Source organism: Semicossyphus pulcher, unplaced genomic scaffold (assembly GCF_022749685.1).
Source record: "Semicossyphus pulcher isolate SPU_LCO1_2020_fin unplaced genomic scaffold, fSemPul1.0.p SCAF_6, whole genome shotgun sequence".
Classification (NCBI taxonomy): domain Eukaryota; kingdom Metazoa; phylum Chordata; class Actinopteri; order Labriformes; family Labridae; genus Semicossyphus; species Semicossyphus pulcher.
Genome location: NW_027211737.1, coordinates 19,130,696 through 19,374,244, shown reverse-complemented (window position 1 = coordinate 19,374,244; position 243,549 = coordinate 19,130,696). Strand labels below are relative to the sequence as shown.

The 243,549-nt window shown below is 42.3% G+C and overlaps 19 protein-coding genes, 1 long non-coding RNA gene and 1 other non-coding gene across 37 annotated transcripts; 9 read left to right on the top strand and 12 right to left on the bottom strand.

The window, feature by feature from the left end:
• The first annotated feature begins 11,911 nt into the window (after window positions 1-11,911).
• On the top strand, window positions 11,912-19,467 carry poc5 (POC5 centriolar protein homolog (Chlamydomonas)). The gene is made up of 12 exons (XM_069683591.1): window positions 11,912-11,995; window positions 12,445-12,598; window positions 13,283-13,390; window positions 13,535-13,734; window positions 14,893-15,069; window positions 15,311-15,415; window positions 16,047-16,226; window positions 16,613-16,796; window positions 17,944-18,077; window positions 18,275-18,376; window positions 18,590-18,760; window positions 18,865-19,467. Exons 1-12 carry the CDS (start codon window positions 11,912-11,914, stop codon window positions 18,997-18,999), a joined length of 1,734 nt encoding a protein of 577 aa, XP_069539692.1. The 3' UTR covers window positions 19,000-19,467.
• An 89-nt stretch (window positions 19,468-19,556) lies between these two features.
• Window positions 19,557-23,921, bottom strand: ankdd1b (ankyrin repeat and death domain containing 1B). Its single transcript, XM_069682811.1, has 15 exons — window positions 23,747-23,921; window positions 23,288-23,388; window positions 23,097-23,195; window positions 22,904-23,002; window positions 22,644-22,748; window positions 22,452-22,553; window positions 22,204-22,302; window positions 21,684-21,782; window positions 21,448-21,546; window positions 21,168-21,266; window positions 20,954-21,052; window positions 20,671-20,766; window positions 20,109-20,310; window positions 19,741-19,872; window positions 19,557-19,637 (listed from the first exon to the last, which is right to left on the bottom strand). The coding sequence occupies exons 1-15, from the start codon at window positions 23,919-23,921 to the stop codon at window positions 19,582-19,584; spliced, it is 1,662 nt and encodes a 553-aa protein (XP_069538912.1). The 3' UTR covers window positions 19,557-19,581.
• Window positions 23,922-24,664: 743 nt separating this feature from the next.
• Window positions 24,665-31,949, bottom strand: polk (polymerase (DNA directed) kappa). The gene is made up of 15 exons (XM_069682812.1): window positions 31,879-31,949; window positions 31,562-31,706; window positions 31,152-31,271; window positions 30,882-31,034; window positions 30,399-30,530; window positions 30,147-30,297; window positions 29,719-29,937; window positions 29,181-29,305; window positions 28,795-28,961; window positions 28,668-28,700; window positions 28,473-28,569; window positions 27,619-27,790; window positions 26,459-27,487; window positions 25,357-25,405; window positions 24,665-25,206 (listed from the first exon to the last, which is right to left on the bottom strand). Exons 2-15 carry the CDS (start codon window positions 31,688-31,690, stop codon window positions 25,125-25,127), a joined length of 2,658 nt encoding a protein of 885 aa, XP_069538913.1. The 5' UTR covers window positions 31,691-31,706; window positions 31,879-31,949; the 3' UTR covers window positions 24,665-25,124.
• Window positions 31,950-33,455: 1,506 nt separating this feature from the next.
• On the top strand, window positions 33,456-53,410 carry LOC138610283 (ceramide transfer protein-like). 5 transcript variants are annotated; one of them, XM_069683014.1, is made up of 18 exons: window positions 33,456-34,087; window positions 34,304-34,438; window positions 37,002-37,118; window positions 43,825-43,932; window positions 44,218-44,353; window positions 44,857-44,943; window positions 45,074-45,231; window positions 47,268-47,360; window positions 47,517-47,603; window positions 47,808-47,900; window positions 48,283-48,360; window positions 49,071-49,166; window positions 49,420-49,552; window positions 49,638-49,708; window positions 49,802-49,930; window positions 50,247-50,376; window positions 51,416-51,553; window positions 51,728-53,410. In XM_069683014.1, exons 1-17 carry the CDS (start codon window positions 33,998-34,000, stop codon window positions 51,541-51,543), a joined length of 1,869 nt encoding a protein of 622 aa, XP_069539115.1. In that variant the 5' UTR covers window positions 33,456-33,997; the 3' UTR covers window positions 51,544-51,553; window positions 51,728-53,410. The 5 variants fall into 5 exon arrangements, with proteins under 5 accessions (XP_069539115.1, XP_069539114.1, XP_069539117.1 ...); XM_069683013.1 differs by having other exon boundaries at window positions 44,215-44,353; XM_069683016.1 differs by lacking the exon at window positions 48,283-48,360.
• Window positions 53,411-53,478: 68 nt separating this feature from the next.
• On the bottom strand, window positions 53,479-85,192 carry pip5k1bb (phosphatidylinositol-4-phosphate 5-kinase, type I, beta b). The gene is made up of 15 exons (XM_069682664.1): window positions 84,977-85,192; window positions 74,326-74,429; window positions 74,143-74,211; window positions 73,459-73,589; window positions 70,816-70,933; window positions 68,054-68,206; window positions 67,272-67,571; window positions 61,581-61,783; window positions 61,155-61,238; window positions 60,391-60,439; window positions 60,186-60,270; window positions 58,493-58,651; window positions 57,189-57,315; window positions 54,889-55,012; window positions 53,479-54,746 (listed from the first exon to the last, which is right to left on the bottom strand). The coding sequence occupies exons 3-15, from the start codon at window positions 74,209-74,211 to the stop codon at window positions 54,744-54,746; spliced, it is 1,605 nt and encodes a 534-aa protein (XP_069538765.1). The 5' UTR covers window positions 74,326-74,429; window positions 84,977-85,192; the 3' UTR covers window positions 53,479-54,743.
• A 2,161-nt stretch (window positions 85,193-87,353) lies between these two features.
• On the bottom strand, window positions 87,354-89,910 carry LOC138609762 (uncharacterized). Its single transcript, XR_011309505.1, has 3 exons — window positions 89,846-89,910; window positions 88,063-88,293; window positions 87,354-87,380 (listed from the first exon to the last, which is right to left on the bottom strand). It is a non-coding gene; the product is annotated as an uncharacterized lncRNA (long non-coding RNA).
• A 2,533-nt stretch (window positions 89,911-92,443) lies between these two features.
• On the bottom strand, window positions 92,444-100,898 carry unc45b (unc-45 myosin chaperone B). The gene is made up of 20 exons (XM_069682996.1): window positions 100,853-100,898; window positions 99,802-99,963; window positions 99,654-99,690; window positions 99,378-99,553; window positions 98,669-98,758; window positions 98,397-98,564; window positions 97,993-98,158; window positions 97,695-97,865; window positions 97,409-97,580; window positions 96,970-97,270; window positions 96,711-96,805; window positions 96,070-96,211; window positions 95,845-95,985; window positions 95,596-95,723; window positions 95,276-95,342; window positions 95,059-95,172; window positions 94,782-94,897; window positions 94,547-94,664; window positions 94,299-94,454; window positions 92,444-93,058 (listed from the first exon to the last, which is right to left on the bottom strand). The coding sequence occupies exons 2-20, from the start codon at window positions 99,961-99,963 to the stop codon at window positions 92,786-92,788; spliced, it is 2,793 nt and encodes a 930-aa protein (XP_069539097.1). The 5' UTR covers window positions 100,853-100,898; the 3' UTR covers window positions 92,444-92,785.
• Window positions 100,899-103,106: 2,208 nt separating this feature from the next.
• LOC138610351 (kinesin-like protein KIF2A) lies at window positions 103,107-120,267 on the top strand. 4 transcript variants are annotated; one of them, XM_069683089.1, is made up of 22 exons: window positions 103,107-103,286; window positions 110,041-110,135; window positions 110,944-111,066; window positions 111,961-112,015; window positions 112,923-113,048; window positions 113,320-113,364; window positions 114,668-114,768; window positions 114,920-115,015; window positions 115,099-115,153; window positions 115,242-115,404; window positions 115,542-115,632; window positions 115,719-115,782; window positions 115,901-115,992; window positions 116,083-116,225; window positions 116,394-116,598; window positions 116,734-116,844; window positions 116,942-117,009; window positions 117,301-117,426; window positions 118,019-118,166; window positions 118,703-118,804; window positions 119,067-119,202; window positions 119,314-120,267. In XM_069683089.1, the coding sequence occupies exons 1-22, from the start codon at window positions 103,226-103,228 to the stop codon at window positions 119,397-119,399; spliced, it is 2,292 nt and encodes a 763-aa protein (XP_069539190.1). In that variant the 5' UTR covers window positions 103,107-103,225; the 3' UTR covers window positions 119,400-120,267. The 4 variants fall into 4 exon arrangements, with proteins under 4 accessions (XP_069539190.1, XP_069539191.1, XP_069539192.1 ...); XM_069683090.1 differs by lacking the exon at window positions 113,320-113,364; XM_069683091.1 differs by lacking the exon at window positions 117,301-117,426.
• Window positions 120,268-121,766: 1,499 nt separating this feature from the next.
• Window positions 121,767-125,462, bottom strand: dimt1l (DIM1 dimethyladenosine transferase 1-like (S. cerevisiae)). The gene is made up of 12 exons (XM_069683273.1): window positions 125,296-125,462; window positions 124,603-124,676; window positions 124,395-124,481; window positions 123,655-123,716; window positions 123,454-123,547; window positions 123,324-123,373; window positions 123,101-123,224; window positions 122,897-122,989; window positions 122,754-122,818; window positions 122,584-122,647; window positions 122,373-122,479; window positions 121,767-122,288 (listed from the first exon to the last, which is right to left on the bottom strand). Exons 1-12 carry the CDS (start codon window positions 125,351-125,353, stop codon window positions 122,246-122,248), a joined length of 921 nt encoding a protein of 306 aa, XP_069539374.1. The 5' UTR covers window positions 125,354-125,462; the 3' UTR covers window positions 121,767-122,245.
• A 289-nt stretch (window positions 125,463-125,751) lies between these two features.
• Window positions 125,752-128,712, bottom strand: cenph (centromere protein H). The gene is made up of 10 exons (XM_069683697.1): window positions 128,510-128,712; window positions 127,872-128,012; window positions 127,566-127,621; window positions 127,435-127,480; window positions 127,252-127,320; window positions 127,100-127,156; window positions 126,951-127,014; window positions 126,288-126,339; window positions 125,987-126,147; window positions 125,752-125,907 (listed from the first exon to the last, which is right to left on the bottom strand). Exons 2-10 carry the CDS (start codon window positions 127,991-127,993, stop codon window positions 125,815-125,817), a joined length of 720 nt encoding a protein of 239 aa, XP_069539798.1. The 5' UTR covers window positions 127,994-128,012; window positions 128,510-128,712; the 3' UTR covers window positions 125,752-125,814.
• A 590-nt stretch (window positions 128,713-129,302) lies between these two features.
• Window positions 129,303-131,852, top strand: LOC138610304 (betaine--homocysteine S-methyltransferase 1-like). The gene is made up of 8 exons (XM_069683040.1): window positions 129,303-129,367; window positions 129,719-129,851; window positions 129,979-130,091; window positions 130,177-130,368; window positions 130,461-130,608; window positions 130,699-130,881; window positions 131,093-131,321; window positions 131,519-131,852. The coding sequence occupies exons 1-8, from the start codon at window positions 129,347-129,349 to the stop codon at window positions 131,622-131,624; spliced, it is 1,125 nt and encodes a 374-aa protein (XP_069539141.1). The 5' UTR covers window positions 129,303-129,346; the 3' UTR covers window positions 131,625-131,852.
• Window positions 131,853-132,301: 449 nt separating this feature from the next.
• LOC138610588 (betaine--homocysteine S-methyltransferase 1-like) lies at window positions 132,302-135,193 on the top strand. The gene is made up of 8 exons (XM_069683374.1): window positions 132,302-132,366; window positions 133,029-133,161; window positions 133,492-133,604; window positions 133,699-133,890; window positions 134,080-134,227; window positions 134,317-134,499; window positions 134,703-134,931; window positions 135,088-135,193. The coding sequence occupies exons 1-8, from the start codon at window positions 132,349-132,351 to the stop codon at window positions 135,170-135,172; spliced, it is 1,101 nt and encodes a 366-aa protein (XP_069539475.1). The 5' UTR covers window positions 132,302-132,348; the 3' UTR covers window positions 135,173-135,193.
• A 1,961-nt stretch (window positions 135,194-137,154) lies between these two features.
• On the top strand, window positions 137,155-155,345 carry LOC138610586 (junction-mediating and -regulatory protein-like). The gene is made up of 10 exons (XM_069683369.1): window positions 137,155-138,551; window positions 144,248-144,421; window positions 149,771-149,921; window positions 150,515-150,684; window positions 150,788-150,953; window positions 151,200-151,369; window positions 151,456-151,533; window positions 151,621-151,716; window positions 151,798-152,344; window positions 152,438-155,345. Exons 1-10 carry the CDS (start codon window positions 137,721-137,723, stop codon window positions 152,743-152,745), a joined length of 2,691 nt encoding a protein of 896 aa, XP_069539470.1. The 5' UTR covers window positions 137,155-137,720; the 3' UTR covers window positions 152,746-155,345.
• trnaq-cug (transfer RNA glutamine (anticodon CUG)) lies at window positions 147,066-147,137 on the bottom strand. The gene has a single exon. It is a non-coding gene; the product is annotated as a tRNA-Gln (tRNA).
• On the bottom strand, window positions 154,276-177,175 carry homer1b (homer scaffold protein 1b). 4 transcript variants are annotated; one of them, XM_069683371.1, is made up of 9 exons: window positions 176,538-177,175; window positions 171,161-171,317; window positions 169,322-169,453; window positions 167,448-167,540; window positions 164,088-164,236; window positions 158,639-158,795; window positions 158,300-158,410; window positions 158,127-158,207; window positions 154,277-158,038 (listed from the first exon to the last, which is right to left on the bottom strand). In XM_069683371.1, exons 1-9 carry the CDS (start codon window positions 176,555-176,557, stop codon window positions 157,847-157,849), a joined length of 1,092 nt encoding a protein of 363 aa, XP_069539472.1. In that variant the 5' UTR covers window positions 176,558-177,175; the 3' UTR covers window positions 154,277-157,846. The 4 variants fall into 4 exon arrangements, with proteins under 4 accessions (XP_069539471.1, XP_069539472.1, XP_069539473.1 ...); XM_069683370.1 differs by lacking the exon at window positions 176,538-177,175 and having other exon boundaries at window positions 154,276-158,038; window positions 171,161-171,463; XM_069683372.1 differs by lacking the exons at window positions 154,277-158,038; window positions 158,127-158,207; window positions 158,300-158,410; window positions 158,639-158,795; window positions 176,538-177,175 and adding an exon at window positions 161,848-163,834 and having other exon boundaries at window positions 171,161-171,463.
• A 1,499-nt stretch (window positions 177,176-178,674) lies between these two features.
• Window positions 178,675-183,978, top strand: tent2 (terminal nucleotidyltransferase 2). Of its 3 annotated transcripts, none has more exons than XM_069683052.1 (15): window positions 178,675-178,919; window positions 179,051-179,213; window positions 179,328-179,435; window positions 179,867-180,128; window positions 180,233-180,347; window positions 180,425-180,513; window positions 180,614-180,671; window positions 180,973-181,039; window positions 181,140-181,216; window positions 181,353-181,481; window positions 181,577-181,620; window positions 181,716-181,852; window positions 182,366-182,457; window positions 182,566-182,645; window positions 182,775-183,978. In XM_069683052.1, exons 2-15 carry the CDS (start codon window positions 179,095-179,097, stop codon window positions 182,859-182,861), a joined length of 1,464 nt encoding a protein of 487 aa, XP_069539153.1. In that variant the 5' UTR covers window positions 178,675-178,919; window positions 179,051-179,094; the 3' UTR covers window positions 182,862-183,978. The 3 variants fall into 3 exon arrangements, with proteins under 3 accessions (XP_069539153.1, XP_069539154.1, XP_069539152.1); XM_069683053.1 differs by having other exon boundaries at window positions 179,019-179,213; XM_069683051.1 differs by having other exon boundaries at window positions 178,675-179,213.
• A 1,294-nt stretch (window positions 183,979-185,272) lies between these two features.
• cmya5 (cardiomyopathy associated 5) lies at window positions 185,273-196,232 on the top strand. The gene is made up of 14 exons (XM_069682444.1): window positions 185,273-185,496; window positions 186,355-187,000; window positions 187,163-189,523; window positions 189,686-190,051; window positions 192,694-192,789; window positions 192,950-193,185; window positions 193,491-193,636; window positions 193,740-193,874; window positions 194,104-194,250; window positions 194,396-194,543; window positions 194,682-194,815; window positions 194,902-195,019; window positions 195,099-195,275; window positions 195,354-196,232. The coding sequence occupies exons 1-14, from the start codon at window positions 185,390-185,392 to the stop codon at window positions 195,604-195,606; spliced, it is 5,070 nt and encodes a 1,689-aa protein (XP_069538545.1). The 5' UTR covers window positions 185,273-185,389; the 3' UTR covers window positions 195,607-196,232.
• Window positions 196,233-197,640: 1,408 nt separating this feature from the next.
• Window positions 197,641-202,432, bottom strand: mtx3 (metaxin 3). 3 transcript variants are annotated; one of them, XM_069683076.1, is made up of 9 exons: window positions 202,340-202,432; window positions 201,546-201,615; window positions 201,056-201,132; window positions 200,846-200,938; window positions 200,576-200,758; window positions 200,393-200,469; window positions 199,942-200,099; window positions 199,590-199,678; window positions 197,641-199,437 (listed from the first exon to the last, which is right to left on the bottom strand). In XM_069683076.1, exons 1-9 carry the CDS (start codon window positions 202,430-202,432, stop codon window positions 199,342-199,344), a joined length of 936 nt encoding a protein of 311 aa, XP_069539177.1. In that variant the 3' UTR covers window positions 197,641-199,341. The 3 variants fall into 3 exon arrangements, with proteins under 3 accessions (XP_069539177.1, XP_069539179.1, XP_069539178.1); XM_069683078.1 differs by having other exon boundaries at window positions 201,546-201,629; window positions 202,340-202,397; XM_069683077.1 differs by lacking the exon at window positions 199,590-199,678 and having other exon boundaries at window positions 199,352-199,437.
• Window positions 202,433-204,115: 1,683 nt separating this feature from the next.
• On the top strand, window positions 204,116-212,313 carry thbs4a (thrombospondin 4a). 2 transcript variants are annotated; one of them, XM_069683895.1, is made up of 23 exons: window positions 204,116-204,340; window positions 205,159-205,356; window positions 205,461-205,708; window positions 205,835-205,958; window positions 206,072-206,163; window positions 206,891-206,942; window positions 207,026-207,228; window positions 207,305-207,442; window positions 207,520-207,600; window positions 207,677-207,829; window positions 207,950-208,054; window positions 208,152-208,259; window positions 208,397-208,556; window positions 209,540-209,658; window positions 209,741-209,793; window positions 210,054-210,138; window positions 210,257-210,353; window positions 210,453-210,631; window positions 210,843-210,891; window positions 211,002-211,198; window positions 211,356-211,528; window positions 211,617-211,756; window positions 211,853-212,313. In XM_069683895.1, exons 1-23 carry the CDS (start codon window positions 204,259-204,261, stop codon window positions 211,900-211,902), a joined length of 2,886 nt encoding a protein of 961 aa, XP_069539996.1. In that variant the 5' UTR covers window positions 204,116-204,258; the 3' UTR covers window positions 211,903-212,313. The 2 variants fall into 2 exon arrangements, with proteins under 2 accessions (XP_069539996.1, XP_069539995.1); XM_069683894.1 differs by having other exon boundaries at window positions 207,023-207,228.
• Window positions 212,314-212,324: 11 nt separating this feature from the next.
• On the bottom strand, window positions 212,325-234,562 carry serinc5 (serine incorporator 5). Of its 2 annotated transcripts, none has more exons than XM_069683896.1 (12): window positions 234,410-234,562; window positions 223,740-223,907; window positions 220,547-220,725; window positions 220,165-220,247; window positions 219,172-219,265; window positions 218,342-218,553; window positions 218,016-218,108; window positions 217,064-217,190; window positions 216,474-216,543; window positions 216,231-216,267; window positions 215,658-215,802; window positions 212,325-214,192 (listed from the first exon to the last, which is right to left on the bottom strand). In XM_069683896.1, exons 1-12 carry the CDS (start codon window positions 234,434-234,436, stop codon window positions 214,048-214,050), a joined length of 1,380 nt encoding a protein of 459 aa, XP_069539997.1. In that variant the 5' UTR covers window positions 234,437-234,562; the 3' UTR covers window positions 212,325-214,047. The 2 variants fall into 2 exon arrangements, with proteins under 2 accessions (XP_069539997.1, XP_069539998.1); XM_069683897.1 differs by lacking the exon at window positions 234,410-234,562 and adding an exon at window positions 232,431-232,519.
• A 1,613-nt stretch (window positions 234,563-236,175) lies between these two features.
• Window positions 236,176-241,692, bottom strand: cdk7 (cyclin-dependent kinase 7). Its single transcript, XM_069683238.1, has 12 exons — window positions 241,617-241,692; window positions 241,315-241,374; window positions 241,194-241,227; window positions 241,025-241,092; window positions 240,811-240,879; window positions 239,396-239,506; window positions 239,193-239,311; window positions 238,777-238,876; window positions 238,599-238,685; window positions 238,357-238,506; window positions 237,290-237,428; window positions 236,176-236,619 (listed from the first exon to the last, which is right to left on the bottom strand). Exons 1-12 carry the CDS (start codon window positions 241,680-241,682, stop codon window positions 236,591-236,593), a joined length of 1,032 nt encoding a protein of 343 aa, XP_069539339.1. The 5' UTR covers window positions 241,683-241,692; the 3' UTR covers window positions 236,176-236,590.
• Window positions 241,693-243,549: the final 1,857 nt, after the last annotated feature.

Genomic DNA, 243,549 nt, shown 5'->3' with positions numbered 1-243,549 from the left:
CAATTTGCCCCCAATAAAGAGCTGGTTTATTGTAATGGGAATGACGATCCAACCGGAACGGCACTGTCATATTTAATTTGTGCAAAGTGCAGAGAAAAGTGGAAACGCTCACGAGCTGATACATAGATAAATGCACACTCAGAAACAGGCCTATAGCAGAAAACACACACAACATTACTGATATTCTACAGTCAGGTCTTCAACGTAGAAATAGATCACACATATTTGCTAGAATCATGTATAAATAGGCACGCAGAAAGACTCTTTACACACACACACAGACATTCCACGCACATACAGTGCACACTCACAGCACGAGTGGGGAAAACCCTTTCCCATCTTGGCAGGTCAGTGCCGATGGGAGGGAGACCCCAGCCTAGTGCTGTAACATGATTTCACGAGTGTTCAAACTGTGATCCACGCCTCATCCTCACACTGCCTTCACAGGCTCACTCTGGCTTGTTGAATCTATTATTTGTCAAACACAAAGATGCAACCATTAAATAAAGCTAAAACCATTGATTGTACAATTCAGTCAGTTTAAGAGAAGATCTTCCTTTGTTATAAAACATTGAGAAGCAGGGTGGACATGGTCAGAGAAGTCCACTATGCGTGGGTGTTTGTGAGTGTGTGTGTGTAGGGTCAGAACTGTGCGGTTCCCTTGTGTCTAGGAGCTGCTCACCACAGCCTCTAATGAACACTGAAGTCTTGTCAGGAGGACACAAATCACTGGGCCAGCTCTGGCTCCCATAATGCAATTTTACTGGGCAAAATGACACTGCTGATTCAAGGTGACTCTGCTAATCCCTTTTGGCTCATTGTATGACTTCAGTGCTTATGAGCACACTCCTTTACACATGGACTGGTAATTTTTTAATGGCTCCACTGACACCGGTGGTGCCTCAGACACAGTCCTTTAAGGAGGATTTATACAGACAGTAGTTTGTTGCTTTTTCCCAAAAACAGTTGCTCATTGTTAGCCGATGCTAAAGGTTAACTCTTTTTTCTTTGTCCTGTTTAAACTGTCTGAACATGTGCATTGTTGTTTGGAGCTTCTCTACTGACTGCACCCTAAAGTAAAATGAATTTGAATGCGTCACAGCCTGACAAGTTCCAGGAGCATGTCAGAGCTCACCGTGGTGTCACTGAACTGGAACTATTTATTTTTCAGGTCATGTTGGCTATCACACATCATTTTCACTCAAAACAACCGGCAAATGGGATGTATCCTGGTGGAGCCTGCCTGTCAGAGAGTCAATGGAGTGTATGGTGAGGCCCGCTGTCAGCGGTGATGAAGCTCAGAGGACAGCCGAGCACTCAAGACGACCCACCTCACCTGACCGCAGCTGACGAGACCCTGACAGCGCAGACAGCCCGAGCAACGGGAGCAATCACAATCAAACTGGGAAACCACCAGCACTCTCAGACAAACCCAGCTCTGTTTCATTTTATGCTGTCTCTGCACCATTCCCATTCACCGGAATCTTGTGCTTCTCTCTCAGACATCTATTGCTTCCACTAATGCAGAAAATGTTTGTCATTCCATTTAAAATCATCTGTGCATTATAACCAGGCCACCAGTCTGTTTTCTAACCTACTGTCCACAACAGAGCCTCAATACTGGTCCACATCTCTACAAAGCCCTGTTCTTTCCTCATATACACATCAGCTTTACATGCTTCAAATCACGCCATTTTTACTCTCCTCCAAGGCGACCAAACCTTACTTTTGCTCTAATATTTCTACTGATAACAAAGAGGTAATGAGTAAATGTATTGGGACATTAAGGATCTGCATCCACACACTGTCCCAGGGCAAAGCTGTTCCCTTAAATTAGAACAAAGAGAGTAGGTATACATTCACTGTGAACCATGTGAGGATGCTGAAAATAGGCCCTTGCTCCAGCCATACGCCCTGTCTGCATGATGGATCGCGGCCCTGCTTTCCTTCAACCTCTTTAGAATACTAAAAAAGACACAAAGTCAAGTATCACTTGGCCCCAAATTTCCCTGTGCATTAACTTAGAGACAACTGAAGGGATTAGAGTTACACAGGCCACACATCCAAATCAGGGGAAGCAATTTAGGAAAAGTATAAAAAAATGCTTGTTTTGCTTCTTTGACCAACTGAGACCACTTAAAAAGAGGCTTCTCTTACATTATAAGCCGGCAGTGATGAATCTGCTCATGAACTGAATGAATGAATTTTAAAGGAAAAAGCTTGGGTAATTACACTACATAGCATCGTTATAATAAGTAGTTGGAAAAAAATAATAAAGCAATTATTAGCTGAGTAAGGGTTTCCTGTACAAGCTTTGCACTTTGATGATTGGTGTCAATGTCGGTGCCGACCTACAGATTTGTGTGGGCACAGGGGTTGTTAGAATGAGAAGTATAAAATCAATGCTGGTCCAAGAATTTCATGTTGCTTGACCCATAACTGCTGGAGGAGACAAATACTTTATATTTTTCATGAGGACTTGGGAGGAAAATCAATAGAGCCTTTTTTTAGCTGAGTGCAGTCCACACGTCCAGATACCGGCCCTCAGAAGACAAGAAAAAAGTAATGATGCGAAACAATGAAAGCAGCTGCAGGCTTGTCTTTTTGTAAGTGCATTCAAATTTAAATTAAAAATGCAATTTTCAGATTTTTATCACTATCGGCGCTATACATTGAACCAGTTTTACAGTCCCTTGTCCCATAGGAACCACAAATGCTTTCCTTCTCAGCAGGTTCGACTTGCCGGTGTCCTGCCCTTTCAAAGACATGCACGAGCACGACGGCTTGACGGCTGGTTCGTTCTATTAGCATCAGAAAGAGCAGGTCCAATCTCTAAGTGGGCAGAGCCGCATGTAATCCCATCAAAACGGAGAACCCATGACCTCATCTGAGAGGCAGAGGCAAAAGCAGCCCGGGACGTCTTCCGTTAGGAGATTTCATCAAACACTGATGCCATTACTGACTGAGCCGAAGAGCAGGGAGAGGACGAGAGAGGGGGCGGGGGGGCTGTATGAGAAGTATTAATATCAGAGTAAATGGGGACTAGGAAAAAAATAAACGTCAAGTGAGAGGAATAAAATGGTTGTTTCTGGTAATGGTTCTACATGAGAACAGATAAAATGTTAAAATGCTCTTTAAAAGCACCTAAACCTCTTCAGGACTTGCACCTTCACCTCCTCAGCAGTTACACCATCAAAGATAAAACTTCAAAAGCAGAGCTGATTGCATGTCATGCTAATATTACATCATACAGATTCATAACGCAGCTTCAGCATGTCGACGCCTGCCTTTCCTATCCTTTATTAATATTAGAGTTGACTCTAATCACTTCTGTGCCTATTTCAGCGTAGGAAAAAATAGTTCCTCCCTGTTTATATATTGTGAGATGAAAATAAGAAAGCATATAGACTGTGTGTTCAGCACTGTGTATTAATCAAAATGTTACATCTTTACAGAACTAAATAAAAATGTCCTGTCCCACCCTGAAGATTACAGTACGTGAAGTCGATTTAGCGTTTTTGCATCAGGATGATGTCTGTTTGATCTTCTTGAACATATGGTCTCCCCACCTTGCAACAGCTCACCGCTCACACATCCAGTGAGTGTTACATCGCAGACACTAAACATAATGTCCCACCACCTCCGCGTAGCGCAGACATTACACTTTATGTTGCAATGTCCCCCCCAAAAAAACACTGATTAAGCAAGGGACGCCAGACCTGGTACATTCACTTGTGACTTTTCACAATTAATTGTGAAATCACAGAAAAGAACACCAATGTGTTTTTTATTGTGTCTAATACATCATTACTGGAATGGCGCACTTTGTACTTCGAGTCGATTATTCTTTCCACCAGTGAAACACTGGAAAAGAAAATGTATTCCTCTCAAAATAGTGCGTGTGATTCTGTATATACTTTAGGAAACTAAAAAAAGGCAGTGAATGGATGCTTGAGATCATGATGGGATTGAATGCAGACATCAGTTGTTACAATCCTTATTTTGCACAGCAGAAAAAACCCGAACTAATGAGAAGTGGACCAGAGGAATGAAATCTGCAACCTGCAATCACTTCTACCTCATTCGACACTTTTGCAGTGCTGCACGCCTTCAGTTTTAACCAGCAGCACCACTACAGCAGCCTTCAGACTGCAAACAAAGCACTTTGCCACAGATTTCCAGTTCACCGGCTGTGTGCCTGTCAATCGCTCACTGCCTCTCGAGGTGCAGTTCACGGATGAGTCAGTTGCCTGCTCCAGCATCCTCTCCTCTTTTTGGCGGCAGTGCAGAGTGCTTTAACTGCCCCGGGGCAGGTGGCTGGATTGCAGTACAGAGTGCACAGTCCGCAGCCAACAACCCCTAACTCTGCTCATGCTAAGGACAATATCTTATAAAATACAGAAGAGTAAACTGTGAGGTCCTGTCAGCGATGATCATAAACCAAACAACCAATAACAGTCGAAGTAAGCAAATTCATTGGCAGACCTAAGTAATGGAACTTTAATTAGATATTTCCTATTTGTACTTATAAAAGTATTAATGTTGCCTTTAAATAGTGAATTCAACCATTATAACTTAACTACATCCCGTTTATGTGAGCAGATCTTGTGCTTGTAGCCTACTTTCACTTAATGATGCCAATTTCTCTACTTTTGAGCCATAAGGGCTGGAGGTAAAATAAATAAATAAATAAATAAAAAATGCCCAGAAACCAACCTAACTTTTTACAAATGATGCACAAACGCATGAATAAATAATGAGGCATCCCAGCTAGATGTTAGTTGGAGACTGTAAGGACACAAATATATAACCCTCAAACTCGTAAGCTCGAAAAAAGCTGATCATTAAACAGTTTGTCGAAAATACTGGATCCTTTCCCAACTAGGAAGAATTACACACTCAGCATGTTTTCAGGTGGAAAAAGTAGTAATTACTTACCGTCATTTATGGCGAGAAGAGTGGACTCAGCTGAAAAATACCCATTGCATCCGGCTGCGCTTTCTCTTTACGGGGAAACAAATCTTGTGGGCTTTTTACTGTAGAATAAGATCAGAGGTAATTGCCAGCGCACGACAGTGGGGCTTTTTTTCCCGATGCAGTCAGTCCTCCCTCGCTGCAGCACTTCAGGAAGGGAGAGAGCGAAAGAGAGAGCTGGTGGAAGGAGAGAGGGAGAGAGGGGGCAGTGTGATCAATAATTGTACTTCATTGAGTGATGCGGCTAATTCCGTCTGATGGAACCATCTAGTTAGGTGACCGAATGACGTGAAACACCGTAGCGCGTGGTCGCTTAATAGATTAAAAAAAAAGGCTAAATGTATGCAGCCTCCCGTCGCAGAGTGTGTGTGAATGTTAACAATTAGTGTTTTGTTTCACTGCAGGAAATGGTAAGTACATGACAAATAGACCTGAGTTCTGATAGGGGGACAAAAGTTGTCCGTTGATCGAAAAGTTTTTGGGAGCTTCACCTGTGAATTGCAACGTCGCTCTTTAGAAGAAATGTCAGTGAACAGAGTGGTTTCTTCTGTTTGTAATGCACTGTGAACCATCACCGCTTCTATAAAAGTTGTGCTACCTGTCTGGAACCTCACCTTGATGCAGAAATGACTCTGAAGCCACACACGGCATCTCAACGACTTCCTGTGTCTGTGGTGCTGACGGACACCTGAACGTTTCAGCGTGAGTGCGTCAAGTTTGGGTGCTGATGCCTTCACGGACTGTCACACCTGTAGTGCACAGTCAGTGAAGTTCTGTAAAAATCCATGTTCATACTTACATCTTAGTGCATAAGTTATTTGTTAACTTCTAAGTTATTCCCCTAATTGCATCATACGGCGAACCTGCAGAAAAGCTCAAAAGAAAATATCTAATAAGGTGTATGGATTGGCCATTAAATTTGAAAAATGACAGGTCATAGCTTTTATTATATTATCCCATATGAAGTAAACATACAGATTGCAGGATATTAGTGCCATTATAAATAATACAATCATCCCAAGCATCCCATAAACCATCACAAGAACTCTAAATTACTTTAATTATTAGCTTTTTTTTATTGGAGGCAAGTTTTTCCAGACTGAGTGTTAGACTTACACTCTAAGTCCCTGCCAGAATCAATATTTACAAATCTAGCCTCAATATCCAGAGCCAACAGTCGTAACCCAGTGTTTCATGGCGATTGTTATACTGACTTTAATCATCCCTCCAACACTGTCCTATAATAAGTAACTGTCTACAATTGATTCAAGGTTAGCTTCACTCATACATCAGAGAGGGAGAGGTAAGTCAAATTTAAGTAATGAATCATACATTTAAAAAAAAAAAACTAACATGATACATTATAAACTAGAATAACTAGAACCCCAACTCATAAGCATAGACTTAATGTTGTAACCAAAGGTGCAGTCACATTTGTTTCACTTTTGGCACTGCTTACCTTGCATGCCATTCACATCAGCATAAATTGTCTACTAGAACCCCTCGCGTATATTCTGGCTACAGATCTTACATCATCCCAGGCCATCGGAGAATTTGTCAAAATACTTACTCGCCTCACCTCTGGCTGTCTTCAGCATACATAAAAGCACATTTACATAATTAGCATTAACATTGCAGTGTTCAAGTCCAAGAGAAATTTACCTAGATGGAAAATATAAAAGTATTTTGTATCTTATTGTACCGTTCCATATCGTATCTTATTGTATCCCATCGTTCAATATTGTGCCATATCATCCATATTGTATCGTTCCGCATAGTATTGTATCATATCATATTGTATCGTATCACATGATACATCTTACTGTTTGGTGTCGTGAGTTGTTTTTCATGCATACTGCACTGAGCTGAATTTGACAACATAAAGAAGCCTGTGCAGTAAGTGAAGCCCTTGTTTTTCAGATGCAGTCTCAGCATGGCGAGCCACTTTCATTCTTTCTATGCCCACAAATGATGACCGCAGGGGGAGTACTACTATTGACGAGCACCACACAAAGATTATACAATCCTGTTACAATAATTGCATAACCTAACACAGGCTCTAAGAGATAAGTAGGCTCTTTAGATGAAGTGTGAGACAGTGACTGCCTGTGTGCCTGCTATGTCAGACCCTAACGCCTGTGAAACCCGCGAGTGGTTCCCAGAGAAAGTGAGGGAGGAGAAATGAAGGGATGACGGACTGATGCAAGCAAAGAGACATTCAGCCTCTCAGTATTCACATCATTAAAGCCTGCAAACTGTACCAGCTCGACGAGTAAGACTCGGTCCGCTGAAGAAATGACTACCAGCAAGCTCTTTGATGTATTACACTCCCTCCATCTGATTCCTTATTCTCATTTTAGAAATACTAAGTCTCAATAGCTCTGTGTTAAAACAATTACCATGTAGGAAATGCAGTGAATAATGCCGCCTCCTTGTGCATTTGCTTTCTGAGTTTAAACACCACGAAATGGCTTTGACACTGGTTGTGCATCATAGTCAACACAAAGGATCCTGAATAGGTTTGTTAATGATGCAGAAGCGTGCACACACAACACAAAAGTGTGCAAGGACACACACACGTAAACAAAAGGAAGGCAGCTATCTTTATCCTTTGAATTTGATGATTCTCAGAAGCAGTGACCTGGGGCTTGGGACACTCTCTGCTTTTGATTAGGAGTTGGGAGACAAACCCCCCTCAAGCCATAAGACTCCATTTACTACTGCTGGAGAGCTGAGGAGCACTTAGCTTAATGTACGGGACAGTAGAATGACCCTCTCGCACACACACACACACACACACACACAGTCCACTGCGCATGCCAACGCTTTCCTTCTCAATTCCCTTAGAAGACTCTTTCTTTTGTCACACACACACATCCTCATAAGCACGAACATGACTTTCTGTCTTTCTATTATAGTGAAAATACAATAAATATATTCATATTTCTCCGTGCTCCAGGTCGGACACTGACATGCAGGAAGAATAGCTGTCAGATTGATTAATTCCCATGTCACATTCAGTAAATGCAGCCTGATATAGGTGGTAGAAAAGTGACAGTGTTGTAATCCTATACAGCACTGCATGGCAAGCATTTCCCACCATTCTATACCCTGCTTTCTTCCAGAGATGAACTGTTTGTGTTGTGATATGTACCACTTATATATTATGTGTGAGAACATTCAATGCGAGTAGAGAACTTGCTCTAACACAGGATGCATATGTTATATTGTATGTACATTTTGTGTAAGATATTTATGTTGCTTATAACACAGGTATATAGTACTTGACAATACGAAACATTTGAATTTTAATCTAAAATACAAAACTATTGGGGTGCTGCATAACCTTTGTGCAGTGATTGATTACTAGTAAACATATATAGAAATGTAGGGGTTGCAAAAATGTTAAACCCTTTTTTATATGTAGCCTAAAAAGGATGCGGTACATGCAGTGCCAGCTTTCTTTGAGAAATGACTCGAGAGGTGGAGGTAGGCTGGAACGACTGTCTGCTGCTTATCGTCATCCAGATTATAAGAAAAGGATGTGGACACTGATGGTAATTGTTTTTGCTTTGTAGAGATAGAAGCTCAGGCTAACTGATTTAGTCTCCATCCTCTCTCACAGCCTCCGCTCCTCATCTGCACTCTTACTGCTGACCATTGTATGTGCTGGAGTCAGCACTTATCCCACTATATGTATATGTTATATAATAATGATAGAAATTATTGTTGTGTGTTGCATGGTTGTTTATACTATCTTATCTAAGATCAACGCATTTATGAGGTGAGTGCAAGTGCTGGCATGTTTTGTACCCAAGCGTTCTGAAAGCACAACAAAAGGACGGCGGTGTCACAGATAGAGAGATGTGATGGATTAGAGTGTCCCAAGGGGGAAGTCCAGCTCCATCAAAATGTAATGAAAACTAATTTGAAAACAGCAGGCAGCTGTGAATAACTCTAAGATGTGTTCCTGCAACATTACATTCACAGAGAGGTCATCATTGTCTCGTATGAGAGAAAAATGGGTTGATAACATTACGATTGATGATAGCACATTAGTTGGTGTCTACAGGAGTTATGGCTGTCTGTAAATACGTCTGACTAAAAATCGATCAAAGGCAGAAACAATTTTACACCGAGTTTGTATCGTTTCACAATTGTAATGCAAGAAAAGGAAATTACATTCACACAAAACAGTAAATGGCACTTGAAAACATATTGTGGAATATGTTACAGACAGAGCGAAGTCCAAAAAATGTACTGTAAGAAAAAGTCCCTTAACAAAGTCAGCTTGTATAAGCGCAGAACATTATTACCTAATTTCTGCTCTGTCTACCATTGCAAGGTCCTGAATAGTCTAACGTACCTGAGCTAAAATACCTGGGGGAAGAAAGTCAAATGGATTGTGATTATTGTCCTGGAACAGATTGAACAGGCTATGAGAGAAGAATGTGAGCTGAATCCCATTTCAACACTCAGGCCCAGGTGCATTTCTTTCGCTGAAAGGAAGGTGAAATTTACAAAAGGGATCTAAAGAAGGGTTTGAGGCAGTAACACTGGCTTTAATCCAACCAATATCAACAGTATATAGCTTATAACCTTTGTCTGCAGCAAAAGGGAAACATTATACAGAGTGGATACAGAATAAAGGCCTTTATCTCCTGTCTGTATCTTAAGCCCATTTCTTAGCTATTGTCTACTATTTTATTCTTGGATGTAGTTATAGAGGTCAAACCGGTGAAAGGTGTTCCATATTGATTTGTATTAATTAAGAAAGTTGAGTATTTTAACATTTGAGATCAAAATTAAATTCAGTGTATGTTTAATGTTATTAAAAACAAACATCACTCACTGCACAAGACTGTGTGCATCATCCTTCTACAAAGAATACACAAGCCCTGCTGTTTGCTGTGTCTAAACAGTCCTTGTTTAACAGTTTACCAAGGGTAGATATGCATGCTTATTTCAATGGCACGATTAAAAATGAGAGAAACTAACAAACCAAGTTGAGATGACAAAAAAATCGAGCCTAACAGAAAAATTGTGATGAACACATCACCAGAACCTTTCAAAGCATGTGAATCATCTGCTCGGAAACGGAATAAGTAATCTGCAGGAGCTACGACTTCCTGTCATTTAACAGGAAACCTCCATTCCCCACGGAGCAGCGAGGATTATCCTCTGTGCCTCATGCTTCTGGTTCAAACTCATATGCCTGCGTCAACTGTCAAGACATGTAATAATAAAATCTGTGTGTGTGTGTGTGTGTGTGTGTGTGTGTGTGTAAGGCCTTGCTGGCACTAAGTAATAATTTCTTTTTTCATCTAAAATATCTGTTTGATATGACATGTATCAAACCCCAACACTTTGTGATAAACTCTCAAACTGTGCATTGTTTCGTTTGTTTATTTTTGTCAGAAGAATACTGCACTGTCAACAATGTCACTTCTCTGCATTCACCCTTTTAGAGTCAGCCTGCAGGTCTTATAACAATGCTGACAGGACACCTTCGGACAGTGAAGTACTCTCCGCAATCAGCCAGGTGGCGAAGAGGCTTCAGTCCAACAGTACTGCTTGCAGCTCTGCCACGGCTGAGAGGGACCATATGTCTCCTCTCTCTAGAGTCTGTCCCATCCCAGGACTGCCAAGCCGTTAGGCCTCTCCCACATATGTGTCTTAATACTGTTAAGCACTAGCTCTTCAGGTGTTCTGACATTGCTGTAATTCAGTTTGTTTCGGCCTTAGTGAACAATAGAGAAATGGCCACAGGGAGGTTCACAGGGTGGTGGTATTCACCAAGGACTTACACCTTCTTTAGAAGACAGGTAAGGTTGACTTCCTTCCTGGCAGTTTTAATCAGCTTATCTATATGCAGCATGGCATACAATTGATAAAACACACCTTTCTCTTTGAATGGGCACAACTGGCCGTATCATACACTTTCAATAAACATGTAACCATTGGATTTTTCAAGCAATAATTCTTAAGATTTTAATTGCCGGGCTGAGATAATACATTGTTGACAATTGGTTTATAGTGTGGTCAGACTAGTCCAGTACCAATAATCGGTAGCTCTCCTAATATAAATGCTAGAGCCTGAAAGTAGCCATACTATCCTGACACTCACCACTCCGTGTTGCAACTGGCTGTAAGAATAGGCTTAAACAAATGAGCTGCTTAGTTAAAACTGCAGAGCAGAAAAGACATGAGCGTAGCTTTCTATTTGAGCGTTGTTCCGCTTACCGTTTCCACGGAAACAATGCACCCAATCAGAGACGATTTAGCACTACACTGTGGAAACAGTAGCCAATCGTAGACAGCGTTGTTAAAGAGTCAGTTGGTTTGAAACGGCAAAGCAAGCATTTTCTAACTGACGGAACAACTTCGGAGAAGTGGGATAGCCTGCTCAGAAATAACAGTATAAAGATTTCCGAATTAACCGTTAACTTTAATCCACGTCTATCGTTTGAGTAGGTATGTTACCTAATATCTTATAATTGACTTTTATACAGTAAAACATCACTCCTTGCTTTACAGAGGTGTGTGTTGTTCAGTTGTGCAGCAGAAGGAAGCGCGTATCTGAGTTTAAGATATTTAAAGTGAGTTACTTGAGAAATGTCCTAACATTTTTTAGTCGTCCTTTTTTGGGAGGCTTTTTAAAGTTGTGTAATGTGCGTTTAGCTTACATTACACGTGCGAATCTGCATCTCGCCTTACAAAGAACCTAAGCCAATTGTGATTTAGTTAGCTCAGCTACAATTGTGACGTTATATGACCATATGTCTTTGTTGTTGCTGTTGTTTTTGTAAATGGTTATACTACTACTTCCATAGAGCTTCTCCATTATACTCTATGTTTCATATTGACACTGTAAGCTTGTGCTGAAGATAGTAATTCCTTTAACTAACGCATTACAACTATGTATGTTTTTGTCAAGATGTCCTCAGAGGAAGAGGAACCAACCAGTCCTGTTCTGCCCAAGGACTCTGATGCGGGCAGCTCTGTCTCCTCTGAGCTTCAGGTGATTAAAAGAAAAAGAAACTCGGACACTTTGTGTGTCCTTAACTCAAGTCACATTTTCAACTCTGGGGGCATCACAACATTGTGTAAAGCATCTTCAGCAACACATACAATCAGACAACTTACACCCAGTTTCAATCAAAAATCCAAGCCACTAATTTTAAAATTGAGATCAAAGGTAAACAGTCCTGTAATTTATATCAGATTTTCCTATTGTGTTGTAAACTAAATGCAGAAAACTAGGAACTTGACTCGGCTCGACTTGCTTGGCTGCTCACATTAATAGATTCACTGTAGAACTGTATATGACTGGGTCATGCCCTTGCTTCCCTGCTTCTCCATAATGATTATGACTACAGTGTTATCATAACCAAAGGCAAAAAACAGCTTTTAATCCAAAAATAGACAATTAAGCCCTCTGATAATTTTGAACTGTTTATGGATCCACAGGATGAGTATGAGGAGCTGCTCCGCTATGCTGTGGTCACTCCTAAGCTTGAGACACTCACAGCCGCTCACATGCAGCGGCTGAGCACCTCCCATCTCTCTGCAGAGGGTCGGACTTCCAAGAGGAGAGATGACACAAAATCACAGCGCCCAGCAGGTATCTAAAGTTCCTCCTGTGTGCAGGACACATTCATACACACACATTTCACTAAGCCTCTCTGACAGAAACACAACTTGAGCCCTTCCACAGGCTGCCCTCATCAAGTGATCAGCTGTCAAAAAGGGATTTGGTGTCACAACATGAAAAAAAAAGTAGTGTGTTTTATCAGACTCATATTTTCAGCTTGTAAACCAGTCTAGTCAAGATGCATATGATATCAGTCTGTCAGATTGTGCCCCCTATCTCTTTCCCCTGCGATACCCACATCTTAAACAGTCCATCAGTCTCCCCCCAGTTCCAGCTGCAGCTCTCATCGGAGGTTTAGTGCTTTAACTGTCATGGAGTAGTGCACAGGGATGTAGAGAGCAGACGGACGATTGGTAATGATCTCCTGGCACTCTGCCTGCACTGCTCTTTAGAGTGCAGGCTTTCTCTTCCCCCTGCAGGATTTAATTAAGATATTGACACAAATGCATTCCTGGCCGGGGAGCCGTGCTCGTCTTATTCAGCATTCTTGCCATCACCTTTTCTGTTCTTAACTGTCTTCGGTTTTCTGCCTTTAACAGTGTGTGTCCACCTTTTTAATCGCTTATTCCTGGCAAAATGTACTCTAGCAACATTCCCTGTTTATCTATTTTCCATTGTTCCCCTCTTTTCCTTGTCTCTCCTCTCCTCTTTCAGATACTGCCACTAAAGCTAAAGATGGGAGACCTTCTAGCAGGAGTGTGAGATTATCGCCTTTGTCACCCCTGATTGTTGAGCCCTCCACACACTCAAGAGCCTCTCATGGTAAATTTAATTTAAAATAAGGATAAACAAAATGATTAGGGCTATATAAAATGGATACTAAATTACATTAAGTTCTCTTATTATCAAATATTGTCTCATTTTGTGGTCTGTTCGTGTTTCATTCTTTCTTTTTTTCCCTTCCAGCTGAAGAGATGGAGGGTCGGTCATCCAGCAGGGCGTCAGTCCTCTCTAACGCTCCCTCAGACAGGTTACAGACGCCATCTGATAGGTCTAGGTCAAACAGCCCAGACCCTTTTGAGTCTGCTGTGACAGAGCTTTTTATCTCAGAAGAGAACATAAGCAAGATGGAGAATATTCTGGAAACGTGGAGCAACAACCTGAAGGTTAGTCTGCTTCGTTATACTGGTTTCCCACCTCCCACAGTTTATCAATTGAATGGCTCTTATCTCACTTATCTCACTATCTTAGCTCACTTTTTGCAGAGTCGGCCTAAGATAATGGCTATATGTAGCTCTGTAATAGCTGAATGATTACTTTATAATAATATAAAAACAGTGTTGTGGTTTGAGTAATTCTCAGCAAAATAGGGTGACAGGTCTAGTTTTGATTAATTGAAATGATGAAACTGAATTGCTCATTTACTATGTAAGATATGTGTTTTAATCTTAATCAAGAGTTTTGCCTAATTGATCAAATCTGTGGTACAATGTCAACAGAGCATTAATTTAACCTTTCAATGGCAATCTAGCAGGGGAACTAGGCTATTTCCGGACACATTTTCAGGTTGCTGTGTATTGTTTACAAAACGAAAAGCTATAAGCGACCTGTATCTGCATAGTAGGTTTATTATGCCATTCCCCATACTCAAGACAGTTCGATTCATTTGCAAGTAAAAGTGTAGGAAATGTACCCAGGTGCTGGTGAGGAAGAGGTTAAAAAGGGAAAGTAAACGGTTCGAGTCTCAGAAAGTCTCATTGAATAAGATGACAGCTCTACTCTTCATGGTACAAGTGACCTTTTAGTCATGTGTCTGAATTTGGAGGAGGTAAGTGCCTGGACGTGGATGTCTTTCCTGCCCTTTTCTTCTGATGTTGCACAGCTCATTCATGGAGGGCAAAGGACAACCAATCAACTGCTAAGGGATGCTGATAAAAAGGAGAGTTTGGCCCAGGGAAAGAAGACTATGAGCTTGAGAAGGGGACATTGAGACTCTGTTACCTTTTAAATAAACCAAACATATTCACATTTGGGGGCGATAGTCTGTAAACTGTATCTTTGGTCACACATGTGGCAGCCTGTTCCAGCCCGCTGAATCCTCTAGATATATACCTTGATATCTAACAGCATACACTAAGAATTAGTTAGATTTTTTCTAGACCAAAATTCAAACAAAAAAGACTTGATATATAAACTTTTTATATACCTACACCTACGACACACTGTTTTTTTAATGACTGAAGATATCTGTACACCTGTCCATATTTACTAAAGCAGTGGCAAAGAACACACCGTGACTGACCCACCCTCTATTCCCTCATTAGTCAAATGTACTGACTGAGCTCAGGAAGTGGAAGCTGGCGTTCAAGGAGCAACACAAGCTGGAGATGAAGAAAGAGATGGAAAGACACGCAGCCCAGACAGCTGGCCTGAAGTCAGAGCTAGACAGCTTGAAGGGGCTGCTCCAAACCTACGAGACCTCCAACCAGAGAAAAGATGAGGTGACTGCACTTGTATTTTTTTGCTTTCTCCAGTTCATGATTTGCTGGTTGGTCGGACCTAGATTAAGAACCAGACTTAGATTACATTGTTATTGTTGTGAAATTCTAGAGTAGGGCAGACTGGACTTAATCCATGTCTAAACTCTCAATCTTTTATCTCTCTCTCTACTTGCACCTTCCTCCTCTCATGCCTATGTACATTTAGACTGACAAGCTTATTGTGTGATGTGTGCTCCCTCAGGTGATTGTAAACCTGAGCCAGGTGTTGGACAGACAGAAAGAAAGGCTTGAGAAGATGAGGGCTTTCACCCACTGGAGACTTCAGCACGCTGAGGCTAAAGAAGAGGTAAACTGATGATGCTGTGATGTTCCTCACAGGTTTAAAACCTATTTGTGGTGGGATTTATAGAAGCAGTAGGTGGGTGTCTTTCGAGGCTTTTGTGTAGAAGGGACAAGCTGGTATGATTTCAAGCTTTCGACTCAACCATCTTGCATAACGCTCACTAGTGTCTATTCTAGTTAAGTCAACAGAGAACTAACTCGTTTTTAAATGTTTATTTTAACATTGCTAGATTACTGTCAGTGTAGTTTAATGGTTTATGCAAATCATTAGTCTCTGCTTGAGTTACCGAATCATACATCACTATGTCCCTGCTCACTGAACATGCACATGCCGCATTATTACACAAATATCTCCTCTTACAAAATGTACATATGTCAAATCCTGTCAGTGCATTAGAAACTATCAATTCTTTTTCATACTATTCTGCATATCAAACTAAATAGTAATATCACTGAAAGACTTGTTTGTATTTGTTTATATTATTTATGCCATTTCTTTAAAATAACATTTTTTTTGTGTTAACCGTGACACAAAATGCACCCCCAGAGAAAATGTGCTGCACCTGCACATGAATGAATTATGGGTGTAATTATTTCCTTGTGAATATTTTCATGCTCTTGTGGCTTCCTGTCAGGCTCATGCTGCTCAAGCAGCGCGGCAGCACTACAATATGCAGCTGAAGAAGAAGGTGTGGTTAGGCTGGCACTCTCTGGTCCAGAAACACTGGAAGGTCAGGCTGGAGCGGGCCTGCCGTGCAAGGGCTGAAGAGGTCTGCACCCGCCTGTCTGCAGACTACGAGGCCAAGCTGGCAGAGGTAAATGAGCTGGTTAGGGGTCTGCATATTAATCAGTGTGTACATGGTGATTCCTCATTTCTTAATCCATCCTTGACCTCATCTTATGGAGGTTTTATACCTCTGGATACACTTTATAGTTATAAAGCTGAGTCATTTCAAGCAGACCCAAAACACCAACTGGTTACCATGATTTATTTGTGCCTGATATAGTAACATGCATTTTCAGGTTTTAACTGAATTAATATATAAATACACTCAGTTACAAAGAAAGAGGTTAATTGGGGAACACACTTTCTTTGATTATGTTCCAGATTAAATCAATGGTGCAACACAAAGGCCTGGGACTGAACATTAGGTGTTTATTTTTGTTTTATTTCTCTGTACTCTGCTTCCTGTCTCCACAGCACTGTGACGCCATAGAGAAGGCCCAGGCAGAGATTCAGAGACTGCGACTGGAGCGTGAGCGCTACGAGGAATCTATGAAGAAAGCCTTCATGAGGGGCGTGTGTGCTCTCAACATTGAGGCTCTCGGCATGTTCCACTCTACAGAGGGACGACCAGAGCAACCTCCAGTTCATGATCAGCATGGTCTGTAACGGAACACCCCTTTTTTCTGAGAGAAATACATCTTTTTTATCCTCATCTCAAGACCCATAACTACACAAATAAACTCCTGCTCTCTTAAAAAAGCACAAAGGCATTGTTAACCTTACCTCTGCACTGCATTGATTCATCCCAGCTATCAGGTGTAGATTTATGAATGAGTGGAGAGGATGTGGTCTTTGTTCTTTTTTTGAAGTCATTCACTTGCTCCTCTAATGGAGTGACCAGTCAGTGGATGTGGTGACTGGGAACTACTTTGCACAGGTTATGCAGGTTAATGTGGCTCTGAAAGATTGGCTGGAAAGTTGCAATCGCCCTTTGCTACATTTACTGAATCATGTTATTACTGTTATTTGTGTTAAAGGGCAGGTTAGGAGCTCGGGACAACACATGATATTTAAGTACACAAACAATTCTGGTGCTGTCGCCTGAGACCAGACGACGGTGCTGTCGCCTGAGACCAGACGACAGCACCCTTACTGTTGGAGATATAAATGATGTTTTGCTTGTACTGACAAACCGTGGTATGGACCTGCTCATCCATCAGCTTTTGGGATCTTCAAACCTGAAATGCATTTCAATGTGTAACAATCAAACTTGACTGTTTCAGTACTTTTTCTGTATTTCTCTTCCTCTGTTGATCTGAGCGAAAGTTTATTTTAGTCTTTATAATCTAGCTCATAAATAATGCAGGTTTGCCAACCAGACTAATACAAAATTAATTGATATGAAGTCATATATAGCCACACATGCTTCATAGGAGTTATACATGATTAATGGTTATCGCCCTTTTTCATTTGCACGGAGTAAAAGTGTCACTGGCTTCTCTTCAGTTCAGTAATTGTGCCATAAACGTTTGTACAAGCAGGCAGGAGTGTATTTTATTTATCAGCAGAAGTAGAATCTAGAAAGTGAAATTGTTTGTTTCAAAAGGAAATAGACGGGTTAGCTTTTTATTCACTGGATGCCGGTCATTAAGATTTCCTAACCAGCTGTTTAGGAAGTATTCAGAACTTTTCCAACTCCAGTCCAACATTCAGCCTTAGAATGAATGATTTCCTGTTAGTACCGCAAACTTGTATCAAGGAAACATTTCGAAACAGACTAACTCACTTTATATTTTTCCTTGTAGATATTCTACCTCCCCAGGATGAGCCTGGCTCTGCTACACTGGCTCAACTTCAAACATTTCCCATCTCTTCCACGCGTTTCAGCCCCGTCCACTTTGACCGCCCAGACCCATCGCACAGTGAAGTAGAGGATATGGTGAGTTATTTAAACACCTTTGTACTTTAAAGGCAACCATTCTTTTTATGTTTTTTGCTCATAGTCTTCCAATAAAACCTCTAAATTATTGTACTTTAGTGTTAAATCTGTAAATCCTTTTGTCTTTATTTGCTGCACTGTGATTCACTTCCTCTAAATCCGCCTCTTCCTGTTTCCCCTGATACCCTTTTCCTCAGGTGGGCTCTGGTGTCTCCATGTCCAGAGAAGAAGTACTCCCTCCCACTACAGTGGTGCACAGTTCCCAGCCACATGGGGGAGCTGCAAGTTCCCATAAACAGGTTAGCATTAGACATATCCATCTATTGTCTCTGTATTGACTCATTTATGACACCTTCATAACAGCTCAGTGTAATTATGATGGTAAGAAATTGATCAAATAATGGTTTAAAATGAGTCAAATTAAGTCAGAAATTAATTAAGTTTCGTAAATGATAAGAAGTTGTTTCTACTGAACTCATGTCCGCATGCTGTAATGATGTGTGTTGTTCCAGATCTCTGGTCGTGTCGTTACGGCCGGTCAACAAAAACCATCAAAGACTGTGACGGCTCGCATCACTGCACGTACTGACGTTGTCAAGGCTGCACGCAGCAACCTCCAGGTGATGGGTGTGGCTCCACCCATGAGCTCTGTGATAGTCGAACGCCACCACCCTGTTACGCAGGTATGGAGGAGTGTGCACTACTGCTGCCACTCAAAAGTATTGTGTAGTCGTATGTATATAGTCGTCTGAGCTGAAATATAACAGTTTCTCTTTCATTCTCACAGCTCACAGTCGGTCAGGCTACTGCTGCTAAGTTCCCTCGACCCTCCAAACACGGCCACAGCTCCACTGGAGGCCGAAGCTCCTCGAGAACACACACCAGCACGTGCCATGTTCACTCCATCAAAGTAGTTGACTGATCACACACACACACACACACACACACACACACACACACACACACACACACACATATCTCACAGAAAGTGTCTTTTATAACAATCTTAGAAATAGTTACCTTGGCATTAGTTTCAGGTCCATTTTATTTGATGTGTTGGACTGACTTTGCCTCTCTGTCCCTTCATTTGAAGTAAGAATGTGGTAGCCATTGTCAGTGTTCAGACGCCTTTCGTGATGGTGAAAGGCAGAGTTTCCCGAGCAATAGGGAAGTACTACGTAGACGTAGGTTAGCACATGTAAATGTTTTTAGTAATTACCTTCTGGACACAGTTTTGTGTTGCAAAATTGGCACAATTTCTATCAAGTTAATTTAAATAATGCACAGGTATGAAATGCACTGTACATAATTGTGTTATTGATGTTTTAAATTGAGACTGACCGTCCAACACCACAGAGATGTTTTTAACCAAAGCCATATGTTAAACATCTGATGCACACTTTTATTTTTAAAATAAATTATTTAACTGATAACTTTGTTTACAGATCATTTGTTGGAAATTTGTAGAATCATTTTGTCGGTCCATACGGTTCAGTGTTTAGACTCATGAAATGCTGCAGCTCTTGCTGCTGGTACTCTCTGCCTCCATCCGAATCTTATCTGCAAGACAAATTAACATTTTTGCGCATATATCTCATTTGCTGCATGTTAATAAAATTTCTCAAAACATTTGTTTTGGAAAAAAAAAGTTAACTGCATGTACTTGCAGCTCTCCTGTTCCCTGTGATCATGAGGGCCTGGTAGAGTTCTTTATCAGGACTTTTCTGAGCCAACTCCTCCCTGTGGAGCCAGATCAGCAGCATCCTGTTCCCATGCTCCTGGTAGCTGTGCTGACCTGTGGACAAGCACGCACACGGCTGTCAGGAAAACAATTCAATCACTTAAAATAAAATATATAGATTGTGTCTGTGCAGACAAAACAGACAATAATAGCATATAAGAGACGTTATCCTCATAAGCTAAGGCATATTAATCAGTAACATTTTGGCTACAGGCGCTCATGTTTTAGTATTTCAGAGAGTTGCCAAGTGCACAGTCAGAAGCCTGTCCACTTAGCGTGAGTTGTGGCACCTGTCCACTGCTCCTCGATGGCTGACACTTGCTCCTTAGTGAAGCCCCAGTGTTGTGCAAGTTTTTTCCAGTCTCCTGGTTTCAGGAGCTCGTACGCCAGGCGCCAGGCCATCGAGCGGAGCTGCTTGGTCTCCGAGCGGTGGTCGAGTTTAAACGTTAGAGGATGCTCGCTGTGAACACTCTCATTAAGCTCAGGGTTGGCCTGAAAGGGCAATTAAATCACGTCAGCAGATTGATAAAGGTCACAAGCCTCGGAGAGCACAGGGGCACGGGGAGAGATTATTGGAAATACACTCACACACGTTATTAGCAATATGAATGCCAGAGTTAAACATTTACAGAATCAAGAAGGGAAGGGATTCAGGCACAACCTTTATTAAACTCATGGTAAATTGGCTGCAAATCATTTTTATCTGTCGGGGCTTTGATGATATTAGATAAAATTAATCTAATCTAGATTGTGACCTCAGGAATGAATGAATGATTATTGATTTTGAGGCATCAGGAATAGATATTGGCACTCACAAAGACAGTAAAAGTTACACATATTTCACTTTCTCACCTTCCTCCAGGCGTAGTATCTTTCTGCTTTGATGATCATGTCCACAACAATCACCTCGGCTGCTCTGACTGCTACACCCAGAGCCGTTTTACCCTGCTGCTCCCAATCCAATATGTACGTACACAATGTACAAAATACACAAACTTTAATTAGTCAAAGTTTCAATGTGTCATGATGCACGGTGGCTTAAAATAGTCATTCATCTAAATATCAGATTTTGCCTTGAAGTCATGAAAAAATGAAACTTGTTCGCTGTAGAAATCGAGTTTGTGAGAAGCCTTACTTTATCTTTGAGTGTCAGATCCAACCCGGATTTGAGAAGCATTTCCACGACGTCTATTCTGGCCAGCTCTGCGGCATGGTGCATCGCCGTCTGGAGCCGCTAACATTTCATGGTATAACAAAGGACAATTTATTGCATACAACATTGATTCTATTTGTTTTATATGAAACTTGTCTGGCATCACATTTTAGTTTGGCGTAGGGGATAGGCATACCCTATCTGTGCCATTAATGTTGCAGCCAGCCTCCAGTAGAGAATGGATGACGGGGATGTGACTGCGCTTCACTGCCAGGTGGAGAGGAGCCTCTTGGTGCTAAAAGCAAACATATCTTAAGTCCAAAATAATGCTCCTTTAGCTTATGAGAGAATATGTAAAAAAAGAAAATGATATCCATGCAGGGACAGTCAGGATTTTGGTAACACAGCTCATGTGTGAATGATTTGAAACGTTACTGAAAGAGTGTGCTACTGCCACCTAGCTTGTGTTTGCTTACCTGATTCTTAAAGTCAGGATTGGCTTTGTACTCCAAGAGGAGTTGGACAAGACTCGTGTCTCCTCTGTCTGAAACCGGATGGAGAGCGCTGCACTTGGCCTGCAAGACAGGGAGGTTCAGCAGAGATGCTGCATGAAGGAGTAACCGCACTAATATTTCACAGTAATGCATCATTAACAACAGGCCACCCGGTCACTTATTTCTACGTTAAAAGACAGTATAGTGATCTACTGTACCGTTGTGAGGATGTTGGGGTCACAGCCAGCGTCCAGCAGGACATGGACACATCCTTCCTGACCGTTGTCTGTAGCCTGGAACAGAGCGGTCTCACCGTCCTAAAACAGGATGATCTATTTAAAGAATATAGCGATGGTGCTAGATAACCATTACAGATGGTCTTTTCAGGTGGAGCAAAATGAAACAATTCTAGGCCTTTAACTAGAATGTAGCTAAATCAACCAACCCAGAGTTATTCTTACATTTTAATCATTTAATAACAGGGATCATAATTCAGAAGATCTCCATCATAAAACGTCCCAGTAAGAAGAGCTTCTGACCAGCAGCCCCATGCAAATCAGTCGGAGCTGAAGTTCAGGCCAGATTACATGTGGCTTGTTCGATAACAGGAACCAGCACATGTTTGATACATCTTAATCAATCCGAACTAACGCCACCATCCAGCAGTGGATTAGCCACTAAGCACACACTGTCACAAACCAGACCGTGATAGAGAGGATGTTTACACTGATTGTGTACCACATTGACTTCATCCCGAGTATCAAAGCTCTGCAGCAGCAGTTGGACGGCTTCCAAGTGGCCGTTCCTGGCAGCTAAGTGCAGGGGCGTGTCTCCTCTCTGGCAGCAGGGAGGGAGGGAAACAAGTCGCATCAAAGAGTGTTTGACTTTGAGGTTTCTTGCAGGTGTGACACAAATGTGCACTCAGATATGGGCGCATAAACAGCCGTATATTGTGAATAGATGCACATCAATGTGTCCATACACACCTTGTTGGGCTTCATGGTGGCCATGTTGTACGGGTCCATCAGCATCTCTAACATTTCAACACAGCCATGCTCTGCCGCCAATGCAAATGCCCGGTGTCCTGACTTACATAGAAGAATTAAGGGGGAAAACAAGTTCATAGGAAGTCCAAAATGATGCAGTTGATTTACGAAGGATGAGTGTAAAGTAGATACCTGGTCCTCCTTGTCTAGTTCTCTCATCTGCAGGTCATTAACAATATACTCTACGATTTCAGTGTGGTTGTGGGTAGCAGCACAGTGCATGATGTTCAGGCCTTCCTGAGGTGAAAAAAGCAAATCCAGGATGATGAAGATTAATCAACACATGCCTCAGGAGGAAGCTTTTATTAAAGTTTAATCTTTTTTTAAAAAAGACTAATGGCCAAATGTTCTGGGTCAGTTACAGAGAAACAGTAGAACTCCTGCGTCTTTACCTCATTCTCAGTCTTCTGCTCAGCTCCGGCCTGCACTAATAATTTCAGGATCTCCAAACTGCCAAACCAGGCAGCCAGATGAATGGGGGCCACGCCGTACTGTCGGAATACAAAACAGAAAGTTGTGACCACTTAAAAATATTACCAAAGCTTTTGTGTCTCTAGTGTTCAGACGGCGGCATTTTAAACTCACCTTGTCCCTTTGGTCCACTTTGACCCTGCGCTGTAGCAGAAGCTGCACTGCTTCCTTGTTCCTGCCAGCTGCTGCATAGTGAAGGGCAGTCCTGTTATGCTGAAGCAAACAACACAGCATATTATCCATTTGTTAAAGACCTAATAATGCCGTGTGCTAAAAAGCAGATAGCGTGTTTTATTCAGACCCACCACATTCTTTGCGTTGGCATTCACTGCTTTTCCCAGAGTCTTCATGGTCTCGACATCATTACGCTTTGCTGCTTCCATAAACTGCTTCTCTGCATCAAGCACTGCACAACACAGAGGGAATGTTTTATATACATAACAGCATGTTACAAGCTTAACACACAACCAGTTGATGTCATGAGCATTTGAGTTCAAACCTGGACTTGAACACACCGTAAGCTAAACTGAGATGAGTATCGGCTTCAGGTTTCAGCCTTATGCAAATACAGTGTTTTTCTAGTGAAGAAACGGGCAGCGAGCATTTAGCGGGTACAGTACAATGAATAACTAATGATTAACTCCAGACTTAACCTTATCAACATAAAAGCTCTGTCCTGATTAAGTGCTTGCTCTAAATTTTTTCCAAATTTTCTTATGTTATTTAGAGCCTGTCACTTTCTTGTCTTGCTCTTGCGTACTTACACATCTCTTTGTTGTCAAAGCTGTTGTCTGTATCTTTGTCCGTTTGCTTGTTCAGAACGAACTCGGTAAACCCCCTCACAGCCTCCTGTCTCATCCAATTCCGAGGGTCCAAATCCTCCTTCTTCGGACTGTGCTTCTGGATCATCGACCTCAAAGCTGAAGCTTTCCTCTCCATTCGGAAGCTCTTTAAAGTATCTAAACCAAGGTGGACTTGATGTAATCTATTGAACAGTCTTGTGTGTCCACTGGAAGCAAACAAACAAACAAAACCTTAGGAAAAGATCACAGAGGCTAAAAACTGTGTTTTGCCCAGTTTCATGTAGATCCTGTCTCCAGATAGTGAACAGCAAGTGTTGAAATGAAGCGTCCTCCTGTTTTCTGCTGGAGGGCTGATCCATGTTTACTTTACTGGCTCACACCCTGAGAGACTTCTGACAGCAACAAAGAATGTTTATATTGTCACACTTCACCTGTATTACATGACCAGTAGCTGGCATGGGGATTTGGTCTGATTTATATCATGATATTAGTAACATGAAGAATTAATACCAAGTGTTTTTAAACTGTAATTTCTGTGAACACAGTGCAATGTTTGCAAAGGATTAACATAAGGCTATAATAGAAGTTTAACTTGTTTGTGCAGCAACGTTTGACTAGTTACTCTTTAAAGGACACTGATACTCCTGGTCAGTCTGCTGCAACTGGAGCCTGTTTTTTTATGTAACTCAGGACTAAAACCAACCGACATGTTAGTGTTAAAGCTACTTTAAAATCTTTATTATCCAGTCTAAATGTTTCTCCAGTGAGTTAACCCTTTTTGGTTTAGAGGTCTTATTATTAGAGAACAGATGGTAATCAGTTGTAACACAGAGTGGAAATCAGCAGCGTTGTCATTTATTACAACTTTGATGTACATGATAGACGGACTCTCTTATCTTCATTACTAAACAAACAGTATTATCATTCAAATAAACAATAAATACAACAGGAAATTACTGAATATTTCTGAATTAAATACATGTAAAAAACTAGCATGTGTACCATAGCATAATAAATACTCTTATTGTGACCCATTAAGCATAAATACATCTAAAATAATCAAGCCCATCTTCTTATAGACAAGTTCACAAATATTGCCATTAATTTTCTAGAATATAAACAAGCAGTTTTTATTTCTTGTCTATTGTATGGCTTACAATCAACCAATAAGGCAGATTAGTGCAAATACTTAATACACATAATTAATATGGCTTTTTGTGCAATGATCGTCATTAGAGTCTGCAGCATGACTTCAACCAGCCCGGTGGAACAAGGAAAGGAGAAGAGAGAACAACCCCACTCCCTCCAGATGAGGAAGGACGTTCTACATGTTTGACTGTCACCTGAAGAACCTGTCGATGGTGTTGTGAGGACCGAGGCCTTTAGCTTTTTTAGATGGAGGAGAGGAAGGCGAGTCCCGTCTAGAAGTCATGAAATCAACACACACACGTTATAAATTAAATATCACTTCTTGACATGATTGTAAATTCATACTGCTTCATATTACAGAACAAGGAACATGCACATGTCAACATTCTGGGCAGCAACAATCTGTCATCGAGCAGTCTCACCTTTTGGTTTTGCCTTTAGTGGCTTGCGTTGGCAGGAGACGGCCTCTGCCTGCGAACAGAAAACAGACACTCAAAAACATGAACAGAAAAAAAAAGCTCCACTGTTATCTCTTCTCTGATAGAAAAAATGACATCCACTGAGGAGCCACACAATTGCAGCACCTCTTAAGGGATATAAAGAGTGCAATTTCGGAGGCAGGCTTGTTTAAGAGGAAACCAGGGTGCAGTTCATTGTAGGAAATGAATAGGTGAGAAAGTGATTTAGCCATTTCCAAGCTCAGGGCAAAGGAAGCCCCAGGGGCTGAAATGAGATGTCTTTTCTCTGTAGGAATCGATAGAAACTCCTCACACAATGTCACGGTCAGTAAATAACAAGGTCAGAGGTCAACGACATCCTCTCAAATTGACATTCCTTCCGTTAACTCAGAAGATGTCACACTGCCACAGTTTATAAAAGGTTGCTAACAGGAACGTATCTGTCATCTGCAGAGACAGATACAAAGACACAGACAGGAAACACAGACATGCCAAGAACCCCAAAAGTGCACGAGGAGAAAAATCAAGGAGAATTAAAGAAGCTAAAGTCTATTTTTTTAATAATAAAAAGGCATTAAATTACAATGTTACACAAACAGGGATCTCTCATAATAATGAACTAACAGAGAACTATCACCCACACCTGCAGCTCTTTTCCTCTTTACGGAGCTTTAAGTAATCGTTTAGATTCCTGACCCTTGACTTTACTTTAATAGTTCACTTTCACATCATCGGTTTCAGTCGCAGCAGGCAACCCTTTAAGCAGAAAAATCTATGTAAAACTGACTGCACATTACCTACTCAGCCAAACCAAAGTTAGCACCAGAAACACGACTCCGGTGAAATGCTAATGTTTCTGTAACTACTGGTTAGTGTGTAATTAAGCAACTTTTTGGTAACTGTGCCAGATCAACTTAAAATGTGATAATATGTCACTGTTGTGTTCAGGACTTGTTTCTACTGCCCCCCTGTGGCCATTAAAAGCAGCTACTCCAGGTTAAAAGGTGAAACTGAGCGCACAGACTGGGGTTTGTGTTACCTGAGGAAGTGCTGAATGACCACTCACCTATGGCCTTGCTATGTGCAACTGAAGGTGGATTTATGGTAGATGATGACGGTCCCCTCAGCTCATGCAGAACCTCCTGGTTCAGACAGAGGTCAACATGGTGGTTGAAGATAATGAGGTCATCACTATCCTGGGTCAGCTGACATACCGGGCAGATGAGGACGGGGCCTTTATCGTTACTAGACTGAGGCTGTTTTGAGGTCGTGGTTTTGTTGCCACCATTGATAAACAAAGCCTTTTGAACCTTTTTGAAGCTGTGTTGGTCATCTCTGTTCGACTCCACCGCTTCGCTGTTCTTCGCCTCTTCATCCACACACTCCTGCCTACACTCGTCCACCACTTCACATTGTTTTTGGTCACTCTGAGAGTCCAGATCGGAGTCTGAGTCAGAGACTGTGCATTGGTTTGGCTTACTAGAGGTATCACTGAGACACTGGTCTATATGTGTGTTGAAGACATTCAAATCAGTCGTCTCCACCTTCGTGAAACACACCGGACAGGTGAGGCTCTCTGACACTGCTCTACCGGAGCCTGATGTGGATGCATGGGCATCTACAGGAGAAACACAGTGACTTTCTGGGAGATCTGAGGCAGTACAGTTACTCTCACTGGCTTTTTTTGGTGACTCTTCAAGCCATTGTGCTAAAGTGCCTGTGGAAGTGATCACAGAAGCTTTCTCCTCATGTTCTTCCTCTTGTGTGTTTGCATTCGCCGCCTGGATTTTCAGTCTTTTAGCGTGAGCCATTTGGAAGAATGACTGTCTGGGTTCCTCACGAGTCTGGCCTCCCTCTAATACCCTCTTCTTGTTCCACACAGGAACATCTTCCTGTCTCTGGGACTTCTGTACCAAGGGAGGACAAGCAAGGGGCCAGGTTTGGGATGAGTCAGAGAGATGCTCTTTGTCAAGCTTTTGATTGATTCCTTGGGTGGAGCCGCTGGAGTCTGCCTTGCCCGGCTGTAGAAAGCCAATGATGCTCTTCTGCAGGGGCTTTTTATCATCCGAACTGACAAAGGCAGAGATCCTCACACCTAAAGCACAAACAATAAAATCACCAAGAGAAAACTTGCAAAAAAAAAATTTTCAAGTGTGTTATTGTTTTCACAGATCATTTAGATTTATTTCAAGCTAGTATGTCAGTTATATTGCTGTATCTAATTACCCATGAGCCTCAGTCTGAGTGGCCGGGGTCTTTCGTTGTCTATTTCCGTTTTCAGTAGGTCCTTAGCAACAGCGAAGATCTCATCCACTGTAGCAACAGCACACGGCGTCGTCACCGCCCTTGATTTCACCTCAAAGTTCACGTTCTTAAGCTTCAGTGTCACTGTTTTACCCTTCAGGAGAAAGAAAAAAATATAAGGCTAAATTCATGTAAGAAAACTGTTCTGTCATCTGTCTGACGACCTCTTAATTATAAGAATAATCCATTAATACTGCACAGAAGGGCCAACAATAGACAAGAGGTGGAAATCTGTATAATCTGTCACATCCCTGATTGATTTGTCAGAATGCTTTTTGCAAGAAGCACGCCACAAAGCGCTTTCATAGTAATGTGATCATCTCCCAGGGAGACATTTCCAAGGCTGATAGTAGCCCCTGCTGTCGCCTTAATGGCCCTCCATTTCCTCCAGCTATCAAGGCCACATCGGGACCCAGGCAGGGGGGTGATGGTCGTGCCGAGCCATCCAGTCCTTTCTCTATCGATTCGAAACGGAACGAGCAGGTTGAGGTAATTGTATGAGATTCAGTTTGGAGTCAGAGTGATTCGAGGAGAACCGAGAATAAGATGGTTTTTCTATTCCTTTTTTTAAACCAATGCCGCCCTTTTCTCTCAATACATGTTTCCTCTGTTATCTCGCTTCTCTTTGCTCAGTGTGAAACAATCCCATGAAGTAGTAAAGCAAGTTTCATCCGTGCAACATCACAGTATGTACATAAAGAAAACCATGTAGATATAACTTCATGTATGGTTAGTGTGACAACGTACTGGTTCATGGCGTACGTTCATGTAAGTACCTTTAAATCTTCTTTCTTCATGTCTGCTGCTAAGTCTTCACAGAGCTCCCGGCATAAAGACAGCTGCTCCTCAGCTTTACTCAGCTCTTTAAAAGTCCTGTAAATATGTGACAAGAGATAGGACAAGGGTGAGCGTTAGGAGGATAAGCACTAAAAAACTAAATTCAACCACGTCCGGTTCTATTTATCATTTACCTTTCTGTGCTCATGCTTTTCCGTTCTTCATGCCTGAATAAAAGACAGTGAGTTTAATCTCCTCCCTCTGAACCGTACTGTTATTTTTTCCAGATTGCAGCGTTAAGTTAAGCAGACAGAAACTTACCTCGGTATGTATGTAGAGCCCAGACCCATGGAAACCTGCATGAAATGATGCCAGGCCGTCTCTGAAAACAACAACGACAACAACCCCATCTGCTGGTGGAGCTCAGAACAGCTACTGACGCCCAGAGCATTCAGCATCTTCTCACTCACCTTTCCTATGCCAGAAACCTGGACACACACACACACACATCATTTACTGTCGTTAGAAATTGATTTCTCTCAGCCATCACTCCCTCGTCTGCAGCACATCATTAATCACGTTACACCACATCTGTCAGCCTTTAAGAATACAAAAATCATGATTACATTGTAACATAATTCCTTTCTTATTCAGCAGCTACGACCAAGGCTCTGTTTGTGTTTTAGTTTGAACAATGTGTACTGTACTTTGCGAACTGGGAGATTTTGGATGAAGTCCATGACTGCCTCTCTGGTTGGGGGGAGTCTGTATTGTCCGTTGGGCTTGTTCTTGTCACTGCACACCTTGGCAAGCATCGTGTTTGGAGCAATTCCTAGAAGAGTGGATAGCGCAATTGAATGGAGTGTTTATAAATGAGCAGCTGGTAACACATACACAATATTGATCATAAATCCAAACTAAATATGCAGGAAAGACTTTAATTGTTATTGTTGAGCAGTTTTGTTATTGGAAGAATTATTGTTTAAAGAGGAGTTGTCTCTCCCCTCGTATTTTTGAGTTTAGTTTTTCAGAAAGTAGGGCAGAGGGCGAGGAGGGAAAATGGATGTAAACATGGAACACAAGCTGTAAGAGTAAAACACTTCATTTAGTTGAGTAAATGTTAAAATTCTGCTGGCAAAATCCAATTAAAAGGTAAAATGTTATAGCATGCAATTGCAAAAAACTCAAAAAAAGGACAAAAAAGTAAAGTGCTGTACTAATCACATCACAGTGGTTTTTCCTCACCTGCACTGGCTGTCAGCATGGTCTTCTGTTCAATGCGGAAGCGCATCTCTCTAACAGCCTCCTCAACAGACGTCCCGAACACCTCAAATGCGCCACCAGCAGCACCGACACCTTCAGAGTCCAGCAGGCAGGGAGAGGAGCTTGGGCTGTCCTCAAACAGGACTGGAGAGAGGTCGTTCATCTCTGGCATTGCCTGCTGAGGCTCAATCTGCTCGTCACCTTTAAAGAAAAGTAAAGATTTCACACAATAATTAGATGGATTTCTGGTCTGTGGCACTTAGTAATCCAACATATAACATAAAAATATCATATAAAAATCCCCTGTCATGTTGTTATGTCTACAGGGTATGAGGCAAAGATTTTAACTCCAAAAAAACAACACCCTATGCGATGTAATTATTCTACTTTTTTGTATAATTAAGTCCTGCCTGCAGCTGTGCTGTTGGCACGGAGGCGATGTGTACGTGCGGATTCTGGCCAGCTCAGCCTCTGTTCCAGGTGTTCTGTAAAATCCAGATAGGCTTCATCCAGGCTCATCGGCTGGAAGTGAGGGTCATAGTCTGCAAAAATCTCCCGTATCTAACAGAGAGATACAAATTCATGAGCACCTGTTAGTTTCAAGGAAAGGGCCAGGAAAGGGCTGCATAGCATTTGTTCGTTTGTTTTCCCAGCACTCTTACCTCTTCACTCACAGCTCTGTATTTATCAAAGTTGGTTGTAACGATAACTAAGTTAGGGCAGAGTTTCTTTGCAATGAAGCCAGGCATAGCGGCACGGACACCGTACTTCCTGGCATGATTGTTAGATGTTGACTGAAAAAGAAAGGGAGGGATGTAAATAAGACTATTTTACATAAAAGAGGCAGGGAGGATTTCACATACAAAACTTGCATTTGAATGCTAATGTATTCTCACAATGTTGGCAATGGTTTAAAGATAAATGTTTAAAGATACGGGATTTATATTATAGTAAAAAGAAAATACTACAGACAATGAGAATCATGGTTACCTTTCTAATTTTACCTGTTATTTTTTTTTATAGTTTGCAGGCCTACTTTGCTTTCTGTCATGTACAATATCTGACGTACATACACAACTATGCATAATTATCTGAGAAATTGCTGTCATAATTGTGCCCATTTCCGAGATAATATTTAAACCCACCAGCATGCTCATAGATCCTACAGCCATTGGCTTGTCCTTCAGCTCAGGGCAGTCTCTCATCTCCACAGCTGCGTAGAAAGCATCCATGTCCACATGTACAATTACACGGCTCAGATCACGACTCCTCTCCAGCTCTACTGCCACCTTCTCCACCTATAAAAGGGAGATTTAAGAAGCGTGACATTTAGAGATGTAGCTTTTTCTCTTTTATGTGTTTTTGAGTGACATCTGGAAAGAAGCATACACAGTTTAATCCATACCATGCCTTACCTGAGCTTGTGCTTTTTTTAACTGATGTTCTGTGATCTGTGCCTTCTGTAGCATCATTTTCTCAATGCGCTGGTTCACCTGCTGCTCTCTCTTCCGCTCATTCTCATAAAACCTTGATCCCTGCAGGGAAACGACAAGGTATAACACAGCAACAATGAAAAGTTATAATAGCAGTTATATTTGAGAACTGAGGATACAGGAATTTCACACAAGGCTGGACACAGCCAGTGAAAGTGGACCTCACATTTCAAATCGTCGGACACACACTATAAAGCCTTGTCCGTAACTTATCTTTGTTAATATTGTTCAGACACAAGAGAGATGACTGTAGTGAGGATGTCTGTATGGAGGAATCTAGCTATTTCAAACATAACTGAAGTAACACGTGTAAGTGAGTTGTTAGTATGTACCTTTGATGACTCCATGATGATCTTGTTGATCTTATCCCTGTCAAGTCCTTCCATACCAGCTTTGTTGTCGTTGAGGGCCATTCTGGAGAGGAATCCCTCTGCATTGGTGGATGCGACCCCATTCTCCATACTGAAAAGAGGAACCCTGATGGAAAAACAATCGTTGTTTTTTGGCAGTATGTGGACCAATTCATAAGGACTTCAACTCTGTTCTTTAGCTTGTTGATAAAACTGTACGGTATCGCAGCTATATATCCCATAGATATGTTCTTCTTTTCAAACAAGAAAAAATAATCAACAGCAATTCAGCAACTAACCCTTTCCCTCTGAACAGGAAATATCAAACTGAGTCAAACTCGCTCAGCTGTTGAACGGTCTTGTCTACATGTTTGGGCATGTTTTGAAAACAGAGAAAACGACAGTTTTGGCGGCACTTCCGCGTTAATGCGTCATTGCCGGAAATGGTCAGACAGACGTCGTTAACTACTTTAAATAAACAAATTCAACAAAGAATGTTTTGTATTACTGAATATGTATTAGGGATTGTTCTTCGTCATTAGTGGAAGCTTTAGAAGATCGCCTTTACCCCTTTTAAAGTCGTTAAATAATATAAATCAACGTGCAAATGTCTAACTGCAAATATTGTGTTTTAGATTTGCGCAGTCCCAAAAAACATAAACTTGTGCCACACATGGATCATTTTTTAAATTTTAAAACATTAACGTATATGGTTGATATCGGTTAGTATGAAGATATGACCATCTGTCCTACAGCGGCCCAACGTGGTTATATCGAGTCAAAGCATATTTCAGTTTAATTTTGGTTCATTTTAAAGACAGATTTTGAAAAAAATATTATATGTGTAATTTAATGTTTTAGATGATGATAATGGTAATTTATTCAATTCCTGTCTTATTTCACCCTATGATATTTCCCTTTAGATTTTATGGCTTGAACATAGAAGTAGAGTTTTTCTCTCTGATATGAAGTACACCCTGTGAACCTTAGACTTTTGCATTATCGTGAAGTGTAAAGTACACGTAATATAAAGAGTGGTCAACAGATGACTGCTAAGCACAAAACTTAACCTTTGGCATCGTTGGGAGCATACTGAACTACGCAGATAATAATACTTTACTCTAGTTTTCTGGATTATTTATTTATTTATTTATTTATTTTGTGTTTTATTATTTTATTCTAGTGTATTTTTATGGATAACCTTTTAATGTTTTATTGTCTTAACAATTTGAGTCTTAACATTTTAATCCTATCTCCAGTGTTTCCTCGTTATGAATTCATTATAGCGTTCCCTCAGTTTCGTCAGTTCCTGTTTTTATTGAGCTCACTGTTTACAGCATGATTTTATTTAGCCTTGTGCATGAATTGGGTGGTGGGGATGCTGATTGTTTTTTATTTTGTTTTTATTTATTTTCTGTCTATGTAAAGCACTTTGTGCTACATTTCAGATATACGAAAAGTGCTATACAAATAAAGCCTGACTGATTGATTGAAAACTTGATTGGACCCCTTTAACCAGAAAAATTAATTTTAGCCTTCGTCAATTGTTCTTGTTTAGAAACAGATTTCTCGATTGCAAAATCAAATTTAAGGTGGACCAAATACATTATTAATTCCTGGTATTTTTCAAAGTCAAACTTCTGTAAATGAGTTATATTTAAGGAGGCAATCCATTGCAAAATACAATAATATTGTTTCAGCAGATTATTTAAACAAAATGATACGCTGCATGCCTTTATTTTGAAGGGAAAATGTGCACAACTTCCGGTGTTACAGTGACTAACTTGACGCCACTCTCTATTAGGTACACAGTAAAGCGTGGCTGCAGCTCCTCCCCCCGACCTGAATGAAGACAAGCTAGTCAGTCCTCCGCTAGTGCTAACTAAACTGCGGAACTACGGCGGACAGAAACAGTCCGCTGCTCGGCGGTTCTAGCTCGAAGTTGAGGTGCAGCTTTAGCGCGAAGGCCTTTCACAGCGATCACTATCAGCTCATCGACTACAGCAAAGACAGCGAACAAGAACAGTCACGAGTTTCTAGTTAGCTTAAGTTAGTGTAAGCTAGTTGCGTCGTTTGACAGCTAACGCTAACTAGCTAGTCTCGTTGGTATTCGACGTCAGTTTCAAAACAAAGCCCGCAAAACCGAGAAGTTCAGACTCAGCTGTCTGCTGCAGAACAGCTTGCTCCATAATAAGCTAGAAAAACTATATCTGTCTGACCTATCGAAGATTAATGTCGCTTTTCAGCCGATTGTTAACACACTCAGTTAATGACTAGTTAACGGTTTTTGGCTGACGTTAAGGCTAAGTTAAAGAAGCTGTCTGCAGGTTTCACACTTAAGGTTGTAACTCATCGCATTAGGCTACGTGGTTGCGTCGATAAAATTACGTTTAAGTTTTCTTTGAAGCTTGGATTTAAATGTCCGAAAAGAGTTCATCGTCTGGTTCGGATGAGGATGTGGACCCAGAATCCGGGCAGCCTGTGGAGCTCGGAGGCGTTTTAAGCAAGGTAATGTCAGGTCAACCAGTTTGAATACATTGTGTTTCACTGCAGAAATAAGGTGTCTGAATAACAAAGTACTTGTCTTAAACATTTATCAAACATGTACAACACTGAAGAGCTGCAGAGGATAAATTCATGCATCCATATAATTTAGGCAGAGGGTGTTTTGACTGTATAGTGCAGCCTGTTAGTCTTATGTGCCTGTCTCTTGTGTTTTTACAGTGGACCAACTACATACACGGATGGCAGGACAGATGGGTGGTGCTGAAGAACAATACTTTGAGCTACTACAAGTCGGAGGATGAACGGGAATACGGCTGCAGGGGGTCTCTGTGCCTCAGCAAGGCTGTCATCACAGTAAGTATTCAGCATGTTGTCAGAACAGGACATCACTCTTCTGCTGCCTATTTGATGAATAGAAAGCATAGTGAGTTCAGCACCTGTTCAACATTTCACCGAGCAAGAGCTCATAAGATGGGGACCTTGAAAGGCCAATTTTTCTGCACCAGTGCTCTTGGAGTAGAGTTACCTCTCTAGCAGGTCTCAATGTTTTGAACCCGTCTGTCCCTGACATTCGCATTGAGTTGAACTTTAAGTCGTGCGGTCCACGTTCCTCAAAATTAGAAAGGTAAACATTAACTGGTAATGAGGCTGTTATTAAGATCCCAGTGTGACCTGTACTTCAGCAGACACAGGTATTCCTGCTCCAGTAGTCACTTGAAAACACTCTCATGCCTCTTCCTCCATGGCAAGTAGTGCACAGGCTACTTGAAATTGCTGTTCCTATGTTTTAAAATAAAAGCTTTGACTGCTTACTGAAGAGATTTGCTCTGTATTCTCCCCATGCAGGCCTCCTGTTGGTGAGCTAAGTTGAAATCCCACACCCTGGTTAAATATTCACTCTTCATTCTGAGCATACCGCTACCAAGTACAGAGGCCAAACAAACGGTTTCGCTGTGATTTTTGCAATAGGATTATATGACTCAAAACAGGATTAAAACCACAACATGAGAGATTACAGTTAGTTTCCTCTCGTGAGGGTGCTCATTTGAGTGAGCATTACGCCAGTTCCTGTGTTTGTGCTGACCTCGATGAAATCCTACGAGACATTTAGAGTGTTTGTTATTGTGTTATAGCACACGAACTAAGAGGTTTAACTACACATGCTCAGTGATATTAGAGTAGTTTCCTGTAGTATGACCCAAGTAGCCTCTTCCTGCTGCCTCTCCTCTCTTCTGAAATATCTAAAGCCAGCACTGTCTAAGGAGACCGTGGTATGAGGACTCAGGAATGCAGAAACAAGCCTCTGCTTCTCTTTTTTTTTTTGCCTAAGATTTGTCTGTTGCTCAAAGTGTGGCTGCAGATGCACACCAGACTGTTGTCTTACGGAAGCAAAATGTGGAGGAAATGTAACAGAAAATTCCTCACGTAGGGCAAGGTCACGTCTGAAAAGCAGCTCAGTCCTGTGTACAAACATAACTGAAAGTTTAACACCATAGACAGAGTGAACTCTAATAATAGTAAAGATTTATAATTATTATATGAAATACTGATTTAATTTAAGCTGGAACATGTATGCACATATTTTTGAAGCTGGCTCGTAGCAGCAAGAAGAAGTCTTATGTCACTTTTGGGACCTATCACTATCTGTGTGTGATAACCTCCTCTTTCCTAACAGTAAAGGTGCCACAGTCTTATCCACAGCAAAAAGCCAGTGCAGCGTGGATGTTCAGTAGTGCTTACGCAAGGGGAAGGAGATTGTTCCAGGCCGAATGAAAGAGTTATAAACTGGATTGTAAAGCAGAGGTTTATGGGCCGTGTCTGATACAGCACAGTAAGATAAACTGGATTTCTCTAACCAGTAATGGCAGCATGCCTGGATGCACTTGAGGTTACCATTGCTGCACCCCTCCTTTATAGGGAAAGTTTGAAACTGGAGGGCATTTTTGATTTTACACCTGTCTCTGGGAGGGACATTTTAAAGGGAAGGATTTACAGGTCAGAGAAAACGACACTCCCCTGTCAGCATCCCAGATATGCAAGTTGTAAAAACATAATCCCAGTGTTTAAGTGTGAAACTTTGTTGCATAAAGTTATGCAGGCTAATAGTTTGTCTTCAGAGTCGGAGTGTGTGTTGCTGTTGTCAGTGGCAGCAGTTAAACCAGCACATGAGCGCCATTCAGCAAATCTAATTAAACTTGTGCGACGTGAGGTTATGTCAGCTTACAGAGGAGCTTCATTCTCGGTGCCACTGAGGAGGGAAAAAAAACAAGAAGAAGTTTCAAGTCAACTGTGCCTTATTTCTTCTCAGGAGCCTTTGCAATAGCAGATCACTCTTCAGCTGAGTGCAGTGGTCAAATTCCAATCTCAGAGGAAACGGGGGAATTCTTTGGTGCACGTGTTTGGGTGCCTAAGGCGGTCTGGTTGGAGTTGGGTGGGGTGCATTGTAGAACGGGGGAGTGAAATAGTTGTAAGTTTGGCCTAATAGCCGACGGAAAGGTTATGATGACCCGGGTTCAGGCAAAGGCATGCTAGAAGATTCTGTGTTTTTTTGTACGGCTCTGTCTGCTGCGGTCGTTTAGGGTTGCGCCTGCAGACATGAGACATCAGTTTCTAATTAAAATGCCTGTTTATTGTGCGGCAGAAGCTTCTCTGTGACTGATGGAATCCATGTGTGTCCAGAATGTGTCATCTTTAGTCAGCCAGTGTCATAAACAGAGACGACTGTAGAGGCAGTATCGCCGGATATTTGCACTGCAATTTAATTAAAATAGGGGAAATGTGACATTGTTTTTATTTGTATTTTTTTGAGGGGGGGGTGTAGTTTGCTATTCAAATACAGCTCATGACAGTATGTCCTGACACGACTCATGTGCCTCGCCTAATAACTATTCATGAGCCCTCTCCTCTTTCTCTGCAGCCTCATGAGTTTGACGAGTGTCGTTTTGACATCAGTGTGAACGACAGCGTGTGGTACCTCAGGGCTGAAGATCCCGAGCAGAGACTCCAGTGGATTGAGTCGATAGAGCTGCACAAGGTGAGTGTCTCTTGTTCAAAATACATCCTTCTTGTTCGGTTCTTTTTACGCCTCGTTTGTTTATCATACAGACTCTCTTGTGCTAAAGTTCTTAATGGGAATTCAAGTCATCTGCATCACCCTGATAAACAATTAATCACTACTATAGATGCTCAGTGTGCCTAAATCCGGTCCCTGTGGAGCTTTTTGGATGGTCTTTGTGTTTGTCGAGTACCTGATCAAATGTTCTCATGTCATATTGTGCTAGTTCCTCAGGCCACATGTGATTATTTTTTTGTCTTGCCTAATCATCCACGGAAAACCTTGTTTGGCTGCCGTTTGAGTATTTCAGGTATTTAGGTTCAATTTTAGGTCAGGGTGTTTATCAGAACAGACAAGGAGTTATCTGTTGTGTTCAGAGAGCTGGGTGTGGCAGGGATTCAGATACGCGCAGACCTTCCCCCCTGGGAATGTTAGGAATCTGAGGAGAGAGGTGATGATGTGGGGGTATCCCCTGTCATCGGATACCAGGCAGCTGCAATAAATCTAGTGAAAGATGCCTTGTTTCTCAAAATACAGAGCGTAAAGATACGGCATCATGTGCTACGAGGGAAGTTTACACAGTGACATGTCCAAATGAATACTTGTAGTTCATTATACGTTAGTATGCCCTGAGCATGAAACTAGCAGAAGGCCTGTTTAGTTTTATTTAGTATTAATTGATTTGTTTATATAGTATTCACAATACTCTTCAGACCATACATTAACGTTGGTATTATCAATCAGCGTGCTTTCACTTTGACATTGGGTGAATAATAATTCTTTACTAGCCTGTAAAATGTCTTTATGAGAGGATGAAACAAATGTTTATTACCAGTACCAAATAATCTGAATGAATGACTTCATTTATGTATTTTCTTACTTGCATTTGTCTCATTAAAAAAAACTCTGCAGTCCAGAGACCACCCTTGAAAAAAATATCACTATCCTGTCATTTCTCATTATACCTACTTCTCCACAAAAAGACGGTTTAGTCAGTGCGAGTGGGTGAAGGCATGTCAGCTGAGTGAGAGTGACCGCAGGTCTCTTGTCCATTAACAACGGCATGAGAGTTTTTCAGGGATATGTCTGGATTGTGACCTACAGTAACCTCAATAAGCTTAATGCAGCACTGCTATAAAGTGTGTCTTCTCTGCCCCCATGTGGACAAAGAAGGACTTGCATCATGCAGTGTTCACCACTTGCACTCTGGTTTGTCAGGACTTATGAGGGCTCTAACCAGTGTAGCCTACAATAGGATAGCCTCACTTTCCCCTAGTTATTTAGTGCACACTCTCTACTAGCTCTGAAAATATGATTTATATATAGGCTTTTTTTATTCCCTTTGCTATAAATAATAACATCCTGGAAACTGTCAGGAATGATATAATTTTAAAATCAAGTTCAAGTTTGTTATTAGTAATGAAGCCTACTATGAGGAGTCTTTTCTAATGCCTTTAACCGTAACCTTTTGCCTTTAATATTATGCCTTAATGCCTTTAACCACTGTCAGTGTGTCCTGACAAGGCGATTAACAGGACGCAGACTGAAGGGCCTATGATAACAATTTCCCCAGACAAACATTTGCAGTAAGTAATATGTCTGTGAAGGTTCTCAGTCATCCAGGTCCTGGTAATTAGAAGCTTAATCCAAAAGGGCAACTGGACTTGGTTGAAGTTCTTGAGGACGTTTCACCTCTCATCCCAAAGGCTTCTAAACTGACTGGTGGACAGAGCTAGAAATATAAACCTCCGTAGGTCATTAGGTGTGAAGAGTGAGTAGTATATTAGCCATTTTAAATGCATATAGAGGAGATTTAACTGTGCACAAAATACTACACACACACACACACACACACACACAGGGCAGCAACGAGATAAAGAGCAGAAAACTGACTGAAAAGCAGAAAAACTAAAGTGACAGTGATGGAGCACGGGCGAAAACACAAATTAACCTTGGACAGAAAGCAATCCCGAACTTGCCCTCTTCCACCTGAACAGGTACAATATGTAATGTATCTTTTTATGAATTAAATTGTGAGATGTGTCTGTGTGCAGTTCAGTACGTAGAGGTGGAAACTAAAGTGAAACAGCTGCCTCTTAACATAACATTCATGTTGGCCATGTGCTACCATGCTTCATGCTTAATATGAAGATATAACATAACCAGGGAATAGTATAACTTTAATATCTATAGCTTCATAAACAAAACAGCTATAACAGAGCGAACACACGTGTTAACTTTTTAAAAGTTGGCTCTGTTTCTGTAATGTCCAAATACAAATTGGACATTACGCCAGCTCGATTTAAACCTTCACATAAAGCATACCGCCTCTGTCCACGGGGGCTGCCGAAGCAAGACAAAACCTTGTGGGTTCCTTGTAGGTGCTTTAAATCTAAACCTTAGTCCGTTGAGCATCGAGCATCCAGTCTCACGCTGGCGTCTGCTAGAAATAAAGCTCTGGACAGTAACACATACAAAATGTGCAACTTTGGCACAAAATGTGTTACTCTACTACACCGTAAGAAGTAATTTCACAGCTTTATTCACTCATTCTTTTATCAAGATGGGTTTATGTCACTATCTAAGTGTGCGTTAATATGTGTCCAACAAATCCCAGCTTTTAAATGCCTCTTCTATTTCTCTTTGCAAAGTCAAACAACCAACATTTGCATATCCATATTAGCCGTCAATTACTTTGCAGAGGAAAAAAAAGCAGCTTTTGTGCGAGGCCATTTGTGTTTTTCTGTGTGGGAGTGTTTGTGTTGGTGGTGGAAAAAGTCGTGCTAACTGCGGGGACGTTAAGTGCAGCGCTTGATGAATAATGCATTTTTTTTAGTCGCGTGTTCTCACAGCAACAATAATCAAGGGGGACACAAAAAACATACTGAGAAGACTGTTCCACGGTGTCAGATTCAGAGGGGGGTTATAGGGGAAAATGAGGAAACCCCCCTGGATTTAGTTTGTTCACCACATGTTCAGGATGCTTGGTGGCACGGTCTGAACACTATTGGCCTCGATCTGGCTTCACGAGGGGAAATCAGCGAATCAGAATAATAAAGGATAAAAGAAGAATCGAAGTGAAGCAGAAGATCCTGACAAATCTTGTTCCCTGCCTGCCTCCTACTCCCTGCATCTGTCGCTCTCTCTCTCCCTCTCGCTCTCTCTGTCATATCGACTGTGGGCTGCTTTACTCGCCCACCCATTTGGTACTTTAGTGTTGTATCACACAAACAGCTCCAGACAGCCCTGGTCCCTCACTCTGTAATGCATACATGCATGCACCCTTCTTTTTTTACACTTCTCTCTCTCTCTGACATGCAAACGCACACAGTCTCAGTCGCTTGCTCAGTGATGGATGCCCGACATAAAGATGGACAGGATGAAAAGGTTTCACATATAAGGGTGCGTGCTCTGTAGATACTTGTAGGCAAAAGAGGGGAGTGCACATACATGTGTGTCTTTTGAGTCCATGTGTGTGCCTGCGGTAGATCTAACAGAGAGCAGACCCGCTTCGCTCTGCAGGGGAATCAAAAGACGCATCCCTTTTTGCCGCGTCTGTTTCTTCCGCTTCATGAAGCAGCTCGTGTCTGCCTCTCCTCCGGCTGCGTGAGAGCTAATGACTTTTTCCCTCTTCCTCCTTTCGCTTATTCATAGAGGCTTTCTTTTACTTGAAGAGCTGAGCAGAGCCTGTTTGGCTTTTCTTTCCCACCTCCTCCTCCTCCTCCTCCTCCTCCTCTTCCCTTTTGTTCCTCAGCGAGGTGTGTTCGGGGGAAACGGGGAGTACTGGATTTAAGCTTCTGAATTGTGAGGACAGTGGGAGTGTTGGGGGAGCGTCAGGTCCATGTTGGGGCCAGCTAACCGCCGGGACTGCAGCAGTGTCCTGCTCTGCCTTGGGTGTTGGAATGGCAGAATGGTGGGCTTATAGCATGCTGCTTGCTTGCTGTCACTCTCTCACTGAAGCCTGTTATAAGCATGCTATTATTGTGGTATGAATGATTCAAAACAGAACCCATCTATTTGCATGAGTGCTGTTTTTCGCATCACTGATGGACTAGATGAATTAAATTGCATGTCAGTCATTGTAAGAAATATGAATAAATCATTATTCTTTTAGACATGGAGCTTATACTGCATGGCTGTGCGCTGATCTTAAGGTTTTTATTATAAGATAATCTTAAGCAGCAATATGCTCAGATGTCTTAAAGTAGTCAATATTTGCAGTGACTCTACACACACGGCGTGGCCACAAGATGCCATTTCATGTGCTGTGTGTGTCTAGTTTGCATGGCTGTGTCACGGAGCTGACCAGGCGCATTAAGATGGCAGTCTCTCACAGACTCTCCATGTTTCATCAGTGCACTGCTTTGCCTCTTTGTCTCTGCCAAAAGTAGTTCTGGATGGTGATGATTTCAGCAACCTGTAGGAAACATCCAAATAAGTTCATTTAGTGTCGCAAGAAGAGCTTTTAGCCAGTAGCACTTGAATGTTTATTTACTCAGGAAACTGTCAAACTGTTGTACTCAGCTGTTTGAAGTGTAGGCGGTGCCAGAAGGTCAACATAAAGTAAACATTAACACATTTTGTGTGTTTGTTCAAGGACTGAAATCCTGTTGGTAACAAAACATAAATATACGTTGAGCAATGAGGTCTGACACACCGCAGCTGAAGCACTTTAGACCTCAAGTTAAAGTGTCCACAATCATTGATTTCTAATTCAAAATAACAAACTTAGCCTGCAGCGCTTCGTCTAACAGTTGTTTTGCTGTTTGCGACAGGAAAATGTTTTCTATTTTTAAAAAGCAATCCGCATTGCAGCAGTTACAGTCCAGCGTGGGAAAGATGTATGTTATTTTTTTCAAGTGTCCGTTGAACACTGTTACTTGTGTTTAAGCTGCTGATAGTTTTTACACAATCAAACATTTATCTTTTAGACTGTTTCTAATTCAAGCCGTAAAAACTGCCCTGACCCGAGCTGTGTGGCTTTTTCACTTATTTCAGTCAGGGTCATGTTCATGGCTGAAGTTCTGGTGTTATTATTAGTACAGAAGTTTATTGTGTGTCTGTCATGGGATTTTGTCAATGTGTTGCGTATGAATATAAAACATTTTGGACATTTTTATTGCAATTCATAAATCATCCATGTATATGTATTAGGGATAGACCGATTATCGGCCGGGCCGATAAGAGATCAGAGGCCGATTTTTTTATTTTTTTTAATCCGACGGCTGATAAGAGATCAATTTAAAACGGTTAAAAAATTGGCTCTGATGCATATACTTAAAGGCATTTAAACAAAGTTAAGAGTTGGAGTTTGTAGTATTCAAAATTTTGACGCCAATATTTTCACTTTTACTGCAAATGAATATCGGCTTCAAATATCGGTTATCGGCCTCTTTGACTACTAATAATCGGTATCGGTATCGGCCCTGAAAAAACCATATCGCTCTATCTCTAATATGTATTATCTACAATCAACTACATGTAAACTTGCACAAAATGTGACTCACAGCAATCATTGGGTCGTATGAATTATAACACACTGCACCCTCTCAATCTATTCAGCAGCATTCATTGTCAATTCTTTCAGCCTGTCAGCCTGTTATAGGTGATCTAATAGCCTCTAGCAGAGGAATGTGAGTGGGCTGTCTCCCTCGTCACCTGACTCTCTCTTCACTTCTGCTCTCCGCTCTTAGGAAATACATGTGAAACACGTTAAATACAAAATAAATTAAGAGCAAGGGTACACACTGAGGCCATGACTAAACTTAAATCAATACAGTGCGGCCGTGCTCTGACCCGCTCTACATGTAAAGTGCCATGAGATAACTTTATTGTGATATGGCTCTATTTGAATAGCAAGTGATTGATTTGTCGATAAATAAAACATCTCGGATCAGATTTCGCCTCTTGCGTCACCTCCCGATCGTTCCTGCTGGTTGACTATGAATATAAGTGTCTATTGTCTGTTTGCTGTCTCTCTCTAATGTGGAGGATGAAGTGGTTTGTCACACTGCGCGTGTTACAAACAAGACTATGTTACTTTGCTGCTGCTGGCTGCGTGTACTGATTTTATTATAAGTGTATAATAAAATTCTGCTGCTGTGCTGAGTTGGCAGTCCCGGGCTTCGCCCAGTCATAAGTTTAATGGAACAAATGCAGTCACCGGCACTCCCTAATGCCAGCGCTTACACTAGATCTGTTATACAATGCCATGTGACATAGTACGCTGCTGTATTTTCCTCCAGAAAGTCACACTCAGCCCAGATCTGCTCACTCTTGGATAAACTGTTATTTACTTCAACTGTTACACAACCAAGGAGTATCAGGTCTGCTGGAAGGGTTTCTGCTTGTGTCTGTTTGTCATCCCCCGGCCCCTTACAACAGACTGTTTGTCTATGTAGGTGTAGGCCCTGTTGTGGTCGAGCTCAGCATTACTCAGTGCTGTTGGCAGCTACAGCTGACCTCCCCCTCTCTGTTGCTGTCTAGTTTTTATGAGCAGACTGTCTTCTTTATATTGAAGATTGTTTAATTTGTTTCAAGCACTAACTGATCCTCTGTTTCCTTCTCTTGGTTTTCCTACCTCCACTTCCGTCCTCCATTTTCCTTCTCCTCTTTCATCATCTATATCACACTCTCTCTTCCTTCTCTGTCTTTTTCCTTCGATTCCCTTCACTCTGGTTTTCAGGCCGAGTCCGGTTACGGTTCAGAAACCAGTCTCAGACGTCATGGTTCAATGTTGTCTCTCACCTCCGCAGCCAGTGCCTTGTCTGCTACATCTACATCCTCGTTCAAGGTAAAAACAACTTAAACATCACAGAGGTTGATGATGTTTGATGAAACTCTCAGTCCCTCACCATATTGAAAGTATGACTGTAGCTCACATTTAACATGTAGCCAAGTGTACAAAAGCACCCTCCAGCTAGAGGCTAAACTGTAATTACTTTTACCATTTGTGTCAAGTGTTATTACTTTGTATCACGACCTGTGCTCGTGGTTAAAACAAGAGAACTGACATGGATATTTCCCCTGACGACCTTAAACTCTCTTTTACTTCTGCATCTCGCTCTTGGCTCAGAAGGGGCACAGGTTGCGTGAGAAGCTGGCAGAGATGGAAACCTTCCGGGACATTCTGTGCAGACAAGTGGACACCCTGCAGAAATACTTTGACTCCTGTGCCGATGCCGTCTCCAAAGATGAATTTCTGAGAGACAGAGGTAATCTGTGGCACCGTAAACACACTCTTGAGGAGCTTGTATATTAAGAGCAGTGTTGGTCTTGACTGCTCGTGTACTGGCAAAGGAAATATTTAATATAAGGGAAGCTTCTTTACTCGGTTCATGCAATGTGAGTGGCGAAGGAGCGCGGCTGGTAAGACTCATTGAGAACGGAGACAGAAATCAATATCCACTTAGAGGGCACTTTATGTGATGCTGAATCTCTGAGCTGGTCTACGAAATCCCTTTCATGTCGAGCTCTTTATGTGAACATGAAGCTTAATTAATGAAGCTTTTAGTCATTTAGAAATGTAGAATTGCGAAGTCAACAATTATCTAAGTAAAAAAAATGAAGCAACTGCCTCAAGTAACTCTGAAGATATAAGTGCCTGTTATTCCTGTCGAGCAGGTTTTAAAGGTGTTAAGCTAAATTCTACTCGCTGTATGTCCAAGTTAACATTTCTAAAAAATAGATAGATTTAAGATTGTTGTTTTCTTTTCAGAAGAAGAAGAGGATGAAGAGGACTTCCCTACCACTACAAGACCTGACGGCGAATGTAATCACAACAACAACGGCAGCAAAGAGAAATGTAAGTTGACCCGAAGATTCATTTTAGCATCATCTAAAAAAAGATTCGATTGGTGTTGTTATATCTGTTCCAGTTTTAATTGTGAGGCAGCTGAGACACTCATTCATTTCTTTGTTCCTGTCCGTGCCAGTGTTTTCCCCCGCAAGTCCCAAAGCCATGAACGGGATAGACTTCAAGGGCGAGGCCATCACCTTCAAGGCCACCACGGCGGGCATCCTGTCCACGTTATCCCACTGCATCGAACTGATGGTCAAACGAGAGGACAGCTGGCAGAAGAGACTGGACAAGGTACGGCGCTACACTGAGCACACAGTGCTCAAAATACATGTCGCTCAAGTGCAGCATGAGTAATAGCCGGTTTCACGAGTGGGCGTGTCACAGGCTGTGGAGCTAATTGTTGTCTTCAGATGATGTTGCAACACAAATGTTCAACCATAGCTGGAGTGTGACAACAGAAAGATATTCATGTTGATACTGAGAGGTTGGGAAATGTACTGTTGCTGTTTTCAAAAGGACGAATAGTTATTTAATGAAGGAGGGCAGAAGTTGATTTACACGTGAAACACTATCTACACTTCAAAAGCTGTTTGTAGTAATCAGTTAGCTTTGATTCCTCAGGATATCATTCAAATCTTCTCTTATCATCATATCTCTCATCTTGTTGTGGAAGATATGATGTGACTATATTAGTCTTGATATATTCCTGACTTCTGCATGTTTGTATTTGTTTGGAAAATTCAACTGTAGTTTGTTTTACTGCCTTCTCAATATATTTTTTATCGTGAGAAAAGTTGCGGTGCCTTAGTGTAAGGTGTTTCTAGCAAGACGTTTCACATCATAGCTCCCTATTCAGCTGCCAGGTGTCATTGTAAGGACGGATGGTGTTAAAATATAAAAAACGTGCTTCAGCATTAAAATTGAGTAATCCTGTCGTGATAACTGGAAAATATGTGATTTTTATTGTTTTATAGCCGGTAGCACACATAGTTAATAATTTCAGTAGTAGTTGGACGTGCTTACCACAAGCATAAATGCTCCTGTTGGCACGAGTAACCTTTAACCCTTTTGTTATATGCTCGTTCTGTTGAGTGTTTGGACTCCCTCGACATCTCTTTCAGGCATTGACTAGAGTTGTGTGTGTCTGTTAAGGTATGCTCTTCATTGCTCCTCATGCTGACATGCTGATCAGCTCAGCTGGTGTTGTCAAACCTGTTTCTTTTTTTCCTCGTGTGAAGGCGTGCTGCCCAACCCTAAAAACCTACTAAAGCCGGGAAGTGCTTTCAGTTAGTGAGACCGCTTGAGTGAAACCACCTCAGTCTTATCTGTGTTTGGTTATGTGTGCGAAGGTTAGCTGTCAGCGTGGAGTAAGGAAATAAAAGAGTAAGAGAACACAAACTCGCCGGCCGAGACTCGGAGGGAACGGAGAGTGAATTAGAAAATGACTGCTAAGACTTCATGGTGCAGTTTGTCAAGACGGTCGCTGCAAAAGGGAACAGAGCTGCTGAAATACCAGACACAGAAATGGATACCTCTGCAGACCTGCAGTCACTTCTTTACAGTAGGTTTCTGTGTGTCTGTGAAGTGCTCACACTCAGCCAACAACATGTTTATTTTGTACCTAATGGTACATGTCCACACCTTCCTGTAGACGGAGTGTCATCGTCTCCTTCTGTCTGGTTTCCTTCCATTAAGTAGAGGGGATTACAGTCAATTTTTAACCACAATTGCTCGAGTGTGCCTGATTTCTCTTACTGCAGTGTGGATGAACTATTTCTGAAATCTGAATTTACACAATTTTTCTATCTGTATTTTTATTGTGAATCGTGATTAAGTTGTGTTGAGTGTAGATGATAAATGAGATTGTTTTTTTGGTTAAACTTCTCTCTCAAACACACTAAATACTTTGGCTGGCTTTGTGTTTTTTGAAATGGATGGTGGAAACAGTAGGAGTAGTCTGTTGTCTCTGGTTGACTTGTGAGAAGAGAAGTCTATTTGCCGCTGGCAAGGAATGAGACATTATGTAAAACCTGTTTGAGTGCTGGTGCACACACAGCTGAATGAAGTGGTGGGTTTGCCCTCTCCTTTCTTCCCCTTTATTCGGTCCTCAATCAGCTGTAATCTGATGAAAGGAGCATTGTCACCGGGATAAAGAAGTTTCCTCACTCTATTACATTGAATTTCTTTTGTTTGTTGCGTTTGAACGTGAGCTGCAAATCTTCTATATTTAGACAAAGATATTTTAATGGGTGTTCCCACTAACGTCACTATCATTTATTTTTAATGCAGTTGCTCTAACAAAACTACACTCCTCTTTCTGTGTTCAGGAGCTGGAGAAGAGGAGGAGGGTAGAGGATGCCTACAAGTCTGCCATGAATGAACTGAAGAAGAAGTCACACTACGGAGGCCCTGACTACGAGGCAAGATGATATAAGATCAGATGAATCCATTACAACAGCTAGATTAACCCGAGCGGGACGATTTCTTGACTGTCCCTTCCCATGTCTCCCAGCATGTGCTTCTTTATCATTTTACTTATATTGCTGTATTATATTGCTGACATGTAATCTCCACAGGAGGGGCCCAACAGTCTGATCAATGAGGATGAGTTCTTTGATGCGGTGGAAGCTGCACTGGACAGACAGGACAAGATAGAGGAGCAGGTGGGATGGAAATCTTTTCAGTTAGGGTGTTTAAAATCGTTACACATTTACTCTAGAAGGGACTTTAAATATTTCATGTTCTCCATCTCTCTTTGACACACGTTTAAACTAAGCAGAATTAACAACAGCACAGTTGCATCCATCACACACAGAGGTTGTCTTTCTCTGAAACTCCTACTGAAACTCCCACTCCCTGTCCCACAGTGCCAGTCAGAGAAGGTGAGGATACCTCGACTAACTCCAGTGCCTCCTGGAGACGCCTACTCAACAATCGGTACCCACCGATACGCCACAAAGGTGCTTAACTCGTTTCTTGCCTTCTCTTTAATGCTCATCGTAGTTCATTCCCCTCTTGTTATAACATATGGTTACTTGGAAATGTTTGCAATGTCTCATCATTCCTGTCTGCAGCCTAGTCATCTTAAAGCCACTCTGGTCTGTCCGTAAATCTTTGCAGGTGCAACTTGTGTGCTCATACTTGATAACACGTTTAATGTGTCCATGCTTCACCTCAATCTGTGCACACAGAATTAGTTTGAAGCTTACATCTTCATGTGAAAACCTACTTGAGCAGGTCCTGATTGTGTCCTCTGGACTGCTGCAGGAGTGCCTCTTTGTGTTGTGTTGCTTACTCCTTTCTTTTTCTTCTTATCTTCTTATCTTCCTTCCTGCTGCACAGCCCCATAGCCATTCTTCTTCCCTGTCCTCCGTTGAGCTAGTCAGTGCTTTGGATGACATTCACAGGTTCAGCACGCAGGTACTGTATTTGGTTGACAACGAGCGCCTGTATCTGCAGGGGATGCAAACGCCTACTGCTTCCCGCTGCAGAAAGAGAGAGCATGAGAACGTGTAGTTTAGCAGTCTCTCCAGGATTTCACACAGATTTCCTGTCCATTCAGAAGCATGTTTCAGAACATTAAAGAGAGTTATGTAATGCATTAAAACAAAAAACCCAGACTGGATAACGTAGACATTCCTGGAGTGGCTGACATGTTGCCTTCATCACATAACGGTCATCATAACACTGATAAGAAAAAAGTTAGCGTACTGCATGACTGGAACCTAGCATTCATTTCCTTTGCCTAACATCACTTATCCACAGCATGAGAAGGCATGAATCCGGAAGGACTGTGCATGTGCTCTTAATGCATTCTTCGGATGTTGAGTAACAACCCTCAAGCAGAAGTGTTTAATATTTATATGGTTACTGCTCGTTGTGTTTTCTTAAGGAATTCTTAACATTCTGAGATGGAAATAGTTTTTTCTGTTTGGCATCTACGATGTTATCAAAACGCCTGCACAGGTGTGTTGATAACTCAAGTCTAGAAATCATTAAACCGTATACGATGTGTTTTTCTTCTCCCCAAACGGTGTCCTTTTTAAAAGCATGTCCTCAAATAGGCAGGTGAAGAGGAGTGAAAGAGTCTCTTAACAGAAGGATTGAATCGATATCCGTCTGTGTCCTAGGTGGAGGAGATGGTGCAGAATCATATGACTTACTCTCTTCAGGACATGGGAGGAGATGCCAACTGGCAGCTCGTAATAGAAGAAGGAGAGATGAAGGTGAGCGCAGAGGAGAGAAGCAGCTTATGAATCATTTCCCCTGATCACTGTGAATATTAAAATCTAATTTAATTTTGTACTGCGGTAGAAGCACTGACGGACATGAAGCAGGAACATTTATTTCTAGAAGAGTTCAAAGGATGGATAAATATTTATTAGATGCTACATAATAAGTCGCATCTTCTTCTTCCTTAAGAGGAAATGTCTTGTAGTGAGGATAATACATGTGTTCTCCTTGCACTATGTGTAACAGGTGTACAGAAGAGAGGTAGAGGAGAACGGCATTGTGCTGGATCCTCTCAAAGCAACACACGCTGTGAAGGGGGTGACCGGACACGAGGTCTGCCACTACTTCTGGGACACAGCTGTCCGGTTGGACTGGGAGAGTGAGTTCAATATTTTAAGAGTCAACATCATACGCACTCATTCTGTTTTTAGTGTCTTAACCGGACTGAACTCTTCCTCCCACAGCCACCATTGAAAATTTCAACGTTGTGGAAACGCTCTCTGATAATGCCGTCATTGTTTATCAGACACACAAGGTGAGCTGGCCTCACGGTGGTTTTAGAAGCTTGTTGATGATAAATATTCTGCAGCCTGCTGTTGTCATCTGAACGCCTCTGGTTGTGTTTCAGAGAGTGTGGCCGGCATCTCAGAGAGACGTACTTTATCTGTCGGCCATCAGGAAGATCTTGGCAACGAATGAAAATGATCCTGACACGTGGCTGGTCTGCAACTTCTCTGTGGACCACGACAATGCCGCTGTAAGATTAACACACTTACTACTATCATGCAGTATTGCTAGTGAGGGACTAATGAGCTGTAAACAATCAAGTAAACATGCTTCTCTGTATCTGAATTTATCTGGCATCCAAGCACTATGATTGGATTATAAATGCATGTGTTTATTACAGCTGATTAATACAATTACCCTCAAGTCAAACAAGTTTAGAGGGTTCTATTCACGAGTACATGGAAGGGAGGATAGTTTGACGTCTTAACCTCAGTCACCCTGTGTAAATTAACTATGTTGTGGCAGCTTAGAGAATGTTTGCATCTAAGTTTCTGTTTAACTTTCAGCCTACAAACCGGTGTGTTCGTGCCAAAATCAATGTCGCAATGATCTGCCAAACACTGGTCAGCCCACCAGAGGGCGACAAAGAGATCAGCAGAGACAACATCCTTTGTAAGATCACCTACGTTGCCAATGGTAAGTTTCTCTCCAGCCTGAGAGGATGAGCCAGCAGAACACAACCTCTCAGTGTCAATGTAACTCTAATCTACCTTCATGCACCTAAATATCCAGCCTACTGTAAATGCTTAAAGTGTTTCTTTCAGACTGTCCACACTATTTACTTTTTATCAAAATTACATTGGACAAATTGAAGAAAGTATCCATGATATCACTTAAACCTGATGTTCAGGCTATATTGGTAGAATAGGTCATGTTTGTGAGTAACAGCCTAAAGCCGACAGAAATGTCCTCAAGAGCTCAACTGTCACAAACGCCTAAATAAATACAGCTGTGACGTTAACTTAAGTCAATACTTGGAAAATACAATAACTGCTGGCTGTTTGGACTTGTCATGGTTGTCATGTTGACTTAAAGAGACATGAGCGGCTGTTATAACTTTCAGGAAATGACTGCAGGTCACATGAGGTCCTAGAAGAAAGCAAGTGCACTATGTTGATGTGGCGTTCATGGATTCAGTGTAGTGAGATATTTTTATCATGCTGTCAGAAAACTGCCTCTAGTTTTCATTATTGTTGTCTTTATTAATGGTATTCTGAATCACTCGACAGGTCGCTACTTAGAAAGGTTTTTTTTTTTTTCCCTTTTTTTCTGTAATAATTCAGAACAATTTCACATCAGCCAATTGTTACTACTACTACTACTTATTGATTTTTGTACAGCTGGTCGCTTACACAATATCTGCACAGTCTGCGTGCTTGTGTTTTTAAACTGTCAGTCAATACTTGCACAGCTTCTCACTCCACCCATGATTTCTCGTAGTCCAGGAGATTGTGATTTAAAGCAGCACGTCAGATGAAAACGTGAGCCAATTTATTGTTAGAAAAAGAGAACTGAGAGCATCACCAGAGTTTATTTGAAAAAACAATTACATCACATCCACTCGCTAGGGGGCACCCTAGCCTGCTGTCTATGTACTGAATCAGCTCACTGTGGGTTTATGACTTATATTTTTACCTTATGTACACATTTTTCCTCATGATTTTTGTGTCTGCAGTAAACCCAGGAGGCTGGGCTCCCGCTTCAGTCCTCAGAGCCGTCGCCAAGAGAGAATATCCCAAGTTCCTCAAACGCTTCACCTCCTACGTCCAGGAGAAAACTGCTGGGAAGCCCATCCTCTTCTGAGCTTACAGAGGTAACCAGCAACCCAAACATGTTGCTTTAAAACCCAGAAAGCACAAGTAGAGCTTTCCAGGAACCGCTAATGAACGGGATATTTCTTTGCTGGATCAGTTTGAGCAATAAAAAAAAACAAATCTGTTTTGTTAATTTCCAGGATATCGACTTGATTTCTTCTGTCTTGTTTCAGGCTCGGGAAGGCCGAGGTTGCACCCTGGAGAGACTGCGTCGTTCACAGCTCTCTCTGACTACATGACCCATTCGCCTGTCGATTAGAATGTGTTTCAAACTTCCTACCTGCAGGACGCCATATCATTCAGGACGTCACACAGGACGCCTGCTTGTAGGAGGGACTGGTTTTACGGCTTTAACCCATCAGTAGTTGTCATCCCAGCCACATTATAATGGCCTAACACCATCTGTTGGTCATGGGTACATTTGTATGTAAATTCAAGAGTTTCCTAAGTGGTTTTCAAATTGTTGTTACCAATTATTTGCTTTTTTTGTAAATTGTTTTGTACATTTCTTATGATTACATACTTGTTGACTTTTTTGGGTTTGCTTTAATCACTAGTATTACAGCTACTTGTGTTGCTGCTGCTAAAGTAACTACCACGAGAGAGGAGCGCAGGCGATGACAGGATAAGCATTGACGAGGTGTGGTACAGTGTCTCCTCTTGCTTGCCTTCTCTTCTCCTGTCCCTCTGGTGAGGACTCGCTGTGCAGTCTGATGGGGGGTCAGAGCCTAAAGCTTTGAAATCTTTATATTTCTAGATTGTTCTAAAGTAGCTTACGGAGAGCACCGTGGACACAATGTATTGTACAGAGAAAACAGAATACGTTTTCAGTTAGTTTACCAATGTGAGAAATGTGAATTGACTGTTAAACGCTTGAATTTGATGACAGCAATGGGCCAAGGAAACCTGGAGTGGAAGAGCATTTTCTAATTAACTCATGTTGGACAATATTTTTGACACAGTTGATAATCAGTGATTGGATATCTTTGTTGTGGTTGACTGTGGTCTATAGATGCTAAGTGTCAGCCTGTTGAAGGCATCTGTCATTAACCGCAGGTGGTTTCTGACAGGTGTTTAAAAAACGGCCCACCGTGGTGTCTGATATAAAGATTCCTCTCTTTCATTGAGAGGTGAGTGGATACATTTTGTACGCCCTGCGTTGTTTTTCAGCCCCTGGTGAGGCAGCAAAAAAAAAAGCTCTGTCCCTTTGAGTGTCAGGTTTGTAAATTATTCCTGCTGCTATCATGCAGGATGTAAAATGTTGAGTAAGATTTCATCTATACCCTAAAAGATCTCCGTCATACTCTAATATTGATTATTTCATATGCCACACTACAGTGCAGGGGCCTCCTGCCCTTTGACTGATGAACTACCCCCCCCCAGAATGCCTTAGACGTCAGGATGAACCCCTAAAAGTCCTGGTTCTCTTAACTGTACAGCCACCAGATGTGCATTTATCAACACTTAAATGAAGGGTGGGGGGAAAAAGGGTCAGCATTTCACATCATCATACCTCAAGATATAAATTTACTCTAGATCGTGTTTGACGCCATCACAAGTTGGGAGTTTTGCAATCAGTGGATCTGCACGGCTGAGAATTCACCATCAGATTTTTGGTCTTAAGGGGTCAGAGGTTAGGAAGGATCCGGATTATTGTTTTCGCTGATGATTACAAGAGCTAGATCTACAAGACATGTCAGCTAAAGAATGCATTTAGTGTTTTTAATTTTGATATTTTGTCAGTAATCTACACACTTTGTATATTTCTAAGTTGTACATCAGAAGTGTTATTATTTGCACTAAATGTAATGCAATTTGACAATGTTCTGTAAATTAAAATTGTTACACAACAGGAACAGAGACTGATGTTTTAGTGATGCAAATACACGAGACACTGAAATTTAGCAGTTTATTTATAGGAGTCTCTTCTATATATAAATATGCATTGTCTTTACATTCAGCGATTTAAGTATTTTTCAGCAGATGGTAAAATATTGAGATTTACATCATAAATTATGATCACAACCAACGTGTGATCATGAATTTGACATTTATAGTTGTATGTGGTCTTGATGAAGAGGTATCAGCTTCTCAGTGTAGGATGCTCGTCTCATAACTTCTTGAAGAGGACACACTTGTTCAGTATCAAAGGATATCCTGAGTAAAAGCATTTCAGTCATGACGCAAACCTCACAAAACTAGAAGCTCCACATCAAAGGTGATCTACAATGTTCCTTCACCGTCTCTGTACACGTAGTATCAATGACTTACAGAGGTGTGCCTTTTGTAGAGTAAAAAGAGAAAAGGAAAAAAGTGCATATTCACATGTTCAAATCTGTGCTTATGTCAGGTAGCCCACCCACCAAAGCAACGTCTTCAGAGAAAAATAGTTCTTACAGTAATCATAACCAATGTCAAAAGTGCCTTTTTATCAAGAGCGACTGCAGCGCCGCCGCTCTGCGCTTCATCTGAGATCCAGTCTTTCCTCGCTTCACTTTACAGCAGTCCATCGCCAAGGCCGCAGGCTCCTCTCCGGGCAGCAGGAACAACAGCCCCTACAGGAAAAGGTGTCCACTTTAGCCACGTCACAGTCCGCGTTTGTTTTAAAATCCATGTGAGTCTTTTCTCATTTGTGTCGGCTGCGGCTCCAAGCTTTGTCCTTTTCGTGACCGTCGTATTCCTGCTCGTCAGGTCCAGAGGCGCCTTCGTGAATTCACTGTAAACACGTCTTCTGAGCAGCAACCAATGCAGCTGCAAACTTAGAAAGTCTCCTTCATTCATTTCTGGTCAGCAGATAAAAACATTTAAAGAAATGTATCTAACCTCTCCTCATATATACATTATATACTTTATTTAAATCTTTAGGTCTTTGTGTAGGCATTGAAAACAGTATACATATATAAAACTTAATGGCACTGCGTTGACTCATGCTCTAAAAAGCGGCACTCATTTCAGTCAGATCATCATATGACATGATATGTCATGCTTCCTGCTGATATCCACCGCTGTCTTCTTTTAGTCCATCAACCGGAGGAGAATCTCAGTCTTCGTGTGTGTTGGCAATAAGAGTGGCAACGTGGATCTAGCAGCACTTGAAGTGGAGTCAAAGGCCAGCCTGGTCCGTCCAATGGGGTGAGGGGATTGTCTCATGATTGGCAGGAGGAAATGACGGTTGTAAAACTGCTGTTTTCACTGTTAGAGAAAGGGATGATTGTACACGTAGTTTAGGCCTGTTTTCTGAATGTAAACAAGGTAAACACAGACAACCATAATCTGAATATCTAAGTAGACAAAACATATTTCCAAGAATAATGTGACAGGGACAACAACTCACCAAGTAGACATCCAGAACAGATCCGTCATCACGGTCTATATCCACGTCCATGGTGCTCTGCTCTGAATTGAGGCAGATAGCGCTGTCCTCCAGGGTGAACGTGGAGCTGGATGCGACGTCCTCTCTGAAACACAAAGAAGATGAACTCATATTAACCTCCTGTATCGGTAGACAGCACCGGGAGTTAAAGTACAGCCGCTGCTTGGAAACTGATTAAAAACATACTCTGCGGAAACGACACGCCATAATGCAGAGAGTCTGACATGTAAGGATCATAGAGACCGCAGGCGGGATGTGAGACATGTCGGGCGACTGGAGGCTCAGAAATGTCTCACAGGAAATGAACAAAATCTCCTCAAGATTGGACCACATGTCAAAACGAGACCCCTGCTTGGGGAGTATGTACCACGATGGACACATGTAACATATAAGAAAAAAACTGAAATATTGTAAAACATTTCATGCCTTAAAGATAACTATTTATAGCATTAGCTTGAGGACTGTCACAAAATTGAAGCATGGAAAACACATTTAGCACCTTAAACAATAACCTAAATTAAACTAATAACATAAAACTAGCTAAATAAAAATATTCTTTAATAGTTAATTAGAATATGATGCACCAAGAGATCGCTCCAACGCGAACACATGGCTTTAAATGTTGCTTGTTTCCGGTTCAACCACCAGGGGGCGACGTAAGAGCTGTTTTGTATGAACATCAGGTGACTCCCTGATATATTCAGGAATGTGTTTTTACCCTTTTATGACATGTGACTGACCGCTTTTTGAGCCCAAAGTCAAAATAAAAGCCAGGTAGAGACATACACTTGTAGACATAGATCAATATAGTAATAAGAAGAGAAATACATGTGAAGCTTTATTATAAAACAATCCTTCCCGACTCATCACAACTTGAGGTGTTGCTACTGTAACATGCAGAGCAGCTGTCAGACCGGGAGCATTGTTGGTGGATGTACAGTCTCCACTGCACCGCTTGTCCCCCTTTGTCACACTCTTTCTGCGTCATAATGGCACTAAGTAAGGCCGTGTCAAAGCCGCTGTTTAAATATTTATGAAGAGAGTTGACAGAACAATGTCAGAGCAGCAGCAGGTGACTGATGAGGGGACAAGACCGGGCAAGACACACAATGGAGCCTCAGAAAGCAGGCTGAATCTGACACCGCCGGACGGACAGAGAGGTGAGAGATGGAAACACGTAGAGGGCAGAGGATGGAGTGTGCAGAAGTGTAGTGATGTGCGTGTTTAACCTTGTAGATGAAATGCATTACGGATTTATAATGTCGTTTTTATTTGATTGTACATGTTGTGCCTCACACAATGGCAGAGGCGCGTCCACACTGTTGTTACTGGGGTGGCCCAACTGAGGCTCCGACTTAAGCAGGGGTAGCATGAAGTAGTGTGCTCACTAACTTCTCTTTGAATACTAACATTAAAGTGATGTTAAATTCCTGTTTGTTATATATTTTTTTAAATCTAAGAGGAAAAATCTAAATTTAATATCTAAATGGAAACGTGTAAATCTTCTGTGTGTTCTTTAAAAACTATAAAAAGGTAACTCTTCCAGTCACAGGATAAAGTACCAACTACAGAAAATGTGTGACATTGAAATGCAACAAAAGCTACTAGCAGCCTGTTACTACACAGCCCAAGAGCTTAGTATAAGTCCCGCCTCTGACCAGGCAGATAGCCAATCATAGTTTAAGATTATGGGGTGGCACCTGGAGGTCCCAATCAGTTTCCAGGAGAGGCCCATGCCACCCCATGCCACCTCCTGGATACGCCCCTGCAAACCTAGGTCTTCAACCATTAGTTAACACTGTACCTAAAACTGTACAGAAATGATGCTGTATGAATTGCTGATTAAAGAAGTAAAGTCAAGCCAAACTAGGCTTCAAAAATCCCTTACAAGGAAAGGATCGTGTCGTTCTTTGTTCATGTTTTGTAAATGAAAGACGAGCCACCACTTGAGCGCACACTCCCTATGTTGTGTAGGACGTGTGAATGCGTGTTGAATGCATGTTGCAGAGCAAACTGAGTCACCTGCTCCATGACGCACGTCATCAATAAGACCATGTCGTGTTAGAGCAAAGGTGACAATGACGTGGGTGTGTGTGTGTTTGGGGCGTGGCAAATTTGCATGCTTTCCTTCTCGTCCTGAAGGCAATAATTTGCACGATTGCCTCGTATAAACAACACGTCAACCACAAATCAACACAGAGCGTCCTGACATGAGGGGAGCAACAAGGAAGAGTGAAAAGGAAAACAAGCAGACGTCGTACCTCTCCTCTGTTTGGTTGTCCACGTTGACAAAGATGGAGGAGGTGGAGATGGTTCCCATGGAGGAGCCCTCATAGAAGGACGGGTTGGCGGGGACCAGGTCGGGACGCAGGTACGAACCAAACACAGCTGAAGAGAAAACATTGTAAACAACTTATTATTGTAAACATCTTCTCCTCTGACACTTACTTCCTGCATGCCCCCAGTTTATAACACAGGTTTGTTTTCCTTCATTTGAAGGCTTCTCACACAATTCAAGATGAGACCTATCGAACTGTTGAACGCTCCTTCAGGTCCACATAGACATTAGACATTTGTCATAGTCTGAGCAGTATCCTCGATGAGTAAACTGAGCTTTGTATGTAAAATCACTTCCCCTTTAAGTAAGAAAACATCGACCAAAAGTGAAACCCACTGCCATCATTTCTTGTACGAACATAAATCCCCTGTTAGTCGATCAATACAGCTAAGTATAGGTGTATTGATCAGAATGTAAAGCTGACACTGGATCAGCAGACGGAGGGATGAAGAGTTCATCTTCTGACTGAGACAAGGTCACGTTAATTTGATGTCAGTGAGCTGATGAAACGGACACACATTGCTCTGAACAACGAGACTTTCTTCTTCAGTAAATCATAACGAGAGAGTAAAGAAGTCTGCAAAATTGCTTCATAGTATGTTGCATCACAACAGCCTGTCTGTGAGGGCGCTCGGTTGTAAAGAGAAAGAGGACACGTCACCCCGTGACTTCTCTTTCCGCTCCACACACACGCACACGCCCTTGTTTCTTCCGCTGTGACTCCTTCATTAACGATCATTTCGACACTTTTTCGCCCTTTTTTGAACATCTGGGGTCATATTATGATCGTGAGGTGGATAGAGAGAGGGGAGAGGAGGTTAAACTACGCATTTGGTTTTGCCTTATGTACAAACACATCCAAACAGCGTATCTAAATGGCTGCTAATAAGAGGATACCCTCTGTTTTCTTTCCATTATGGCCGCCTACTGTATCATCCAGTGACAGCTTCCCCGCGGGGCAGTGCTGAGAGGACAACATTTTTATGGCTAAATGCAAGTGGCTGTTTATGGGCCTCGAGTGTTCCTAAAAAGCTCTCGTAAGCCACGACAGCTAGAGAGTGACTGAGGTTTAGAGGACAGACTGCAGATCAGGATAATCAGAAAGTGCATAGAGTTTAAAACTATCTCATTAATAATTCTGCCACTTCTAAAAACATCACTGAATGTCGTAAAACATCCAAGGTAAGATGTGGTCCAAACTAAACGGAGGAAACACTTTGCATGTACCTTGTCCATCCAGGCTTGCCAGACTGCACGCCCCTCCCAGCCTGACCCTCCTGTCCTCCTCGTTCCTCTCGTCTGCCTGCGATGAAAGGATCTCCTGTGAGGACGACTTCAGAGCCGGGATAGAAGTACGAGTCCTCTTTGAAGGGGAGAATCGAAGTGCTGCAGAGCACACAAAAAAAATAAAAGTGAGAGAAAGAAAAGAAAGTGAGAGAGAGAGAGAGATTCAGGGGGAGAGTAAGAGGAGATAATTGAAGGAGGTAGAGGAAAGGGATGATTATCCTGATTGAATCAATGTTCACACACAATAAAACTCCGTTGCTCTGCCTCCAGATTTAGCAGTGAAGTCATTAAACTGTTAAAAAGCGCAATGACAATTACACAAGTGTCCCCTAAGCAATCCTTACTCTGCCTCCCAAGCAGGCCATGGAATTAAATCCTTCCCTGGCAGCTCCGTCTGACGCAACACGCCGACGGCTAATAGCACCGCAAAGTCCTCAAATCTTTGCCTCAGCCATGTTTTTTTTTCCAAAGCCTGGTCCCGCATGGTTGTATAAGATTCTTTACTACTTTAACACTGTATTTGATGCTAATGTGACGTTCAGGAACTACTTCCTGGCTTTACCTACAGCCACAAAACTCTGCTGGTAAGATTGAAATGTTGTCATACATTGATCAGCTGTGATTGGCTGATTTCTGAGTTTAAAAGGGGACCAGCCGCATCTTTACTTCCAAGAACAAAGGATTTTAGCAAACTATAATTTATCCAACTTGTGACTGGGTACTTTTGTTTTTGGATTTCCAAACAACAAATCTGTTTTGAATGACTCAGCTGCATGATCGCTCAGACATAACCGACGTGCAGTCCTTCATTTAAGAGAAGAGAAATTAGTGTTAATCAAGTCTCAACATAAGGGATCATGTGCCTCAAATGCTTTAGAGAAGACGGCAATAACAGGCAAGAAACTTCAATGCTTTGTGTGATCAGGAGCACAAGACGAGGAACAGTATTCCAATTAGTGTAACAAGTATTTTACGGCTAACCTTATACCTTTCCCACCAAGACAAGCGCGTTGACTCAGGTTTTTCAGACCCGGGAAGACCCGCTTATAGATGCCGATTGTCTCTTTTCCCATTACCAGTGAAGTACACTATCGGTTTCTTTTCTGCTCCGTCTGACGTCACAAACGCGCCAGAAACGGGGTTAATAAACAGTGAAGATGTTACCGTTGTTAGGTCTTTATTGTATCTCTAACTCATTCAGTCTGTTCATCAAACTCGGCGCCGATCAATTTGGAACGATGTTCGAGCGCTGCTCGGACGGAGATGGGCGGAATTTGTAGCTGAGCTGACAAGGAGTCGCAGAAGTTGCCGACGGAGCATAGCATCGTGCCGGAAAGGAGGCGGAGATTAGCGTGTCGACACAGGTTTTGTGTTCCCATCGATGCCAATTGGAGCCGAGGCGATAACTACCCGGGTCTACTGCAGAGTCATTTGACCCGGGTCTGAATGCTAATTGTAACCTTTCCCATTAAGCGAAAAAAACTGGGTGTTAACGGGTTTTTGACCAGTGGGAAAGCGGCTTAGAGACAGTAAAAACTGGCTACAGATTGACTCTCCTTATCAAAGAAGGACTTCCTACTTCCCCATCTTTGTTGTGTTTACACGTGTGATGATTATCAGCCTTCAGACTTACGCTGAGTCTTCCTGAAGACCCGTGTGCTCATGAACTTGAGGAAGCGGCTTGCATAAAACCCGGGCCTGTGCACCGACACGGAGTCCTGAGGACAGGCAGAGAAAATGTTGTTAGGCTTTTATCAGCAGATGTAAAAATATGTGTGCAAATAAAAGGCTCATTCATAAAAGCAGCAGTATCAGATCTGAGCGGAGTATCCACTTACGCCATCGTACACCAGCGCCTTCCACGAGTGTTCCAACTTTTTAATGAACCTGGGGAGAAACAGAACAAGAACAAGCCTTGTCATGAAGTATTCGCTTACCCAACAAGTTCTTCTTTATACTTCCCTCTTCCCCGTTGGCAGAACTGAGGTCATTTTTCAGCAATTTGGCAGAAAATACATCAAAGTTTTCGGTTATGTAACTTTGTCTTAGTGTGAAGCAAGCTAGCAGTAATAAGGCAAATTGGGCCTATTCATCCTCCCTCCCTGACCTGATCTCACCTCGCCCACTCTGTGTTCGTCTGATGCCTCGACCAACCAGGCTGACAGAGATTTATGTGCAGCTTTAAAATCTCAACAAGTTCGAAAAGTCGATGAGGCAGAAGGCTTCCTCCTCTGTTAGCCCTATGCTTTTAGACAGAAAATCAATGTGTAAATAAAGAAGAGTGATAGGCCGCTGTGTCCATTTAAATAACGGCAGATAGATAAAAAGTCCTGAATCCTTTTAGGGGTGTGATAAATCGGCTTGTAGCTCTTTCCATTAACGCAGGGTGGTAATTCAATGTTCATGGTTCTTGTTGCGGAGCAATCTTCAATCAAAGCAGTCACACTGACAATCACAGAGTCCTTAAATACTCATGCATGTTCTCTGTTAATGGTTACAACTTCAGATGAGACGTTTTACAGACATGACTGCAGATCATTTCATGGCCCCCAAAAGTCACCAGATTATTTCCAATCAGAAAGCACCGGATTAAGGATCATACCTGTATGACTGTAGAATATCTATGATGCCCAGGAAGATGAGCAGCTTTTCTTCTTTGTGTGTTTTGGCAGGGATGCCGCCCATCCTGAAACAGAGTAAAACACACCAGCAGCAGTCAGAGAACAGCAGCTGTTCTTCTTTTGCGATGCATGAAACTCATTTGAAACGTTTGTAAAAGGGGCACTTACGGTAATTATATTCATGTGTATCGCTATACGCAGATCAGTGGCTGTGTTTGTGTAGCTATGGTTATATGAGAGCCAGACTGTGTGTACACTGTTCGAGTTACGAGCACGCTTGTGTAACTGTTAGAGAAAAGGTGGAGATTAAGAGACACACAGAGGCACAGAGTGTGTGTGTGTGTGTGTGTGTGTGTGCCCAAATATGTGTGCATAATATGCGTTTTCCCCCAGCTGAGCCCACTCACGTGTCGTCTGTGGTGAGGGCTTCGGCAGCCTTGCCGTCTCCCTGGATGGACTCCATGGCGGTGGAGTAAAGCACCCTCTGACCCACAGGTCTCCTCCCGTCGCCCCCTGCCTGGCCCGGCTCGCCCCCTTCTCTCTGGCTGTGGTCCAGGACGTGAACACCCAGCAGCAGGCTGTAGTCCATGATCTTAAAACTCTCCAGCACCTATAGCAAAATACAAGACGGGCGGATTTTACAAGAAATGCACAATAAATCCGTTTACACAAGCAAGACATTGTTATTCTGGACTTCACCTTCAGTTCTTTGAAGGTAAATATAGCAGCATTATGAAATCTCTACAAGAGCTCATTCTTTCTATTCCAACACATTTTAATCAGACAGCGTGTTTTACAGCTCAGAGGCTGTGAGCTTGTGAAAGAAAATCTGTTTAAGCCAGGTTTGAGCTAAATAAACAAGGTGTTTCTCCACAGTGAGCCAAGTGTTACATATTGACCCGTCTGAGGAGCCTTTCGCCCAGTTTCCCACAAACTCCGCGACTTTATGTCTCGCTGTGTTCGAGCAAAGCCGTCACGGCAAGACGAGGCGAGACAGAGAGGCTGGAGCTTGATCTGGGAACTGGATCGGGGTCACTGCCAGGTAGCCTAGACTGAAGAAAGTGGCTGTACTGGATCGTAATACTTGATTCGATTGGTTGGCAAGGAAAGAGAGAATCTCTCCGTGCCAGCTCGTGTGTGTTTGTTTGGATGATAAAAGCCACAGAGAAGGAGTGAAGAGATAATCAGAGCGGATAAAAAATTTGAAATTTGTTTGAAGTTCATCATAATTGTATTGGGCAATCTTACATACACACTATACATAACATATTCCTCAGCCTAATAGGATTTGAAGCAATGAAAAAACTTCTGATATAATCAAAGAGAGCCGTGACCCAGAATGCAGAGAGCTGGCCTATTTCAGTGAAGAATGTGAGACCAATAGTGTTTTGAAGTTGACCTAACACTTCCTCTTATCTTTCTCTGGATAAGACGTTCTCAATGCACGGTCAGAGCAGACGTTATGTGTGTTGGTGGTAAATATGCATCTGTGATAGAGACACGCACATCCATACTAGACGTAATGACGGACACAAACAAACACTGGGGCTTTTGTTCGAGCTCTGCCTTTTCCATATCAACGATTTGCATCCCTTCACTCCCAACTCCCCCAGCCTATTCAGACTGCAGCCATTTTTAATAGAGCCACGCACACCAGGCTGCCTACAGAAGGCCATTACTGTGTGCCCGTGCCCCAGCTCTCCCGGGCAAACAATCAAACCTTCACAGCAGAAAGAAAAAACAGCTGCAATTTATGTCGTACAATATTTTCCTCAGCTTCTGAAAATTGCCGTCTATACGTATGGACACATTCTCAAACACAGCTCAGTTTTCTCACAGTGAATGAGAGTTAATCCTACAACTCCTGTAGGACGTGAGCCGTGTCACAGCGTCCCTTAATCTTCAACAAATGTCTGATGTTTGACACTAAATCAGCCATGAAGCAGCACTCCTCCGCCCAGCCACCTCTGTGTTAGCGGGGCTTTAGCGCTCCACACAGTGCTCACCAGTGTGCCCCACTTTGCAGTGACACTAATACACTGCACTCTTTATGAGTATGAGTCTGTCTGTTGTGACACTACACCCCTGGGTTCAGTTACAATCACAGGAAGAACTCCGCTATAGTATGCCTCAATAATTCACGAGTACAACCTGCTGCTACCCATGAGTCGACACTTGTTTGGACTTTTAAAGGCACAAAGACTTTATAGAGAAAATCAGTACATCACTAGATCAACCGATTATTTGTGGTTTCATGCGTAGTTTAAGTAACTGTGACTGAGTCTTGTCGAAGCCTCGCTGATTTCTGACTGCAGGGTCAGGGCCTTCTGCAGCTGAGCGTGAGAGAAGCCATTGTTGTCACATGAAGAGGGGGACCGTACAGTAAATAGTTGTTTATGATTGGCTGGACTGCTGTCCCACTACTTCCAACAATGCATGCCTACGTTGTCTGAATTTTTATCCCGCACTTTGTATGAGAGATTTCTCAAACACACTGTACTGTACAGATGTCGTTTGGCCTTGTTGTCCCCAACATGACGAGGTATCGGCTGTCAAACTCAGCAGCTTGACATCACCGTCAGCATCACTATCATCGTTTCGTCTCGCACACAGCTGCTGCAGTCCTTGTAACACAACAGGGACCTGATGCTCCGATTCAAGTCAAACACACGCAGCCAGAATCAGAACGATACAAACACACACTCACTCTCTGCGAACATTAGAGTTCAACATGAATTATTAATGCCTTGTGTTGTTTTGGCATTATGGGAGCATCAGGGGAGCTGCAGAGTAATGAAGAGAGCAGACTTAAAAGGAGCGAATCCAGCGCTTTCCCTGGAAATGTCCCTCAGAGCAGAAATATTTGATCCTCTCAAACGCATTGCTCATCCTCTGCTTTGTCTCTTTTTTCTGCTGTTTGCTTCAGCTTTGACCTCCCACATTCCTATGAAACTGAGATCACAGCGCTCCAAGCAAAGGAAAAGCAGCAAAAGGTACTTTTCCGAGGCTTCGCCACATGTTCTTTCACAGCACAACAATCACCCTTCCACTTCCTCGTTCCCTCCACGCCCCTCGCCCCCTGTAGCTCGGCTCCTGCAGACCCTCCTCTGTGTTTTGATCCGCAGCCTCTCCTGGGGTGACGGGGTTAGCTGCTTACTCATGGAAATGGACGGCGATTCTGCTTAGCGGGCACTTTGCTTCCCGCTCAGGAGGCGAGGGCAGGAAGCCGTGACAATAACAAACTGTACAGCACATAGTCTCTAACAGCTGCTGGACAACAGTGTGATTCACATACATACAGGCGCACACACCATATACATCACACAAAGGCCAGTACATGCACACATAGCAGGTAGACAGCGCATGGCCCGGGCTGTAAATGTGTGTGTGCTGCCAGGTTAAGAAACCACTGACTTAGCGAGAGGGGAGGATGTCGCTCCGGCTGTTAACTGCTTATAAAAACACAGAAGTGTCGACAAAGTCAGCATGTTGGTTAATGATGATGAGAGAGGCCGTAACCTGAAGAGATCGCCCCAAGCTCATGTGAATTTCTGGTAATCTCACTTTAAACAAACATCACAAGACTTAGGTTTGCCCAAAAGCTAGAAATAAAGATACTGTTTGAGTTCAAATGTGGGAGAGCGACAGTTGTTCGCACCTGTTTACACACCTCTGCTCGCAGAGTTCTCCACTTTCCCAAAAGAGCAACGCAAACCGCAAACTAGTTACATAACTGAAGTCATGTCAAGTCATGAGACTGGAGGGAGTGTTAGCTCCTTTACCAAAGTACTACTAACACACTGGACAATGTACTTAAAGGGATAGTTCGGATATTTTGAAGTAGTGTTGTATGAGGTACGAATGAATAGTAATACGTACAGTATATAACAGTTGGCACGGCCGGCGTTCCCACACAGAAGCTAAGCTACGCACTGCTGCAGACGGGGTCAGGAGCACTATGTACTTTAGCCACTTAAAAGAGTCCAACATATAAACAAACATTTCAGTTGAAGTGTACGCTGTATTTTAGTTTTTTGTCTCCGCTTCACATTGACTTCAGACAGCCCTTTCCCTGGGCACTATGTCTTACGCCGCACAACGGCCCTGTATACCTACGCGTGCAGCGCACACTGTTATCTACTGTACGTGGTACACTTATTATCGATAAGTACCTCATACAACCTCACTTCCATAAATCTGAACTATCCCTTTAAGGAGTAGTAAGTCAATGCAGAAAAAAATACAATTATATAAGATATGATCATGATTTTTCTGTTGAAGTTGTCTTAGGTGAAGCAAAAATGTTGTGTTGGACGTTCTCTGATCATCATTTTGTGGAGTAAAATGTACGAAATTCTGTCTGAATTTTAGTGTAGTAGAAGTATAAAGTACAAGTAACTAAAATATCCACTTGAGTAAATGTACTTTAATTTAGAGACGCTGTGTTCACACAAAGAAGAGAAGAAGAAAAAGAAGGGAAGGAAAGAGGAGAGGAGAGAGGAGGAGAAGAGAGCGCTCTGTTACTTAACAGGCTAAACTAAATATACCCACAGCATCACACTGTTCATTACCGCTAATTCAGTTCCATGCGTCATCAATCATCGTTCGGTCATAAAGCCATCAAGGTTGATCTTTTCCCACACAGTAAAAAAATGAACCTTTTAAGCTGAGGTTGGTGTAATGGAAGTCATCGAGTGGCTGACCGGACCCAGCTGACCGGAAGTCTCTCTTCCAGGTCTCTAGTCCTCTTCTGAGACAGACCACCACTTACAGTAACATCCTGGTCAGATTCCAGGTTTCATATCAGAGCCCATGGGAAAGCTGTGTGTGCACACACACATACACACGTGTGTGTGTGTGTGTGTGTGAGTGAGTGCAGTTACTGTAAGTCGAGCAGAACGAATGGGATTACAGCACAGGGTGCTTTAGGATTTAAACCCCATAATTAACTGGCCACTATGAGGGTAAAAACACATTAAATCAGTGTCTGAAAGCCACACTGTCATCACTCATAAAGCTACTCCCGGAGTCCATCCGCTTTGTCCACATAAAGTACAGCAGTGTAGGAATGTCACTGCAGAAATACACATTTAGTTTGCTGAGACGCCAACACAAAGGACTCATTGTGCAGTCTGAGGTCCAATGTTTCACTGTTAAACGATTCATCAGTGGCTTTATTTCACATCTCTAGCATACATCTCTGTGGTCTCTTCACCACATTGTCTTTGTTGTTGTTATTTGAGAGGCGAGCCAAACACTAAGTCAGCTCTTCTTTTCTGGTTCTTTAAAGCCTGGAGGCCTGTTACTCCGCTACAAAAGTGGTCTGCAAACACGTCAGCAAAACATGAAAATATACTGTACTATGTGGTCCTTCAGTGAGAATGTCTGAGCTCTTTCTGATTATGTTTTATGTTTGTTTGCATGCTTCTAAAAGCAGCAGAATACTTGTGGACCATCAGAGCACAGAGCACATTTTCTATTGAACTCCAATTATCCTTAAAATAGAGAAGAATGTGAGCGTTTAGTTTGGAGGTCTATCTTTGGTCCGAGCTCTGAGTCTCTCACGCTACCAGGATCATGTCTTAATCACATTCAGTGTTTGGAGAGCTGTCATGGACTGAAACATGGCAGCAGAGACGGGAGAACAGAGCCAAACGCTGATCGATCTCACTCACACAAACACATGGAAAACTCTCTTTTCCATCTCAGATGCACACATGCTATCCAGTTGTCTAGCTGATCTAACTTATTCTCATTAAGCTCCCATAATTGGTCACAAGAACGGGAGGTTAGTCATGTCCCCCCACTCCAGTGAATTCCCAGGTTCAAAGCGATCAGCTCTGAGCTCTGATATGGCACATGACATTATGTCCATGTGGGGCTTTGCTGCACACAGTTAGTGAAGGAATGATAGCATGAGAATTCAACAGAAACGTCTGAAGGAAAGTATTCTGGTAATGAAAATCATCTGATCCTAGACTTCTTTGTTTGCTGCACAGATGCCTTTTATGGAATGAAAGTGACCTTCCTGTTGTGGTATGACTTTGCAACTTTAAAGCCTCTCAGAACAGACAGAGACAAGAATAAAGAGCGCCTACCCGACAGTCTCTCTGCAGTGTCTTCATCAGGTTGTTGTACGTCTCTGCGTCAAAGTAAAGTCCTTCTTCGTGCATGTCCTGGAAGTCCAGATCTTTGTAGGTCGGAGAATTCTTCTCTCGCTCTTTCCTCGACGCTCGTCTCTTGTAGGTGGATCCTTTCAGGTCGTATTTGTAGTGCATTTTGACGGAGCGCGGCAGCACGTTGTTCATCACCACCAGCCGGATGTTGATGCCTCCGGATTGGATGCAGTAAAGTCCGTAGAACTTGGGCAGCAGCGTGCGCGGATTCTGGTTCAGGTTCTGTGAAGTGAGAGACAGCTTCAGTCGCAGTGTAGGACCCAGAATACTTTGAATCTAATTAGGTAGCTCTGAGTGAGATAAAAGGTAAAAGTTTGGTTAAATTATGTTGCAAAATACCTGATAATTTCATAGGATTTCAGGTATTTATGTTGCTGCAGAAAGCCCAATGTGAGGTTACAGTCGATAAGGTTGCAGGGGATCTTAAAATCTATGTAGGTTACAGTATGAATAAGTGACTAATGTTTGATTTCAGTGCGTGCAGCCACTGGTTCTCCATCCCTTCAGCTCTAACACTTTCTCAGTCTGATGGTGCCCTACAGCTGGAGCTAATGAGAGCGCTCGCTGCATCTCATTTATGCCACCACAGCATCTGATGAGTCATCTATTCAAGAGGGTTTTGGACACCATTCACCACTCAAAGCGAGCGTGTATCCACCTGTGCATGTCCTGGTGACCTCACAACGCAACTATGAGTGTCTCACCATGTAGTATCCAGGTAGCAATCTCTGGAGAAACTTGGCCTCTTTGTGCTGGACGGTTTTAATGATGAACTCGTCATCGCTGGTTAGGTAGAAGAGAGAGCCGCTGGCCCCCGGGTTGGTCAGCTCAATCAGGGGCTCGTTTACCAGGGAGTACTGAGAAGAAGAAACAATGACAGCTCTTACAACATAGAATATTACATGTATTTTTTATGTTCTACATGATAAACAAAGATGCTACAGGAGTGCAGTAAAGATTCAGGATATTTGCAGTAAATCCTACGATGCAAAAGCATTTCCAAATACTTGTTTTTGGCTACATTCCCTGTTTGGCCAGAAATAGACACTGAAAATGTACACTAGGACATTACATTTCAACCATCAATATGCCACTTAAATAGCCCCCACTTTACTGGAAAGGCCTTCTCCATATTAGGGAACCTGGCTGTAGGGATCATTAAACATATTCACACAGAGGTGATTTCTCTCTGACGTCTGCTCAGGATGGGAAGCTCAAACGCTGTCATTATATCATACGGCTGTTGTTCATCATAAGGTTGTTCATTATCATTTCATCGCTTCTAGATTTTTAATAAAGTTAAAAGGCAGGGAACAATAAAAATCCTGCCTTATTTCATGTTAAAACAACATATTTGATGACTCATTCTGCTCAATATAATTTAGCCGCTTACTAGCTAACATTACCGTTAGCTAACATTACCGTTAGCTAGGACGTGGCTGACAGCTAATATTTAGTGTATAATGTAACGAATGGACTGTACTTATATAGTGCTTTTCTAGTCTTTGCAACCACTCAAAGCTGCTTTTACACTACATATCACATTCACCCATTCACACACTGATGGCAGAGGCTGCTACGTAGAGTGCCCAACTGTCAACCAGATATCACATTCATACCCGTTGGCTATGCCACCGGGAGCAATTTGGGGTTCAGTGTCTTGCCCAAGGACACTTCGACATGTAGCCTGAGGGAGCTGGGGATCGGACCTCCGACCTTCCGATTGAAGGATGACCGACTCTTCCACTAAGCCACAGCCGCCCCCAAGTGTAACAAGTGTAGTGTAAAGTCTTTGCTAACTAGGAAGTGGTTGTATTGTATGCTAACAATAGCTGTTTTCTAAAGGAAGCTAATGCTAACATGTTATCAATATGCATGTTAGCATTATATATACCAACATTTGAGCTGCCCTAACCCTGAGCGCGACATCAGAGTAATGTAGATGTCATGGGAATATGGTGAATTCAGTCAAAAGAGCAACAAGACCAAGCCTTTTAGTAGATAATAAAAAGAAAAACAGAATCAGTTCATTGCAGAAACACCATCTCTGGATCATATGACCCGAACTTTAATAAAAGTCCACAGACATTTGACGCCTGCTGCTGAAAGGCAGCAAACAAACCCACTAACACGGACAGAGGCATAAGCTCCACAGCCGAGGATAATAAGGTCCAATTACCGCTAGAACTGCGTCTCAAAAACACCACAACACATCGAGCGTCTTCATCCCAGCGTGGTAATCAACGTGTGAGTGAGAGGCTGTGAGAGCAGCGGCCTGAAGATGCGGGTTAGATGTTAATCAGTGCGATATGAGAGCAACATGTTCAGAGAGGAGGAGAAGCACTGGAGGCGATCGCTCTCCGTCTGCAGGGACTCTCACGCTGATGACCATCTGCAGTTACCAGCACCAATTTATCCCTGTTTATTGCATTTGCATCCAGGATACTCTGTGTGTGTGTGGGCGCGTGTGTGTGTGCTCTCTGTTTTAATTAGACTCTGCTGCGTGGCTTCTGTCTGAATGAATTTATCATCACCTCACGGACATCAATCAACAGTACATCCTCTGAGCAGCAGTGTCTTATGCCGTCCTCCGCTAACTGCCTTGAAGTTAACTTACATTGTTTAGTCCTTTCACTCACGCACAAATGTAGCACTCAAAAACAAGAATGCAGCTGCACGGTTGTCAAAAGGCTCGGAGGCAGGGAGAGAATAGGAAACAACGTCACATTATAATAAAGCTCAAACAAGATTACACAAAATCTAATTTGGTTCCTAGCAAGAGGCGTACGTGTTAAGTAGGGATGAATATGGCAACAAGGTGCTCTGTGGTGAGCAGCAAATTAAATTAACATAGAGGATGGGTGTAGGGTGTATACATAATGGCTGTGACAGGGCTGTTTGAACATGCCTCGTGAGGGATGTTAGACACCCTAGGCGTCACTGAGAGATTACAGATGGGAAACATGTGCCAATAAGCAAACAAAAATGCAGAGTCTCTTTTAAAACATCACCGCCTCTATCTCAGTCTGCGTTTGTCTGATTCTGCGGGGAAATCACAGAATGATCTGTTGATTTCACGCAGCTCTGGGAGCTGATTAAAGCCGTCGTAATGAGGGCACGCTCCGTTAGCTCAGTTATTACGTTTAATATCTCCCGCAGCCCAATATTTACCTTAGGGCCATCCCTCTGTTCTGATTTTCCCCTGCACGGAGGATGTTTGGTCGTATAAATGACGAGTTTCAAGATGAGAATTTGTTGTTTTACAAGGGGTTATTTGGAGGACTGTTTCTTGGAAGGGAGCAGTGACTTCCTGGCCAGGCTGGACTCCAGGAAGTCAGGATGTTTCAAAACATGCCAAACTATTTTATCTGCTGCTGGTGGTAAAAGTTGACGTTACAGTAGGTGAAACGGATCTGATGTTTATCCTTGATTTATTAACGCCACATGTCACAGGTTTAAGTCTTACCAGGTAGTCGTCAGGCTTGATGCCGAACAGATCCCTGAAGTATCTGAAGGCCAGCGGGGCGTAGGTCTTGAAGCGGAAGTCGGGGTAGTGATGTGCCGGGGTCAGGTTACTTCCCTCACTGGGATGTGCGATGAAAAAAACCAAGCACACCGGGAGAAAAACATATACGGTACATTAGAAACATTATTCTAAAACTACTAAAACAAGGGGGTTAACGGAAACTTTAACATTATATAAGAGAAGTCATTATCTTCCAACCAAAGCTCTCATGCAGGCAGCACAAGGGGGGAAAGTGAAGCCTTACACCAATCTTTGTGCCTGGATATCGAGGCTATTGACTCCTAGTAAGTGTATCAGTGGGCCCTTGTAATGTGCTCCACCCATGAATGAACAGGCTTCAGTAAAGTCATCCATGGGAACCCAGATTCACCAGTATTGTGCTGAAGAACTGGCCTGTATAGAGTTCTTCGCCTGGAGACTGAAGGAGGCTCTGATTACTGGCTCTAAACAAAACCACACAACACATGAGCCCCGACTCTGTGAGGGAGGAAGGGAATATATACTAGACAAATAATAACAACACACACGAATAACCTACATTTTTTTGTTGTACAAAGAGAGCTGACATTCTCAGACGGCTCAAGATAAAGAGCAAGCTTGTTTTGTAACTTGCGTCCGAGGGGAACACCGAGACACGGCAGAAAGCATGACTAAAAGCTTAGCATGAGTCAGCCTTTTTCATCATATAAACTCACTGAAATGAATCGCTCTGACCCAAAAAATAAAGAATTAGGTTAATAAAGGTTTTTGTTTTCCAGGCAACCTCTAAATCTGGTTAAAATCCTGAGAACTTTATCAGGGTAAAGAGGCTTCTGTCTTTTCTCTTGTAATCGTATACAGGCAACAATCATGCCCTCCAGTGTAACACTACACCTGTGATTACTCTACGCTGAAATCTGACTGCTCTGTTTAGAGTGCGAGGGCAACAACATTTATCTTTCATCAATGACTGACAGTCCGTGATGGTAACGCACGCCTCGCTTGGAAACTATTCAGCAAAACACGGCACCTGCAAACGTTTCATTCAATGCAATCAGAGAGCCATCTGCGTGTGTGAAAGACGTGTGCTGGTTGTCGGAAACAAATGCACTGAGAGACAAAAAAAAACTGTGCGTTAAAGTTATCTGTAACATCTCCGGCCATCCGAAACTCGCCTGACAGGACAAACAACAGTGGGAAAAAAAAGAGAGGAGAGGAGCAACAACACAGGGATGAAGAGAGGGAGCGGAGGGGTGAGAGGGAGGAAGGCGATAACAGCATCTGAGAGCCGTCTCCATCACTCAGCCTCTCTCTCAGGATGCTTTGTCAGCGTGAAGGAAGAAGAGGTTTGTGTTTGTGTGCAATTATAGAACAAAACAGAAACACTTAGAGAATTTAAAGGCAATAAAGAGGAAAATAGTCGACATCAATTTCCCCTCCGAGCTGATTATGTCTCATTTGTTCTGTCTTCTGTATTTATCCCGTTTCCTAACACGCAGCCTTGATATTCTTTATTTAAGTACGCTCTCCTGTGTGAAAGGCAGGCCCTGAGGGTAACAATAACTTTCAGTTTATTTCACCATTATATGAAAACTGTTGACACTGGGCGCAGATGATGATGTAACAAAGCTACAGCAGGATTTCAAACACTCGTCACTGTAAGGCCAACACCCAGAGCAGGACTAATGTTTGGCTGTTGCTGAGGAACGCGGCAGTAAATGTGCGTGCCAAGACTAGGTTTGCATAAACCATACTCAGTTTGCATATCCTGGTGCAGGTTTGGAAAGGTAAACCACAAAGCCTTACAGACACAAGTTCTCTTCGTCAAGCTTCAGAGTCAAAGTTTTGAATTAGTGATAAAAAAGTAGAAAACGTGCATTTTTTATTAAGAATTTAAGCGTCCAAATCGCATAAAACTGACTCTGATACTGTAAGCGGTAATAAGACACATTGTTACACTGATTAATGGTCAAATTAGATACAGCATGTGTGAATACATGAGACACACTTTCGAAGAATTCGCGGCTCCTGTTTTAGATTACATAAAATGCTTCTTTAAGCTGAGGGCAGCGTGAGATGACGGAGCGGCCCCACACTGACATACGTTTTGCCCTGTGGCAGTAAGAGGCACACAGTAAGCTGATTTCACAGTTCTTGGCAGGATTATCCACTAGAATAGTTTCATCCCTGCATCATGACTTAGACCAGCAAAATTCACTTTGTTGGATAAATGATGAGCGGGCGGTTTGCGCGAGCAGTATTTGTTTGGACTGGATGTCCAGCGCCTGCAGTTTCCACTGGGCATGATTAATAATAGTTCTTAATGTTTTCAATACAAGATGCAGGCTAATAATATGAGAGCGGGCAGACAGGCAAGGCTAGTCGTTTTCCATTCATTCACTTAGCAGAGACAGGCTGCCTGTTCCCACCTACACATAACCTGTTTTTTATGAAGCAGCTCTGATTCACTGACTCTTGTAGACAAATAACCCTGAGCTTACGCAACAGTCTGGCTGTTATTGTGATGACAATGTGAAAAATATTACGATACGAATAACTCATTATAGGCGATGCCTTGTTGTGTATAAAGGCTGTGGCACTAACCTTGGCAGAAAGACGCTCTCCACCACATAGAAGTCTTGCATAAGCACATCTCTGTCAGGCTTGGAGGTGAGGTTGCCCACTGTATAGCCAATGCCCAGCTGAATGGCACCTTTCAAGGCTGATGACGTCGTCTAGAGGGGGAAATAGAGACTTATAGCAAACTGTCACTGCTGTGCCCATTACACACACCAATGGGTGTACATGTGAACATTTTTATTTATGTACAGATTCTAGTTTATTATAGGAAGTTATTTCACAATGAGACACTTAGTCCAGGACATTTATATGGTTGAATTTTAATTCCCATACAAGCCCATAAAACACACAAACATACTAGTCCTCTTGTTAGGTCCGAGCTCACAAAAACACCTTTGATCAGTTTTAAGACCCGACCTAAACAGTGCTAGCCTTGTATGCCCTATAATGGGAACATGTTAAGAAATGCTGCCATAAAGTGTGACGTCTAAAGCAAGAAAAAGGAAAGAAAAACAAGTGTGACAGGCACTTGACTGATCTCTGGCAGCTGGCCCTGGCAGGGGTCAGGACATTATGTGCTGAGGACATTTATGAGGACTCATGTGACATTTGAAGTAGAGAACTTTTAGACCTGTTGACTCTAAACAGTGACACTCAAAAACATATGTTATGGAAGTTAAATTAAAACCAAAGACAGATTTTTTTTACCTTTTTGTATGTTTTCTCTCTGCTTGTGTTCCAAGGTCCTCCCATCCCATTTTCTGTTGTGGTTGACATCTGAAAGAGGCACAAAGGGCTGAATTAATCTACAATACGATAATTTCACACCTTAAAGCTGCTACTTACATCAGTAATATGGTGACTGAAAAAAGCACTAGCATTAAGCGCTACCTTGCTTAATGGAAAGCTGCGCCCGACGAACAGCAATCAGGGCGACATCTCTTGATTGTCGGCCACAGCGAACATCAGGAAGTGACTCTCAGTCGAGGGACCCTCTGCAGGAGACACATAGAGGCCCATTATTACACACTAAACCAAAACCAGGGCAAAAAAATGCTCACAGCATCCACATTATGTGAAGCTGCTCCAGAGTTAACTAGTGACAAGCTGAGGATGGAAGGGAACATGTTTTTAACGCCATCGCCCTCCTTTTCTGCCTGACAGGGGAGGCAAATTGCTATCCTCTCACTGTCGAACATGTATGTAGAGAGAGATGGCTGCTTCGACAGTAACTCATGATGAATTGTTAATCTATGTGTGCAACCATCTACCTACTCTTCTTGTTTGTCGTGCTTTGGGGAACAATACGATCCTGATTGTCCGTTTAGCCATCACCTCGCAAATCGCACAGCGATGGCATAGAAAGCAAGACCTTCTCCTCCTCATAATTCCTTCCATAGTCAAGGCCGTGTGTATGCATGAGTGTGTGTATGTGTGTGTGTGGGATGGATAAATAACACCTCATAAAGCAGCAGAGCCACAGGGTGTGTATGAATGAGGTGTAGCCCCCCGGGAGCCTGAATGTGATCTGCTGGCGCTGCCCAGCTTACAGCACAACCGAGTCCTTACTGAGCCACAAAAACGCCAGTCTGTCTCACTTCCTTAAATGTTCTCTGTGGATTTTACTGTACCACTCCCTGTCACTTTCTTTCATTCCCTCCTTATTTTTTCCAGCGTGCTTTCGTCCCGTTTCACTCCCTCGCTCTCCAGAGAACAGAGTGACACAAGTTGATTAAACTGTGACGTAACTCTGCCTCAGAGCGACTTTGAAATACAGAGAAGAGGCTACATAGTAAAACCTGCAAAATTTGGACTTTGTCTGTTCAGCTCTGGCGAGCCTGCAGTCAGCACCTCACCTGCATATAAATGCACCTGCAGGCATCAGAGCCACAACTATTGCATAATGTGTTTCTGCTTCATCAGCGGTTGTGGCACCGTGTCCTCCAGTCACCTGCTGTGTGACCATCAATCACATCCCAATGAAATCTGAACGTATTGTACGTCAAACATGGCATCGTTTTATTCTGAAAGTCTGACTACAAGCTACAGCACTGTGAGTCTGCAAAGAGAAAATGCTGCATCATACTTCAAAAACACCAGATATTAAGGATGCACTGATTGAGAAAATCAGGGCCGATACCAACACCGAACAATTTTGCCGATGGCTGATGTTTTTTCAATATCTGTAATTTTTGTAATTATTAATGCCCTCGTCTGGAGGAGCCACAATTAACTTTAATTATAAAAAATTAATCAGGCCTTCATCACTTTGAGAAAGCATGAATTCCACCTTTCAAATTCCCAAAACATCTTTTTACTTAAACTTCTTTGACATAAAAATAACCTGGTCATAGTACAAACATTTTTCAGTGCTTACATAGCCGAACAAAAATCTTTCTGAAAACATAAATACTTTTATGTTACAATTAAATTTACTGCACAAAGCAGTTAAAAAATAAAAACATCGGCTACTGCCATCGGCGCATGCCACCTTATTTGCAGATGTGCCGATGTCTGTCAACACGGCCAATATCGGACGATTCCGATAAGCAGCCGATGCATCGGTGCATCTTTACCAGATACGTTGTAGCCATGTTTAAAAATAGACTTCAAAAGGGCACTTGTGTCTTTAGATGAATGAATATTCACACACACACACACACACACACACACACACACACACACACACACAGGTTCAGATATTAAAAGAATGCAGCAGATGCTGAACTCTTATCTCCAGACTGACGTCTCATCAGTCCAACAGCTCTTCTGTTGCTATAAACAAAGAGACAACACTGATACTGGAAGCACACCTCCCGTCTCCAGCTATCTGTCTTTGTTCTTGTCAGCGCATTGTTTATATCTTCTCCGTCGCCTTTAAAATAATATTCAATCTTTCCTTCTCGGGGAGGAAATGAGAACAAAAGGTCACACTAAATCTGCTAACTCATCCTGAATGACGAGATCAAACTTTGTTGCATGACTTTGTCAGAGTGGAGAGGAGGCATTAGTCAGCTGGAATGGTCTTTAGGCAACATAATCCGGTTATCAATCATTCGCCGTGTAATGAGAAATGAATCAGAATATTTCTCTTCAGCGCTGAGTAATGAGGTGTTGATTCACCTCAGCCATTACACTAATCTGTGAACCTGAGGAATTTTAATGAGCCTGTGTGGCTCTCTGCTCAGCCCTGGTCTCTTAAAAAGGGATTGTATGGCCCCTCTCTCTCTCTCTCTCTCTCTCTCTCTCTCTCTCTCTCTCTCACCTGACCCCGCAACCCAGCCGGTGCTCCAACAGACTGTTTCCAGAACAATCCATGCGAGGCCCACAGCTGCAGTGAACAACAGCAGGTCTGTTGTTCACCTCTCGACAAAAGAGAGGCAGACAGATGGTTGGACGCGTGGATAAAAATGGATGGATGGATCATCCTAATCAGCCGTGTCTTACCACTGCCGTACACTCCCATTGCAAACACCACAGGCATACACAAGCGTAGCAAAGAAGACGATACCTCTGAAGTCACAATAACATCACTGTGAGCTAAAGATACAAAAACGCATTCCTGTTGAATCAATGCCTCTGGAAGATGGTGGATGTTGTGTTCTGGATGAAGGATACAGAGGAAAATCAGAATGGAAACCACTTTGCGCTGGCCTGTGTACAGGGATTGTTGGTTGTTCATGTGCCTTTCTGAAAGTCAAGATCCCTCAGTACTTCATGGTAAAACTCTGCAACACTTTGTCTGCAGTGTCGACCAGAGAAAATGTCAGAGGAATGAAGAAAATTCACTGCGGTTAAATGTCCTCTTCATGCACCTTTCAAGCTTGGATTACGCATAAACAGCCTTACAGTGCTCAGATAAATCAAATGTCCAGTAAAGATGTAACGAGAAAACTCCAAGCTCCTCATCCTGTGACTCAGACTTGGTCAACAATGTACTTTTCATTCTCGTTATCCTACTTCTGGCACACTTTGTGACCTCTTCTCCTTACTTACATGGCTCTTCTCTCCGATCCCAAACAACCCTCTCCTCGCTCGTCCACACACCCTCTTAAGAAACTCTACCGCCCTTCAAACAAACACACTTGAGTGCAGATCAAACACTGGCTCTCATGCCATATCTCCTCCATGGTTTCAGGGCTACTGCCAAGGGTGCCTGTCTGCCTGTATGGAAGTCAAACAGTCTATCTGTAGCCAAGCAGTCCTGGCAAGGAAAATACGTTGCTGAGAGCAGACATGGGCCGTCTGGTATGATAAAAATGCAGATCCAAAGCATCTGACCTGTCAAGTCATAGCTGTGGTAATATTCCCTTATTGGTTTCAGCAGGCTGGGCAGTGGTGGTAATAATGAGGGCAGGAATCTGCCTCCTATTAGTGTTAAAAGTGGAGCTTCAATCTCCACCATCACAACAACAAGGCTGAGAAAGTACCCGAGGAGGCTCCCTCCCTTTCTATCACCGGGACACAGATTCTACATTTAGCCTCCTTTTTGCTCTGCTTTGCCTCGGTCCCCAGATACTATTGGATTACTGCAGCAGATCGGAGACATAATGGAGAATCAATAGCGGACCAGAAAAGCAGAGCTCTCAGGACTGGACTGCTGGGCTTTCATGACCTTCACAATCCCTGGCTGTGAGATGTTAGATAAGCACAGATATCTGGATTTGGATGGATACAATCAAGAAGATGCATGTGGAGCCAGCTTAGCTCGGCCTGCGGGGGAGCGGCCTCATCAACTTAAATGCTTTGATCCTTGACTACGCCTCCCAAAAACCGGGTTATTGTTTGTGTCAATTAATTAAACCTTCTTATTATATCGAAAAATACTTAATATACCGAGGCCATTGCCAACATGACAAAGTAATAAAGGTATTGCATAATTTATGTGAGGCATTTGTCGTTATCATTATAAAGCCTTGTGTAAACACTTGTTCCCGACTTGGTGTGTCAGTGCGATTACATAATTGGCTAAGTTACCCCAACCGTGTTAAATAGTTGCTTCTGTGAAATGTGTCATGTTCTGTTATAAATCATGTGGTTTGGAAACAAACATCTAATGTGTGGGCTCTCCTCCACTAGCCACACAGAAAAGATCAGTGATAAAAAAACAGACAATAAAAAACAATACGATAACAATTATACTTGGTGAGGGGGGTAGAGATGAGACTGAGAAAATAACACACCCATTGCAGGATCTCTGCTCTGGCTCCACCCAATTCAAACAGATCAATTATACAAAAATACAAACACATACAAAGCAAACAGAACAGAACATTTACACTTTCAACATGTGCACAGAAACACACACGTGCTGTGGTCCTATAAACACATCTCTCTCACGCACACACCCTCTCTGGTCTCTCCCCCTGTTAAGTCTCCAAGTTTTAAAACAGCAGGCAGGTATTATTTTGGAGTGATTTTAGTGCATCTGTTATATTTCACTGTATCCTCCGGAGGTGTGTTTGTTTTCATCGTCTCTCTGAGGGACGGGCTGTGCTGCAGCTTCAGAACAGTGTCTGTCTGCTAACGCCGGGCCCTGCGCTGCACTGCAGAGCTGGAGGAGAAGTGTGTGTCTAAACAAGACAAAAAGTCTGGAGCCTCACAGGCAGCCGTGTGGATGTTTGACCGGTTTGATTAACAATGTGGAGAAAAGCTGTATTGCTATTTTGGTACAGCAAAAATGGAAGTTTGGCCTATGTTGTTGCCTTATTCAGAAGGGTACGTCCCAGTGCTAATGTAGCCTATAGCATGTGTGAATGTAAAAGTCATCCCGTTAGCATGCTACGATATTTTAGTATAGATCTGTAAGTACAGCAAAGACTCATGGGAAACTTAGTTTTTGGATGCGTTATTTTATGAATATGAATTTCATTACATAGTGGTGTAAAACAGACCGCTCAACAGAGCTAGCACGGCTAAAAATACAGCATCTATATCTTAACAACGTGAAGCTGCAAAAAGAATAACACATGCATCATCGCGCTGTGCAGAGTGTACAGAGTGTGCTGTACCCTATAAATCTGAGCACTTGTTTTGGTGGGCTCAACAGTGTGCACATGTGAGATATAACACTAGCCAGACAAGTATCACTAGCTTAATGTTCAATTTAACACCGTGGATGGTGTTTGACCTTTTGGCACCAGCAAGTAAAGAGAAACAATAGGTGGGAGGGAGCGAGGGAGGACACCTACAGAGCGTATGACCTTTTAAATATGACACGACCAGGAAAATAAGCTAGACAGAAGTAGGGGAAAGAAAAGAAAAGGAGGGAGAAAGATGGAGAATAATGGTAGGATAGTTTTGAAGTAGGTTCCTCCCTCTTGATTTCTGCAACAACAATGTGCAACAACAATGTGCAACAACGGCACATGTCAGGATTCATTCGAAGCAAAGTAATTTCCCCTGCAGTAATAAAAAAATATACATTGCACAAACTAAAATGAAGAGAATAATTTTATGATTTATGTTCTCTAAGACAACATGAATACCAGTAACCCCAGGAGAGGACTTGGCCTGTGTGTTTGTAATTCAGAGAGTGTCTCACTCTACTTCCACTCTGCATGAGACGCAGTGAGGAGGAGGAGGAGGAGGTCACCCTCTGAGAGTCACATGACTCCAGTGAAGGACCTGGGGAGGGGACACAGAGATGAGTATATGGAGAGAAAACAGAGACGACTTTCTCCAAAGACACGGAGGCAGGGATCGGCTGCCCTGATGGAGCGATACACACTGCAGCTCGACACTCTCCGAGACAAGAACTTATTACAGCAGGCTTATTATGTTCAACCAGCAGAGATATCTGCTCAGGCTGCCTCGGCTTCCAACGTCACAGTGGCAAACACGGTCACATGACACACAGAGAAGAGGAGAGAGACTTGCACATCCCAGCGTAAACTCAGTCATGTCCTCGAGTCCAAAGGTCCTCTTATTACTCTCCTTTAACCACCACTGTGACAGGCAGGTTTACTACCTATGCATATTGCTAAGGGCACGACTGTTTATTATTCTCGGAAGAGATCAATCGTAGGAGTAAAAGGGGATTTGTTCAGCTGCCTTTATTGATCAGAAGTCAATAAACGCAGGCTGCTGGAGAAAAAGAGGATTTTCTTGTCAGATCTTTGCATTCTTTAACTGCCCACTTGTTTGCCATCACCCACTCCTCTGTGTCTTGCTTTTTGACCCCTTCTTTTTGCCGTATCTCCTCCCAACTCTAGGGTCTCCTGAGTGGGCCTTGTCATTAGCAGGGCAGGAAAGTAGAAGGAGGAGGGGTACATCGGGGGGGGCGCTCAGCGGGACCAAAACAACAACAACTACAAGGAAGAACACCAAACACCACAACCTCCGAATAATCTGAATTCCTGAGGGGCTGCCAACCTATCGCTCGGCCTGCAACCCTCCAAGCGACCAATCGTTATACAGAGGGGCACAATCATGAGCCAATTACCACTAAAGGCCTCGTTTGGCAGACTATTTTGTCCTCTCAAAAGATGGTGCCAATGTGCTGCGAGGCCAGGAGAGGGGGTGGGGGAGGGGAGGGGGTGTCTCCACTCTAAAGGACATCATGATCAATGTGATGAAGTCCACATCCAGATTCACTGTATTTATTATAACAGTAGTACATGACCTTGAAAGGAGAGACTTCAAGACTTTGAGTACAGACAGCTGAGTTTATGTGTGTCCCATTAATGTGAAAAATAATGTCAGTGAGCTTTCGTTTTCATATCCACTAGGCTGGACATTGATCACAGGAGTTATAATAAAAGACTATGTAGTCCTAGTTGGCTATCAGTAGTATGTGGTATGTGCTGACATGAGTGCAGCCTGGCAGATGAACGAGGACAATAAAACAGATAACAGACAGAGAGCAGCTCACGCCGTGCCGAGGTATACGTGCTGTACACAGCTGAACAGAAGTGTGGAGGCTGAACCTCATCGAGTCAATAGACTGTGTGGGTCAAACTGCACACTGACCTGTCTGGCTTTTATGATACAAAGCACCTCCTTGATCAGCAGTGCACTGATTCATACTGCTCTGGAAAGGGAATCCAAATCCAATGATACAATTCAATCTGTGATAAGCAATGAAAGAGTTATCCTTATTAATAGAGTAAAGACAAACATGCTTACTTATATTAGCTTATCCCACATTCGTCCATTTCATTTTATGTGACAAACTTTGGAGAACAAACAAACCAAAGATGTCGTTTAAGTATTTCAGAAACAATGTCTTTATCGGGAAGTAATAATCTCGATTTTCATTTAAATAAAGTCACTATCTATCGCCAAATGAGGTAACACAATGGTGACTGAGCCTATGGCCCACTGATGAAAGCCTTTGCATTTGCAGTGTATAGTATTATTATGGACTGCGACATTCGTGGAAAAAATCACAAGCGGCGCCCAGTTAGTGACGCGTTTTCCATCACCCAGCAGTGGTTGGTCTGCCAGAGAGGGTAGGCGGAGCTAAGCGGCTGCTTTTCCGGTCTCTGCAAGTATTGCGAATAAAAAGTAATCTACTATGGCTGAACAAACAAAGAAAAGATCGATGACTACAGATACAACTTCAAAAATAAGTGAAAATCCAAAGAAAAGAAACAAATTTGTCAGTCTTAAAAGGAAAGCGACCGTCAGCGAGGAAAATCAGGAGTTCGAACCGTTAAAACCGGAGCCAACAGAGTCCACAATTACTGTTTATCGCCATTAAGTGCCGCCAAAGAGAACAAACTGATACCTTCGAGATAATATCTTGAAATAATTGTGTTAAATGTTTTAGTGATTTGTTCAAAAGGATTCATACTGACTGATGTTTAAATATCAAGTTTTTATACTCTCAAATGATCCGTCACAGAAATCCATCACATTATCATAAAGTGTTTCTTACTTTTAATTTCATCTGTTAATTGTTTCGGGGTTTCTTGCTAGTTGGAATTTTTGAGGGCAAAATTGTAACTTTTGTGATTGATTAACAAAACTAGAATACCCACTCAAAAGTGAATCATTAGCAGCCACCCATAAAGGGATGGCACTGACTTACTAAGGAAATGGCAGCGCAGTATAACACACATTAACCCATCTGAATCTGCAGAACCACACTTTACATTACACGGCATTCTACATAATCTATAATCATAATAAAGTAAGATACATAACAGGATAAATTTATATCCTGTTTTTAAGCTGTTTGGAAAGAACCAAGTGATCCTTGCTTGCTTGCTCTGCTTGAGAAGAAAGACTGACACGGTGCTGGATAACCTGAGACGGTGAGCTCTGGAAAGAATACAAACCCTCTTGTCATGCTTTCAACTCATTGCACCTGGGACGCGGCACATTAGCACGTCTTCTTCAAACCCAGAACACAACGAAACCCACTGTGGACGAGTGAGAGAGGGTCCTCTGAGGGAAGAAGTAGAGAGGGTGTAGTCACAGGAGAGGTTACACTAAACACACAAACACAACGAGGTGCCGGGTTTCATTATCACAACACAGTGAGGCATTTCTTCATCAGACCATCTCGAATGTAACCAGACCCGACATGGGGCCACACCCGTGTGTGTGTGGACACAAGACACATCGGTCAGTCAGACCATTATCAGGAATGAGAGCGAGAATTACTGTTCAGGCCACTGACTTATGTAACTGTCTTAATGAGCCTCATATGCCTGTTATTTTGGTCCTATCACTACTGGGATCCCATGCTACAGTATGAGCATAGTACACAGACTGCTCTTTGACCCAACATCACAAGACTGCACTGAAACCCTTATAGTTGTTAACTACCTCAGCACAGGAAGCTCATACAGCATGCACCGGATGAAGACTTGTCCCTCTGCTGTGAAAGACTAACTGATTAATGCTTAAAGTTACAGTCAGCGTCACAATCACATCCCTAATCAAAGACAGAATCTAATCCGCCAAAGTAAAAGCCCCAGAGGAGCTGAGAATAAATAGGAGTGGTGTTGATAAGGTTTTGGCTCTGCAGTGCTGTGGCACTTCTGCTGCCACTCAGATGGAAAACGTTACATAATGCACAGATGCTGCTCGCTCTAACAAGCAACATATCGGCGCGAGGGCAGAAGACAGCACAGCACAGGAGCTCAGGTGTTCGTCCCAAGGAGAGAGGAGGGGATTTGCATGAGCTGTTTTCCCTTTCAAACATCCTCTGCGGCAAGCTGACCAACCTGACCTTAACGTGGGCCGATTCCCAACTCCCAGTCAAATGAGGAAGAAACAGGAAGTTCCGAAAGGAAACCACGGGCTCATAATGCTGTGTGACACCATGTCCTCATCCTAAAAGCCATGACATGATAATTCTGTTTCTCCAATATGTGATAATCCAGTGCCCAAAATTGCATGTTTCTTTTATTAACCACTCTGCACAGGGCTACAACCTGCAAAGGGCCACAGGTCTGAATCTGCCTCTTTCACAGGAGAAAGAAAACCACACTAAAAGACCTATCGCCTTTCCTTATGATAAAGCAAAACTCCCTTTCAGACACAAACATAATATATTAGTTAATATTTTGTCAAAAGATATTATGTAAGTCAATTGACTTCACCAGATCACTCACTGGGCATTGCTGTTCCCTGCTCAATTGGCCGCTCTCAATCTCCCTGTAAAACATACAAAGATAACCAGTTATCTTTTCTCCCTCCTTGAATGGGCAAAGCTATTTCACAGCGACAGTCTGCCTGCCAATTACCCGGAGAAGAAATGTAGCACTTCACTGTCAAGAGGAGTGAGGCTCACACCAGTGAAATGAAGGGATGGTCAAGAACAGGATCTAATAATGCTCACTGATAATACATTTGGAAAACACAATCCGTCACCTGGCAACACAACACATGTTGAGCCAAAAGGATTTAGCATCTGTATGACTTGGATTACAAAAGGTTAAACAGGGCCCGGTGTTAATAGTGATCTTAGCTTTATTCAACACTCATACACCAGCGGCTTATGGTCAGATTTCCCTTATTGTCTGAAGTCTGAAGCAGTGACTTTCTTCCTTATTCCCTTAATGTGTTACACAACCTTCAACAAGCTTGCCTCATTTCCCATTAAACTAGACAGACTTCCAGTTACTCAGTAAAAGTGCTAGACAGAGTTCCAGCACAACAAACAACAAACTTCCTCATTAAGAAACAGCAGCAAAAAGTAAACGGTCATCCAGCTGACAGCACACACGACAGTCTCACATCTATACGGACTGCATGGCAAGCTTTAGCCCAACAATAATTTCATTTATGAAGAGTTTAGGGGTGGCAGTTAAATAAGCCACCCCATCTACCACCATCACATCCCATTCACTCCGTTATTTACATTTTGTCGTTTAATTTTTGGTGTTATTCGTAAACATAACCATGTAAAATCGCCCAACAGCCTTGTATCCGGTAACAGCTGAAGCGCACCTGCAGTTTGTCACCTGTCGCTGGAGACTTTCAAACATGTAACGTAATGTAACATTTATTTTTTTAACAGGTACATAAATGATAACTAGACATCAAGTGATCGACACGAGATGCATCAAACTCACAGTAGTCTTACCAGCCAGTCGTCTTCCTCCGGGTAGTCGTTTAGAAATAATATTTTCCTCAGAGTGGCTGCTGCAGTCCTCGCAGGAAACCTTCCCTGAACCAGTCGATCCACCACACGTAAACAAACGCGGTGAGAAAAATATATATGCTCTGTGTATTTCCACCACAGTCTGCCCTGTGTACAACTGCAGAGACACTCCTCCACTGAGAGCAGCGAGAAGCCTGTGTGCCTCTATATCCCTGCCCTGCCTCTGTACATACAACCGTGCCATTCAGTGCGCCAGTGGACACTGAACATGTTGAGCGACTCCCTGCCCCCTGCTGGCCTAACTAGGGAATAACAGGCCAGAGAATAGCTCTGTTTGTAGAGCAACAACCAAGATTTTCTTTATTTAATAACCTGAAATTGATAATTCACATATTGCATGGTATGAGATTTCATTTAGCAGACGCTTTAGTCCAAAGCGACGTACTTAATACGAGTTAATACAACACAAGCAAGGATCAAGACAGGAGGGAACAAAGTCACGTAAGTGCCAACAAACTGCTTCAAGTGTGATCGGACACTGGTGCCGACAGGCAGTGTCAAGGCTTTTTTGTCCTTTTTCTTTTCTTTTTTTAAATAATAATCCTAGTCAGCATAAACTACATCCTCAATGTTATTATCATCAGTAGCATCAATATCATTAAGGTCAGAGGTGTTCATGAAAGAGCTGGGTCTTTAGCTTCTTCTTAAAGGTGGAAAGGGACTCTGCGGACCGAATGGAACTCATTCCACCACCGGGGAACTACTGAGGAGAAGAGTCTAGTTAGCGACTTGGGGCCCTGTTGTGGTGGGAGTACCAGGCGCCTTTCATTGGCAGAGCAACATAATAATATAGGGAGGTAAGGCAGCTGAATTGGTAGCACATTTCATACATTGAGGCAATTCTAAGTGCTTTACAGAGTAAAAAAACAAAGTAAAAGAAACAGTAAATGTGCTTCTGATGTTGACTGTACATCAATAAAATCAAGCCAAGCAGTGTTACAGACCAAGCAGTAAGACTTAAAGATAGTCATTTTTAAATTTAAAAAGCGGGTTTATATTTACTCAAAAAGATCATTAAAAGATGACTGTAAATAATGTGCCAAAACAATATGAATGTGTGAATATCTTATTGTACTATTTGTTATTATATCAGGCACTTTCTCTTTGCATTTAACCGGTTTACACTTTATATTTCTAAAAAAAAAAAGAAACAAATAGAAGCTAACTACAAATAAATGCCAATGAACATGTGTAGGTGGAAAACTAACATGTGAGAGAGTTTGAGAATAAGTGTAAGATCTCAGACAAATAAGACTGAACATCCCAGGGCTGCATTAGTTTAAGCTCCACATCGGTAGAGACAGCTGCCATCATCCGATCCAGGACCACTCAGTATCTCACTATGGCTCAGAAAGAAGAAGCACAGTCTCTGAGATCGGCCTTAGGAACACCTTGGCTGTCCCATCCTTCACGACGCGCACTTCAACCTTGCGGTCTTTCTTGTCCCTGATAGAGACAGCTGCCGTCATCCAATCCAGGACCACTCAGTATCTCTGAAAGAGTTAAAAAAAAATCAACTCTGAATCAGTGTGTTTACATCTACATTTACACAAACTATGAGCCAGAAGCTGCCTATTTAATGTTCACTAACCTCTCACAGGTGTCTTAGGAGTTATGTATCTGTCTCAGTGGTTCAGCCCCATCAGAGTCACTGAAACAAATTCATTTTAAACATCAGGATATGTTGGTGACATGGAGATGAATAAAATAACTTTGTGAATTACAATGATATATTCTTATTACCTTGCCGGCTGGCCGCCTTTTCTCTTTTTATAGAAATACAGAGCTACTGCGATGATAGGTAGTACTATGCCAACTGTGGAATAAAGAGATGTATATTAAACCTAATTTTAACAAAACACAATGAAAGCATCATTTGAAAGAAAAATCAGAGTTAAGTTCCTTGTACGTGTACATACCTGGCCAATAAAGCTGATTCTGAAATATTTTACCCCCCAGCGAAAGCAAGACAACCAGAATACAAAGTGAAAGCAAGTCGGATTAGTAGCAAAAAGCATTATTTTCTTCAATTTAACAGATTGCATATCATGGCAGACAAGGGTGACATGAAAGAAAGATTTACCATTGACTTCTGCAAACAGTTGCATAGTCTCAGGCAGAAGACACGAGGCGTAAGCAGACGTATTCAGAACTTACGTAAAACTCCAACAAAAATGTGCCAAGTTTCTGTGGACTTCTGTGTATTTTCTTCAGCTGGATGCAAGAGGAGAAAAAAAAGTGAATGGTCTGTCTCTGAGCAGCATGATGCAAAGGTTGTACCTGCAGAAAAGCTTACCTCTTTTCATATTACAAATGCTGCGGTTGCCTAGTAGGAAAAACAAGAGAAGTGTTACAAAGTGTTCAATGGCTGTAGGACTGAATGTGTCTGCATTCAAAGTAACTTTTTAATTCGTTTTTTTTGTGTGAAATTTAAAGTCGGCCAAAAACGTTGACAGCAGAGTCACACGACTTGGAATTTCCTCAATTTCTAAACAAACGGCGCCCTCAGCTGGGAAGTGACAACGACAGCATAAGCTTTAAGTCTGCTCTATTTCAGTACACACAAGTATTGAATGGTCACATTTACATAAGAATAAATGTAAATAATCATCATGGGACTTTTGAATTACTCCCAATGAACAATTTACCTGCAGTGTATTGATCATTATTACATTGTTAATCAACTTTACATGGCACACATTGAACACCATCCAATCAGTTGTATTGAATACTGTTTGGTTTTTTTTAACAAGCACAAGGAGTAAGATTTCTGAAATATATGAGGTTTACACCTGGGAAGTGTCCCAAAAACCCACCTGAACATAGATACTAATGTGATGTAATCCCAATCTGTGCATTGACTTATTTAGTTGCTTATGAATGTAAATGTAAACTGATTGAGTGAAAGGACATCCGAGAGTATAATATTATTGAAGGCTTTAGGAAGTAAAGGATAATAAAGTAAACAAAGAAAGTAAGTAAAGAAAAAAGGAAGTAAAGGTAAATACCTTGACATTTTTCCGACGTAATGTGACCTTCTTTGCCCTCAAATTCACACTTGGCATCGGTATCAGTAGAAACAAATGCCCGACCTTCATGCTGACAGACTTTTCTGGGTGGTGGAGTGCCTGTGCAATTTGCGATGACACTGACATTGAGAAGTTTATCGTTGCAATATACAGAAGTCACTTTCGCTGCACATCCTGGATTCTTGCAGTAATACGTAGATGTTTTTCCACCTGTGACATTAAAAGGTTTATTACTGTATATGAAAGATCACACCTGAACTTTTTCGTAATCCTGGGAGATATATATACACTGCTCAAAAAAATTAAGGGAACACTTAATCGTCACATTATAACAGCAAGTCAGTTAAACTTCAGGGATATCAATCTGTCCATTTAGGAAGCACAAGTGATTGTGAATCAATTTCACCTGCTGTGTTGCAAATTAAAGAGACAACAGGTGCAATGGAGAGGCAAAAGCAAGACAACCCCCAAAAAGGGAATGGTTTTGTGTGTGGTGGCCACAGACAGTTGCTCTCTCCTGATTCTGATGGGGCGGTTGCATGACGGTTTGCTGTTTCTCCCAGCACAGTCTGAAGAGCATGGAGGAGGTACCAGGAGACCGGTTGTTACATGAGGAGAGCTGGACAGGGCCGTAGAAGGGCATCAAACCAGCAGCAGGACCGATATTTGCTACTTTGTGCGAGGAGGAACAGGAGGAGCACTGCCAGAGCTCTACAAAATGACCTCCAGCAGGCTACTGGCTTACATGTTTCTGACCAAACTGTCAGAAACAGACTCCATGAGGGTGGCATGAGGGCCCGACGTCCTCTAATGGGACCTGTGCTCAGAGCCCAGCACTGTGCAGCTCCATTAGCATTTGCCAGGGAACACCAGAATTGGCAGGTCCGCCATTGGCGCCCCGTTCTCAGATGAGACGAGAGCAGGTTCACACTGAGCACATGTGACAGACGCGAAAGAGTCTGCTGATGCCGTGGTGAATGTTATGCTGCCTGTAACATCATCCAGCATGACCGGTTTGGCGGTGGGTCAGTGATGGTCTGAGGAGGCATTTCCTTGGAGGGCCGCACAGACCTCCATGTCATAGCCAATGGTACCCTGACTCCTGTAAGGTACCGGGATGACATCCTCCAAGCAATTGTTAGACCTCATGGTGGTGCAGTGGGCCCTGGGTTTGTGCTGGTGCAGGACAATGCCCGGCCTCATGTGGCCAGAGTGTGTAGGCAGTTACTGGATGACAAAGGCATTGATGCCATTGACTAGCCCTCTCATTCCCCTGACCTAAATCCAACTGAGCACCTATGGGACATTATGTATCGGTGCATCAGACACTGCCAAGTACCGCCACAGACTGTCAAGGAGCTCACTGATGCCCTGATCCAGGTCTGGGAGGAGATCCCCAAGAACACCATCCGCCGACTCATCAGGAGCATGCCCAGACGTTGTCGGGAGTGCATACGGGCACGTGGGGGCCATACACACTACTGAGTCACATCATGAGTTGCCATGATGACATTCACGCAAGTTGGATCAACCTGTGATTTTGATTTTGGGTGTAATTTTGAATCCAACCCTCAATGGCCTGATGATTTTGGTTTCCATTGACCGTTGTTACATCATTTTGTTCTCAACAAATTATACAATGCACATCAGTAAAGTTTTTCAACTTGGATTATACGTTCATCAGGATCTGATTTATATTTAATAGATTTAAGTGTTCCCTTAACTTTTTTGAGCAGTGTATAGCCTATAAGAGAAGATATACCTTGACCTGCTTTGATTGTAAAGTTCTGAGCAAATCCATCAGCAACGACCAGCAGAAAGATGAAGATCAGCTCTGTCAAGACAAAAATACACATTACACTGATGCTCACTGATGGTAAAGTGGGGAAATTGTCAGAAACCTACCCTTCATGTTTGAGATCAGTGCTCAGATGGCTCTCTGGATGGGTAACAAAACACAATCCTGCTGCCTTCAACTCTTGGTTGTAGATATTGTTCCCCACTCCCGAGCTGTAGGAGATAAACTTAATGTTAGGTCTCCACCATTACCCTCCTGTCATTACCACCGTTTTCTGTCTTTAACCATTTCAGTTTTATGAGCAGAAATATTCACAGCACACCACTACATCCTCGACATTTCCAGGTTTGCTACTTTCTCATATGAATTTAAATTCCATAATAACTTCCCTAATTCACGAAAAACCGCCTTTATGTCTACCATCTGACTTCCTTCCTATACCACATTATTGACTTACTTGCACTACACCACCTAACTTGTTTTTGTTTCAGACAATCTGAATCACAAGACTTAGAACCCCATTTACTATTATTGAAGGTAATGTCTGTTTCACTCAATAAATGAGGAAATTTATAAGTGCAACCGCTTTTCAAAAAACTCTCATTTGCTTTTTATTCGTTAGGCTACACCGGACAGAAGTTAATGAAGGCTATGCCCTGGATAAAATACTGTTCATAGCCTCCAGTCTTTCTTCAACCCGCGTTACAGAGGCGACACTTCAGCCGTATCCTGTCTGTTATGATGAGAGTATTTGAACTTTATTGCGTCGTGCGGAGGAGGTTTCTGCTTTAATACGATCGTGATCGAAAAATTTAAAGGAAACAACTTTAACTCAGTACAATTTGACGACACCACACATTGCACCCTCTAATAGGCTTTTACAACTTCACGGTTATGCCTCATTAGTAAGCAGGTGTATTTAAAACTCCGCGTGTTACTAAATCCGAGTCCTGAAATTATAGGTGAGCTAATGAAGTTACAGTCATGGTGTAAAACGTCACACACAAGTTTTTAAGTTGGAGCGAGCAAACGGTAGGCTAATATAGGCTCGGAGACTAGCAAAACAAGTCATTAAAGATGTAACGTAATGTGTCCCTATTCTTGACGTTTACGAGTTATCAGAACTGTCAAGTTCGCCGGTCATGAGGTCTTGACATAGAATATAATTAGTAATTCGCGAATAAACTCACCTGAAGAGCTCAAGATGAACACTCAGATGTCGCCAATAGATCACGATGTCAAAGCCATGTTCCGTAGCTGGAAGCAACACTCTGCTCTGCTCGCGGCTTCCCAATGTATACCTTCTTTTAGAAAACTAAACTGATTGACGTTAGCACGCGCCAATTGTCTTTTGGAGGAGGGCTGTGGCTTAGGTCATGTGAATATGCAAGGAGCCTCATTCACCTTATTTAGACTTTTAAAAAAAAACTTCATATAACAAACACTTTGATGCAGACTTGCAGCGCTGAGAGGGGAGAGCACGAGCAAAGAGGGAGGGAGCGGGTCATCGCAGGTTTCTGATTCTGATCCTCGACCAAGACAAACTAAGGCGGCAGGGGTATATCTTTCAGGCTTCCTACATCAGCAGTCCACATATGTTTACAGATTAACACAAAGATATTTTGAGTCAGAGGTGCACAAGTTAAAGACATGCCCGCGCGCCTTGCGGATTTACTGGATTTATTACACACACACACACGCGCGCGCGAAGTAAATGCATTACTGTGTTCGCTTTAAGTGCAAGGCTGACACGGGGAAATGGTCGTTGTCATGGGTCTGCACATTTTAAAGTTACCACACATTTCCATGCTGAGTTGACTAACACATATACAATATGTCAGTCAACTCTAGACCATCAGATGCGTGGGGCTGACAGATGTTTTACAGTTGAGTTGCAAACACAACCACGCTGATTTCAGGTTAGCAGGTTAACAAAGAAGACAGTTTCCTTTTTTGGGAAGTTTACAGCCTTATAACCTGTCATCTCCAACTCAAAACATCAGACAGCCTCTAATTCAGTTTGTATGTTTGTCTTCATAGAGCTGACTTTTGGTCTATAAACTCACCATTCAAAGTTGGCAAAAATAATATGCATAATAATATGCATAAATGAAAAGGGTTCCCAGAGTTGTCTTTCTATCACCATTAATAATAATGTAATTCAGTATCAGTTGTTTTGTCCCAGATATTTTGGGGCAAACACAGTTTAAGATATTAAGTAATTGTGTGTAAAGCAGAATCTTTAACCCTATTATTAGTTCACCTACTTGTGTTTTTGCTTCTCCTTTTACATTTGATCTGACTGAAAGCAGTGTTGACAAGGCTGTTTTTTGCTGTGCTGAGACACAGGGCTTCCTTTTTAACTGACGCACTGTGATGTCATCTTGAAATGAATAACAATGATGTAAGATGGACTTGTCCTGGGTGACTTCCTTTTTTCTTGGACACAGACAGTAACAGTTGTTCTAAGAAAATTGAGAGAATATCATCACTAGTAACAGCATAAAAATGTTTAATTCAATAATGCAGGGAGTACAATGTTTCCACAAGTGAAACCAGCCTCTATGCATAAACCTAAGATCATAGAAAAGTCCTAAATGTAGCTCACAACATCTGGAAGGAAGGAAGGTCAATATGTTGCACGTTTGCATTAAAGTATTGAGGTGTGATCTAAATTGTATATTTTGGCTTCCTATTTAAATTAAATTCACAATTTGATTCAGCAAAAACATGAAGAATACATTACATTATGCTACATGGTGAGAGATGATCTTTAGATGATTGGAGCCAGGTTGATGCATCCTTTTATATCCATGAAGTCAAAAAGCATTTGGAAAAAGTCTGTATTAAACAGACTAAGTAAAGAAAAATGTCAATTTTGTTGTTTTTCCTGTGAACAGCCTTTTAAGAAGGGCTGGAGAACGGTTTGATGAGACCAAGATCCATAGCTTTGACAAGGCATGTGCGTGCTGCATCGATGGCCTCCTGCCTCTTTGGATTGTCCGCCGCCTTGCCGATCACCGAGAGGATTTCCAGCATCTCACTCTCGATCAGCTTCTTTGTCAGCTCACTATCGTCTGAGTTGAGCATGTTGTAGACAAGCACAAGGCCACGGTGTTGTACTCGAGGGTTGTTGTGAAGACACAACCTCTGCAGGATCTCCATCCACTGAGTGGTCTGTTGGGAGAAGCCAGTCACTCAGTCACTGACAAAGTTTGTGAATGAAGAAAAATCTTACATATTTTAAATTGTTTTAGCCCCTTGATGCCCAAAGTGCCCTTTTGTCAAAGGGATTTTTTTTATTTTTTTTATTTTGTGTGTGTGTGTGTGTGTGTGAAAGTCTGTCTGTGTGGCCCAAAATAATAATAAATAAAACAAAATAATAATAATTTAGATCTACCTTGGTTGGTCACATGATCCACAACGTGCCCTCACTGCCCTGACGTGCCGTGACGTGCCCTGTAGCTAAGCGTTTCTTGTGTATAATTAGTCACAGTGAGTCACTGTCCTGTGTCATCAGTGTGCCGGAGAAGCTTTGTCGTTTATGAGAAGATATCAGCAGATGACTTCTTATGTCATACGGGAAATTTACATCAGTGAGCATGCACTTTAAACTGGAGGCGTGAAGCTTGGTATAGATGTGCATTTCTAGGCAGAGGGGCCTGTGATAATATGCCATTGAGGTTTGTTATAGGAAGTGTAGGTTTCATTGTTTTTAGACTAATAGGGAGGAAAAATCACGATATTTTGAGCGTTGCTGCTTCCACTGGACCACTTTTTTATGTGTCTCTCACAAGTCCCCTTTTACAACTTTATATAAGTGGCAAACTAAATCACTGAGGTGCTGTTAAGCTGTATAACCTTCGGTACGACAGCACCAAAATGCTCCTTTGTGTCACAAAACTGATTTTGTAAAAGCTTTACAAATTGATACCACGATTATTCTGTGATCTCACAGTTATTCCAAATTAACTCTTGTTTTTTATTCTTAACTCATGAACTAAAGTGGGAAATGCATTAAGAGGCCCAATGGTTTTTCACACCAAGCTGCTTTTTTTCTACACAATGCATCTCTTGACACAAAACCTAGATAATGCAGAAAACTGTATGATCCCCACTATAAGACAGCCAGGAGGTATAAGCATCAATTACTTCTTTTTTACTATCACACCAAATTCAAAGCTAAATTCCTGAACTAAGACTCCTTTAGTAAGGTTCAAAGTTCACTAACTGAAGCAGCAGATGCATTGACCTGCAGTGTAGTAAGGGGTTACAAAGGCCTGTCTTTTCCACTGAGCCATGTTGTGTAATCATTTAATATTTTCGCATCTGTTGTATCTGCCAGGTTGTTTAAGTTAAACCACCATGAAGCTAACCAGGACCTTTTTTCATAGTGCAGAACAAATTCTGTACGTACCACCACGGTCAGTTTGGTGCAGAGCTTCTTCTGGGCAGCAGTGAGCATGGCCAGAGCTCCAGATGCAGCTACCTGGAGATTGTCATCATCCTCACCACATAGCAGCACCAGCAGCTTCATCTTATCATTGCCATCTTCCAGGTAACGTTCTTGGACCTATGAATTACAGTTGTTAAAATGTTCAATGTCGCCACGCCTTTTTGAGAGCCCACAGTATGTTGAAGTTTGGGGTTTTTGTCTGGTCTTACCTCTTTACATGTAACAAGGTTGCACATGCACTCAGTGGCAGCCTGTCTGATCTGGTCATTCTCTTCAAACATGTAGTTCTCAATATCAGACAGAGCGTTCTCTTTCACAATCTTTACTCTACAAAACAGAGTTTGAGGTGAGAAATACAGTCATCAAAAACCTGCAAGCTGCAAAGACATTGAAAATTAGCTATAAACTATCATTATAATATCAGGAAGTGGTGATAAATGCTACCTTAGTTTGTCACTGAAACCGGCAAAGTTGGTGAGGCTTCTCAGAGCTTCATAGTTCTGCGTACCATCTCTGTCTGTGTGAAGGAGGTTAACTAAAGGCCGCACCACCTCATACACCTGCAAATCCAAGAAAGACAGAGAATTTAACTTTTCAAAAATCCCTTGCTGAACAATGAGGCAAACACCAGTGTAAAGACATAGAAGAAGGCAAAATCTGAATTAAAATTTCATTTCCCTTCCCTGGCATAGAAACAATAAAAGCTGCTATGACGTCTTACCCTCTCACCGGGGAAGGCAATTTCAGGGTTGGAAATAGATGCAATCTTGGCAAGGGCGTGGCTGGCCTTCACCTTCCCAGCTTCTGTGCCTTCGAGAGCAAGTGGTATTAAAGCCTGAGGGCAGAACCGGAGGTGTTACAGTGAACAACGGTAAGGATAAATCACCTCAAACCAGTTTGTCTTGTCAGTGTCTTGTCATTCCAAACCTATCACTCACCTTCCCCCCACCTTGGGCAACAAGGATTCCACGGTCCTTGGGATCATCTGAGAGTGCCAAGAAAACCCTTGAGATAAACAAATAGGTTAAACAATCATGTATTTCTAAGAAACACAGAAATAAAGATGGAATATTCTTAATATAGTTTCCATGTTTTAGTAAGTGTTATTTATTTAAGCTTGCACTGCCTTTTCTCTGTAAGGGAAAGAAAGGGGCATTCTTTGGTATCAACTTACATTTAGCCGGGCTGATTCATGACGTTACATAGTGAGTCAGAAGTCAGCCTTATACTCACTGTGCTATGACTCTACTTCTCTCACCTTGCTAGCATCTCCTTGGTCTGGTCGGTCAGGATGGAGTTGTCTGCTTTGACCATGACAGCTAGAGCTGATGTGACTCCACCTTTCAGCAGCTTTTTCACTCTCTTGTCAATAAAGTCCTTCTTGTCCTGAGAAAAGCAAATATATATTGTGTGTGTGTATATACACCTACAGTAGGTGTAACATTTCCTGTTCTATTTAGGTGTTGCTGTGTGCTGTCTGAAATGATTTCCTTCCTTCTTCTGTTACCTTTGGATGTTGCTCAGGCACATGTTGCTTGGAGAACTTGGCCAGCTGAACCAGCTCAGGGATGATTTCCTTTTTATCATAGCAGTTGGTGCAGTTAATCAGGGTGCAGGCTACTGCATATAAGATAGTCTTATCCTTAGACTAAAAACACAGAGAAAAGAGAGAGGTTAATTTTTAAGTGTACTCAGATAACTGTATGACTCATTTTGCCTGTTATTTTCATACCTTGGCCAGATCAAACATGGCTTTCATGGCAGGCTCGTCGTCCACAAAGTCATCTTTCACATCAGCATCATTAGTCAAATAAGCAAGACCCTCTATGGCCCAGTTCCTTGTTTTGGGATCAATCTGGGGATTACAAAGCCACCTAGAAGGATAGAAAGAGGAACATTTCACATTGAGTGTAAAGTTTTGTGATGACTATTATTATGACTGTAATTTCATAGCGACATTATTCTAGGCTTTGTTTAAAACACTAATGCTATGCTGACTCTGTCAGTTATGCATGCATGCATTCTTATAACTCTAGTTGAGTCATCTGAGTCTAGCTCTGACTGGTACTCACACATGTATTGCTGAATCCCTCCATATTTCCTCCAATGCAAGCTATCCTAATGCCCAGTGCTCGCAAATATCTTAATGAGGTAGCTCGAGGGGATGTGCTGCTAGCTGCTTTTGGATTTGGATAATATTACTTTTGTGCGTAAATCATGTTACATGTAATACTAATCTATCAAATTTTTAAGTAACTTGGAAAATGTTTAAAGGGTTTAAAAAAACTCACAGATTTTCCACACACCTCCATTTTTTTTTTATCATTATGGATAATAAACTCCGAGATTCTTCAACAATATATGTGTACTCACTTTCTGCACTGCTTGGCGAGCTTCTCTGTGGAGCCCTCAGCAAACTGCCTTAAACTGTAATCGTCACCTCCAGCTGAACCCAGTTTACAGAGACCCTGGAGAGGACGGAGACATCAGTCACACAGTACATACAGAGACAAAGTTTTAAAAGAGCATGATCTAATACAACTTTCTTGAAATGTTAAACAGTTAAAAATGTTGAACAGTTGGGCAACAACAAAAATTTCACTCAGTTCCATGTATTCCTGTGCACACTCACCACCAGTGCACGGATCTTAATCTTCTCGTTCTTGGTCTTCTTGTAGATGTCCTTGAGCAGTGACACACCGTTGGTGATGATGAAGCTGGCGCGGCTCATCTTTGTGGAGGAATGGATCAGAGCCTCCACGGCAACCATCTGGTCCACCTCGCGTTCGGATCCACACAGAGCCACCATCATCTCCATTATACCCTGGTGTCCAATCAGAGCATTGCCCACATCAAAGGGGCCCTGAAGCAGCCCTGAGATGGTATTAATAGCGTGAATGGTCTTGTCCATGTCGTTGGGGTCAATTTTGGATCTGTGTGAAAGGAGAAAGGAAGTGAGGACAAGGAAAAGAAAAAAATATAAGACATGATGTAAGTTATGTTTGTCCTGTCTCCATTTAGGGAGTCATGGCCATAAGACTGAAATAAAATGTTTTTCTTTTTGGACGTACTTGATATAGCCATCACAAATGTCCCTGAAGTTGTCTCTCTCTGGGTCACATTTGAGGTCGTCATAGAGCTTGGTGAGGAGCACGCTGGCAATCAGCTGTGTGTTTTCTGTTAAGGGCAGCTGGTCTGGCAGTTCGGGAACCTGGCCACACACCTTGAGGATCTTTTTCAGACCTGGACAACAAACAATTATATAGGCATATACAGATATCCCACGTCGGGGAGTCTGGGATGCAGTGATGGACTGTAGTTACAATCAAATAAGTGACCTATAGCTGTCTGGCTCACCGTGGTCAATAGTGAAGAGGGTCCTGGAGTGGTCTGGCGCTTTCTTGTCTTTGCGAGGTACATTTCTGCTCAGGAGGTTTAATGCCTGGTCTCTGCCATGGCCAGACACCTTCTTACTAGCAACCATCTCCAGCAGAGAGAGAAGAATAGTTTTCAGGTCCTTTGATGCATCTGCGAAGGGAAAAATGATATGACAATGGTATGTCTCTTTCAGTAGTGCAGCGAAAAAACACCTACAACAGTATAGCTACAACCATTTCCATTTTTGTTACAATTACAGAAGATGATTGTCTCTCACCCAAAACCAAGGCCTCTTCTTTCCCATATTCCCTTTTATCTCCACCAGTGAGGGAGTCATTGACGCACTGGAACAGGTTGCAGGTTGCCAGTGAAAGCTCCTCATTGTCAACAGCCATGATGCTGCACATCTTATCAACACCCACCATGTTAACAATCGCCATGGCCTGTTTATGGTCAGTGAAAAGAAAAACTTAGTACATTATTTTAAAAAAAACAAAACACAAATATTTCAAAACATATTCCTAATGGCATCGTACGGGTAAAGGTTGTGCCTTTAAAGTTGGTCGTGTTTAGAAAAGGCTGCACAGTTGACATTCTTGTCTTTGTCTATTTCCCATTAACTCCTTGTTTTTCACTTTCACTTTGAATTCATCTTGACCATTTTTCTATGGGCACACTCACCCGAGCTTTGTGTCCTGTGCACATCCCAGACATTGTACGAACAGCAGCCAGGATCATCTCTGGTTTGCCTGTCTCTATCATGGTGAGCAGCAGAGACACTCCATTATTCTGGAAGATTCTCTCTGCTCCGGCGTCCTCTCTAGACAGCACAATCAGGTTGTTTGCAGCCTAGACATGAAAGAAGAAGTAGCTGATGGGAAACCACAACTATGCCCAGACAAAAGGGCATCACACACTTCAGTGTTTTGCTTCACACTAAAGACTTTACTCACTTTTTCCTTCTTGTCTTTGTCCATTTCTTCATCCAGGAGAATGTCAAACATGTTCTGTACCCTTGAATCAGTAGAAAATGTTGTCTTGAGCTGTGGGAAATATAAAATACAATAAGAGGTGGTGGATGAGCAGGGGGAGGAGGAGGACGACGATATTGTGGTTTGGGACAATGTCAGCTTTCGCCGTGCTGTCCGGATATACGCGTGGTTCAACGTCAACCAGAGGTTCATAATAGTAATGTTGCATTCCACCATACAGCCCTTTCCTCAACCCAATGGAAGAGTTTTTCTCTGCGTGCCGGTGGAAGGTCTATGATCAAAACACATATACCAGGGTAAACCTCCTACAGGCAATGGAATTGGCCTGTGGTGACATATGTAGGTGTGGAAATTTGTCAAGGCTGGATCTGGCACGCCAGAGGCTGTTTCCTACGTCGCCTGGCAAGGGACAAAGTTGCATGTGATGTGGGTGAAATCCTCTTGCCGGGCGCAGCTCAAAGCCACGACGCCGAGGATTTGAATATTTGATTTTGTTTTAAGTTCTGAGAAGAAAATGAAGATTACAAGAAATGTGTCTGAGCAATTGTGAAACTTCATTAACTGGTGCTGTAAGTCAGGGCTATATAGGCTACACCACCTACATGTGGTTTGCGGTTTGTGGTCACTGATAACTGTTACACTGTAACATTTGCTTCTGTTTGATACAAACCTTGGCCTGAATGTCTGCTCCCAGCCTACGGAGAGTCTCTAAGAAGGTCTTGTTCTTTGGTTCGAGGGTGGCACATCTCTGCACATCCTTGAAAGCCATATCCAGTTTACCGAGCTTCTCCAGAGCTTGGCAACGCCGGTACAAGGCTTTGATATCAGCTGCATCAACATCAATTGCTTTATAAGAAGAAGAAAGAACCAGAATTAACATGTGGCCTTTAGTTTTAGAGAATGTTTTTGTGTCATTACTGCAATAGCTTGGAGTTTACTATTCTACCTTTAGACGCATCAGAGGCTGCATTTGCATAGTTTTCCTGAAAGAAAAACAGACACATCAAATAAAGGTCTAATTTTGCAAAAGAAATTGCACAAAAAAATCTATTTGGTATACGTTTGTTTTTGTGCTCCTACACCAAACTGCTTACCTTTTTCAGGTAGCATGCTGATCTGTTCCTGTGAATGACAGCAAGCACTTTTTTGTCCTTGCACACCTTGATGGCTTTACTATAGCATTCAATGGCCTTGTCGACCTCTCCTGCTTGGAAGTGGTTGTTTCCCTCGTCTTTTAACTGGATCGGGTCTCCCATCTGGTAGAAATTGGGATTGTTATGGCGGATCAAATCTAAAGACTATGAAATGTTCTGTTTTAAACTATAAGCACAATTTCAGTGTCTTCAGTCAATAAAATATAATCTAGTTATACTGTCACATACACAATCTGTTTGCTAAGCTCCAAAACACAACAGACGGACACAGAGACATATAGATAGACAGAATAGATGTAAAACAATTAACAATGGTTTCAGATATAAGTTTCAGGCCTGTTTTTGACTTCAGGTAGCAGGACACTTTCTGACTACAGCAGAGACACGTGTACATGTAACACATTTAAATACTGTATTTAAAAGGTAATAATCCGATTAAAGTCCCCCATCACAAACACATAGAGAGATTTATGGATACAAACAACATTTTCAAATAAACTAAGGATTAAAAACAAATCTCTTCAACAGTTTTACACTTTTTTTGTCATTTCAAAAGCAGAGCATGACAAAAATCTATAATAGCAGTTGATAACACCTTACTGACATTCAATACAGACCCTTATTTCACATTTACCCTACAGAATAATAACCATTATCTGTCAACGTCTGGTATAATAAATTAAAGCTACTTTAGAAAAGCTTTTACTCTCACCGTTGTTAATCACTGTCCTGCTGACCTGGGTCTCCTGAAGCAAATGGCCATGCACATGTTATCTCTAACTTTAAATGGACCCCCCTCAGGCCTTATTTGGGCATGGTCTCAGACCCCAGTAGAGGCCTTGCAACAAATGCTACTTCCCGCGTGGACAGACACCTTCTCCCACTGCTCCCTTGATAAGTACAATCTACTCCTCTCTGTCTCCTTACCCCAAGTACCCTCTGTATATGTCTCTTAAGTCACTAAAAAGACTTTGTGGAAGCTGTACAGTACCTTTATGATTGTGTGTTGTGTGTCTTGCCCAGCGTAGATGGTCCGGTCCTTCAGTCCCTCAGGTTTGTTACAAACTCTTATGCAACCTTCCCCCACCAACACCTCAATTCATATTTATAATGGATCTCAATGAGGTGGGGCAGAGCCAAGATGGACCAACTGTCACACATAGGGGCTCACTCCAAGCACACTAACACTCCAAAGACCAACTTTATACCAAAGGTCATTGTAAACCTTATAACTTGTGCTGCAACAAATATTGTTTCGTATCCTCATGATCTTTGACTTATGCAAGGCTTTATGAATAAACCAGCTTTTTTCAATGTATTAAACTCAGTGAGAGAGACCCCCTTAAAGATGGTCTGCTCCTGATAAGGTCTATTTAGGGCACAGACAGCTGAGAACTCACCAGCAGCAAATGCCTGATGCCAAAGTGGCGGGAGGAGGGTTTAAAAGACATGTGGGTGTTTGGAGAAGGGTGGGTAGGGGGGCTGACAGCTGTAGGATCACAGAAGAACCTGGTAGCTTCTGGAAAGAGAAGGATCTGGAATTAGTTGGGGTTAAGCAGTTTGTTGTGATGGTAAGGGTTAGGGGTCACGGATAGGAGAATGCATCATAAGTATAAAAGTATAAATGTGTGTTTGTTGTCTTTTGCGTGCAGGGGCCGGTTGCAGGACCGTGGGGAGTGTGAATTAAAAGAATGTGGAAATTTGAACTTTCTAAATGGTATGGGTGTTTCTCTTGCAATATCAAATCAGGGACAGATCATGTATAGAATGTATTTTTTGTTTAATGCCAGATGCAGTTATTTCTACACACTTATTCAAACCACTTCAAGGCATAGGTGTGATGTGGGAATTTTCAAATTATTTTGGAAGGTCCAAAATGTTTTTGTGGACAGCATCACCATGAGTCTGGCTGTTTCTACAGTGTCTTAAAATCAACTAATTGCTGCTTTGTTTCATGATCAACACACGATGACAGAGCAGAAGATGTCTGCTGTCCTTTTTTGTTTTGGAGTGCTCAACCACTTTTTGCCAGCACTGCATGTTTGTGAACATATGAGAAGAAATATTCATGGTCAGAGAGTGGTTTCGTTGTTAAGCTGGCTACTCAGCTTGTTTAAATCTATGATGTAGCTGTTTTATTCACTTTTTGACTGCGAGACTGTAAATGTTTCTTTTTGTCTTATTTTTCTTCTCCTTTCTTGTTTTGTTTTTTCATTCTTTCTTAAACCAAAGAGGCCAAAGTTTTGCCACACAGGAGAATATATTTGAATATTTAGTTGTTTCATAGCTGACTAACTGCTACACATCCACACATCCATTACGTAACTGATGTTGATTCATATGTTTAACCTCATTGAGATTGGATTGGAGTATCAGTATTCAACATAGGCTGAGGGAGTTGATATAAGACTGCAAAAAATAAATAAATTATATTCAAAGCTGGAATTGTGTTTGATTAAAAAAGAAATGCATTTGATTCTTTCTCCATTTGCCCGAATTGCTCTTTCAGCTGAGTCAGGCTTCTTTTTCTGTGTTTCTGTGCTTCTTCCGTCTTTTAAATATTATCAGAGAAATTAGTCAGAGATCATATTGATTTAAGTGGCTGTCCTCAAATGATTTGTTAAAGAACTAAATACTTTTGAAGCAAATTTCATTTCCTTATTCTGTGGACAATTAAAAGAAGAGTAATTTTTCCTATGTTGAATTTACACCCTTATGTCCACCGGGTGGCCATAATCCATCTACTACAGAACAAGTGGCAATAGTACTAAAGTGGGGTATGTGTGTTTCCTGTGCCAGCATGGTGGTCGGATTATTTACTAGACATCAGCACGTTTCAATTCTACAATGAAATTCTCTTTATAAGTTTAAAGCTATACATTGAAGATTTCACTCAATAACAAGTATTATCAGCAAATTGTACACTACAAATGCATTAACCACTACCTATGTGTCAAACTCACGTCTACAGACTTTGTGCATCAATAAAAACTAGACAATTCGACAAGACTTACTTGGTTGGGTATCCATTATTGTCTGTTCTCTCAATGAACTATTTATCCTGACATACGGTATGTACGTTCACATACCTGCAATATAAGTTATCTAATAATTTTGTACTAGAACCATTAAAACAGTACCCAACAACTTTGAAAAAGCAAAGAATGCAGGCTAAATTTTGCCTGGTTTAATTTGAAAAATGTAGGACCGGAAACAGTCTGCTATCCTTGGTGGCTACTGGCTACGTAACGCTAGCTCATTCTGCTGCCTGCATCTTGCTCCTCGGCCAAACACAAGAAGCTGCATTTACCCGGCTCATAATAAGTGTCTTGCTCCGTTTAGTATATTGTTTAAGTAATGTAGAATGGCGTCGGGCTTTGGGAAGATTGTCGTCGGTACTTATGTGGAAATAAAGCGCAGTGATGGTAAGTTTCACCCTGTCTAATTCCTTTCCCGTCGCACTGTGTAAGTTGTTTGGGGATCTTTGTTGCTGCGGTGCTGTTGAATACAGCAACCGTGTTCCTAGCCGCAGAGCGTAACGTTCACGTTAGCTGCACGGAAACGTTAATATTAGCTGTCAGGGCGGAGTGCCTCAACATGGCCAAAGCCTTTGAATGAGCTCTTACCTTTTGTTAGCTACCCTCCATGCGAATTCAAGGTACATTTGCCGTTTGTTCATCGCTTGACAACAGCAGATGCTTTTAATTAGAATGTATTAAACCTAAAACATGAACGTTAGTGTAACCGTAGAACATAACCTGAAGCATTCATTCTAACAAGGAATTAGCTAAGCTAGCTAAATTGCTAACCGCGCTAACGCTAGTTCGATGGAGCAATATTAGCTTGTGTTTGGCTAAATGGCTAACGCTAGCTAACGTTACCGGCTTTGCGTCACCAACCCATCCACGATCCATCAAGTTAACGAATACCTTGGCCTTTGGCTGTATGTTCTGCCGCATGTTGTTAATTCATAACTAAATGTTTCTTGAACTAATGTTCACTTGATTAGTTGGTTGTAAATATGCATTGGGTGTTATGGAAACCCTCTAATTGTCTAAATTTTCTACATGGATTCAATTTTAAGCAATAGCACAGACTTGACTTATCTCTAGACCGTTGTAACATTGGTTTGACAGATTGCAGTTTTTAAAAAGTCTTTCATACGGTCATCGCTGGTGACGAGACATGGAAACGTTTTGTCAGGATAATGTTAGCAAGACAATCAAACAAAAACAGTAGTGAATGAAACTACCATGGCAGTTGTGTACTTAGTACAGAAGTACTGCACATTGCCATCTGGAAGAACTTTGTATTACATTACCTTTACTTAAGCTACAGTTTATTTTGAAGTAGACAGTGATAGGGGGAGTCGGGTAGTTGTATGACTCTTCTCTTTGTGAATGACAGCTTTATTCTGCCAGCCTTGTGTAGTTGTACAGCATTACTTCAGGGCCTGAAGCCAAAGATGACTGAAAAGTTTGTGTCATTTTTTCTGGCCCTTCCAGGATTAGGCTACACCCAGTGATAATGTTAGGCAAAAACCCTTACACAACAAATTGTCTGTTAAACAAAGCACTGGTTTGAGAGCAAACCGTTTGAAACTGTTGGAAAGGGTGTGTTTTTAACTGTTGTATCCCTGAGGCAATTGCTTATACTGTGCTCACTAACCTAAGACCAGGGCAGGGGAGCAGTAGCGAGGGAAGCGGTTCTGTCTTTCCATTTCCCTGCTGGTTGGTGTTGCATCCAGAGTAGGGATTGCCCGATCTCTGGGGGGTTGGTGGCGGGGCTGGTTCAGATTCAAGCCAGATTCAGGCCATTAGCCACCACCCCATCTGTTGCAGCCAGCTCCCTCAATTCTGCCAGGACTCTCTCTTGCTTAATCTGGGTCTTTTTTCACTTCCACCATCAGGCCTTATAAGAGCAAGAGCTCACAGAAAATAATTTTGCTGTTAAGAAGATGACCTAAAGTTATTGCTCACTGCATCATTCTTAGCTATGCTGTTTTTATGGCAGTTTTAGTTTTCTGTTGAATGATGCACACAGATGATTTTTTGTTAATGAGCATTCATTTTTGTAATAGTGTAGTGTCTCGAAAGGTAGACTTATAGAAAAGTTAGTGCTTATGGCCTGCATAATTTTCTCGATCTGTGACATGTTGACACAGTTTCATCAATGGATGCCCTTTGTTTTGTAGTGAAGCTGATGCTCCTAAGGCTTTGTTTGTTCCTTAGGCTTAGCAGAGCTTGAAACACCCTCTCCTAAGCCCCTTTAACTATTGGGAGGTGTCAGTTTAATCATCCAGCCAGATTTTAGCATAAAAGTGGGACACAGTGGACACAGTGCATTCAGTTACAATAAATCTGCACATCAGCTGCTGTAAGACATGACTTAGCCTATACCCAATGTGACAAGGAATTGGAATAGACAGTTTGTATGCCAGAAAGGGTCTGCAAAGCCAGGTCACTGTTTTGTTTCGACACACAACAGTACGCCTGGAATTTGTAGGTATAATGTTTCTGCCACAGGACAATTACCATGCCATTGACCCTATCTGGGGGCTTTTAAATTGAGCATAAATGATTAATGGTAAAACCATGAGATGCGTGACAGAAAGTTTATCAATTCTGTTTTTGTTTTTCTTGTTTGATAAACAGTATATTTCGTATTTTGTGTAGTTATTAGGGTTATAGCAAGAAATACAGTTTAATCAATAACATTGTGCCACTCTGCCTTCTCTGGACATGTAGTGAGAAAGTTTCCAACTAAAATAAACGCTGTCTTGCTGATGACATAGAGCTAGTTTTGGAGGCTGTTCAGACCTGGTATCAACATGTGGTTTTCGTGATTGGATCACAAGTGGACAGCCTTAACTACAGGTCTGAACGCTCCCAGGACGGACTGAAGACGCGTTCAGATCTGATCACTCAGGCCGCATACGGAGGTGGTCTGGGTTGCATTTATCCACATACATCTGGTAGTTTGAACGCACATGCGTATGGGCCACATTAAGCACCGCCCAATCTCCCTGTATCCATGGCGAAGATCATGCAGATACAGGAAGACCTCTCCTTTCATTCCTATCTGTTTTAACATTTCTCCGCTGTGTCTCTCAAATCGTTTTTTACATTTTTTTTCTCATGTCACTCCGGCTGTGTAAACGGAGTCTCGTATTTTCACGCACAGTTACCATAAAGTATAAACTACATCTTCACATTACATGCCGTGAACAACACGGGCAGGACTATAACCCACGTGCAGATCTTCATAGGTTATAATAACGCAGCGCGGGGAGGAGCCCGACATTTCTTAACGTTGATCTGTGAGTTAAACACGTGGATCTGTCTGTCACTGTTAACTGAGACTTTGTAAGGGCGCAGCAGCTCTCCCCCTCTCTGTGCTTCATATTATTATATGATAAGTCTAATGAAGGAGACTGAACCTCCGTGTTTATTTGCACACAGAGCGGGAAAGTGAGATCCGATCACAAGTGGTCACTAAAGACGCATTCGAGGGGCTCGTTAATGCAAGGTGAGAACTGCAGGCTTAGAGCTGTCCACTTGTGATCGGATCACCCAGGACAGATGCGTAATACCAAATGTGAACAGGGCCTTGGTGTCCATAGGTCTCTAGGCCTCTGGCTATAACAGGTTAGACAGGCCCCCTACATGCCATTGTTGTTATTTTGTCAATGCCTCTCCTCTCAGGTCCTAAAGTATGCCCCATTGGTAACTGCACATTTCCATCAGCATTTCCTTGCCAAGAATTCCTTTTCATGCTAAATTGCTCTTACAGTTACATTATGAGTTTATCATGTATTAAACCCCAGTATTTTGGCTGGATATTCTGCCCACTACAGTGTACATACTTAAACGCCTGTCAGGTTGTCGACCTTGTAAAGTGCTGTAGTTTGATTGCCCTATGCTTTTCTGTGATTCCCACTAGGATAGGCAAAACTAAACTGTTGATATGAAAGTGTTTCAAATGGTATACTTTGATCAGCTCTAAATCTCTGCTGGATGTAATGTCAGGTAACAAGTGTTTTTCACACAAGTAGAACAGAGGAAGTTGTTGGTCCCACTTTGGTCACCAGTTAACAAAGCAGCATTTGGTTAAATCTGGCCGTAGGTGTGTATGAAACCACAGAAAGGCTGCTTTGGTTCTCGAACGTGAACACTGTCATTATTGGAAACCAGTCACATTTCCTCCATGTTTTTTTTTTACCAACCACAATCTTTTAGCAGGAAGCAGCCGTGGTTTGGAGGGCCTTGTCTGATCATCTGTTGTCTCAGAATTTTCTCTGAGTGCTGCAGTCACTGTTGCCGTTTCTAAGGACTCCTGAAGAAGGATGTAACACCCAGCACATGCCTGTGGTTGCAGCAAACTTAAAGGAAATGAGAGAGAAGAGAGATGCATGCACAGACAAAAAGTGGAAAATGAAAGAAAAATAATAAATGGAGAAACCAAACAAATGCAGAAACTTCAGACAGGGCACAAGGAGTGACTCACTGATTTAGATATGAAAATCATGTGTCATATAGTCAGTACTTCAGTCCCCCCGAAATCTCCGTCTGATTGAGCACTTACAGGAGATTTTGCACTGTTCTTCTTCATCGAGTATATCTTTTTGGAGGAAATGTGCAGCCTATTTGACACATTGTTAAAAATAGTGTTGATGTGAATCAAACCTTTAAACCAAGTAATGTTTGCCAAAGCAGATAGACTTGAAAGGTTGTACGATCCCAACAGTGTTTTATTGTGAAGGGAGAACATTTTGCTTCTTGATCTAACGAAGCAGTTTTAATGAGCAGATGTTATCAGTGTTGTAACTTGTGGCCTTGTGCTTGGCCTGGACATTGTACACAGATATATATATAGTACAATAAATAATTTATCAAAGGCTTTGTCATCAAAATGGTCAAATATCTGTTGATTCATTTAAAATCCAGCTTACTCTTGCTTGTTTCTAAAAAAAAATTATATTCACATGATGTAACTTGCTATTTTTGTGTGTAAAATGTACTCCTTAATCCTCGACTGTGTCATATAGGCCTACAGTATTGTCTCATCATTGTACATAATACAGCAGAGAGACAGTACGCGATACTGTAGAAATATTGCCCATGCTCAAAAAAGAGCTTAGCATTTAGTTTGCTTCATTTTCAATTGACACCAGAACTGCAGTAAGTTAACTGGGGAGAGGGGTTTATTCATTTTGTGAAATCTTCCCTCTAAAACCAGAGACGTGTGTTCTTAAAAGTGCTCAGTGCAAAGTTTTTACTCCAAACCCTCTCACTGAAAAAGCTTTTGCTTGTTTTACATTTTTGTCAATATAAAACCATTTTAAGGTAAATCAGAGAAATGTTTAGCAGCTGAGAACACTAAAAGCATCTTTGCTTGCTCGCTCCCTGTAAGGCTCTGAATAATACATTAAGGAACATGGTGTTTCCCTGGATTGTGCTGGGAATTTACAGCCTACTGTCAGATCCACATAGACAATGATGGGAGGGTTGAGCAGGCACTTTACAGCTGGTATTATTACGCTGCAGACAGAGAGGCGGGGAGAAGCATTCAGGCAAGAGGCAGCTGTGCGTGTTGCCTCTAATATCAGTGATTCTCTCCACCGGGTCATTATCAAACCTCACTGTCAGATCTTACTGAGATTAGCCTCTGTGTTTTGCCATGCTGTAAGTTAAAACCTGAATAACCCAATCGCGTTCATGTTTTTGTCTTTTTCAAGATGATTTTTTTTTGGCTTTTGCCTTTTTTTAGATGGGACAGCTATAGAGAGTAGAGATAGACTGATATGGTTTTTTCAGGGCCGATACCGATACCGATTATTAGTAGTCAAGGAGGCCGATAACCGATATTTGAAGCCGATATTCATTTGCAATAAAAGTGAAAATATTGGTGTCAAAATTTTGAATAATACAAAATCCAACACTTAACTTTGTTTAAATGCCTTTAAGCATATATATCAGAGCCAAAATAACCCAGTTTTAAATTGATCTCTTATCGGCCATCGGATTTAAAAAAAAGGGGGGTTGGGAGGAGAGAGTGGTGGATGACATGCACCAAATGATCGGCAGACAGGGAGTTGAACCTGCGACTGTAGCCTCTGTACATGTGGCGCCTGCTCTACCAACTGAGCTAAACCAGCGCCCCGCATCCACATGTTTGAGGTGGAAATTTCAAAATAATATGGTCTGTAGGTTAGTGTTAATGTGAGCACAAATATAACTTAGTTTTCTAACTCATAATTTCACCCTGTGCTGTGTACCACTGGTTTCTTCTTTTTTAGTGTTGCCAGATGATATGATTGAATTCTGCATGTCTGTCTGGCTGTCAGATTGTCTATCTATTTATTTTATTATCTTAGGCACTGATCTATATTATACTGCCACCAACACCCACTATTTTCATTAGTGCAGCTAATAGTGCAGTATTTCATATATAACTTGCTGCATTATTCATTTAGGTAATTACAGATTGCATTGAATCATTGATTTGGACTATAAAAACATTGGTAATGATAATATGAAGTTGAATCATTGAAGAATGGTTAAAGATATAAAACAATATATGTAATCACAGCCATGCCCTTTTTGTGTTACTTCGGATAGGTAAGAAGATAATGCTACACAGAACCTGAACTGACAGTGAGGCTGTAGCCTGAAATATGAGCACAGCAAATCAGGGTGTCCTCACAAAGATACAGATATAATCTACCACATCCTCAAACACGTCATCTTTGTCAGGTTTCAGACCTTTCTCTTTTTCCAGGTCACATGTAGATCTAATTTGGCAGTACTGTACAGATCTGATCAGGCTTTGGTAATTTGGCCATTACCTTGCTAATGTGCAAACTAAGGTATTAGTTAAATCCATCTTACGTTAACCTGTGTGTGTGTGGTGTGTGTGGTGTGTGTGTTAGAGAAAATGAGAGGGAAGTATAATACATTTGTTTAATGTATATAAATTGAATTATCCTTGACATGTATTTCATTACTGAAACTTGCGGTAGTGAATTGCATGTGAAGGGCCAATGACGCTCAACTTATCAACAATTTAAATAGTGCCACCAATTTTGCAAAAGCCCTGGATTGGGACGTTTGTCAGCAGCACCTTGAAGTTTTAGTGTCTGCCTTTCTGATGTTTCCCATGTCTATGACACTTTCACAGGACGAATACATCAGGCAATGGTGACCTCACTGAATGAGGACAACGAGAGCGTCACAGTGGAGTGGATAGAAAATGGAGACACCAAAGGGAAAGAGGTAAACCACCATTTATTGCCCCACAAAGCGTCATCACAATGTGCTTTTGTTTTCCACAGCAATGCATTCTGTGATTATCAGACAACCAACCTGCACGTACGACAGTTCCACCATACATGATGTGCATTAGCTTACACAGCCTGCAACTCCGGTCATATGTTCCACACAGTGTACATGTGACACAAATCATATTGTCAGACTCTTTCCAGTGCACGGCCCTACTTAGGCTTCCAAAACATGGATGCAACTTCACCAAACTTTGATGTATAAAAAAAAACAACATTCAAGGGCGAAAGATGGCAAGTAAAGCTGCTGGTCTTTTGGACCGGTGTCTGAATTAAGACGGATTATTTTAGTAAAAGTAAAAATGATCCTCTAATGTTTGCTTTATTTTAACACCCTTGGCTGAGTTAATGCAAGTCCAGGGCAAGCCCTATATTGTTGGTGTTAAAGTGAAAGTTAAGATGCAAGTCTCTTTTATTTTCTCGCGCCATCATCAAAGTAATTAAATCAGGACTCAAATCCAAACCTCTTCTGTGTACTGGTTCGCTTAGATGGAGACCTGTTCAAGTTCACATATTAAAATGTTATTATAGAAACAATTAAAAAGTGTAAACCCCACTTTTCTATGTACAGCACTCGATCTGGTGGATTTTATTCAGCTTCGTATACATGAATCTCTGCTTTGTTAGAAAAGCACTATATGTATTTTTTGCCCATGAGTGGAGTTAAAAAATACCCACTGTCTTTCATTCATTCGTCAGTTAATTGACATACATGTGACCTGTCGGTATGCGTTTCTGCACAGATTGACTTGGAGAGTATTTTTGCACTTAACCCCGATGTGGCTCCAGATGAGGAAATTGCCCCTAGTCCAGAGACTCCACCCCCACCTACGCCCACATGTGTGAAGGTCAACAAAATTGCAAAGGTAAGTACCAGTATGTTCCCTTACAAATCGGTGTGATGTGATTTTGATTTGTTAAAGAAAAAGAAAAAGTACAACCTTCATTTACAGTAGAGCCAGAGCTCATCTAAAGTGCTCAGACTTGCTCGAGTAGTTGGCTGCAGTTTGTTGGACCTTAATATAGAACCTGGATCCGTCTAAGTAAGCAACTAATTGGTCCTGTTAAGTACACTGTGTATGGTTCACAGAAGATTAGGGTCGTAATGCCATGTAAACAGTGGGATTATTTAGGTAAATATTGCTCATGTGATTTAGACTAATGTGCAGTACAAATTTATTTTTCAGCTTTAAGGCGAAAAATATGTTTTGTACTTGTACTTGTCTTATACTTACAATGTGCAGTTTAATGGGCCAGTAATGTGATCTGTCGATCTAATAGGCTGCTGTAACGGCCTGTAATGATTTTATAATTGATTTGATTGTGTTGCTTCTTAAGCTGTAAAGTGGATTCAGTGTTCAAACAAATCCATGATCTGTGCAGGAATCATCCTAACAAAAAAACATACAGGGGGCTGTAGCCTTTTATAATTAAGACATGGTCTGCTCTAGTTTCTTTTTTAAAGGCACTTCATGATGTGTGCAGTGTCATCACGAACTGTGTGTTAATAAAGGAGTCCTGTGTACTCGGCACTAATCTTACTCTCAGGCTTTGTCTATTTCTGTGTCTCTGCATAGCAGAGAAGGCAGGAGATGTTGAAAACTGAAGATAACTATGTCTTTCTTTTCTCGGATCCTGAGCAGCTATGAAATCCTTTACATAAAAGCCAATCGAGGAATCATTTGACCCAAATCCTTTTATTGAAGAATCTCTGATCTCATCCTCTCTTTATTACCTGTTGCTTTTGTTTTTTCTTGCAGAACCGCCGGACGATAGCACCTGTTAAGAATGACACTCCGTCCAGGGATAATAGAGGTTTGTATCGTGCAGTTCTCTGGGAATTGTTAAATCATCCTCATATCATACTTACATTATTCTCAAATCTAAATGAAGTTAGAAGCCATAAAAATGCCAGTAAAACATACAAAACACACCAGTAAATATCAGATTATTGGGGCATTTTAGACCAGACCCTTTATTTCTCAACACTTATACAAGTGGTAACTATTCCACCACTAAACCTCACACATATAAACCCTTTATGTCACAATCTTTTATGACTAATCAGTATGACTAATGTTCGCTGTGGATTAGCTAAGCTACTTTCTACTCCTACTGCATCGATAGGTTAATTGGCTGTACGCACCATCTCTTCCAGCATCTAAAAGAAACAATTGTTAATGTTTATTAGCTCCACCTCCGTCATGATCCGCTAAATATCATTGCCATAGTTTGAATATAAAAAACAAAACAAAAGAAGTAACAACACAGAAACTCCACGTAGCTTATTAATGTATAAATGCTAACAATGGTGTAGGCTACAGTTTAGGCCCTGCATAGATTGAATGTAGAAGAAAAGTCAGCCTTGATACAGCTGTCCTGCAATAAACCCTCCTTTTATAAAGACTGTCAAGTTCAGTTTTTGTTCATATAACGCAGGTTATGACTCAACTTTATGATCGTTGAAGAGGGCATGGTTTTATGGTGCTGTGGTTATATAGAGAAGTGGTTGTGGTACTTAGTCGCTCTTCTCAATATAATATGGTGGAGAAAATAACAAACAGCTTCCATAAGGACGAGAAAATCAACAATTTTGGGAGAGAACAGATTTAATACAAAGATAAAAAATATTAAAAATACAACTTTAAAACCTCAAAGTGATGTGTTGCACCGTGCATTTTAAAAGTTGTCTTTTTAATCTTTGTGCTTTTGATTTTGACAGGGATCCCCACTCGGGCCAGACCCACGCAGCCCCAACAACCAGAGCCTGCACCACCACCACCTCCTCCTCCATCGCAGCAGCCTGCACCGCCCACTCAAGCTCAGACACAACAGCAACTGCAGAATGGTATATTGGTCAAAACAATATGTTTTTTCTTTTATATAAACCTAAGCTCTGATCCCGCTGTGATCTTCCTTATAACATTAATATTTTCAGGAGAGTTAGCAGTTAGTTTAACCTTATCTCTGGGACTTTAAATGCAAATTCTGATATATTATTTAAAATTCTGTTGTAGAATGAAAAGTAAGAAATCCCATTAACTTTTGGGAAAAATATATATATATATAATCACAACTATTTAATGTGTCATGTTCTGTTGACCACATGTTTATCACAGAATCGTCACAACAACCGATATCCAGAAAGGAGCTCGGACAGCTTCGTATGTATCACCTGCATGTTTCCCCCGCCCTCAATGATTCGTGGTGATTCTAATAGAGCTCCCAATAGAAACTGAGAGTCCTCTAGTCTCACAAGAAGATAGCACACTAAATATGTCTGCTCGATGCTGTTCACAGCTGTGGCGTGGTGGTAAAGTAGCACAAACACAATCCATCCAGCAGACAGGCTTTCTGGGTATTAGACGGGCAGCTGCTGCAGGACAGCGCTGTCTTTTCCTGTTCTGATTTCTGCTGAGTCACACACAAGCACACGCTCGGAAAAGCCTGCAGCACCGCGGGTTACTCCTCAAGGCTCAGACGGCAACAATCAGCTTCTTCTTTATCAAGTTTTTCCTTCCAAGAGCTCACTGTCATTTAAGAGGAGGACGAGGAAAACGCCTTGTTCTCCCCTCTCACCCCTCAGCCCCCCCATTTCACCCACAGCCTGAGAGACACACAAGTAATGACGGCCCTTTCCCCGATGCTGACCCAGCTCATCTTCTGCTCCCAGATTAGAGCAGATTATTAATCCCTCTGCTCTAGTAGTGGATTCTCGGGGACTAGAGCCAGCAGGAGGCCACGACTGTATTACAGGGCTTCGGCCAGGCTTTGCAGTTTGAAGCTGGGGATGTAGCAGCGAGCCAGGGCTAATCAGATAACTCTTTGCTTTTTTATTAACTCTGTGAGCACCCAGCAGTGGCTTTTACTCACCTGTTTGTCATGTTATTTTGGTTACTAATAGTTTGTGATTGACCTAATCTGTGGTGTGCTGCGCTGGGAGATTTGGAATAACCTTCTGGATGAAATCTGGTGGATTAAAACAATTTTCTAATCATTTCTTTGAATGACCTACCTAATTTGAATTGCAGTGATTGCAGTAATACAAGGCGTAAACTCTAGTTGTAGCATTTACCTCGTCAACTTGTGATTCACAATGCAAATAAATCAACGGAGCGGATTTTGAACACACTGTAAAGGCCTTGTGTTGGTTATGTAGAGAAAGCAGCTAGTGTTATACTGGAGGCACTGTGTTCCAGCCACTGCATCCTGGTCTGTGCTTGAGCACAGTTCACTGTTCTGCTTTGTTGGAAATAGCCCAAGGTCCCCCTTCTGTTTGAAGGAAGATAAAAAAGGAAAGGCTGACTAAGAGAATGATACCATAGCCAAGGGGAAACGAGTGAGGAGAACAAGTAGAAGGAACAGCGTTGGAGTTGGATGAGAGAGGAATAGACCTTTTTACAAAGAGGCTCTGGGTATGTCCTGGTCCAGGCAGTGGAGTAACGGTTTCTCTTGTCTTTATGGCAGCGAGGAGGAAGTCAAACTGTGTGAAGGAGGTGGAGAAGCTGCAGGAGAAGAGAGAGAGGCGCCGGCTTCAGCAGCAGGAGCTCAGGGAGAAAAGAGCTCAGGTACATAAACATTACTCACCTTTTTTGTCCTCATTAATCAGTTGTGTTTATTTATTCTTTACAACCTCTTTGATCTAAACATTGTGATGCTACATTTTTAAATACAAGAGAATAATGTTCCTTACCTGGCACCTCACTTGGCTTCCTTCAGGAGGTGGATACCACCATCCCTAACTATGAGATCATGTACATGATCCGCGATTTCCGAGCCAGTCTAGACTACCGGCCTCTGACCACAGCAGATCTGGTGAGCAGAGCTTCTCTCCTGATTGTTAGATGTTTACCTACAGCATCAATCTAACAAATGTCTTTCACTGTTGTACGGTACAGATTGAGGAGCACAGAATATGTGTTTGTGTAAGGAAACGCCCGCTCAACAAGAAAGGTACGGTCTTCTATCATTAAAAAAAACAATGAAACGTTTCCTGTGAAGTATCAATTGAAATGTGAGTTTTGCCTCTGCTGGGTTCCAGAGTTGACTGTGAAGGATTTGGATGTGATCACCATCCCCAGCAAGGACGTGGTGATGGTTCATGAACCTAAACAAAAAGTTGACCTCACCCGATACCTGGAGAACCAGACCTTCCGCTTTGACTACGCCTTTGATGACAGCACCACCAACGAGATGGTTTACAGGTGTGCAGCAACAAATCAACAAACCGAGCAGAAGTTACACCTGTCAGATGTTGAGGATAGTGTGCTGAACATTAGAACATGTCTGTGTACAAAATGGTGGAGTAGGGAATGAAAGTGTGTTCTGTCTTATCCTGCAGGTTCACCGCCAGACCTCTAGTTGAGACCATTTTTGAGAGGGGCATGGCCACCTGCTTTGCCTATGGTCAAACAGGCAGTGGAAAAACACATGTGAGTTACGTGCAACGACTACTTCAGAAAGCAAACACCACTTCATGTTCTTGTTCTTGCTGCTTATATTGTTTTGTGTACTTTAGACCATGGGTGGAGATTTCTCTGGGAAGAACCAAGACTGCTCTAAAGGAATTTATGCATTAGCTGGTACGTCAATGAGCTGTGTTATTCTATTCTAGTTAGTAAAGTAATACAATTAGTTTTATTATGAAGTGTTTTGTTTTGCTCTGATGGCATTTTTAAATTCTCTCATCCCCTCCTGCAGCTCGGGACGTATTTCTCATGTTGAAGAAACCCAACTACAAGAAGTTAGATCTACAAGTGTACGCAACCTTTTTTGAAATCTACAGCGGAAAGGTGTGTCATCATTTGTTAAGTGTTTGCTTTGTTCTGTCATTTAAAAAAAAAAAGCCTTAACCCAGGCTGATCGTGGGTATGCTTTTGTAGGTGTTTGACCTGCTGAATCGTAAAGCTAAGCTGAGGGTGCTGGAGGATGGGAAACAGCAGGTGCAGGTTGTGGGACTTCAGGAGAAGGATGTCAAGTGTACAGAGGAAGTCCTGAAACTCATAGAAGTGGGCAACAGCTGCAGGTATCACAGCTTAAACTTTGTCAATGTAGAATTTAGTCTCATTGGTCATATTCCCTGTTCACAATGTTAAAGGCTTTCATTCATACAATTATTTCTCCTACAGTTGCTCGTGTTTTTACTCTCTTCAGCCATATTTGCCCCTTTTTTCATCTTTGTTCTCATTCCCAGGACATCGGGGCAGACATCAGCAAACGCCCACTCGTCCCGGAGCCACGCTGTATTCCAGATCATTCTTCGGAGGAAGGGGAAAATGCACGGCAAGTTCTCACTCATCGACCTTGCTGGGAATGAGAGGGGGGCTGACACGTCGAGTGCCGACCGCCAAACTCGTCTGGAGGGAGCTGAGATCAACAAAAGCCTGTTGGCCCTAAAGGTTTGTGGGCAGCGATGGCAGTACCTCGATTTTAGACTCTATTTACTGCTACTTTAGCTTTTTGAACAGGCAAAATAAAAGGATCCCAAAAGTCTTTATTCACAATGTAACGTATGTTTGCTGTCTTTGTCTCAGGAGTGTATCAGGGCTCTTGGCCGTAACAAGCCTCACACTCCGTTCAGAGCCAGTAAGCTCACCCAGGTCCTGAGAGACTCCTTTATTGGGGAAAATTCACGCACATGCATGGTTAGTTCATTGCCTTCATTATTACCATCCTATGGCAGCGTCATCATATTTCTACTACTTAGTAATAACTTCATTGATCTTCTCTCTCTCTGCACAGATTGCAACAATTTCTCCCGGTATGACATCCTGCGAGAACACCCTCAACACACTACGCTACGCCAACAGGTGGGAATATGTTGCCCCACCACAGTGATTTGGAAAATGAATTGTTGCCACAGGAAGCGACGGAAATATGCAATCAGAGCTCCTTTAGCCTCTCTGTAGTCCCCAGTGTCTTTTGAGTAGATTATCATAAGATGTACCGATGTTGTTGTTGTAAATTTCTCTGCTTACTCTCAGTAGTTCTGTCTGACTCTCTTGTATTCCTTCTCTCCTCTCCTTCTCCTGCTTTGTTTCCCCTCTTCTCTCCCGCCCTCCGCTCCTCTGTGCGCTGGTGTGGCTGGTGCCGCCGTGTAGAGTGAAGGAGTTTGGGATTAGTCCGTCGGACATCCCCTTCTCCCAGGGCGGTCAGGGGAATCGCCCTGACCACTCGCCCACCAATACCTTTGATTACGATGACTTTGCTGCTACCTCTCCCAGCAGGTCAAGCACTCTCCAAAGCACTGCACTGCACGCAACCACTAACACACACACACACACAGGGCATGTGCTCCTTGTAGATATTCATTACATTATCTTGCACATCGATGATAGCAGCCTTCATTCACTTAATCAGCTGTTCACTGTGGAAAACATCCACCATCGTCTTCTGCTTCCTGTTTCTCATCTGCATGATGTTCACACTTTTCATCCCTGCTGCAACCTGAGCTATCACCTTTATATTTGGCTACGCTGTGCACATAACAGTTCCCTTTTCACATCTGTCCATGTGGGTGTCTTTTATTTTTTTTTCTGTGTTACACCATCAGTGCTTTTGTTCAAGATGTCAGGGACGACTGTGGAAAAACAAATAGTGGAATAATAAATTAGAGTTCAAACATTTAACAGGCCAGCACAGTCGTCTTTCCCCGTGCATGATGTCTTTGTGTCACGATGCCACCATCCTGTCCTATTTGTGAACGCTTCCGACCCCACAGTTAACGTCACGTCACCAACTCAAACAGCAGCCATGTTCCGAGCGGGTCAGCTGTGTTGAGTGATCTTACCTGACCAGCTTGGTGTGTTTTCTCTGCAGGGTGAAGGAGCTGACGGTGGACCCCAACCAAATGATGGAGGGGGGTCGACCCAACATCCACGCCGTCAACCAGCTGGAGCTTTTGGACGAGGATTGGCTGAGTATCTCGCCGCAGAGAGACGACCTCAAGCTGCTCTGTGAGCAGAATGTGAGTACACAGGGTCTGTTCTGTCTTGTTACAATTTCATTTAGCAGACCAAAGCGACGAACATCTGAGAGATAAATACAGAGGACAATAAAGAAACTGTGTAAAATAAGCAGACAGAATTTTCAGTTTTTGGCTGATTGAATCAATTATTTACCTTTTATGTCAAACAGAAAAGTTGCTCAAGCATGATTTGAAAATGTAACACAGCCTTGCTTTTCCCCAAACTGTTCCCAACACATATACTGTTTCATAGACGGGTCATAAGCCTTCTATTAAGGGGTCTAAAGTTGTGGCAGCATGATAATCTTTAAATGTATAGCTCAGGAGCTTTATAATTGGCAGTAACACTTGATCTCATCTGTAAAATATTCGGGCAGGTTTCAAGGACCCAACGGACCTTGTTGCTTGTGAGAGTCAGATATGTGTTTCATCCAACGTGATCTAAAAGTGGACAGTGATGTCCAGTTTTTGCTCATTTCGAAACCACTTTAAACCTGTTTCTCTGTCCTTGTCGACCCTGTTTACCTGTTTCCCAGGAAGAGGAAGTGTCCCCGCAGCTCTTCACCTTCCACGAGGCAGTGTCTCAGTTAGTGGAGATGGAAGAGCAGGTCCTGGAGGACCACCGAGCTGTTTTCCAGGTCAGAACACTGAAGAAAACATACACACGTCTTTAATTAATTTCAGTACACTGATGAAGATTCACAGGCAGAATATTGGCATGTATAAACATTATATACATTCAATAAAAGCAGTATGTTGTATCCTTTTAAAACGTTTTGTCAGTAATGGCTAATGATTTACTTTATTAATTATTTCAAGGAAGCTTTACAAGAATAACAAAGGTCGTCCTTTGGCCCTGTGAAAAGTAAAAATGCACTTGTTTGTGTCCTCTGTGAGCAGGAGTCGATCCGATGGCTGGAAGATGAAAAGGTTCTGCTGGAGATGACAGAGGAGGTGGACTATGACGTGGAGTCGTACGCCACTCAGCTGGAGCAGATCCTAGACCAGAAGATAGAGATCCTCACTGAGCTCCGAGGTATGACTGAAGCACAGGATCGCATGTTGGCCCGTTGATGACAATGCGTCCTGCTCCAACAGAAACTGTTTTTATGACGATGTCTTTTCCTTTCCGCTCTTCCCTCCACAGATAAAGTGAAGTCATTCCGCTCTACACTCCAGGAGGAGGAGCAGGCCAGTAAGCAGATCAATCCCAAGAGGCCACGAGCTCTGTAGAGACATGAAGCTGAAGGAACTAAGTGGCACATACGACAACATAACCACTAGATGTTTGGCACAACGCGGGCTGTCACTAGCAGCTGTGAAAACACCAATAAAAGGACTGTCTGATGTACAAACAGGCTCAAGGAATTGCATTTGTTATGATCCCTCTCCTAACAAAACTGGCTGTTCACTCACTACGGTCTCGTTAGAAAACTCAAGAAGTGACAATAGTTTTATTTCCTTCCCTTTTAGTGGTTTATTTTTTATGGAGAGTGTTTAGTCTCCCTTCTCTTTTCTTCTTAAATTATTTTCTTTTATACTTGTTTGTACTTTCTTTGGACGGATTCTTTTTGACCTGGTTTCAGAAGATCTTCAATGAACATGTTTAAACGTTTACTGCACAAAACCAGTATTTGATTTCTGGTTGCTCTGGCTGACATGTCTGCATGTGAACTATGTAATAACGTATGTACGCCACTGTCCTCAGTTTACTCATGCTTTTGGGTCCTCAGTTGGTATTGTAAAGTCATAACTCATTGCAAACGGTCTCTTCCCGTTTTCCTTCCTTCTCAGAGCTTTTACCGGTTTGGAGGAAGCCTTTTACCATGCTGTGTTTCTTTCCTTGTGCCCCTGACAGGTTTTTACATGTAGTTTGCTTCAGTTTGTGCCATGTCATTTTATGTGGCAACTGACTTAAAAACTCTTACTTAATGTAAAACATGTTTTTCACCCCTGTTTAACACTTTGTTATAAAAATGAAACTAGAAAATCTGCTATTAATAAATGTATAGTGAAGACCACTGACCTACAATTGGTTACGTTGCTCAGTGTTTGCACCGGATGTAATGCTGGATGAATTAATAAAGATTCATGTGTTTCATTTCAAGGCCTTTTGTGACAATGAGTTAACTAGACAAATTGGCTGAGTAACTTCTTTAACCAACTTCTACCACCGTTGAGTACAAATGGATTAAATTATAGAACCCTCTGACAGTAGTCTGAGTTGAGTTTAGCATCACATTGCCCTTTTGCTAGATACAAGCAAATATCTCAGCAAATTTCATCTTGCTAAGTCCTCACATTTTGGTCAAATCAAATTCCCAATTACACTTGAAAAGTCAGATAATTAATGTATTATGATGCATTTAACTCAGTATTTGGGAGTGACCTGATGAATGAGGCTAGGGAAGCTATGTGTATCGGTATCCATGGAGATCTTCCCGCTTAAATTACAGTGTCAATTCTATCCCTCCGTCAGACTGACTTTACGTCATGCACTATAGTCAAGAGACGGTGACGTGTTTGTGCCTAAAGAATGACGCTGCGCATAACTGTTGAACGATATGACCGTTATTTCTTATCTTAATGTTGATCAAGCAGTAACTAGAAACTGAAATCTGCCTAATTAAAAAGTAAAGTTGTATACATCAAACAAGAAATTACATTGCGTCCAGTGACGTTTTATGTCAATAACACGGTTAGCAAGCACATCGGGTGTTTTTTTTAAATATCAAACGCTGTATAAAATCAGCAATCGTTACCACAAGCTAATTTAGTTTTATCTTAGCAGAATCATTTCTATAGTTTCGATGCGTTTTATTTTGAAAAGGTCTAACCGGAAACAGCATGCGACTATAACAGTGTCTAACTTGACGTAATCGGCGTCAACTGTAGTCATGACAAAGCTTTTTCACTCCATCAATCAAATTTTATTTGTATAGCGCCAAATCATAACCAAAGTTATCTCGAGACACTTTACAAAAGGAGCAGGTTGTTATATTATTTAAAGAGGGGCCCAAGATGAATCACCATGAGTAGCACTTAGCAACATTCGGCACATTGCCCTCTAGAGGTCAAAGTGAGTAACTACAACCGCAAATTGTAATTGCGTTATTACTGCACTGAATGTGATGATACAAACACGTTTTTCAGTGGGTTTTTTTTTTTAAACATGTCTTACATTTTTTGTACCAACTGCTTAAACTATAACTGCCTTGCTGTTGTATGCCTAAGGATGAAATGTAAGTGTTGCTGGGACAGGGTATACATTTGTAAATTGACACATTTGTAAAGAATAATATACCAGCAAAAACAATTACTTGAGTGGGTCTAAATGTAACAGGAAAGGTCACGCCAAAATCATTTTCAGACAAAATACAAGTCTCTTTTTCTGTGTTTCTCTGCAGAGGATGTGATTGCCAGTAGATCCCCCTTCGGGGTGGCAGAATAAAAATGTATGTGCGGGGTAAAGCGAGGGGAGCTTGTCCAGTAATCAATCATGGATCACTGTTTTCTCAGACGAATTAAAAGTAAAAATAAACCAGATGCTGATATTTCAAGTTCAGAAGAATAGGACACATGTAGTCTACAATATCTGATCAGTTTATTTAATCGCGTTCCCAAGAATGGTTGATCATACAAACAAAACATCACAGGGACATTCTGAATTTATTGATGGAAACTACACGCACTCAAAAAATGCTTGTGTGGTATTTGTCTTTTACACGAGGTTATTTTGACAAAAGTACATAAAAGTTGTAGACTGAATTTATATTAGAATCATCATCCAATACAGATTATTTCAAATGAATAGCAAACTGTCACACAACCGACTGTCGCTCCTTCATACAGCTTGTCACAGGGACACTTAATCTGTACCGATAAGGGTAAAATAGGAACTCAATATGAGCTCAAAATGTATCCTCCAATATACTTGTACATTTCATCCAGCTATTTCAACACCAAATTCTCAGCTCGGAAGAAAAACATTTTTTTCCACTCAACAACCACTAACTTCCTGTCTGTTAGCACTAAGGCAGAAAATATGAGTCATGGGTTCTCTTCCGTTTCCTCTCTGTTTAAGAAAAGTGGATCCCTGCAGAGTTGAATGCATGAAGCAGCCTGTGGAGAGAGCAAACACTCCTGATTACACAAGCCGGACAGAAATGTATCTCAATAAGATTGTTATTTAGAAGTTCATCTTACACCATGAAGTCATCAATGTCCATGGACCTGGCTCTCTTCTCCCCGAAATCAACCTCCTGCAAAACACTCTCTACCTTCTTGCTGATGCTGAAGTCTGCAGGCACTTCCTGATGAGACGGAACAAAAGATGTGGGATTCAAACTGGCTGATGAGAGATCTTAAATCGTCAGTTCTGATGGAGTCCAACAAAACATTGAAGACTATGACTCACCACGTTGTGTACAGAGCAGTGAATTCTGTAGTTCTTCTCCAGCAGCTGTTCGACCGCCGTGGATCTGGAAATTTTAAATCAACATGATCGTCTGTTTTATTTTTCACAGGCTCTTTTAACAGACCGCACTTGGATTAGGCCAGCAGTGTTTGCAGGAGGGAGGTACTCACTTAAAAGCTGCATTGAGGGTTTTGTTTTTCCTGACAAAGGCTATTCTGACCAGGCCATCCCACTCCTTACAGGGGAGAGGACACAAAACGTCAAACATGTACAATCTATCTCCTGTTAGACTATTCAAAGAGACAAAACTCACCTGGAAGTTCACTGGAGGAGGAGGATTCTTTGGTTCTATCCTGACGACACTGGACTCCACTTTTGGCGGAGGACGGAAATTATTCTTTCCAACCTGATCAAGAGGAAACATCAACACTGATACAGCTGTCGCAATGCTGGATAGTAAGATTCTGTGGTATCTAAAGAGTAGCTGTTAGGCAAACATCAGTGAGTGCACACTGACCTTCATGAGGTGGTCTACTCGAGCCAGTAGTTGTGTGTTGATGGACAGTCTGCAGTACAGCTTGTCTCCAGGCGTAGCGACCAGACGCATGGCAAACTCTCTCTGGAACATCAGCACAGCACACCTGACCACAAGAACAACAACACAAAAGAGGGGCTGGATAAATACTCCACATCAACGTAAGAAGAGCAGTTAAAAACTCTGAGCCGGCCTCCTGGCTTACCTGAAGAAAGGTCGATGCAGCAGAAGCTTGAAGACAAACGGTGAGGAAATCTGTGCGAACAAAACAACTTTTAAATGTATTGAATGACATAAAATAAACTTTGTGCACTGCAGAGGAAACGTGTCTGTACCTGGTAGGGTAAATTAGCCACACAGACGTCAAAGAAGGGCAGATCTGTTTTAAGAACGTCTCCAACTAATATCTGCAGCTTGGTCTGCATGGGTCTGTTGGAAACACAGCGTCCTTTTCAAACATCACATGCTGAATTCTTTACAGTAATAGCAGATCATGCACATATATGTGGTGGCCCAGTGCAGCTGCCCTCACTCACGTGCACTGTACTCTTTTCTGGAGCTCAGCCACTAATCTGCAGTCCAACTCACAGGCCACCACCTGCAAAAAAACATTTACTGTTAGGATTGATGATCCCAGTGACAGTGAAATATTAAAGCATGAGTGTGGATGCTGCAAATGTTCACAACAGAAGAATGTGAAAGAAATGTAAACAGCAAAAAAAGTGTTTTCATGGATTTGCACCATTGGACTTAATTCAAAGCTAGCAGAGCTAAAGTTGAACGGTAACCTTCTTAAAACTAAATAAATAAGTGACGTGGGAAACATTTTCAAGACGTAAAAGTTAAAAAATAACAATCTAGAGTTAAACCAAACGAATCCCATCACTCTTATGCTGTGTGTTTAAAATGCTTTAGGAGTTCAAACAAGTCCATGGGTCTGACCCCAGGACAAGGACAGGAGCATCATCATGTTAAAAACTAACATCACATTTAAGTAACACATTACACCATCTCATCTTGGCAATTATTAAATGCAAAACATAAATGCCTGCCAAAATGCAGTTTCACAAATGTAACATCGAAGAGAATACAAGGCTATTAAATGTATTCTGTGCAGTCTATCCTTGCCTGCAGTGGTTAGTACACAGCGCACTTTTAACGACCTCTGAGCCATTGCAGAAACTCTGATCCAACTATAACAATTGTTAATGCAATATTTGATTTCACTTTAAAGTTTCCAACTAATTACTTTGAGGTCTTACAGTATCAGTCTCACCTTTTTGGCTTTTTCCAGCAATTTCACTGTCATGTTACCCGTACCAGGTCCCACCTCCAGAACCACATCTGTCGGCCTCAGTGCAGCCTGAAAAACAGCCACAAACAAGGCTTAGGAAAACTGTGCATCGGGATTGTCTATGTACAGTCTATGTTTAAAAGAAAAATCCTTTAACTTCTCTGTACAAGAGTGCACTCATACAGCATACCTTCTCAATGATCCCATTGACAACTAATGGATTCTTCAGGATGTGCTGGCCGATGCCGGTGTTGAACATGATCCCTGAAACAGATGGGATTGGGACAATTTGTACCGAGTAAAATAGTTTATTTTAAAACATTTCTATTTAATTGCCTACATCCACGGCTGACAACCCCTTCTATTATGAGGCGCTTTATTATGGATAAGCTTTTGACAATGCCACATTTCGCAAGGTTTTGTCCTGGGGGCCAGAACCTCTCATTATATTTCTGTGTAAGTTGAAAGTGAATCCTTGGGGTGGATCAACAGCTTTGACATCATGTGGGGTACACTTTACATCCCCCCAAAACAGAAGACACTCGCCATGTCCACAAATACGTTAAACAATGTTGGGTATAAATGCTTAGTGCGGGTAAATCGTGGCATAATAAGTATCTCTGAGTTCAGTTTGGCGTGATGATCACAGAAATAGCTGAGCGTTAATAAAATACGTAAACACATAATTATTAACACAGACGACAGACGTGACATCAGTTACATAAACGGGTGGCCTTAGACATTGGTGCGGTAAAGAGGTTGAAACGGCTTACGTGTTTCGTGTCAATATAACGACAAACTTTCACTTTAATGCCCATTTTCTTCCAACAGCTGAGCGATGTTTGCTATGATGCTAAGGCTAACTCCTTCCTGAGAGACATACCTTGGTTTTTGACCTCCTGGTGCTGCCTGCTTTTCTTCTCTGCCCTTACCTTCGGCATGTTTATTTGGTTTTACTCCGAAAAAGGTCGAGAAATCTTAATTCAAAACAATAACTTAAAGTATATCTGTGGGCAGTGTAAACACGTGTGAAACCCTTTTTCTTCTTCACTGACGGGATGCAAATTCTTCTGTACTGATCTCGTGCGTCGCCCTCCTGTGGTCGTCGGCTACATTGCTTAATAAATAAATCAACACTGGTTTGAACAGTTTTAATAATAATAATAATAATAAATTGTATTTATAGAGCGCTTTTCAGGACTCAAAGACGCTGTACAATATTTAAAATCAATACTAAAAAAGAACATAGAGAAATGTACGTAGTTCAAACAAGTCAAAACAAAGCAACAGTACAAACACAGATTAAACGCTAACTTAAAAAGGTGAGTTTTCAACATTCTCAATGATTTATTTGACAATACAAAACAGAAACATGTAAATACGAGTAAAAGAGATCCCCTCTTTAATCGGAGATGGGAAATTCCTCCAGTGTCATGGCAATGTCTCGAAGTTTGGGATCATCCAGCCAGTTGACTTTACAGGCCAAAAGGATTCCCTGAGGGGAAAAAAGGACATTAAAACACTAGCTCAAATATCCTTGAATGTGTAGTGTCGTTTTCTCTTCTAAAATGTACCCTGAGGACGTTCTGTGTCATGATGGTCATCTTTTTATATTTCTCCAGGTTCTTCTGGCCTTTTTCCAGCGCAGTTTTGTACTTCTCTGTGTCTGGGTGCTGTTTCTTGGACATCAACTCTTCCATCTCTTTCATTTTCTCATGTGTGAGCCGCTTCATCTCTACACACACAGATAAGAGAGATAGAGAATAGAGAAGTGATATGTAAAACAATAAAAAAAACACGAGATAGAGGAACAACTTAATCACAGTCTATTTGTGATTTTCTTTTTTTTTTTTTAAACTTTAACTCCAAACCTACCAAGCCTCTTCTTCTGTATTTCTGTGATGTCATCTTGAAGCTTTTTTGACTCCTGTGAACAAAGGCAATTAAGATTAATGATCAGAACATCTCTGCTGTATTATAATTTGACTTCATATGTCTTGACTTGGGGCGGTAGACAGCGATAGTGTAAAGAGGCATTATCCTCCTCTTAGTATTAATAAGTCTTAAAAAAATGATAAACTAATGCTATATAACTACTGAGTATTTATATATTTATTGATTATAGAACCACAAACTGTACCAACAGTAATTAAATTAATTAATAATTTATTAAACATTTCCAAGTTGGTATTGTCAGTATGTTCTCCAGGAAACCAGTGGTAGTGGTAGTGGGTGTTGGGCTTATCTATGCCCACTTACATTATTTTACCAACACTAAACATTGCTTTATTTGAGTCCTGGGCCTGTAGGGGGTAAAATTACCACCACATACCTGTTGGACCAGGCTTCCAGGAACAAGCAACACTCTTCTCAACTCATTTTGTATTCATAGACAGCAGCATAATCTCATAGAGAGTGGCACAATGCCACTTAATCAGATGTCAAGCGCAGTTATGAAACAACTCTAGATGTGCAATTGTTTTATACAAGGTAATATGAACACTTAATAAAAACATGATGGATGGTAAGGCTGCTTACCTGCTGAACCTGTTTGATGTGTGAACAAAGAGCCATGCAGCGATCACTCACAGCTTTCAGGGTACTGAGAAGACACAAGGGTATGACATAATCAACAAAAACATCAAAATAAATGTATGTCAGGAGTTTTATGTTGTGAGTTTACTTACTCTGCCTCAGAATCATTCTGTTTAAGTTTTTCTCCAATAGCGTGCCACATCTGCATTCTGAAAGACACCAGTGAAATCAATATGACAACTTAACCAAGTTCACTCTTTATGTTTTTTCTATACTATTACATAACACAAAAGCTTGGGTTTACCTGTGCAGGGATAATGAGCTGTTAAAATGAATTGTCTTGATTCTTTCCAGCTCACTGAGATAATCTGGCCTGCAACATTTAATGTTAAATTGATGTATCAGCATACATTTTTGTCAATATAAAATGTTTCATATTTGGTTCAAATTCTAAATCCACATCAGTGGACGTAACTCAAATACTCACAGGTCTCTCTCAGCTTCAGATGTGCTGCATGATCGCTTACTTTTTCCTGTAAAGGAAACTTGCTATTAATGCTTTGTTTCTAAACTCAATGAAAATACAATAATATGCATATAATGAACATAGTTGCATACCAGCATGGATCTGAACAGCCATCTCAAAGCATTGATTGGACATCTGCTGTTTCATTCTGAAAAGACAGTAGTTTCAGCAATTATTAGGATAATAATCATTGCCCTCTGACAAGAGGTGTGTCCTTTAATCTGTGCATTGTACAATTTGATAGATATTTGGTCTTAAACACCGGCGTCACGTGAAATTTGTTAAATAAACCAACAACAACAACAACAACAACAACAACAACAACAACAACAACAACAACAACAACAACAGTAAACTGAATATTAATGGTATTATTTAAGCAGATTTGATGGGAGAACCTCAGCATGTCTGCGGGTGAGGTATCCTTCTGTCCGGTTGAGCAGTCAGGAGCAGGAGCACCATTCAGTGCCGCAGCCTCCACCTTGTGATTGAGGGTCCCCACAACGTCAGATGGGTCCATCACAAAACAGGGAAGGTGCCTGGAGGGATAAATTGGTAAATTAAAGTCTGTCATATTGCCTGGGATTGATTGCGCTTTGTCTATAAAAATGGACATAAAATAAAGGACATAAGATTACATTTACAAATAGCATTTTAAATGTGTTGCTGGCCGAGGAACAGCTCATTCTGACCGCTTCACAAACTGCTCCGTAGTTTAATAATGTACTTTAACAATAATTCTTTACAATTAGTAAGATGATATAATTAGAAAAAATCTTTCAGGAATAACTTTCTCTTGTGAAAGAGGCCTCTAGAAAGTATTGTATTGCAGGAATGCTGTTGTGTGTGTAGATACATTTGCCTCTGATATTATTGACATTTAAGTATCAGGAAATGGAAATAGTGTTACTTAATACTGAAGTAGGCTACCTTTACCCCATAAACTATATCTAAGTTCATGAATAGTAATAACTTATATATTGGGGGACCTTACGCATTAACGCTAAAACGAAAATGGATGGTTAATTTATCCTACCTTGTTTAATGAGCTGACGTTGCTGAAAAGTCAAAAGATATTCAAAGCAGCGGTACAGAATTAACCCTGCTAACTATCAGATATGTGGTTATCACTTACTACACCTATTGTTTAAAAACTTAAAAATAACTTCTCAAAAGCTTTCAGCAACTGTCACAAGTTTGTCTGTCCATAAACGCCGTTAAATCGGTCACCCTTTTTTGTTTACATCCGTCTTCAGCTCGAAACCCCGCCAGGAAGTGACGTCAGTGCACATTACAGTTCTTTTGTAACCACACAGCGCCCCCTTTAGGCCAAGATGCATAGTTAGAAGTTTATGTAAAATCGCCCGGAGCAAAAGGGTTCAAAAAAAGCCTCGTCATTGTTGAAGAGGTTGAGGTGTCCAAAGGTGACTTTGAATTAAGTATTGTGCAATGCCAATGTCCAGACTTTATGTAACACATGATTTATTACTGCTCATTTCCAAAATGTAAATATGCAAGTACATAACTACAAATTCAGTATCTTGTAAACTGACTTACTCGGCTAATTATTCATTACAGATTTTAATTCTGTCAAAGTAAATAAAAAGTTATCCACAGTTAAATAAAAAAGAAATCATATGAGATACAAATATATTTCAAAATGTTTTAAATGTGCATAACAGCCTAAAAAATACAAAGCATATGTATTTTTTTCAAGAATGTTTGGTTAAATATGTGGGAGAATTCTCTCAACTTCCAACTTCAATGTCTGCTCACTCTCGTGAGATCATAGTGCTCATTTCGTCATGACGCACAATACAGACCGTTCACAACTGCGCAGGCTTGATCAGAACGTGGCGGAGAGCCGTCCAAAATGGAGAGCAAGAAGAGAAGGGTATGAGAAATATACGCAATTTAACTTATAAACAATCAAATCAAGACTTTGTTCAGGCGTGTGCAAAATGCCTAGTTTGTCTTGTCTGTGGTATATATTTTAAACATTGACATTTTCTAAAAACATATTTTTATGTTTTGATAAAACGTGTTTTATTATTGTAACCAAGTAGCCTACTTACATATATATAACTCTTTAATTATTCTGTTCAACATTGCAAGACAATAAAACCATTCCCAGGAAGCTTGACAAAGCCTCCTTTCAGATGAGCACAGTGCAGCTGGTGGTCTTTTATTTGATTACTTCTTCACTATGAATGACTTTGGCTACCTCATGTGTGCTTGCTCTCAGGGTATCTTGGAGCGCCTGAATGCCGGGGAGGTTGTTGTAGGTGATGGAGGTTATGTACTGCAGCTAGAGCGACGTGGCTATGTGAAGGCGGGACACTGGACACCTGAAGCAGCCGTTGAACATCCTGAAGCAGGTACATGTTACTGACTCATCAATTAACGGGACATGAATTCTTTGCAAAGCACTTCGATTATCAGTTAATCTGCATATCAAATCTCTGTGTACTCCACAAAAGCCCCTCTTTCTATGTCTTCTCTCAGTGCGGCAGCTGGCCAGAGAGTTCCTGAGAGCAGGAGCTAATGTGATTCAGACATTCACCTTTTACTGCAGCGAGGATAAGCTGGAGATCAGTGGCAATGTCACCAACATCACTGTCAGTAAATAAAATTTTAAAAAAAGTACATTGTGAAAAGTACCCTCACATCATTATGTCTCCATTCTGCTCTCGTCTGATTCAGGGGGCTCAGATCAATGATGCAGCCTGTAACCTGGCCAGGGAGGTTGCAGATGAGGGTGACGCGTTGGTCGCTGGATGTGTTTCTAAGACTCCCTGTTATCTGGAGAGTCGCAGTGAAACTGCAGTCAAGGCCATCTTTAAGAAACAGATGGATGACTTCCTCAAGAAGGACATTGATTTCTTTATAGTGGAGGTATAAGAAGCAAACCAAAGGAATAACTATACTATAGTAATCTGTCAGTATTTTGTCTAGGTTTAATCATTTAAAACATATTTCTCCTGCAGTTTGTTGACCACGTGGAAGAGGCAGTGTGGGCAGTGGAGGTGCTGAAGACCAGCGGTAAACCAGTGGGAGCAACACTGTGCATCTCCCCTCATGGAGACATGAGCGGTGTCCCACCTGGCGAGTGTGCTGTCAGGCTGGTTAAAGCTGGTACACTAAGCTTCTGTACTTAATTTCAGCTAGGCGGGGTTCTTGTTTAAAACTTTACAATCTGAGTATGTTTTATGTGTTCATGTGCAGGAGCTGACATTGTGGGAATAAATTGCCACTTGGACCCTCTGACGTGTGTTCGTACGGTGAAGTTGATGAAAGAGGGATTAGAGAAAGCCGGACTCAAAGCCCATCTCATGGTCCAGCCTCTGGGCTGTCACACACCTGAGTGCAACTTTGGCGGCTACACCAGCCTACCTGAATACCCCTTTGGTCTGCATTTGTATATATTTATTTTGTGCACTTACTCACGTTTTCTTGCTTGTACTGTATTCACTCTCAGATGTACATCGCTTTGGACAAAAGCTTCTGCTAATTTAAGTTGTATCGTTCTAACCTTGTAACATTGTGCACTTAAAGAAATTTATGCGCTAACATTGACATGACAAAACACCTAGACTTATATATCTTACTTTCCTCTCAGCACTGGAGACCAGAGCACTTACCCGCTGGGACATCCATAAGTACGCCAGAGAGGCTTACAATGCAGGAATTCGCTACATAGGTGGCTGCTGTGGATTTGAAGCGTATCATATCAGAGCTATAGCTGAAGAGCTGGCTGCAGAGCGAGGCTTCCTCCCACCGGCGTCAGAGAAGCATGGACTCTGGGGAGCTGCTCTGGAGATGCACACCAAACCCTGGGTCAGAGCCAGGTAAGATACTTAGCAACTGTGTTAAAATTTGACGTGTATTTCACAGTTTAACAAAGACAAAAAACTAATATGTATTGCACATATAGTGGCATAGTGTTAATAGCAAAAAAGGAAATAATAGAGTGGACGTGACAGTGTGTGTTCCTGTTCAACACAATGCTGTTTACAACAAACTAAACTACCACACTTTGTTTTAGGTCTCGTCGAGAGTACTGGGAAAACCTTTTGCCTGCTTCTGGACGTCCCAAATGCCCTTCCATGTCAACACCAGCTGCTGATTATGAAAAAGATCTTGAACATTAACATGCCATCATAATCATAATAATAGTGATGAATAAAGCATGACCAGCACATAATGGTTTCAGTCGTCAGTAATTCAACAGTTTTTTTCTCATTTTCCTGTATCTTTACGAATAATCTCTAAACTTTATAACCAATTTTACGTGTTGTTCTTATTCTTCTGGCCTAACTGTAAAAATTCTGCTTCGACTTTTTATACTTGTTGACTTTATTTTGGTAAATTGTTAATATGCTGATGAATATTTTAATAAATGATACATGAATAAAACTTTTCTCTTTTTTCCCCAACATGTTTTTGTAAATATTGAACGTCTATACTTGTTACTGTTAATAGACTTAGTAAGTTTTAAAGTGACAAAACAGAACTTAACTTTAACAGCTAAGTTTCATACATAATGCACATTATCTGAAGTAAAACATCGTTTCTAATGTCTCTACAGGAACTCAAATACTGAGTGTTTTTTTTTTCTCTGAATTGATATTTATTGTTTTAAATAAAATTGTATATGCTGATAATTGTTGAGTATGTTGGGAGATAATAGGAACATCCGGGGGCGGGTCGTATAGAGGTGGAGTGTCGCTGTCCTAGGCTATACACCAAGCTGCGCCTCTGCAGCTGCAGCTTCCCGGAGTTGTGACTGGTCAGTCTCAACGGTCGATTACCTCTGCGCAGACAGTGATCTCACTTTCTTTCTTAATTTGCGAGCTAGCCGGGACGTTATCTACGATGCAGAGCAAGAGGAGGGTAAGTCAAAGAAACACATCAAAGTTTTCTAGCGCTTGTTTAGACCTGAGCAGGTGGCCGGCTGAGTCTTGTCTCATCTAGTTTGTCCACCTTTATGAGGCTATAACGTGAACACCTCAGCAAATGAAAACCTTACACTTAATCTAAAGAAAGTGACACGTGCAGAAAATGAAATACAAAGTGTTGGCATCAAATTCTAAAAAGTAGCCTACACTGTGAGCTCTTAATATTTACCACACGCTCACAGTTTTGTCACTGATGTATTCAGAGTAAGAAATAATAAATGAAAACACATATTCAGCTCATCGGAACATGGCCGTGTCCGGAATCCTAATTAAGAAAGATTAGCAGGGCAATGCTGTCAAATTAACTATTCAGAATATTATTCCTTTGGCTGTGGAGCAGTGATAAAGAGACCCCATGTGTCAATGGTGACAACTGCTTTACACGCTGTATTATTTATTGAGGATGTATTGTAAATCTTAAAACGTAACTATTTTGAGTATTTTATCAAATATGCTACACTGTGAGAGACAGGCAAACTGTCAGGCTGCATCATGACAATCCTGTTTGAGGCACTTCATACCTGAGTTACCTGATCTTTTAACTGCAGCACCAAGAGGACATTTGTAAATCTACCACCTGCATGTGTTTGCTCTCAGGGTATCTTGGAGCGCCTGAACGCTGGGGAGGTGATTGTAGGTGATGGAGGTTATGTACTGCAGCTGGAACGACGTGGCTACGTGAAGGCTGGACACTGGACACCTGAAGCAGCTGTTGAACATCCTGAAGCAGGTATAAATGCAATGGCTGGATGAACTGGATAGGGCCAACATAAATCCACTCCACAATTAGCAAATAATGATGGTAATGAGAGTTTCCAATAAGTAACAAATTTGTGATAAATCAGGTTTCCAAACTCTGTTAGCACTGGTTTAAACCAGGACATTTTGGACCCTCTCTTGGTAATCCAGCCTTACCACTGCCACACATCACACAGAAGCAGCACTCTACTCTGTCATTTATTAACCTCACAGAGTTGATTTGTATTAAGCCCTTTTATTTGTGCAGAATCTACCCGCCTGAGTTTTTCATTTAAGCCACTCCCCTGCCTCTCTCTCTCAGTGCGGCAGCTGGCCAGGGAGTTCCTGAGAGCGGGAGCCAATGTGATTCAGACATTCACCTTCTACTGCAGCGAGGATAAGCTGGAGATCAGTGGCAACGTCACAAACATCACTGTCAGAGCAAACTTTTATAGTCAAATAAGAAAATCTAATGACACCAATCCTCTGTTGAAATTTGGTTCTTGCAATCTGCTCTCGTCTGATCCAGGGGGCTCAGATCAATGATGCAGCCTGTAACCTGGCCAGGGAGGTCGCCGATGAGGGTGGCGCGTTGGTCGCTGGGGGCGTGTCTCAGACTCCCTGTTATGGGAAGAGTCACAGTGAAACTGCAGTCAAGGCCATCTTTAAGAAACAGATGGATGACTTCCTCAAGAAGGACATTGATTTCTTTATGGTGGAGGTATGATTTGAAAGAGAGATTTGATGTAACATGCTTTGACCAGTTATCAGAATGCTTGATCTCAACATTGGATCAAATGAATTAATAATGTAATCATGAGTTTCTATCAAATGTATAGACACACAAAGTTAGAAACCGCCTTATTGTCTTAGCCAAGTGTAACAGATTACAAGCATATTTATCCTGCAGTACTTCGAGCATGTGGAAGAGGCAGTGTGGGCAGTGGAGGTGCTGAAGACCAGCGGTAAACCAGTGGGTGCAACACTGTGCATCTCCCCTCAGGGAGACATGAACGGAGTCCCACCTGGGGAGTGTGCTGTCAGGCTGGTTAAAGCTGGTACACTAAGCTTCTGTACTTTATTTAAGCAAGTCTGAAATCATGTTTAAGCTTTACAGTCTAAGTATGTTTTATGCGTTCATGTGCAGGAGCTGACATTGTGGGAATAAATTGCCACTTGGACCCTCTGACGTGTGTTCGTACGGTGAAGTTGATGAAAGAGGGATTAGAGAAGGCCGGACTCAAAGCCCATCTCATGGTCCAGCCTCTGGGCTGTCACACACCTGAGTGCAACCACACTGGATACCTCAGCCTACCCGAGTTCCCCTTTGGTCTGCATTTTGTCTTTATACAAAAATATAGAGGTTGTGATATTGTTGTTTGTGTGCAAACTTTGTCTTATATATCAACTAATGAATAAATGTTGATTCATAAGTATGGTGCTTGTGCATTTTAATATTTAAACTCACCATATGTGCAACAACATCAATTAAACAAAATGCCTGGACTATTAAATATTTGACTCTGATTTCAGCACTGGAGACCAGAGCACTTACTCGATGGGACATCCATAAGTACGCCAGAGAGGCTTACAATGCAGGAATTCGCTACATAGGTGGCTGCTGTGGATTTGAGCCCTACCATATCAGAGCTATAGCTGAAGAGCTGGCTGCAGAGCGAGGGTTCCTCCCACCGGCGTCAGAGAAGCATGGACTCTGGGGAGCGGCTCTGGAGATGCACACCAAACCCTGGGTCAGAGCCAGGTAAGACTGAGCAGGGACAAGGCTTCTCAAACATTTTGACAAAAGCGAGCTAACAGTAGCGCAAGTTTGCAGTCAGAAAAATGTGAAATAATAGAGGAGAAAAGGTAACAGGGAAAGTGTGTGTTTTTCCCAAGTAATCTATCAGATTTGTCTCAGGGCTCGTCGAGAGTACTGGGAAAACCTTTTGCCTGCTTCTGGACGTCCAAAATGCCCTTTGACGGCCACACCGGCTGATGAATGAGGGAGAAGATCATCAGATGTAGAAATCAAATATACCAACACAATCACCTTTACCCTAAAGTCTGTACTTTAATCTAAATTAATAACACATTTTACAAAAGAAAAATCAATTTTCCAATATTTCTAACTATGTTGGTTTTTTAACACACAGTGCTATGTTTGAGGAACCAGCCCAACCATTTATATACATGTATTGCAGAATGCCCAATGATTGATCTGTGCACTCAATGTGAAAAAAATACCTTTTCCTGATGTGATCTTCTGCCTTTTAAATAACTCAAAATAAACTTCAAACTTCTAAAATGTATGGTTACATGTTTTTGTATACACTGTCTAAATACTGGAGCTTCACAGTTATCTTCTCGTTCACTATACCTCACACACAGCTCAACTCTTCCTGGTTATCATTATCAGCATGTCACTTATTAACGTGAATCAAGGCAAACGTTAGGTTAAGTAAGGATAAAGGTTGTGGCGATAGTAGTGTAATAAACATGACTATTCTGTATAAAAAGGTAAATATTTAGCCACTGCAACTTGTAGGCCTAATGATTGGTCTTTCCCTCTCCTCCCTCACTTTCTCCTACACTCTTTCTTTCTTCTCTGAGAACAACTGGAAGACTCACACAAAGGTTTAAAGCCCTGCATTGACAATTTTCTGACAACTTTTTGCATAAGATTAAATATTCTTTAATTGTTCCCCTGGGGATTTTTCTCTGGACTAACTGCACTTACATGTTCCCACAATTTGAAAGTCACAGGTGTCACTGAGATTGCAACTTCGATTGCTGGATCCAGAGTCCAGAGTGCTAACCATACAGTTAAGAGGGTTAAGAAGGATGGAGTTAGTGCGAAAAATATTTCACTTTGCTTTATCAGATCATGCCAGCGCCAGTTAGCCTTTAGAAATTATTTTTAAAGCAGTGCCAATGTCATTTAGAGGTTAAATATCTGATATAATTAACATATGTTTACCTTCATCCCTCAAAACCATAATGTTCGACCAACATTTGAACACAGATCACTGGACAACAGTCCAAGATTTGGGACACATGCTGTATGTCTACCACATCAGCTAATCCTTGCCCCACAAATTGGTCTTCGCAGAAGATTAAGGAACATCAGTAGATCATTGTTTCACTTGATGATTCGCACGAATTTAAGTAAAATCAGGCTTTAGGTTTGTATTGTCACAATATTGTCGCTGTCTTTTCTTTTACAGCTGTTTTCCACAGCAACTCAACCAGATGGCTTAAGGTATCTTTCTGTGGAGTTTTTAAGGCACATTATTATAGCTTTGTGCTAATATAAATTTCAGGGTTACCTTGCTTTTTTGGTCTACATCTTTTCAAAAATATATCATTCTTTAAATTGACTGGCCAGATCATTTTATATCGCATTATTTCAGGGCCATTTTGCAGAAGAATATGTTTAATACTATGAACTAGAACCAAGCTAATATGTCACTTTAGAACAAAATTAGGACAAAATCAATTCCGAACTAGTTTTGTTGCAGTGCAGGAAGTGTAGTGCAGATACATAGTTTGAATCTGTTTATGATGTATTTTTTTGTTTTTATGCATTTACATAGGATGCTCGCTACTGCAGCTTTCTGCAAACCATCCCACACTGCTCAATCCGAAACGTCAGCACGTCCCTACGTGCCCTAGTCAACTGAAGATTCTGATGATGCCTTCAAGTTCTGCTCGGACCTCTTATATTACCACGGCAACCCAGATCGTCTCCTCGTCGTATGTTGCAAGACGTGTGTCTAATTGGAGCTAATTAGACAGCAATGATAGGGCTGACGAAATATAATATGACCATAGCAACAAAGCGGTAAAAGCTGTTTAAAAAATGTAAAATGTTCACACTGATATTTAATAACAGTTTCTTTGGAAATTCCGACATTTGTTTCAGCACCTGAAGACAGCACTATTATTTTTGCGTATGTGGTCTTATTGGGCAAACGATGAAGAAAACATGGCAATGTTTTGAGTTTGGAGACGATGCTAACGGTTTTGAAGACAGTGTGATTGGACACAGCTCCTTATCACAGTGATTCATGGCCTCAGTCTGTTGTATTTAAACGATGCGAGCCGCTGTTTTTGGATCCTGCTGGTACTTTATGATGAGAAGGGAGGTCTGGAGCCGAGGCATCGAGAATAACGGTTCACAGCTGACAGGCGGGTCGACCGCTGGTGCTGGTAAACACACGGCCGTATGTAATGTGTCAGAGGCGAGTTTTGTATGGTATGAGAGCTAATGTCAAAGCTAGCAGTGTCAGGAGGCTGGGATAAGCAGTTTGAAGGCAGGTGGGCCAGAGATGGGAAATGACTCCGCGGTGCTCAAAATTCATCCACTTGAGTGCAGGAGGAGGAGGATAGTCCTCCGTGCAGAATATCCTCAGAGAGAACATTGTGTTTGGTACACGCTGTTTTAACACCGTGACATACATCATTTACCACGCTCCAAACGACTAAATATTGCCAACGCAATTTTTGTTGGCGCGAGAATCGTTGTTATTATTGTCCCATCACTTTGCAGAAATGTCCTTCACCATGGAGGATAATCTGGAGTCGGGGTGGGTCGCAGTTCGCCCGAATGCGTTTGAAGAGAAGGAAAAGCACAAGTTCGTTTTTATCGTCGCTTGGAATGAAGTGGAGGGTAAATTTGCCATTACCTGTCACAATAGGACGGTGCAGAGGAGAAGCTTTGGCAGGGACCCTCTGGCGGAGGCGACCAGCCAGGATGGGGACAAAACAAAATGGCCCGAAAGTCCTGTCAGGGATAAAGTATCAAAGAGCCCAAGCAAAGGAGGCAGGGAGGCCGTGGTGAAATGCAGCAGCCCTAAAAAGTCCGTAATAGCAACAAAACCAAGTCCTGTCAAAATCCAAACTGTGATTAAATATGCAGCATCTCCTGTTAGTCCTGATGCTGAGGTGTTAAAATCACTGAGAGAGGACCCCCTGTCCTCTTCAATGGACAGTTTGGACCTGGAGGAGCTGGATCGTCTGAGCAGGGAGGACTGCAGTTGGGCCGGACTCTTCTCCTTCCAGGACCTCCGGGCCATCCACCAGCAGCTGTGCTCGGTGAACTCGGACCTGGAGCCCTGTCTGCCTGTGTTTCCGGAGGAACCAGCCGGGATGTGGACGGTGCTGTTCGGCCCGGCGGAAGTACCAGAGACGGAAATGGACGAGCTTTGCTACAATTTACAGGTGTACTTAGGCCACGCGCTTGATACTTGTGGGTGGAAGATCCTGTCGCAGATTCTGTTCACGGAAAACGACGACCCAGATGAGTACTATGAAAGTCTGAGTGAGCTGAAGCAGTCCGGGTATGAAGAGGCGCTTAATCGTGCCACAAAACATCTGCAAGAGGTGAGGGTGTTTGTGTTACTCCCACATTATCACCATGAATAATGAAGCTTTGTTTTTATAGTCTGTGCATAATGTCTCTGTCTTTGTGACCAGGCCAGCCGACTAGACTGATACTACAGACATACATGAGAGATTGCATCAGGTCAAGTAGAAAACAAAGCTTGACCTGATGAAAAGGCCAACAGAAAACTTAACTTGTATGATACTGTTGATGGTTTTTATTAGAAGGAGTAGCTATATTTACAGCATCACTTTAAATACACATCTTCTTACTAGGGAGTTTTTGTTTTTCCACATGCACAAAATCAGAGGTAAACTGAGTGAAGTGCAGACCATCCAGTGGATCCAAATAAGCAGTTATAAAAAGCAATGCTATGGAGTCAAGAAACTACACGAAGGTTTCAGTTGTCTTTGTGTACATGAACCTTTGAACTGGAATACGTGTTCTATGTACGGACCGTAGGATCACCATGTAAACTTTTTTGAGATAAACGTATCTAAACGTAGATAAAGTACGTACATTATGAAAAGAACAGAAAATAAAAGTCTCTTTGAAAACAATGGCACTAGTGACAATATAATAGGTGAGACAAATATATACTTTCTCTGACCACTGACAGGAAAAGTGTTTCCATTATCCATAAGTATCTTAGGAACACAGTGGAGAGACCAGCCTTACTGGCTGGTAAGAGAAGGACGACTTTAAAATTAGGTTGTAACCATCATAAGTCCTCTGTGTAGTGTTATTCTCTTAGCATGGCTACTGTCTGCTGCTGACACAGCTGAGACAGTCAAGTGCACGCACACACACAGACTCACACTAATGCGATTAAAGCACTTATTTCCTTTTAGAATATATCTGTTGGTGTAATCAGAAAGTGTATATTAGCTGGTGAGAGAAGAATTAGTAAAGTTGTTACAACTGTTAGCAATATTTTACTGTGTGCATGGCTGCTACACAGCTGAGAAACAGAAACTAAAATAACGCAAACACTCACATGTACACAAACACAAAGTTCAGGCATTACTTTCCTTTGAGAGTTAAACTGTTGATGTACAAAGACATCTTTGACAGCAGTGCTGCTCTCAGGTTGCCGGCCCGGTCTCATCACTGTGTTGGAGACGGTTCCTGATGATTTTATGGAGAAACTCACAGAAGGGGCTGGATGCTGCTGTTTAATGGAAGTGTGGCAGTTAAAGCTGGGGCAGGCATCTTTGGAGAAATAGCAAGAGTGAGCTAGATATTTAAAGTATTCAACCGAAAAGATACCAAAGTCACTCACACAACACATGACATGACTAGTGGTGCAGGAAGAGTGCACAAGAAAGTGTTGGGGAGAGAAGTGCATTGCTATCATCGCTAACCATACCAGACTACTTTTCTCTGTCATTCTTGTACGACAGAGATACCAACTATGCAAGTGCTGATATGTCAGCACCCACCTAACATGCAGCAAGCTATTTGTCCAGTATTTGCATGAAAATATTCCCAAAAGGAACCAACAAAACAAACAGGGCCAAGAGCTTAATTTCAGTGATTGAATCAGAATCAGAATCGCAGTTTATTGCCAAGTAGGTTTACACATACAAGGAATTTGTTTTGGTGTTTTGGTGCAGAACAATTAACACAGAAGGAACAATGCTGCTGTTTCACTGTAAGATCCGTACACCAGCCGCTGTGGATATAAAAACAGGTTCCTCCACCTGTTGGTTTGCAGGAACGTTGTGTGTCGCAAACCGCAAAGTCAGACTCCTGCCAGCTGCAGCGCAGAGTCCGGTATCACTCCACACAGCCGAGGCTCCGTAAAGCACAAAACAGAAGATGTAGAAATGTCTCTCTTTCTTCCCACCAGTAGCTGTCCAGTTTATTGCTCAGAGAACACATGTTAGAGAGAAAAATACCCAGTAAAGCAGTGCGTAGTCAACAGAGACACACAAGCGTGACGGCCCATTTCCCTCTCCTCCTGCGTTTCGCTGAGTTGGCAAAGGTGAGGACACCTTTGACCAGAATGTCCAATAATTCCACAGATTCCATAAGGAAAGTGGGAAATAAGTCTGTTGTTTATGAGCTCTTCTCTGGTGTGAGAGCTCAGGGTATTGTGACAAAAAACTGCATTGACACACAAAACGAGAAAAACAATGCGCACCAACAGACCGGGGCAGCCATCCGCGGCAGCAACTTCCATCTTATTCATCTTAGCAGCAGCACCCATCTATTCTCACACCTATCCTCCACGTAAAGCCCTTGACAAAGTGTTAATTTAAGCCTAAATATAATGTAAACTGGTATGCTCTATATAAATTCACCTGTGTACTAGGGATGCACGATATTGGATTTTTTGCAGATATCCAATATGCCAATATTTTACAACTCATTTAGCCGATTAACGATACCGATACCGATATTTTTTTCCCGCACACCTAATTGCAGAGATCATCAACTCTCTTCTGTGTTGGAATTAGCGTACAGTATAATGGTGATACTCTTATCACATTTGTTACAACGGTCAGGGCGACGGGTCTTGAGATGGTTAATCAAGTTTGTAGTGTTGAAAGACTTTGCCTTGGCTCCTCCTCGCATCACCGAATCTGAGCAGTCATTGCAAAGAGCAGTTTTGCTTTCTATTTTTGAAACTTCCACACCACGGACATTTTGGCTTCTAACTCTCTCATGCTGCAGGTAGACACACGTGACTTCATCATGCTGCGCTGCGCAGGTCTACTTTGTGCCGGGGACATTGCGCTGAGGTCGGGCATTTACTCAAGTATGCAGCAGCCCATTATTTTATCGGTTAATTATATCGGCGGATATCGGTGTGTTGGCCGATTTAAGCCAATATCGGCCGATATCGATAACATGCCGATAATATCGTGCATCCCTACTGCGTACAGTTGTAAAGTCCTAATGGGGATTGACTGGTTGTGGAGCCAGCCTCAAGTGTCTACAGAGGTCGCCACTTGGCTTAAACCAGACGTGCATTTACTAAAGGAATAAGTTGGTCTCGATGCTTGAAGTCTTCTCTCTTGTCCAAAACTACGGTTTGAAAACGTGTCTGACTTTGCCTCATTATGCACCAGTATAAGTATGAAGACAAACTGGTTTTTCATGTAATGCATCTCTGGTTAAGGACCCCAGAAGTTAAAGTGCAGCATATAGTTTATGTCTATATGTGCATTAGACAGTCGCATTTAAGTTGTCTCTTGTTTATTTACTGCATATATGAAGATCAGATTTATTACCATTATATTTTTCCAATGAACAAACAAAAAATGCATTCTACAGATAAGCATTCAAATATTAATAAAATTACAAATCCTGTAATAGATGCTTGAAATATTGACGATTACTTTCAAACACTTATGTATGTAGACATTGTTCAAACAACAGCACCAATATTCAGTTATCTCTGACACAGTGGAGGCAACATCCAGACAGTGACTGTACATGTTCCAGGTCTGCTCCTCTTACGCACCGCCAGCAGCAGCTAGTGATTGATTAACTGCTCTTTATATAAACAGACATTGCATTGATACTCACTGGCTCTTACATTGTCCTACAAATCAATGGTGTTAGGTTTATGCAGCCTTGAATTATTGAGCCAGACAGCACAAGAAGCCCTCAGAGAGCAGGTGGGAGCGAGCGTTAATGCAAGAGTTTGCCGATATTAGCATCATCGCTGAAATCCTTACCATTTAACTGACTGGTACATCATGAGTGTTGCCTGTATTAGAGGTATAGATATATTTCACCATTACCATTTTATTGATAAAATCCTCTAATACACGCATAAAAGGCGCGACTGCTGCAATGTTATATCCTGCAAGAACTGAATGGCATCCAAATGTTACTTGCTTTTTTATCCCAATGTTTCAAAAATAATTAAAGTATGAACATAATAAACTTTGTATCTAATGTCTTTAAAATTAGGAAAGAGTGCACTCATTTATACTGATGTGTTTATAGGATGTTCTGACCAAGGCATTTCCTTTCCGCTCTACTTTTGCGCAGTGAAAAAAGGCTGCCAGTAGCAAAGACAAATCACCCACATGTCATTCCACCCAGTCGGTCCCACCCCCACCCTAATTTCACAGTTTAAAACACACACACACACACACACACACACACACACACACACACACACACACACTCAGGATAAAGGGACAAAAAACAAGATACAGGAAGCTTTGCCTTGCAGCCTGAGCTAAATAAACCTCCAACAGCAGAGCTATCAGTGTCACATAATGTGTGCCAACCAGACCGAGCTTGTTTGCACCAATTGTTTCAATAAGTGTCGTGACTGTGGGATTTCCTGTTTGCTCGGAGGTGCATTCATCCTGAAGACGGAGGAAGTGGCACTGATCTTATTCCAGTCTTTATCATGGCAAATGCTCTGTAGCTCATTCAAACACAGTCACAGTTTGTTGTGTTGTAGGATCTTATACACACACAGACACACACACACACACACACACACACACACACACACACTGGTCTATTGATCCTCCCACTCCATTTGAGGGCTGAGTTAATGGCTATTTCTGTGCTTGCTGGTAGCCTACAGGATTGTTCAGTCTGGCAAAAATGTGTGCGTATTGATCTTATTCCCAGCAGCACAAAGGACTCTGCTCACTCAGCTATGGTCTGATATACTCCTATTATTTATAGTTATATAAAGCATGCTCTCAGTCTCACACTGAAGTGCAAGTTTCTATTTACTGCTGAGCGACACTAAAGGATGTGTTAAGTGTGTTTTACTGGCTTCTGTATGTCAGGTGAACACACTGACCTTTTGACGGATTAACTGATTAGCGTTATAATAACACTGTTATATGGATAAAGACATGTAACATTACTATCTGATTACATAACATTACATTAATCAATATGTTTGTCCTCTGCTCAATTGGCAGGTTTTCTGATTTGTGTGAAACAGACACAGTCTTGTTTTGTTTGCTTGTTTTGTCCCCATCTACATTTAATATAAAAGCTGATTAGCAAGGTCATAACAAAGACTTAAAAGGGGGCTATAAATATTTATCTTTTCTAATAGGGATGCACGATATTGGATTTTTTGCCGATATCCGATATGCCGATATTTTACAACTCATTTAGCTGATTACCGATACCGATACCGATATTTTTTTCCCGCACACCTAATTGGAGAGATCATCAACTCTCTTGTGTATTGGAATTAGCGTACAGTATAATGGTGATACTCTTATCACATTTGTTACAACGGTCGGGGTGACGGGTCTTGAGATGGTTAATCACGTTTGTAGTGTTGAAAGACTTTGCCTTGGCTCCTCCTCGCATCACCGAAGCTGAGCAGTCATTGCAAATAGAAGTTTTTTTCACTTTGAAAAACTTCCACACCACAGACATTTTGGCTTCTAACTCTCTCATGCTGCAGGTAGACACACGTGACGTCATCACGCTGCGCCGCGGAGGCCTTCTTCGCGCTGGGGACATTGCGCCGAGGTCGGGCATTTAATCAAGTTTCCAGCAGCCCATTATTTTATCGGTTAACTATATCGGCGTGTTGGCCAATACCCGATAGTTCATTTTTAAGCCAATATTGGCCAATACCGATAACGTGCCAATAATATTGTGCATCCCTATTTTCTAATGTTCTGAACGTTTGTTTGTATGTTGACAGTGATGTTAAATGAGCTTCCTGTGTTTGCATGTGATGCAGCTGCTGGACAAGCACAAGACCATGGAAAGCATGGTGGACCTGTTGGACTTGTATGAGGAGGAAGATCACGCCTATGGAGGCCTGCTGGAGGCCTCCACTCAGCTGTACCAGTACCTGCTGCAGCCCTTCAGAGACATGAGGGAACTAGCGATGCTACGCAGGCAGCAGATCAAGGTAACAGTTTGTTCAAGAAGGATTTGTCTCATAAAAACAGTTTGAGCCAAAATCTGTTGACCCAGGAATTTGCCAAGACCTCTTTGGTATTCAACCGAGCCTCTTCTACAGTCACAATTCTCCACTGACTTGTACGACAGATGACCAGATGGTTACAGTAGTGAAGAATGTTGTTTGTATCTTTGAAATCCAACTAAAAAATTGTTTATTTGTCTTTTTGTGACCATTTTTTCTGACTGTAGGCAGTAATTCAGATGCTCTGTTTCACTAGTACACATGGGAAGCTGGCTGATATGTAGATGAACCTAGATTCTGTTCTATGTTTCTACAGGCACAGACATGGGACAGCCATGAAACACAATATATTAACGTTCACAGGAAATTCTCATGCCTCCTAAAATAGTCTCTGCGCTTCAATGTGTAGGTGCAGGTTTGACTGTGATGTTTTATCTGGTGTGTTCTTTATGGGTCTTAAAGGAATGAGTGGGAGGTGAGACGTTTCTAATAGCTAAAAGAAGATGGATGCTGGTGAATGGATAAATGGTGGAGAGACTTTGTTCAATTATTGCAGTGCTGATGGCACATTTATATTTAGCTCACTGACTCACACACAGCACATCAGTAATGAAAAGACTTCGGTATCACATTGCTACATAACATCCGTGAATAAGGAAGCAAACTGGTGCACTGCATAAAGAGCTTTCCTCAGCCTTGGATGGGAACACCTTCCTGTTATATTCGTGCTTGTCTACATGATCTGAAACACTTGTGGGGTGTGGCCTCGTGGTTGCGTGTAGGGATGTGCACGGATATTCGATTATTCTGAATGACGTGAGTATTTAACTATAGCTGTAGCTTATGTTTTTTTTTTCATTAAATATTAGTCATTAGCTCAATCAATCACATTTTATTCATAACACATGTATTTAAAATTTGTAAAAAAGAAAAGAAATCCTCATTAATATTTAAATCTCCAGACACGCCTTCAGGATCGGACAGGATCACACGGCTAACACGTAATGGACACTGGACAGTGTATTAATATCTGTGGGCACGATTGTCAGTGCCAAATGTAGTTATGTTTGAGGTTTATAATAAATGTACCTCTTAGTTCCATGTGTGTGAGTGTGTGTCTATCTCTGCGTGTGCAGAGGGAACGCACATCAGAATGAGCGCGCATGATGGAGAGCTTGGTGTCTGTCTCTGGCTGTTTTTGGCCCGTGCTGGGCTCGAGCAGGAATCTCCCTGAGGTGAAGCAGGCGTTCGTGGAGGCATCGGTGAGCACGTCCTCGTCTTCTGGCATCACCTGATCGGCAACCAAACCGAAAGCCGTCTCACAGTCCTCTGTCCCATAAACAAGTTAATTTCACTGTGTCAGCAAATACACTGCTACTGTGCGTCCCATTGTGGGTAACAAACAGGAAACACGCGCATCATGAACTGGCTGATGTATGCCAATCTTACTAATGCACCCTTTAGATAGCAGAGACAGACAGTCAGGTGAAAAATACCGCTGTGCACCAAGGTGCTTTGGGCCGGGTGTACGATAGGGCCCTATGGCTGAAATGTAGCTTTTTAAGGGGGCCCCCACTGAGCGTGGGCCCTGGGGGCCACACCCCCTGCAGTTGGTCCGCTACAGGCTACATTATGAGTGCGCTACACTTTTTTTTCTTTTGTAGTGAGGTTAACCGGATATAAGATTTTTTTTTTTTTAAATATAATATTCAGATATATTGATATGCCTTCAAATGCCCATCCCTAGTTGAGCGACATACTATGAGCTGGAAAGGAGCCCTGTGGATCTCCAATTTCCTGCAGTCTCACAGAAACATGAATAAATCATGTTTTGTGTGGCCCTATAGGTTTACTGCAGGTACAGATGATGCTGACACACTGTGAACAGCAGGCATGCAGAGGAAGAGGGAAGACAGAGATCAAAGTCAGAGGACTTTCCAGTTTAGGGTGTGGCTGAATAAATGTTCCCGATTTTCAGGTCCTCTGGGGAGGAGGGAACCATCAGTGTCAGCTAAACACAGGGCTGTGAGCAGGGTCATGAGCTTTATAGGCAGTGTAATTTCAAATGTGAAGGTATGTTGACAAAAGTTTATTTCCATAACTTCTACTGAAAAGTATTTTAAGACTGTGCTTGATTATGGAACAAATACTGTACATATTTTCTGAATGTTGAGATCATTAAAAAGGATGTTGATATAGAGCTGCTGATACTTACTTCCTGTTCTTAGCTTGTTTACAGAAGCATGCTCTAGTATGTTCTTTTTCAAGCTTGCAGCACTTTGTGCGTCCTTTCTGTCCTCTGGAGTTTATAGTTTATAGATTCAGTCACAGAGAGCTCTGAAGAGAAAACCTGCATATTAAACAAGCAGCTGTCACTTTTGTCTTACAAGCTGTTACACACTTTGACCCACTACATTTGTAACAGGTCCACGTGTGGTTTCACCTCAAACAACTCCTGCATTGATCATTTGTTTTGTTTTCACCAGAGCAGGCTCTCTTCCTCTCTGTCTGTGCAGTTGCACTCTTTGATTTTTACTGCAGTGCATGAAGTTGCTCACAAACATGTCAGCACAAGGAATTCCTTCGAGGCTTTCTCAGAAAGGAGCTCAAATTAGTAGGAAAATATTGCAGGTCCCACCGAGATTTGAACTCGGATCGCTGGATTCAGAGTCCAGAGTGCTAACCATTACACCATGGAACCTCATACCAGGGTGGGGAGGGGTGAGGGGACCCTGAACTCGCACATCCGGGTCTATTTATAGCCTCTAGAGTCTGTGGTTCAGGCACAGCATGGCGTCTGTAGCTCTGTGTGTGTTTATTTGTCTTTCTCTGGTCTTTTTTCTTTTCTTTACATTTCTGAACCATGTCTTTTTCTGTGTTTGAAATCATGATAAAAGTTATGCTATCTTTAATCACACTCTGCTTATTATGCAAAACAAATAAGCAGGTTTTTACTCACATTAGTTGACAATTACATTTTTAGTCAACAGAACTTATTGGTTGCTTTAGTTGACTAAAACGTGAAGAAGTACAGAACAGTATGTGTCGAAGCATCAGTGTCATGTGACTATATAATCACATACAGTGTGAGTGCATAATGTGAATTTCCACATTTTATACTATAAGTCTCAAAATATGTTCACTGCATTGATGCTTAGTATTTGTTTCACTACAACCTTAAGATGTAGTTGATACATTTTTTTCAGTGTGTCAAAGGTCGTTCTCGTAAATGCTTTTTGAAACAGGTTTTTTATGTCCCTTTTTTATTCTGTTTTCTTGCTGCATAGAGCTGAAGTGAGGAAATGCTAGAGGGAAAAACAAAACTGTAATGTGTGAGCTGAAAAAAAAAAGTAGGGATCGACTGATTATCAGCCGGGCCGATTATCGGCGCCGATATTCGGCATTTTGACGCATATCGGCATCGGCCATGTTTTTTAAAACATTTTTTATCCGACGGCCGATAAGTGCTCACACACACGGTGGAGAGGAGAAAAAGTTCATTTCTTAAATTTTATTTGTTTTATTTACTTAATAAAACTTCAGGAATGTATTTATTTATTTAAATTTTCAATTAACTTTATAAGAGATGCTGCTGACCCTGGGAACTCCCTGCGCTTTTTGTTTGTTTGTTTAATAAACATATGCTTAAAGGCATTTAAACAAAGTTAAGTGTTGGAGTTTGTATCATTCAAAATTTTGACGCCAATATTTTCACTTTTACTGCAAATGAATATCGGCTCCAAATATCGGTTATCGGCCTCCTTGACTACTAATAATCTGTATCAGTATCGGCCCTGAAAAAAACATATCAGTCTATCTCTAAAAAAAAGTCACTTTTATCTCTTCTCTGGACATTGAAGGGCAAAACGAGGCTAAAGCGCGTATCCAAATATCCAAATTAGATTTTTAGAAAGACGGTTTATCATTAAGATTTACAGTAACAGTAGAAACAACAGGTCTAAGATTACACCATCTAAAGGAATGTGCAGAGAATATAAATCTGGCTGGACTGACGGGGGTAACTTGAGTGCAGGAAACTGCAGAAGTAAATGATACACTGCTGAGTCGTGCAGGATGAGCTGAGGTGCAGTGAGGTAACTTAGGGTCATGGATGAAACTCTGTTAACGCTCCTTCTCTCCTGTCTGGGCACCTTTTATGTTCCTCTTCTAATGGAGAACTGATCAGATTTGTGCTCCTTGTTGAGGATTTTCTATGTATTTGATAGGCGCAGGCAAAGGGATTTCATATTCCCATTATGGTGTTCACTTTCTTCAAATGGTTCAATGACTCGTTTAAAGATGAAGAAGGTGTACAGCTAAAATATTGCAGGTTTTACATTAAATAAATGTGTGCGATAATTATAACACAAGAGTTCCTATTTTACTCTTTAACAAAAACATCAGAAGGTAATTAACAGCTTAATAAGATTGTTCACAGTATCATTTCCCTATGTGCTATCAAGATGAGGATTATGCTTTTGTAAGCCGGAGATTGTATTAGTGTTTAAATGGAAACCACATGCTTGGTTGACTTGACTTGGTTGAAGCTTTCCCTCTCATCTGAAAGGCTTCTTCAGTTGTAAATACTTGAGTTGCCTTCTGGATTGAGCTTTGAATCACCTGCTTTTATGTGTTGGAGTGTTGCTCCCTCTCCAGGCCTGTGTTCTGTGCTGAACCCACTGATTAAGAGTGCACGTTCCTGGACACTTAAAGCTGCAGGACATTTTAACGCATTGCTGGAAACGCACAAGTGTGAACTGAATTGGCTGAGAATTTTAAAAAGCTCAAGCGGACAGCAAAGGGGAAAAACCTGGACACTGTAAAATTGGCTGATCTGGAAGCTGAACTGCACTTTCTGAAAAGAAGGGTGCTGAACAGCATTTACACTGGAGATGTTGAATGAAATTGGGCGCCGGTTTAGCTCAGCGGTTAAATCATGTGGCCCATGTACAGTGGCTCTGCCCTGGATGCTGCAGCCCCGGGTTCGTCTCCCACCCTCAGCCCTTTGAATGTTTGTTTATGACCTGAATGTGCCTTCAGTTAAAGTAAGGGGCTGTATTTACTCAACTGTCTTTTCTTACTACTGATGCTTCTCTTGAGTGGCATTAATAGTTCCTAACAAAGGTCTTTTTTTATAGCTGTTTGTAAAGCTGCTCGAAAGCAGCTTTCTTTCAGGGAGTAAGAAATCCTTAAGCTAAAAGAAGGGGTAGTGTTACCCTGTTGCTGTGGGTGACTTTTCTTTATGCATTATGTTCATTGGATAACTCAAGTGTTGATTTTACTCTTTCCAAATGTATGTGATAATATATGTTCAAAAAAATTCTGTTTCAACAGATTTCCATGGAGAATGACTACTTGGGCCCGAGGCGGATTGAAGCCCTAAAAAAGGAGGACTTTGACTGGCAGAAAAAAGCTCAGGGGGCAGTCCTCAACATCCAGGAGTTTACTGTCAAATACTTTGAGATAACTGCCAGAGCCCAGAAAGGTACAGTATGCCACCATAGCCACTGCCAATGTCAAGTCAGTGAAGCAGCAGAGGAATGACTTTGTATAATCACACACACACAGTGGCAGCATTGGCCTGCTATTGACCCGTGTGTGCTTTCGAACGCCAGGGCTAATGTGATTTGGTAGTAATGAGGCAGTGCAGACAGCCGTGCTTTGACAGGGACAGGAGGAAACAAGGACAACGTATTGATCAAACAGCTCTGCCAGCAGAGCGTCTCTGTGCAGAGTTACTACCCTGTGTGCCCCTGCTTATACCAGTTATTTTACACTACTGATTGGCCTCTTTATTATTTTACACTTATCCAATTAAAAAATCTAATAAATGAGAGGCTTCAAGTACAAACTGGAGTGAGAAAAGCTGCAATGTCCAAAGGTGGCCAATAGATGTCTCCCTCCACATTTTAGTTATGAAGATTTACTCCTGTGAGGCTGCAGTCATCAGTGTGACACTTGATTGTGTTGTTGACTCACTTTAACGTGAGAACACGTAACTTAAACCTTTGTAGAGGTTTCAGTTCACCAGTACATTTTATTTTGTCTGTGTGTGTGCGTGTTCGTGTGTTTGTGTAGGGTTGTATGAGCGCATGAAGGTGGACCAGCGTAAATTTGGTAAATCTTCATGGACAGCAGCCGTGGAGCGAATGGAGAGACTCCGCTACTCTGTGGCCAAGGAGACTCTGCAGCTCCAGAGAGCCAGGGAGATCCGTCTGGAGCAGAGGAAACACACACTTCGAGAGGAGGTGTGGTTGTAACATTCACAACATATAAAACACATATGCACAGACGTACAAGCACACACACACAGCTGTCCTGTAACCATGTTTTTGTGTCGCGTCCTCTTAGATGCAGAGTTTGTGTAGCAGCGAAGATGCCATGGCCCTCTTAGACCACATGGAGACACAGTACTATGAGCTCCAGCTCCGACTGTACGACATCCAGGCTGAGATACTACAGTGTGAAGAGCTGCTTCTCACCGCTCAACTAGACAGCATTCGCAGACAGATGACAGGTATTTTGTCCAAATGTATTTCCTGGTTTTGGACCAGAGATGCTGCCCTTGAGATGCCGTATCTTATTTTCAAGACAGTCCCGACACATACTTTCTTCTACAAACTATTTCACACTTGTGACCGTGCATGAACGCACTACTAGACACTAGTATTCATTATATTACTCGTGTGTGATGTCTATCATAGCCATAAAAGATACGCAGCGGTGCATCCAAACAGGTTTATATATTTCCGTTGGTTTTCAGAGCGTCAGGATGAGGTGGTCTACTATGACACCTTTGAAAGCGCAGATGCTATAACACAAGACGATACTGCAGAGAGAGAAGAGCTGCGCAGACTTCAGGTCAGCGCTCGACAGCTGGAGGCGAGGAGGGGGCGCATCACTGCCAAGCGCTCCTATCTGAGGAACAAGAAGGTGTGTACACCTTACTCACAATCACACTTAGTTTCACTTTTGTGTGGATACGTGTTTGACTGTACTTTTCTCCCACCTTTCTTCAGGAGATCTGTGTATCGAGCCACACTCAAAAACAGCAGAAACGTCAAACCCTGCACAAAGACTCGCACCAGGTCTTACAGGTAGAGCCTTTGTTATAATGATGTGCCTGTATACCTCTGAAGTACTGTCAGTAACGGTCTCCTTTTATATATCTGTAAATGTTTCAGCTGAAAAATGAAGAAGAGGAAGACGAGGAGAGGAAGAACAGCCGAGTTAGTCAGGAGAGACAGAAAACTCTGGACAGGCTGCGCACTTTCAAGCAAGTATGTGTCCTTGTGTAATTCTATGTCTAAATAACTTTTTTTTTCTTACTAATTTATTTCTCACTTTGTGTCTTCATTTAGCGGTACCCAGGTCAGGTGATACTGAAATCCACTCGACTGCGCGTGTCCCACACCAGAAGGAGAGAGCGCGGCCGGAGCATGGAAATGAGTAGCTTGAGCGAGAGGGAGGAGCTTGTGGACTCGGTCTGTGTCCAGACGCATGGCCAGCCGCTGCGTCTCAGCACCAGTGTTCAGACGGACCCCAGCCCCGGCTCCACGCTCACCACTCAGCCTGTCACGGCCCACACGGCATCCCTCCCTCCGCTGCCTGTGCCCAGTCCCGCAGATTCCTCCTGTTCTCCCTGCTCACTGTCCTCACTACTGGCATCCCCCATCTCCACTCCTCCTCCCCCTCCCCCTCCACCGCCTTTGCCAACGAGGGAGGAGTTGTCACCTTCTGAGAGCCCGGGTCGGCATGGGCAGAAGGTTGAGGGGAAGAGTGCAGCAGAAGAGCTCTGCCTCTCCCCACTGGGTCCGTTTATCCCTCGCTTCTTTGACAGCAGCCAGCTGGTTAGCGCCCGGAAAAAGCTGAAGAAGACTCCGGAGTTTGACTCCCACAGCAGAAGAGGTACAAGAGTTATTAGCACCTGTATAGGCTATATTAAATGAACCAGATACAGTAGAAAATCATATTCTCTTCCTCTTTTCTTCCTGTGTGCAGTGAGTTCACCCATGGACGAGGTGCTGGCCTCCCTTAAGAGAGGCAGCTTCCACCTGAGAAAGGTCGACCAGCGGTCCCTGCCTCTTTCCAATGGAGACGATGACCCCAACAGCATCCTGGCGCAGATTCGCAAGGGGGTCAAACTGAGGCGCGTCCCCAGAAAAGAAAGAAAGGACCAGGGAGAGCTCCCGGCCTCCACCGACCCCCTGACGAGGAGCATCCATGAGGCGCTGCGCCGAATCAAGGAGGCCTCACCAGAGTCTGACTCAGACGACGACGGACTGGCCGGCCCTGACTGGGAAAGCTAGGGGCTTAGACATAGATGACTGCATCCTTTTGGCACTGCACACACACTACATTACTGCGCTGTACTGTACACACACACACACACAAGAAAAAACAGCCCAGTCACACATGTACCCTGTGACTTTAACAGGGCCCGAATCAAACTGTCACCAAGTTCACCAAATGCTCCAAAGGTCTACGGTCAACCTGTTCATGTGTGTTTCACACCACATTCACCATCATCAAGGACATTATTTGTCTTATATCAATTTAATGTTACTGTGGGTTTATTCATGTAATCAGATTGTAATAATGCCAGGTTCGTCTTTTTCACGTGTACTAAAAGCTCTGCACTGGCCCTTTGCGGCTTCAGAAACAGCACATGACACATTTTTAACTCTGCACTGACGGTCATTTGTGTCACTGAAAACCACACAGTGAAAGCCGGGTGTGTGATTTCTGTCCATACCCCCCCAAAAAAGCATGAAATGAGAAACTGTATCTGTAACAACAAAATGTGACGTGTGTGGTTGATAATTTGGGGTCATGTGAGGGATTAAAAGATAAATAGAAAATCCCACTGAGATTTCAACTGGATTAACAGTCCAGATTGTCATCCATTACAGCATCAAACACCACCTCTGTTTACTCTCAACCTGTGCACTATGACTGAGCCACACTATGCTGCACAGCTGGTTTGTCCTGCCACATGTGAGCGTGTAAGTGTCAGACAGTATCAGGACCACTGCTTGTCTAATCTGACATTGACAAGACTGTAAATCCTGTAGTCTGTCACATCAGATCCATGCCCCTCCCCCTCTCGTGTCCTCTTCCGGCCTCACTATCCCCAACTCTCACCCCTCTCCGGATGAGGGAATATGTATCGACCCATCTGTCGGACCAGAGCATATGGCCAGGCCGGTGGGAGATGTGAGGAGTCATAATAAGTTTATCATTTGATTCCGCATCTCATGAGCAGAGGCTGGTCACTGAGAGGAGGAGAGGGCGAGATGAAGGATCGATAGCAGAGCTGCAGAGTTTCTTTTAGCGAGGTTGAGGTCATGTTAAGTGTGAGTACTCTTTGTAAAGTGTGGGCACACATGGTGGGTGATTCCCACCATTCGTATGTGGGATAGTCACGGCAATGTGAAACCGGTCACGCTTGTTTGAATGATGGATGGTTGGTGGGAGGTTAGATACTCTCAGCGCCGCGGGGAGTCACTGTGGGCCGTCGAGCAGGCGGTCGTAATTGATGCGGTTTCTCCGGGTATCTTATTCACTTTCCCTCCTCTGTTTTAGCTTCTTTCTCCGCACACAGTGGGCAGAAGCGCCCAGTAGGAGGTCTGTTACTCACAGATGCTCATGCGCACATAGACTCACGCCCCGAACTCAGCCAACGTGATGAAACGTTTCAGTGTCAAAGTGAGTCCACAACATCTACTCGAGAGTATTTGTTTTAAAGAGATGGTTCCAGCACTTTCATGGTACACTGTACAAATTCAAAACACCTCACTGTACAGAAACTCTTTTTCTTTTGTTTTTCAGTCACTGGTGAAAGATTATATCTGTGGTAGAAGTTTAAAAGCACTGAACAATGTGTGGACCTATAAAATTGTGATGGAAGGACCAGTGGATGCTGAGCAGCACACGCACACGTATGGAAAAAGATACTGCAGAGCGTGGGACAGCCTGGGCATGCACTCTGACACAGCTTTGATGCAAAGCTTTCCTCTTGTTCTTCTGTGAGAGCCATTTGCAGGTTAATTATGAAGCAGACAAAAAAGTGTATAAAGAACAGGTGTTAAGTATATTTCACATTCTACACCTTAAAAATAACTCAGCGCTTAAGAGAGTTCATTATTTTCCTTGTAGAGCACACCTGAGGCACTTTTACATGTGTACTGTCACTGTCAGCACAAGGTTATACCACGGTACCCTCATCATGTAGCATTAGACTTCTAACTCTGACCTGACTCTTAACTTTAACCTTACCCACCCTTATCTGACTCACTGTTGTTAAAACTGAGTTTCCCTGCAGATGTCAGCGCTCAGGTCTAAGTTGTTCCTCTGAACAATGATCAACGATGTGCTCAAAACTTCTGAGAAACTAGGCTCACACGAAGGCTTTGGCATGGATCAACTATCACCTTAGAATTACACTGTCATGTGTTTGACACTGTCCTCCACTTATAACTGACCTCGACACACGTTGACAGCTAACTGTTATTTACACTGCATTTCATTGCCTTGTTTGTTTCCTGTTTTTCTCCAAAGCATTTCAAGCCAAATCATTTTGTGATGTGTAAGCTTCTAAACGTTTCCAACGTCGACCTGTTGACCACGCAGGCTGACTGTACGACCCGTCTGTCACTTGAGAAGTGCAATATCAATCCAGACAAGTAAAAGAAAAGTATGTCAAAGTAAATGGGTGATAATTAGTCCAAATTGATGGCCTAAAACAAAGTACTTATTCAATGTTGCAGTTGTTTAAACAGCCGTGCGTAGACACACTGTTCCAAAAATACCTGTCTGCCTTTAGTCCTTCTAGTTTCATTTATTCAGACCTTTTTTTATTTACAACGTGTCCCCTGCATTTGAATAAAATCTGTGAAGCAAATTCTGAGATGGTCCGTTTCACTGCTGAATTATTTAGTTAAATAATGTTTTCCATTAAAAAAAAAAAAAAACAGAACAAAAGCCATTTGCACACACTGAATTCTGCGGTCACTGTATTTGAATATAAAACATAGCATTTCTCAGTTCACATAGGTGTGTTCTCTGTCTTTGTTTGAACTCGACAAAGGATTAAGTTTGTCTGCAGCACCAACAGGTGTGTCTCCTGATCATTTGGTAAATCCTTTCACCTGCAAACACACACGTCTCACCAATCTACGAACATCATTAGCCTGAGGTACCTCTTTAATATCATGAGTTCAAAATTACTTTAAATAGTCAAAAATATTGCCAGTCTTTTCATACCTCTAAATACAATAATAATACCTACATTTAAATACCATAAGTTACAAAACAGGAGAATGAAAAGCTTCTTATCCACTACTGTACAAAGGCATTCATTAACAATAGCATTAATATTAAGGTTTTCCATCTCTGTCATTCGACTGTCAAAGTTAAACCAGAAAGAAAAAAACGGGTAACTTCTCCCTCAACATGGGTCTTATTCCAGTGTATTAACCTGTGTCACTACCTACAAAAAGTACAGAATAATGCTGTGCTAGTATTGAATGCAAATCTCTTTATATATAATGAAGTTACAACAGTGTAATAACACAGTGCAAACAGGGTGCTCAATAGAAAGGTAAGATAAGCAGCATTTCATGTGAGGATATAACTTTAGAGTAATAAAGTGATTTCAGAGGGAGAGATTTGAAGGTACAGTTTTTGATTTTACTGGAAAAGGGGGCTGCTGTATACATTATTTGGTACAAAATGTTTAACACTATGTGTTTACATTGTGTTGTTACGCATTTTTGAATATATATCCAAGAGGTTTTCATTGTTTACCTACAGACTAGATACTCTATAATGACTATGCAATACTTTTCCGTGGGTTAATACACAACAATAAGCCACTGCAGGGTGTTACTGCATTTGAGTTATCCATCCATTCATTTACAATTGGCGTCATGAGTAGAAAGTTGTCCTATACAGATCTGTTATTATATCATTAGTGTTATATCCTGTGTAAAAAAGAATAGAAACTGAGTACAGTTCTGTGTTCACCCGTGAGGAGTGAAAATCTGTGGTCAGTTTCACTGAGGGTGGAGATCTACGAACACTTGGATGACACTCTGTAAGCCCTTCATGATGCACTACTTCTTCCAGAAAGGGCTGCCACACAGGTTCGCGGTCAACAGTAGTACACTTTCTGTTGGACGGGGGGGATCAGCTGAGTTGCATTTGACCTATCTGCATGAGTCCACTGAGTAGAGTACCTGATAGAGTTACATAGAGGTGTCATATAGAGCCTGTCTGGTATTGCTCAGTGTGTGTGTGTGTGTGTGTGTGTGTGTAGGCCTTGATGTCCAAAAACAGGGTCTTTCTCTCACAGCACAAAACACACACACACATTTTATATACAAACATGTGTCCATGCATGTGTGCTTTAAAGGCACACGCTAAGTCGTAGGTCAGGCCTTGTTCGGGGAACACACACACTGAGTTTGGCAGGAAGACAGGTCAGATGTCAGTGACGGTGGAAGCAGTCTGGATACAGGAATTCTTATGTCAGATCTAAAATTTCTGTGTGGCATGAACAATGCCTCTGGAAGAATCAATACTCATCTATCATGTAGGGTTTAAATGGGCGGTGGATATAGTATAGCAGTCATTCATTTCAAATGGAGAAGGAAACTTTATTTCCCAGCAGCCTCGCGTGTCCAGGCCAAAAGGTAAGACCGATGGGTTTGTTGAGCGCCGTCTTCTGTTTCTCTGTTTTCGAGTGACACTCCGCTGGCAGCCCGAGCTCAAACGTGGGACTCTGTTTCTCTGTTCAGTAAGTCACTTTGGATCAAAGCATCTGCTAGTCAGAGGACAATATTTTGGGGGGATTTGGCAGCTTTGGCGCAGTTCTCTGAGTCTTAACAGCAATTATTTCCACATGACTTTCAACATTCCCCTTGGGGGGGCAGTTTAGAGAGGAAGAAAAAGGGGGTGTTTGTGTGTGATGTTGTGAGGCTGCAAGCTGTGCTGCAGCTCTCCCCGTCAAACAGCAGATGGCACTGAGGCACAGTTCTCAAGTTAACTCTGTGAGTGTGTGGGTGCGTGGGTTTGGGGGGGCAGTTGCGGTGGCATCTTTATGACTTGGGGAATCAATTCAACCGAGGTTATGCCTACACCAGCCAATCAGAAGGCAAGATGAGGTAGTCCCTGCGATGTCTTGAACTACAGGAGTAACTGCGGTTGGTTGGAGCTTGATGCCTGCAAGGTATAAAAGAGGGGTTAGCTGCCCTTTTTGAGCAAAACTAGAATTGGGGCAGTGTATTGTACGGTGTATCGTAACGTGTAGGGCTGGGTTCAGACGGTGGGATTAGTGTGGGTGATTTGTTGGTGTAAGGTTGTAAATTATCATATGGCTCTGTCTGTGTAGATTAGGGAGCTCTGACTCTAGCTGGCCTCCTCTATGAGCCGCGCCAAGGTGTCTCTGAGCTCCGTCAGCTCAAAGATCTTGCCGTCCAGCAGCTCCAGCAGCGTCCGCAGGCTCTTCCTGAAATTCTCCTGCTCTTCCTGGTTCTCCTCTAGCCGCTGCTCGGCCCCCGCCAGCTGCTCCTCCAGCACCCGGCCGCGCAGCTCCGTCTCCTGGAGAAGGAAGGAAATGATGAAAGTTGACAGGTTTGTGTTAATTGTTCTTCAGGGAATAGTTTTCATACCGCTTTGTATCGCTCACCTCAAGTTTCTGGGTAAGAGTGTCTTTCTGCTCCATCAGGTCGTTCATGTTTTCCAGTTCCTCTTTCAACTTTTCCATTTCCTGGAGGACATAAAACAGATTAAAAGGCTGCGCAACACGAATGTAGGCTGTTGTTACATGAGCCATTACAATCCTATCACACACACACACACCTCTTCTTTATCCCTAAGCGTATTCTCCAGTTCCTCTATGGTTTGGTTCAGCTCAGTCTTCTGGGATTTGATCACTGGAGTTTGGTTGCTCTGGCACTCGAGCTCAGTCACCTAAAAGGACAGAAAGACTTAGATCCATGAAGACAGACCCTGATCTTTCATTTCCAGACCAGCTCTTCTTTATTCTCCCTCATGCCGACACTCATCTCACCCCTCTGTTTCTCTTCCATCCTCTCATCTTCACTTCACACCATCCCCTCCTAATGATCTCTCCTTTCTGTTTTGAATGAGTTAATCACACAGGAACACATGCAAGCCTGTCTGCGTCCCATCCCTCACCCGTTTGTGTAGTCTCTCGGCCTCCTCCTGGTAGGCGGCCAGTTGTTGTTTCCACTGTTTGACGTTGGCTGTGGACTCCAGCAGAGCTGCCGTTAGCTTGGCATTGTTCCCCTTTAGCGCCTCCAGCTCAGCCTCCCAGTGTTTTGTCATGGCCGGGCTGCAGAACACAGGGACAAAGCGTCAGATAACCACAACCGTAACCTGATTCATGCTCGTGTTTTACAGCGTGGATCTAAGATGTGTGCATCTGAAAACTCGTGCTGTCTGATTAAAATCTGAAAATTAATTCAAAAGATTCATTTTTCAGAACCATTTTGTTTCAGCCAGTCCATCTATCCATACATGGACAGACACTCAAGTTGGGGGTCGGTACTTCCTGGCCAGTGGATGTGAGTGCATCTGTCTGCCCCATGCCCTGTAATCTGAGATTATATCCTCAGACTGGCTGGAGCCTAATCTGGTCCAGCTACTCACAGACGAGAAGATGAGATGAGAGATAAGGGATAAGTGATTGAATGCGATTGAAGTGAATTTATGATGGAGGGTTATATGTGGGAGAAAACGGCTGGTGGAATAAAAATGCTTCCATATTGGCTGGGTCGTCTGTGGCTCAGGGTGTAATATTGGATATAAGATCTAGTTCCTGCTTCCGCTGTGCATCTCCCCAGTTAGATGCAAGCACTGCAGGCATTCATTTAAGATTTACGTAATGCCCACTCTGTCTCTCACATAATGTCTACCTCAGGCGGGAGAATGTATGAGAGACCCAAACGTTGTGGAGTGCTGACATGGAGTCAAGTTGCTTTGAAAAGGAGCTCTTACTCCTACATACCTCGCAGTCATTCCTCACAGCAGTGGACGCACATACAGACAAACACAAAAGGAAGCTTAGCTCGCTCAAGGAGTGATGGGGGTCTGTGTATGACCCATAAAAATGTTGTTTTCACTTTTGTTCCGCCCCCCCACACTGACACACTCACTCACACTGCAGCAGCACTCCACTATAACATAACACCCACTCTGTGAAGTGTAAAAGAGAGAAAGCCCAGATCTAATTCACTCCGGACTCCCACGGCGCCTTCAGTTCTTACACAACAGCCGCCCCCTCTGTGAGAGCAAGTTTGTCTGCGTGTGTGACGCATAGGAGGGAGACGACACTTCATCCTACACATGCACATATCAACTGACACACACACACACACACACACACATGGAGTGATGCTGTCACCAAGGCACGCAGCCCCGCCAATGTATAAACCCCACACAGCAGCGCGGAGAGCAGGAGAGCAGGAGAGACGTCAAGATGTGAAGATGGAGACAGACGGAGACAGCGAGGGAAAGTGATGGAGGGAGATTTAGAGGAGAGGAGAGAGTGCAAGACGTTTTGACACCGGTGTTCGTCTTCATTAAACGATTGTGGCTGAAAGGTTTCAGGAGGGCACCCGAGCACGGTGAGGACGAGCTGAAGGTGTGTGAGACACATGGAGGGTAAGTTAGCTGCTGCTGTGTCACTGAGCTGATGGAGTTATTATGTTGTAAATATTAAAGTCTTATCATGAGGATTTTATTTTTTTATCATGTTTTTAAGTTGCTGATCAGCATGGAATTTTATTTGAATTCTGCAAGAACCACTTGTATGTTGAAGTGAAGATTTCTTTTGTGTTTCCTGTGTGAAATTGTTTGGTAATTTTCTGCACTTTTTAGATAAATGTTTTAAAATCATAAATTCTGCTACAAAGGATTGCAATCATTTTAAACAGTTTTCTGTATCTCTTTTGTTTTCATGTGAACAATATTAAATCAAACAAGCTCAGGACCTGCTTTTGTGAGATATTTTTTTACTGCACTTTCAAACTTGTTTAAAATATTTGTGTGTTTTCTGTAATAACTGAGGATTTTTTTGTTTGCACTTGCCCTGTACACACTGCCAATTCCCCGTGACTCTTTAATAAAACATCAACACTCTGCTTTGTGTTTTACTACTTCACAATGTGAAGTGTCATTCTGCTCCCAGGCTCAATAAAGCTTCCAAACACAAAAATATAAACTTGTTTGACTCTGAAAGGTTTGTGCTTCTGCCGTGCCCTGACCGCTGAGCGTTGTCAGGTAGGTTCTTTCTCCTCACAGAAGCGGGGAGCCAGAGCAGTTGCCATGGCAGCACTGGAGGAACGGAGGTGCTCCTGGCACCGTGACGTATGACATCGGTACGTCTACGTTCACACAAGCCTACCACAAACCCACCGACAGACACCTACATCCTCCAACGCTACAAAAACCATTCACATACAGCCAAAGCAGTCCCACAAAAGGTCTGCCAATATTCATAAAACCACTCAAACGACTCCTCTGCAGACCTGCCAACACGCCTACAGCCTGCGATATAAAAAACCCTCTCACAGCCCTGCGTGTATCTCATCCCCCTGCCTCTTCCTCTACCCTGTGCACCCACTCATACCTGCCCACACAGCCCCACGACACAGCAGTGTGGAGTATATGTTATAACGATAAATCATCATATGATTCCAGACAAATGGAAGAGAAATAAACCAAAGACCATCATACAGGTCTGGTGCAAAAAGACAGCAAACTATAACCTCTGTTTGTGCAGGTGTGTGAAATATTTTTATTATTTTCTTTGAGCTGTTAAATCAACAACAAGCTCACACATTGTTACACAAATTGACATAAAATACATTTTAACTGCAGTTTGCAGCACATGAGACGCAGAGCCACTGTGAAGGTTTTAAACACGTGAGCTGTTCGTTTGAGTATGACTAATAAAGATAAAAAACATGGCTTGTGTGTTAAGATATTGGGACGGGCCTAGCTTCTACCCTCTCTGCATATGCCTCTGAGAAAATGTGAGACGGAGGTTTTCTGATACGTCCATGCCTGCCACTGCAAATGGCGAGAGTCGACCCCGTCTCCCACGCATGCAGCATTAATAGACACATCAGCAGCAGGGCTGCAGCAGGCAGTGGGTGTCCTCTCTACATTCTGCTCTCACTGCACACTCAGAGCTGTGTAGCCTCACAGAGTTCATGATGTAGCGGCAGGGATTTCTAAGCATTTGCACTTGAGCTTTACAGACTTTTAAATACACTAATAAAAAAGCGTTGTCTCTTTAAATCTCTAGAGTAATCTTAAATCTCTAAAAGCGCGTTAATTCTTCTGTCACACACCCAAAAAAAGACTAATAATACATTAAGCAATTGATTGAAATCTTTAATTAATAAGAGTCGTAACCAGAGAAATAGTCAAATGACTGGCACAAGATTACAGAGATTTTACAAAAGAAAAGACCTGTGTGTACAGTCGACTACAGGTGACAGTAGATATAAGGAACATTTACTCTCCTGAGAAATAACAGTTCACTCACTCTAATGAGTCAGAGTCCATACCCTCCTGTTCAGTTTATTTATTGTAGTGAGCATTTGTGCAGTTGGTGGATGTTTAGGTATCAGTGACTCATATTCAGACTCTCTCTTCCCTCTTTATGACACATACACACACACACACACACACACACACACACACACACACACACACATACGCACACACACAGTGTGTCTATCTGTCTTGCTCTTTCTCTGCCTCCCACTGCCCACAGTATGTTATATAAGTCTTACATAAACGCTTCATCGACACTTTTTGGTGATGAGCCTCACAGCCACACCTCTTCAGAAAGCCAGTACAAAAATCAAAAATATACACATGGAACTTTGACCTCTTTACCTTATACAATCTACAGTTCTGACAATCACAAGTAATATGAAGTATTTCAATATCAAGTCTGCAAACAGACACAAAGACATCAGGAATGTATACAACAGCAGTGCTGCATTGGTGCATGCATAGAGGTGACACGGTCACACATTTCAACAACATAAAAGTCAAAAGATTTGAATTTGCATTAAAAATTCTTATTGCATTGCAGTAGGCAAACATAAAGTAAGTAAAGTAAGTAAATGTAGGTAAGATTCCTTACCAAGCATGCTCAGATTGGACAAAATAATAACTTTAAAAGTTCCTCATTCCCGAGGAACACTCAAAGCGACATCTTTTGCTGGTCCATATGTAGTGACAGTGTTGGAGTAAAAATGTCACTGATTTAATTCTTAGCACCCATATTCCTCCTAACTGGAGCAATTGACCATATTCACATGGCGGCCATTTTTCTCTAACGTCACACTCAGTTTGGGAGGCTCACATGCTGTTATAATGTCGTACTGCTGTGTTCCAGGTTGTAAGTCGTATAAATGTAGGGATTCTGAAAACTCTTTATCATTTCACTGATCGCCGATTGAACAGCAACTGAAAGACAAAACATAATGAAAATCTGAAGGGACATGAGGCCATATTTCAAGTTAAAACAACATATTTAATACCTTAGCTAGCGCTACCTAGGGTTTGACAACAGCCAATGCAATTAACAGTTGCGCTACCCAGGAACTGTTGTCATGCTAACATTAGCTGTTGTGACTGAGCTGTTTTAAGCTAACGGGCTATCAAAACAACATATTTATAAACTCACTGGGACAGCTAAGACAAAGCAGCTAACTTAAGAATTCAACCATTTCCTAGGTAACATTACCTTTAGCTAGCTAACATCACTGGCTAGGAATTAACACCTTTCCTGTGCTATCTTGTAAAAAAAAGTAATCAAACAGTAATGTTAGCTGGGAAGTGGTAAAATATTAAAGTAGTGATTTACTCAGGCAAGCTGTTGTCAAACGGTAGCTAATGGGCTAATCAGTACTTAAAAATATGGCCCAGTAACGCTTCAGATTTTCCCTTTTAAGTTGTTGATTTATCGAGAAGCCATGAAATTATAGTTATTTGTCAGATACCTTACGTTTATACAACTTGCAAACCAGGGACACAGAAGTTTTCGACATTTGAGCTTCCCATGCTAAGTGTAACGTTGGCGGAAAATGGCCGCTGCGTAAATATGGTGAATGGCATGCTGCTGTTAGCTTACTTTTTAGCAGTTAGTAAACTGGCAGTACATTTGTTTGTTTGTTTTTTGTAAAAGAAAACCCTCTCTGTTTTTCACCTGCAATCAGGCTCTTATATTTGTGAAGGTTTGTGCCTTAACATTTTTTTTGTTTTGTGTAGTAATGATGTCGCAGTAGTCAGGACTTGTAATGACATCACTATCAGAAAGAGCAGACCCGACATGTCTTAAACTGCCCCCTAGAGAGGAAAGACACGAGAGAGCAGCAGTGAATAGAGGGAGTTCACCACCATGCTGACATGCAACATATAGAGGTGAGCGGACATAAAGAAAGACATAGAAGAAGAGAGGTGTATATTTCTGTGCTTCACAACACAAGAGAGATTCATTTACTTTATCTTTTTTAGTATTTTTTAAAAGTGACTGCCACAGAGCGTGATATGGTCAGGCTGTACTTAACATGATGACACAGTACAAGAACTTGGGATGTACCTGTGTGCGAATGCCAGCGCGTTCTGCGCAGGGCCTGGAGGGGTGTCTGAGTTGGGAGTCGTGTCGCAGATTTCATCTGTACCGTTGATGTTTTCCATGGGCGGAGTCACCGGGGTCAAAGGTGACGAGAGCTCACCTCCTGGAGACTCCTAAATGTGAAAGAGAGTTTTTTTTAGCGGTCATTGTAATTCAGCCATCAAATAATCAGTACAACATGAAATTATATATTCAAAATTCCATTTATCTTGACAATTTTAGTCCTGCTAAGTTAGGCAGGCAAGTGTAATTTACAAAACAAATTCAGAGATAATTAATTTATAACGATTAGAAAACAGAGAAAAGCTGAAAATCCTCATGTTTGACAAACAGGAACGAGGAACGTTTGGCATTTATTTATCATGTTATTTTTCATAAATATTAATAATATTATAGTCAAGTGACCTTACAAGCTCTTCTAACCAACAAGGTGTGAAGAAGAAAGACATTCTTTGAATCATACCCTTCCTATAAGGAGTTGACATTAGAAACCGTTCAGGTGTATTTTTGTGTTTTAACAGCAGTCTGAGGGGCCATCTCTGACACTCATAAAGCTCTTGCTATGATGCTAAAAACTTGAGCCTCTAGTGAGCAGCTCCACATGCCTATAGGCCAATAAATAGCTTACTAAAGCACTGGGAATTACAGATTAATGCTTATCTTTATATCCCATACAACCACGGAATTATACGAGAGACAAATCATTTAGCTGCTGCTCGTACATAAAACAAAGCCATTAAGACTCAGAGTTCGGGCACAATACAGTAGCACAATGACACTGCCTGTACGTCTCTAATGGACAAGAAGGAAGTGGGAGATAAGAGGAAGATTATGGCTGGTGTTACATTTTGCGCTCTGCATTCATTAGAATACCATTTAAAATCTGTTCATGGTGCACTTCCACCGGGGTCTGGTCTAATGGGAGCAGCATATAGCATTTAGCTCTGTGATTACCCGTCTTCTTTTAACGGAATTATTTCTCTCTTATGTTTTCCGGTTTATTTGGAGCGGAGAAAAAAAGAGGATCTGGAGGCTAGAATGAAAGCAAGGAGGCATGTGAGTGAAACAGTGACAATCAGTAGAGAAACAGAGCATGCAGCTTCAGTAGACCTCTGCAGGGTTAAAGCATGAAGGTTGCAGCTTCACTCATACAGAAATCTCTTCTGTTGCGTCACTAAAGTGTGATGGTGGTCAGCGCACACGCAGCCTTCAACCCCTGATGAGAGCCCAGCTGTCCACTTGGCTTCGTTAAAAAACACCCTCCCATGGGACGCACAAGGTGCTGTAGCATTTCAGCCCATGTGGGCCGCAGCATTAATAGTACAAGTAATAGAGCACAGTACAGTGGGGGGCTGCTCCCCCAGCCTCTATAATGAACAGACAAGGACGTATAGACTGTTAACAGCGCTCAGATTAAAGAACAGATTTCTCTGGAGATTTGCTGCTGGAACAACTAATTTTCTCTCCGACGCACACGTGCCCTAAAACACCGTATATAAGAAGTCGCACACAAACAAATACCTGACGTACAGACTAATTATGCTCTCCAGTTTAGGGGAAGTCATTCGACAGCTTTTTCTTTTAATGTGTGTAGTGGATACATACAGCGAAAATGTAAGATACTGGTGCATATTATGTAAGGACTGTCATTTTCAACCTTAGTGTAAGGACCTCCCAGGGGGCCAGGTGGTAGTGGACAGATTAAAGTATTAAAAAGTTTAACTAAAGTACAATTATGAGTTGCTTGTAGTCGACTTGAGTGTTTGCATCATATGTTATTTTCTACATTTTATAAGAAAATATTGTGCTTTAACTGTTAAACTTTTACTTCATCACCTCTTACTTTAGCTTAAAAGTGTATTTGTAAAAAAACACATGATGAACTAAATAAATAAATATATTATAATAAATAAATTCCTTTTCTAAATATTAAAGTAGTGATTTGTGACTGTTTCGGCCTGTAAACCCTTACAAAAAAGAAGTGTCTGGCTGGGATTCCTTTTCGGTGCCTTTGATGTCAGTAAGTAGTTAGCAATTCCACCACAGAGACATGTCCCCTCTTAACGCTCAGATGATTTTATGACTTTATCTTTCTGAGCACAAAGTGGTATAATAATTTAATATTTTAACAAAAGAGCTTAAATTAAAGAAGAAATTATAATATACATCACTTTTTTATACCAATAATCATTATATAACCCCTCAGATTTATCTTACAAGCCTTTGGAGGGGCCTGACCCTTAGGTTGGTAAAGACTGGACTCAAATACACAACTGTATATCAAGCTGTTAAACTTTGCTTCACTTTGCAGCCAAAACAATAATATGCTGAACATTGATTGATCAATATTATATAGAAAATACAAGTGAGGCCAATATTTATGACTAGTACTTTGGGCTTTTATACTTTAAAGATGTTATCTTGAAGATTTCAGTTACGTTGTCATTGGCGGCACCTTTGGCGAGAAATGGGACTTGCGGGAGCACACTTCCCACATAACCAGGCATCTCCGGTTGGATCCCTTTGTCACGGTTCTAACTCTCGATTTTCCTCGCTGATGGTCCCTTTCATTTTTAGACTGCTTGCCTTCTGAGCGTCGAATTTCTTTCTTTTTCTTTGGATTTTCACTTATTGTTGAAGTTGTATCTGTAGTCGTCGATCTTTTCTTTGTTTGTTCAGCCATAGTAGATTACTGTTTACTCGCAACACTTGCAGAGACCAGAAAAGCAGCCGCTTGGCTCCGCCTACCCTCTCTGGCAGACCAACCACTGCTGGGTGATGGAAAACACGTCACTAACTGGGCGCCGCTTGTGATTTTTTACACAAATGTCGCCACAGACACCCAGTCCATAATAATACTATATACTACAAATGCAAAGGCCTTTATCAGTGGGCCATAGGCTCAATCACCATTGTGTTACCTCATTCGAAGATAGATAGTGACTTAACAGACATTTATTTACATGAAAATCTTCGAGATTATCACTTTAAGTACAATTTGGCAAAAATGTTTGTTCACTTTTACTGAGCATATTAAGCAAATTTTTACAATAATATTCCCTATTAGTGTTTTTATTAAAGTGATGGATCTGAATACTTCCTCCACTGGAAACATTTTTAAAGCATTTTCTACTTAAATCTTCTTCGATCAAGTTCTTTTTTATTATCTGAAAATGAATCAGACCAAATGACACCAAAGGGAAAAGTCACTCTTTGGCTGACCCGTTCACCAGATGTTCGTTACACACAACATGTCTGTGAGAGCAGGTCATCTGTATGCTGACAAAAAGGCTTTGTAATAAGGGGTTAGGATAGTGGACGTACCTGAGATGGTGACGTGGCCATCTCCATCTTTTCTTGACTCTTCTCTTTAGCGAGCCGCGCCGCCTCTTTATACTCTGCAAACTTCTCTGCAAACTAAACACAGTGAACAGCCATCAGTATGGACCGGAATTCTTACAAAGGGGATTAATCTGTTCAGTAAAGCCCTATATGCATGTACACACACACACACACACACACACACACACACGGATCAGTGTGTAATAGGTCAGCCGTGAAGCCAGGGGAAGGATAGGGAGAAGCTGTTGCCAATAACGACCCACAGTTGAACTTAGGAAAGACGGCCCTTACCCATAATGCCTCAGCAGAAACATGAGCTAACTAGGTCACCGTTAGTAACCTTCCTATCACTGTTACAAATACACACACACGCACACACAGCAAATCAGAGTGTTTGATTGTGTTTTTGAGTTGGTGCCTTTAATCAGAAGTTGTCGGTGGCTGAAGTTGATCTCGGGGTTATTTTCGTCGAGAGCAAAGATACACACAGCGAGCCTGAAGCAGTAAGGCGAGCTCAGCTGAGGGGCTTTGAACAAATATAAACACACTGACACACGCACACGCGCACACATATCCCCAATGTCCCTTTAGGGTGGGGTTCATCACCGACACTCTTCCCACAGAGTAATTTAGATTATACAGTGCTGCAGAGAGCCGAGTGGTGAGGAAATCAAATTGACAACTCTGCTGGAGCCGGTCGTGTGGCTGCCATTAGTGGAGCCTCAACAAGTAACTCAATATCATTTCACTTCAGCGCAATATAATAGTTCTTGGAACAGTGATCTAAATTCAGTAGTTCTCAGTGTAAGTGCTCCAGGAGTGTTGGCTCTGCAGTTATCTGAGATGTGGATCTAATTATTTCATCTCTAATCCACAGAAAATACATCTTATTGGCTGGTAGGTGTCTGTTAAAACTGCAAATTGATACACCTCAGACACTGGAAATCATGTTAAGTAAAGATGCTGTAGATTAGTCAAGAAGTTTGGAAAACGGTGATGTTTTTATTTAAATCTTTATGGAAATTAATTTTTTTTCAGTGGCCTCTCTGATTTGTCAATTTTTGACGATGAACATGACTTTAAATCATGAATAAAAAGTGCATTTATATGTTACTGTAAGCTTTTCCTATTTGCAATGTTTATTTTTAAACAAGGATAAAAATAATGTGTGTTGTCATACATCCTTACTTTAAACCCTCCAGAGTCACAGGAGGCATTATATATCTGCTCATATAGTCAGCAAACACGGCATCCATCTTTGGGCTGCTGGGTTTTCCAGAATTTTACACTAATGAAACATAAATGTAATATAAATGTTAACAGTAGTTGTTGAGGGAGGAGAGAAAACCTGACCTGAACTTCCAGGTCTCATGACCAGATTTGTTAATGTATAGTACGTAACATCATACAGGAAATGACTTTAATATCAGGTAATGTTATCAGCGTCTTGATCCCCTCCTTCCTGACACTTAGGATATGTGTGTGTGTTTCATTCTGACTGATGCTGTGAGCCTCCCCAGTTCAAGACAGAGCTTAATCATACTGCAGAGGAGAGAAACCACCACCTACTCACACACACACACATATACAGTACATACGTCTCATAAACACACAGACACACACAGAAAAAGCCTCATTAGGGCTCACTGCTGAGCACATTCTACACTCTGAGAGAAGCTACAGCAACGAGAGTAAAAGAAAGTAGAAATGCCATCCTCTCTCAGGGACCGGGGGAGAAGAAGAAAAGTGTGATTGATGCCAAAAGGTTTGTAGTGCAAGCGGTGTGTGTGTGGGCATGTGTGTGCGGGCGCACGTGTGTGTGTGTGTGTGTGTTGGTGGCTGGATGGGGGAGGTACCTTTGCCAGATGATGCTCTGTGGAGAATCCCAGGCCGTAGACCGTGTTAGCTCGACTGTCCGCCCACTGGCCAAACTTCTGTGAGGTCTTTGTGAACGTCATGTTGGGACTGATGGTGCTGTTGATTATTGCCTGAAAGGACAAGAGTCAAACAAATACACATCAGTGTGTATAATGTGTGTGTGTGTATAAGAGAGATAAGGATCATCAAAGATAAGGATTATTCAAACCAAACTTCAGATGAAATGTGGATGAAACGTTGATTTGTTTGAATGAAAAACACAGACTTTTCAGAATAAAAGCTCAGCTGCATCTTTACTTTAACTTTCTGTAACTGGTTGATGAGTGCCTGTTTGAGTCTCTCAGATTCAGTTCTTCAGTAGCGCAAACACAATTAATGAATTAACTGCTGTTTGATAGAAAATGTATCATCAACAAACTGAATATCTTTCCATTTTTCGACTGTTGGTTGTCTTTGAATGTATCACCCGGGGCTTTAAGGAAAATCGACACATTCAATATGAACAAAAATGATCATAGTTTCAGCCCCGATACTTCACCTGTACTTTTAGTGCATGTGTTTGTATTTATGTGTGAGAGACAGGGGAAGCCTGAGAGAACGGGACATAGCTTCTGGTCTCCAGCCGTGCAGGTTTACACCCACCGACACAACAAAATCCATGCTTGGAACACCGACCGAGAGTTTTACTTTGAAAGCCTTCAGGTGTCTACCGTCAGAAAAACAGGAAGAGTGATACACAAACATTATCAAGATGGCAAAATATAAGGGGGGAACGGGGCTGTGCAAGTTCATTGTAATAGCTAACTTACTAGCGTGTAAAATACGCTGCTGAAAATAGTCCCCCACAACCACTGTTACACCTCTACATCTCCAGTGGGAACAGATGAGGTGCTGGTTTTGAGAGATGGGCTCACACATATTATATTGAATTCATCTTTTTATCTTATATGGGCCTCAATAAAAGGCCTCCTCTCTCTCTTATATAATTCGCTTTATTAAATAACAATAATGGAGAACAAATTAATGTCTGATCAATTTGCACTGTTGTGTAATGGTTGACATTCTTGCTGGCATCAATATGTAATGATCAGTGAGCAGTCAGTGAGTGTGCGTGTTACACAATAGTTAAATTAGGTGATCAAATATCAATTGAGTGCTGTATGATATGAGACAGCTGCTAAATTGACCATCAGAAATGGTTCACACACGCGCTCTGCGACGCTGCCTTCAGCCCTTCACCTGGTTTCACACCTTTCTGTCTTTGTTGCTCTACTTATTTCTCCTTACACACATTCTTGTCACTCTGTCATCTGTTTCCCTCATTAACTGTATCCCTCCTCCTCTCTCTTTATGACTGGTGGGGAGTGTGTGTGTGTGATTGGTCCGTCCTTATAAAAACTCCCCTCTGCTTTCATGCCAGGGCCTACCTCTATCAGACCGTGCCCAGCAGAAATATCCCGCCTGGATCACTCACAAATATATCCTGAGACATAAAGCATGGACTTTGAAGTGCAGACACACACACACACACACACACATATGCATTCACACAATGAAACATGAGCTGTCGGTCTTGAGACAGGCTGCAATCCTGAGCTCTTTTAATATGTGTTTGCACATTAGATTCCCAAGCAGAGCTTATTAACACCATTAACACTCTACAGATCAGAGTGGCACTAAAATGTCCTGGAAAGCTGTTTGACAGCTTAATATAGCCAGTTGGCAGATATGAAAGAATTTAAAATTAAAACCAACATAATGGATGCAGATGGGAAAGTGTGTTAGATGTACAGTAACAGTCGGGATCAGTTGCTCACCTTGGTGCCGTCCAGGCTGATGATGCGGTACACGTTGCGTGTGCTGTCGTAGAAGTAGGAGACAGTGACGGCGTGCTTGCTGGTCGGCAGCCAGTTCTTCTTGGTGTTGGGGTCGATCTGGAAGACATGAGCCCGGGTGCTGTAGATGGGCTGCTCCCTAAAGGGGACGAAGAAGAAGTTGTGAACCTCTTTGTGCCGCAACACCAACGTCTCGCCATAACCAACGCCTGCACCGAAACTCCTGTTGCCCACGGGGGAGTCAGATCGCCCTGACAAGCGAATCACCAACTCGCCATCCTCCATAGTTACAGCACAGAAGGAGAGGCTGTCAAACAACTACATGACCTGTATGCTAACTTATCCTTCCAACAGAGTTCCTACGTACAGTTTAACTTTCTCTCATACATTTTCTCTGTACTTGTAAAGCAACACACTGAATGCATGAAACTCTTCCTGTCTTTCTGTGTCTGAGTAAGGCAGCGCCGTCTCTCCCTGCTCTGATATGGGAATGCCTGCAGCACTGAGCGAGGGTCACACTGGGGAGCACGGGGGGAGAGGAGAGGGTTTAAGGCTAAATATAGACAGTAGGCCACGGTTAACCAGCAAAGACACACCCCACAGAGCTGCAGTTTCCACACAGACAAACATAATGCATGTGCATATATAAACACAGACGTGATGGATTTATAAATCTGTACTTCTGTGTGAGCCAGACATGGATTTGTCCTGTGTGGCTTAAATCAGAAGATGATTGGCTCGGTTTGAGATGACTTAATTCCACACTGACCGCTGTGTGACACTCAAACCACAGTTCTATATCTTCATACCATATACTTTTGTTTTTTGACCTGCCATTTACACATCACTCATGTGCCACCTTTACCCCGTGTGCATTTATCCCTCACTCCTCGGTTTGCTCTTATAACGCCCTCGTATATTCCAGCATTGTTGGGGCTTCTTGGGTAATATCTACAGTCAGTACACACACACACTCAAAGCGCAGGGTGCAGAGGGAGATATTCTGGGCTGGCAGTGCTGGCAGAGCAGGAGATAGAGAAGTGCTTACACTGCACTGAGGGGGTGATGGGGGACATCAAAGGCTTGCTGTATAAATGAATATTAAAATTCAGCAGCAGCACCCCTCCTGTGTGTGATTAGCCAAGACTGGGAAAGAAAGAAAAACATGGAGACAGGGAGAGAGAGGGGGAGAGAGAGGGAAGTTAGACGGGAAGAGAAAGAGAATGATGGGGAATGTGGGGAGTATAGGAAGTCAGGGAGTGAATTTGGGATGATTAATGTCGCTCCACAAAGCTGCTTGTGGACTACTGTGTGCGAATTATCATAATCATCGACAGCAGTGTAAGTGGCGGAACTGTGAGTCATTTCAACTCTCTCCCAGCACACATCACACCATCACAGCCTGTCCGTATGATCTGTGCAATAGCCGCTTGGCAACAGGCATCGCTTTTCGTTGCATAATTCGATGGAGCTGTTGCAAATTTTTTTGCGCTTCTTGTTGCTCGATTGTGTCCGTACCAAAACGCAGCAACGATCCGGTGCTTTGATTTTTACATGGAGACCTGTGCCAGAGAGTTTGGTTCCAAAAAAGCACCCACCAGCAATACCTACTCCTACAACTGAACTTTACAACATAAGAAAATAAATGATAGAATGCTTTCTCAGAAAAATATGGAACACTGTTAATTTTCCTTCATTGAAAGCAGACGTATCTACACGTACATGCTTGCTCTACAAACGTTGGGATTCTGGTCTAAGCCATAGCCTGACATTGTTACCGATTATGGGATTGGGTGGATGTCAATTCAGAACGGGTTGATCCTTTTGCACTCTAGCGATGAACTCAGCATATAGGCTGTATTGCATCCACACAGATTCAGCAAAAGGGACAAAACAGTCGGGAAAAGACTCCTTTCTTCTATCAGCGCATGCAAGGGTGTGTGAAAACAAAAGCTGCACGCTCCACTTTGAGAGGGTACATGGTCGATGAAAAAGGGGGAAATGAAGGTTATAAATTCAAAGTAAGGGGTAAATGAGAGGGTAATTTCAGTGGGATGTGAATCAGTGGTGAAGGAGAGGAGGAAGAGGAGGAGAAGGAGGAGGTGTTTAGCATGCAGAGGGCAGTGTGTGACACAAGGGCAGGTGATGGAACGTGAATGTTAAAACACAGAGAGAGAAGGCAGGCAGAACGAGGGAGGGAGACGAAGCGAGAGAAGAAGGGAGAGATGAGGAGAACGTGGAGGAGGTGATGAATGTTGGTGAGGATAGAGCGCCGAGGAGAAGATGAAGGGAGTGGGAGGCTCTAAACTGCTACACAGTGTGGTATAAACAATTATGTGAACTGTGGCTGCGCTGCTAAAATCTGAACTTTCAGGAAACGTAATCAGAGTTTTTTCAGGGAGACGCTTGTGAAAGAGTCAAACAGCCACATGAGTGGGATGTGCGCCCGCCACAGTTTTGGTTGACTTCGGTAGGAGGCTGATGAAGATAATGAGGGATGGATGGATGGACATTTACTTTTATGTGAATTATCTCCTCTGGAATTGTATTTAATTACCGTTGCAAATAATGTTGGTAGTAAAATGTTGCTTACATTTCCTTCTGACATCAGATTTGACTTTTATTAATCAATTCTGAAATGATTTATGTTTACAGTAAACCTTTAAAATGGAGATGCATCTCTTCCAGGTTTATTAAGCTTGATATTTTAATTGTTGCTTTAATGTAGGTTTGAACCTAACAGTACTAAACTGTATGTTTTCACTACAGGTGGACTGATACAGAGACAGATATGCAGCTCTGATGTAAGTTAGGATTCAAAGGGCCAGTAGGCAAGATTTCAGAAACTTGAGTTAAACAGACAATTTGAAATATTTTTGGCTCTAACTCAGAAAAACTGACTTGAAAAATCCATCCATCCATCCATTATCTTCCGCTTATCCGGGGCCGGGTCGCGGTGGCAGCCTACTCAGCAATGTGACCCAAGCGTCCTTTTCTCGCGACTTGAAAAATACAACTAGAAATTCTTTACAGTCATGAGATTAGATAATCCAAAGCCTTCAAACCGTTTTCAAAGGAACTATTTTCTACCAAACACATGAAATCAGTTTACGGTGATGTCTGTCGATGTTGTGCACCGTGCCTTAAAGTCATGTTTCAGTTGGTACAAAAGGTGAAAAATGACCTATGACACAAAAACATAGTACACTTGTCGAGATACCATTGGTTGTATTTTGTAATCAGGGTAAACTGAGCCTTTAAAATATGTTGGATATGGCACACGCCTCACCTCTACACATGTTTACATAGGTATTGATTGGTGAACAACACTGAACCAATACCTAAGGGGCATTTCACAACACACACGCACACACACGCGTGCGGCTCAAGGAGAGGCAACAGGTGTTGTGTAAGGCACATCTTGTGCTTCAGGGGTTTGGTGCACAGATGTGAACACTGTGACATAGCCTACACACACACACACACACACACACGTCCTTTAATACCTCAAAAGGCTGCATTTTAGTTTCAACTTCAGTGTGTCCCCTTAAACTGTGCAGCTGCCCCTCTCTCTGCGAACGCTGACAGTGAAACAGAAGCATTATGAAACAGTCCATCTCAGGAGATCTCACTTTCCCTCGCCACCTCCACCCCCGGCCCGCCTCTGTCGAACAGTTGTCCTTTATTCCAGAGTTTTTCATTAATTCAACAGACTACAGCTGGAAGGCAAGTAGATCTTATTTAAGGTAGAGAGAGGTCATTAACGCAAGAGCTTCCTGTTTCTGTATACTGGGAGAGCCTTGGATGACCTGAGATGTGCCTGTGAACGCGAACTCTCTCACTCACACCCACACAAACATGCAAATACAACAGAAACTGAGTCCATCTGTGCAATGATTGTATTTGTCCAAGGAAGTGAGGGAAACCAGAGAGACATTTGATAATCATCTCCAGTCCTCGTCACACTAATGTTCTCCTCTGTAGCATTACCACTACAGCTGGAAGTGGCTATGTATTCAAACACCAGGCCGGAAGTGAAATATAATATCAGTCTGTGCCGTAACCGCTCGACATGCAGCCACACTACATATCTGAGCCTACGCTGTCATGTCATCTGCACCTGCACGTATTAGGACACACACTGTGTGCAGCAGAGTGCATTGAATCCCAGTTTACAATTTATTCCATTGTAGATCAATTGAGTCATTGAGTCAGTTGCATAACAGTAAGTTAGTCACCAGTGTGGCAGGGCCCAGTGGAGAGCTGCAGCTGAGTGGGAGACCGCTGAATGATGTGCTGCCCACACTGTAGGAGGGCAGAGTGGGCGCCTGGGAAGCCTCCAGTGTATTGTAAATAGTTAATGCAGGAGTTTTGGCTGATGCCTCTAAATCGCACCATGCCTGTGCCATATTGTTAACCTCCTGCTGTGCAATTAATCACAATGAACTGCGGGAGACAGCTGTTAATGGACGACAGGCTTGGTAAGGGAAATGGACCGCTGAGCTCAGGGTTAGGGGACATGCAAATGAGCAGTGCTGCGCACTAGGCGGATCACTGATGGATGCATGTTGTTGAGGATGTGTGAGGTAGCGGTCGCTGGGCTGCCATAGAGACAGGAAGCCACTTTCTGTCACCAGAGCCCTGTGCAGCATTGTAGCTGCTAACATTCCCCTGCTTCTGATGTTAACCTTCTCTGGAGCAGGAACAAAATGTACAGCAAATCAGACCTCAGATCTCTGTTTGAGAATATTATAAAAGAAATGCTGCTGTCACACATGCCTTCTTTCACAATTACATAACTGCCTATAATGAAGGTGGTGGGAATACTGTTCAACCTAGAAAAACAGCATCTCGATTCACTCTCTAGTGCCTTAATAGGGAATTTAAACAACCCATACCCCTGTAGGAGCTAGTTTCACTTTGTCAATCATTGCAGATTAATCCACTATCTTGATTCTAAAAGTTTGATGATGAGGCAACTTCTGTACCAGCGTTTGAGTGTCAGCATGTTGGGCCTTGGGTGTCTTTTTTATGTCACCTAACAGAGCATGTTCAAAGGGGAAAGAGGATTCATTTGCATCGTAATTTGCCTCATAATTGGTTGTTTTATCGTGCAGCACATGAAGGCCGGCACAAGATCTCAACAGAATCACAAGTGTAAGTAAGCCTGCCTAATGGGTTTAATAGACGCCGTATAAATCAGATACATTTTTACGCATAAACCCGGGTCAGTATGTGTAATGCGTGCTGTGGTTTCCATGGCAGGGAAGTTCATACCCTGTGAGGCATCCGCAGCTGATATAATTCAGAAATGAGGGACAGGGGATCAGTCACCCTGTGGGATAATAACCACACTTACCCCATTGTTGTGGCTGACATGATAGCGACACTTGACCGCTGGTCCTGCTCGCTGGTAATAAAAACTGATCTCTCGGATTGGCTGCTGCTGCGTATGAAGGTCTTCTCTTTACACGACAGCCTTCAATGTATCACAGTCGGTGCGTCTGCAGGAATTTGATGACAACTGCTCCATTCCCCTACACTGTCACCGTGTGAAATCACACATACATGTCGTTCTGCACATGGCACGGAAATCAGATCGTCTTCTCCTTCCTTGGCGTTCAGGGGTTGGTGATGGAGCAGCAGCGGCAGAAGCAGCAGCAGCAGCAGCGCGGTGGGAGATCCAGCGCTGGGTCCAATGGAGATCCGAAAGGCGTCCTGCTGTTGTCGTGTAAACTACAGATCCTCGCTGGAAGGGTGGAGAAGCCGTGCTGCCTAAACTGGGAAAGACAACCCTCATTTAGCCAGAAGATAACGCACAGCATCACACTGTCCACCCGCGTCTCTCTCTCTCTCTCCCCCTCTCTCTCTCATTACCATAGGCGCACAGGCTACACCCCCACTCTCTCGCCCAGACTACAGCTATTCCACATCTATTCCACACACTCAGTATCACCAGTGCTTTTCTATAATAAAGCCGATTTCTGATGCATCTTTCGGACTAACCCCACAGCAGCTCTTGTGCTTCTGCAACATCATGTTATACCCTTTCTACAGATTCACGTGACAAATCCCTGCTCTCCTTATCAATGCTGGCATGTGGACGCATTTGCATGTGTTAAATTATCCTGCAGTTTTTATGCTGTATGTGTGCCGTATTGATCTGAGCCTATCCACAGACCCCAAAGTGTACCCCGCCCCCCAAAACCGCTCCACATCTGGCTGATGCATCCGCTTCCCTCCCACTCAGATCACTGTCAGTATTGAACTGCCTACGTCACCACACCGTCCTCCGCAGTGACGTCACTCTATGCTCAAGGGACTGGTGCCATTTGATGCTATGTTGTTTTATAAGAAGTTTATTGAGAAGTAGCCCACTCACCATATTCTCAAAGAAAATGTTATCACACGGTTTCAGTATGAAATTTCCCTCCTTTGGTTTTCTATGAGCAGCATTGTCGTTGTATTTTCAGTGAACAGGTCCTTGCTGTCTTAAATATAAAACATTCACGCATTTCATCTGCTGCTGTTGTTTATCAATGAATCAATTGATTGTGGTAGCCTACAAATATAAGAAAACAACGTAATCTGCGTTTTGCTTTAAAATTACTAAATGATGGACCCTTATGGATATTTATCATCCTTGTAGACTACACATGGGGGATTATTTGATATGCTTTTACACTTTTCTCTGAGGGCTGTTAATTAGTGTTTGCTGAGTATCCATTAGATTCCATATAAGTCATTATAAATTATTTTTGGGCCACATCCAATTCTGAACTTTGAGCCTTATGAAGAAAAACCCCTAACTAAATCAGGGAACACTTATGATCTTAAAACTCAGTTATCAAATATGGAGATATATTACGAATACGATTGAGTGAAATTATGATGGGTAGGTGGGTCAAAGTGCTGACAAAATACCAGTAGAAGTTACAAATCATCACTCTTAACTTATCATAGATGTTCCTGGTGGACTTTGTAAGGGAAATCACACCATAACACTTTCATGTTAAATTAAAACATTTTTAAAGATCAGCTTAAATATTGTGTGGATTTGAAAACAGCACTAATTCAGTGTAAAAACTGAGACAGACAAGCTGTAGTTAAGATGTTATGTATAGATATAAATGTTGAGGTTGCTTAACAGACAATAGATAATAGTCAGTGTGAAAGCAGCCATGGTAATTTAACTGGTAGGCAAGCTTATCCACATCTCTTAGCTCCACATTCAAATGTATCTCATTTGGATACCGTCGCTATCTCAAATAAAATGTAAGAATATGCCTTACACATGGGTAAAAACAGTCCATGTTTTTAGTAAGTCTACTGGCTTCTTTTCCCCCCTTAATTTTAATGTCCGTTAATATTTATACAGTCAGTGTAGAAAGAACTTTTATTGTATATTTTGCTTTGGGTGGATTTTTCTTTTAACCAACATAGCTACGTCCCCTTTAAATCCAGTTCCATTCCGTCATGGCATCAATGCGGAAGTATGTACTCAGGAAACTAGCAGTCGAGCACATTCAGTGTTGTTTACATGTTAGTGTTCAGCTTTTGACGTTTTTCACTTTAAGTGGCACTTTTCCGTAGACAAACTGTTCTCACGAATACGAAAAGAAGCAGTTAAATGTTGTGATGATATCGAAACTGACATTTGAATTGGCTAGCTGGACGTTGTTAAACTGACTAACTTGGTCTGAGCTAACGTTGGTTAGCACGCTTTGCTGCTCTATCACCGGTAAGTTTCGTTTTCCTCAGTAACTTTTTGTGGCATTACTATTGTTGTTGCGTGATGAACTTAGAAATGGTTGGAACACATAATGGCTTACGCTACCAGCTGCATGGTCGCGCTGTTGTTTGCTTCGTCAGGGTATGAGCAGAGTTGATGCTGGAGCTCTGTGAAGGACCAAAGGATGTATCCCCGCAGCGCTGCACCGAGGGGGCGGTCAGCCTACAGTAACGGCCTGTACCCGCCACCCCATATGTACCAGTACTACGATTACAACCACCAAAGCCTGCCTGGTGACAAAAGGTGAGCCCGACGAAGAAGTTAACTGTACTGGTGTGGTAGACACCAGCAGTATCACTATGGATACTTGTGCGCTTCTGTGTCCTGTGGAATAATATACGCATGTCTGTTTGGTAGCTTCTATGTTCCTGAAGAAGCGAGGTTACCGACATATGAATGGAAGCCTACACCATCCCCCTCACCAGTCCATCATCCTCGGACACCCACAATGACAAACGGGCGGAAGTATGTCATCTTACTATTCATCCACGACTAAATTATCTTTTATAATTATTCTACATCTTCAAAATGATCTATATTTTATGAACGTTTGCCTTAAACTGCTTGACATTGTGTTTTAATGTGATGGATATCGCTGAGTCTGTGTTGATCATCTGTGCTGTAAGAGAGCACTGTGACCTCCTGCTCTACATTTCTAGAAATCCTTGGAGCGTCTGTCTCTGAGTATCAGCTTGTACCAGACTGGAATGTGCTGTCTACAGAGAGGGCAGCATATCTTACCTTTATGTTATCTGTAGAATAACAAGGCTTATCAACATTATAACTAAACAAACTTCATGCCATCCCTGTTTCGTGGGGTTTGTTTCATGGAATCAGTATCATAAATACATACATACTTTAAGAATAAAGGGACTGTAATAATTTGTTTCTTCCAGGAGGCAGAATGATGAATACAGACCCCCGGTGGTGAAGCGCCAACGCCTTGACTCTCCTTCCCACTCATCTATAGGCCCCCCTTTAATTCAGCCACCTCCACCTCCCCATGTTGTCCAAGCAGCGGCAGGATTCTCAAGATCTAATTTGGATCGCTCTTATCCAAGCCCACCCTCCCGTCCCAGCCCACGTCCCCATCCCCACCCTCAGGTGCCTATTGTCCCAGAAGGCTCCAACACGGTGCAGGCCTACGCTAACGACAAGGTACAGTAATTTAGCCTGAACCCATCGTTTATACTCCTCAAGTACGACTATGTGAGCATGCATGTATCCATGGTTCAGTCAGGTGCATGTTCTTGTGCCCTTAGTTAAGCGATCAGATGGTGGAGCTGTTTGAGGCGTGCCAACAGCAATCCTCTGATTTGGCCAGAAAGGAGAAGTGTCGAACTCAGCTGCAGAACGACATACAGCGTGTCTACGCAGGTGTGCATGTTAAACACAGTAGCGCTCTGCTCTGACTTTCTGTAAAGATCCTTTTTCACTGAGTGTTTTTCTTCCAGTGGCAAGACTGTACTTGACTGGATCTTCTATGAATGGACTGGGCTGCCGGAGCAGTGATGCTGATCTGTGTTTGGTCATCAAGGGAAATGTGAGTATGTCTGACTCTGCGCTGTGTGAATGTCATCCAATGTGTGTACAAGCATAGATGCCCCCTTCCTCTTACTCACCTGCATGTTTTTGTGTTTTAGAAAAGACCTGATCCTATTCATGTGCTGTCAGCCCTCCAAAGGTTGTTCAGATCACTGTGTGAGTACTTCAAACACGCTTCTGAATACCAAATCATTTTGAATAGATTATTGTCATCTTAACAGTCTTCCTTTCTTACTTGTTTCTTAGCTTTGCTTCTAATAACCAACACGTTTTACTAACTGATAATCTAAAGAATACTGGGATAAATATTGGATTATCGTAGGGGGATTTTTTCTTCCAGTCTTATGTTCTTCAAATATTCCACCAGGTGGAGCTATTCACCCAGTAGAAACAGAGTTTCAGCTTCACAGAAAAGGAAACTAAAAGTAACTCTCATTTTGTTTGCTCTGATTCAAAGCATACGTAGAGAGGACTCAGCTGATCAGAGCCAAAGTGCCAATCCTCAGGTTCAGGGAGAAAGGCAGGTAGGAGTGAAACAGTTTCTGAAGCTTGTTTTTACATCAACAGTAAGAATGTCAGAAGGAAATATTGATGTCTTATTTAATCTCCTCCTGCCCTCTTCAGTGATCTGGAGTTTGATCTGAATATCAACAACACAGTGGGCATCAGAAACACATTCCTTTTAAGGAGTTATGCCTACGGTGGGTGAAATTGTCAATTACACCTTTTAAATGTCTTAAACTAATTAAGAGTACACTGACTGTATATTCAACCAGCTGCAAGCAGTGCAGTGATGAAAGAGGACATAATCGTGTCTTGTTTTGACCTCTTTCTCAGCTGATCTCAGGATAAGACCCATGATCCTTGTCATCAAGAAATGGGCACGGCACAATCAAATCAATGATGCCAGCAAAGGAACGTTGAGCAGCTACACGCTGGTGCTGATGGTGCTTCACTACCTCCAGAGTCAGTACAAACACACACACACACTGACTAGACCCTCCCATTTCTGCTTTTGACTTAATGTGAATCTCCTTTTGTGTTTGTTGTTTTCTCTACAGCGTTAAAGGAACCTGTGCTTCCATCTCTGCAGAAGGACTACCCGGTAAGTGTCTCCATTGTTTTGTAGGATGAAATAAAATAAATGTACTTAAATTTAACTTTATTGATCATCTTTTTGTCATGTGCCTTGACTTCCAGGAGTGTTTTAATCCCTTCATGGACATTGACATGGTTCCAGAGGGACCCAAACACATCCCCCCATACATCTCAAAGAACCAGTCCTCTCTGGGAGAGCTGCTTCTGGGCTTTCTCAAGTACTATGCCACAGACTTCAGGTATCTCCCAAGGACATCACATTACTGCGTCTAGTGTTTCAGATGCACCCACGGTTCCTTTGCCTGCTCACTTTCTTGCTCCTATTCCTCGTCTCCTGCTTCTCCCTCCCTCCCTCCTCCATCCTGCATCCTCTCCTCTGGTTTCATGTTTCTGGGTAAAGGGCAGGAGCAGGTGGGACCTTTGGCCTTACACAGCACTAACATGACATACCATGGTCCCTGTGTTTGCAGTATGTGTGTTACCATGCCACACTAAGGCTGCAAGGTTGAAGTCAAATTCAATCAACAAACATGTGCACAGAGTTTAGTTTGAGTATTTTTGCCCTTGACATTCAAATGACATGTTTTCCATGGTGCTCGGGTGACATTTTCAACAGTCAAGGTTTTAACTGTGATTACACATTCCCTTGAAAATATGTATTATTGACCATCCGAAGACTGAAGTCTGTAATCGTGAACATTATTTCACAAAATTGTATCTTTGAAAACAAACTTTGCATTTGTTTTTTGCAGTTGGGATAAGCAGATGATCTCTGTCCGAGAGGCCAAAGCTCTGCCCAAGAACAATTCTCATGAGTGGAGAAACAAATACATTTGTGTGGAAGGTAAACATGTCGGTAGACGTAACATTCCCCTGCCTGGAGCATCAATGTAAGAGATGTTCCCTGTTGTGCTGCATATTTAGCGTGTGACAGGAATCCCTTGTGTTTCAGAGCCATTCGAAAGAAATAATGTCGCCAGGGCCGTCCACGAGAAGATCAAGTTCGATGCCATTAAAGCCCAGTTTGCAGAGGTACAAAGCAGTCCTGATACATCAGCGGCGCTCTGGCCCACAGCATTAACAAGTATCCTTGTTAATGCTGTGGGCCAGCTATGAGTTATTCATAATCCTCCTGCTTCTCATCTCTCTGTGTCCGTGCAGTCGTGGCGGATACTACGGCAGAGGAAGGACCTGAACTCGATCCTCCCAGTCAGAGCCATCATTAATAAGGAGTCATCCAGGAGATAAGGGCTTCCTCTAATTAGACAAGCTGACGGGAGTCTTCTACCTCAGAGGGACCTTTGGGATGTGCTGAGAGAGGAGCCCTGCTGCCTCCGCACCTCTCGGCCAGAAAGACTCTGGGATTCTGAACGCTCTTTCTGCCTCGGTATCGATCACAAACTGTTGGTCATGTGGCAGCACGTATTGAAAACACTGCACCCACTTTAAAATGCATCGCAGACTTTGCCAAATTATAGTAACTGATAATAAAAACACAACATTTGTTTAGTAACACCAGAGATGAGTGCTGCTGCTACATGGCTCTTTATTCCAACACACATAGCCTACCTGAGAAGAAGTTTATTTTACTGAGCAGATATGAAAAGACAAAATGATACCTGTTACCTTCTCATATCTGAAGCTAGCTTTAACGGAGACAACATGTTTAACTCGTACAACTTAGTTTATTTCCTCTAATCTCTGTTTAAGTTCAAAATCACGAGAGCCATAAAATGTGGAGTCAGTTTATTAAAGGTTCCAGTAATTTGTCTCTGCCACACACATGTACAGCTTGTTGTCTTAAGCTGGACCAACTTGTGAAATCAAAGCCTTTTCTATTTTTCTAGGTCAGCAGTGACACCAGTGGTGGTGTAAACGACACAGACACTTTATTCTATAGCTGCATTAATAGTCCTCTCATCTGTAAGTGTGTACTGAAAACTGCCTTTGTTATTAAGCGATGTAGTCGTCACTTCAACGTGATGGCAGGAGGGCTTCCCTTTATGTTCCCATTCCTTTATTAGTGCTCCTGATGTGTTGCATTACTTTCCTCTGACTGGTGACAGACCTGCTCTCCATTGTTTTACTTCAGTAACTTCTCGATTCGTTTGGTAACAACAGATGTTATTCACTCATATTCAGTTCCACTTCTACATACGTTATTTGGAGAATTCACACTGGAGTGTGAGTTTCTGTGTTCTCTGTTTGATATTTCTCCTCCGCTCTTTTTGTACATTTTGTACATTACTGACTTTTAAATGTTTATTTAAAAAATTAAATCTCTGAAGATGTATGATTGATTTCAATTTATACGTTTGAGCTTTTTGTGAATCCTTGGCTTTGCTAATACAGTACAAGTGCCAAAATCATATGAGGTTGTGCTCTGGCTCCTTTTTTGCAGCTGTTCATGCTCAGATGGGTTATACAGATGTGTGTTTGACAGAGTAAACAGGGCTCAGGGATAAATGCTCACTAAATATAGCACAATAATATATTTTATCACCTTGCAATTGAATATCAAGATCAGAAATTTGGAACAGAAACAGAATCATCCTATAGATCTGGTCCACCTTGTCCACAAACCCTCCTGATATTTTAAATCCATGTGTCATTTTGATTTCTCCAGTTCATTCACCATCAGAAGCCATGATGTCATTTAGTGTGTTATAGGACAGTGGTTTTCAAAGTGGGGGCCGCAGGGGGGGCTCAGAAAATTGGAGGGAAGATAAGAAAAAAAATGCAAAAAAAACAATTTTGTAATTTTGAATTTTGAATTTATTTATTTTTTAATAACCATTTGTCCTGAACCATTCAACACGTAAACTGCCGTTATCTCGGATTCTCAAATTCAGCTGCAAATTCGGCATGACAACGTCATAACGACGTCATAATCTGTGTAGACCTGGCGGTTGTTATCAAGCTGCTCTGCTCATCAAGCTTGCGTGTAGCTAGCTAGCGCAAAACGGACAGGTTTTTGACAACAAATAGAGCGAAGGAGCATATTTTGTAGCATTGTCTGTGGGTTTGGGGGTCCCCGGCCAGAAGCTAATGCTGTTTGGGGGGCCTTGGCATGGAAAAGTTTGGGAACCCCTGTTATAGGAGCTTGTGATTTTTATAGGTCTTTTAAAAGTAATACAACTGAGGAGGACTCCTGCATATTTGCTCCTTGAAGGTGTTCTCTGCAGCCTCCTCTGGCAGCGCTGATTTTGCTTTGTGGTTTGACGCCTTATTACACCTAGTTTTATGACTTATGCATTGTGCCAGTTCTTCTGGGGGGAAGATACCTTAAAAGTTGTGCATGCGCGCGTGTGTGACAAGCAGGCGGAGGGCCAGGGGGGTACTGTTTCAGCACACGGCCTATATTTAACTTAGCAAAGGGGGTTTTGATCTTAAAGTCACACTGGCTCATTCATCTGTGAGCTAAGACTGAAACTAAAGTAATGATGGTGTTGCCAAATATATCCGTAAAAGTCTTTAAGTTCAGAATCTAACTTCTTCTTAGAGTTTGTTGTTAGTGCGCTAACCTAAGACCCAGTGAGTCCCACTCTCTCGCTGCTTCGCCCTTCTCTCAGCCCACTCCCCTCTTTTCATTCCCCACTCAGTCTATTTCTGTCCCCCGCTGAGTCAGATGGACAGCTCCCAACTTAGAATGACACAAACAGGCAGAGCAACTCCTCCGAAATCAGAGTGGCTGAAAACATCAAGAGGACTTAAAAACATTTTTAAAAAATCCACATTAAGAAGTGCAAAGAGAAGAGCTGGAGAATATCACCAAGATGGAGGAGTGCGAGAGTCTGGACTCTGAGATGACGGAGCTGCAGGAGTTTCAGAGCGAGGCCAACAGCCAGGACGATGACGACGAGGTGGAGGAACTGCAAAACAGGTGCTTTAAAATGTTGAGTTTACTGTTTGACTTTGTGTTAAGTGGCGTCTGTCCTGCTGGAGAATTGACCATGAAATGTATTGAATGGAGTCTGTGAGAAACCTCTTGTTTCTGGGCTTCTTGGCTCAGATCCATTTCTGCTTTAAAGAGAAAAAGTTTTATCTCTCAGAAAAAGTGACACAAAGCAGCTCCATGAAATGATCATCTGCTCTTCAGCTCATCTGAGGAGCTGTCAGTGTGGTATTCTAACATTGACATTATTCACCGTCCCATATTTTACGTCTCATTTATCATGTTTCATACTGGTGCTTTAGCTTCCCTTGCCATGTCAGAAATAGTAGAAGGCACTGATATGTTGAGTGAATCTGGGAAGGCAGAGGCATCACCTCTCTAATATTACACGGATGACGCTTTGGGACGTCACCTGGCCGTAACCCTGCAGGATCTCGGCTGTATTCACAGCAGGAGGAGCAGCTCAGAGTGCAGTTGATGATTATTTCTTCAGCTCGTGTCCCACATTGGCAGCTTTGCACCCGACACCTGGTCTAATGCTGGAGATCCTCACTCCTCAAGTTGACGTCTTGAGAATACATCAGCAGGTGTTGCCGTGTCTTCAGCTTAGATTTGCGGAGTTGCTTCAGGTGCAGAAACGTGAATGTGTGTTTCTTGTTGGCGCAGCATGCTCAGAGGTGTTTTGATTTGATTCATTGGTTCGTTCTCTGCTTGCATTTCCACGAGCGCTGCCAAGAGGATCTCCTCTTGCAGTTAGACTGTTTAGTCGTGTCCTTCCTCTCCTCGTGAACGGCACAAACAGCCTGCTCTCCTTCCTCTAACTCTGTCTATTCCTCTTTCCTCTAGTCTGCGTGAGGCTGTCCAGGACCAGTCTGTGAAGCCCAAACTGCAGTGCCTGATGGTGGATCCATCGTTCTCCATGGTAACTGTTCAAAGTGAGGACAGTGGGATTGTTTGGGAGACGGCCTCCAGCCGCTGCTCTACGCCCTGGGCCTCTGAGACCAGCTCCACCTCTGAAGCTTACAGCATGGAGGGCTCTGGAGCTGCAGGGAAGATCACCATCGTGTTCGATGAGGAGAAAATAGTGCGCAGGAGGTTGAGGTCTGGAGGAAGGAGCAGCAGGCTGGGGGACCGGCTGAGCCGACCTGGAAGCTCGAGATCGGCTTCGGCTCTGGGGGTGGAGAGGCCGGAGATGGCCGAGGTGTCTCTTCCTAACGTGAAACAGGAGAAAACACAAGCAGAGCCGGACTTGGAGGAAATCAAAAACAAAGATCAGCAGCTGTTTAGTTTGATTTCTGAGGGTTATGAGATTCTCAACATCAGAGTTCCCTCAAAACTTCCCACTGTGGACGAGGAGGAGAGCACGGAGCTGCAGGACAATCTGGCTTATCTGGACCAGACGCCAAAGATCAGGTCCAAAAACAACCATGACTGGACACAACAAGCGAACCATGTCCTGCCAGAGGAGGGGGAAATACTGGATCACCAAGAGGTATGTCCTGATCCATCTGATTGATGGGAGTGGCTCTTATAACACGCATTAGTTGTGGTTTTATTTGGCTTTTTCTGCAATTCACTATATTCAAATACTGTATATCTGTTAAACACCAAATTGTCTGCTTTGATTGACCTGCTGACTCTGATCTATCCTCAGCCCTCAGAGCAAGACTCGTCAGCAGACACAGAGCTCAGTAAAACACCCACTCCGAACGAGAGCACCGGCGACATAGACTACTTTGAGAAGTTCACCCTGGTTGATACGGTGGTTCCTGGGGATCAAGCTCCAGAGGAGCAGCAGCAGGGGGAGGCAGAAAAGCCTGCAGGGAAGCCGCAAGAAGAGGAGCAAAAGCCTTCCAACGAGACAGCCACAGTCAGCCCCTCTGCGTCAGAAGAATCTTTTGTCTTTGTTACAGATGTGGAGATCGTCGGGGAACACCTGGATGAGGTTTTCTACGGAGAAGGAGCTCCTCCTGATGCTCTGCAGCGCAGAGAGGATGATGATGAGGAGTGTGGAGGCAGGATGAGAATGAGACGAGAGAGTCAGAGATCTTCAAAGGAGAGTGGTTCAGTGCTGTTTGGGAGTCAAGAGACAATCCTCACACCCATCTTCCTCTCCCCTGGACCCCCAAAGATCATTGACCTCATCCTGCTGGAGGAGCCCACCGCCATGTCCTTCATGTACTCAGACCTCTACGAGGACGCTGTCGGCGAGAGGAGAAAGAGCGACGAGGAGTGCTCCGAGGCAGAGAGCGTAGCATCTGAGAAGTCTTATAAGAGGCGATTTTCTGATTCAGAGGAGGCGGACGGGTACCTGGAGAAGTTTACTTTGAAGGATGAAATTCCAACAGTGGAGGATCAATCAGAGCTGGCGGAAGATAAGAGAGAGGGGAGGATGATGTGGTCGCAGAACAAGTTTGAAATATCAGGATGTCTGACAAGAGCGGTCAAAGAGGAAGAGCAGGATGAGGCAGAGGAAATAAAGACACAGGAGGTCAGTGTTGGAGAGAAGAGAGAAGATGGACAATCAGCAGCAATCGAAGAGAAAGGAGAAACAGAGAAGGAGAGGGAGGAAATAAAACTGTCTTTGGAGACCAAAGCTGTTGGAGGAATCTCAGAAGAATCAGTTCAGGAGTCTAAACCAGCAGAGGATCACACAGAGGTTGAGGAAGTGAAACCAGACCACACTGATCCTCCAGAGAGCAGCGCTCTTCTTGAAACCCAACAAGAGGATGCCAAAGCTGAGAAAACTGAAGAAAGCGAGGCGCATCAGAGAGAAGTCCCAGAAGAAACAACCAGCGTTCCTGAAGCCGCGCCGCCACATCAGACACAAGAAGAGGCAGAAAAAGCAGCTGAGGTGGTTGTTGATGCCTCAGAGGAGACACCTGCTACAGCACCTGTACGCAGAGAGGTTCCTCACATCACACAATCTGAAATTACTGAAAGCTCTGAGAAGATTCTGTGTGAAGAGGCAACTACTGACACTGAGACAGCGGCCGCTGAAGAGGAAGTGGTTACTGAGGCGGTTGCAGATGCGGCAGCTGAAGTGAAGGAGCCTGAGACTTACAGACAGGAAACGCTCACCTCTACTGAGATCAAGACGCCAGCTGAAACATCCCCGTGTGAGGAGACAGAAGCTGCAGATGTTGCACCTGTTGAGGTTATCACTGACTGTGACTCTGCGGTACATGCAGTAGTGGAGGTTATAGAAAAAGCAGTGGATGAAAATGAGATCCAAACCCAAGTTCAGATTGATCTTCAGGAGGTACCAAGTGCTGAGACGAGAGATGCTCAGACAGCAGCTGCAGGAGAAGAAGAACGTGGAGCTAAAACGGAGAGCGTTGAGAGAAAGGTGCCTGAAGTTATTACTCAAACTGATCAGGGGTCAGAGGTTAAAAGTGAGGTTTCAAGAGAACTAGAAGAAGTCAAGAGAGATTCAGTTAAGGAACAGCATGAAATCATAGAATCTGAGCAGCGTCAGCAAGAAGAGGAACCAGAAGCTGACAGTGGATCAGACAAAACAAAGCTGATAACGTCTAAAGATGAAAAACCCACGGTGGACACTGGGTCTGGTGTTCAGGAGACGGAGAATGTGGGGGATGAGTTAATCGTCCTTGTCCCCAAAGGACAAGCTGTAGAGATGGACATAGAGGTCAGTCAGCCTTCAGAGAAAACTGCAAGTGATACAGCAGCTCTGTCTGAACCTGACGGCACATGTGAACCTGAAACCATCACGATAAGCCCGGAGAGCCTTCAGGCACCAAGTGAGGAAACAGTGACTGAGTCTGAACAGGAAGTACAACCAGAAGTTGTTCTGAAAGATGAAGCACCACCCAGAAATGAGCTGGACGACAGGTACTCTCCCCCTGCACCTGTGGAGGAGGCAGAAACGGAGGACCAGAAGATGGAGCGGTACTTTGAAGAAGATGCGGCCGTTTTTTCACCCCTGAGGAGCTTTACTCCTCAGGAGGATTTGTCCGGGCTACACAGGGAGGATTTACTGTCAGAAGAAGCAGATGTAGGACAAACTGTGGAGATAAACAAGGTGGAAGATGCCCAAGAAACAAGCATTCTTACAGAGGATTTAAGTCCAGAGACTGATCTGCACAGAGAAGAGGTGGGGCAAAAGGTGGAGCAAGATGAGGTGGTTGAAGAAGAAGCTCCAGAGGTGTCTGTGGAGGAGCTCGAATATGAGATGATATATGAACAGGATGCTAAAGAGATGCCCGAACAGGAAACACAAAGAGATGTAGAGGAAGCAAAACCTGAGTTAGGTCAGGAGAGAGAGGAGAGGATGGAGATGGAGATAGAGGTGGAGAAGAAGGAGGAAGTCTTTGATCTGTCCCCAGACGAAGAGCTCATTGAGGCTGATTATGACATCATAGATGCAGAGGAGGAGAGTCAGGCCCGCCTGGCTGCCGAGCTGCAGGGGATGGACTGGTTCTGTCTCACCTGCGGATGTCTGCTGTCAGAGGACGACTGCTCGTCCGGAGAGCATCGCAGCCACGAGGTGACTGCCGTGGACAGAGCTTATGAGGAAATTAAGGTGAAGTACTGTTTGAATACAAATACACCTTTTTATTTGTTTTAGAGTTAACTTTCCGGGTTGTTTGTTAACTTCAATGATGCAGAAAGCGACTTCTGTTTCGGGGTCTCACAGATCCGACTGTAAACTGTGGTTAACTTTAATGCAGTTTTAAAGACTTGGACAATCTGCTTTGGATAGCTGCTTTTGGAGATTTGTGACACTACAAACACGATATATGTCACTATGTAGGATACCCTTCTGTACATTTCTTAGTCTGTGTGGCTATGACTTGTGTTTGGTAAATTATTGGGTAAACTTAAATTTAAGTAGTGTCTATTACACGACAGCCCTGCAAAAAAACTCCTTCAGAAAGATGTTTCTGTTATTTTTTTCCAGCACATTAATGTAGTTAAGCTTAATAAACAAACAAAAGAAACCCCTCTTTGAATAAGGCTGCAAATGATGATAAAAAGTTAACAAGTTTAAGAAACTTGTGGAATACATTATAAAAGATGAACAGGAAACTCACCTTATTGCTCTTTATTTAACATTTATTTTAGTTGTTACATTTCCTGACATAAATAGCTTCACCACAGAACCGTTTATTACTTCGAGTTAATAACAAGCAGAACATTAATTTAACATGTTTATTGTTGTGCAATCGCCTGTGTTAAGTTAATAAATGTGCAATCGCTGTGTGATATAAGACATGATGTATACATATATACACATTTATCGCTCAGCTAACATGCACAACACAAAGTGATCAAAATTAGTGAATGGATATTGCACAGTGGAAAATTATTTTAGTGTGCAATGCATTATTAAAAAAAATAGATTTAAATGATATTTCTCAAATGCTGAATTGTTAACTTCTGCGTTTGGCCTCGGAGTTTGATCGTCGATCATTTCAGCAGCATGACGCTGAATGACAGCAGTTCTCATGTCTGAGGACCGACTGTCATAGAAAGCAGCTCATCATCGAACACGTATTAAAACACGGGGTTATGATCAGCACACACTTTACTGGCATCGGACCGGGTCATCACGTAATAAAGCGGTCCAAATTTAGCAGGCTGCATGCTCTCAAGCTGCCGACAGGCTGCGGTCGAGCACATTGAATTGTTGTGATGTAATGCTCTGCTTTGATCGGTGGAAAAGTCCAGTGTGACATCATCAAGAGGAGACTGATATGTGATCTGGTCACACCTCGCCGTCCCTATGGGTCAGCACAGGGTCAACGGTCTGCTTTTTTCAATCCGTGTTAATGTTGTAGCTCCTTCTAGCAATCTGAGAGGAATCTGTCTCTTTAATTAATGTCTATTTTATTTTAACCTGTGAGGAAACATTGACAGTATGAGTGAAGTGAGATCTTTTGCCTTGCATTTGATGAACAATCACAGCAAAGTATCTGCGTCTGAATCAAAGGAAAACTGGACCAAACTGAGAATAAGCTAATGTCATTTCCAGATGATATTTGAAACCGGTCTTGTGCAGGGGATGTTGTATTTATGTGAAACATTGACAGCGAGACAAAGAACAAAGCCGATCTTGTTTCAGCACCAAGAAGTTAGAGGTAGCAGCTTATTCAGATTTTCCACATAAAGGAGAGTCCATCCTGACAAGTTTACCAAAACAACTTTGCAAAGAGCTCAAATGTGTGTGCACTCCTGCACCTCATCAGACATGGATCTGTGCAAGTGCGCTCAAACATTCCTCCTCACGCACACGTACACATATACACCTGTTTTCTAAATCTTAATGGGGAGACGGTGAGCCTCGGAAGGAGCAGGGGGCGATAAGTGACCCACATGACCCAGTTAAATGTGATCTGTTGGTGCTCAGGTGGTGACGGGGGATTCTCACCGCTGCTGATTCCCCGTAAAGCTGCAGAAGAAAACGTTTTTACCTAAAGATGAACCTGTCTAATCAGTCTGAATGATATCAACAGACAGGATTTGTCCCTCTTTAGCTCGGGGGGCCCACAGATCCATCAGGTCACGTCATTAAAATTAAAAAGTTACCTTTCAGATATTGCCACTTGTTGGTCATTTTTGATTAAGTGAAGAATTCCGTTCACAGATTATTTCTTCCAATACAGAAAAAAGGGAGGGTTGCTGTTACCAGAGGGTGTTAACAACCCTCAGTGACACTAGGTCAACAGCCCAGGTTAACAACTCTCACTTCATTACAACATCTACTAGCATATTAATGACTCACAGAGGTTTATATTTCTCGCTCCGTGCACCAGTCAGTTTACAACTGAAGAGGCCTTTTTAATGAGGTGAAACGTCTTCAACAACCAAGTCCAGTTGCCTTTTGGATTAAGCTTTCGAATTACAATGACCTGGACGACTGAGAACCTTCCAGCCATTATCTATACCGCTAATCCTGTTCAGGGTCGCGGGGAGGCTGGAGCCGATCCCAGCTGTCATTTGAAGAGAGGGTACACTCTGGACTGATCACCAGTCAATCACAGGGCTGACACAACAACCTTTCATGCTCACACTCACACCTACGGGCAATTTTAGAGTCACTAATAACCTAATGAGCATGTCTTTGGACTGTGGGAGGAAGCCGGATTACACGGAGAGAACATGCAAACATGCAGAACCCATCGCACCACCGTGCACATCCTCCTTTTTTTGTGTTTTAATCAGGAGAAGCTGAGTGACTGGATCTCAGAGCTGCAGGGGAGGTCAGAGAACATCGAGGATCTGGTGTCCGAGCTCGAACTGGGCTACAACTCTGTCGAGGTAAACCAAGCTGATTCTCATTCATTACTAAATGAGACAACAGGTTGTTTTAAACTTACCAACTGGATCAGTCGAAACAAAGCATTTAATGATGCACCATAGTATCATTTCACTCTTTAATATGCCTCTGTTTCTTTCCATCCATCTCCTCTCCACACAGGACCAGTGCGTGGAGACTGAAGCGGCGATGCAGGCGCAGAATGACGAGATGATGGCGCTGGTGATGGAGCAGTACAACAACATGTCTGTCAGCATGGAGGAGGAGAAGAAGGCCAAGCTGGAGCAGCTATACGACCAGATTGTCTCCTTCCAGGAGAGCATCGACTCGGCCAAGGCCATGCTGGAGACCACGGCCAGAGAGGTGGAGACTGACGCCCGGGTGAGTCTTATTGATCAGTGGTTTCACATTCAGTCCATGATTATTGTCTAGATCGCCTTTCTGATGAATGTTTCTTTTATCTGTTCTCCCACTAGACACCTGAAGACATTCAGCTGAGGTAATTTGCATTCAGCGACTGGAGTGTGAGCTAGTGTGCTTTTCTAACCAGTCTAAACCTGTATCAGATAGTGATGACAAACACTGTTTGCTGCTGGGCCTGCAGAGCTATCACCTGTGTAGTGTGTGCCAATATGCTGGATATTTAGCTGCAGGGGTAGAATACAGAGAAGAAGGGTTTGACACAGACTTGTGGACTTCAGAGGCTTAATGCTGTTTGTGTGCTCAGGCTAAAGGCGGCTCTGGACTCAGCCATGTCACTGGAGCTGGGTCCAAAAGGACTGCTGGTGTTTGAGGACTACGCCAAGGGCAACACTTCCAGCTCTCAAGCACAGCGCAAAGGAATCCCAGGTAGGTCTAGGATGTGATGTAGATACACCTGATATGAACACATCTGCAGGTAGTATTGTTTTATGTGCATGTAAGTGGCAGTTATGGCTCTTGTGTGCCGCAGTGCCTCAGAGGCCCACGCTGCAGCCTCAGGAGCCCGGCTCAGCGTCCAGCACCAGCGTCACCGTTTACTGGAAAGTCAACCCTGGTGATATCATCGACTGCTTCCAGGTCTACTGCATGGAGGATCCACAGGGAGGTGAGTACTCTCAGGGCCGCGTGAATGTAACTGGAAAAGGATTTTAAAGAGCAGCTTTCTACTTCAGCAAATTGATTTACTTTGATTTGCTTGTATAGATTTAAATCCTGTCAACTATTTGAGTTTATAGAGGAGATTTTTAAGAACAGCTGTTATTGTCTGACTCACTTAATACCATTATACTGACATGGTGTGTGTGTGTGTGTGTTGTTGCTGTTGTTGTTCGCAGCTGTGTCGGAGGAGTACCGTGTCACAGTGAAGGAAAGTTATTGTGTCCTGGAGGAGCTGGAGCCTGACAAGACCTACAAGGTGTGGGTGATGGCTGTCAACTACACGGGCTGCTCTCTGCCCAGCGACAGACTTTCCTTCAGAACCGGTCAGTTCACACACGGGAGCAAAAGAACAACGGTAGAACAAAAAACTGGAAAGCCTTGTTAGATTCTTTTTGTAGCAGTATTTTTGACGTGAAAGCAAAAAGTGAATTTCACACTATCATTAATATCTCGCTCGCTTTCCTGCAGCTCCATCAGTGCCAGTGATTGACACAGAGCGCTGTACTGTCATGTGGGATTCAGCCACGCTGAGATGGAGCTCAGAAAAACAGACTCCAGAAGAGAGTTTCACCTTGGAGTACTGCCGCCAGTACGAACTAGAGGGAGAGGGGCTCAGGTGGGTGTTTCTTTTAAGTACCAAGATAGACGTGAAAAGTCGTGGTAGGAAAAAAAATACATTTAACACAACTAGATGGACAAAAGTCATACACAGACCTTTAATTTATGTGTGTGCATGTGTGTGATACACTTCTAGGTCCATCTCAGGTATCCAAAGCTGTGAACAGAGGGTTCTCCTGCAGCCCAATGAAAGTTATCTTTTTTACATCAAAGCTGTAAACGAGGCAGGAGCCAGCGAGCAGAGCGAGGCTGCACTCATTTCCACCAAAGGTAACAAAACACACACTTCAACTTTACTTGTGTTTCTATGTGTTTGTAACATCAAATTCTTTTCTCCTCCTTGTGTCTGACTTCAGGGACGAGGTTCCACCTGCTGAAAGCCTCAGCTCATCCCGCTCTGGAGCTGTCAGTGGACGAGACCACCGTGCACTACTCTGAGGACTCACCTGAGGACACCCCGTCTGCAGACAAACTGTGAGTTGCAGAAAGCTCCTACGACTCTTAAGAACCCTTTTAAAGAATATGTTTAAACCAGAGTCTGTTTGTTCTCTAGATGTCCGTCCATCCTCGGGGAGTTGTTGCCGGCACACGGTCATTACTACTGGGAGACCGTCGTGTCGGGAAGCACAGCTTACAGGCTCGGAGTGGCGTGCAGCTCAGCCAATAGAAACATCCCACTGGGGGAAAACAGCCTGTCATGGTGTTTGCAGTGCATCCCGACACCATCAGGGTACGTATCAAACACTTCACAGTGTTTGCTCTACTTCCTGTTTTTGGTCTAACACCTCCTCTCTCTTCATCTGTCCAGCTGCAGGTATCAGTTGCTCCACAATGACGTGCAGTCCAGCGTGTTTGTGATCGACATGCCTGAGCGAGTGGGCACCCTCCTGGATTACCAGCTCGGCCGTCTATCTTTCTATAACACCCTGAGTGGTCAGTTGTTGGGCTCCTTCTGCCAGCGCTTCACCCAGCCGTGCCACCCTGCTCTGGCCCTGGAGACGCCGGGTTGCCTGGAGGTCAGCATGGTGCTGGAGGTGCCAGAGTTCACCAAGGACAGCTAGCTCTGCTCGTAGCCTCACACACCGAGGAGTTTACAAATCATGATGGACATACATAGATTTGAATGATCTTAAAACGGTTCAATTACAGCAGAAACTGCAGACATGACCTTATGGATGGGTTTGTGTGTTTTTTGTGAGATCAAACCTGATCAAATCATTGATTCAGTTTGATATTTGATATGTTATCAGAAATTAAATTGTAAATATCAAAAAACAGACACTGAAAATGAATGATGACGGTGTGTAATACAACAAGGAATTGCAATTTAGTACGTTGAATTTTTTTTTTTTTACAGGTGAGAGTCTTGTGTTTTGTTCCGTCAGGAGAGGAGAGAAATGTTGTGGATCACTTTGACCCTGACATGTGCTGCTGTGAGAGTTTTGTACTGTAAATGTTCTATGATTAACTCTTCTCAGTTTTCTCTTCTTTATTTATTTCCTCTCCATTTCTTGTAGGTATTTTGACCAAAGGGTCTGACTGTGTATTAAAGTCAAACACAAACTGTGTCACTACTGAAACAAAAATGATTTAAGGCCTCTTATTGGCACGAAGTTTAAAGCTCCAACAAATACTCTGTAGCACTTTTGATTTGCGTTTCATGTTGTTAATTTGTGTACATAACTTTCTGAATGGATGAGATCACCACTGTCTTGTTTTGTGCGACTCACAGATGAATTGTTTTCCTTTCCCTCTCTTGTAAACTGATTCTCATGTCTGAACTGAATGAGTATGTTTATTTTTTATCTGCTTTAGCTTTAGTGATAGTTTGTTTTGATTCAGCCCATTTGCTTTCTTTTTGACGTAGATTCACCACTAGGGGGCATCGGTACTCCATTAGGCGTAGTATTGGCTCAAGATCGCTCTAAAATGTGATTTCCTTAGTCGTCTATATTATGGACAAGCAGGTTTTACTGGAAATCAACTCAACTGAGATCGAAATTATACTTCTCTACAACTCTCATTAGGAACGACAGAGATAATCACATGCATTTCTTTCTGCAGTATTCAGTTGCTTTTATCCTTTAAAGATCCGTGCCATCTTTTCTCATGTCATTTAGTGCGATGTAATATAATGTAAATTATCACGAACATTGACATGTGTGTAAACTTTGATACACAAAATAAAATGTGCACAAAAATATCTGCGTTTCATCTGTTTCACCCTCTTTTACACTTGCACGAGCCCCAGGTTGAGATCAATCAAATACAGGAGGCAACAACTTCAGTAAAGTCGATCACACTTAAGACTTCCAGACGTTTTTATGGCTTACAGCTACTGTAGATTTGGGAGCCACACATCTCGCTGACAAAGCTACAAGGTTCTCCAGAGGACATGTCGTTTCACAATTACCATGTTACCGTTTATTTCCAGGCACTCGTACCTTTCCCCCCGTCGTCTCTCACACCTTTACTCAATTCCAAAGAAACAGAGAGGAGGAGGAGAGTGAGAGGAAGAGGAGGAGACGAGTGTGGAGCAGCTGCTGGTTCTCATGTGACCTGTTGGACTCCTCGGCTCGAAGCTGGAAAGGAGTTTGAAAAGTAACCGCTTCATTTCACTTGGACTGACTCTTATCCGCCTTCTTGTAGTGGATAACACCAAACTGGGAAGTTAACATTTTCTTGTAAACGACCTATTTTTGTTACGGTGTAAAGTTTCACTATTAAGAGCTCTTTGACAACACTTAATATGATACCTCTGACAAGCACATATACTGTATTTATCTAACTCAAAAATGAGTGAAGGACATTTTTTTTTAGAGTAGATTGACAGGAGTCACAGCCAGCCAAGAGAAGCCTCAGCTGGACTTTTGCCCTCAAGTGACCCATGACTTTGAGAATATCTGATGTCAAGTTTGCATCATTTCCCCTCAGCCTAATTACTTATTTTTTCCATGTCCGAGTCCAAAATGAAACAAAGAGCTCTCTATTCTCCCAACATCTGAACGACAGAGCACACAATCAGAACAAAAACAAGTCATTGCTGAATCATCTATAACATCTTTAAGAGGCCAAAACAGGAGAAACACAGCGCTTACAGTTTTAATCAGGCAGGTGCCCGTCTCCAGACAGATGAGGTGAAATGATTATTTTGCTTGGGAAAAAAAAGACAGTTGCCATGGTTTCGATTATGATATTTATATTTCAATAACATGAATACAGTAGTTGCCAACCATCCACAGAGGATGAACAGAAACAACAAAGATAGTTTATGACAATGTATCAAAATTATAAAGGGTGCCGTTAACATTTTGACAATTGTACAAAGACACCAGCAGTCATGAAGGCACACTGCACCCATATGGTCCTCACAAACAACACAATTGCACAATTGGCAGCACACACACCTTCACACACACACACCAATGAATGCTTCTGTTTCAGGATACGGTGCTTTAAAGGGAATGTAACCGGGAATTTTGGAAGTCACAAGAGCCCAAGTATCTTCACAGGTGGTCATACTTTTAGACTGAGACAGAGAGAAATAATGAAGGCGACGCAATGGAGCAGACTCGGTTCAGGTGTTCTATATGAGCTGTGAGGATGATGGGAAACAGAAAAACACAAACAAACTCCGGCAACTCATTTTACAGTTCAGTTTCAGTTATAGAAATTGAGACAGTAAAAATAAAGCAAAAAAAGGCAGCTAATGAGGCATCCCCCACACAGGACCGACACTTTAACAAGGTGACGTTTAACAGGCACGGCAAATTATAACACAGCAGTAAAATTTAACTCAACAAAAGGTACAAAAATAAAGTAAATCCATGGCAACAACAGAAGTGAGTGGATTGTAAATTACACAGAGTAGCTGATGAAAGACACACGGTGTTCTGATAGTCCTTTGGAAAACTCACACGCACACACACACACGTCAGTCTGTCATATTCTGAATGAATGAGTGAATACAGCATGTAAGGCCCTTCCATTACCTCAATGTATCTGGCAAAGACTGCGAACAAGCTGGTCAGCCCTATTAGAGGAGTTTTAAATAATGAAACTATTTACAACTTTACAAGCTATACAAAGCAGAAGAGGAGGGAGCAACGCAAAATAAGTGCATGATGTGGTCTATAGTACTGACTACTGATTTACATACTGTACATTACAATTCAAATGTTATCATAATGTGTGAAAGTGGTTATGAGTATGGGTGTGTGCTCAGAGGGGATAAAACACAGATTTATAAACTGTAACATTAGAGAACTTAATAATGTACTTCAGCCTGGCGCTGTTTTACTTTATGATGAAGGTATTTTCAGCTCAGTAATTTCAATCTCCTCACGAGGCAGCTGAGGCCGCACGTTTGAATTCAATTCATTCTTACAGAAAACCAAAGAAACGGTTAAAAGAAAAATGGACAAGAGGTCCGATCTTTCGCTCCGTCTTTTCTCTGCTGGACTTTTCATTTACTTTTTTCGGTCCTTTGAACTTTCTGTGTCTTTCTCATTGAGCACTTCATAGCATTCCACCCTTAACCACATACATGCGCTGAACCTTATTAAAACCTCACACATGCACTTTCCCTTCTTTTTCATACCAGCATCTTTAAAATCTATCATCATTACCCAGCTGGTAAAGAAGTCCCTTTAATAATCATAGAGCTACATCATTAATTTTTAGGTTATTCAAGTTATCGTACGGCTGGATGACCATTTTTTTTAGCTGCACCTTCGCACGCTACAGGCTGTTTCTACTCCATTCATAAGGGTCGATGAGGGTTGACAGGTCAGAGGTTAGGCAGGGGTTGAGTTCTTCTCACTGGCCAGACTGGGCTTGGGCTCTGGTCTGTGGGGTTTGTGCTGTGGGCTGCTGCGAAGATTGTCATCCATCTGCGGTACAGAGAGTTCAGTTCAGTTAGAGCAACATAAAGGAGGAGAAAATAATATGACAACTATTCAGAGAAAGACACTTGATATTCTTTTGTACCTGCCACATGCAACCATGAACCCATGCAAAGAAGATAAAAGGAAAGCAGAAGCACCTTCTCTATCAAGTTGGACTCTTTATTTACAAGCTGAGTTAGTTTCTGGAGGTTGGCATCCATTGTTTCCTGAACAGGTGGAGCAGGACCTGGAGAGAGATGACGTTAGAAGAAACTCACAGAAGAAGAAGCAGAAAGCAGCGGAATAGGAACAGTGTTATGTCATTTAGCACCCGAAAAATTAATCGGCAGCATGAAGTGAAACACAGGTGCAAGAAGAACGTGTGTGATTACGGTGTTAGTTGATTTGTTTGCTTGCAAATGCAAAACTTTCCCTGCGTCTTTGTGAGCGGATTCCACCAAGTTAAAGCCCCAGGAGTGTGAGTATTTCCAGTGTGTGCAGCGATCTTACTGGGGTGGTCCGAGCTGAAGTAGACTGCGAGGATGTTGTCACAGAAGCGTGTGATGTTATCCAGCTGTCTGAGGTGGCTCTGCAGAGGGCTGCTGGGGAGACCGGCTTTGTAAAGTGGAGCCACAAAACCAAACACGAAGGCGTCCAGAGAGGTCGGCCTGCAAACACCAACCCACATATGAAAAATACACAAAGCCTACAGACATACACAGTGGCAAGTGATTTGAGACACTGAAACTAGTGCTTATATTATTAGAGTGTTATGAATGTATCCTGGACCTATACTGACAAGATGTGAAAGAATATTTAATGAGAAAAACACCTGCATGCAGACCACAGGTTTAATTACATAGAAAATACTTCCATCCAGATTTCATCATTTTTCCATTAGCTTTGGACTTGAATGTGATGTAGATATGTGGTTTTTCAAATGAGGCATTAATGAACTCACAAGTTGCCAAAGAAGTAGTTTTCTGTTCCCAGTCTGTAGGCGAGGAGATTCAGGCACTCTTTAGCATCACTGTAGATCTGAGGCAGACAGAGAGAGAGATTTGTTATTGGTGAAAAGACATTTTAGTCACAACTACACAGCGGGGACGCAACATGTGACTGAGGAATCAGACAGATTATTTACCTTCCCCTCCACCTCAGTGATTCTGTGCAGCGGCGCCTCCCCTTTGGTCAGAAGGATGCGGGAGAGGGCAGTGTTGGCATGACGACTGGGGACGATAAAGTTAAGAGGGAACGGCGAGCGTGAAGCAAACCATGGCCGTGTCAGATTGGCGTAGTTTTCTGCATCCACCCAGAAAGTGTGAAGCTGTTGAACACAGATCATCGCTGTGAAGATTAACAGTAATTAAAAATTAGTGCTTGTCAGGGAATGAGCTGAAGAGAGACGTGTTACCACAGCTGGTCGCAGTTTCTCTTCGAGCAGAGCGATGTATGCCATGGTGTCTGCTCCTTGTCTTGCTGTCAGCTCAAAGTCTGCATTAAACCTCTAAAAATAAAAAGAGAAATCACAAGTATAACAGAATATATACTGACTCTGATTAAAGGGTCTGGGGACATAATAAGCAGCTGATAAACAGTAAGCAGCCATGGCTTCCACTCATACCTGTTTTCTCAGGAAGTTGAGGATCTGTGACGGTTCTTGAACTGCAGAGTCTCCACAAAGCAGCTCTGGGACTGTCGCTGAAGGTTGACAAACAGGAAGAAGATTCAAAACAAAACACATTAAAGGTATTTAATTAGTATGGCAGTGTAATGTACTGAGTATAATATACCTCCAACTTACATTAATTCAAAATTTTGGAATCTGGTGTGACGCATAAAAACTTACAAAACCATAAAATCCATATTTTAAATCTGTGTTTTCTCATGACTGTGACAGAGTGTGCATACTGTCGTAGGGTTGTTTTATTTTCCATAGCATAGTAAAAGCACTAAAGGAATTTTACACATATATTTTCAAAACATTACATGTGCTGAAAACACATGTTACTTTGAAGGTGAAGGAATTTTCCATCAACCACATATAAAACAATCGCCATATGCTTTAAACCTCAATGTTATGAAATTCTGGTTTATAGGAAGCTGCAGCCCACCTGTTAGAGTTTTCCATGTCCAGTCTATAGGAGACACCGTGACTTTTGCCCCAGAAAACTTGGCGTATGCCTGAAAGAAACACACTTAAAATTGGCACAAAAAAACTGACAAAATCAATCTTGATTAAGTATATTATCTGCTTTGGGATTTAAGAATGCATTAAATAAACCAACACAAACCAAAACAGGAGTGCATTAGGATGAAAAATAACTAATAAACCATTATAAATACTATAGAAATTGCATAAATCATCATCTATAAAATGTAGAAATTTCTTCAGAAGTGTCACCTAGTGGCAGGAGTTGTAAGTGCTCGTGTTCTCTGAGAGACATACACAGGATAAAGAGCCAGCAAACAAATCAATGTTAATTTCTGACAAGGTTATTACCAACTCGGCCACCTTAGATGGCAACTTAGCGAAAGAATCAGGAATAAACCCATGGAAATTAAAATCGGAGCCTCAACAAGCTGACCTTGAATGGCCATATTTTGTTTGCTGTGACAGTAACCTCTGACAACCAACCATACATGAGGGACAGAGCACGCACGTCACAGCGTTTATGCTGCAGCTCTCAAAGATGAGATTAAACCGGCATTATTATTTTCTATCCTGCACAACGAGCTGAGCACAAGCAGCTAACAAACAAACTGCAGTGGATGAGTTAGCATGTAAGCTAACCAGAGATACACAGAGAAGACGCAAAGAAAACCGGAGAAGAAACCTTTTGTCTTTACAAGTAGAGCTTAAAACAATGACCGTATGTTTTTCTACAAGCAGACAAGATAACGTTACCAGAACTATTAGTGACTCGGTGTGGACAGAAGGCAAACCCCAGTCTCCTCCCCAGCATCTCAGCTCCATGGCAGCCGCCATGTTTTCATTCATGGAAGGGGCTGGTGACGTCACGTGGTACCTGTCATCTCGAAGCCTGCTGACATGATGACAAAAATGAGGTGAGAACATTAGTTTAATGAAAAATGTACGTGAATATATATAATATTTTTGTGTAACTTTAACACGACTTGATTTGAGCATTTCTATTCATGTAGAATAATAATTATGTGTCACTTGGATGTGAATGTTAATGTAATTTTCTTTAGGAATTCAATCTCAAATCCGTAAAATCTAATTTGCGTTTTTTTGGTTGGTGATGCTTTACTTCACTAAAATTGGTAATTAATAGTCAGCAAACAACTCTGATTGATACAGCTTAATGAAATCTCTAAAGTGTTCAGACAGACTACAAACTTTTCTAAATTGTCATATACTTCCTTAATGCTTACTTCTAGAAATATGTATATCAATGTTAAAACAATGCCAAGAAAACAAATGCCTCCTATAACAAGAATTAAACTAGTTTTCTTTTATCCCAGTCATGTAGTCGTTTAGAGTGATCATATTTATTAAGTGTGTTTTGTAGTTTTAAGGCTACATCAAATCAAGGTATGTCAGTTGCTCTTTTTTCTTTATGGTTTTGTTTCATACATTTTAAACAAGCAGTAATTTGCCAGACCTGTATTGAAGAGAACAGTGATCTACTATCTGCTTCCATGTATACAAAGACCAGCTCTCTTGACCAGCAAGAATGAAACCAATTGTTGATCTTTTCATATTTTTAATGTCAAGTCATAATTCTATTTTTGTGGCATTTCCGATTTTCAACAATAGCATGAAATCTGTCCCCGGGCTGATAGACAGACTGTCGAGGGCTGCCAGGTGTTTGATCAGAGACCAGAAAGCCAGACACAGACGGTTGCACGATGATAACGCACGGAGGGATGGTAAATGTCTCTCTTTGGCTCAAAACAGAAGATGTTGAAATGTGCTTGAGGTAAGTAGAGAAAGCTTTAAGACGAGCTCCAGACATCCATCAAGAAATGTTTCCAGGGTCCAGAGTCTAGACCTCTTTGTCTTTCTTTTACCAAATTCTTCAACAGATGGGATTAAGAAAAGTCTGCAGGGGCATGTACGAAGAGTTAAACGAAATTAGATTTAATTTAAAAACATCTGGCACACAGTTCTGCTGGCTTACTGGAGATGAGCTGGGAGATCAGCTTCTCATCTTTGAGACAGGTTGATGATGTTTGTGAAAAAACAAACGCCAGCTGGAATCAAGTTTTCCTCCCTTAAGACCCGAGCGCAATCCTTTTCAAATATTCTTCAGAGCTGGCTGACTGTAAACAATTTGATTTAGAGTGTTTTTATGGTATTATATTAGAACTCCCTAAAAGACACAAAGCCCTTATAAAATAGGGTCAGATGAAAAATGTGACTCTGACAATCCCTTTAATCATAACCTTATGTTTCATTCATTACCTTCAGTTTTTATTAAATTTAATGGTTTAGTTCTTTGATTACATTCATACTAGCAAGTACGACTCCAGCACTTACACACAGGTATGATATGAAGCTAATCATCTGATGGAACCACAGCAGCGAGGGGACACTCCCACTAACTATTAAAAGAGTCTCTACACTGTTCCACTTTCGCAACAGCTGAGCACCAGGACACTCCCCTTTGCTTTAAAAGCAGTGGCCACAAAATCATCTCACCTCTGCTGAGGTTTTGCTTCAACATCTGGATTTTTCCATTATTCCATTGGTCTGTTATTAAATAGAAAATAATCTGTGACATAGAGGATATAAAGGACACTCAGTTCTTTCTTCAGGAATCCAGCTTCGCCCGAGTTGTGTCCCATACTGAAGCACTGATGACGGGTGTGTGGGCCAGAGCGGCGGCTGTGTCTCTGCTGCTGCAACAGCTGGTGCTCACTGTGACAGCTCAAGGCATCGGTAAGTTCTCTCCCTCATCCTGCTTCTGGAAAAGCACTCAGTCTCTGTAGATTAGCACAAGTTAACATCTCTTTACATCACTCTCAAATAAGTCAGTTAAAGTGTCTTTCTGTTTATGTGTGCCTAATGATCTGTTGTCTGGTGTTACAATCTTTGATCTGCAGCAAACCGCAACTAACAAGGGTAAATTTGTTGATAAGGTTGGTATGAAGGTGACTTTTTGTGGCTTGTTAAATTTGTCATCTGTTTAAAAGACCAGTCTGACCTAAATTAGGTCAGTCTTAGATGGTGAAACCAACCCGTGCTGCCATCTGAGAAAGTGCACGTGCAAAATGTTATTTGCCTGGAACACACATAAATGTTTCCATACTATTTCCTGTCCCTTCAAATTATTCTTGAATTCAGCTCATGGCTGTGTGCAAGTGCTTTTGTGTACATGAGCGAGTGTGTCCGTGCATGTGAGTGCGAGGCGGTGGGTTTGTTCCAGTGGAAAGAGTTTACTGCTGCTCCTTTCTGCAGTCTACCACTCCATAAAACACAGCAGGACACAAACACTAACGTGCACTTGATCGCACACAAACACATGTGCACACACATCCAGGGACGCTGTCGCACATAATAAAGTAGTGCTCTGACTCAGCAGTGGTGATTCACAGTACTCTGCGAGCCACTGACATCAAGACACAAACCCTCCATTAATATTAAAAAAACACCACTAATGGTTTACCAGATGGAGAGCTGAGTGTTTCCTCACAGTTATGGTACAGTGCACTTACAGCAGTATAATGCATGTTTCTAACACTCCTCTCCTGCGTCAGTCTACGACCTGCTGGTGTCTCCGGACTGCCTCCCAGACCTGCTCCAAGGAAGCCTGAAGAACAAAGGAAGAGATGAGGCTTTCCTCCTCTCCTCCTTCAGGCTCCACAACAAGGCCCCCGCCTCTCTCTTCAGTGTCGTCAACCCCCAAGACAACTCCAAGTACCTGGAGCTCAGCGTGCAGGCCAAACTGAGCAAGGGTGAGTTATTGTGCTGGTGTCAGTGTCAACTACTTCAACAGACTACATTATCAGCTTTCTGTTTTCTTCCTCTGTCTTTCATCCTTTCTTCTCTCCATCTCTAGTGACCGTTCGTTACCAGAAGACTGACGGCAGATTTGGCACGACCAGTTTCAACCACGCCTCCCTGGCAGACGGCCGGGAGCACCATGTGATGCTGCATGCCAGCGGCCTGCAGCGCGGCCCGCCTCGCCTCCACATCTACATAGACTGCAGACTGGCCCACACTTTGGATGATCTGCCGGCTGCGTTTGGGTCGATCCCATCTGGTCACAACAAGGTGGCACTCAGGACCCTGCAGGGGAGTGCACAGGTGAGTAAGAGTTTTACAACTTCTCACTGCAAAGATGTGCTGCATCGGAAAAAAGGCACAAATATGAATACCATATGAGCATTACAATATCTTTAAGTTCTTTCTGTTCTTCTGTCCCTTTTCAAGGATGAACTGACAGACCTGAAGCTGGTGATAGAGGACACCATCGACAATGTGGCCACTCTGCAGGACTGCTCCATGGACCAAGCTGAACCTCGGGCTTCTACCAGGGAGGCTTTGCAGATGCTGGGTGAGAACAGATGAAACTTGACTGTCTGACATCGTGTTATAAAACACATGCAGTTATTTTAACTCAAAGCTCTTAGATGTGCATTTGATTCTCTGATTTTGATTATTTGTCAGGTATCCAGAGGGGCGGGTCGGGACAGGACCAGGCCACCATGCAGGAGCTGAGGAGCATGTTATCTGAGATGAAGCAGCTGCTCAACCAGCAGGTGACCTGTTCTGTTCTGTGTGTCACACATGGGTGAAAAGGGAAGACACACAAAAACCATGACTGATATTCTTACTTATGATTTGGAAAATAAATGAAAAAACAGTCCAATAATTTCATGATCTGTTTTTTATATTTGTTTATTAAACCAGAGTGATGCTGGGATTAAACCCATACTTTAAATGAAACAGATCAAATGGAATAAAAGACTTTTGGAGAGCTTTTGTCAGAAGAAAATATGCAGAGCTCTTTGATTGTTTAGCGGAGCTTTCTACTTTTAGAAGTGGAGAAATGTTGGCCGCTTCACAACTATTTGGAATTTCCTTTTTATTCAGGGTAAGATTGGTTTTGTAACGAAACCAACAATTTGTTGTGAAAATCCAGACTGCGAGTGCACGCTGACTCTCTGGACCTCTCTTGTTTAAAGACTCATGTAACCTCGCTAAAAGTAATAATCGGACCTTCACCTCAGGAGGAGATAGAAGTGGATGATTTCAGATGATCGTTTAAGCAGAGGATTTGTAAAGAGATAAAGAATCAAACAAGGAGCCCGAGGCGATAAACTCCTGGTTATACAGCTCAGCATCTGAGACTAGTTAGACACACTGAGACAATCCTTTAGGCGGGGAAACAGTGGATCTCACTGGAGCTCACATTAGCCTCTGTTGATATAGGCTGTAAAGTGATAACACATTAACCAACATATCAACACTCTGTCTCTGGTTTAGATTAAGGAGACTAATTTTCTGAGGAATACCATCACAGAGTGTCTTCCTTGTGGTAAGCTGTAAAACAGACTTTTCATTGATACAGTATATAACTGAAAAAGTAACATTTCAACAAGCATATCTTTCTATTAGCAGGTCTCGGGGGCAATCCAACCAATAATGGTCCCGCTCCGACCCCCGGGCAGTTCGTCATGCCGCCTCAGCCTCTGACCAAGTGCCCAACTGGGACCTGTTTCACTCAGAACATGTGCATCCCCACAGACTCAGGGGGCTTCCAGTGTGCCCCCTGTCCAGATGGATATACAGGAGACGGGGTTCACTGTGATGACGTAGATGAGGTATGGATTGTATGTTTCTTTAAGGTTAAAGTACCACTAGTTAGCATTTGACCTTCTCCTTTTGTGTGTGTTTTAGTGTCAGTTTGGCCCGTGTTTCCCTGGAGTCCCGTGTGTGAACACTGCTCCTGGTTTCCGCTGTGGGCAGTGTCCTCTGGGATACATGGGACCAGAGATAAATGGAGTGGGAGTGTCTTACGCTAAGACAAACAAACAGGTACAACAAGCAGTGCATTCAGTTTGATTCAGACTGTGAATCTTTTACTTTATAAACTGACTCATCTGTTTTCCCAGGTGTGTGAGGATATCGATGAGTGTCTCGGCCCGCCTGAGAATGGAGGCTGCACTGCCAACTCGCACTGCCACAACACCATGGTAAGACCTCTAGTTATGTGTTATTATCACACACAGCAGAAGGCCCTGGTTCCTGACTCTGTGCTGTCCTCATCAGGGCTCCTTCCGCTGCGGAGACTGCAAAACTGGCTTCACAGGCAACCAGGTGAGCGGCTGCCAAGGTGCCAGGCTTTGTCCCAATGGTCAACCAAACCCCTGTGACGCCAACGCCGAGTGTGTGGTGGAGAGAGACGGCAGCATCAGCTGCATGGTAACAATTTACTCAGAGAGTACTGACCTCATATGCAGCTTTACACTCGTTAATCATGAGACACTAACTGTCGTGTGTCCTACATGACATCATTGCATCATTCCCTCTTGTGTGTGTTAGTGCGGCGTTGGTTTTGCAGGTAATGGCTATGTGTGTGGAAAGGACACAGATATTGACGCATATCCTGACAGTAAGCTCCAGTGCAGAGACAACAACTGTAAGCAGGTACTCATGTCTACACCCACTACCCTCCTTTTTACTTAATTCCCCCTGGTCTTCAAAATGAAGGTTTGTGCGCTTTACCTGCTTTTTGTTTTTTCAGGATAATTGTGTGTTTGTTCCAAACTCCGGCCAAGAGGATGCAGACAGGGACGGGTTGGGTGACTCCTGTGACGATGACGCAGACAGTGACGGCATCATTAACATAGATGTAGGTAACTCCATTCCCCAGGACCAGCACACAACGGACTCTCACACATTTTGGCGGGTTGCAATATTTTATTAGAGGAATTAAAATCTTTCACTGAGCCCATGTTCTTTACTATAAATGTCATATTTCTGTCCCAGGACAACTGCTGGCTCGTTCATAATATTGACCAAAAGAACAGCGATAAAGATCTCCATGGCGACGCCTGTGACAACTGCAAAACAGTTGACAATCCCTCGCAAAGGGACACCGATAAGGACGGGCTGGGGGATGAGTGTGATGATGACATGGACGGGGATGGTAAGTGGGTTTGTTATTTATCTGCAATCACATAAGTGTTAAAGTCACATATTCTGCAATAGCTGAACATTACCAGGACAACAACTGTCATCTTTGTAAATGGGCAAAGTGACTCAAAGGTTGGATGGTGGGAGGTGTTGTAATGGGACCATTATGGCTCTTATTGCTTCAATTAGAGGTAATAAAGTCAGGAACGCATAGTGAAAGCTAATGGCTGATAATCACATTAAATGACTGCCGTGTCTGTGAGGGTTATCCAAACCGCAGACTGTCTGGACAGGAACACAACCTTTACCGTCCTGTCTGGAGGAAAGTACAGACATTTTTGTTGCTTTCACTGGGCTGGTAGCACTTTATCTGTTCAAAACATGCTCCTGCGCTTTAGTGTCTGTTTCCAATTCACATCCTCTACCACTTAGATCACCGGCCTTCAGGGAAACAACTCATTCGTCATTGAATCTTTAAAAACAGTAGAAAACAGTGTTAAATGTTAAAATGTTCCAGTTGGAGTGGTAAGTGTTGTCCCACACACTTTCTCACATACTTCACTTGATTGCCCTTTTAGAGCAGCTCTCATTTGTTCCACTGGAAACACAGCTTTAACTTGCTGCCATTGTGTGCGCCCGCATGTTTACCTTTATATGCTTACGCAGGTTGCATGTTTAGACTCTGTGTAGCGACCCATGCTCGTTCATCTCGGCACAACTCCAACCTCTTGATCGTTTGGTTATGTCTTTAACTCCAAGACTGGATTGCTAAGCGCTTGGTCATGTCTGTCTCCCTTCTAAAAGCATTTTTCCACGTTAAGCCTCCGCCAGCCGTTGAAGGCCACTGGAAACTATTTCACCTTTGCCTTAAACAAACACTGCCATCTGGTGATGCTCTCGACAGGCTGTGTTTGCACGCTGCATTCTGTCATGCTGTGTTTTTTTCCCCCTGTCAATGAAACAAAAACTAAAGCACCGAGGTGTTTATGTTCTCAGGATTAAAGAATATTCTTGATAACTGCCAGCAAGTCCCCAACCCAGACCAGCAAGACAGAGACAAGGACGGGGTGGGAGACGCCTGTGACAGCTGTCCGAATATGTTCAACCCTAACCAGGTAACAACTCAAAGAACAGCCCGCAAAAGATTCACCTGCTGCCATATCTCTGATAAAACATGTTTGTTTGCTCTGCCTCCAGTCTGACTCAGATGATGATCTTGTGGGGGATACCTGTGACGACAACATAGACAGGTAGAGTCCACTGTCATGATCTGTGGTCCGACTGTACTACTTGGAAGATGAATGAAAGGAGGGCAACAAGTAGCGTGTCATTTACAAATTGTAAAGAATTGTTACAGGAGTTTTGTGTGGGAACATCGACATTTTATTCTTCTTCTTCTGTAGCCAACACTCATATCCATATTATAAATGATTTAAAACTTTAAACAGAAGTGTATATTAAGATATTTTGCCCCATGTTTTACCTGCATGTTTTACCTTGTCTTTGTCAGCGACGGTGACGGCCACCAGGACTCAAACGACAACTGTCCCAACGTCATCAACTCCTCTCAGCTGGACACGGACAAGGATGGGCTGGTTTGAATCTCTCTCTTCTTTCATCCTTTACTCTATTATTTTAATGTGTCAGTCATTCAACTCATGTATGCTGACATATAGATGTCTTTTCTCCCAATGTGCCTTTACTTCCTGACAGGGAGACGACTGTGACGATGATGACGATAACGACGGCATACTGGATGATGACGACAACTGCAGATTAGTTGCCAACCCGGACCAAAAGGACACAGATAGTGAGCATCGCTTTATGTTTGTTCCTGTGTCTGTGCGTGCGTGTGTACAGTGTGCATGTTCGCTGAGTGTGCTTCCTAAGCTTGGTCCTTGTGTTTCAGACAACAAAGTAGGAGACGCCTGTGAAGGAGACTTTGACAAAGATGATGTCATCGACATAATCGACCACTGCCCAGAGAATGCAGAGGTCACGCTGACTGACTTCAGGGCCTATCAGACCGTGGTGCTGGACCCAGAGGGGGACTCTCAGATTGACCCCAACTGGGTGGTCCTCAACCAGGTGAACGATAGCCACAGTCCTACGAGAGCTAGCTTCTGTTACAGAGATTTTTCCTTGTTTCGTGTAAAGCACAAACATGCACATGTACATACAAAGTGTTTATAATACTGTACTGGATTGTTGTGATGATCAAACCATGATTATAAACCATGATAATATCTCATAAGTCCCATAATAGGACAAACAATAGTGCTCTCTTTTGTCCTGACAGGGCATGGAGATAGTTCAGACCATGAACTCTGACCCCGGCCTTGCAGTAGGTAAGCACAGCATACCTTCTCTCATCCTAGAAGATGTTTTAAAGATGGAATATTATCTCTTGTTTGTCAGTCTTTGCCCATAATGCTGTGTTTCCTCTCCACATCTGTAGGCTACACAGCGTTCAGCGGCGTTGACTTTGAGGGGACCTTCCATGTGAACACAGTGACGGATGATGACTACGCCGGCTTCATCTTCGGCTACCAGGACTCCTCGTCCTTCTACGTGGTGATGTGGAAACAGACAGAACAGACATACTGGCAGGCTGCGCCCTTCAGAGCAGTCGCCGATCCGGGAATACAACTCAAGGTGCTGCTTTTATATAGAATGCATCCATTCACACACAACAATGGCAGCGAGCTTATAAGGAAGATGCTCACTTGACTCTCAGGAGCAGTTTTAAGCTTCAGTGTTCAAGGACACTTTCATGATCTGTATTCAGTCTCTTCCCTCTCTTTATCACCAGGCTGTGAAGTCTAAGACAGGCCCCGGCGAGTATCTGAGGAACTCCCTCTGGCACACCGGAGACACCCAAGACCAGGTCCGCCTCCTCTGGAAGGACCCGAGAAACGTGGGCTGGAAGGACAAGGTCTCCTACCGCTGGTTCCTCCAGCACAGACCACAGGTCGGATATATCAGGTACAGAGAGACACACACAAACACTCAGAGACGTACACACTCACATTGTAAGAGCTTATAAAGTAGTTCCACCTGCTGTGTGAACCAGGGCTCGCTTCTTCGAGGGGTCTGACCTGGTGGCGGACACCGGGGCGATAATTGACACCAGCATGAGAGGCGGGAGACTGGGCGTGTTCTGCTTCTCACAGGAGAATATAATCTGGTCCAATCTGAAGTATCGATGTAACGGTGAGTGTCGGCAAAACTGGGGTGTCTGTCCAGTCAGCTACATAAATATAAGCATAAACTCAGTTTGCTTACAAGGTTCATTTTTTCATTCCACAGACACCATTCCTCTCGACTATGAGGATCTCAACGCCCAAAACACAGATTGAAGCAGGAGACGGGGAGAGATCCAAGGAAACAAGCTGAGGCTTGTTGAAAACGTGGATGAGAAGAGCAGAGCTGCACCGCTGAGAGCAAATGAGGACATGAGTTAGAGACGGAAAGATGAATGTGAGAGGGAGCAGTAAGGGCAGCTGTTGTTGACTGTATTTTAGCTTTGACATTAGAGTGAGGGGATCTTAAGAAAGCATACCTTTGGGCATTATATTCCTTCTTTCAGTTAAACTGAAGCCAGTGCATTCCTGTATAAATCATCAGCAGGTTCTGTGTATGTGTATGGAATATCACCTGCAAGTTTATCAGCATTATGAGGATTATTGAAGATGCAATGCTTGTGTATGAATATATATTAAAAACAATAAAATCCTGAGCATTAAAAAAAAAGCAGGTTCTCTCATTTGTTTTTCACGACAACATTTTGTTATTTATTTGTATCAAGGAAAACAACATCTGCATATAAATAAAGACCCCACATGGAGTTCAAGGGATGTTTTATTGAAAGGGTGTGAACACTGACCTGCACGGCACCCACGTCTCAGTTCTTTAAACATACCACCTGGTCAAACAGTGTTCCAGTATGTTACGGTGTTACACAGCCTTCACAGGGGGGTCACCTGCTATCTGATTTCTTTTGCAGCTTGGTATCAAAGCTGCAGAGCACCATTGAATTTCTACATTCTCACCGATACTTGAAATGTAGAAATGTTTTCAAGTCACAAGACAAACTCTGCAAGAAGAGAAAGCTTTCCACAGATCACAGAACCTTAGCCAGAATGAACATAAAGGTTTTAGAAAACATGTTAGGAATACGACAAGTACAACATACTGATTTATTTATGATGAAAGACACATGACTTGCAGTTGACAATGTGCAGAATATAGATTTTTTTTATACAATAAAAATGTTAAATAGCTAACAACCAGGTGAAGGTCTGTGTGTGAATTTGAAATTCGGCAGTAAAATCAACATCCAGTGTTGAATAACTCGCTATAAAAGCAGTCATGCTACTTTATTCTGACCACCATTATGAGCTGAAACGTGTAACAAGAGAAGGCAAACAGCCTTTAAACTGTACAGAAAACAGCTGATTTCTGCTAATGCATGCAAATACATAATGCTCTCAGTAATGTGATAGAGTTGTATGTTGTTATCTGACATCTACCTTTGGCAAACATTCCTCATCTTTGTCACCGCAGCTCTTTCAGAGAAGCGGCCCCTTCACGAGCGTCACTCTTACGTAAGGTAGGTTGATTTGAAGAGCACTGCCCTGTACGACGACGAGGATTACTGGAAATGTTGTACACATGGATTTTTCCTAAGAAAACATGTTGCTCAAAGGGAGCACTGACATTATTAAAATCTGAAACACCAAATCCTTGCGGTCTAACTGGAAACTTTACAACACTGGGTGTGTATAATATCGAAAAGAGCTTGTTCTGTTGCATAGAAAACTTCTACAAAAGGGCGCAACATAACAAAGCATAAACATACACAGCTTACATCTGAGCCTGAGAGATGAGTTTTTGAACAAAGTCAGAGACAAGATTAATTCAGTTCGCACCATGTTTCTTCACATAATGATTTCTGATTAATGAGACACGCCTGAATAAATACGATTTCTCTGGTAACATCTTTAACGTGAAATAAATTTGTCCCAAAACTTTGCAAACGACTTTATGGTCCAACTGTATAGAACTGAACTGAAATGGCTGACTGACAGTAAAAGCTAAATATAAAACAAGGACACACGCACACAGGAAATATTCTTTCAAATCTGAAATTATAGAGGAATCTATGGGGGTGGGATGCTTCACATGTAACTTAACTCCATGATTCTTCATGTAATTCCAGGCCTGTAAGTTATACAAAACTCCAGGAGTAAGTGGTAGTAAAAGATAAAAAAATTACCATCAAGGTATGAACAGCTTAACATTGTAAAACAAAATAAAAAAACTAAAACACTAGCATATAAAACAAAAGGCAACAGATAATCCTCCATTCCGGACGCTGAGCGTAGTGTCGGGTTGCTTTTCACCATAAAGGGGAGTTGTGGTGGTCCCTTGGCTCAGCGTGCGAGCTTCTGCCCGGCAACATCCCAAGAATCAGAGCGAGCCTGACTCGAGTGTAGTGAGTCCTAGGCCTCGAAGCGCTTTGGGCAGACCATGGGAGCGATGAGGGTCCACATGTAGAGGAAAAGACAGACCCAGCAGGAGGCCATCTTGATCCAGAACACCGACCAGCTCCCTTCCAACAGTTTCTCAATCTTATGGTCATCATAGCTGTGAAAGGAAGCAGAGAGAGGGAGCTGAGCAGAGACACAACGAGGGGCAGAATTTTAATCTCAACTGTAATTAACAGCAAGCCTTTATTTAAACCTAAAATACCTATTTTGGCCACTTGAGGGCAGCAGAGTGGCTGTCACTTGGGTTGAATCGAATCACACATCAAGCTAATATGAGGCACGTTAGCACTCACTGAGACTAGAGTATCCAGCCACCTGATGAATTCAAGTTCAACAAACTTCTTTTATCTCTGTCTCCACCGACTCCTTATCTGACTCATTAGCCAATAATGTGCCATTAGCATTACAGAACTTTTGTCTAATTTGATGCTTGTCAGGTAGATGTGGGTGTTTCTCTGAAAACAACGCTATAAGTGTGAGGACACTAAACAAAGCCAACTACCTAAATCTGCCAGCTGCCAAACAAAACAGTGAGCTGGAAAACCCTCTAAAGATCCTTACAGCTATGTTTCACTGCAGAGTGATGGGGTAGTACATTTTCACATCAGGCATTTTAAGTTGTCATAATGGAAAACGTACTGGTTTAACTAATGACATTAATGCTGGCCCATTCCTCTTGAGTGTCCCAGAAAACAGCACCAGGACAGGACTTATCACACATATTACATAAGATCAAGTATAACTGTGCTTCTCATGATCTCTAGACGTATAGTGCTATTATGAATTATTATGACGTCATATATATATTAGTTATATATCAAGGTATAAGTTCAGGTCCGGTCAGAACACTACAACAGTACATGCTTATTTTTTCAGCGGGTTCCCAGAACTACCTTTCCTCCTGTAAGGGATTCAAAGCCTTGGAGTTGTTTCAGTCACGCAATTTTTGAAAGCAAAAAGTAGCTTGTTGTTTGTGTTAATTCTATACCTTTTTCTTTCTAAATTGCTGAATGCAAACAACTCTTTTGCTTTGGCCAAATCTTTCTCTTTAGTTATAACTCTGCAGTTATAATTTTCCCTTTGTTTTTAGAATTCCCAGAATTCTCTTGGGTCCCAGACCCTGGAGTCCCAGACTCCTACTGTTGCAATATTTGACCATCGCCATACCTTCATAATTAAATATTGATTAAGCTAAAATAATTACGTAATAGGTTAAAATATAGGATCAATCAAAAGTAAATAAATATCAATTAAATTAGTATAAAAAGTATAAAATATAAGAGTTAAAGTTACAGCACAGATGTAAATAATGAATATAGTAAAATAGTTTTTCAGCAGACCTACGATTTTGTGGGAGTTTGTTCCAGATATACGGAGCATAAAAACTTTCAGTTTCAAGTATGTGTGTCAAACAAAGACAGTCACTAGCAAGTCTTAGGGATTTTTCATGTCAGTGTGAGCGGTAAGAAGCTAGTAACAGGAATGCACGTACGTAAGCATACCAATGTATGATCAAACACTGTACCACAATCAGGAAGTGCATCAATCTGAGGTTCACTTACTGGAACCAGTTGGTGACGGTCATCATGACGTAGAGAGATCCCAGGAAGAAGACAAAATGAAAGTATGTGTAGCTGTAGATGGTTCCCTCTTTCTCATCGTACAGAACGTTCTGGCCAGAGCCGGTCTTCTCCTCATCATCGTAGTCTTTAAATCAGAGAGGATTTGGATTAGTGACACTTTTAATGTTGGAACATTCATGAAATGCGGATTTTATTTGAAGGAAGTACCAAGTACATGTGTGTACTAGAAGTGATGTACAGCTCGTCTGATAGAAACATTTGACAACATTTAGTGTTGTATGTCCAGCAGGGGGCAGTGTCAGCCTACCAACAATTCCCCTCACTTCTGGTCCTGCTTCACTGTGTCATACTAACCTCCTAGTAACAGTGACATCATCTATGTTTGCTGACCAATACTTTCTCACCATCCTCAATCCGGCTGAGGAATAGCAATGAGCACAGCCTCTGTGTGTACGGCTGGGGACATATGCATACACACTGAACGGGCTGGACGGGGAGGGGGAAAAAAAACAAGATGTGATAGTAGTGTGGGGGTGGGGGAACTTTTCACACCTGTGTCATCTCCAAAGCAGAAACAGCAGCGAGCTCTCTGCAGGATAAAGAAAAACACGCAGGTTAATATCAGATATAGACACAGGCATTATGTCTCTTGGGTTAAATCTGTTTTATTTGATAAAGACGTCTAATCAGGACAGCCTGCTCAGTTAGAGTTTTCACGTCATGTTAATCTGTTTAACCAGTCTGTTTATTTCATTAAGCGCACACCCAGTGAGGTCTGAATATTTGAGCGTTTACCTCAGTCTCTGGCTCACTGTTCCTGCACACTCTGAGCGCTGCCGAGCTTCGCCTGGTGGTGGACGTCAAGCTACAGGGAGGGTGGAAAAACAGATATAAAGACAGATGGAGGGAGAAAGAGGTTATAATCCCCTCACTCTGTATTTTTCCAATAATTTGCAGTTTCAAATGGCTGCACAGTCTTATTCCTTCTCCTTCAAGGAACGACCACAAGAGACAGGATGCCTCTGCTTGATGGGAAACACATGTGAACAAATGCAAAAAAGCCACAGTTCTCCACGTCTCTCACACTCTTAGCTTAGCAGCAGCCAATCATGCGGTGCCTCTTCCGAGTCACAGCCAATCAAAATTACCCTGTCCCTGTCGCTACAGCGTGCCATGAAGTGCATTACTTTTATTGCATATTGCTTGTAACAGACTTGTTGTTAATGGGATTGGATTTCTGCCTTTGCATTATCACTCTACACTTTTCAATTCAATGATATAACATTACACAAGAGATATATTAGAGGGGAACTTGGTTTGTACGTTTCTAGACCCTGAGATCAAGCAAAGAAGAAGCATGATGTCTGCACGTGTGTGTGTCTTACCAAGAGTAAAGAACGCAGCCAAACAGGATGACGGTTCCCAGAGCGGTGACAATCTTCTTGTCGCTCTCCAGCCCGGAGTTGAAGGGAAAAACACACACGGTTGTGTTCACACCATTTATCTCCAACACTAGACAGAAATAACGTGCAGACAGAGATGGATGGGGTGATAGAAGAAGCAGAGGGAGTATTGTAAGTAGTGAGTGACATTGTGAGAGGTGCAGTGAGAGTGTGTGTGTTTTGGCACAGTGTAAGCAGCGGTGAGAGGAGGGAAAGCACAAGAGGATGATGGGGTAAGAACAAGATGTCTGTAGTATACCTGAGTGTTACTAAAGAGTCATGGGCTGATACTAAAAATGTATATAAGATCATTTTTACAAGTTAGAATATTATCTTGACAACTACTGTCTAACTGAAGCACTGAAGATCCGAACACTTGTTTTAGGAAGCACAACTTTTGGCCTCATTCTATTGCATTTGGTTTAATATCTTTAATGTGCAATCCACATTTTCACAGAGCAGATGTGCAGAATGTTTTTATCGGTTATGTTTACATTGAACATCTGACTTGAAATCTGTGACCGTGTGCATATTTTTTTACTTTGAAATATTCACCGATCTATCTATACCACGTATCGCGAGGGGGCGATCCCAGCTGTCATTGGGCGAGAGGCAGGGTACACCCTGAACTGATCGCCAGTCAATCACAGGGTTGACACACAGAGACAGAAAACCTTTCACACTCAAAACTGTGGGCAATTTTAGCATCACCAATTAACCTCATGAGCTTTGGACTGTGGGAGGATCAACAACAACACAATTTGTTTACACGTATTTACATTGTTTATCGTACCCTTTCTACAGTTGACAGCGTGCCATCAAAAGAGCGGCTTTGTAAATGTTCTCCCTCTACGTTTGACTTATGGACTGGACTGTGGGATCTGTTCATACTCACTTTCTGGTGGTTTGCTGGTGAAGGCTGAGAAGGTGAGGTACATGACGTACACACTGATGACTCCTGGCTGCAGCAGGCCTGATGTGGGCTGCACTGCAGGCACACAAAGGAAAAACACAGGATTGAGTCTCATAACTTCGATGAGAGAGATACCTGAGTTGGTGCAAATGTAGTAAAATAATACTGTAGGTTTACTTATCACTACTTTCTACCATTACACTATGGTTGAGGTGAGTGTTGCCGTGTGTGACTCTCTTTAAGGCAAGAAGGTTTCTATGAAAACAACCTCATCACACAGTCAAATGAGATCATGTGCTTGTCCTTACGTTTCTGTATGCATGGGGAAATGGCCAACAGAGAGACGATGAAGCACAGGCTGCCGTTGATGCCCAGGAAGACCTTGTTACGTAAACAAGCCTCAGGGTGAGTGTAGAACACACCCATGAAGACCACGGCTCCTACAGCAATACTGAACAGCATCAGAGTCACAAATGCCAAAGCTGCGTACCACAGACGATTGTACTTCACTCCTGAACTCCTGCAGACGGAAAGAGCAGAGGGAGAGAGAGAGAGGGAGAAAACAGACAGCAGAAAAGGAAAAAACAACATGAACAAGGGTAAAGGAAATTAAATAAGTAAAAAAGATCAAGTAAACGGGGTAGAAAGCAAAGAAAACGGACTCAGGAAAGGCTGGCCTAAAGAAAAATTCAAAGACAGAGAAAGTTATGTTTGTTGAGTTATTCCAGCACCCTGAGGAGACAACAAGACAGGTTTATGGCTGCTTAAGAGCTTTAACGTCAGCTTCACTTGGTCTGGAAAATTAAGGTTTTCCTGAAAAAGTGGGAACAATGTGAAACTACCTTCTGTGGTATGTGTGTGCCAGTGTGGAAAGGGAGGGGGAAAATCCTAAACCATGTGCATCCTGTGAATCTACACAGGGCTGGCCTGCTGCCAAGCGGCCCCTCCACCCACAGCAACACAAAGCTACATGACTCCTTCTTTCCAAATGTTTTCATCCAAATCACCCCGCAGGAGAATATGTCCCACCCTCTGCACTGCTCATATTTACAAGGCGTCCTCGCTTATGTAAGTGATCTAGGCTCTGATTCATTTGGAGAAAATTGATGAGAGCAGAGAGAAGACATGTTGCTCTCACCAGTTTGTGTTCCATCGGTGGGCAAACTCCACCAGCAGCATGAGCTGGATCAGCAGGAAAATGAACCCGCAAGCTGCTCCTACATAGCGCCACACTGTGGCAGTGAACAGAAGGAGAGACAAGAGCTTAGATCAGATAGTAACTTGTTGAAAAACTATGAAAATAATAAAAAAAGATGATACAGCTGGCTCCTTTTGTCACGGTTCTAACTCCTGATTTTCCTTGCTGACAGTCACTTTCCTTTTCAGACTGTTTGCCTTCATCTGAGCGTCCAAGTTGTATCTGTAGTCATCGATCTTTTCTTTGTTTGTTCAGCCATAGTAGATCAGTCATAGTACCGTTTCCACGCAATGCTTACAGAAACCGGAAGTGCAGCCGCTTAGCTCCGCCTACCCTCTCTGACAGACCAACCACTGCTGGGTGATGGAAAACGCGTCGCTAACTGGGCGCCACTTGTGATTTTTTCCCCGAATGTTGCCACAGACACACTCAGTGTATCCAAAACCGCATACTATCATACTAATCATACTAACCGTGAAGTAAAATTGAGTATGTCATGCGTTCCCATCTCATAGTATGCAATTTTGTGTATGTGAGAAATGCCCGGATGTATACTAGATCGGCCCAGATATTTGAGTATGAGACGGGAGCTCACTGGTTGTACTCAACCGCCCCAAAATGCATTGCGGCTATTGAGCTTCTACTACATATGTACGTAAACGATTAAGTCACGTGATAGGGAGAAGACGGCTCTGAGTATGATGCCAACAGCATCCTAATAGACAGTGACTTAACAGACATTTATTTAAGTGAGCTTGTAAAATGATGCAGCTAACTAAAGCAATTACAATACTGATTACTTCCTGTGACTCCAACTTTTTTGTGACCATCAAGGTGGATATACTGATTGATATCTAACAAAATACACCCTGAAAACCTGCTCTATAAAAAGGATGTACCTCTACTGTTTTTACTTTAGTGTATTTTCTTTACCTTCCAGAAACGTTTCCTCCTCTGGGAGGAAGAAGCCTCCAGCGCAGCACGCCACCAGTGCAATAAACTTCAGCAACCAGAACCTGTAGTTAAAGGTGGTGATAACGTTTAGGGTTGTGCAGGAGGAAATGAAAGGTACAAATACAGAACATAATAAAACCTTACAGAAAAAACACAGCCTGACTTAGTCATTATTTTACACTGTTGTGAAGAGCAATGCAATTTCTGTCATATATACAGAATATGTAGAATAATGGATCTAATATTGTTTAATTTTTGTTTTGTCTTTGTGTTCACAGGCGAGCACTACAGATGAATCATTCCAGATAGATATTCAAGATGAAGGTAAATTGTCAAATGACTGTCAGGGCAAAAGTCTTACCCGTTATGTACGGCCGCCCTGCAGCCTTCGCTGCTGTTGACTCGTATGGTGAAGATACAGAAGAAGAAGAAGAAGCAGGCCATGCCGAAGCACACCTTGTAGACGGCGGAGTAGCCAACCAGAGTTTTGCAGTTCTCGCCTGCATTCATCTTTTCACACATCTCACTGTAGAAGGGGATCTGATTGACAAAATCACAAACCCAAAACACTTTGATTAGATCATTATGGTGTTGAAAAAACAACACACAACTCTGAATGTTTGTCTAGTGCGCGGCCTCAGAGAAAAGACCCAATGGCTGCTATTCGGAGCGTCACGCCTCTAAAGGAGCAGAAAGAGAGAACAGGCAGCAACAACAGCCCCTCTTTCTCTCCATGAAACCCTCTTTCATTCCTCGTTCTCTACAGGCTGTTAGAGGGGCCTTACAACCAACTGTCAGTGTACACAAACAAAAGACACAGATGAATAAATTATCCGCCTCTTGTCAGCAAGTCAGAGGGAGGAGTGAGAAGCAGAGAGCGGCAGAGAAAGATTGGGACATCCGCCTGAAAATACATTCCTAGAAATATATTTTGACCTACAGTGAGCGGCATAAAAAAGAGAAGAGCAAAAGCAGGGTGGGGAAAGTGGATAAGGACTTTGTTGTTGCCTCCAAAAGGAAATTGGAAGTGCTTCAGTGGCTCGGTGCCAACAGAGTCTTTGAATTTATAACCAAAGGATGAAGACTCAAATATCTGTTCTCATCTGTAGACTGTAGAGACGTGATTCAAAGTCAAATACAGGAGCTGCGTTTTCAAACAAAAGTCACACACGGCTTGGTTTGGCTTTGCTTGTTATTGGCAGAGTATTATGGTCCTTGAAGTTAAACACATGGGTGAGACGCCAGCGGATTGAGTTGTCATCAGCTCAGTGTGCAGCACAGTGCAGAGCCAGATCACAACATCGAGTTTTGGAGCTTTTGTCTGGTGTTGAGGACCATATTAGCATGTCCATGGTGTCGTGATTAAGAGGGAAAGAGCCCGGCTGTTTCAGACAGCTGTAAATCTCTCGAGAAAAGAACAGCGCTCTCAGACGCACAATGGCTGCTCTCTTAGCGGGGACTTCCTGCTGTGCTCAGTGTGCGACTGACAGTGTTTGTGTATACGTGTATATACGTGTGTGTAACTCAGCAGGCTTTGCGTGAGGCTATCAGAGGCCATTTTGTGCCTGGATGAGCCTTTTCCAGGGTTCTCTTCTCTAAAGGAGACACGCGGCAGGGAGTCGTTTACAGTAGACGCTGACGGGGAAAAGAGAGAAGGGAAAACGGTAAAAGAAGATTGGAGGGAAAATATCTCCGTCTTCAAGCAGCCCTGTCAGTTGACAAAGATCGCAGTCATTGCCATAGTAACACAGTCAGCAGAGGGTGTGCTTCCCAGATATAGACACATCATTATCCTCCATTCCCTTCTGCTCTCATGTAAGCTGACACACACTGTACATACAGTACACGGTAAATAGAGCTCCTAACAGCAGAATCACTTCTCAAGACATTCTGCTTTCAGTATGAACACAAGTCAGTTTGTATGTATTTCGTGTCGCTCCACCTGTACTCTCTCTACATTTTCATGGGGGTGTCGGAGTCACTCAAGCAAGTGTGGTCAAGGTAGGAGAGGGGTTTTGTTTTGTTCGTAGGAAAACACACTGCGTTTATCTGGAATCATTTCTTCTATTTTTTAAAAAACGCAATAAATATCGCAGAACAAAAAGTTATCGCAATGTCATTTTTTTCCCAAACATTGTGCAGCCCTAATATAAACGCAGACAAAAGCACGAGGTGATGCGTCAGTGCATCATCTACTGACACCTGTGTCTGCAGTCCGACTCACCCACATGATGGGGAGGACAGCACCCACAGAAAGTTTAAGTAGGATGTTCTCAGAAGCAACCACAGAGTCTGATAATAATCCTGCATTATGATAATTCAAAGAGGCAACATGTAGGAAAAAACACATGAAAGCTGTAAAGATCAAAGAGAGAGAGCAGCCGGCCTCCTGTGAATCCTCTCCGAGCCTCAGAGGCAAGGTGGGCGGTTAAAAACAAAAAAGCTACCAGCCTGAACTCTGCCTCCTTGACTGTGGCCTTACTACTGTGAACATACACAGGAGACCTCCAGGTAAAGGAGTGGGTTGTCTGCTTAGCCTGTAGCAATGTTATAAATCTTTCATTTTGCCTGTTGGCATTGACAAGAAATACTGGTTCCCTCTCTGAAAGTTTAGTCTGTTTATAGCTGAGAGCAAAACCCAAACTTTGGCTCACCTGAGAAAACTGCACCCAATTTAAAAATATATTTGTGGAGATTATGTGACCTAAAAATATGATCTCTCCCTCTCTCTCACTTTCTGTTTTACTTCTGCTCCCTGTTAGTATCAGTTCCTATCACAGCACTCGACAGTCTAATGGAACTCTGACCTTATTTCATGTGCACAAACAGACATCACTTATTTCTATTTTTGTCTTCATTACCAGAAATCAGCAGATTTTTAACACGTAGCATAGCAATCCTATTCCTCCAGTCCAAACTGAGCACACAAGTCCCAATGGTTACTGTGCAGGAAATCAATGTGCCCCTCTCACCTGTGCGGCAGTCCTCACAAAAAGTGAAAGAATAATGATGAAAAAGCAACATTTGGATGAAAAGGCGTACGGTCGAGGGGATGTGCTGAATGCCTGCCAACTCCCCTCACAGCTGTGGAAATAAAAACTATGCATCCTGTAAGATTTACGTGTTTCCTTGCCTTTAGACACTTATTTAAAGTGTTCATATTCTCAGCTGCGATATCAACGAGACTATCATAGGACATCACAACCTCCAATCTGATCTGGTTACATCACCTCATTGTAGTTCATCATCACTGTCATATGAAAGCACTTATCTATTAGAGGCTTTTAGGACTGAGAGTTTTAGGACCAATCAACTCACTCTCCACTGAAGTGAAGCTCTTACTCACCACTCATGAAAGCTTTCATTTTCCTTCCACGTTTATTCCACCCGACCCTCCCGTTCTACTTTTATACATTTAACACTTAAAAAATACAAAACTCAATCCCTTCAATTATATATCTAAATATACTCAGAAATTACACGGTTAAAACCCACGTGCACATATACTGTATGTGAGTCTGTGTTGTGAGAGAGCGTGTCACTTCTCTACTTACATGTTCTTTCAAGGCGTCCGCCACAGTGGGGGACATCATGATGACACAGATGGCGGTGACCAGCAGGAAGTAGAGGGCGTACATGATGCGGGTCCCCGTGGACTGTTTGATCTTTGGGCAGCAGTTACAGCAGCACGAGCAGGCCGCTGAGCCGCAGCAGCAGGCCAGCTGCACATCGAGAACAATAGAGAGGAGAGAGGGAGAGATGGAAAGATCATTAGCATACCGGTCTCACAATTTTCCCTTCCATTATAAGCCACCTGATACAGACATGATGTATTTAGAGCACTTGGGTCAGGGTTTAAGTGTGCACCTGAAAATAATCTGTCGGCTACTGAGGCTACAAACACTCCACAGGATCACCAGAGTATCAAAAGAACAACACTGATTTCAAAGAGGAGGTTTAATAGCAGCAATGCAAAATATAAAAACATGTGTGCAGCCTTAAATTATTTCCTTTTTTCCTCACTTCAGTTGAGGAACAGCTTTACATAAAAAGGAGGGAGGAACCTCAGATAAGCTACAAGGGAGGGATCACTATTTTAGGATGGATAAACATGATGTACAGAATGTGTGTACAGAAATAGTTAAATAGTTCAGCTGTTTAAAGTCAAAACCAACTTGAAGGTTGTGGCTTAAGGTGTCTCCTCTTTCTGAATATACCTCTATAATCTCAAAGTTAAAAGTTCAATGTCAGTGTCTAAGTAAGTACAGGCTATGCTGCACATTGGTATTGCACATATTATAGTAGGAGGTACATGGCTAAGCCGTTAAAAACAACATCTGGGTTTTTAAGTCTGTTTAAAGTTTTCAGCCTAAAACTGTGCGGAAGTTTCTGGTATATTATCATTTTTCCAGAGCTTCAACTTTCACAATACAGCAGGAGTTATTACTTACTGAAGGTTTGAGCAACAGGACACAGTTTTGGCAACTTTGTGAACATGGGAAACTTGAAATAGAAGACAACCGTCTGACTGTCTATTTGCTCATTCAAGGTTTCTATCACGAGGGACGTGCCCTCCCCCTGCTTCAAAGTGGGCATTTCTTGATCAATGCAGACAGTGAAGTCTTGTCTGAACACACACAAGCACACGCACACACACACACACACATACAGAGGCCTACTCTGTTTCTTCTGACAGGCCCTCATATAGGAGGACAGTCTGGTAGAGAGAGGCACTGTGCTCTATTTGGGAGAGAGGAGGCTCTATAATTATACAGTGTAATGTCTTTCTGAAGCCACCCCACCCTGCGAGTGTAAACCTCCTCCTCCTCCGCCTAAAGAACACACACTGCTGCGGTGAGAGGTGAACTTCTGATGTGGTCTACAGCTGCACTGTAAGGCTACATTGGTGCTCCTCTGCTGGAGGTCTTACCCAAACCTCTTCCCTTCCTATGTTCTCCCCCTGCTGGAGTAGGCTACATCAGTCTGACCACATGAGTCCTAATGAGCTATGAGGTAACTACTGTCATTATGGCATTAGGTGAGAGGTGGCAAATTATAGGCAACAACTGCTGACCCGTCAATTAGAAGGTGTCATTGTCATGTGGATAGGTACGTCTCAGGAAATACTAATGACAGCTGGGTCTGACTTGACGCCAAAGTTACCTCACCCTTCAACTACAGGAACCAACAATGGTTGTGTGCTACAGTACAGACAAACTGTGTTAAATACAGTTGTTCAGTTTATGTCAGCAATATGGTTCCTCTTCTTAAATTGGGTAATTGGGTAACTGGGGAAGTTGCACTCATATCATCTCAAAGGCCAACATGATATCAATCTATTACCTACAATCTATTCAGCCGGTATGGGATTCCAATAAAGATCCTCTTGTGATTAATACTCTCTTCTCTCTGTAGTTGTCTAATGCCTCTAAGGGAGATCAGTTCAATTTGCATTTCAGTCATAACAGTAATCTAAGCCCCTGTCTGTCTGTGTGCGTGTCCAACTGGGGTCTGTAATCTAGCCAGGCTGTACAGATGTGGTAAAGCCAGCGTGCAACATTGTGTGATGTGTTGCGTTACGCTTCAGATGCCAGTAATGTGCGGTATGCTGCACACTCGTGGATCCACACTGGCACATGATCGGGATCAGCCCTCATGGCTCTGACGGCCCCTGCTCTCTCCGTCCCAACAGCTCCCTGCTACTCTTTCCTTGATGGTACACTTTATTGTTTTTGGCCTCGAGCTTAAGAAGCGTTAGTAATGGCTGTGAGTTTTTGGTGGTGCTGTTGGTGTTTTAGTTCCTTAAACAGAATACAAAGTGAAACCTAACTGAACAATGTTTTCACACTAAAGAAACACGGAGAGGGAGAAGGTCATCTTACCCTGTGCATGCCAGAAGAGTACATAGTGAAGGTTGCTATGGCAAGAGACAGACACAGAGCATCCCTGTACCAAAAAAGGCAATTTTACACATGAATGTAGAAGTGTAGGCATGCAGGTGTTTCACTCAGCAGTGGTTGTCGCTAAATCATGCCAATCAGAGTTCAACGTATAATTTTTTAGCTTCGCACCTGATTTTTTCCCTGGTCAGCTTCGTATGGGAGGGGCTGTGTGGTTTAAAATGTGGTGAGGGGAGAAATGTTGCTGTTCTGCATTCTGACTGCACAGCATTCGTATTCCAGATTTCTACTTTCTCACCTGCAGTCTAACTTGCATGTTAAGTTTCATATTTCTGTTTGTCAGAACTTACTTCTGTTGGAAAATGTTTGAAACTTCATAATCAACTTAACTTGAGTGTGAAGTAAATCATATTCTGTGGGACAAACTCTGGTAAGAATGTGTTTAAGGATCAAATGCTTTAATTTTTATATGGTAACAGAACTCTATGAAATCTGATGAAGTGTTGCACCTGCAAGATAAAGCTACACGTCATAAGGCCATAAGAAGATAAGGCGGCCGTGGAAAGCACCTGGGAACTGAGTCCTGAGAACTCAGTTTGTTGCTGAGTCAGCATTCGAGGAGGGATTGGTTTATGCAAATGAAGAAGAACCTGAAATTTGAGACGAATACAATCCTAAATTTGTGCGACACCAATGATTCTGTGTGTAGTTAGTTACATTCCGGGTGACTCCGGGTTTGTACAGAATGTCTGTACAGGAATAAACTCTCTTTGCATCAGATTTTGCCAGTCTCCATTGCCTGCTTGTCTGCTGAGCCTTTATTGAAGACTTTTTTTTTACACAACACTTCCTGTGGACCTAATACTGTTTTTTTTGTCAAAACTATAGAAGGCTAGGTGCTGGTTTAGCTCAGCGGTAAAATCTCCCATATATATATATATGCTTTAGTCCTCGATGCAGCGGCCCCTGGCTCAAATCCCACCCGTGGCCCTTTGCTGTGTGTCATCCCTCATTCTATCTTCCTCTGTTTCCAACACTATCCATTGTCCTCTCTAAAGCCTAAATAAAGGAATAAAAGGCCAGACAAATCTTTAAAAAGAAATACAGAAGGCTGAACAGAAAGAGCTGGGAAGTGTGCCGATTAGCAGTTTTAATCACAAGTTAGTGCCAGTAGAAATCTCTTTCCCAGGAACTTTCCCTCCTATCCTGCAAGTTCAAGTTTCTGACAGTTGCCTGGTGCGTGATGCTTTTCTTACCCATCAGAAAGCTCCCCTGTGTAATTGCTGCTTCAAACGGGTAAAGTTCAATCCCATGCAATTCTTAACCAATCAGAGGATCTTAGACATTCCTCTGCCTTAATTACAGACCATTTAGGAATATCCAAACCATCTGAAAATCTGGGTTCAAACCTTGTAATGTTATGTGCCTGCCTTGCATCAGTATAGTGTCCCTGAGACAAAAACTGAATCCCTCCCAACTCTATAAATATATTGAAACATGAGTAAACAGATCAATATTCAATATGCACATTCATTTTCTCCCCAGTTTCTAATGCAGATATAAGAAGAGCAGAAAAATAGTAGGGATGGGTTGTGAATTTCGAATATTCTAACAGTCATTTATGTAAAAAAATAAATCGAAGAGTTCATGCAAATAATATCTCATCTTAAAAATATATTTTTTCCATTGTTTTTACCGTCGCCTGGTTGTATTTTGGTACTCCCACCAGACGGTGGCTGTAGGGCATCTGAAAGCTGTTTGCTGACCGCCATTAAATAACAAGAGAAGAAGAAAGCATGAGAGCTAGGTGCCGGAAACGAGAGATTTCTATGGCGTTTAATTCGTGTCAAAACTAACTCGCGCGCACATGATACGAGCGCACAAAACAGTTCCCGCGAGCGTAAAACTGATATAAGAGCGAGGGAGAATTTCCGCTCAGCGCGAGAGTTTTGACACTAATTAAACGCCGCCGCCAGGGAGTCGAACTCTGTAGAAAACACGCAATGAAAATGAGTGAAGCTTCGAGTAATAGTCGAATAGTTCCCAGTGAATATCGAAAAGTGTTTTTTCTTGAAACGCCCATCCCTAAAAAATAGGTCACATCATAAATGTGACGCCCCTTGTGCTACTTGCTAAATGGTTATGGGCAGCAGACACAAAGACTTCAATAGTGCTTTGATGCCAGATCAAACAAAGAATGGGACTAGTTTATTCCCCATTATGATTCATGAGTGGAGAGCCAATATCCACTCATGAATAATTGTGGAAGTGGGCATTAAGCTCATACATCTGTACACAATTTCAAAGATTTTTCTGCTTGTATTCATACAGACTTCTAGCCTTGAGTCTATAGTGACTTTATGTGGCCCCTGGGGTCCATGGGACTACACACAGCTTAACAGGATAAGCTGTTTCCATTGTCTCTGCTGCGCCCACACGTCTCTCTCAATGGCCGATTAATTAAACACAACACACTGAAAGTAAGCAAGAAAAAACAGGATGATTAGAGTCATGAGGGTGTTTAGATTTCATTAGTTAGGGGGAGTTTCACCAGTGGACTCCACACACAGTGAGGGGGCCCACTGCAAACTGAGACCCAACTGAGGGGGGGGGCTATTAGAGGGGAACGTCTCGGGGAATTCCTCTGAACACAGATACAAAAAGAGTATCCATGGTAACTCACGCTGACCCTACGCACTTCATGGGCCATGCACCCCCTTCTTCAGTGCGCGCCTGCCCCACAAGCATGTTGACAGGTGGTCGGCGTGTCTGCAGTGTGCGCCCCTGTTTCAATATCAACAGCAAACCCCCCACTAGCATGTCATAGTGATATCCCAAAGATCATCGTGTCATCCTACAGCAAACACGGCACTTTAGCCGCCTGCCTGGCAGAGCTTTGTGAAGTTAAAATACAACATGACTATTACAACCCTCCACTGAAGACACCACTCACTTCACTGTGATTGTGGGACTCTTCAAAGACAAAGACCTTTCTCTCTCTCACCCTGCCTGGAGCTCTGTTTCACTCTCTTCTTCTTATTTCCTCCGACCTCCCCCCACCCCTCTTACTTTGGGGCTTATTGTCGACCTCTCTTGTCTTTTTTCCTTTTCTTTTCTCCTCTTCACCCTTCCTTTATTATCTTCAGCTGCCCTTTACCCTAAAATCCCTCACTACCCAACGCTTGGCCACCTTCCAGCTGTTCAAGGCTGCAAAGACAAGGACGCACACACAGAGGAATCAGCTTTAAGTAGAGAGGGTGGGTAGGACACAGTGGTGAGAAACCCTCAGGAAATGAACCCAAAGGCCATTCAAAGTGAAGCAGACACAGACAAAGTCTTTGTGACTTTGAATTGTTCAAAAAGCACTCTGACCTACAGCTGGATGTTTAATCACACAGTCCTTCATGAAGACAATCTTCAGACCACATCTGGGTTTTTACTGTGAGTTGCTCAGCAGAGCATTGATGCTAATTACTATGTTTTCCCTCCTCCGATCTCCACTGCCTTATTATCGTCGACCCAGCAGCGATGAGAGAAGATGCAATATTTAACAAACAGGAAACGGCGGGGGTAGCCTAAATTAAACACACAGGAGTGAACTCTGAAGCCACGCTGCTTACGCAATAGCATACAGACCAATAGCAAAAATGGGTCACTCTCTATATCCCAGTATGCACAGCACAGGAGACGGAGAAGCGGGGAGACAGATACAGAGATGGTTAAGAGTTTTCTCCTTCAGCAAATCAAACAGACGAGGAGAAGTATCATCAAAGCTTACGCAGGTTAGGGAGTGAAGACATGCATTTTACAAAATCAGGATAGATTAGTAAAAGATGTGGCATTGGTGACAGCAGCATGACACCAGGCCTCCTCCCAAAGACGGAAAAACTTTCATCAGCTGATTCGAGATGTTGACAGGAGAGAGAAAAACCATCCTTCTTACATCCAACATTTAAAGTGGAAAACAGAGCGGCACAGACAGGCAGGCATGACTCATGACTGAGATGAACTCTGTCAAAACAGCTTGACAGGAAGAATGCAGCTTAACAGCCTCAATGGCTGAATCTGTGGGAGGAAAACCCCTCAGGATGATTTAAACCATCAGTGTGGCTGTTCATTCATTCATCAAGCATAATGCATTCATCTTTGTTCCCTGTTCTATTTTACTTTAGCACATCCAGCTTTTAAAACGGTGGGAACTCCCTGTTAGTTGGAGCTTAATGATAGCGGCCTCTGGATAGTTTACAACAATGAATCATGACGGCTCAGACGAAACTGTAGACACACCCTCGTATCTCAAGTTACACTAAAGCGTGGGGTTGAATGTACAGAAGAGAAACTAGTACAAAAAAAAAGTAAGTGAAAGGAGGGGGGAAAACACTGGAAAACAATAAGTCAGAATATTTCTCACACAAAACTAAGTTTAGACAAAGCTCCAGACCAAGACCTGCTCCACTTCCCCTTACATTGTGACTGACAGCTCCTCTATTGTCTATATAGCTAGGCAGCTGTATACACACAGCAAAAATGTATCACTGCTCTGTTTCCTATACACAAAGGGAGGTCTTTGCCTCTCTCTTGGCAAACACGGTCCCTAGCTACAACCGACACAGAGAAAGTTAAGTCCAGTGAGCAGAAGAGAAAAGAAAGGCGCAGGAGAAGTGAGGTACAGTGAAGAGCTGAAAAACAGGGCAGAAATTAAACAATAGAATGAAGACAAAGGAGTCCCGGACAAAAATAAGCAAAGGAAACAAAAACAGGAAGAGAGAAAAAGTTAGAGGGTATCAGATCAACAGGGTAATCCCACGTCACACTGTGTTTATCGAGAGGCCTGTTTCACATCCCAAAGTCTCGGCCCTTTGTTTAGTGATGCAGAATTGTCCAAAACACAGCCTTACTGTAGGTTAACTGATACCAACAGCCCCGTGCAAGGAGTTAGCTAGCATTTCACATGGTTTCATCAGCCTTTTCAACCCTTCCACAAGAAAAATAAATAAATTACAGAGACATGGGAAGAAGTTAGCAGCGAAAAAGGTGAGGAGGACGTTATCAGCGCCACGTGTCAGCTCAGAGGGAAACAAAGGGATGAAAGATGGCCACAGATGTCCCCGTGAGAAAACAAAACTCCTGCAGGCTGCTGACCACAGCAACATTCCTGAGGGGAAGCTGAAAATAGCAGACGTGTCTCGCATGGTCACAGTTGGCCACTAATTCTAATCGTATGTCTGATATATGCGGGGGGGTTTCACAGATGTTGTGTTGCCATATTGACTTAAGCTATAATACAGTTCATCATCACCTGTTTGTAGGATCACCTGCCTGTCTGTGCCATTAAACAAAAATTGCAACAAAAAGTAAGTACTGCCTAAAATTTGATAATCGACAAATTGTTTTGGTGATTTTTCAAGCAAAAAAGAAAAAAAAAGAAGCAGTTTGAAGAAGTCACTTTGGACACGGGAAACTGAGGGGAAATTATGAGTACTTTCACAACTTTATAATTAAATAATCCAAAACGTTTTTGGCAGATTAATTGATTATAAAAATAATTGTTACTTGCAGGCCTATGACTCTTCAACAAGCAGTCAAAATGCCAGCTGATGTGTGTGTGTGTGTGTGTGTGTGTTACTGGGCTGCAGGTGAAGGTTTAGTGCTACTGTCATCACACTTTTTGCATGTAAAAACACAGCACAAATCAGTCCATCATTATTCTAAAAAATAGAAAAACAAAACACAGTAAAGCGCAGTGTACTACAGCAAAGTTCTGCAAAATTAAAACACCCTTTCTGCTTGCACGTCCACAGAGGTATGGGTATAAATTCATTGCTTGATGTCTAATTAAAGAACACTGTAACAGAAAGGATGCTTCCTGAACGACACTCCTCTGGTCCTCTGACTCATGTATCCTGCTAAAGCTGCCAGTGCAATAGCTGAGCTGCCTGTGGACACCCACATGGTTTCAGTCCTGTCCCGAATTCACAGCCAATACTTGCAGCGCTTTGGACCAAAAAATTGAGCTACCCCCTATCCCATCACCACATGGCATACGTCCCTGATCCCACTGAGAAATTATAAGTGAGTTGCTCCCTCACCATGTCTGCTCCTCTCTCCAAATGTTACCCAAACAACGCCCCCCCCCTCCCTTCATTTCCACCTCAGAGGAAATTAACAGACCACACATCAGTTTAGGGTACTCTAAACCTCAAGTGGCGCCCACATACACACACCCAAAAAGTTAATTACAAGGACACACATAAATAGGAGATGGTGACAAAACTAAATAGGGTGTCTCTGACAGGGATTAGCTCGCCACCAGCACAGCAACACAAAACTGCTCTCATTGTTTACCCTTCATTTCCTCTTAATCCTTCCTTGTTTCCATCGTTCCCGTTCTTTGAAAAGAGCAGGAAATGGAAGCGAGCTCTCCTTACATGATGGATGTGTCTGTGTAATTAAATTCACCATCAGACCAGCTCAGCAGTGGTGAGTCTGTGGTCAAAAACAATCTGTTGGTAAGAAAAGAGGCGCTCAGGCACTGAAGAAAACCTTATATAACCACATCAACCATTAGTCGGGCATTACTGACTGCTTTTAAGTAATTTGGCAACTTAATATTACTCACAAATAGCTTAAATACACATACAATGTAACCACCAATCCTGTTACTTTCCTGATTTATCCTTAAAAATGTTTTTAATAGGCTGTAATAAGTAGGGATGCATGATATTACTATGCCAGCATACCGGCATTTTATCGGTATCTGCACATTATGGTTTGAAAATGACATATCAGCATCGTCAGATATGTCATTTTTCCTGCCGATATTTTCCACCGATAAAACAACATTTTGATTATCCCTAAATGTTTGATGATTCCCTAGAAAACACTTGTCTGCGGTATGGCAGTTTTTCAGTATTCCAAAACAGACATCAAGGTTGCTATTTGCAATGGTTGCTCAGCATCGGTCATGCGAGGAGGGGCCAACTCTCATCATCCATGCCTGACTAAGTTGTATGAATATTACAGTTTTATTTGAATGAAAATGTTGCATACAAATAAATATGGCATTTTGTACATAACCTAAGTTTAAGTAGTTGCCCAGTGAACGTGTACATTTTAAAAAGCACTGTATTATGTTATTTCTGCATCTGCCAGTGGGCCACTACAATAAGAGTAGGCATGATATCAATCCCACTACAGGGGAGACTTCAATTAGGGGGGAAAAAACATGTGCCTAATATATCTGTATCGAAATCGGCAATTGGCAAAAAGGGTTAGAAAATATTGGCATATCGAATATCTGCAAAGTATCGTGCATCCTTTGTAATAAGACATAGTCATATAGCCTAAATAGTTTGTCCAATCAACAACTTTTGGACAAAAACTGGTTTGCTACAATTAGTAATTTAATGATTTTTAAAAATGGTTAAATTGGGGTTTCAGCTTTATAAGTAACAATCATATTTTTAATAGAAGCATTTAATGTGATTTATAAAAACTTGTTTTATTCTGCTAATTGAAAGTACATAATTACTTATACATATGATATAGCCTTATACACTGTACAGTTATTTTACAAGCTAGACACTAACAGTCTTCATCAGTAATCTAAATTCTATTTTATAATCTATCAATATTCTGCAACTTTAAAACATAATTTAATGTCAGCGAATACAATATACACAAAATGAAACAAGAACATTTCCTCAAATACATTTTACTGGCAAATGAAACAAGCTTTGACTCAGATTGGCCTGAAGTTTTTTTTTTTAACCTGTGAGGTTTTTAAGAAGTGCAACTGTGCAAGATTGAAACAACAACAGGAAAACCACATCGAAGGAGCAATGATCGCCACTTAGTTATGCAGACAAGACACGTCTGTGCTTCTTGAACCCACAATCTTTCACTGTTTCCATCCAGTACATCTGTAAAAACACCCCGAGCTGACGTTACTTTGATAGCAGGTTACTGTACGGTGGCCCCTCTCTGTGCCGTGACTGACGGTTTGGCTAGTTTCCTTTGTCTTCTAACGGCTAAAACGTTACAACAGTGGAGTTACTGAATCATTTCATTGAGGGAATTATAATTCCTTCATGTGGAAAATAAATTACCGTAGCTGACAGGGCTTTGGGAAATCACCACGACATAAAAAACCCCGCTGTCTCGCATTAGCCGACAGTGAGAGGCTAACGTTACAGATATTGATACAAACAGTAAACAACGCTGAAACAACAGTCGACGTAACGTTAGCGTAACACTCATCACTGTATCGTTACCAACCGTTGAACAACAACAACAAAGCATTAAGTCGAAGTATCGTTCCTCACCTGCGAGATACAACATGGTGTACACATTTTGAGGGGAGACAAGCAATAAAATCCGTTTCAGAGTGAGAGGAGCTCGCAGCTTTTCTTCCTCTTCCACATGAAATCACCAGCAGCACACGGGAAACAACGCGCCTGTCCTCCTCAAACTGCTCCGACCTCCCTCCCTGCCTCCCCCTGCTTGGCTAGCCGCTGCCGCCGCTGTATCTCCTCCTCCCCCCTCCACTGTTCCTCCCTGTCTCTCCTCCCACTGAGCGAGCACATCATCAACTAAAAGCTAAACACAACGCTGGGCTGCCTCTGCTACTGTGACTATCAGGAAGTTGTGGAATCCAGGGGACTAAATTGGATAAGACAGTCTTATTAAAAAATATATTGCCTCTAATTAGAGATGAAAGCCTCTGATTAGACACATATAAAGATTTTCTTATGGTTAAATATTGCGACTGTCGTATTAAAATGTAGAATTCCCATCATTAATAGACGAATGCGATTTAAATTCCTGACGTGAGCTACAGTCTAATGTAAGAGCTAAAAATTTAATGATAATCAATTAACTACCTATTGATAATAGGTGGTCAAAGGGCTATGTATGTCGTTAAAACAATCCTCTCATATGTGGAGCAGATATTTTTCTCGTGCTACAAACTAATTCCAACGGCTGTAATAACCATCGTTATGAGGGATAATTGATAAGGTAAAAAGCCTAGATTACCCAGAAGACAATACTCACACAATGATTGAAAGGTGAGACCTAAATGACCTAATTTCCCACGTATTTTTGATCTGTGAGCTTGATTAGGAATCTCAAACTGTGTTCTGTAAACTGCAAACTCTGCTTTACATAAGGCTCTTTACTGTATTACCCAATATACAGTCTTAATCATCCCACTGCAGTTAAACCCACATGCATATCTCACCGATTCAGACATATGAGCAAGTATCGGTTTCTCCCACAAACCCTGACCTTGTGTTTTATAACAATATGTGGGCAACAGTGGCTTTCCTTTCCAATGAAACAGCCTTGGCTGATAAGGCTGATACTGTAGCTCTCTCTGACTGTGCTGGTATGTGCCAAACCTGTCATCTGATTCAATCAACCAACACGTACACACACACACACTATAGTCACCCACCACCACACACAGGCATTGTGTCCCCTCTCAGTGCTGTATTGTGGACATTTATGAATAGACACCCATCGCACAAAGCAGTCTTTTTCTGAACGTACTATCATCTCTTCTCCCGTCTTTTATTCTCTGATCTGATCCTGTTTGACAGAAAACCAAAAAGGGCAGCTGACCACCTGCCAGAGCACGAGGCCTCTGTCATGTCAGCCTGTGTTAGATCACAGTAATGTTAAGGGGAATGGACAGGAAGGGAAAGACATGTCTCATGGGACATTGATGCATGAGCTGGTGTCGAGCCTAGCGTCAACCTGTCTGCCCTAAAGACATGGCTTATGCCACATAATCACACACAGTCAAATACACACCCTCTCCCTCTGACTGTCAAACACTCTGAGCAAATAAATCCAAAGTATATTTCTGTCCACACATATTCAAATGGTGAAAAGGTAGACTGTGTAAATAATTCTTACATGAACTGTAGACTGTAGGGGTGTTACAGTGTGCAATTTGAAACCAGCAGGAGCACTTCTGATGAACACTGGCTCCTTATAAATGATATATTACAGTGACTTAAAATGGTCTCAGAATTTGTCTCAAACATAAGCAAACCAGGAAACCCCCATACATGCATTTGCACCATTTATTGGTCTTTACATACAAAAAATAAAAATACACACACATAAACTCAGTTAGGGTTGCCAGTTCAGGTCTTCTCTTTTTCAGCCACATAAATAGAAATATTCCAAGAGAGCTTAGGCATCATTGTTTCAATGAAGGAGCCGACACTACTGACCATAGACAGCCTCTGTTGTCTGCTGAACACAGCAGCACCCTGTATACTTTGATACTAACCATAGGCACAATTCTGAACTGATGATATTACAGCTACAATGTCTCAAATGTCTTCAAGTTAAGCTCATCTGAGCCTTTTTTTTCCCTCCGCTGGTTTTGGACTTCTTTGTTTCATTCCAGTGGACAATCCTGAGCAATGTGTGAAAGCTGAATCACACAAAGGGGTGACGATGGATCATCAGAGTAGCCAGGTCCCGTCTGGTCAGAAAACGAGCTTCTTCTTCATCACAGCTGAAAGTGAAGTAAAATTAAAACAGTTGTTAAGAATGATTTAAAGTACAACTTCAGAGCCATACAGCCACAGACCTCATCTACAATACGTGTGCAAGTAAAGCAACCAATAAAGAGCAGTCTACTAACTACTAAAAAGTTTCCATCTACTGCAAGTATTCAGAGATGCTCTCTGTAATATATGGTAGCATTTAGCAAAGCTTCAAAGAAGAGCTGAGCTTTGAACCTCCCAGTTACACCAACATGCTCCTCCAGTAAAACATTCCCTACTGCCATACTCCATGAAACTGTTTTTTACATGCGAGTCGTGTGTGTGTATGTTCTATTTCCCTAAATTCAGAATCTCCAGCTGTAGTTAAATGTGCAGCCAACACCCTCTGAATTACTAGGTTCAGTGGTTTTCTAGACTCTTGACTGCAGTGTGCGTAACCAGAAGAACCCAGCAGCGGTTCTCGAGGCTAAAATTCACAACCTGCTATATGTAAGTTTGGTCTGAGCGGGATGTACTAAACTTTCCAGCGCTTTTCAAAATCTGCCTCAGACTTTTTATGGCACACACTTTCCCTTCAATTTAAAACAGCTTTATTTGGGTATGGGTATGTGAAGGTCATATATTCTTGATGGATTAAAAAGGTACACATAGCAACTTTGAGCTATTATGTGTCATTACTTGTCTCCAGGCCTTCGATTTTCCTCTTGAGCCCGACTGTTTCCTTCTCCCTCAGAGCCTCCACTGAGCAGTTGGGTCGGGGGAGTTGGGGACCTGGAGTGGGACCAGGTCGATTACTGAAGTACCTCATCTTCAAGGCCTGGAGAACATAAGACATGTACATTATAGACATATTGAGCATCATCTTATACATGTCTATCTTTGTCTTAGGATCTGCTGTTTTAGAAAATGCGAGCCTTTTGAACAAGCCGTATATCATTTATGCATTGTATCTTTCTAGATGTTATTTATTCTTATAATTTTGCTTCAAACTGTGAGAATTTCTTTTTAATTCACCTGTAAAAAGTGTAGTGCTGACCATTCTTAAAGAAAATTTGTAGGTGAAAAACATCCGAACATGTGTCCTAAAGGTCGGGTTAATCTAACTCACCACCAGGGTAATGGTTTATTAAAAAATAGTTCGACTTAGTTGTACATTTGGTCACTTGTGATGCTATTGAGCTTTGTTCTGAGGAGCTGGTCACTGTTTTGTTTCTATTTTCTGTTCTATTAGCACCCGCAAACTGATGTTAACATAAAATTAAACAATCTAATTTCAATATGTCATCTTTTATAAAAAATATTATTTGAAAATTCTTAAAAATAAATGTTTGGGGCACCAGTTCGCTCTGCAGCTAAATCGCTGCGTGTCATCCCCCATTCTCCTCGCCTGTTTCCGATACTACCCACAGTCCTCTCTCTAAATAAAGGCATAAAAGGCCAAAAAATAAATAAATAAATACATGTGAAGCCAGGAGGATGGGTGGGCGGTAGTTGGAGGTATCTACTCAGAACGTGCTATAAAAAAACAGAACCTCTAGACCTCAAAATATATACTTTAAGGGACAATATATATTACAATATATATTTTGACTGGCTCAAAAACACAGAATAAATTATTCAAGGTAAATACCCAACACTCAAAAAAGGTTTTTAGAAAATGAAATGCTAAATGGTCCAAAAACTTTCAGGCTAGCTGCACACAAAGAGAATAAGAAAGTGTGAGAGTGTGCTGTAACTTGTATTACCTGTGTAGCAGTTGTCCTCGTTGAGGGGTTAAAGGTAAAGAGAGCCTGTAGCAGCTCTAGTAAGTCGTCTCCAGCTGCACTGAATATATGTTCCAGAGGTGTGCCAGGAAATATTTTGAAGGACACATAGTCTGGTAGACTAGTCATTCCCTGCAGAGAGATTTAACAAACAAATGTATTAAAGGATCCTCACATGTGAGAGAGTTAAAAAGAACAGACACTAGATAAATAAAGATACCAACCGGCCATGTCTCTTCTGTGGGTGTCCCAAGAGCCTCAAAGATCTTAGTCAGCTGGTCGAGATCTGAGTCTCCAGCAAGGAAAGGTATCTACAGTAAACAGAACATACATATACATTAGCAAAAGAAAAACTATGTCTTGGTACTATATGAATATCCGGGTGAAGTGAGGTTTGTGTACCCGAAGAAGTAACTCTGCCAAGATGCATCCCACTGCCCACATATCGACGCCCACACCGTACATCCTGGCACCAAACAGGAGCTCAGGGGAGCGGTACCACCTGGGAAAAGGACAAATCAACAGAGTTCAATTTAGACCTGTTATACAGGCATACCACTCTTTCTTTTAGTATGCCTGTTACTGTTAGAATTGAAACCTTGAGAGCTTTTAACTAACAGAACATCTTTGCTGCTATCCATGGGTCTACATGGGCCTATCAATATCTGCCCTGTCACATGTTGCATTTATTTCCACAAACACATGAGGATTTATCTAGTTAAAGGGATTAAGATAAGCTGCTCCAAAAACACATATGGATGTACTGAAATGTCTAAGTTCTGTGTTGTTTGCACAACAAGATGCACAAAAGCACAGACCTGGTAACAACTTGATGTGTGTAGACTCTGTTCGGGCTGCCAAATGATTTGGCCAAACCAAAATCAGCCAACTTCAACACTCCGCTGCCGTCTAACAGCAGATTGTTGGGCTTCAAATCCTGGACAAAGAAAGCAAACTGTGCATTACTGACCTTTTGTGCATACTATATATGTGTATGTGTGTGGCGAGTAAATGCCCTTACCCTGTGCAGTACCCAGTGTTGGTGCATATACTCTAGTCCCTGTAGAGTCATGAGGATGTAGGCTTTGATGTTGGCTGGAGTCAGGACGAGGCTGGTGTCTTTGATGATCACCTAAGATTAAAAAAACAAGACAAAGATCCTGAAATAGAGATGGATATTTGACAACTAATGACGTTCATCCATTTCTTAATGTTTTGACATTGCTGTAGACTACATCCTCAAAATGACACCACATGAATTAAAGACTGTTGGGATATATCTTTGTGAAGAAATAGACACAGCTAGGCAGCAGAGTTCAGACTCAACCTCTCACCCAGAACCTCCACTGTTCCACAAGCAACAAAACACTGACTTCAGTTTCCTGCTATGTAATGTTAAAGCAGTAAAGGCTTTGAACATCTGTAGTTGATAAGTTCTGACACTCAAATCTAAGCACAGGGCCTAAAATAGCCTTTTAGCATCGGTAATAAGACAGACATCATATTTCACCCTCATGTCTGTCCTGTCTGTCTGCTGCCTGTGAGACGCTAATGGCATTAATTCAGGGCCAAGAGCAGAGTGATATTGATTTTTTTTAAAGCGTGCTTATCTTGTATTGCATCGTTCTGTTATGGCCGCCCATCTGGAGCCTCGCATGCTAAAACCATCCCGAGGAGGAGGTGGGGAAAAAAAATCGAAAAGCCTCAGTGACCTCACAGAACCACTTAATGGTCAGATGAGAGCACTCCCTCTGCTATCTTTGTCATCCTGCTCATATTTTACGTGTTACTATGTTGGTTATCTGACCTTAAAGCTCTCAATCACAGTTTATTCCTCTATTATTCTCTCTATCCATTCTTTTCCCTGCTTTGCAGTAGATACTTGTCAAAAAAAAAAAGGGGAAATGGGGAAAAAAAATGCTGTTAGTGATCTCGATTTTGGAGGAGGTAATAAAGTTTTAATTTGGTGGCCCAATTATGAAATGAATCATCATATTCGTTTACAACGACAATGAATGAGAGAAGTTAATATTAATAAAAAAGACTCAAATCTGTAAAATAAAATGTGATCCATTTCATGAGGAGTAGTTTCAACTCTACCTCAATATTTTCAGGCTGCACTTTGTGGTATTACTCTAGTGAATAACTTAATATTGTATTTAGAATAGCATTATATTGACAGGTATTTCAGAAGGAAAAATTTGGCAACAAGTGGAGCTTTTTCCTTAGTCTGTGACTGTCTTTTAAATTTTCCCAAAAGAGGTTACTCACTTCGTAAAGGATATGTGACCTGACTGAACACAATTGCAATTAAGTCCATCCATCAAAGGACAACAAATAAAAGCTTCTCAATGGGAAGTTGAATGGCGCTATCACTGGAAAGATACTGACTGACAGAAAAAGATAATTATTTTTAACGATGAATAAATGTCTCACCTCCAGATCTGTTTCCATGAAGTCAAACACCAGGCTGATGTTGGATTTGTGTCCGAAGGCATCCAGCAGCTAAAAAAACAGAACATGAAATGTTATTGTCAGGTCAAATTAGGAGAGAACATGATAATCATTAATATTTTCCCTTAGAAAACACACCGGTGCCAAAATAATTTCAAAATACAAGCACTTTTAAAAATAATGAACACTTATTTACCCCAATGATATTTGTATGATGCAGTTCCTGCAGCAGTTTGATTTCTCGCAGAGCAGTCCTGTTAATACCTATTGATCAAAATTGGTGTCATTAACAGGTGGATAAGAAGTGAGTGCATTATGTGAAAATAAAAACATGACATGTGTGCCATCATGCAGTCAACATTTACCATCTTTAGCCTCAGTTCTGTGGCCAACTTTGATCTGCCAGGAAAAAAAGATCATGTTATTAATTATCAGTATAGCATACAGATGCTAACACAAGTCCAACATTTGTTTGATTTCTTGTACCTTTTTAATGGCAACTATGGTATCATTCGTTTTGTCCCTGGCTTTGTACACTGTTGCAAACTGTAGAAGAGAAACAGAGACCAATAAGTACACAAAAGCAGAGCCCGAAATAATAATACAAATTTAACCATCAGTGCTGCTGTGAGCTCAACTGCATGAACCAGCAAGGCTTTGTTGACATTAACAACCAGCTAATGCTAGTTAGCCTGCTATCATGCTTTCTACACAACTAGCAAGAACCTGCGCGCGAGAGACGTGAACAAATACAAAAACCGAAATTGCTAATATCTGTCTCAACCTACCTGACCCTCTCCGAGGAAATCAAGCTTCTCGTATCGTTTGGCTCTGGACTTTACATCTAGCGCCATGATAGCTAACTGTCAGTTGCATTGGGAGACACTTCCTGTCTTGTTAAAGGTCCACGGGTACTGCTTCCGGGTTAAATGAGGTTTTGTATTGACCAACACCGCCACCTACCGGCTCAGTTTGTCCAATACCAAGAACAGGAAATCATAAACTACTTACTGGAATATAATTCCCCTTTTTACAAAGTGTCTGTTTTTCCCCTTATGTAGCCCTTTACTACCATAACATGTAACTTCTTCCTCTAATACCACTACCAAGTACTAAGAGCTCAGTACTATAATAATGATGATGATGATGAAGATGATGACAAATAAATATTTATAGGATAATAATAGGAATTAGATTGTATAGGGTTTCTTTCTATAACTACAGCTTCTTCTTGATATATTCTTGATATATATGATACAGTGAAAAGTAAAGTGAAAGTAAAACTTATCTCATCTAAGATCTCTTCCTGTAACATTTAGCTTTTATGATGCAATATGGAATACTGTTTTAATCCACACAGTTTGCCTTCAAAAAATGTATTTTAGCAGTTATCAGTTTGACATCGGTCTCTTGGGAGTCTCTTCTGTCAGTTAGGAAGGTTTTGTGATCCATGCACCGCTGAACACATCTCTACATCCCATCTCCATACACAGCAGATACCCTCACATCCCACAGGATTAGGCATGGCTCCTCTCCTTTGACCCTCCCTGCCTCTCTCTCTCTCTCACACACACACACACACACACACACACACACACACGCACACACACACTCTCTCTCTCCACTGACTTTCATTTTCATGTTAAGTTTGACAAGAGGAGTGTGAAGGATCAGCAGGCCTAATACACCCCTCACTCCCCCCCCAAATGCATCCACACATTCACATCCTGACAGCTCACAGATGTGACTGACAGGACCGTATGTGCTCATGCAGCCATGAAGAGAGGAGGAGAGGAGGAGAGGAGGAGAGGAGAGAGGAGAAAAGAAGAGGACAGAAAAGAAGGGAAGCAGTCTGAGTCTTTATTGGCATTGTTTCATCAACCTTTAGGGGCACACAGGCAGCTTAAAGTGGAACATATCTGTCCGGTGGTGGACATAACTCAGACCCACTTACATCATTCGCTCTAAAACAAATGTGACATATTGACGTCCTCCTCTAATTCTACCATGATTTGAGGGCATTCTTGCGCTCGTTGCCCTCAGTCTCTCTCTGAGTCAGTGGATGAGAAGAGCAGCAGCTGAGTTATGGATACATAAATGAATCTGGTGGCGTTTATACAGTTTGTCACAGTAAATCTCATGATAGCATGGGTAACATTATGCACAATAACTCACTCCGGTTATATGTCACATTAGCAGATGGTGATGCTGTTGAGCTGATGTGTGCGTACGTGTATGTGTGTGCGTACCTCTGTTTGACGGGCAGGAGGAGAGTGAAACCGCAGGGCTGTTTATCAAACTCATAGGAAGTGGGTGTTGTTGAGCGAGGACGTGTCGCACCACCACATCCTGCTGCTGGGACGCAGCTTTAGACGGGACGGTGTTCACATGTTGTACAGTAAACAACAAATGCAGACCAGGTGTCTTTTTGTGTGTGTGTGTGTGTGTGTGTGGTATGTGGCTACTTCATTCTTCCTTTGAGACACTGTACGCTGATTTAAACATGATAATGTGGCCAGTTGTCTTTAAAAGAGAGTCAAAATGAGGCCACAGTTGGTCCTTGAAGATTTTTCATATCATATCCTCTATTACTCACACTAACTGCTGGCATTAAGGTTTGTATAAGGCCTCCACCACCACCACCCAATAAACAAATCACATCAAAATGCAGGAAAAAAAACAATGCCAGAAGCTTCACCTTCATGTTGCTCATATTGCTCC

Bases quoted from the DNA above. Each gene is read 5' to 3' on its own strand.
- poc5 (XM_069683591.1), top strand. From the start codon at position 11,912: ATGTCCTCAGAGGAAGAGGAACCAACCAGTCCTGTTCTGCCCAAGGAC. The intron at 11,996-12,444 runs GTGATTAAAAGA...ATGGATCCACAG, and splicing joins CTGTCTCCTCTGAGCTTCAG to GATGAGTATGAGGAGCTGCT. The intron at 16,227-16,612 runs GTAAATGAGCTG...CTGTCTCCACAG, and splicing joins ACGAGGCCAAGCTGGCAGAG to CACTGTGACGCCATAGAGAA.
- ankdd1b (XM_069682811.1), bottom strand. From the start codon at position 23,921: ATGGAGAGGAAAGCTTCAGCTTTGAGGTCGATGATCCAGAAGCACAGT. The intron at 23,003-23,096 runs GTGAGTTTAAAA...GTATTCCGACAG, and splicing joins AAGTGGACCAAAGGGACAAG to TACGGCGTGGCCCCCATTCA. The intron at 20,767-20,953 runs GTAAGGCTTCTC...GATTGGGAGCAG, and splicing joins ATCTGACACTCAAAGATAAA to CAGGGTAAAACGGCTCTGGG.
- polk (XM_069682812.1), bottom strand. From the start codon at position 31,690: ATGGAGAATGGGGTCGCATCCACCAATGCAGAGGGATTCCTCTCCAGA. The intron at 28,962-29,180 runs GTACAGTACACA...GTGTGTGTCCAG, and splicing joins AAAATCTCCCAGTTCGCAAA to GTTTCTGGCATAGGAAAGGT. The intron at 25,406-26,458 runs GTGAGTGGTCAT...TTCTGTTCGCAG, and splicing joins TGCACATAGCAAGGCCATAG to GCAGAGGCCGTCTCCTGCCA.
- LOC138610283 (XM_069683013.1), top strand. From the start codon at position 33,998: ATGTCCGAAAAGAGTTCATCGTCTGGTTCGGATGAGGATGTGGACCCA. The intron at 43,933-44,214 runs GTAAAAACAACT...CTCTTGGCTCAG, and splicing joins CATCTACATCCTCGTTCAAG to AAGGGGCACAGGTTGCGTGA. The intron at 47,361-47,516 runs GCAAGATGATAT...TAATCTCCACAG, and splicing joins ACGGAGGCCCTGACTACGAG to GAGGGGCCCAACAGTCTGAT.
- pip5k1bb (XM_069682664.1), bottom strand. From the start codon at position 74,211: ATGTCAACCACAACAGAAAATGGGATGGGAGGACCTTGGAACACAAGC. The intron at 61,239-61,580 runs GTGAGTGGGCTC...ACTCTGTTTCAG, and splicing joins GCCCTCACCACAGACGACAC to GATGGGCGGCATCCCTGCCA. The intron at 60,440-61,154 runs GTATGATCCTTA...GTTTCTCCCCAG, and splicing joins GATATTCTACAGTCATACAG to GTTCATTAAAAAGTTGGAAC.
- unc45b (XM_069682996.1), bottom strand. From the start codon at position 99,963: ATGGGAGACCCGATCCAGTTAAAAGACGAGGGAAACAACCACTTCCAA. The intron at 94,898-95,058 runs GTAAGACGTCAT...TTGGATTTGCAG, and splicing joins TTGCCTTCCCCGGTGAGAGG to GTGTATGAGGTGGTGCGGCC. The intron at 93,059-94,298 runs GTACGTACAGAA...TTCTCCCAACAG, and splicing joins GCACCAAACTGACCGTGGTG to ACCACTCAGTGGATGGAGAT.
- LOC138610351 (XM_069683089.1), top strand. From the start codon at position 103,226: ATGGCGTCGGGCTTTGGGAAGATTGTCGTCGGTACTTATGTGGAAATA. The intron at 103,287-110,040 runs GTAAGTTTCACC...ACACTTTCACAG, and splicing joins GGAAATAAAGCGCAGTGATG to GACGAATACATCAGGCAATG. The intron at 118,167-118,702 runs GTGAGTACACAG...CCTGTTTCCCAG, and splicing joins AGCTGCTCTGTGAGCAGAAT to GAAGAGGAAGTGTCCCCGCA.
- dimt1l (XM_069683273.1), bottom strand. From the start codon at position 125,353: ATGCCGAAGGTAAGGGCAGAGAAGAAAAGCAGGCAGCACCAGGAGGTC. The intron at 124,482-124,602 runs GTATGCTGTATG...GCTGTTTTTCAG, and splicing joins TCAATGGGATCATTGAGAAG to GCTGCACTGAGGCCGACAGA. The intron at 123,225-123,323 runs GTAAGCCAGGAG...TCTTGTGGTCAG, and splicing joins CTGCATCGACCTTTCTTCAG to GTGTGCTGTGCTGATGTTCC.
- cenph (XM_069683697.1), bottom strand. From the start codon at position 127,993: ATGGACCCATCTGACGTTGTGGGGACCCTCAATCACAAGGTGGAGGCT. The intron at 127,622-127,871 runs GTTCTCCCATCA...CTGTCTTTTCAG, and splicing joins TCACCCGCAGACATGCTGAG to AATGAAACAGCAGATGTCCA. The intron at 127,321-127,434 runs GTGAGTATTTGA...TAAATGTTGCAG, and splicing joins TCTGAAGCTGAGAGAGACCT to GCCAGATTATCTCAGTGAGC.
- LOC138610304 (XM_069683040.1), top strand. From the start codon at position 129,347: ATGGAGAGCAAGAAGAGAAGG. The intron at 129,852-129,978 runs GTACATGTTACT...GTCTTCTCTCAG, and splicing joins CGTTGAACATCCTGAAGCAG to TGCGGCAGCTGGCCAGAGAG. The intron at 130,369-130,460 runs GTATAAGAAGCA...TTTCTCCTGCAG, and splicing joins TTGATTTCTTTATAGTGGAG to TTTGTTGACCACGTGGAAGA.
- LOC138610588 (XM_069683374.1), top strand. The intron at 133,162-133,491 runs GTATAAATGCAA...TCTCTCTCTCAG, and splicing joins TGTTGAACATCCTGAAGCAG to TGCGGCAGCTGGCCAGGGAG. The intron at 133,891-134,079 runs GTATGATTTGAA...TTTATCCTGCAG, and splicing joins TTGATTTCTTTATGGTGGAG to TACTTCGAGCATGTGGAAGA.
- LOC138610586 (XM_069683369.1), top strand. From the start codon at position 137,721: ATGTCCTTCACCATGGAGGATAATCTGGAGTCGGGGTGGGTCGCAGTT. The intron at 144,422-149,770 runs GTAACAGTTTGT...CTGTTTCAACAG, and splicing joins TACGCAGGCAGCAGATCAAG to ATTTCCATGGAGAATGACTA. The intron at 150,685-150,787 runs GTGTGGTTGTAA...GCGTCCTCTTAG, and splicing joins AACACACACTTCGAGAGGAG to ATGCAGAGTTTGTGTAGCAG.
- homer1b (XM_069683370.1), bottom strand. From the start codon at position 171,463: ATGGAGGATGGCGAGTTGGTGATTCGCTTGTCAGGGCGATCTGACTCC. The intron at 167,541-169,321 runs GTACCTCCCCCA...CACTGTGTTTAG, and splicing joins CAGAGCATCATCTGGCAAAG to TTTGCAGAGAAGTTTGCAGA. The intron at 158,039-158,126 runs GTGAGCGATACA...TTCCTTCTCCAG, and splicing joins CTCTTACCCAGAAACTTGAG to GAGACGGAGCTGCGCGGCCG.
- tent2 (XM_069683052.1), top strand. From the start codon at position 179,095: ATGTATCCCCGCAGCGCTGCACCGAGGGGGCGGTCAGCCTACAGTAAC. The intron at 180,348-180,424 runs GTGTGCATGTTA...TTTTTCTTCCAG, and splicing joins CATACAGCGTGTCTACGCAG to TGGCAAGACTGTACTTGACT. The intron at 182,646-182,774 runs GTACAAAGCAGT...GTGTCCGTGCAG, and splicing joins TTAAAGCCCAGTTTGCAGAG to TCGTGGCGGATACTACGGCA.
- cmya5 (XM_069682444.1), top strand. From the start codon at position 185,390: ATGGAGGAGTGCGAGAGTCTGGACTCTGAGATGACGGAGCTGCAGGAG. The intron at 193,637-193,739 runs GTAGGTCTAGGA...TGTGTGCCGCAG, and splicing joins ACAGCGCAAAGGAATCCCAG to TGCCTCAGAGGCCCACGCTG. The intron at 193,875-194,103 runs GTGAGTACTCTC...TGTTGTTCGCAG, and splicing joins CATGGAGGATCCACAGGGAG to CTGTGTCGGAGGAGTACCGT.
- mtx3 (XM_069683076.1), bottom strand. From the start codon at position 202,432: ATGAATGAAAACATGGCGGCTGCCATGGAGCTGAGATGCTGGGGAGGA. The intron at 201,616-202,339 runs GTAACGTTATCT...TGTTTCTTTCAG, and splicing joins CCGAGTCACTAATAGTTCTG to GCATACGCCAAGTTTTCTGG. The intron at 200,100-200,392 runs GTGAGTTCATTA...TGGTGTTTGCAG, and splicing joins AACTACTTCTTTGGCAACTT to GCCGACCTCTCTGGACGCCT.
- thbs4a (XM_069683894.1), top strand. From the start codon at position 204,259: ATGACGGGTGTGTGGGCCAGAGCGGCGGCTGTGTCTCTGCTGCTGCAA. The intron at 205,357-205,460 runs GTGAGTTATTGT...CTCCATCTCTAG, and splicing joins GCAGGCCAAACTGAGCAAGG to TGACCGTTCGTTACCAGAAG. The intron at 211,199-211,355 runs GTGCTGCTTTTA...CTTTATCACCAG, and splicing joins ATCCGGGAATACAACTCAAG to GCTGTGAAGTCTAAGACAGG.
- serinc5 (XM_069683896.1), bottom strand. From the start codon at position 234,436: ATGTGTACACCATGTTGTATCTCGCAG. The intron at 216,268-216,473 runs GTAAACGCTCAA...TTTATCCTGCAG, and splicing joins ACAGTGAGCCAGAGACTGAG to AGAGCTCGCTGCTGTTTCTG. The intron at 215,803-216,230 runs GTGTGAAAAGTT...TCTGATTTAAAG, and splicing joins CTGCTTTGGAGATGACACAG to ACTACGATGATGAGGAGAAG.
- cdk7 (XM_069683238.1), bottom strand. From the start codon at position 241,682: ATGGCGCTAGATGTAAAGTCCAGAGCCAAACGATACGAGAAGCTTGAT. The intron at 240,880-241,024 runs GTAAATAAGTGT...CTGTTTTTTTAG, and splicing joins ATCATACAAATATCATTGGG to CTGCTGGATGCCTTCGGACA. The intron at 236,620-237,289 runs GTAATGACACAT...CTTCACTTTCAG, and splicing joins AATCGAAGGCCTGGAGACAA to CTGTGATGAAGAAGAAGCTC.